This window comes from Cetorhinus maximus, chromosome 28, assembly GCF_964194155.1.
Source record: "Cetorhinus maximus chromosome 28, sCetMax3.hap1.1, whole genome shotgun sequence".
Taxonomy (NCBI): Eukaryota; Metazoa; Chordata; class Chondrichthyes; order Lamniformes; family Cetorhinidae; genus Cetorhinus; species Cetorhinus maximus.
In genome coordinates, this window is record NC_135906.1 from 868261 (window position 1) to 1104927 (window position 236667).

The 236667-nt window shown below is 47.5% G+C and overlaps 1 protein-coding gene, 2 non-coding genes and 2 pseudogenes across 3 annotated transcripts; 2 read left to right on the top strand and 3 right to left on the bottom strand.

Moving 5' to 3' along the window:
• The first annotated feature begins 21368 nt into the window (after positions 1–21368).
• Positions 21369–191521, top strand: LOC144668735 (zona pellucida sperm-binding protein 3-like). Its single transcript, XM_078531065.1, has 6 exons — positions 21369–21458; positions 35957–36072; positions 138573–138676; positions 138768–138945; positions 139032–139158; positions 191432–191521. The coding sequence occupies exons 1-6, from the start codon at positions 21369–21371 to the stop codon at positions 191519–191521; spliced, it is 705 nt and encodes a 234-aa protein (XP_078387191.1).
• trnal-uaa (transfer RNA leucine (anticodon UAA)) lies at positions 77392–77474 on the top strand. The gene has a single exon. It is a non-coding gene; the product is annotated as a tRNA-Leu (tRNA).
• Positions 141810–141999, bottom strand: LOC144669185 (U2 spliceosomal RNA). The gene has a single exon (XR_013573621.1). It is a non-coding gene; the product is annotated as a U2 spliceosomal RNA (small nuclear RNA).
• Positions 146096–146269, bottom strand: LOC144669160 (U2 spliceosomal RNA; annotated as a pseudogene).
• A 42070-nt stretch (positions 191522–233591) lies between the features above and the next one.
• On the bottom strand, positions 233592–233762 carry LOC144669199 (U2 spliceosomal RNA; annotated as a pseudogene).
• Between the last annotated feature and the right edge of the window lie 2905 nt (positions 233763–236667).

A 236667-nucleotide genomic window follows, 5' to 3' on the forward strand; every position in this document is an offset into this window, starting at 1 on the left:
GGGCTGCAATGGCGATCCAGGTACAGGGTGGACTAATCAATGCTCCTCTCTCCTTTCAGACCTCACACAATAACGCTGAACAGGTGCAGACTGGCGGAGGGTTGGCACAATTGCTCATTTTCACCAGATACGAGCAGGAGGCGCGCCATGCGCCCAGGTCTACCGGCAGCAGTGAGGTTGGGGTGCCAGTGGGAGGGAAGAGTGCCGTGCACCGAGGTCACAATATCTGTCATTGCAACCATGGGCTGAATTGTGTGTTTGTCGGGCGGGTGGGCCCGACCCAATCGGCAGTGGGCGCGGAGCCAATCGCTGCTGGCAAAACGGGCCGCACCGCCATTTTGTGCGGGCAGGCCAATTAAGGCCCGCCCGGCGTGTTTCAGACTCCCGTCTTCAGCGGGAAATTCAAGTCTGCAGCGGGCGTGTTCAGACCGCTGGTTCCAATGGGGAACTGGCAGTCTGTATAAAGAAAGGCCAGGCAGCCTCCTTTAGGCTGTTCACCATGACCAGCGACCGAGCTCCAGAAGAGGTGAGGGTAGAGGAGGAGGAGGGGGGCAGGCTGAAGGGTAGGCCAGCGCGGGGGCCAATGTGCCCCTCAGTTCCCCGATGCCTGCCTTGCTGCCCTCCTGGAAGAGGTGTCAAATCATTGGGAGGTGTTGTTTCTGGAGGATGGGAGGAGGAGGGCCCCCCACGTAACCAGGCAGGCATGGCAGGAGGTGGCGGAGGCAGTAAGCTCTCAAGATGCTGTGTGGCGCACAGGAACCCAGTGCCACAAGCGCTTCAATGATTTGTTGCGCTCTGGAAGGGTGAGGACCATGTCAGCCTTGGCCATTTTACCCAGGAGGTAGCGTTAGCCTTTGAGGCCCCCTCCCCCACGTCTTAGTGTTGTTAGTGCATTGGGCATTTAGCACACGCTGGGTGGGCAAACACATAGTGACCATGTTTACATCAGCCTTAGTGGTTGAAGAGAAGATGGGTTCTCCCCGCAGCATATGTTGGTGTTTGTGGTATTTGAGTAGTCTGGGGGCAACCTGCAGGGGAGGCAGCTAGACACATACTCAGAACTCCAACACATGTCTTATTGATGGTGATGAGATGGTGGAAGGGGAGCCTCAAGGTGTCGTGGCCAAGAGCCATCTGCTGGCATCGGCACTGCACCTAGTTGCACCTCCTTGCCATGGGAGCTAAGACCCGTGTGTTATTCAAAGTGATGGACGCCGAATGTGTCCAAGGTGTCCGTTGGGGCAGGGGGTTGGGAGCAGCCGGACTATCTTCTGGGGACTGATCACCAGTAGTGTGGACAGGAGCCGCTGGAGGCCTCAGATGGGCCACTGTGGTTGGGGTGCAGGGTGCGGCGTGCAGAGTACATGAGCGATCAGCCCCAATAAATCCTCTTCTCTGTTCTGCAGGCACAAACAGAACAATAGCCAGGAGCGTCTGCGGACTGGTGGTGGGCACACCGTGCTGCAGCACCTCACCACTTATGAGGAGCAGGCCATGGAGCTGGGGAGGAGGCAGATGGCCAGGTCGGCAGGTGTCGGCGAGGCTGGGGTGCAGCAGCCAGGTATTTGAGGGTCACAGTCCCATCCACTCTGTCTTCCCACCATCCAAAGCACTGATGGTTGCTGCAATCGTTAATGCAGCAACACTGCTCATTCACAGACTGATACAGTCAGACGTGTGGGTCATACACAAAAGGTCCCTCGTCCCCTTGAGGATGTGCATCTCTAGCACCTTCCAAAGACACCTTACCCCATGTGTGACCACTATCCCCATGGCCTAACATGCCATGGCATCGCTGCTGCATATACAAAGACTTATAGCATCTGAGGAGGGTTTGTACCTCCACCACCCTTTCAGCCAGTGCGACCCACATTACTCTGTCCAAAAGGTGCTCAGCACCTCACCTGTCAACCTCATGGCACTCAACTTAAATAAATGCCACTACATTAGAACAGAGTGTCTGTCACCTGCTTGACAACTGTGGACAGCTGACTCGGAGACTCCACAAAGATTATCCACTGACCCCTGGAAAGAGCCAGAGGTATAGAAGTTGAGGGCCACAGTGACCTTCAGCGACACTGGCATGGGGTGTCCACCCACACAGTCAGAGCTGATCTCAGGGCCGATCCTCTGACAGACGGAGCTCACTGTCTCCCTTTAGAGATGGAGCCTCATTCGTCATTGCACCTCAGACATTGAGGTAGCTGTATCGTCACCTGCAGGAAGGATGCTGCAGTTAGCCTCCGTGCCCTATGGCCGCAAAGGGGAAGTTGGACCAGGAGTCACATTCCCACCTCGCTATCCAGTAACCCCTGTGGGTGTAAGTCCGAATGTAGATAAAATAGCATTCAGTTACAATGGCGCTTTGTGCAACTGAAATCTGCTCAAGTGGGCAGCTCACAGGATTGGGCCAGCCCAGCACCCATGGGATATGCCACAGAAAGGAATCCTGCAGAGAAACAGAGCAGAAATATACAGCCAACATACCTGTCAGTTTTCAGCACCAGTTTAAAGTTACTGCATTAGAAGTGGTCCAGTGAATTGAGAAAGTCACAACAGTGTTGTTTTCAGAGATGAATTCAATTAACTCTTGCGTTAATTCAGTGTTGCCTGTTATTTTGGACCCTCCCAATCCCGATATCTTCGTGCTGTAATTGCTCCTGTTAAGATATTACTGCACTGCTGTTAACACAGCATCTTCCCAGCTGCGTTTCTCTCGCAGCCGGTCATGTGACAGTCCGGACACTACAGCACCTGCATTGCGGTTTGAACCATCATGCAATTTCCTTTAATGATCCTTTTCTTGAAAGTTTTGGAGGGGATGTAAGAAAAATCAAAGTCTGGAATCCAACTCCAGACAATTTCAGCAATTTCAAAATTCCAGTTACTCAACCCCCAGACAGACACAAAAGCAAGCTGTGCTTAATTGTCTGTCTTTTTATGCAATTACTTAATATCTTGTGGCTTCATAACTTCAAGTGCTTTTGAAAACATTAATTCTTAACTGTCGCTGAGTCAGTATGTAATAGCAGGCTCTATAAAAGGTGCAAGTTATGAATTCACATTGCCAGCTCTGAGCTTCAATACGAAGGTGCACGTGCTGGGAACTGAAACTTGTGGGCCAGTGGACATCAAGGTATCTCTGTCTACTACACCCTATAGGTACGTGTATCAACAATTCTCCCCCATAGACACTATTTGGTCATTTAAGCTTCGTGCCGACAGTGTGAATCTGCAAGTTGATTTGCTGCCTGCATCTTGTAAAATGCCCATCTCTGTCCCGGAAAGAAAACCTCCCCGCCAAATTAAAATCGGTGTGAAAGTGCAAAGCTTCAGTCAACATTCTGCTAGTTCTCATTTCACCTCTGGACACGATGAGCAAAATGCCCATCCAGATCTCTCATGTGATAATTGTACAAAAAAAGTCCACGAAGTAAAACTTGGAGCTGCCACCTTCAGGCAAATCCCTTCCTCCTAAAGGATGTAATAAAGTCTGTAAATTGTTGAATTAACAATAAAAACAGTTAAGCTTTAACTTGATTCCACTGTTCCCAGACATTACTTTCAGCAGGTTCACCCAATCAACTAGCTCATTCCCCTTTGCATTTGAAGCTCTCCGTCTGCAAGAGGTGCTGTGATTGGAAGAAGGAGCGGAGCTTGTAAAAGCAGATTCACAGAATCTGCCTGGAATTTGTTCCAGGGTCATTATTAGATGTAATCACACAAATTGAAAAAAAGAGTGTTCTTCAAATGCAGGGATTCTGCATCATTGATAATAATCAAAATGTTTATCAGTTTCAGTCACTAATGGCCAGCAACTTCAGACTGGAGAAGAAGGGAAATTGCGTGTGTACTATATTTTTGAGTATTACCATCATTCTCTAATGATATTGGTTTATTTAATACACAAAAATTATCAGGGCTGACACTGACCAAATGGATTATGCAGCAGGTATATGCCTATGGCCAAGGATTGCTTAAGGAGTGAGGGTAATATCATGGACTTGGATGCCTCAGGATGAACTTTAGCATATTCAGCACCATCCAAACTGCAAAATTAGCACTGAGGATCAATCAAGTGTAGCTTACTTTGCAAAGTAAAGCAAAGTAGTAATCCTGGCAGTAGCAAGCTTGTGAAGTGTGCACAAGAGGTGCACAATACGTATGCTGAGGTGAAACCCCAGGGCAGAAAGTCGCTGGAAATGCTAGAAATCACACAGCAGAAACTGGCCACGAAACATTCTGCCAAGAGTCACTGCTTAGAAGGCCCATGTTACAGCTGCATATCCCCCTGTTAAAGAAAAGGGAAAACCAAACCAGAGTAGTGCTCTTTAAAAATCTGGACATTTTTTTGAGAGTTTCCAAGGTCATATTCCAGTCTTTGTTTTTAAACTTAATCCTGTATTACACGAACAAACTGCATTAAACACTGGGAAGTTAAAATGATGTTACATTTGGTGGTGGCACTGCACCCATTTCACCTCCATTTCCACTTCCAATATTCCATCTGACCAGTATCAGCATCTGCCCACCACATCAGTTGTGTCCTAATTACCAACAGAGCTCAGGACTCGCCCTAGCCCATGTTTCCTTTCTTTAAAAAAAAATTAACTCATCACCGCCCTGCCAAATGCAAGTGTTGTAAATGTGGTGCACCCATTCAGAACACTTAACATCTATGTCATGTCACTTGTTCAGACTTTACACAGCTCCAGGATTTTAGGGCAAATTGATGCCTGCCTGATCTACTCTAAGGAAGCATTTCACTAAATGAACATTGCCATATGAAGCTTCAGGTGACAACTGTAGTTGATGCTGCAACAAATTGTACAGACAATCTTGATTGTCCCAGTTCACGATAGCATTGCCTGCAAGCCTTGCTGAGTAACACACCATCCTGCTTTGGAGTCACCATGGAATGTAACAATGCAAAGGGAGGCCATTTGACCCTCGAGTCTGTGTGAACCCCTTGAGTCACCCGAGGAGACCGCTCTTTACCCATTCTTCTGTACATTCCACCCCTTCTAGCCCTGCTCACAAAAGGGTCCGCTTCCTGAGGAATTTGAAGGAGGACGGCAAATCCATTTGCTCTGAAAAATTTTCATTCATTCCCGTTGAGAGGGGTACTTTGTTTGCCTATTCAAGTTGATGTTCAGAAAATATACGGAGATCAATTACACGATAAGAACAGATGAACACTCACTGCTGTCAATGACAGTCTGCTGGGGGAAAGGGGTCCCACATTTGCTGAAATGAATACAAGAACCACTAAATTCAAGATTTTAAAAAGAAAATACTTGCATACTCTGATGAAACTTACTACCATGGAGTAGTAAAAGAGATTGCAAACATTTAAGGGGAGCCTTAATGAATAATTGACAGAGGGGAATAGAGAAATACAGGCAGGTGGAAACAGTTCAGAGTAGGAGGGAACTCCTGAGGAGTTTAAAATCAGTGAACAGTTTTGCCAAAGGGCTTCCATTTTAGTGTTGACTCTTTACAATAAGTGACAGCACTTAAAAAATTCAGCAGTTTGGGGCATCCTTTTATGGGGAGAGCCTGCATAAAAACACAAGCTGTTGATGTTTACACAACTTCTCACCAATGTCCAGAGCATCAGGAAAATATAAATACTCTCCTGAAATTCTCAGCAGCTTCTTGAAACAGGAAACTAATTAAACGCTAAATTAATGAGGATTAATTTGATGAATTCTTGCACCAATGCAGATTCCCATTGATTCTTCACTGTATAAAATCATACATTAAAAAAAGGCAGCCATTCGACCATTGAGGCTGTGCTGGCTCTTTAAAAGATCCAATTCATCCCATTCCTCTGCTCTCCCCCCAACCCCAGCCATTTTCCCTATTCAAGCTCATGTCCAATTCCTTTAGGGAAATTATTGCATCGGCTTCCAGCATCTTTCCAGGCAGTACATTCTACACAATGTCTCACCGCATTGGCCTTGTTTTGTTGCAGCCACATTTGCTTCATCCGGATGGAAACAGCAGAAAAAGCCTCAATGTCACAAGAAGCTTTGGAAAGAGCGGAGAGACCCGGACATCGAGTGTCGATGTGACTGGCCAAGCCCGAGCTCTCCACCCACCCTCATCGGACTGAAGACCATTCGGCCCGTTTCCCCCTCCCTGCCTCACCTCACTTTCCCCCAAGAGCGTTCCCAACGAAACAAATTCCAAAACCCTCCCCTCTGGAGGGACGGGGGCTCCGGCGGCGCCTTAACTACCCATTGTCATGTGACGCGGCTCCGGGGTCCTCTCGCGAGGTTTGAGCCGGGTCACGCGGCCTTTGCCGGGGATCGGGAGGCGGTGGTTGGTTTTGGCGGTAAAAAGAATGGCGCGCGCGGCGATGGAGAATCAAACGGGAGAGAAACGGGTCGAGGGCAAAATATAGAGATGGAGGCGGGGCCGGAGCGGGGGGCGGGGGCGAGGGGGGCGAGTTGCCATTTTATGTGGGTGGGCCAATTAACGGTGGGGGGGATTCCCTGAGTTGTTCCCTGTGCGGGGAGGGGGTGGGGGATTCCCTGAGTCGTTCCCTGTGCGGGGAGGGGGTGGGGGATTCCCTGAGTCGTTCCCTGTGCGGGGAGGGGGTGGGGGATTCCCTGAGTCGTTCCCTGTGCGGGGAGGGGGTGGGGGATTCCCTGAGTCGTTCCCTGTGCGGGGGGTGGGGTGGGGGATTCCCTGAGTTGTTCCCTGTGCGGGGGAGGGGGTGGGGGATTCCCTGAGTCGTTCCCTGTGCGGGGGAGGGGGTGGGGGATTCCCTGAGTTGTTCCCTGTGCGGGGGAGGGGGTGGGGGATTCCCTGAGTCGTTCCCTGTGCGGGGAGGGGGTGGGGGATTCCCTGAGTTGTTCCCTGTGCGGGGAGGGAGTGGGGGATTCCCTGAGTCGTTCCCTGTGCTCTTCCCCACATGCACGCGAAAGAACGCAGAGATCTCCCTGAGGCACAGAGATCTCCGGGAGATCAGTTTGACATTTGTAAATTTAAATAAAGGGAAATAAAAATGTTTAAAATATGCCCCCTCGTGTGGCACCCGCCAAACTGTCAAAGGCCTATTAAGGCCTTTGAAATAGTAATTAATTCAATTAGCTGAGCTGCCCATCCAACCTTAAGGTTGTCGAGCAGGCGAAAAGCCCAGGCGGCCTTTGCATTTTTCACAAAACCTCAGCCACGGGTGGGATGAGGTTTTATCAAGTGTTTTAAAAGTCTTTGAGAAGAGCAAAAAAGTATTTTGAGAAACACCTCATCTCTAGTAATTCCTGAGACAACAATGTTGTAAGAACTTTTAACAGCTTTTCTAACAGCAGGGTAGCACCTTCCAAACCTGCAACTTCTACCTCCTAGATGGACAAGGGCGCAGATGCATGGGGACACCATCATCTGCAAGTTCCCCTTCAAGCCACACACCATCCTGACTGGGAAATATATCACTGTTCCTTCACTATTACTGGGTCAAAAGCCTGGAACTCCCTCCCTAACAGCACTGTGGATGCACAGGAACTCCAGTGGTTCAAGAAGGCAGCTCACCACCACCTTCTCAAGGACAATTAGGGATGGACAATAAATGCTGGCCTAGCCAGTGATGGCCACTTCCTGTGAAAGAATAAACAAAGGAGTGAGTCTCAGCCATTCATCACTCTATTCCTTTTTGCAATTAGAATCGTTCACAGACAGCTCATGATCAGGAGATGCAGGATGAGCTGAGCTGTGCAGAGTTTTAGAGATACTGACCCAAGCTTTCTGGCAGTATGCTTCAGCATCTCATTGGAAACATGAACAGTTTTGTTCTAAAGGGCAACAAACAAATGTAACTGAGAAAACTGTAACTTCCACTGTTTTAAACACTTGAGAAATTTAGGAGGAGAAGGAGGGATAATGTATCACAACTACAACCAGTATATTTACCGACTGCCCTGAACATAATAAAAAATAATTGCATGGCCTGGCAGTAAGCTATATTTTAAAAACAGATTACTGTCAGCATTACAATCAGAAAGTTAGCTCAATGTATTTTGGAGATTAGAGCAATAACTGAGACTTGGTTTTGGTCTGGTGGGAAAACCAGAGGGGCTACCCTGCATGGGACTGGACTTCCAATTGCAATGGATCCCAAATAAAAGTCGGGAAATTTTCTTATAACTGTACGGGGCATTGGTGTGATCACACCTAGAATACGGTGTACAGTTCTGATCTCCTTATTTAAGGATGGATACACTTGCATTGAGGTCGTTCAGAGAAGTTCATTTGTTGATTCCTAGGATGAGGAAAGATTGAGCAGGTTGGGATTCTACTCATTAGAATTCAGAAGAATGAGAGTTGACCTTATTGAAACATATAAAATTCTGAAGGGGCTTGACAGTGTGGAGGCTGAGAGGATGTTTTCCTGTGGGAAATGTACAATTAGGAATCACAGGTTCAAAATAAGGGGTCTCCCATTTAAAATGGAGATGAGCAGGCTCCTCTCTTAGGGATGTTAATCTTTGGAGATCTCTACCCCAATGAGCAGGGGAGGTTTGGTCATTGAACATATTTAAGGCTGACTTACAGATTTTTGATCTACAAGGTAATCAATGGTTAATGGAAGCAGGCGGAGTAGTGGAGTTAAGGCCATGATTTTACTAAATGGTAGAGCAGGCTTCAGGGACCAAATGGCCTACTCTTGCTTCTATTTCTTATGTTCTTATGGGCTGAATTTTACAAGGGGTCATATTGCTCGCGCCCCGCCACTGCTGGTTCACAAGTTTGTCAGCAGTTTGCTGACATTAAAAAGGGTTGCCCCACAATGATGATTTGCTGGGGGCAGCCTTAACGAGGTGAGAATGGAACTTCTGCTGCTGACCAATCTGATTACAATTAGGCAGAGACAACATGGTTTTGTGAAAGGGATATTATGTTTGACTAATTTATGAGAGTACTTTGACCAGTAATGTGGATTAGGGGAACCTGTAAATGTGATATATTTTGATGTGGCACCCTATCAAATGCTTTTTGGAAATCCAAGGTCGGACTACTTCACTTTCCAGCCTAATGAAGAATTCTGTTATGTTATACTCACTGTTCCCTAAAGGACCCTGTACAACAAGGTTATTAATTACCCCCTTCTCATTGCACAATACCAAATCTAGGGCCTGTTCCCTAGTTGGGTCCTCGACATGCTGGCCTAAAACACCATCTCGTACACACTCCAGAAATTCACCCGTCACAGTATTATTGCTAATCCACAGGCGGGATGAGGCTTCATGAAATGTTTAAAAATTGAATAAAAATTTTTTAAAAAATTCATTGACATGCCCCAACTCATGAGACACTGTCACATGAGGGGACATGTTTTAAAATGTTTTAATTTCTTTATTTACATGTTTAAAACTTAAACTAATCTCCCTCAGGCAGCTCTGTGCCTTGGAGATTTCTGCAATCTTTCGCACACATCTGGCCCATTCCTCACTCCTGCGTGGTGGTGATTCCCCGAGCCATGTTTCACTTTATCTGGAGGTTGGAAAGGTATCAGGTTTGCAGGGACACAATGTACAAACCTCTATATAAAGGGGGAAAAACGTGCCCAACATCGCCCTCATCCTGATGGCCACCTTTGTGTGTGGCTGCATCAAGCTGGGTGCAGACCCTCAGTACGCAAACACCAAGTGTCACTACGTGCTGAGGTTCTACCTGTCCCCGGTGTTGCGAAGGATGAGTCTGATCACGCTGCCGCGGAACACTCCAAGTAGTTGGACCGTGCTGTACCCCCTGTCCCTCGTGGAAAAATTTATACAGAGAAACAGCTTTGGCCAGAAGTCCACGAGGCAGTGGTTGGCACGTATTGTCCTATAGGCTGTGCGTGAAAAACAGATGGTGGATCCTGTCAGATGGTTCGCTGAGCAGACTGTCAAAGTCATTTAGCAAAATGCCTCATTGCCAGAACTTTCCACCAAGCACCAAGACATAGCTTGTCTGGTGGTGAGAAAGGCCCTCCCCGTCAGATCCTTCCTACACACCAGGAGTCTCACCCCCTCTGCACGTTGCCCTCGATGTGGCTGCTTGTGGAATGTGCCTTTCCAAAGAAAGCCTGGAGAAAGTTGTCGTGGTTTTTGTCGAGGTTCACCCTGAGCAGTTCCGTGACACAGGACTCTGTGCTCGATGGGCTGTTCCCAGGGACACACACCGAGACGAAATCAACTGCAGCTGGAGGATCATCAATTCATTGAACGTCGCTCTTTTGCCTGCCCGAAATTTGTTGGTTACCTGGCAGGGGAGAGAACATTATCATGGTTCTGCCAAGGCAAGGTCGGGAAGCAAAGGCTATAACCAATCAAAATCCATACCATGGGGTATCTAACACCGTCCGAGTCACGGGGAACGACAGCGAAGGAGGATCACCTATGGATCGGGTCTTCTTCGCCAGGAGGATCCTGTTGAAGGCGTGCGGCTTTGAAGCTCCGGAGATCGTATCCCTGCAGGGCTTCCCCAGCGCTGGATTTTTCGACGTGACGTTCAAGCGGGTGGCAGACTGCGTCCAGCTCCTGAGGGTGTTCGAGGAAAAAAGAGACCTGCCGGAGATGAAGATCCTGACGGCGGAGCCGCTCTTTTCTCTGCCGTTGCAACGGGAACGTGTGGTGACGGTGCATCTGTACAACTCCTTCGTCCCTGTCGTCGACGTGGTCACCTTCCTCACCAGGTACTTCGATAAGGTGGGGAGCGGCACCGAGATTCGAGACGAGTTGGGGATCTGGACAGGCAAACGCCAGTTTAAGGTCACGCTAAAGACCGACGGTAAGGGAGCCATTTTCCACCCTCCTTCCAGATTCGCTATCGGGGGAAACCGTGGCTACCTGGTCTACGCTGGGCAACCCAAGCATTGTCGCTCATGTGGCAAGGCTGGTCATGTGGCGGCCAACTGCAGCGCCTCCCTCTGCAAGATCTGCAAACAGGAAGGGCACCAGACAAAAGACTGCAAACAGGCCAAGTGCTGCAACCTGTGTGGCGAGGCAAGTCACCTCTACAGGACCTGCCCCAAACGCTGCCGTACTTACGCACAGGCAGCCAAAGCCAACGAGGGGGAAGCAGAAGAAATGCTTCGTGTCACTCCAACCACCAAGGCCCCCAGGGAGCTCAAAGGGAGAAAGGAGGACACAGAGAGAGACAAGGTGGATGAAGAGATTGAAGCAACAGAGAGCCAATCAACAGCACTACCCCCTGAACCTCCCAGTCCTCAGGACAGCGAATCAATGGAGGAGGAGGCAGCAGTGGAAAATCAGCAGGGGGAGTGGCAGACGGTGAAGAGAGCCAAAAGGAAGAAGGTGCGAAGAAGAAGCAAAGCCACTTCCCAGACAAGTGGGAAGAGGCGTCTCCCATCCGACATGGATGACAAAGGCAGCAGCTCTTCGGATGAAGAAGTGCCAGGGCGGCACCTACAGAAGAGGCGGCAAAGCTCCAGGGCATTGGAGGACGAGACACCCGAGCTCCAGAACATTGGAGACAACAAGGAGACCAGCGCCCCCCAACTTTGCCTGCAACCTGAGGAGGCCAGTGCACCACAGCCCCTGGAATCTGGGAGCAGTGAGGCAATCATCGCACCCCAGCTCCGGGAAGCCGGGAACAGCAACGCCCCAGAGCAGGTGAGTTTTGGAGAAGCTTCTCCAGCAAATGTCATCTCAAAACTCGCTCTCTACGCGAACCCCCAGATGCCACCCGAGCAGAACACTGCCAAGGAGAACTACCTCAGCCCATCCAAAGTGAAGGAATTTGAGCTCACTACGGGTGAAGGAGCAGACTAAAGGTCTGGGACTCTCAGAGACAATGGGTTTGGTAGGAGAATAAATGCTTTAAAATGGGTTTAAAGATTGTATCCATAAATGTGCGTAGCATTAAATCTACTACGCGATGTGTTGCGACCTTGGACTACCTAGCCAAGGTCAAAGCTGACCTGTTGTTTCTGCAGGAGTGTGCGATACCGCACCTCAGCTCCTACAGGCAATGGTCACGATGGTGGTCCCATGGGCCATCGATCTGGTCGGGCGGAAACGACTCTCGTTCCTCCGGCCTGGGTATTCTGCTGCGGGGAGGCAACTTCACCGTCTCCGAGGTTAAGGAGGTGGTGGGCGGGCGCCTCCTCGTAGCAGACGTAATGTACAAGAACGCTCCACTCCGGTTAATTAACGTGTACGCCCCGTCACAAGGGGCTGAGCGGCTGGAGGTTTTTCAGCAGCTCCCACTGCTGCTGGTGACCTCCAGGCCGGTCATTCTGGGCGGTGACTTCAACTGCATCATCGATGCGGCTGGACGATCCAGCAGGGCCGACAGCAGATTGGACGCTATGTCCAGATCCCTGATGGAAACAGTTAAGGATGCCAAGCTGCACGACGTCTTCAGCAACCCTGCAGACGGAGCGCAGCGTAGGTACACCTGGTCACGGCCAGACGGGTCCATTCGTTCCAGGATAGACTTCCTATTTGTGTCCCGTGCATTCACAGTCAGATCCACCGACGTCAAGCCGGTGTTTTTCTCTGACCACTGCCTCCTACTGGTGGACTGCCACTTAGAGAAGGACCATAGGGTGGGCAGTGGGGCATGGAAGCTAAATGTGCAACTGCTGACCCCAGAGAACATTGAGGAGCTCAAGAGGGATTACAAAGGTTGGAGAACCGTGGAACCCCTCTTTGAGTCCCTGACACCCTGGTGGGAAGCGATCAAGGGAAACATCAAGAGGTTTTTCATCCTCAAAGGCACCCAGAAAGCTAGAAAGGAACAGAGGGAAATGTCCCGACTCCAGAAAAACATGCAGAATCTGCTCCGGCTGCGGTCGATTGGGGTCGATGTCAAGGAGGAACTCCAAGGGGTGAAGAGCCAGCAAGCCTCGCACTTTGCCTCGGAGGCCTCCAAGATCATCTTCCGTTCTAGAGTCCGCTCCGTGGAGCAGGATGAGACGTGCTCACATTTCTTCTTCCAAAAAGTACACAGAAGGAGCTCTGTGATCAGCAGCCTGAAGGAAGAAGACGGCTCAGTAAAGTCATCGCAGTCCGACATTTTGAGCATCAGCAAATCCTTTTATGCCGGATTGTATGACGTGAAGCCCTCGGACAGCACGGCCTCCCAGTCCTTCCTATCCTCTATCACGGAGGTCTTAGACAGCAGTACGCGGGAGAGCCTGGACAAACCGCTAAATCCTGATGAACTGACTAAGGCCCTTGAGTCCTTCGAGAAGAGTAAAACTCTCGGAAGCGACGGCTTGCCGGCGGAGTTGTATTCGGCTCTGTGGGACTTGATCGGCCCAGACCTGCTAGGAGTGTACGAGAGTATGCTCCTGGCCGGCAGTATGTCAGAATCCATGAGGAAAGGCATCATCACCCTCATCTACAAGAACAAGGGGGGAAGCGAGGAAATTAGAAATTGGCGACCCATTTCACTGTTGAATGTGAACTATAAGATTCTGTCCAAGGTCATCGCCAATCGGGTCAAATCCGCTCTGGAAGTGGTGATCCACCCTGACCAGACCTGCACTGTGCCGGGCAGGAAGATCTCTGACAGCCTCGCGCTGCTCAGGGATACGATTGCGTATGTACAGGACAGGGGTGTGGATACCTGCCTCATCAGCTTGGATCAGGAGAAGGCCTTTGACACAATATCGCACACCTACATGGGGTTGAGAAACTTATTAGCCATGATTGAATGGCGGAGCAGGCTCAATGGGCCGATTGGTCTAATTTCTGCTCCTATGGCTTACGGTCTTATATTCATGTATAATTATCGGGCCGATGATAGGAGCTGTCCTGGAGACACAGATATTGTTGTATATGTTTCATCTCTTCAAACAAAGAATTGAGTTAGCAATCCTCTTTGTGTCGTCGGTGTGTTTGCGTAAGGTGGAAAACACAACATGGAGGACCCCCATTTAAGGTGAATGGCAAAAGAACCAAGGCGACATGAGGAGAAACCTTCTTGCGCAGCGAGTGGTTAGAATCTGCAATGCACTGCCTGAGAGTGTGCTGGGGGCACTTTCAAGAGTGGCTTTCAAAAGAGAATCGGATAATTATCTGAAGAGAAAATATTTGCAGGGCTATGGGGAAAAGGCAGGTGAGTGGCACTAGGGGAGTTGCTCTTGCAGAGAGCTAGCACAGACACGACAGGCCGAATGGCCTCCTTTTCTGCTCTAACCAATCTAGGACTCTATGTGTGCAGCTCTGCACACTTGCTTGCTGCATTGTCACTCACGCCCTGCAAGACACGCAACTGCTTTCAAAAGCTTCTCCCACAGCAGCCTCTGACACTGACGCAAAGTGAGAGAGAGAGAAAGAAAGAAAGTTGGATTTTGGAACATGTACATGTTGAAAAGTAAAGAAAGCAGATGTTTGTAAGAAAACTATTTTTAGCATTGAAAATCCCCTGGGAAGGGGGGCGTGCACAATACCAAATCTAGGGCCTGTTCCCTAGTTGGGTCCTCGACATGCTGGCCTAAAACACCATCTCGTACACACTCCAGAAATTCACCCGTCACAGTATTATTGCTAATCCACAGGCGGGATGAGGCTTCATGAAATGTTTAAAAATTGAATAAAAATTTTTTTAAAAATTCATTGACATGTCCCAACTCATGTGACACATGAGGGGACATGTTTTAAAATGTTTTAATTTCTTTATTTACATGTTTAAAACTTAAACTAATCTCCCTCAGGCAGCTCTGTGCCTTGGAGATTTCTGCGCTCTTTCGCACACATCTGGCCCATTCCTCACTCCTGCGTGGTGGCGATTCCCCGAGCCATGTTTCACTTTATCTGGAGGTCGGAAAGGTATCAGGTTTGCAGGGACACAATGTACAAACCTCTATATAAAGGGGGAAAAATGTGCCCAACATCGCCCTCATCCTAATGGCCACCTTTGTGTGTGGCTGCATCAAGCTGGGTGCAGACCCTCAGTACGCAAACACCAAGTGTCACTAAGTGCTGTACCACCTGTCCATCGTGGAAAAATTTATGCAGAAAAACACCTTTGACCACAAGTCTATCAGGCAGTGGCGGCAAGTAACGTCTTAGAGGCCCTGAGGGAAAAGGAGAGGGTGGATCCTGTGGGATGGTTCCCCGAGCAGACTGTCAAAGTCATTTGGCAGAAGGCCTCATCGCCAGAACTTTCCAACAAGCACCAAGACGTAGCTAGGCTGATGGTAAGAAAGGCCCTCCCCGTCAGATCTGTCCTACACGCCAGGAGTCTCACCCCCTCTGCACATTGCCCTCGAGGTGGCTGTGGTGGGGACAGGACCGTTGTTCACCTCCTTGTGGATTGTGCCTTTGCAAAGAAAGTCTGGAGAGAGATGCAGTGGTTTCTGTCGAGGTTCATCCCGAGAAGTTCTGTGACACAGGACTCTGTGCTCTACGGGCTGTTCCGAGGGACACACGCTGAGACAAACATCAACTGCAGCTGGAGGATCATCAGCTCGGTGAAAGACGCTCTTTGGTCTGCCCGAAACTTGTTGGTCTTGGAGTGCAAAGAGTTGTCCCCGACCGAGTGTTGCAGACTGGCACATTCCAAAGTCCAGGACTACGTGCTGAGGGATGCACTAAAGCTTGGGGCAGCCGCCGCAAAGGCGCAATGGGGAAGGGTCGCTGTCTAAGACCTTTCTACCACAGGGCACCGAGGGACTGGAAACTGTTTAAATCCCCTCGGGCTGTACAGCTCAAAATGAATGTCTGCAAATGATTGTAATATTGTTTGTACTGATGCACCTGGTGATACATGTTGTAAAAGTTGAACCGGATTGTACCTTTGTAATGGTGTTTTTGAAATGGTTTGGAATGTGGTTGAAGATATTTTATGGATAAAGTATATTTTTGCAAAAAAAAAATAAAATCTTACTTCACAACTCAACTTCCTCGCCCCTGGAACCAAACTCGTAAACCTCTTCTGCACTCTCTCCAATGCCTTCACTACCTTCCTAAAATGCAACTCAAAATGCAATCCATCAGAGTCGGCATGGCTTTACGAAGAGTAAATCGTGTTTGACTAATTTGCTAGAGTTCTTTGAAGATGTGACAAGCAAAGTGGATAATGGGGATCCTGTAGATGTAGTATGTCTGGACTTCCAGAAGGCATTTGATAAGGTGCCGCACAAAAGATTAATACACAAGATAAGATCACACGCAGCTAAGGGTAATATTTTAGCTTGGATAGAGGATTGGCTAACCAACAGAAAGCAGAGAGTCAGGATAAATGGGTCTTAACTGGATGGCAAGCTGTAACTAGTGGGGTGCCACAGGGTTCGGTCCTTGGGCCCCAACTATTTACTTGGATTCAGGGGTAGAAGGTACTATAGCTAAATTTGCAGATGACACCAAAATAGCTGGGAAAGTAAGTTGCAATGAAGAAATAAGAAATTTACAAATGGATATGGACAGGTTAGGTGAATGGGCCAAAATTTGGCAGATGGAGTTTAACGTGGATAAGTGTGCGGTTATCCATTTTGGTCAGAAGAATAAAAAGGCGACTTATTATTTAAATGGAGAGAAACTTCAGAAATGCTTCAGCACAGAGGGATCTGGGTGTCCTCGTGCATGAATCGCTGAAAGCTAGTATGCAGGTACAGCAGGTAACAAGGAAGGCAAATGGAATCGCTTCTCGGCCTTTTGGCTAAGATCAAGTGTAGTCATGAAGCGATGGTTATAACCAGTCTAGCCTCATATGATGGGGTACGTAACACCGTTCGGGTGACAGTGAAGGACAGTGAAGGAGGAGCACCCATGGATCGGGCCTTCTTCATCAAGCGGATCCTGTTGAAGGCGTGTGGATCTGAAGCGGATGAGATCTACTCCCTGCAAGACTTCCCCAGCGCTGGATGTTTCGACGTGACTTTCAAGCGTGTGGCAGCTTGCGTCAAGTTCCTGAAGGTGCTCAAGGAGAAGAGAGACCAGCCGGAGATGAAGATCCTGACGGTTGAGCCACTCTTTGCTCTGCCTTAGCAACGGGACCTCGTGGTGACGGTGCATCTCTACAACCCCCACGTCCCTGTCGCCGACATGCTCACCTTCCTCGCCAGGTACGTCGACAAGGTTGGGAGCTGCACCGAGGTTAGAGACGCCTTCGTGATTTGGACATGCAAACGCCAGGTCAAGGTCACACTCAAGACCGACGGTAAGGGAGCCATCTTCCACCCTCCTTCCAGCTTCGCTATCGGGGGAAGCTGTGGCTAACTTGTCTCCGATGGGCAGCCCAAACTTTGTCGCTCATGCGGCAAGTCTGGTCATGTGGCGGCCAACTGCAGCGCCGCCCTCTGCAAGAACTGCAAACAGGAAGGGCACCAGACATAGGACTGAAAACAGACTAAGTGCTGCAACCTGTGTGGCGAGGCAGCTCACCTCTACAGGACCTGCCCCAAACGCTGCCTCACTTATGCACAGGCAGCCAAAGCCAACGAGGGGGAAGCAGAAGAAATGTTTCATGTCACTACTACCAAAGACACTTGCAACACTCCAAGCACCATGGCCCCCAGTGAAAACAACGGGACAAAGGAGGACACAGAGAGAGACAAGGTGGAGGAAAAGATTGAGGCAGCAGACAGCCAATCAACAGCACTGCCCCCTGAACCTCCCACTCCTCAGGAAAGCAAATCAATGGAGGAGGAGGAAGCAGTGGAAAAGCAGCAGGGGGAGTGGCAGCTGGTGAAGAGAGCCAAAAGGAAGAAGGGACTAAGAAGGGACCAAGCCACTTCCCAGACAAGTGGCAAGAGGCATCTCCTATCCGACACGGATGACAAGGGCCGCTGCTCTTCGGACGAAGAAAGGCAAGGGCGGCACCTACAGAAGAAACGGAAAAGCTCTAGGGAGTTGCAGGACGAGACATCCAAGCTCCAGAACATTGGAGACAATGAGGAGACCCAAATTTACCCACAACCCGAAGAGGCCAGCGCACCCGAGCCCCAGTATTCTGGGAGCAGAGAGACGCTCAGCGCACCCCAGCTCCGGGATGCCGGGAGCAGCAACGCCCCAGGGGGGAGAAGATTGGAGAAGATTCTCCAACAGAGGACATTTTAAATCCCGTTCCCTGCATGAACCCCCAGATGCCACCTGAGCAGAACATCTCCAATAGGGAGGTTCAGGACAGTTTCTTCAGTCCATCCAAAGTGAGGCAATTTGGATGGACTGAGGACTAAATGTCCGGGACTCTCAGAGAGAACAGGTTTGGTAAGAATGGGTGGGAATCAGATAGCTTTCCGATTAAATCTGGAGTCAGGCAGGGCTGTCCTCTCTCGCCTGTTCTTTTCGTGTGTTGCATAGAACGCTTTGCTGAGTGCATCAGGAAGGATCCGGGCATAAGAGGAGTGACGATCCCAGACAGTGGAGGCACTCAGGTCAAAGCCTCCCTGTACATGGATGATGTCGCCGTCTTCTGCTCGGATCCGCTGTCGGTGCGCAGATTGATCCACATCTGCGACCAGTTCGAACTGGCCTCGGGAACCAAGTTAAATCGTGGTAAGAGCGAGGCCATGTTCTTTGGGAACTGGGCTGACCGATCCTTTGTCCCCTTCACCGTCAGGGCTGACAGCCTGAAGGTGCTGGGGATATGGTTCGGAGGGACCAGGGCATGCGTTAGAAACTGGAAGGAGCGAGTGTCTATGGTGCAAAGAAAACTGGGCATGTGGGAGCGATGCTCCCTCTCCATTGCGGGTAAGAACCTGGTCATCAGGTGTGAGGCACTTTCGCTGTTGCTGTACGTGGCGCAGGTCTGGCCCATTCCACGCTCCTGCATGGTGGCGATCACTCGAGCCATCTTCCGCTTTATCTAGAGGTCAAAAATGGATCGTGTCTGCAAGGACGCGATGTACAAGCCTCTAGATGAAGGGGGAAAAAACGTGCCCAACATCGCCCTCATACTGATGGGCCACCTTTGTGTGTGGCTGCATCAAGTGGTGCGTAGACCCTCAGTACGCAAACACCAAGTGTCACTATGTGCTGAGGTTCTACCTGTCCCCGGTGTTGCGAAGGATGGGTCTGGCCACGCTGCCGCAGAACGCTCCAAGTAGTTGGACCGGCATGGCACGTACCACCTGTCCATCGTGGAAAAATCTATGCGGAGAAAAACCTTTGACCCCATATCCATCAGGCAGTGGTTGGCAGGTAACGTCATAGAGGCCCTGTGGGAAAAGGAGAGGGTGGATCCTGTGGGATGGTTCCCCGAGCAGACTGTCAAAGTCATTTAGCAGAATGCCTCATCGCCAGAACTTTCCAACAAGCACCAAGATGTAGCTTGGCTGGTGGTGAGAAAGGCCCTCCCCGTCAGATCCTTCCTACACGCCAGGAGTCTCACCCCCTCTGCACGTTGCCCTCGAGGTGGCTGTGGTGGGGAAGAGACCGTTGTCCACCTCCTTGTGGATTGTGCCTTTGCAAAGAAGGTCTGGGGAGAGGTGCAGTGGTTTCTGTCGAGGTTCATCCTGAGCAGTTCTGTGACACAAGACTCTGTGCTCTACGGGCTGTTCCCAGGGACACACACCGAGACAAACATCAACTACGCGGGAGGATCATCAACTCGGTGAAAGACGCTCTTTGGGGCTGGGAAGTGTATAGACCCCTCGGGCTGTCCAGCTCACAATGAATGTCTGCATTGAATACTCATTGTATTCTAATTGTATTGAAGCACCTCAGAGTGCAACATGTTGTATGTTGATAACTCCAATCCCATTGTCTGATTGTCTGTAATGACCAGATTGAAATGGTTGTAAAATTCATTGATCGTATTGAAGCAGCTCGTGATCCATGTGTAAAAGTTGATTCTGATTGTACTTTTTGTGATGGCGATTTAGAAATGTTTTGTAATGTTCTTCCAGGTATTTTATGAATGAAATATATTTTTCCAAAAAAAAGGAAAGCAATTCGGAGAGTACACCATATGTGTATAACATTCCCCATTGCTTTCTCAACACTAATGGATTGTGAAGAGAGGGATGGGTCAGAAATTCCACTGAGCAGCATTGACTCCCAGCTACAGAAATGAAATTAAGTTGAGTCTTTAACAGCGAGGTGCTATTGGGAGGTAACTCTGTTGTTGAATTTCATTTTGATCAAACATTTCTTCAACTCTCTGCTGAGGAATTCCAAGTTGGAGATTGCCTGTGAGATGTCAAATAGCCTCCTGCTTCCTTGCATCATTCTATAATTGTACGGACAGAATGTTGGTCCAATTCCCTCTGAGCTGGGAGAGGATCAAACCCAGATCCCGGTTATTATAAACCCCACAGCCCAACCAACTGAACAAGCCTGTCCTTTACTCTCTCTTTCTCACAGCCTCGGCTCCTCACTTTTTCTATGTTTCCAGCCTGTTCTGTTCCTCTGACCTTCATTCCTGACCTTCTATTGACCACGGCCAACTCACTGTCCCTCTCACTCCCACCGTCTCTCCGCCCCTTCACCCACTTCCAAACCCCTTGCTTGAATAGCCCCTTACAGAGCTCAGTTGGGAGGGGGTTAGACTGAAAATCGAAAGGTCCCGAGGTTATTCCGGACTTTTCTCCTTTCCTTTGTGTCACCATTTGGGTTCGATTCTCGAGCTGCCTGATTTACTCGGAAAGTATTTCCCCAGCGCTGAAGATTGGACTGGAATAGAGAGACATTAAGGGTGGGAAATATTTCCATTTTCTCTATTTAACTGAGTCTCTATCTCCTTCTGTCCTTTTCTCTGGTTTTTCCCTCTCTCGGGGTGGGATGGATATTTGATTTGCTGCATTTGTCCTAAACGGAAACCTTTTCCAGATCTCGGACGGTCAGACACACTGGGCGGAATTTAATAGGCGAAGCCTGGGTCCCGTTGGTGGGAGTGGGAGTGAGGCCAATTCCGTTTGCGTGTCGAGAGCCGGCGTGGACACCAGACCAATTAAAATGTAAAGAGCCAGCGGTGGGCACGTGGAGCAGGTGTGATCACACGGTGGGCACGTGGGCAAGGTGTGATCAAACCTGGGGCAGGTGTGATCACATGGTGGGCACGTGGGCAAGGTGTGATCAAACCTGGGGCAGGTGTGATCACATGGTGGGCACGTGGGGCATTTACCTGCCCTCCCTCAAGCTGCACCTGCCCTCCATCAAGCTTCAACAGCCCTCTCTGAGTGTGGATCTTCCCTGTGGGGTACAACTGCCACCCAGGACCCGATGACATCTGACATGATGGACCGAAACAAGACATTTGCTCTCCTCCCAATTCTTCACCCCTACTCACACCGTACAACACCCCAGTGTCTTTCTGTTGCTCCTGTTGATACCCCGACCCCACCTGCAATACCCCCCTCTCCGCTCTTGCTGCTACTGACAGTCCATGTCTGTGAACATTCTCCTCTTCCCCTCCTCTTTGCCTCAGAGTTCAGCAAAGAGAACCACTCACTGCTTGACCAAATGGACCAGCTCACCTGGTGCATGCCACCTTTAACCAGCCCTAAATCAGGTGGCACAAGTTTCCCGTTCACCGCTGACTTAATCTTGATGGTCGGACTTAATGTGGAAAAGTTGTAATTTAATGAGTATTAGTGGGATGCTCATGTAGGGAAAAGAAGTTCCCGTCATCGGACACTGTGAATGCCGACCCACCACTGAAACGTCGCCAACTCAACCCATTAAACTCTTTTTTTTCATTCATTCATGGGATGTGGGCATCGCTGGCTGGGCCAGCATTTATTGCCCATCACTAATTGCCCTTGTTCAGAGAGCATTAAGAGTCAGCCACATTGCTGTGGGTCTGGAGTCACATGTAGGCCGACCAGGTAAGGACAGCAGATTTTCTTCCCTGAAGGACATTAGTGAACCAGATGGGTTTTTACAATAATCGACAATGGTTTTGGTGTCATCATCAGACTTTTAATTCCAGATTTTTATTGAATTCAAATTTCACCATCTGCCATTGTGGGATTTGAACCTGGGTTCCCAGAGCATTACCCTGGGTCTCGAGGATGCGAGTCCAGTGACAAATCCACGATGTCACCACCTTCTGCCATCGGGAAGATGAGATTTCGGTTCCTGCCAGATTAAGTCACTCCACCCACCATATTCCCACTCTCGATGGCCCCATTAAATTCTGCCCAATGTAAGAGAGAATGTGCAAGGTGACGGGGATAAGGCAGGGGAGTGGGACTAGGTGGAAAGCTCTTTCAGATAGCCAGTACAGGATCGATGGACCGAATGTCCACCTTCTGCACTCTAAAGATATTGTGATACTGTGAAACGTTTCAGCTCAATGACCCTTCAACTGTACAATTTTAATCCCGGTGATTCAGTTCTTTTCATCATTGAATTAATTGAACAATTAGATTTAACGATATTTCAGCACATTCTTCAACTGCTCTCTGAACTTAGTCTGGGTCACGGTATAAATACAAGTGTTTGTGCAGCAACTCAGGAGCTGCAGCATGAAGCCTAACTCCTCTACAACTACATGAATATGTACAGACCTATACCGTAACAACCACATCCGGTACCACACAGAAAAAACCATTAACGTCGTCCATAACAGGATAAAATTTGCCGAGATAACAAACAGTAATATGATGGATTTCCTTCGACTCTCCATCTCTGGGTCTCTGGGACTCTCCCCACTGCTGTTAGCCCGGAGTCTCTTGCGGGCTCTGCTGCTCACTAAAATATGTCTGACAGTGAAAACATTGAGCAGCAAAATCACAACAAATGGGATAAACGGGGTTATAATCTGATGCAGGAACTCAATTGATACCCAGACTGTAGAAAACCGAACAGACTCTGTTACGTAACAAAAGAAGGGGGAGTTGAAGAGCAAATACTGACCTGTGCATATAAAATACCAGATAATATTCTTTAAACAGCTCAGAACAGTCACTGTTCCCAGAACCATAGCTGCCATTTTACTGGTGCAATATTTACTTTACAGCTTCTGTCCACAAATGGCCACGAAGCGATCAAAGGTGAAAGTGACGGTGAACCAGACAGAACAGTCAGTGGCTGCATGAAGCAGGATGCCATGGATATTACATATCAGCATGAACTTCAGGAAAAGAAACTGTTCCCAATAAACAATTGGAATGTGTCTCAATATCAGTTCGATGATAATTACCAGTAGATCTGCTGCTGCCATGGCCACCGGGTAGCATGTCACACATTTAGAGAGACCACATTTTCCCTTAGACAGCTTCACAATCGTCACTGAGTTAGCTGTGAGGAAGGGGAATAAATAGGAAAATTATTCTTCAGGGTTGGAACAAAGCTATCAGATTGATTCAGGAAATTGAGATTTTCAAAAGCACTGTGTCCAGGGATCTATTGCAATGATTCTACCTGAAAGATCAAACAAGCAATTTTATGATGTGGTGAAGGCAGGAGAGATTAATTGGCAAAAGCAATGACACTAAAATTAATAAACTAAATGTTGATCATGATCCTCCACTTCCTCCTTTCCCCCTCAAGACACTTCACAGGGGCAATATAAAACAAAATATGACACTGAGGCACATAAGGAGATATTAGGTCAAATGACTAAAAGCTTGGTCAAAGTGGTAAGTTTTATGGAGTGACTTTCAGGGAGCAAGGTGAGATTGAGAGGTGGAGATGTGTAGGGAGGGAATTCCAGAGCTTGATGGCCAGGCAGCCAACAATAATGGAGTGATTGAAGTGGTGATTCCATAATCAAAGGGAGAGAGAGAAAACCGATGGGGCAGGCGAACATTCCTCCTCTCAGCCTGAGTGAGGCAATGGTTCTCCTTATCTTGGGACCAGCTGTGACAGAGCCTGTAGCATCCAGTGTCAGCGTGAGCATTTAGGGTAATGTTATGTTTCTGCCCCTCATCCTGCTGTCTGGAATCATATCCAAGCTGCTGATAGTGGGACCATGGACCTTGTGCTTTCCATCCCACCCCAATTCCTCTCCCCAACATCCCTTTAAGGCAGCTAAACACGGTTTATCGAATAATTGCTGGAAACAGACTTACCAGGGACACCAACAATAGCGAGGATGGGGTAGTAACCTGCTTGAATAACCAGAAGTAGTCCATAAACTCGCCATGATAATGTCATATAATCAGAATTATTAGAAAGCCAGCCAAGCCCATCGGTTAAACTCCGATCCATTGTTCTCAGATTCCGATCCATTGTTGTAACATTCCATTCCATTGTTCTCAGATTCCAATCCATTGTTGTAACATTCCAATCCATTGTTCTCTGAATCCGATCCATCCTCTCCCTCTCTCTGGAGCCGCTGATCCCTGTCAGTGCCGGTGGTGATGTTCCCGCTGACATTATGGGATAACACATTGAACGGATTCCCTTATTAACAGAAGAGGGAAACCCACCAGTGACACAATTAGGATCCATGGAGAGTGACATTAATTACAGTCACTGAACAAACAAGTTCAGTTAACCCCTTCCAATCCAACACTTTTTATACCACAATAAAGTAAAACATTTACCTGGTCTGGATGGGATGTGAGAGGGTCACTGAGGGAAGGAATGGTGGAAATATTGGGCTCACTGACCATAACCTTTCAACCCTCCTTGGATATGGGGGGTGATGCCAGAGAATTGGAGGGTTGTTAATGTTCCACCCGGTTTAAAAAAGGAGAGGGGGATAAACCCTGTAACTACAAACCAGCCAGTCTCACATCAGTGAAACATTGGGGGAAACTTCTAACTTCTAAAATCTGCAACAACTTAAAATGTGGCTTGGAAAACATGGGCTGAATTTTCCGTTCGGTGGGTGGGTGGAGCTGAAGCAATTGTGGGCAGCGCTGCCATTTTTCGCAGGGGGGCCAATTAAGGCCCACCCAGCGCATTTCACACTCTCGTGGAGAGCGGGACTTTTAAAATTGCTGCGGGCGTGTCCAGACCGCTGGTTCCAATGGGGAACCGGCAGTCTGTATAAAATAAGGCCAGGCAGCCTCCTTTAGGCTGATCACCATGGCCAGCTCCAGGTTGTACTGCAGGGGGTGTGCACAGCAGGCTGTGGTAGAGGGAAGGCCAGAGGAGGAGGGCAGGCTGCAGGGTGTGGGCCAGGAGCAGGGCAGGCTGCAGGGTGTGGGCCAGGAGCAGGGCAGGCTGCAGGGTGTGGGCCAGGAGCAGGGCAGGCTGCAGGGTGTGGGCCAGGAGCAGGGCAGGCTGCAGGGTGGGCCAGCAGGGGGCCAATGTGCCCCTCGCTTCTCTGATGACTGCCTTGCTGCCCTTGTTGAGGAGGTGGCAGCCCGGCGAGAGGTCCTGTTTCCCCAGGATGGGAGGAGGAGGGCCCCCCCACGTGATGAAGTGGGCCTGGCAGGAGGTGGCGGAGGTGGTCACTTCCAGGGATGTTGTGCAGTGAACATGGATCCAGTGTCACAAGCGCTTCAATGATTTGTTGAGCTTTGGAAGGGTGAGGACCATGTTGACCTTGGCCATTTAACCCAGCAGGTAGCCTTAGCCTTTGAGGGCCACCCCCCTCCATGTCTTAGTGTCGTTACTGCATTGGGCATTTGGCGTGAGCTGGGTGGTCAAGCAGATAGTGACCATGCTTACATCAGGCTTGGTGGTTGATGAGAAGATGGGTTCTCCCTGCACCATGTTCCTGTTCTGCTACCTTAACGGGTCTGCCCAGCAAGGTCCCTGTAATCATCCTTACTTTCCACGGTCCTACCATTTCTCCTGTATTCCCGTACCTTGTTTGTCCTGCCCAAGTGCATAACCTCAACACTTATCCACATAACATTCTATGTGGCATTCCTTAGGCCATCTGACCAGCCTGTCTGTATGCACCTGTAATGTTTGGGCCTCCGGGGAAAGGGATGAATTGTGTTTCTGACTGAACGCTAACTGACCCACTGTCCTTGTTAATTTCAGCATCATCAGAGCATGGCCGCAATGAGGATGTCCAGATGCCCCCTTCCACACCTGAGGGGTATCAATTGTCACGAGCGTCACACCATTTCAGTGAGGCAGGCACCAGCGCAGCGACTACCACATCAGTGGGGAATGTAACATCGGCTAGTGTCCTGTAGCACTGTGGAGAGGGCACTACACAATCGCTGGAGGAGATGGCACAGACAGAGAGAGCCGATGGTGTCAGCAGCCGGAGGACTGCAGGGGACTAGGCACATGCTGAGTCCGGCAGTGATGATGTGCCTCTGGAGATGTCCGCCATGCAGCAGCTGCAGGACAAGTGGCCGGGTGCATGGGAACATCTGGGAGTGTTGCATGAGAGTGTGCGTCACTTGGTCTCTGTGCTGGAGGAATCCAGGCAGAGTGTCAGTGATGGCATGAACCTCATGTCAGAGCGTCAGGCTTCTTCCATGGAGAGATTGGCCACTCTCATGGAGAGGGGCTTCAAACAAATTGATCAGCTTCTGATGGGGTTACGCTCGGACCTGCAAGTCCTCACAGCGCTACTGGCCACAGGTGGTCATTGGCAATGTGGAAGATGTTCTGGGCACCAACTGTCCCAGCACGGTGCCCATCCACCTACGGTGAGCAGGGGGGTCCAAAGTGACCTCACATCAGCACAGCAGCTGCCTGTTGTCTGTGCGTGCTCCTCTCAGGGCGCTCCGGATGAGGGCAGCAGCTCTGCCCCTCTGCCAGTGACCGTTGCATCTGTTGAGGCTGCGACAACTGGGGAGGTGCCAGCTGTGGAACTGGCCACTCCCTCCCAGGCTGTGCCAGCACAGGCTCCACGGGCCAGAGGACGTCCGCCAAGGTCATCGAGGCCAACAGGACAGCAGAGTCAGCAGGCTGTCTCACAAGCCACTCCGAGCGATGGGGTGGGACCAAGACGTAGCACCCACAAACGTAAGCATAAGGCACGTTAGGCCCACCACGGGTTTGTCACTGGTGCTTTTGTGTTGGCCCGAGATTAGGGAATTTCTATTTTTCAATGTTGGAGCAACATTTTGTTTTGATTTTTGCGGCACCATCTGATGGATGGAAATAAAGTCCACATGTGTTACCATGGCTGAGCGAGGCTCCTTTGTGCTGCATTTGTATGTTTCACAGACATATCATGAGTATTTGAGTGGACATTGATGTTTATGTAGGAAGCCCTTCGTTGCAGCTGATGAGGTGGAAGATGTAGCACCTAAGTGCCACTTATGGATGCGCCAGGCAATTCTGGTCCTGCAGATCCATGTGTGTGGAGCTAGCTGAAGGTTCGTTGGATTAAAGTCTCCCGGGTGTCCCTGCCTCCTTGGTGTAGTAGCGGGTTGGCGTGCTGCCCCTCATCATTGCCCTGTGCTTCCTCATCCTCTGAGGCACTGCTGGATTCATCGTGTGCAGCCTCATCCACTGCGTCAAGGTCTTCATCATCCACTGCATCCCCCCTTTCCAGTGCAAGATTGTGGAGAGTGCAGCATGCAACCACTATCACCAAGACACGATTTGGGGGGTACTGGAGTGTGGCCCCTGAGCGGTCCAGGCATCGGAAGCACAACTTGAGAAGACCGATGGCTCTCTTCACCACAGCCCTTGAGGAGGCGTGGCTCCTATTGTAGCGCTGCTCAGCTTCTGTTCTTGGCTAGTGGAGAGGCGTCATGAGTCACCTTCTGAGGGGATAGCCCTTGTCACCCAGCAGCCATCCATCCAGCCGAGTCAGAGCACTGAAGAGCCCCGGCACCTGGGAGTGTCTGAGGGTGTAGGCGTCGTGGGAGCTGCCTGGGTACCTTGCACAGACTTTCAGAATCAGCATCCTGTGATCACACACTATCTGCACGTTCATGGAGTGGAAGCCCTTCCTGTTGACAAAGGCACCGGGTTCACCTGCGGCGCCTTGATGGCCACATGTGTACAGTCTATAGCTCCCTGGACGCGGGGGAAGCCAGCAATGGCCGCGAAGCCTTTGGTTATCTGTGTCTGACTTGCCTGGTCACAGCGGAAGTGGATGAAGGTCAATGCCCATCTGAACAGAGCGTGACAGAGTGTAACCTGCTTGACATAAGTGTGGACAGCTGATTGGAAGACACCACAAAGATCACGCACTGAGCCCTGGAAGGAGCCAGAGGCATAGAAGTAGAGGGCAACTGTGACCTTCAGAACCGCTGGCATGGGGTGTCCACCCACACAGTTAGGGGAGATCTCAGGGACAAGTATCTGACAGATGCTGTTGACTGTTTCCTTTGACAGTCGGAGCCTCCTTCAGTACTGCACCTCAGTCATATTGAGGTAGCTGCTTCGCCGCCTGTATATCCTGGCAGTGGGATAGTGGCATCTTCTGCGGCCCCTTCCACCTTGGACTCCCTCTTGGACCTGCGCCCCTTGTGTCTGTGCCTGGCCTCCCAAAGGTGGCTCCCCTGGAGGCAGATTGTCCACTCCTGGCCTCCTCCTTATTCTATCCCTCCCTTCCTCCTCAGAGTAGCTGCCTCCAGTGGAGATGTCAGAACCCATACCCAGGCTAAATGGAGGCCTCTGGAAAGCTGCAGGCCCGATAAAGGTTCCTGACTGAAGAGTGCTGAGCTGAAGCGTCAAAGTACAGAGAAAGCTGCTGGAATTCGTTCTGAGCTGCTACAGATCACACAGGCAAGTTTAAAAAACTTGCTGCAGTAAATGCTTCACATAAAACACTGACAACCCCACTGAGCCCACATATCCCACCCGTGGATGAGTTTCATTAAAAAGTCACTTACCCACCTGCCCGTTGTGCCCGTGCACAGAGCCGAAGATCACACGGGCACCTCAAAATCAGCGTCGATTGCTGAGTTAAGGGCCTTAACAAGCCCTTTAATTAATGGCAGGCGTGTGTCACACTTCATCGCGCGCCCGCCCAGCGAAATATCACGATGGTGCGCGGTGACATCAGGACTCTCCCCCGGCGTCACCGAGCGCCATTTTAAATGCTGATGTGTGGGGCCCGACCCCCCCGCTCGTCACCCAGAACATTCTGCCCCATGAGTTCATAAATGAGCAGCAGCACAGCTATGTTCATGGGAAATCGTGTCAGACCAACTTGGAGTTCTTTGAGGAAGTAATGGAGAGGGTTGATGAGCTCAGCCTGGTTCATGTTATGTATATGGACTTTCAATTGTCACATGTTAGGAAAGTGAAAGCCATAGATTAAAGGGGCAGTGACATTGTGGATATGACACTGGCTATGGGACAGAAAGCAGACAGAAGTGGCGAATGGTGGCAAGATCGGATGCATGGTTAACAGTGAGGTCGAGTGTCTTGGGCTACAGGAAGATATAGACGGGATGGTCAATAGGCAGATAAGTGGCAGATGGAACTTGACCCTGAAAAGTGTGAGGTTATACACATTGGAAGGAGTAATTTGACAAAGACGTATTCAATGAATAGCATGACACTAGGATGTTCTGAGGAACAAAGGGACCTTGGTGTGTGTGTCCATAGATCTCTGAAGGCGGAGGGGCATGTTAGTGGGGTGGTGAAAAAGGCATATGGGACACTTGCCTTTATCAATCAAGACATAGATTACAAAAGTAGGGATTTCATGTTGGAATTGTATAGAACCTTGGTGAGGCCACAGCTGGAGTGCTGTGTGCAGTTCTGATCGCCACATTATAGGAAGGATGAGATTGCACTGGATGGGGTACAGAGGAGATTCACCAGGATATTGCCTGGGATGAAACATTGAAGTTTTGAAGAGAGGTTGGATAGACTTGGGTTATTTTTGCTGGAACAGAGAAGACTGAGGGGTGACCTGATCGAGGTGTACAAGATTATGAGGGGCATGGACAGGGTGGATAGGGAGCAGCTGTTCCCCATAGCTGAAAGGTCAGTCGTGAGGGAGAGGAGGTTTAGGGGGATGTGAGGAAATACTTTTTTACCCAGAGGGTGGTGACGGTCTGGAATGCACTGCCTGGGAGGATGGTGGAGGCGGGTTGCCTCACATCCTTTAAAAAGTACCTGGTTGGGCACTTTTATGGCCGTGACGGGGCCGAAATTTTCTGCCCATTGAGTTCAATCTTCAGGCTATTTGAGGCACCGTAAGAAGTTGTTTCGGACAACGGAGCCCAATATTCTGGAAAACCGTTCAAGGTGATGTGTGAAAAGTGGGGAGTTGACCATATTACCTCATCACCCACACTACCCCAGGCCCAATAGCATGGCAGAATGGATGGTCTGCACTGTAAAGTCTTTAATTATAAAATGTCAGCAAACTAAACAAGCTTTGCACATCGCAACAGGCACTATTTTAATATTAATCTGAGCTGTTACAGCTCTTTCTGAAATGCATTTTGAAATTTGAAATGTTTATTAATTAACTGTATAAATACCATACAAATTACTTGGTTTAGTTTAATCTAGTTTATTTTCTAAAATGGTTCCCATTAGCCAGTTGTCCATGTGCAGTGCAACCTGCAGAAACAGCTGCATTGTTTTCAGGAAAACGGATACAGCTCCACTGCCAATTCTGTTGTGTAGTGATTGAAATCACAATATCTGCCTGTTTCTGAGTGAGATCAGGGAGCCCATAAGCTGTAGGCAGAGGGCAGTGTCTGGCAGCAGAAAGTCCACCAGCTGACACAACCAGGAAGGGGCAGCATGAAGAATTCGGCCTCTTATTGAAAATGCTGCTCCAATCCACACTCGATAATCAAATAATCTGCTGTGTTTCACCATTAAAAATAAACCAACGAGCTCCTACAGAGGGAATGTGTCCAGGTTTAAAACTTAAACATGTACTTGATTCCCTGTTAATTTGATGGGATTGTTTCAGTTGGAAGCGTCTCTTATGATACAGACAGATTTGCTTTGTACAGGCAGTTTAAAACATTAACATCTCATAAAGTCCACCGTTCACAAAAATACACAATCATGGTAAGCACTTACCCAATTTCTCAACGTGCACTTTCAGCAGATGTGACTCCTCTCTGGGAATGTTCATCAGTAAAATATGATTGTATATGTGAACAGAACTGCAGTGACTACACATTGAGCAGGGTGATGTCGCACAGACTGTTTCACCACTCCTCCAACTACCTTCCACATGATCCATCCAGCACCGGTGTCCAGTGTCAGGAGTGTGTGACATCTGCAACATGCAGTGCTGCCAAACCCCTCGGCTTCCCTGTGAACCCACAGCCTCTACCACCGAGAAGACAAAGGCTTCAAATGTAGTGGAGAAACCACACAAACATCCTTCCCTGGAACATACACGGCATCTTGACATGTGGGGAATCGTCTTTAGTCAGTGTGTAACAGTCGCGTGTGGATGACTGTCTTCAACACACCACTCATGGTTGAAGTGCACCTGATAAACTCCATCTGATCTTTGAGTCTGATCATTGATGAACAAGAAATGCTGCAAGGAGCAGCACAATCCACAACCCTTGGTGTATTACAGCCTCATCTGAAGGTCTGGAGAAGGAAACAGCCTTCCACTGCTGGACATGCATGGGCACACCCTGGCTCCTGATGGTGTCAATGAGAGCTGGATTTCAGAATGCAGTCTTCAGTGCCAATGGTAAAGACCGCGTTCACTCTGTTAACATTCTCACTGAGGGTGCAAAAACAGACCCAAACATTCTTTGCAATAGATATGTGTGTTTACAGCTTGTGTAAGGGTGATGTTAATGAAGTGATTGAGGACAAGTTGCCTCAGAGGAGGTGGAGGAGGCTGCTCACCTCTCGTGCTGTACAGCATCGAGGAGCGTGGTGGCCTGTTACATCGAGCACGGACCCGTTAAACATTGCGGACCCATTCAGACTGCGGCCCCTGCATTTCAGCAGGGGCAGCCATTGTCACTGGGACAAGTACGGCGCATGAGTGCTCTGGTGGAGGGGCTGGGAGTTAGGAGAAGATGAGGGTCTGAGGTTCTCTCAGAATCTTCCCCTTCCTCACGAACCTCCACAGCCCTAGGTTGTCCTTCAGGTGGGTTAGGAGGAGCTGGCTGCTGGGGCGCAGCAGTCGCCCATTCCAGCAACCACTGTGCCACCAGTGTGAACATCCTGAGGAGGTCTGTAATAAGGTAGACAGAGGGGTTTAGATGGAGAAAAGCAAAAATACAGCTGAGGCTGGAAATCTGAAAGAAAAACAGAAAGTGCTGGAAAAGTGCTGGTGTATATGGGTGTTAGAGATATGGAATTCCAGAATGAACATGTTAAGGTGCCACACAAAAGATTATTGGCAATAATAAGAGCAGATGGAATTGGAAGGAAGCTTTAGATGTGGGTTGGAAATTGGTTGTGAGGTAGGAAACAGAGAGTGGGGATACAGTGTCTGGTCTCAGATTGATGGGATGTGACAAGGGTTGTTTCACAGGAATCTGCACTGTGGCTCAACATTCACCATTTTTATAGTGAGTTGGATCAGGATAGAGTTGTGTGTTCAGCTTGTACATGAAACTGAATTAGGAGAATAGGAATTAGTTCAGATGGAGGCGGGGAGTGGTAAAGAGACATTGAAAGATGAAGTAAGAGAACAAAACCTTGGCAGATGGAGTTTGATGCGGGTGAGAGTGAGGTCATCCATTTTGCAATTGAAAAAATAAATTTCAAAATGTTCTAAATGGTTAGAAACCAGGAACTGGAGAGGAACAAAGTGTTTTGAGAGTCCAAGGACACAAATCATTAAAAGCTGGTGGTCAGGTAAAGGTAGCAATAAAAAAACGATGAGTAGAATGTTGACCCTTACCTCAAGGAAGCTGGATTGTAAAAGGAATGAATTTCTGCTTCAGTTGTATTGAACCTTGGTCAAACCCCATCTGGATATTATATTCAGTTCTGGGCACCCAGCTCAGGAAGTGCTGGGTAGATTCACCAGAATGAAAACGGTGCTTCGAGGGTTAAATTATGAGGAGAGGTTGTATAATCCTGTCTTGTATTCCATTGAGTTTAGAAGATTGAGCAATGATCATATTGAGGTGTTTAGAACGTTAAAAGGATTGAAGAGGTCGATACGGAGAAACTATTTCCTCTGTTGGGGGAATGAAGAATGAGGGAACATATTGAGCTCAGTCATTTAGGAGGGAAATCAAGAAATAACTTTTCACACAAAGAAACCGGGAATTTACCCCCAAAAGGCTGTGGATGCTGGAACAACTGCAGATAACAAGATTGAGATTGAGAGATTTTTGGTGAGGAATGATTTCAAGGGATCTGGTGCTAAGGTGGGTAAATGGTGGTGAGGGACCAATCAGCTGTGATCTAACTGAATGGTGGGAGGGAAAACCACCTCCTCATGTTCCAATGTTCCTAATCTTTATCAGTCCCTCCTCAGACAGAGGAAGCATTGCAGCAGAACGATGGTTTAACTTTGTTTTTCTATTAGTCAGCACTCATCAATTGACATGAAATGTTTCTCGATCACCCTTATCTCCTGAGGTTTTGTGGATAAGCACAGACATTAAAAACAAAATGAGGAAAAAGTTCAGATTTTCAAGTGAAAAATGCTGCGGACACCGATTTCCTTTACTTTCAATTTAGTATACAGTATTATCTGCTCCCGATTTGGTCTCCTCTACATTGGGGAGTTCAAATGCAGACTGGGTGACTGCTTTGCGGACACCTCCGTTCAGTCCACAAGTATCACCCTGAGCTTCCTGTTGCTGGTCATTTCAATTCTCCACCTTGCTCTCACTCTGACCTTTCTGTCCTTGGCCTGCTACAGTTTTCCAATGAAGCTCAACACAAGCTCGAGGAACAGCACGTCTTCTTTCGACTGGACACTCGACAGCCTTCTGGACTCAGCACTGAGGCCAACACTTTTAGATCAGACCCTCTGTCTTCATTTTGTTTTTTTTTGCTGGTTTGTTTGGGTCTCGTTTCTTTCTTTATTTCTTCATGTTACATTCAGACTGTTGCTATGCAGCCATTCACACCTCATCTGGACACATCTTCTGTTTCTTTCCTTTCCCAATTACCACTGCCTTTGGCTTTTGTTCCATGAAACTTTTTATCCTTTAATCTCTCTTGCCCTCCTCCCTATTACACACCTTCCCTTCTGTTCTTCCACACCTCTCCCCGACCACTTGCTCAAAACCTATGACATTTCGAAACTTCCTGGGATTTATTACAAGTTGTTGTTGTTGTTGTAGCAGTGTGAGAGTCTCCATTTCCCATCACTCCATTTATCAGACTGCACGCCAAGCTCCCTGGGTCAGTGTGGGCAGTGCCCACCAGTCATCCTCATGGATCAATGAACAAAACCACGTGAGATGATTGGATTAATGGTGCCTTCAACATGAGAACTTGTGGAGCTGAATTCAGTCAGGTGACACCAGAGCAACTCAGAGTGATTCCTATTGGTCCAAATAAAACCGGCCCTCCTGGTAATAAACCCATGAGTTCTGTCATTGGTGGAGATTGTGGAGATTGGGGCTGGTTAATTTGTTCAACGTTGCTGCTTCTGGTCTCATTGATGTCAGGTGAGTGCAGCTGGTGTGTATAAAAGGTGCTGCTCGGAGGCTGAAGGGGTGGTTGAGTTGTTTGGTATCATGGGGGATTTTGTAGTGAGGGCTTTGTTCCCAGTGCTGGTGCTAGTTGGAGCTGTTTGTGGCTCTGATACTTGGCAACAGTTTCTAGGCCAGAGTCAAAGCCACCCCTGTGCCTCAGACAGTCTGTCCTCCTGGGCCTCCCTTTGGTTCCCATTTCCGTGTGTCTGAGGGTGGAAGTGTGTCTCCACTGCAGACTGTGATGGTGCAGTGTGGAGAGGACAAGCTGCTGCTGAGGGTCCAGCTGGATTTATTTGGAACCTGGCACCTGATCAAAGCTGCTGACCTGACCCCAGGGACAGCAGGTTGTTGGCCAATCAGGATCTACTCTCAGAACCACACTGTCCTCTTTGACTATGGATTCCATGAGTGTGGCAGCAGGTTGCAGGTAATGGGAATCCTCAGCTCTTGCTCTAAGCTTGGGCTGTAGGTTATTCCCCACTCTTCATTCCAACACTGGGTGAGATGTCAATGATATTGAGGAGATAGCTGTCTCCTGCTTTATAAAACTACAAATTAGCTTTCTAGTCTGTATTGTACTTTGCTTTAACTGGTTCCTGAGTCTCTCCAACGTATGACATCAGCCCCATTGGTTTTGAACCTTCTCTTTGGATCCTCCAAGCTTTTCCTTTTGTTGTTTAGAGGATTTTCATCTCTATTCCCCTCATTCAGATCAATTCAACTGGAGACTTCAGTTTCAGTCCAGTTTAATCCAATTTGATTGTCTCTTAAATGAAGAAAATGGAATAAGAATTAAGTCCACTTTGACTAAAGAGTAACTCCACACTTCCCAGTTTCCCTGCCATTGGAATAAATGGGGCCCTGGCTTCAAACTGTTCTATTTCCATGCTCCATGTTATTGTCCACTTGTGGCTCCTTTTACTGTTAACTGAAGCTGTCCTTTTGTTGAGAGACTTCCCGATTAATGGACCTTGATCTTGTGCTCATGATCTCTCTCCTTCGATAAGGGCTGAGGTTACAAAGCAACAAATAACCAGATGAGGCCATACGGCCCATCGAGCCTGTTCCCCAATCTCCCCACAACATATTCTTTGATGCCCCAAAGTAAATCCATCTGTCTAAAATATACTCAATAACTGAGCATTCACAGCTCTCTGGGGCAGTGAAGTCACAAAATGCTTGACCTACAGGATGTTCTGGCAGTGTTACATGTGGGACTGAGCACACTACTGCCGACAGTAATTTAAGGCCCATGACCCAGACCCAGGGTCGGTTTGCTGCTGAACACAGATGTGGGTAGACCAAGCTGTACCTGTGAAAATAATTCTAGTTAATGAAGACTTAGTTAAGCTACAGGAGACAATGGAGACTTCTTCAAAACACAGCATTCTCTGAACACCCTCAAACTGGGATAGAATTCCCAAGATTCTTTCCTTGCTGAATGAAGAAATTCCATGGTACGTTAATCCTAAATGACTGGCACCTGACCTGAACTAACAGCCCTAATAGTAAACTCTCCAGTGATGGGGTAGCAGTCTCTTCACACTGACCCTGTCAATCCCCCTCAGAATTGTTTTCAGGGGATGGGATGACATCATTGTTAACCCCTGTGGAGAACATTCTCATTTCAGAACAGTTCTTCATTCTTTAACCTGATTCTTTCAGATGACTGGAGATTTCCTCATCTACACCACCCACCTGAACCATACCCCAGAGTATCATGGATCTGTCGTTGTGAGAACGAATGGAGCTGTTGTTCCCATTGAGTGTCATTATTTGAGGTGAGAATCTTTACTCGCTTTGTCAATAAGATCTACAGCTGCTGGTGGTCTCTGAAGTTGTCCTAAAATGATTCCCCTGCCTTTCCAGGAAGGGCAATGTGAGCAATGACCCCATCAAGCCCACCTGCATCCCATTCAGCTCCACCAAGTCTGGAGAAGGGCATCTGTCATTCTCTCTGCGCCTAATGAATGGTATGTGATGGGTGGATGGGGAGTGATTTCCTGTAGTCACTCACTGGGAGTTACAGCCACTGTCTCGAACCCTTGTCCTCTTGTACTTCAGGTGACTGGCTTACAGAGCGCACTTCGACTGTCTACTACCTGGCTGAGCTCATTCACATTGAGGCCTCTGTTTCAATGCCAACCACATGCCCCTGAAGCTCACTAGAGCGACAGAGATTGCTGGGCGACTTGGTGGAAATTTACAAAATTTTGAGTGGCATGGACAGAGTAGATAGTCAGAAGCTTTTTCCCAGGGTGGAAGAGTCAATTATTGGGGACATAGATTTAAGGTGAGAGGAGAAAACTATAGAGATGTGCGGGGCAAGTTTTTTTACACAGGGTAGTGAGCGTCTGGAATTCGCTGCCAGAGGAGGTGGTGGAAGCAGGTACGATAGTGGTGTTTAAGAGGCAGCTTGACAAATACAGGAATAGGATGGGAATAGAGGGATACGGACCCCGGAAGTGCAAAATGTTTTAGTTGACGGGCAATATGATCGACACAGGCTTGGAGGGCCGAAGGGCCTGTTGCTGTACTGTACTTTTCTTTGTTCTTTGCTGGCCTTGCTCCTGTACAGGAAACACAAGCAAACTCAGGTCAAACAATGATCAAATGATCAATAAAGCAGAGACTCCTTCTACCTTGTGTCTGGGAGCTGAATGGTCTATGCATTCTCCTTGTTAGTTAAATATCTCCATGGACCTAATGACTGGTGTTAGTCTATCCAAGCACAGAACTAGGCCTCCTGAATGATGGGTTTACTGAAGGTTGAGAGAAGCAGGAATTGCTCTTTTTTTTTCTGGGTGCTTCAGACCCCAGGCTTGGTATCTATAGCCACCCAGTGTTGGGGAGGGGGTGTGAGCAGGCCTGGCATGAGGGGGAGGGGATGTGAGCAGATCTGGGGCCTCCTTGTGGACCTGTTCCTGAGCCTGGCTGGTGTGGGTGTTTACTCAGGCTGCCTCACTCTCTTCCATGGTGATGTTCACCCCCTGGAGAGGGGGCTCACTGTATTGGAGTGTTTGAGGTTTGCTGTCATCAGTGGTGCCAGAAGGACCGAGTAGATGATCCATCTCAGCCTCCTCCTGAGGTCTCCAGCATCAGATGCCAGTCTTCAGCCAATTTGATTCACTCCAGATGATATCAAGAAATGGCTGAAGGCCCTGGATCTGCATCTGCACTGGCCCTTACAATATTCCAGCAATAGTACTGAAGGCTTGTGCTCTAGAACTTGCCGTTCCCCTGTTCAAGCTGTTCCAGGCGTTAGAAACTGGAAGGAGCGAGTGTCTCTGGTGAAAAGAAAACTGGCCATGTGGGAGCGACGCTTCCTCTCCATTGCGGGTAGGAACCTGGTCGTCAGGTGTGAGGCACTCTCGCTGTTGCAGTACGTTCCCATCGAGGTGGCTGTGCTGGGGACGAGACCGTTGTTCACCTCCTTGTAGATTGTGCCTTTGCAAAGAAGGTCTGGAGAGAGATGCAGTGGTTTCTGTTAAGGTTCATCCCGAGCAGTTCTGTGACACAGGACTCTGTGCTCTACGGGCTGTTCCCAGGGACACACACCGAGACAAACATCAACTGCAGCTGGAGGATCATCAACTCGGTGAAAGACGCTCTTTGGGGCTGGGAATTGTATAGACCCCTTGGGCTGTCCAGCTCACAATTAATGTCTGCATTGAATACTCATTGTATTATAATTGTATTGATGCATCTCAGAGAGCAACATGATGTCTGTTGATAACTGCAATCCCATTGTCTAATTGTCTGTAATGACCAGATTGAAATGGTTGTAATATTCATTGATCGTATTGAAGCAACTCGTGATCCATGTGTGAAAGTTGAATTTAATTGTACTTTTTGTGAGGGCGATTTAGAAATGTTTTGTAATGTTCTTCCAGATATTTTATGAATGAAATATATTTTTCCAAAAAAAAAGGAAAGCAATTCCTGAGCTGCCCAGCAGAGTGTCCTTGCCAGCGCTGCGGTGTGAACCCCTCACAGGAGAGATCAGTGTCCTGCCAGTCGGGTCCAAAGCTCCCCCTGGAACAGACACGGACACTTTGGTAAATTCTGCAGCTCAAAATCCCAGCCCCCCACAGAGAGGCCAAAGGTCATCCATGAGGCCGTGTCCGAAATCCCAGAAGAGCCACAGCCATGCTTCTTGGGTGAGGTCAAAGATTGTGGTTCTTCATTTTGGAAGCTGACCTTCTGGTAAATGGTCAACTGACAAATTTTGAATTTGATTCAGTGCCTGTCCTGTCAGACAAGGAACCGCTGCTCAAAGACCTCTGGTTTCGAACGACGGACACTCCACTCTCCGGGGCAGGAGGAGTCCGACTCCCGGTTATCAGCATGATCCTGGAACCACTGAGGTATGGCAGCAAACAGATCTTTGAGCTGATGTCTGTCACCTGTAACCAGCCTTTCTCTCTCCTGAGCAGGGATATCTGTGAGGTCCTGGATCTCGTCCAGAGGGCAGAGGGTGTCAAGACCACAGCTGTCATTGGCCAGCCAGAACTGCACGGTCCTGGGCGTTCAAACACTGAAGAGTATTCAGACTCGGACTTCACCTTCCATCTCTCTTCTCTCTTTGTGGAGCCGGTTTGTCCACTATCATCGTGGGTCCCAGAAAAGTGGTCAGACCAACCTACCGCCCACGAGATTACCATGGCACCTCCAGTAGATGTGGTACAAGAGAGTGACCAGCAGTCTGAGAAGCCTCTACCTCCAAATCCGATGATGGTTCAACTGGTCAACACAAACCCCACGGCGCACACACTGCAGCTTCCAGCCAGCACGCCACACCCACAAGAGATGCTGGACCCTGGGAGCAGCCTCTCACCATAGACAACAAAAAGCAGATGTGGGCGAACCAGTAAACCACCTTCTCACCACAGGAACGCTCTTCCTCAGTCTCCGAGGCATTGAGACGGCCCACACAGAGAAAGAAGAAGAAAAAGCAGCGCCAAGGAGACGAATACAATGTCTGTCCACACCACAAGAAACCATCGAGAGTTTTGTTTTCCAGCATTTTCTGTTTTTATACAAGTTTTCCAGCAGCTGCGGGATTTTGTTTTTATTTAATCATCAGCTTCACTTCCATTTTCTTTCTTCACTTCACCTTCCGTTCCCACCCGACTGCCTGGGACACGATCACTGTCCCGGAAAAGGGGGGAAGAGTGCATCACCTCTTAAACCGGTTCAGTAACAGTCAGGGGAGTGAAAGGGACATCCGGAGACTCCGGATATTTATAGAGAACAGACAGTCAGTCGGAATTTGGGAAGGGAAGGAAGAAGGCAACATCATTAATTCAACAATTTACTGACACACATCTCTCTGTCTCCCTTTTGCTCCCTCGATCTGTTTCTGTCTCTTTCTGTTTTTCTCTCTCTTTGTCTCTCTGTGTCTCACACCCACTGTCACACTTCCTTTCTCAAAATCTTTGTCTCTCTCTGTCTTTTACTTTGAGTCTGTCTACAGAGCACTAAATCTCTCTCTGTCCCTGACAACCTCTCTCTCTATCCCTCTTTGACTCCACGTCTGTCTCTCTCCCTCTAAATCTGTCTCTATCCCTCATTTCCCTCCATGTCTCTCGCTCTCTCTTTCTGTCTCTGTCCCTCTTTGCCCCCATGTCTCTCTCTCTCTCTCTCTCTCTGTCTCTCTCAATCTGACTCTGTCCCTCTTTACCTCCATCTCTCTCTCTCTCTCTGTTTCTCTCAATCTGACTCTATCTCTCATTTCCTCCATGTCTCTCTCTCTCTTTCTGTCTCTGTCCCTCTTTACCTCCATCTCTCTCTCTCTCTCTCTCTATTTCTCTATCTGGGCTGAATTTCTCTCTGGGTTCGGAGACATGTTTCAGTGTGTGAATGGCCACACTGCTTATTTTCAAAGGAAATCCGATTTTCCTCTGCATTCCCGAGCCCATGTCATTTTCCTCAGGTTTTTTTGTGGGTCAGGAACGCCGAGTGTGAAAAATACCCCACCCCCCTCCCCGGCTGAGTTCAGTTTCCCCATTTAAAATGGGGGTGAAATCGGATTTCCGCCCACACACCATTTCCATTCAGAGGGTTCGGGGGTTGTGGAAACACATTAAAAACACATCAGGTTTGAGAGTTTGTGAAGAAAATGGAAAGCCTGCTGAGGAGTCTGGAACATTCTGAAAGGGAAGTATAAAGTCTTTTCACACTTTTAAATATCCCTATTAGATGCTGCATTGTAATTTCGATGTGTTTTGGATGCAATGATTCATCATAAGGATCTGTCTTTTAAAGGTAAGTTGAGCCTAACATTGACCAGCCTTGTGAATTTGTTCACGTGCATCATGGTGTTTTTCCAATGGAGAAAGTACCATAATCCAGTGAAACGTGTTACAAAATGTCCTGTCAGCCTACGCTGTCATCTTTTCTACTGTGATTTAAATGGTTTGGCTGATAAAAGAAAACATTGGTTTCAAACACTGAAAGAAAAACTACCCTTGAGAAAAATTTAACCACCTGCCCTCTTACTTCCCAGAGAGCAGTCAATTCTTTGGACAGCTGTGGCCATTATCAATGCTTGACTGAGTTTCATTCACACACCAGGGGAAACCCCACAGTGTTGGGCATGGCATGAAATACATTCAAGTGTTTATAAAAACCGATAGAACACAACATGTGTATAACATTCCCCAATTGCTTTCTCAACACTAATGGATTGTGAAGGGAGGGATGGGTCAGGAATCCCACTGATCCGCATTGTACATCAAGTACAGATGAACTGAAATAAAGTTCAGTCTTTAACAGTGAAGTGCTATTGGGAGGTAACAAGGGGAGACTGTCTGATCCTGTTGTTGAATTTCATTTTGATCAAACATTTCTTCAACTCTCTGCTGAGGAATTCCAAGTTGGAGATTGCCTGTGAGATGTCAAATGGCCTCCTGCTTCCTTGCATCATTCTATAATTGTACGGACAGAATGTTGGTCCAATTCCCTCTGAGCTGGGAGAGGATCAAACCCAGATCCCGGTTATTATAAACACCACACCCCAACCAACTGAACAAGCCTGTCCTTTACTCTCTCTTTCTCACAGCCTCGGCTCCTCACTTTTTCTATGTTTCCAGCCTGTTCTGTTCCTCTGACCTTCATTCCTGACCTTCTATTGACCACGGCCAACTCACTGTCCCTCTCACTCCCACCGTCTCTCCGCCCCTTCACCCACTTCCATACCCCTTGGTTGAATAACCCCTTACAGAGCTCAGTTGGGAGGGGGTTAGACTGAAAATCGAAATGTCCCGAGCTCATTCCGGACTTTTCTCCTTTCCTTTGTGTCACCATTTGGGTTCGATTCTCGAGCTGCCTGATTTACTCTGAAATTATTTCCCCAGCGCTGAAGATTGGACTGGAATAGAGAGACATTAAGGGTGGGAAATATTTCCATTTTCTCTATTTAACTGAGTCTCGATCTCCTTCTGTCCTTTTCTCTGGTTTTTCCCTCTCTCGGGGTGGGATGAATATTTGATTTGCTGTATTTGTCCTAAACGGAAACCTTTTCCACATCTCGGACGGTCAGACACACTGGGCGGAATTTAATACGCGAAGCCTGGGTCCCGTTGGTGGGAGTGGGAGTGAGGCCAATTCCGTTTGCGTGTCGAGAGCCGGCGTGGACACCAGACCAATTAAAATGTAAAGAGCCAGCGGTGGGCACGTGGGGCAGGTGTGATCACGTGGTGGGCACGTGGGGCAGGTGTGATCAAACCTGGGGCAGGTGTGATCACATGGTGGGCACGTGGGGCAGGTGTGATCACACGGTGGGCACGTGGGGCAGGTGTGATCACACGGTGGGCACGTGGGGCAGGTGTGATCACACGGTGGGCACATGGTGCAGGTGTGATCACACGGTGGGCACATGGTGCAGGTGTGATCACGCGGTGGGCACATGGTGCAGGTGTGATCACACGGTGGGCACGTGGGGCAGGTGTGATCACACGGTGGGCACGTGGGGCAGGTGTGATCACACGGTGGGCACCTGGGGCAAGTGTGATCACACGGTGGGCACGTGGGGCAAGTGTGATCACACGGTGGGCACATGGTGCAGGTGTGATCACACGGTGGGCACGTGGGGCAGGTGTGATCACACGGTGGGCACGTGGGGCAGGTGTGATCGGGCGGTGGGGGTGGGCAGGAAATGCCCGAACACTGTCAGGTGATTAATTTGCAGGATGGGGCAGGTTATAAAAGACCCCGGGACAAACATGCCAGCTCCACAGCCGGGAGCAGCTCAACTGGGGGCACAAATTTCAGAAAAGGAATTTTATTCTTTCAAGCGAAGAATTCACCCCCCGTTTGGGGCTGTCACACTCTCTCCCTACCACCCACCACCGCCCCCCCCCCCCACCCCACCCCCCCCCCCCCCCCCCCCCACCATTCAAACCCTCATAATTTCATTTAATCCCCTTGGAAACCCCCTCACTCCCCTCCCCCACCATCCAATTACCTCAGGGGAGCCTCTCACTCCCCTCCCCCACACCCTAGTCAGCTCCTGGGACCCTCTCATTCCCCTCCCCCACAGCCCAGTCAGCTCCTGGGACCCCGTCATTCCCCTCCCCGACAGTCCAATCACCTCCTGGGTCCCCCTCACTCCCCTCCCCCACAGTCCAATCACCTCCTGGGTCCCCCTGTTTCCCCTCCCCCACAGTCCAATCACCTCCTGGGACCCTCTCACTCCCACCCCTGCTCAGTCATATGTCTGAGGTGAGACAAAGAGTGGCTCCATGGTTTAGTGATGCCTCCCTGCAGGTTCTCCTCCAGGCCGTCCGGGAACAGCGGGAGTTGCTCCGGGTGGAGGGAGGGTTGAGGCTGGCAGAGATGGGTGACCATTCTGAGGTGGCAATGGTTTACAGGTAATGGGGTGTGGCTCAGTTCGGTGCCTCATTTCTGCACAAGACGAGCCTCTGACATTCCTGGCACATCCCTCCATGGCCCTCACATCTTGGAAAGGTGCTGCAACATTCCTGGCCTCTTCCTCAGAATCCTCACCATCATCCTCACCTGAGTCAGAGAGCAACTCCTCATGTCTTCATCTGGCAATTCCTCTCCTTCCTGCAATGCCACATTGTGCAATGCATAGCCCTCGACTCACCCTCAGACACCATTAACCTGCCCTCCCTCAAACTGCACCTGCCCTCCATCAAGCTTCAACTGTCCTCTCTGAGTGTGGATCTCCCCTGTGGGGTACAACTGCCACCCAGGACACAATGACATCTGACAGGATGGTCTCAACCCAGTATGCCAGACATTTGCTCCCCTCCCAATTCTTTACCCCTACCCACACCGCGCAAACCTCCAATGTCTTTCTGTTGCTCCCATTGATATCCCGACCCCACCTGCAATATCCCCCTCTCCCCTCTTGCTGTTACTGACAGTCCATGTCCGTGAACATTCTCCTGTTCCCCTCCTCTTAGCCTCAGAGTTCAGCAAAGAGAACCATTCACCGCTTGTCCAAATGGACCAGCTCACCTGGTGCACGCCACCTTTAACCAGCCCTAAATCAGGTGGCACAAGTTTCCCGTTCACCTCTGACTTAATCTTGATGGTCGGACTTATTGTGGAAAAGTTGTAATTTAATGAGTATTCATGGGATGCTCATGGAGGGAAAAGAAGTTCCCCTCATCGGACACTGTGAATGCCGACCCATCACTGAAACGTCGCCAACTCAACACATTAAACTCTTTTTTTTCATTCATTCATGGGATGTGGGCATCGCTGGCTAGGCCAGCATTTATTGCCCATCCCTAATTGCCCTTGTTCAGAGGGCATTAAGAGTCAGCCACATTGCTGTGGGTCTGGAGTCACATGTAGGCCGACCAGGTAAGGACAGCAGATTTTCTTCCCTGAAGGACATTAGTGAACCAGATGGGTTTTTACAATAATCGACAATGGTTTTGTTGTCATCATCAGACTTTTAATTCCAAATTTTTATTGAATTCAAATTTCACCATCAGCCATGGTGGGATTTGAACCTGGGTTCCCAGAGCATTACCCTGGGTCTCAGGGATGACGAGTCCAGTGACAAATCCACGATGTCACCACCTTCTGCCTTCGGGAAGATGAGATTTCGGTTCCTGCCAGATTAAGTCACTCCGCCCACCACATTCCCACTCTCGATGGCCCCATTAAATTCTGCCCAATGTAAGAGAGAATGTGCAAGGTGACGGGGATAAGGCAGGGGAGTGGAACTAGGTGGAAAGCTCTTTCAGATAGCCAGTACAGGATCGTTGGGCCGAATGTCCACCTTCTGCACTGTTAAGATATTGTGATACTGTGAAACGTTTCAGCTCAATGACCCTTCAACTGTACAATTTTAATCCTGGTGATTCAGTTCTTTTCATCATTGAATTAAATGAACAATTAGATTTAATGGATATTTCAGCACATTCTTCAACTGCTCTCTGAACTTAGTCTGGGTCACGGCATAAATACAAGTGTTTGTGCAGCAACTCAGGAGCTGCAGCATGAAGCCTAACTCCTCTACAACTACCTGAATATGTACAGACCTATACCATAACAACCACATCCGGTACCATACAGAATGAACCATTAACGTTGTCCATAACAGGATGAAATTGGCCGAGATAACAAACAGTAAAATGATGGATTTCCTTCGACTCTCCATCTCTGGGTCTCTGGGACTCTCCCCACTCCTGTCAGCCCGGAGTCTCCTGCGGGCTCTGCTGCTCACTAAAATGTGTCTGACAGTGAAAACATTGAGCAGCAAAATCACAACAAATGGGATAAACGGGGTTATAATCTGATGCAGGAACTCAATTGATACCCAGACTGCAGAAAACCGAACAGACTCTGTTACGTAACAAAAGAAGGGGGAGTTGAAGAGCAAATACTGACCTGTGTATATGAAACACCAGATAATATTCGTTGAACAGCTCAGAACAGTCATTGTTCCCAGAACCATAGCTGCCATTTTACTGGTGCAATATTTACTTTTCAGCTTCTGGCCACAAATGGCCACGAAGCGATCAAAGGTGAAAGTGACGGTGAACCAGACAGAACAGTCAGTGGCTGTATGAAGCAGGATGGCATGGATATTACATATCGGCATGAACTTCAGGAAAAGAAACCGTTCCCAATAAACAATTGGAATGTGTCTCAATATCAGGTCGATGATAATTACCAGTAGATCTGATGCTGCCATGGCCACCGGGTAGCATGTCACACATTTAGAGAGACCACATTTTCCCTTAGACAGGATCGCAATCGTCACTGAGTTAGCTGTGAGGAAGGGGAATAAATAGGAAAATTATTCTTCAGGGTGGGAACAAAGCTATCAGATTGATTCAGGAAATTGAGATTTTCAGAAGCACTGTGTCCAGGGATCTATTGCAATGATTCTACCTGAAAGAACAAACAAGCAATTTTATGATGTGGTGAAGGTAGGAGAGATTAAATGGCAAAAGCAATGACACTAAAATTAATAAACTAAATGTTGATCATGATCCTCCACTTCCTCCTTTCCCCCTCAAGACACTTCACAGGGGCAATATAAAACAAAATATGACACTGAGGCACATCAGGAGATATTAGGTCAAATGACTAAAAGCTTGGTCAAAGTGGTAAGTTTTATGGAGTGACATTCAGGGAGCAAGGTGAGATTGAGAGGTGGAGATGTGTAGGGAGGGAATTCCAGAGCTTGATGGCCAGGCAGCCAACAATAATGGAGTGATTGAAGTGGTGATTCCATAATCAAAGGGAGAGAGAGAAAACCGATGGGGCAGGCGAACATTCCTCCTCTCAGCCTGAGTGAGGCGATGGTTCTCCTTATCTTGGGACCAGCTGTGACAGAGCCTGTAGCATCCAGTATCAGCGTGAGCATTTAGGGTGATGTTATGTTTCTGCCTTGACCCCTTCTTAACGCTCAGCTGCCCCTCATCCTGCTGTCTGGAATCATATCCAAGCTGCAGATGGTGGGACCATGGACCTTGTGCTTTCCATCCCACCCCAATCCCTCTCTCCAGCATCCCTTTAAGGCAGCTAAACACGGTTTATCGAATAATTGCTGGAAACAGAGACTTACCAGGGACACCAACAATAGCGAGGATGGGGTAGTAACCTGCTTGAATAACCAGAAGTAGCCCATAAACTCGCCATGATAATGTCATCCAATCAGAATTATTAGAAAGCCAGCCAAGCCCATCAGTTAAACTCCGATCCATTGTTCTCAGATTCTGATACATTGTTGTAACATTCCAATCCATTGCTCTCAGATTCCGATCCATTGTTGTAACATTCCAATCCATTGTTCTCAGATTCCAATCCATTGTTGTAACATTCCAATCCATTGTTCTCTGAATCAGATCCATCCTCTCCCTCTCTCTGGAGCCGCTGATCCCTGTCAGTGCCGGTGGTGATGTTCCCGCTGACATTATGGGATAACACATTGAACGGATTCCCTTATTAACAGAAGAGGGAAACCCACCAGTGACACAATTAGGATCCATGGAGAGTGACATTAATTACAGTGACTGAACAAACAAGTTCAGTTAACCCCTTCCAATCCAACACTTTTTATACCACAATAAAGTAAAACATTTACCTGGTCTGGATGGGATGTATGAGGGTCACTGAGGGAAGGAATGGTGGAAATATTGGGCTCAGTGACCATAACCTTTCAACCCTCCTTGGATATGGGGGATGGTGCCAGAGAACTGGAGGGTTGTTAATGTTCCACCCGGTTTAAAAAAGGAGAGGGGGATAAACCCTGTAACTACAAACCAGCCAGTCTCACATCAGTGAAACATTGGGGGAAACTTCTAACTTCTAAAATCTGCAACAACTTAAAACGTGGCTTGGAAAACATGGGCTGAATTTTCCGTTCGGCGGGTGGGTGGAGCTGAAGCAATTGTGGGCAGCGCTGCCATTTTTCGCAGGGGGGCCAATTAAGGCCCACCCAGCGCATTTCACACTCTCGTGGAGAGCGGGACTTTTAAAATTGCTGCGGGCGTGTCCAGACCGCTGGTTCCAATGGGGAACCGGCAGTCTGTATAAAATAAGGCCAGGCAGCCTCCTTTAGGCTGATCACCATGGCCAGCTCCAGGTTGTACTGCAGGGGGTGTGCACAGCAGGCTGTGGTAGAGGGAAGGCCAGAGGAGGAGGGCAGGCTGCAGGGTGTGGGCCAGGAGCAGGGCAGGCTGCAGGGTGTGGGCCAGGAGCAGGGCAGGCTGCAGGGTAGGCCAGCAGGGGGCCAATGTGCCCCTCGCTTCTCTGATGACTGCCTTGCTGCCCTTGTTGAGGAGGTGGCAGCCCGGCGAGAGGTCCTGTTTCCCCAGGATGGGAGGAGGAGGGCCCCCCCCATGTGATGAAGCGGGCCTGGCAGGAGGTGGCGGAGGTGGTCACTTCCAGGGATGTTGTGCAGTGAACATGGATCCAGTGTCGCAAGCGCTTCAAGATTTGTTGCGCTCTGGAAGGGTGAGGACCATGTTGACCTTGGCCATTTAACCCAGCAGGTAGCCTTAGCCTTTGAGGCCACCCCCCTCCATGTCTTAGTGTCGTTACTGCTTTGGGCATTTGGCGTGAGCTGGATGGTCAAGCAGATAGTGACCATGCCTACATCAGGCTTAGTGGTTGATGAGAAGATGGGTTCTCCCTGCTCCATGTTCCTGTTCTGCTACCTTAACGGGTCTGCCCAGCAAGGTCCCTGTAATCATCCTTACTTTCCACGGTCCTACCATTTCTCCTGTATTCCCGTACCTTGTTTGTCCTGCCCAAGTGCATAACCTCACACTTATCCACATAACATTCTATGTGGCATTCCTTAGGCCATCTGACCAGCCTGTCTGTATGCACCTGTAATGTTTGGGCCTCCTCCTGACTATTTACCTTCCCACTAATGTTCCTCTCCTTTGGTACTTGAAGGTTTAGCACATTATGAGCCTGGGGGGAAAGGGATGAATTGTGTTTCTGACTGAACGCTAACTGACCCACTGTCCTTGTTAATTTCAGCATCATCAGAGCATGGCCGCAATGAGGACGTCCAGATGCCCCCTTCCACACCTGAGGGGTATCAATTGTCATGAGCGTCACACCATTTCAGTGAGGCAGGCATCAGCGCAGCGACTACCACATCAGTGGGGAATGTAACATCAGCTAGTGTCCCATAGCACAGTGGAGAGGGCACTTCACAATCGCTGGAGGAGATGGCACAGACAGAGAGAGCCAATGGTGCCAGCAGCCGGAGGACTGCAGGGGACTAGGCACATGCTGAGTCCGGCAGTGATGATGTGCCTCTGGAGATGTCCGCCATGCAGCAGCTGCAGGACAAGTGGCCGGGTGCGTGGGAGCATCTGGGAGTGTTGCATGAGAGTGTGCTTCACTTGGTCTCTGTGGTGGAGGAATCCAGGCAGAGTGTCAGTGATGGCATGAACCTCATGTCAGAGCGTCAGGCTTCTTCCATGGAGAGATTGGCAACTCTCATGGAGAGGGGCTTCCAACAAATTGATCAGATTCTGATGGGGTTACGCTCGGACCTGCAAGTCCTCACAGCGCTACTGGCCACAGGTGGTCATTGGCAATGTTGGAGATGTTCTGGGCACCAACTGTCCCAGCACGGTACCCATCCACCTGCGGAGAGCAGTGAGGTCCAAAGTGACCTCACGTCGGCACAGCAGCTGCCTGTTGTCTGTGCGGGCTCCTCTCAGGGCGCTCCGGATGAGGGCAGCAGCTCTGCCCCTCTGCCAGTGACCGTTGCATCCATTGAGGCTGCGACAACTGGGGAGGTGCCAGCTGTGGAACTGGCCAATCCTTCCCAGGCTGTGCCAGCACAGGCTCCACGGGCCAGAGGACGTCCGCCAAGGTCATCGAGGCCAACAGGACAGCAGAGTCAGCAGGCTGTCTCACAAGACACTCCGAGCGATGGGGCGGCACCAAGACGTAGCACCCACAAACGTAAGCGTAAGGCACGTTAGGCCCACCACGGGTTTGTCACTGGTGCTTTTGTGTTGGCCCGAGATTAGGGAATTTCTATTTTTCAATGTTGGAGCAACATTTTGTTTTGATTTTTGTGACACCATCTGATGGATGGAAATAAAGTCCACATGTGTTTCCATGGCTGAGGGAGGCTCCTTTGTGCTGTATTTGTATATTTCACAGACATATCATGAGTATTTGAGTGGACATTGATGTTTATGTAGGAAGCCCTTCGTTGCAGCTGATGAGGTGGAAGATGTAGTACCTAAGTGCCGCTTATGGATGCGCCAGGCAATTCTGGTCCCGCAGATCCATTTGTGCGGAGCTAGCTGAAGGTTCGTTGGATTAAAGTCTCCCGGGTGTCCCTGCCTCCTTGGTGTAGTAGTGGGTCAGCGTGCTGCCCCTCATCATTGCCCTGTGCTTCCTCATCCTCTGAGGCACTGCTGGATTCATCGTGTGCAGCGGCATCCACTGCATCAAGGTCTTCATCGTCCACTGCATCCCCCCTTTCCAGTGCAAGATTGGGGAGAGTGCAGCATGCAACCACTATCACCAAGACACGATCTGGGGGGTACTGGAGTGTGGCCCCTGAGCGGTCCAGGCATCGGAAGCACATCTTGAGAAGACCGATGGCTCTCTTCACCACAGCCCTTGAGGAGGCGTGGCTCCTATTGTAGCGCTGCTCAGCTTCTGTTCTTGGCTAGTGGAGAGGCATCATGAGTCACATTCTGAGGGGATAGCCCTTGTCACCCACCAGCCATCCATCCAGCTGAGTCGGAGCACTGAAGAGCCCCGGCACCTGGGAGTGTCTGAGGGTGTAGGCGTCGTGGGAGCTGCCTGGGTACCTTGCACAGACTTGTAGAATCAGCATCCTGTGATCATACACTATCTGCACGTTCATGGAGTGGAAGCCCTTCCTGTTGACAAAGGCACTGGGTTCACCTGCTGGCACCTTGATGGCCAAATGTGTACAGTCTATAGCACCCTGGATGTGGGGGAACCCAGCAATGGCCGCGAAGCCTCTGGCTCGCTGTGTCTGACTTGCCTGGTCACAGCGGAAGTGGATGAAGGTCAATTCCCATCTGAACAGAGCGTCTGTAACCTGTTTGACACAAGTGTGGACAGCAGATCGGGAGACACCACAAAGATCACCCACCGAGCCCTGGAAGGAGCCAGAGGCATAGAAGTGGAGGGCAACTGTGACCTTCAGAGCCGCTGACATGGGGTGTCCACCCACACAGTTAGGGGAGATCTCAGGGCCAAGCATCTGACAGATGCTGTTGACTGTTTCCTTTGACAGTCGGAGCCTCCTTCAGCACTGTACCTCAGTCATATTGAGGTAGCTGCTTCGCCACCTGTATATCCTGACAGCGGGATAGTGTCGTCTTCTGCGGCCCCTTCCACCTTGGACTCCCTCTTGGCCCTGCGCCCCTTGTGCCTGTGCCTGGACTCCCAAAGGTGGCTCCCCTGGAGGCTGATTGTCCACTCCTGGCCTCCTCCTTATTCTATCCCTCCCTTCCTCCTCAGAGTAGCTGCCTCCAGTGGAGATGTCAGAACCCATACCCAGGCTAAATGGAGGCCTCTGGAAAGCTGCAGGCCCGATAAAGGTTCCTGACTGAAGAGTGCTGAGCTGAAGCGTCAAAGTACAGAGAAAGCTGCTGGAATTCGTTCTGAGCTGCTACAGATCACACAGGCAAGTTTAAAAAACTTGCTGCAATAAATGCTTCACATAAAACACTGACAAACCCACTGAGCCCACATATCCCGCCTGTGGATGAGTTTCATTAAAAAGTCACTTACCCACCTGCCCGTTGTGCCCGTGCACAGAGCCGAAGATCACATGGGCACCTCAAAATCAGCGTCGATTGCCGAGTTAAGGGCCTTAACAAGCCCTTTAATTAATGGCAGCCGAGTGTCACACTTCATCGCGCGCCCGCCCAGCGAAATATCGCGATGGCGCGCGGTGACATCAGGACTCTCACCCGGCGTCAACGAGCGCCATTTTAAACGCTGATGTGTGGGGCCCGACCCCCCCGCTCGTCACCCAGAAAATTCTGCCCCATGTGTTAATAAATGAGCAGCAGCACAAGTAGGTTCATGGGAAATCGTGTCTGACCAACTTGGAGTTCTTTGAGGAAGTAATGGAGAGAGTTGATGAGCTCAGTCTGGTTCATGTTATGTTTTTGGACTTTCAATTGTCACATGTTAGGAAAGTGAAACCCACAGATTAAAGGGGCAGTGACATTGTGGATATGACACTGGCTATGGGACAGAATGCAGACAGAAGTGGCGAATGGTGGCAAAATCGGCCGGGTGGTTAACAGTGAGGTCAAGTGTCTTGGGCTACAGGAAGATATAGACGGGATGGTCAAATAGGCAGATAAGTGGCAGATGGAATTTAACCCTGAAAAGTGTGAGGTGATACACTTTGGAAGGAGTAATTTGACAAGGAAGTATTCAATGAACGGCATGTCACTAGGAAGTTCTGAGGAACAAAGGGACTTTGGTGTGTGTGTCCATTGATCTCTGAAGGCGGAGGGGCATGTTAGTGTGGTGGTGAAAAAGGCATATGGGACACTTGCCTTTATCAATCAAGACATAGATTACAAAAGTAGGGAGGTCATGTTGGAATTGTATAGAACCTTGGTGAGGCCACAGCTAGAGTGCTGTGTGCAGTTCTGATCGCCACATTATAGGAAGGATGTGATTGCACTGGATGGGGTACAGAGGAGATTCACCAGGATGTTGCCTGGGATGAAACATTTAGGTTATGAAGAGAGGTTGGATAGACTTGGTTTGTTTTTGTTGGAGCAGAGAAGACTGAGGGGCGACCTGATCGAGGTGTACAAGATTATGAGGGGCATGGACTGGGTGGATAGGGAACAGCAGTTCCCCATAGCTGAAGGGTCAGTCATGAGTGGACACAAATTCAAATTGAGGGAGAGGAGGTTTAGGGGGATGTGAGGAAAAACATTTTTACCCAGAGGGTGGTGATGGTCTGGAATTTGCTGCCTGGGAGGATGGTGGAGGCGGGTTGCCTCACATCCTTTAAAAAGTACCTGGATGGGCACTTTTATGGCTGTGACAGGGCCGAAATTTTCTGCCCATTGATTTCAATCTTCAGCCTATTTGAGGCACCGTAAGAAGTTGTTTCGGACAACGGAGCCCAATATTCTGGAAAACCGTTCAAGGTGATGTGTGAAAGGTGGGGAGTTGACCATATTACCTCATCACCCACACTACCCCAGGCCCAATAGCATGGCGGAATGGATGGTCTGCACTGTAAAGTCTTTAATTATAAAATGTCAGCAAACTAAACAAGCTTTGCACATCGCAACAGACACTATTTTAATATTAATCTGAGCTGTTACAGCTCTTTCTGAAATGCATTTTGAAATTTAAAATGTTTATTAATCAACTGTGTAAATACCATACAAATTACTTGGTTTAGTTTAATCTAGTTTATTTTCTAAAATGGTTCCCATTAGCCAGTTGTCCATGTGCAGTGCAACCTGCAGAAACAGCTGCATTGTTTTCAGGAAAACGGATACAGCTCCACTGCCAATTCTGTTTTGTAGTGATTGAAACCACAACATCTGCCTGTTTCTGAGTGAGATCAGGGAGCCCATAAGCTGGAGGCAGAGGGCAGTGTCTGGCAGCAGAAAGTCCACCAGCTGACACAACCAGGAAGGGGCAGCATGAAGAATTCGGCCTCTTATTGAAAATGCTGCTCCAATCCACACTCGATAATCAAATAATCTGCTGTGTTTCACTATTAAAAATAAACCAACGAGCTCCTACAGAGGGAATGTGTCCAGGTTTAAAACTTAAACATGTACTTGATTCCCTGTTAATTTGATGGGATTGTTTCAGTTGGAAGCGTCTCTTATGATACAGACAGATTTGCTTTGTACAGGCAGTTTAAAACATTAACATCTCATAAAGTCCACCGTTCACAAAAATACACAATCATGGTAAGCACTTACCCAATTTCTCAACGTGCACTTTCAGCAGATGTGACTCCTCTCTGGGAATGTTCATCAGTAAAATATGATTGTATATGTGAACAGAACTGCAGTGACTACACATTGAGCAGGGTGATGTCGCACAGACTGTTTCACCACTCCTCCAACTACCTTCCACATGATCCATCCAGCACCGGTGTCCAGTGTCAGGAGTGTGTGACATCTGCAACATGCAGTGCTGCCAAACCCCTCGGCTTCCCTGTGAACCCACAGCCTCTACCACCGAGAAGACAAAGGCTTCAAGTGTAGTGGAGAAACCACACAAACATCCTTCCCTGGAACATACACGGCATCTTGACATGTGGGGAATCGTCTTTAGTCAGTGTGTAACAGTCGCGTGTGGATGACTGCCTTCAACACACCACTCATGGTTGAACTGCACCTGATAAACTCCATCTGATCTTTGAGTCTGATCATTGATGAACAAGAAATGCTGCAAGGAGCAGCTCAATCCACAACCCTTGGTGTATTACAGCCTTATCTGAAGGTCTGGAGAAGGAAACAGCCTTCCACTGCTGGACATGCATGGGCACACCCTGGCTCCTGATGGTGTCAATGAGAGCTGGATTTCAGAATGCAGTCTTCAGTGCCAATGGTAAGGACCGCGTTCACTCTGTTAACATTCTCACTGAGGGTGCAAAAACAGACCCAAACATTCTTTTCAATAGATATGTGTGTTTACAACTTGTGTAAGGGTGATGTTAATGAAGTGATTGAGGACAAGTTGCCTCGGAGGAGGTGGAGGAGGCTGCTCACCTCTCGTGCTGTACAGCATCGAGGAGCATGGTGGCCTGTCACATCGAGCGCGGACCCGTTACCCATTGGGGACCCAATCAGACTGCGGCCCCTGCATTTCCGCAGGGGCAGCCATTGTCACTGGGACAAGTACCGCACATGAGTGCTCTGGTAGAGGGGCTGGGAGTTAGGAGAAGATGAGGGTCTGAGGTGCTCTCCGAACCTTCCCCTTCCTCACGAACCTCCACAGCCCTAGGTTGTCCTTCAGGTGGGTTAGGAGGAGCTGGCTGCTGGGGCGCAGCAGTCGCCCATTCCAGCAACCATTGTGCCACCAGTGTGAACATCCTGAGGAGGTCTGTAATAAGGTAGACAGAGGGGTTTAGATGGAGAAAAGCAAAAATACAGCTGAGGCTGGAAATCTGAAAGAAAAACAGAAAGTGCTGGAAAAGTGCTGGTGTATATGGGTGTTAGAGATATGGAATTCCAGAGTGAACATATTAAGGTGCCACACAAAAGATTATTGGCAATAATAAGAGCAGATGGAATTGGAGGGAAGCTTTAGATGTGGGTTGGAAATTGGTTGTGAGGTAGGAAACAGAGAGTGGGGATACACTGTCTGGTCTCACATTGATGGGATGTGACAAGGGGTGTTTCACAGGAATCTGCAGTGTGGCTCAACATTCACCATTTTTATAGTGAGTTGGATCAGGATAGAGTTGTGTGTTCAGCTTGTACATGACACTGAATTAGGAGAATAGGAATTAGTGCAGATGGAGGCGGGGAGTGGTAAAGAGACATTGAAAGAGAACAAAACCTTGGCAGATGGAGTTTGATGTGGGTGAGAGTGAGGTCATCCATTTTGGAATTGAAAAAATAAATTTCAAAATGTTCCAAATGGTTAGAAACCAGGAACTGGAAAGGAACAAAGTGGTTTGAGAGTCCAAGGACACAAATCATTAAAAGCTGGTGGTCAGGTAAAGGTAGCAATAAAAAAACGATGAGTGGAATGTTGACCCTTACCTCAAGGAAGCTGGATTGTAAAAGGAATGAATTTCTGCTTCAGTTGTATTGAACCTTGGTCAAACCCCATCTGGACATTATATTCAGTTCTGGGCACCCAGCTCAGGAAGTGCCGGGCAGATTCACCAGAATGAAAACGGTGCTTCCAGGGTTAAATTATGAGGAGAGGTTGTATAAGCCTGTCTTGTATTCCATTGAGTTTAGAAGATTGAGCAATGATCAGATTGAGGTGTTTAGAATTTTAAAAGGATTGAAATCGGCCCTCCTGGTAAGAAATCCACTTTAACACTCTGTCCCCCTTGTAATGAAGCCCAGCATTCCACTTGCCTTCCTAATTCCTGGCTGGACTTGCATGCTAACTTTTGGAGTTTCATGTATGAGGGACACCCAGTTCCCTCTGTACTGCAGCATTCTGCAGTCTCTCTGCATTTCAATAATATTCTGCTCTTCTGTTCTTCCTGCCAAAGTGGATAACCTCACGTTTTCCCACATTTTTATCCATCTCTGAAATATTGGCTGACTCCCTTAACCCATCGATATCCCTTTGCCGGGATTTTCCAGCCTCATGTGGCAGTGCCCATCACAGGGGATGGGGCAGGTCAGCCAAAGTTCCATTAACTTTTGGCGGGACCGGAAGATCCTGGTGACAGGTGGCGCTGGAAAATCCCGACCTGTGTGTCCTGGCAATTTGCTTTCCCACCTATCCTTGTATTGGATGCAAATTTGTCAATAATACACTCGGTCCCTTCATCCAAGTCGCTCATATGGATTGTAAGTAGTTGAGATTCCAGCACGGGTCCCTGGGACACTCCTCTAGTGACCGTTAGCCAACTTGAAAATGAACTAATTCTCCTGACTCTCTTTCCTTTAGTTACCCAAACCTCTATCCATGCAAATATATTACTCCCAACATCAGGAACTCTTGCCTTGGATAATAACCTTTTATATGGCATCTTATCAAATATCTTTTGGAAATCCAAATACACTACATCTACTGGTTCCCCTTTATCCACCCTGCTTGTTACATCCTCAAACAACTCACATGAACTTGTCCAACACAATTTCCTTTTCACAAAACTAATCTGCCGTTTGTATTCTGATTTTCTCAATTTTCTGCTCCTGCTTCCTTAACAATGGGTTTCAGTGTTGAGGGGAGGCGATGGTGTAGTGGAATTGTCACTGGACGAGTAACCCAGAGACCCAGGGTAATGCACTGGGGACCAGGGTTTGAATCCTGCCATGGTTGGTGGTGGAATTCGAATTCAATGAAAAATGTGGAATTAAAAGTCTAACGATGACCATGGTGCCATTGTCAATTGTTGTCAAAACCCGTCTGATCTGCTATCCTTACCTGGTCTGGCCGACATGTGACTCCAGAGCACAACGTGGTTGACTCTTCCATGCGACTCAGTTGTATCAAACCACAACAAAGCACCAAACAAAGGAATGAAACCGGAAGGACCACCCAGCATTCCCCTAGGCACCGGAAATGACAACGGCAAACTCAGCCTTGTCAACACTGCAAAGTCCTCCTAACTAACATCTGGGGGCTAGTGAAGCAATGGAATCATACCTTACAGATTAGGTTCCAGACACCACCATCATCATCATCCCAGCAGATGTTGCGGCACTGTGGTATACAGTCGGGAGGGAGTGTCGATTCTTGACCCCATGAAGTCTCATGGTATCAGGTCAAACATGAAGGAAACCTCCTTCTGATTACCACGTTCCCTCCTCCCTCGGCTGAAGAATCAGTGCTCCTCCATACCGAACACCAAATGGAGGGAGCACCGAGGGTGGCAAGGGCACAGAATGTACTCTGGGTGGGGGACCTTAATGTCCATCACCAAGAGTGGCTCATTAGCACCACCTCTGGCTGAGTCCTAAATGCCATAGCTGCTAGACTGGGTCTACGGCAGGTGGTGAGGGAACCTATAAGGGGAAAAAAAAATACTTGACCTCATCCTCACCCATCTGCCTGTCGCAGATGCATCTGTCCATGATAGTATCGGTAGGAGTGACCATTGCACAAATCATTGTGGAGACCAAGTCCTGCCTTCACATTAAGGATACCCTCCATCGTGTTGTGGGGCGCTACCACTGTGCTAAATGGGATAGATTTCAAACAGATCTAACAAATCAAGACTGGGCTTCCATAAGGCGCTGAGCGCCATCAGAAGCTGCAGAATTGTACTCGAACACAACCTGTAACCTCATGGCCCTGCATATCCCCCACTCTACCATCATCACCAAGCCAGGCGATTGACCCTGGTTCAATGAAGAGTGCAGGAGGGCATGCCAGGAGCAACACCAGGTATACCTAAAAATGAGGTGTCAACTTGGTAAAGCTATAACACAGGACTACTTGCGTACCAACCAGAATCAGCAACAAGTGATAGACAGAGCTAAGCAATCCCACAACCAACGGATGAGATCTAAGCTCTGCAGTCCTGCCACATCTAGTTGTGAATGGTGGTGGACAATTAAACAACTCACTGGAGGAGGCAGCTCCATAAATATCCCCATCCTCAATGATGGGGGAGCCCAGCACATCAGTGAAAAAGATAAGGCTGAAGCATTTGCAACAACTTTCAGCCACAAGTGCTGAGTGGATGATCCACCTCAGCCTCCTCCGGAAGTCCCCAGCATCACAGATGCCCGTCTCCAGCCAATTCGATTCACTCCACGTGATATGATGAAACAGATGAAGACCATGGATACTGCAAAGGCTATGGGCCCTGACAATATTTCAGCAATAGTACTGAAGACTTGTGCTCCAGACCTTGCCGCGCCCTCAGCCAAGCTGTTCCAGTACAGCTCAACACTGGCATCTACCCGGCTATGTGGAAAATTGCCCGTGTATTTCCTGTACGCAAAAAGCAGGGCAATCCAACCCAGCCAATTACCGCCCCATCAGTCTACTCTCGATCATCAGTAAAGCAATGGAAGGAGTCATCAACAGTGCTATCAAGCAGCACTTGCTGAGCAATAACCTGCTCATTGATGCCCAGTATGGATTTCGCCAGGGACTCTCAGCTCCTGACTTCATTACATCTCCAGAACCTGTGGAATTTTGTAAGATGACAGCCCATGCATAAACTCTCTCTGCAGCCACTTCTTTTGGACCCTAGAATGCAGGCCATCAGGTCCAGGGGACTTGTCAGCTTTAAGTCCCATTAGTATTCCCATTACTCTTTCTCTCGTGATAGTGGTTGTTTTAAGACCCTTGCTCCCTGTAGCCCCTTGACCTTCCACTATTATTGGGATGTTGTTCGTGTCGTCTACCATGAAAACAGATTCAAAATAATTTTTGTTCATTCATGAGGTTTGGGCATCACTGGCTCAGCCAGCGTTTATGGCCCGTCCCTCATTGCCCTTGTGAAGGTGGTGGTGAGCTGCCTTCTTGAACCACTGCAGTCCCTGTGGTGTAGTTACACCCACACTGCTGTTAGGGAGGGAGGTCCAGGAATTGGACCCAGCGACAGTGAAGGAACAGCGATATATTTCCAAGTCAGATGGTGAGTGGCGTGGAGAGGATCTTCCAGGTGGTTGTGTTCCTATTTATCTGCTGCCCTTGTCCTTCTAGATGGTAGTGGTCGTGGATTTGCAAGGTGCTGTTATAGGAGCCTTGGTGAGTTTCTGCAGAGCATCTTGTGCACTGTGCATTGGTGATGCAGCGAGTGAATGATTGTGAATGGGGTGCCAGTCAAGTGGGCTGATTTGCCCTGGGTGGTGTCGAGCTTCTCGAGTGTTGTTGGAGCTGTACTCGTCTAGACAAGGGGCAATTATTCCATCACACTCCTGACTTGTGCCTTGTAGATGGTGGACAGGCTTAAGGGAATCAGGAGGTGAAATACTCAATGCAGGATTCCTAGCCTCTGATCTGCCCTTTTAGCCACAGTATTTATGTGGCTCTTCCAGTTCAGTTTCTGGTCAATGGTAACCCACAGGATGTTGATAGTGGGGAATTCAGCGATGGTAATGCCATTGTACGTCAAAGGGAAATTCTCTCTTGTTGGAAATGTTCATTGCTTGGTACTCATGTGGCACGAATGTTACCTGCAACTTGTCAGCCCAAGCCTGGATATAGTCCAGTTTTTGCTGCATTTGGACATGGGCTGCTTCAGTATCTGAGGAGTCCTGAATGAAGCTGAATATTGTGCAATCATCAGTGAACATCCCCATTTTTGACCTTATGATGAAGGGAAGGTCTTTGATGAAGCAGCTGAAGATGGTTGGGGTTTGGACACTGCCCTGAGGACCAAGGCTGTAATGAGGTCAGGAGCTGAGTGGCCCTGGCAAAACCCAAACTGAGTGTTAGTGAGCAGTGACAGTGCTATCAAGCAGCACTTGCGACGACCCCTTCCATCACTTTGCTGATGATTGAGAGTTGACTGATGGGGCGGGAATTGGCCGGGTTGGATTTGTCCTGCTTTTTGTGTGGACAGGTCACATCTGGGCAATTTTCCACTTTGCTGGGTGATGCCAGTGTTGTAGCCGCACTGTAACAGCTTGAACAGGGGAACGGCAAGTTCTGGAGCACAAGCCTTCAGTACTATTGCTGGAATATTGTAAGGGCCAGTGCAGATGCAGATCCAGGGCCTTCAGCCACTTCTTGATATCATGTAGACAAGGTTGTAAAGAAGGCATATGGAAGGTTCTCCTATATTGGCAGAGGTATAGGATATAAAAGTGAGGATATAATGTTGGAATTGTATAAAACACTGGTGAGGCCACAACTGGAGTATTGTGTGCAGCTCTGATCACCACATTACAGGATGGACGTAATAGCCCTGGGGAGAGTGCAGAGGAGGTTTACAAGAAGGTTGCCAGGTTTAGAAAAGTGTAGCTACGAGGAGAGATTGGATAGGTTGGGTTATTTTCCTTAGAACAAAGAAGGCTGAGAGGTGACTTGATTGAGGTGTACAAAATGATGAGGGGAATAGATAGAGTGGACAGGGTAAAATTGTTTTCCTTGGTGGAGAATTCTTGAACCAGGGGATAGGTGGCAGAAGGTGTAGGGGGTCATGAGGAAGAACTTTTTTACGCAGAGGGTAGCGGGTGTCTGGAATTCACTGCCCAAGTTGGTGGTAGAGGCAGAAATTCTAAACTCTTTTAAAAAGGACCTGGATCTGCACCTTAAGTGCTGTAAGCTGCAGGGCTATGGGCCAGGTGCAGGAAGGTGGGACTCGAAAGGGCACCCTGGGTGTCCTCGGGCTGACATGGACAAGATGGGCCAAATGGCCTCCTTCTGTGCTGTAACTTTTCTATGGTTCTATGTGGAGTGAATCAAATTGGCTGAAGACTGGCATCTGTGGTGCTGGAGACCTCAGGAGGAGGCTGAGATGGATCACCCACTTGGCACTTTTGGCTGAAGATTGATGCTAATACTTCAGCCTTGTCTTTTTGCACTGATGTGCTGGGCTCCCCCATCATTGTGCATAGGGATATTTGAGGAGTCCCCTTCTCCAGTGAATTGTTTAGTTGTCCACCACCATCCACAACTGGATGTGGCAGGGCTTAGATCTGATCCATTGCTTGTAGCTCTGTCTATTGCTGCTGCTTCCACTGTTTTGCATTCAAGTCATCCTGTGTTATTGTTTAATCAGGTTGACCCCTCATTTTTAGGTTTGCCTCGTGCTGCTCCTGGCATGCCCTCCTGCACTATTTATTGAACCAGGGTTGGTACCCCAGCTTGATGGTAACGGTAGAGTGGGGGATATGCTGGGCCGCAAGGTTACTGATTGTGGCTGAACACAATTGTGCTGCTGCTGATGGCCCACAGTGCCTCATAGATGCCCAGTTTTTGTCATACCAATACTGTCATGGACAGAGGCATCTGCAACAGGTAGATTGGTGAAGTCAAGGTCAGGTAGGTTTCTCCCTCACCACCTGCTGCTGACCCAGTCTTGCAGTTATGTCCTTGAGGACTCAGCAGCTGTGATGAACATTTAAGTCCCCCACCCAGAGTACATTTGTACCCTTCTTGCCCTCAGTGCTTCTTCCATGTGGTGTTTATCATGGAGGAGGAGTGTTGATTCATCAGCTGAGGTGGGGGCAGTAGGTGGTAGTCAGCAGAAGTGTTCCTTGTCCATGTTTGACCTGATGCCATGAGACTTCCTGGGGTCCAGAGTCAATGTTGAGAACTCCCAGAGCAACTCCCTCCCTCCTGTACACCACTGGGCTGCCACCTCTGGTGGGCCTGCCCTGCCAGTGGAACAGGACATCCCCAGGGACGGCGATGATTCATACGTATGACGATGTCAGGCTACTGCTCGGGGTGTCTGTGGGACAGCTCTCCCAATTTTGGCTCAAAGCACCATATGTTTGTAAGGAGGACAGGATTTGTCGTTGTTGCTTCCAGTGCCTAGGTGGATGCTGGATACATCCAGTTTCATTTACTTGCTGCCACTGAGTAGCTTGCTCGGCCATCTTGGGGCACCACCAATGCACAATGGTAACTGTGTACCATCTACAACATGCACTGCGCTAACTCAAGGCTCCTTAGACAGCAACTTCCAAACCCACAGCCTCTACCATCTAGAAGGGCAGCAGCTACATTTGAACACCACCTGCAAGTTCCCCTCCAAACCACACCATCTTGTTGTGGAACTATAACTACCGTTCCTTCATTGTCACAGGGTCAAAATCCTGGAACTGCCTCCCTTGCAGCAGTGTGTGCAGCTGAATACCCATGGAGTGCAGCAGCTCACCATCACCTTCTGAGGGGTAATTAATGCTGGCCTTGCCAGCAATATCATCATCCTTGGAAAAATTAATAATGCAACTTCATCTTGGATCCCCCAGTCCCCAATGAATCCATTGGTCTCTCACAGGAGACCATTCTCCCTGCTCCAACCATCATCTCTGCTTAAGTCAAAGTGATTCAGTCTTGAATACCCAGGGAGAACAATTGGTTTAGTGATAACCACCAGAGCTGGCTGGACCCCATGAAGCAGTGTCCCGCTGTCCTATGCCAAAATTCATCACTATTCCAGGGTCATGCTACAATGTTAGGAACCCTCCATCTTCTCCACTCCAAACCATCTTTGAAAACCCTTTCCCATCACCAACAAGAACAAACAGTTCATGGACTTTGTGACAAAGGTTCAGATCAGCTGCTTCTGCCACCTCCCTTCCTTCCCCTCACCCATCAGGACAAACTTCCTCTCGGGCTCTTCCCTATCCTAGCCTGGACTGATGTCTTTCTCCATCTCCCCTCAGGCACTCTCCAACTTCATCTTGCTCCCGACCCCTCATCTCATGTACCCTCAACCTTACTCCCACTAAACTGTTGAGCACACAATTTCTCTTCCTGGTCTGACATGAGCTAATATTAATACTTTCCTCTCCTCAGGTACTCTCCCCCTCCCCTTCAATTTCACTCTCAATGGCCCTGCTTCAATGTCAGTTCAGGTTTGTTGTTCTCAATTCCCTACAGAGAGGAAATTATTCCCCAAACCCACCCTACCAAATCCTCCCAACAGTTTAAACACCTTAGATCAGACTCAACCTTCTATCTAGGAGTTAAACTGCTCCTCCCCCCAAACTTTATTCTGGCCAATCAGCAGCGAGACTAAGAACACAATGGCTCCTTTGCTGTTCGATGTCCAAACCTCAGAAATCCAGATGTGTGGGTGCCCAGAGTTTGGAAAACTGAAGCATCACATCTGAGAGAGGCCAACATCCCATTAGCCCCAATTAACCATTTACAAATGAGGTATTGGACTCAAATTTGTTCCTTCAGATAACAGCATGATTTTTCTAGTTTTTGTTCAAGGTGGATGACCTCACTCTCCATCACAGAACATGAACAATCATTTAGTCACTCATTCAATCCCTTTTGCTCCTGTCTGCATGAAAATTACCACCTGCAAGCTTGGATATCCCTACAAATTATAAATGAAGTTCAGGCACCAGATCAGATCCCTGGCAACCACCACATGTCAATTCCTGACAGTCAGATGATGTTCTCCGGATCCCCAAACACTTCATTTTCCCTCCATGTCTGTGAAAGTTGGAATCCCTTCTGGAAGTCCAAGTGGACAACATCCTCATTAGTGAGCTCCGATGAAAATTGAGAGTTTAGTCCCATCCACTTAAAGCCATGCTGTCTCTCAGATCACCTTCTGTTTGAGCTGCAGATTAACTATTCCCCACAATAGACAGGCCTTTGTTAACTGGTTGACCAGTCAATTGTACAATTTCACCAGGTGTTAGAGATGAAAGACAAATGATTGCAAACAGGATGTTTATTTGATCGGTGTAGACCAGACCATACATACCCACTGATTACAGCAAACCTCAAACACTCCAATACAGTGAGCCCCCTCTCCAGGGGGTGAACATCACCATGGAAGAGAATGAGGCAGCCAGGCTCAGGAGCAGGTCCACAAGGAGGACCCAGAACTGCTCACACCCCCTCCCCCACACTGGGTGGCTATAGATACCAAGCCTGGGGTCTGAAGCACAAAAAAATTTAGTTACTGCTTCTCTCTATCTTCAGTAAACCCATCATCATCAGGCCGAGTTCTGTGCTTGGATAGACTAGCCCCAGCCATTAGTTCCACAGAGACATTTAACTAACATGTTGAGGATGCAGAGAAATCAGGTCCCAGACACAAGGGAGAAGGAATCACTGCTTTATTGATCACTGGTTGACCAGAGTTTGCTTGTGTCTCCTGTACAGGAACAAGGCCGGCAATGAAGCAGAGATCAGAGAGACAGCTGTCACAGTCAGGGCCACGATCAGGACCACCTCAGACTGCACACCTACAAAGCAATGAGAAACCAATGGTTAGTGAAGGAAACACTGAGGGGAAAATGGAAACCAGCAGTTGGCCAACTCACCACCTGGAGACCTCTCCTGCATCCTTCGCTCAGCCTCATTCAGGGACTCTGTTGCCAGCTTGGTCACATCAGTATCCAGAATGAGCAGGGCTCCAAGTGAGGCCTCACCCTCCCACTTCAATCCAGCTTCACTCTCTGCAACATCAAACATTCCAGTTAGAGAGGGGAAAGGGGGACGTCCAACATCTAGAGGATCAATGTCCTACCACCTTCAGGTACAAGATCTCTCCTTCCTCTGGGACCAAACCACAACTCCCTTGTGGCACCACAGTTACCCACATGGCAACGGGCACAAATGTCAATGCTCGATTCCTCCAATGGGGTCAAGCTAAACAAGAGAAAGAGCCCATCAACCAGGTTGTGCATCACATCCCCACACAATGTCCCTGATGGAGAGAGGGGGAACTGACACATTCTGCACCTTCTGGAAAGTACAAGCTTTGTTCCTGGAATCCCTCTGATCCAATGGAGCAACTTTCAGGTGACAGGTGATGAAAATCTGAGGGACACATTCAACACACGTCATGATTCAGTGACTCCCTCCCAACATGGAGACCCCAATGATCAGCTTCCTCTTACCAAGGAACGGTCATCTCCAAGGAAACGGAACGCATCCAGGTCAAACCGGAGCTTGTCCAGCTCCTGCTCGTCTCTTGGCAACACAAAGGTTGAAAAGGAGTCCTCAGCTTTGCTGTCCAGGAGGCAACTGAAGAAAGATTAAAAAGGGACAGGAAGTGAATCAAGTGAAGCCATTGAGATGGGACCAGCTGGAGAAAGCAGAGAGCTCCTTACCCATTGTGGTCAATGAAGCTGTATCTCGGGGTGGAGTCCTTGTCTGGGCTCAATGTAGCTACACAGCGGTCAATGTAGAGCTTCAGGGACATGTGGTTGATCATTGAAACAGAGGCCTCAATGTGAATGAGCTCACCCAGGTAGTAGATAGTCGAAGTGCGCTCTGTAAGCCAGTCACCTGAAGTACAAGAGGACAAGGGTTCGAGACAGTGGCTGTAACTCCCAGTGAGTGACTACAGGAAATCACTCCCCATCCACCCATCACATACCATTCATTAGGCGCAGAGAGAATGACAGATTCCCTTCTCCAGACTTGGTGGAGCTGAATGGGATCCAGGTGGGCTTGATGGGGTCACTGCTCACATTGCCCTTCCTGGAAAGGCAGGGGAGTCATTTTAGGACATCTTCAGAGACCACCAGCAGCTGTAGATCTTATTGACAAAGAGGGTAAAGATTCTCACCTCAAATAACGACACTCAATGGCAACGACAGCTCCATTCGTTCTCACAATGACAGATCCATGATACTCTGGGGTGTGGTTCAGGTGGGTGGTGTAGATGAGGAAATCTCCAATCATCTGAAAGAATCAGGTTAAGGAATGAAGAACTGATCTGAAATGAGAATGTTCTCCACAGGGGTTAACAATGAAGTCATCCCATCCCCTGAAAACAATTCTGAGGGGGATTGACAAGGTCAGTGTGAAGAGGCTGCTTCCTCCCAGCCGGAGGAGAGTTGATTATTAGGTGTAGGCTTCTCAGGTCAGGGGGTCACTTAAGATTAATGTGACAGGGAATTACTTCATTCAGCAGGTGGTGAATCTTTGGGATTCTATCCCAGAGAGCTGTGAATGCTCAGTCACGGAGTACGTTTGAGACAGATGGATTTATTTTGTGTCATTAAGGGAATGTTATGATGTGGCAGATGATGCTAGTCAGGTGGATCAAATCCACGAGGGAAACTTGATCATGCGCTCAACTGTTTTGCAATTAGTATTTTATTTTGAGATCAGTGTCCGGAATTCAGGAACAGCAAAGACTGCCACAAATTCAGGAGGTTTAGATAAAAATGTAAACATGAACTAAAAAAGAGATTAAGCACATACATAGGTCTATAAATTACTATAAGAACTCCCAAAATCTTCTGATTAATCTGGCTCCCAGTGACACCTTTATTAAGGCAACAGTAAAAAAAATTTGAATGGACCCAGGCAAAGCAACACCACCTGGACAGGAGAATTCAACACGAGTTAACACATCCTTGGTTCCTTTAGACAGGAACTTGATGCAGAGGCTGGAGGCTTCTCACATTTGTGAAAGATCTTAGGATGTCTTCACCACTGACTCAGCCTCATCCCCTTGACAGGTAAATTGCATTGTTCCCATATCTTGTTGCAACTTCACTTTTCATAATATAAAACTTGAGTACTAATTTATCAGTAACCTTTTGAAAAAATTAACACTTCAGCTTAGTTTCTGAAAGCTGGGTGTAACATCCCACCATCGCTTGGAAATTCAAGCTATCCGAAGTTATATGAAAAAGCAAATTTTCATCACATCTCATTCTAAAACTTCAGCCATGTTTATGGATTTAGCATTTCAAAGCTCGATTCTTTTTGATGACTCAAAGCCTCCAGACCAACTGTCCAATTCAGCCCCACACAAATTATCCAAACCCCAATAATACAATAAAGCACAATATTAGGATATTTATCATATTTTGATGACAGGAATCAAAGAACTTGTTAAGAGGACAGGAACATGGCGGTTGTGTAGAAGTTCGGTCAGGATCTTAATGATTGGGGAACAGGCTCGAGGGGCCGAATGGCCTCATTATGGGCTGCAATGCAACCTCAGCCCTTTATCCAAAGAGGGCGATCATCAGAACAAGACCAGGATCCATTAATAGGGAAGTGACTCAACAAAAGGACAGCTTCAGTTAACAGTAAAAAGGAGCCACAAGTGGACAGTAACATGGAGCATGGAAATAGAAGAGTTTGAAGCCAGAGCACCAGTTATTCCAATGACAGGAAAAGTGGGAAGTGTGGAGTTCCTCTTTAGTCCAATACATCTCCATTCTCATTCCATTTTCTTCATTTAAGGCACAACCTGGTTGGATTAAACTGGACTGAAACCTCCAGTTGGATTGATCTGAATGAGGGGAATAGAGATGAAAATCCTCTAAACAACAAAAGGAAAAGCTTGGAGGATCCAAAGAGAAGGTTCAAGACCAATGGGGCTGATGTCATAGGTTGGAGAGACTCAGGAACCAGTTAATGCAAAATACAATACAAGATAGAAAGCTAATTTGTAGTTTTATAAAGCAGGAGATATATCTCCTCAATATCATTGACATCTCACTCAGTGTTGGAATGAAGAGTGGGGAACAACCTACAGCCCAAGCTTAGAGCAAGAGCTGAGGATTCCCATTACCTGCAACCTGCTGCCACACTCATGGAGTCCATAGTCAAAGAGGACAGTGTGGTTCTGAGAGTATATACTGGTTGGCCAACAGCCTGCTGTCCACCAGGGTCAGGTCAGCAGCTTTGATCAGGTGCCTGGTTCCAAATAAATCCAGCTGGACCCTGAGCAGCAGCTTGTCCTCTCCACACTGCACCATCACAGTCTGCAGTGGAGACACACTCCCACCCTCAGACACACGGAAATGGGAACCAAAGGGAGGCCCAGGAGGAGAGAATGTCTGAGGCACAGGGGTGGCTTTGACTCTGCTCCATAGAAACCTCTGGCCTTGAAACTGTTGCCAAGTATCAGAGCCACAAAGAGCTCCAACTAGCACCAGCACTGGGAACAAAGCCCTCACTACAAAATCCCCCATGATACCAAACAACTCAACCATCCCTTCAGCCACCGAGCAGCACCTTTTATACACACAAGCTGCACTCACTGACACCAATGAGACCAGAAGCAGCAACATTGAACCAATTAACCAGCCCCAATCTCCACAATCTCCACCAATGACAGAACTCATGGATTTATTACCAGGAAGGCCGATTTTATTTGGACCAATAGGAGTTGGTCTGGTGGGGAAAGATGTCGATGAACAAAAGGGAAGGTGTGTGATAGGGTGGATGGCAGGAGAGATTAAAGGATAAAAGGTTTCATGGTACAAAAGCCAGAGGCAGTGGTAATGGGTAAAATAAAGAAACAAAAGATGTGTCCAGATGAGGTGTGAATGGCTGCATAGCAACCGTCTGAATGTAACGTAGAATCGTAGAATGTTTACAGCGCAGAAAGAGGCCACTCGGCCCATCGTGTCTGCCCCAGCTGAAGAACGAACCCCCCCAGCCTAATCCCACTTTCCAGCACTTGGTCCGTAGCCCTGCAGGTTCCGGCAGTTGAGGTGCATATCCAGACACCTTTTCAATGAGTTGAGGGTTCCGGCCTCTACTCCCCTTTCAGGCAGTGAGTTCCAGACCCACACAATCCTCTGGGTGAGAAAAGGTTTTCCTCATCTCCCCTCTAATCTTTCTATCAATCACTTAAAATCTATATCCCCTCATCAATGAGCTCTCTGCTAAAGGAAATAGGCCCTTCCCATCCAGTCTATCCAGGCCCTTCACAATTTTGTACATCTCAATCAAATCTCCCCTCAGCCTCCTCTGTTCCAAGGGGAACAACCCCAGCCTCTCCAATCTTTCCTCATATTTGCAATTTTCCAGCCCTGGTAACATCCTGGTAAATCTCCTCTGTTCCCTCTCGAATGCAATTACATCCTTTCTGTAACGAGGTGACCAGAACAGCACACAGTACTCAAGTTGTGGCCTAACTAATGTTTTATATAGTTCCAGCATAACCTCCCTGTTCTTATATTCTACACCTCGGCTAAGAAATGAAAGGATTCCATCTGCCTTCTTAACCACCTTCTCAACCTGTCCTGCTACCTTCTGGGATCTGTGGACATTCACTCTAATACCCCTCACTTCCTCTACACCTCTCGGTCCCCCCCCATTTATTGTGTAATCCTTTGCCTTGTTTGACCTCCCCAAATGCATCACCTCACACTTCTCTGGGTTGAATTCCATTTGCCACTTTTCTGCCCACTTGACCAGTCTATTGATATCTTCCTCCAGTCCACAGCAACTCTCCTCGCTATCAACCAATTTTTCTGCTGTCTGTAAACTTCTTGATCATTCTACATTTATGCCCAAATCATTAATATAGACCACAAAAAGCAGGGGGCCCAGTTCTGAGCCCTGCGGAACCTGACTGGAAAAAGCCTTCCAGTCGCAAAAACATCCATCCTTTGTTTCCTGCCACTGAGCCAATTTTGTATCCAGCTTCCTATGTTCCCCTGGATCCTATGGGCTTTTATTTTTTTAAGCAGTCTGCCATGTGGAACCTTGTCGAAAGCCTTGTTTTAATCAATGTGTATCACATCAACTATACCACCCTCATCAATCCTACTTGTTACTTCCTCAAAAACTTCAATCTAATTAGTCAGATATGACCTGTGTACTATAGGCCCCCAAACAGTCAGGGAGAGATAGAGGATCAAATATGTAGACAAATTTCAGAGAAGTGTAAGAATAATAGGGCAGTAATGGTAGGGGATTTTAACTACCCAAATATGAACTTGGATAGTTTTATTGTGCAAGGTAGGGAGGGAGCAAAATTCTGAAGTTGCATCCAGGAGAACTTTTTTAGACAGTGCGTAGAAAGCCCAGCAAGGGAGGGGGCAGTTCTGGACCTAATATTCTGAAATGAGCCCGGGCAGGTGGAAGGCATATCAGTAGGGGAGCATTTTGGAGATAGTGACCATAACTCAGTTAGATTTCGGATAGTTATGGAAAAGGATAAGGTTGGGCCAGGAATAAAAGTTCTAAACTGGGGAAAGGCTTTTTTACTAAGTTGCGATGCGATTTGGCACAAGTGGACTGGGAGCAGCTACTTGCAGATAAAACTGTGCCAGAGCAGTGGAGGGTCTTCCAGGAGGAAATAGTGAGAGCACAGGGCAAATATGTTCCCGTAAAGACAATGGGTGGGGGGAACCAATCCTGGAGAACCCTGGATGTCAAGGTGCATAAAAGTTAGGATGAAGAAAACGAGAGAAGTTTATGGCAGATACCGAGGGCTCAATACAGCTGAGTCCTTACAGGGGTGTAAAAAGTGTAGAGGGGAACTTAAAAAGGAAATTAGGAAAGCTAAGAGAGTGCATGAGAAAGCATTGGTGTGTAGAATAAAGGAAAACCCAAAGGGGTTATTTAAATATATATAGAGTAAGAGAATAACTAGGGAAAGAGTAGGGCCAATTTGGGATAATAGAGGTAATCTGTGTGTGGACCCGGAAGACATGGGTGCAGTCCTCAATGAATCCTTTACGTCGGTCTTCACAATGGAAAAGGACGACGCAGATACAGATATCAGGATGGAGGACTGTGAAATATTAGAGGAAATTAACATAGAGAGAGAGGGGGCACTTGCAGGTCTAGCGGCCTTAGAAATGGATAAATCCACAGGCCCGGATGAGATGTATCCCAGGCTGTTGTGGAAGCCAAGGGAAGAGATATCAGGGGCCCTGGCAATTTTCAAATCCTCTCTGGCCACAGGTGCGGTGCCAGAGGACTGGAGGACTGCTAACGTTGTCCCATTATTAAAAAAGGGAGGAAGGGATAGACCAGGAAATTACAGGCCAGTCAGTCTAACCGCAGTTGTGGGGAAGTTACTAGAAAGAATTCTGAGGGACAGAATATATCTGGCCTTGGAGAGACAAGGATTAATCGGGGACAGTCAGCATGGGTTTGTTAAGGGAAGATCGTGTTTGAAAAGTTTGATCGTATTATTTGAGGAGGTAACCAGGAGTGTTGATGAGGGTAATGCGTTTGACTTTAGTAAGGCTTTTGATAAAGTCCCTCATGGCAGACTGGGCATGAAAGTAAGAGCCCATGGGATCCAAGGCAAAGTGGCATGTTGGATCCAAAATTGGCTGAGAGGCAGGAAGCAGAGGGTGATGGTAGAGGGATGTTTCTGTGACTGGAAGTCTATTTCTAGTGGGGTTCCGCAGAGCTCGGTGCTGGGGCCCTTGCTGTTTGTGGTGTACATAAATGATTTAGATTTAAATGTAGGGGGTATGATTAAGAAGTTTGCAGATAAGAGGAAAATTGGTAGAGTGGTAAATAGTGAGGAGGATAGCCGTAAACTGCAGGAGGATATCAATGGACTGGTCAGGTGGGCAGAGCAGTGGCAAATGGAATTCAACCCGGAAAAGTGTGAGGTAATGCACTTGGGGATGGCTAACAAGGCAAGGGAATACACTATGAATGGTAGGACCCTGAAAAGCACTGAATATCAGAGGGACCTTGGTCAGCATATCCAAAGATCCCTGAAGGTAGCAGGGCAGCTAGATAAGGTGATTAAGAAGGCATGTGGGACACTTGCCTTTATTAGCCGAAGCATAGAATACAAGAGCAGGGAGGTTATGCTGGAACTGTATAAAACGCTGGTTAGGCCACAACTGGAGTACTGTGTGCAGTTCTGGTCACCACATTATAGGAAGGATGTGAATGCGCTGGAGATGTTGCAGAGGAGATTTACCAGGATGCTGCCTGGGCTGGAGGGTCTGAGCCATGAGGAAAGATTGGATAGGCTGGGGTTGTTTTCCTTGGAGCAATGAAGGTTGAGAGGGGACCTGATAGAGGTGTATAAGATTATGAGGAGCATAGATAGGGTGGATAGGAGGGCACGTTTTCCATTAGTAGATGGGTCAATAAGCAGGGGACATCGATTTAAGGGAAGAGGTAGAAGGCTGAGAGGGGTGTTGAGGAAACATTTTTTCACCCAGAGAGTGGTGGGAGTCTAGAACTCACTGCCTGAAAGGATGGTTGAGTCAGAAACTCTCGTAACATTTAAGAAGTATTTAGATATTCACTTGTGTTGCCATAGCCTCCAGGACTATGTGCCAAGCGCTGGAAAATGGGATTAGTGTAGTCAGATCTTTGTTGACTGGAGCGGACACCTCCTGGGGTACATTTCATCCAGCCCTGGTGATTTATCCACTTCTGGCGATGCTAATCCCCTTGATACTTCCTCTCTCCCTACGTTTATCACATCCAATACTTCACACTCCTCCTCCTGAACTACAATGTCTGCCTCCTCCCCCTCTTTTGTTAAGACAGATGCAAAGTATTCATTCAGACCCATACCCACATCCTCCGCCTCCATACACAGGTTACCTTTTCGGTGTTTTATGAGCTCCACTCTTTCCTTCATTATCCTCTTACTCTAAATGTATTGATCAATCATCTTTGTGTTGATTTTGCTTGCCAATATTCTTTCATGCCCTCTCTTTATTTTCCTAACTTCCTTTTTGATTTCACCCGTCCGCTTTCCCTACTTCTCTCAGCTTTCTGTAATATTCAGTTCTCAGTGTCTGACATAAGCTTTCCTTTTCTGCCTTATCTTTCCTTGAAAGCTCCTTGATATCCAGAGGGCTCTAGATTTGTCTCTCCCACCCATTTCTTTGTGGGAACATGTTTACTCTGAACCCCTTGAATCTCCTCGTTGGTTGCCTCTCACCGCCCTGACACTGATTTACCTTCAAGTAACTGTTTCCATCCACTTTTGCTAAATCACTCCTCAGCTTATAAAATTGGCCGTGCCCCAATTTAGAAGTTTAACTCCTGTTCTATCACTGTCCTTTTCCACAATGATGTTAAAATTAACTGAACTATTATCACTACTACAAAAATGCTCCCCACTGTGACTCCTTCCACCTGATTCAATTTTTAAAGCTAAGTCCAGAACTGTGCCCTCTCTTCTTGGACTTGCTACATACTGGCCAAAAAAGTTCTCCTGAATGCTTCAAGAGAATTCTGTTCCCTCCATTGCTCTCACACTGAAACTATCCCAGTTAATATTGGGGTAGTTAAAAAACCCCTACAATTACTGCCCTACTGTTTTTGCACTGCTCAGAGATTTGCCTCCATATTTTCTCTCTTACCTTCCTCTGACTGTTTGGGGGTCTATAGTACATTCCCAGCAGTGTGACTGCCTCTTTTTTGATACTAAAATCAATCAATCTGGCCTCAGTTGATGATCCATCTAATCTTTCAATCCTTCTCACAGATGGAATTGCTTCTCTAACAGAAATGGCCACCCCAGCTCCCTTTTTAACTCCCTCTCTATCTTGTGTGAAAGCCCTGTAACCTTGGTGTTATTACACTGCGCTCGATCTAACTGAACTGAGCGGACACACAGACGGAGCTGGGTGTGGGTTTGAGCCCCACACTGGACGGTTTGTGTTTTATTTCTCACACTGGGTGACAGAGCTGTTACACAAAAAATGGACACAGCACATTTCTGAAAGATTGTTCCAATATAAAAGTGTATGAGATTAAAACCGAGTGTGAAAATCAGAATTGACAGGAAAGAGAATTTATTTCTGGAAACTATTATTGCCGGAACATTCCCAACATCAAACTCTGTCCTGGTGGCAAAGGCTAGTCAGGTTGAGTCGGGGGAATGGGGTGCGCTGGGGGAGTCGGGTGGAGCAGCTAGTCAGGTCGAGTTGGGGGTGTCGGGAGGTCAATGGGGAGTCAGGGGTCAGGGGGTAGTTGGGGGTCACGAGGCAGTCAGGTGGGAGGATATTGTGAGTGATTGGTCAGTCAGCTGTGCAATTACCCAGGAGTTAGACTAGGTTTTCATCGGTCTAACATTTCCTTGGTATCTATTCAGGTAAGTACACGGGAACTGTCTGAAGTTGGAGACTTTTGCGGAGGGTCCCAGGGAGCAGGTGAATTGCCCATCAGATGTTCAAACTTCCCTGGCAGTTCCCGTGGAGTCAGTGCGTTGGCACTTCCGATAATGTCCCATGGTGCATCTTCTGGGGTACATCCGGACTCCGACTATCCGGAGAAAATCCCAAGATATTCTATAAGCATATCAATGGGAAGAGGATAACCTGGGAATGAGTAGGGCCCATAAGTGACCAAGAGCGCATTCTATGGGTGGAGCCAGAGGACATTGCTAGAGTGTTGAATGAATACTTCACATCCGTCTTCACCCAAGAGAATGAGGATGAAGGTATTGAACTCGGGGAGAGAGACTGCGAGGTTCTTAAGCCAATTGATATGGGAGTGACAAGGTATTGGAGGTGTTGGTAGGCTTAAAAGTGGACAAATCTCCAGGTCCAGATGATTTGTGTCTCAGACTGCTGAGGGAGGCAAGGAAGGAGATTGTATGGTCTCTGACCCAAATTTTTAATTCCTCTCTGGCCATGGGGATGGTGCCAGAGGACTGGAGAACAGCTAATGTAGTTCCGCTATTTAAGAAGGGTTGTAGAGATAAGCCAGGGAACTACATGCCAGTGAGTCTCACGTCAAGCTATTGGAGAAAGTTCTGAAGGAGAGAATCTATCTCCACTTGGTGAGGCAAGGTTTGATCAGGGATAGTCAGCATGGCTTTGTCAGAGGAAGGTCATGTCTAACAAATTTGATTGAATTTTTTGAGGAGGTGACCAGGTGTGTAGATGAGGGTAGTGCCGTTGATGTAGTTTATGTGGATTTCAGCAAAGCCTTTGACAAGGTCCCACATGGGAGGCTTATAAAGAAGGCAAATTCACATGGGATACAGGGTAATTTGATAAGGTGGATTCAACATTGGCTTATTTGTAGGAGGCAGAGGGTGATGACAAGAGAATGCTTCAGTGACTGGAAGCCAGTATCCAGTGGCATACCACAGGGATCTGTGCTCACCCTATTATTTGTCATTTATATAAACGATATAGATGACTATGTCGGGGGGGGGGGTAGAATTAGTAAGTTTGTGGATGACAAAGATTGGCCGTTGGTTAACAGTGAGGTTGAGTGTCTTGGGCTACAGGGAGATATAGGCGGGATGGTCAAATGGGCAGATAAGTAGCAGATGGAATTAAACTCTGAAAAGTGTGAGGTGATACACTTTGGAAGGAGTAATTTGACAAGGAAGTTTTCAGTGAATGGCCTGACACTAGAAAGTTCTGAGGAACAAAGGGGCCTTGGCATGTGTGTCCATAGATCTCTGAAGGCAGAGGGACATGTTAGTGGGGTAGTGAACAAGGCATATGGGACACTTGCCTTTATCAATCGAGGCATAGATTACAAAAGTAGGGAGGTCATGTTGGAGTTGTATAGAACCTTGGTGAGGCCACAGCTGGAGTACTGTGTGCAGTTCTGATCGCCACATTATAGGAAGGATGTGATTGCACTGGAGGAGGTACTGAGGAGATTCACCAGGATGGTGCCTGGAATGAAACAGTTAAGCTATGAAGAGAGGTTGGATAGACAAGTATTGTTTTCGTTGGAGCAGAGAAGACTGAGGGGCGACCTGATCGAGGTGTATAAGATTATGAGGGGCATGGACAGGGTGGATAGGGAGCAGCTGTTCCCCTTTTTGAAATGTCAGTCACAAGGGGGCATAAGTTCAAGGTGAGGGGCAGGAGGTTTAGGGGGGATGTGAGGAAAAATTGTATTACCCAGAGTGTGGTGACAGTCTGGAATGCACTGCCTGGGAGGGTGTTGGAGGCGGGTTGCCTCACATACTTTAAAAAGTACATGGACGAACACTTGGCATGTCATAACATGTGCTGATAAATGGGATTAGGTAGGTAGGTCAGGTGTTTTTCACGTGTCGGTGCAGACTCGATGGGCCAAAGGGCCTCTTCTGCGCTGTGATTCTGTGAGATCTGGAGATCGCCTGTGAAAACAAGCTAAAAACGGAACAGAACAAGCAACCAACTTACAGAAAGAATCCACAACCCGAAGATTCAAACTCTAATACCCTCCAGACTGACCGAGCCAATCCTGAGGCACTGGCTCTTCCCTGCCTGTTATTGGATAGAGACAGCTGTTGGCTCTGCCCCACGGAGAGGAGTTTGTTCCACAGACCATGAACCAGCTTCCCCTCAATTCCTAGCTTGATCAGTAAATCCACCCACTGAAACCTCAAAGTGTGATATATTCCCCTCACTGATCAATAATTCAACTTCAATCGTTCGCTCTTTCCAAACATTGATGCCCATTTTCATCAACATTTAATTCTCTCTCACTCTTTATTTCATTTGTGCTTTTCCTCTAAAACATTTCATCCCAATTATTGACGAGAGGGAGGAAATGAACAGAAGAGATTTACTGGAATGATACCAGGGGTGAGGGACTTCAGTTTTGTGGGGAGACTGGAGAAGCTGGGGTTGTTCTCCTTGGAGCAGAGAAGAGGCAATTTGACAGAGGCGTTCAAAATCCTGAACTGTTTTGATCGGGTCAATAGGGAGAAACTGTTTCTGACGGCAGACGGGTTGATAACCAGAGGACACAAATTTAAGGTGATTGACAACAGAAGCAGAGGTGACATGAGGAAACATTTTTTACACAGTGAGTTCCTGTGATCTGGAATGTTCTGTCTGATCAGCTTCTGGAAGCAGATTCAATAGTAACTTTCAAAAGAGATTTGGATCAACACTGGAATAGAAAAATGTCCGGGGTTTTAGGGTAAAAGCAGGAATTAGGACTGATTGTAGAGTTTCACCAAAAAGGCAGCACAGACACGATGGGCCAAATGGCCTCCTGCTTCCTTGCATCATTCTATAATTGTACAGACAGAATGTTGGTCCAATTCGCTTTGAGCTGGGAGAGGATCAAACCCAGATCCCGGCTATTATAAACACCACACCCCAACCAACTGAACAAACCTGTCCTTTACTCACTCTTACTCACAGCCTCTGCTCCTCACTTTTTCTGTCTTTCCAGCCTGTTCTGTTCCTCTGACCTTCATTCCTGACGTTCTATTGACCACAGCCGACTCACTGTCCCTCTCACTCCCACCGTTTCTCCGCCCCTTCACCCACTTCCAAACCTCTCGGTTGAACAGCCTCTCATTTCTGCTCATCCGCTCCATTAATATAAGAGGAAAACATTCTCAACCAGACATTTCCAGACAGTCAACGTTACATTAAGACAAGGTTAAGGTCAGATTCATTCCCTTTAAACACGGGGAGAGCAGGCCTCCCTGTTCAGGCTCGGTGTCAGATGTGGTTTCACTCCCATTAGTCTGAGAGACACGGGGTCAGGAGTGGAAAGTCTCTCCTTGGATTCTCTCTAATTTAAATGGAGATGAAACCAAATTAAAACGCTCAAAACCAGGGAGTGAACAATGGTTCTTCAATCTGACACAGTCCCAATGGAGTTATTTCCACCTCACCGTGAGCTAATCTTCTTACAGGGAATAGAATTCCGGGGGAATTTCCCCACCGGCTTGTTCCTCACTTCAGGGGAATGGGACCCAACCAGATCTTGGAGCTCAAATTATGTTAATGTTCCGCTCATGATATCTTAATATTATCTTATGCTTGAGCAACTTTTAATCAGGTTCATGGACAAATTCTTCCATCATCCCTTCTCCCACATTGCATCTCTCGCTCTCATTCATTCTTTATTCCTTACAATCCAGAAAGGGTTCGGAATCAGAGCTCACCCCCAAATCCTCTGTACACAAACCCCCTTCTGTTACCCTGTTTGATCCAAGAGACCACTCAATAAATTATACTCTTTATAAACACTGAAAGCTGTCTCACAGTGTTGGACAAGGAGTTAAATACACTGCAGTGTTTATAGATTGTTTTCCAGTTCACAGTCTGTTCCAATTCATTAGCTTCGGAAGGACGAGCAGTCAGAATGAGAAATTGTACAAAGTCAGATGGCATCCTAATCACATTCAATTTCATTTGATTCAATGTTCCCCATATACCAGGATGGCCGAGTGGTTAAGGCGTTGGACTTAAGATCCAATGGACATGTGTCTGCGTGGGTTCGAACCCCACTCCTGGTAGTTGTGTTTTTCAGGTGTTACTTGTCATCTTGCTGCTCAATTTAACAGAAGAAATAGGAGCACCCAGTCCCTCGAGGCTTCTCTGTCATTCAATTAGATCATAACTCATCAGATCCTGGTCTCAACTCCACTTACTATCCTGTTCCCAACAACCCTTAATGCTCTTGTCATTTGAGATTCAGTCTAACTCAGCCTCGAGTATATTCAATGAGCCAGTCTCCACTGCTCTCTGGGGTAGAGAATTCCAAAGATTCACAATCCTCTGAGAGAAGAAATTCCCCCTCATCTCTGTTTGAAATGGGTAATCCCTTCACACCATCATCCATTCTGTTGTTTAATCACTCCTTCCTGTAGTAGAAGGGTTTGGCACATACAGGGTTAAAGTGGGACTGAGCCCAGTACCACCCACACAATGATGTAGGAAGGCACATGACCCAGACCTAGGGTCAGTGTGGTGTTGAAAAGAGATGTATTAAGACCTGGACATGGAGTTAGCTCCTTGCCTGTACCCTTTACTGCGTATATGTGTATCATTACAAGTAGTTAATAAAGACTTGCTGTTAATATTCAGAAGATTATGAAGATTTCTTGAACAGACAGATTGTGTGACCAACACCATCCCAACAAGGTGGCAGCTCAGGATCAAAAACCCTCAACTTAACTAAAACGCGGAAAGACTAAGACCTGAATTTTACTCTCGGGATGCGCCTGAAGTCAGCATAGCCGAAGCGGATGTAAATCCAGCTCCCGGATATAAAACCCACTCTTACGCTTGGTGGCCAATTAAGGCCCTCGCAGTGTAAAACGGGATCGCCGGATGCTTTTTCTGTGTGTGAGGGCGGGAACTCGTCAGGCACCAGGTCCAATGGGGACCCGGCGGACTATTCGAAAACGGAAGAGGCAGCTCCCTGAAGGCTGCCAGGATGCAGTTGGGTCGCTGCCTGAAGACTCTAGCCACTGGGCAGTGATGTCTTCATCGTGCCCTCCTACCTTGGCCTCCCTGCTGGCCCTACACCAACTGAGCCCATGCCCACCTGGCCTCCGCTCCCTCCTGCCCCTCTCTTCCCCTTCAGGGGTGGTTCCACCGGTGGAATACACTGTCCCCATTAGATGGGATGCAGAGGAGCAGTGGCTTTAAAATGAAGGAGCAACTGTGCTGCAATACTCAGGGGGACCTTCCAGGGAAGATGAGGACCTGCGATGCTGAAATGTGGGCTTGACAATCAAACGAGATGCCAAGAAACTCTGGGGAAACTCTGGACTCACACAGCAAAGGACTGGCAATGACAGAGAAAGTGCTGCTGCTCCAGGGGCCTTTTATCCTGCCCGTGGATGAGGAAATGATAAAAATGTGATTTCCGCCCACTGGTTTTGCCCTTGCGATGAGTGAAAAATTGCACGGATAACGTAAAATCGGGGTCAATTGGCCCTTTAATTTTTGGCGGGCGCTGCTCTGACTCCCCCGTGTGCCCGCTGATTTCCGCCCACCGGTTTTGCCCGCGCAAATTAAATTACTCAGCCTCTCGGGAACGCGGCGACTGTCCGATTCGGAAAGCAGCAAGCCTGCATTGAATTTGAACACCTCACGACGCGTAACAGTAAATCACTGAACAAAATAAGTCCGCAAACAGCTGACCCACGCAGCCATTGTTAAAAATTTTCCTTTGAGAAGCACGCTGCCACCATGTTGCATAGCCCACCAAACCCAGCAAGCGTGGGAAACCCTTTGTATGACAGTGAACGGTGATGCCATCTTGGAAGCCTGTAAGCTCTTAAAGCTGTACCCACACTTTAAACATCTTTAACATGGATCACAATTCAACACTTCCAACTCCACTTGGACTAACCCAAGGCCCAGGCCAGTCACAGAATGAGGGTATTTGGAGAAATCTTTTTTAAGCTGCAGCATCGCTTCTGGTTTAAATAAAAAGTCAGAGGAAGAGCAAGTAACACACTTCTTTAGTCTACAGGGCCAATTGTAGATGACATCATCTTCAGACAGAATATTAATGAGTTATTTGCCAAATTTGATGAGGTTTTAAAATCCCTTTATGTTTATTTCCACTTGCAATCCAAAAAAAATTGCAGAGAGCTAAATTCAACAAGAGAGTGGGACAGCCTGGGGAGCCTGTCGATTATTCCATCAATGATCTCGACAGGATAGCAGACGGGTGTGAATATGGAGATTGGGAGTCTGAACTCATCAGAGACAGAATCGTGGTGGGTGTTGCAGATGATCCACTCTGACCTCCAACAAACTAAAGATGATCTAACCCTGGACAAGGCAATCTGGATAGTTAGACTGTCTGAGCCACACGAGAAACACAGGACAACCCTAAGGGGAGAGAATACAACATGGGGCAGAAACAACCCTCAGTCCAGCTTATCAAAGTCACAAAGGCACCGCGACAATCCAAATCAGGGTAAGCAATCGCATACTTACCTGGCAGGGAAGAGACCATGATCACGGTTGCTTCTGCATGTGTGTAAGGGTTGTTTTTGTGGGTATCATTTCTTTTACAAGGTGGTTTCAGCAAAGGCTCTGGCCTTTTTGCTCTTTGGTGTTGGAGGCTCCTCTATGGCTGTTTTTTCTCCTTTGAAGGGGATTCAGTGCCGAACATTGGGAATTTAAAGAGGTGATGGCTACAACCAGTCACGCCCCAAACCAGGGGGTAGGTAACAGCGTTAGGGTGGCGGTGACAGACAGCGAAGGAGGTGCACCCATGGATCAGGCCTTCTTCTTTGAGCAAATCCTTTTGGAGTCGTGTGGATTTGAAACGGAGGAGATCTACTCCCTGCAGGACTTCCACAGCGCTGGATATTTCGACGTGACCTTCAGGAATGTTGCTGCCTGCGTCAAGTTCCTGAAGGTGTTTGAGGAGAAGAGAGACCAGCCGGAGATGAAGATCCTGACGGTGGAGCCGCTCTTTGCTCTGCCGTTGCAACGGGACCGTGTGGTGACGGTGCATCTCTACAACCCCCACGTCCCTGTCGCCGACGTGTTCACCTTCCTCGCCAGGTACGTCGACAAGGTTGGGACCTGCACCGAGGTTAGAGACGCCTTTGGGATTTGGACCAGCAAACGCCAGGTTAAGGTCACCCCCAGGACCGATGGTCAGGGAGTCATCTTCCACCCTCCTTCCAGCTTCGCTATCGGGGGAAGCCGTGGCGACCTTGTCTACGCTGGGAAGCCCAAACTTTGTCGCTCATGCGGCAAGTCTGGTCATGTGGCGGCCAACTGCAGCGCCGCCGTCTGTAAGAACTGCAAACAGGAAGGGCACCAGACAAAGGACTGCAAACAGACTAAGTGCTGCAACCTGTGTGACGAGGCAGGTCACCTCTACAGGACCTGCCCCAAACGCTGCCTCACTTATGCACAGGCAGCCAAAGCCAACGAGGGGGAAGCAGAGGAAATGGTTCGTGTCACTACTACCAAGGACACTTGCAACACTCCAAACACCAAGGCCTCCAATGAGAACAATAGAAAAAAGGAGGACACAGAGAGAGACAAGGTGGAGGAAAAGATTGAGGCAGCAGACAGCCAATCAACAGCACTGACCCCTGAACCTCCCACTCCTCAGGAGAGCGAATCAATGGAGGAGGAAGCAGCGGAAAATCAGCAGGGGGAGGGCAGCTGGTGGAGAGAGCCAAAAGGAAGCAGGGGCTAAGAAGGGACCAAGCCACTTCCCAGACAAGTGGGAAGAGGCGTCTCCCAACCGAAGCAGATGACAAGGGCAGCTGCTCTTTGGATAAAGAAAGGCAAGGGCGGCACCTACAGAAGAAGCGGCAAAGCTCGAGGGATTTGGAAGCCGAGACACCCGAGCTCCAGAACACTGGAGACATTGAGGAGACCAGCGCACCCCAACTTTGCCCACAACCCGAAGAGGCCAGCGCACCCCAGCCCCAGCAATCTGGGAGCAGTGAAGCGCTCAGCGCTCCCCAGCTCCAGGAAGCCGGGAGCAGCAACACCCCAGAGGGGGAGAGGATTGGTGAGACTTCTGCAACAGACACAATTCAAATCTCGTCCCTTGCAAGAACACCCAGATGCCACCTGAGCAGAACATCTCCAATGGGGAGGTTCAGGACAGTTTCCTCAGCCCATCCAAAGTGAGGCGATTTGTGAACACTATGGGTATGCAGGAGCAGACCAAAGGTCTGGGATTCTCAGAGGCAACAGGTTTGGTAAGAGACTAAATGCTTTAAAATGGGTGTAAAGATTGTATGCATAAATGTGCATAGCATTAAATCTACTACGCGATGTGTTGCGACCTTGGACTACCTTGCCAAGGTCAAAGCTGAACTGTTGTTTCTGCAGGAGTGTGCGATACCGCACCTCAGCTCCTACAGGCAATGGTCACGATGGTGGTCCCATGGGCCATCAATCTGGTCAGGAGGAAACGACTCTCATTCCTCCGGCCTGGGTATACTGCTGCGGGGAGGCAACTTCACCGTCTCCGAGGTTAAGGAGGTGGTGGGCGGGCGCCTCCTCGTAGCAGATGTAATGTACAAGAATGCTCCACTCCGGTTAATTAACGTGTACGCCCCGGCACAAAAGGCCGAGTGGCTGGAGGTTTTTCATCAGCTCCCACTGCTGCTGGTGACCTCCAGGCCGGTCATTCTGGGCGGCGACTTCAACTGCATCATCGATGCGGCTGGACGATCCGGCAGGGCCGACAGCAGATTGGACGCTACGTCCAGATCCCTGATGGAAACAGTAAAGGATGCCAAGCTGCACGACGTCTTCAGCAACCCTGCAGACGGATCGCAGCGTAGATACGCCTGGTCGCAGCCAGACGGGTCCATTCGTTCCAGGATAGACTTCCTGTTTGTGTCCCGTGCGTTCGCGTCAGATCCACCAACCTCAAGCCGGTGTTCTTCTCTAGCCACTGCCTCCTACTGGCTGACTATCACTTAGAGGAAGACCAGAGGGTGGGCAGGGGGGCATGGAAGCTAAATGTGCAACTGCTGACCCCAGAGAACATTGAGGAGCTCAAGAGGGATTACAAAGTTGGAGAACCGTGAAACCCCTCTTTGAGTCCCTGACACCCTGGTGGGAAGCGATCAAGGGAAACATCAAGAGGTTTTTCATCCTCAAAGGCACCCAGAAAGCTTGAAAAGAACAGAGGGAAATGTCCCGACTCCAGAAAAACATGCAGAATCTGCTCCGGCTGCAGTCGATGGGGGTCGATGTCAAGGAGGAACTCCAAGAGGTGAAGAGCCAGCAAGCCTCGCTCTTTGCCTCGGAGGCCTCCAAGATCATCTTCCGTTCCAGAGTCCGCTCCGTGGAGCAGGATGAGACGTGCTCACGTTTCTTTTTCCAAAAGGTACACAGAGAGAGCTCTGTGATCAGCAGCCTGAAGGAAGAAGACGGCTCAGTAAAGTCATCGCAGTTGGACATTTTGAGGATCAGCAAATCCTTTTATGCCGGATTGTATGACGTGAAGCCCCCAGACAGCATGGCCTCCCAGTCCTTCCTGTCCTCTATCACGGAGGTCTTAGACGACAGTACGCGGGAGAGCCTGGACAAACCGCTAACTCCTGACGAACTGTCTAAGGCCCTTTAGTCCTTCGAGAAGAGTAAAACTCCGTGAAGTGATGGAATTCGCAATTGGATCCAACTGCTCTACACTAACAACAGTAGTGCAGTCTCATTCAATGGGTGGGACTCAGATAGCTTTCCTATTAAATCTGGAGTCAGGCAGGGCTGTCCTCTCTTGCCTGTTCTTTTCGTGTGTTGCATAGAATCCTTTGCTGAGTCCATCAGGAAGGATCCGGGCGTAAGAGGAGTGATAATCCCAGGCAGTGGAGGCACTCAGGTCAAAGCCTCCCTGTACATGGACAATGTCGCCGTCTTCTGCTCAGATCCGCTGTCGGTGCACAGACTGATCCACATCTGCGACCAGTTCGAACTGGCCTCGGGAGTCAAGGTAAATTGTGGGAAGAGCGAGCTGTGTTCTTCGGGAACTGGGCTGACCGATCCTTTGTCCCCTTCACCGTCAGGGCTGACGGCCTGAAGGTGCTGGAGATATGGTTCAGAGGGACCGGGTCATGTGTTAGAAACTGGAAGGAGCGAGCGTCTATGGTGGAAAGAAAACTCTCCATTGCGGGTAAGAACCTGGTCATCAGGTGTGAGGCACTCTCGCTATTGCTGTACGTGGCACAGGTCTGGCCCATTCCACACCCCTGCGTGGTGGCGATCACATGAGCCATCTTCCGCTTTATCTGGAGGTCGAAAATGGATCGTGTCTGCAGGGACACGATGTACCAGCCTCTAGAGAAATGAGGAAAAAACGTGGCCAACATCGCCCTCGTACTGATGGCCACCTTTGTGTGCGGCTGCATCAAGCTGTGCGTAGACCCTCAGTACGCAAACACCGAGTGTCACTACGTGCTGAGGTTCTACCTGTCCCCGGTGTTGTGAAGGATGGGTCTGGCCACGCAGCCGCGGAACGCTCCAAGTAGTTGGACCGTGCCGTACCACCTGTCCCTGGTGGAAAAATTTATGCAGAGAAACAGCTTTGACCACAATCCACCAGGCAGTGGTCAGCACGTAACGTCTTAGAGGCCCTGAGGGAAAAGGAGAGGGTGGATCCTGTGGGATGGTTCCCCGAGCAGACTGTCAAAGTCATTTGGATGTTGATAATTCCAATCCCATTGTCTGATTGTCTGTAATGACCAGATTGAAATGGTTGTAATATTCATTGATCGTATTGAAGCAACTCGTGATCCATGTGTAAAAGTTGAATTTAATTGTACTTTTTGTGAGGACAATTTAGAAATGTTTTGTAATGTTCTTCCAGATATTTTATGAATGAAATATATTTTTCCAAAAAAAAAGGAAAGCAATTCCTGAGCTGCCCAGCAGAGTGTCCTTGCCAGCGCTGCGGTGTGAACCCCTCACAGGAGAGATCGGTGTCCTGCCAGTCGGGTCCAAAGCTCCCCCTGGAACAGACACGGACACTTTGGTAAACTCTGCAACTCAAAATCCCAACCCCCCACAGAGAGGCCAAAGGTCATCCATGAGGTCGTGTCCGATATAGACTCCGGATATTTATAGAGAACAGACAGTCAGTCGGAGTTTGGGAAGGGAAGGAAGAAGGCAACATCATTAATTCAACAATTTACTGACACACATCTCTCTGTCTCCCTTTTGCTCCCTCGATCTGTTTCTGTCTCTTTCTGTTTTTCTCTCTCTTTGTCTCTCTCTGTCTCACACCCACTGTCACACTTCCTTTCTCAAAATCCTTTTCTCTCTCTGTCTTTTACTTTGAATCTGTCTACAGAGCACTAAATCTGTCTGTCCCTGACAACCTCTCTCTCTATCCCTCTTTGCCTCCATGTCTGTCTCTCTCCCTCTAAATCTGTCTCTATCCCTCATTTCCCTCCATGTCTCTCTCTCTCTCTTTCTGTCTCTGTCCCTCTTTGCCCCCATGTCTCTCTCTCTCTCTCTCTCTCTCTGTCTCTCTCAATCTGTCTCTGTCCCTCTTTAGCTCCATCTCTCTCTCTCTATTTCTCTATCTGGGCTGAATTTCTCTCTGGGTTCGGAAACATGTTTCAGTGTGTGAATGGCCACACCGCTTATTTTCAGAGGAAATCCGATTTTCCTCTGTATTCCCGAGTGTCGCGGAAAACGGAGCGAGCACTCAGACCCAGGAGGTTTGTCTTGGAAGTCTTTATTGAATCATGATATCATGGAGAGCCCAGCAGCATACAACGGAGCTAGCCGGCACTCTGAGGAAGCATCACAGTACACACATATTTATAGTAAAAGTTGTACATATCAAAGAGCTTGAAGGTGATAAGACTGTCTAACCTTCAATAATTAATTACATTGAGAATCATTGTCTTTGGCATGCAACACACAATTAGTCTATTCTAATTTATGACTATACAGGATATTGGGGGAAGCCCATCTGGTAATAAAAAAGTGAGACAGAGAATAGATAACCATGCTTGACCTTATCTTTAGTGCTAGGGGGTGTACACTCTAGAGAACAGATGATCATTGCTGGATCCTGTCTCTTTGTGTTGGGGGCAGACATCCTAGCCTTGTCTCAAGGATTCTAGGAAGCTTGTTTAAGATACTCCTTTTCTCCTTTCCTGCTCAATTAGCTGGCAGTTGCAGGTGTGCCTGCTAGAACAAAAGAGGGAACTGTGCTGTAGTATTCCACTATGGTGCTAACGAGAGAGGGAACTGTGCTGTAGTATTCCACTATGGTGCTAACGAGAGAGGGAACTGTGCTGTAGTATTCCACTATGGTGCTAACGAGAGAGGGAACTGTGCTGTAGTATTCCACTATGGTGCTAACGAGAGAGGGAACTGTGCTATAGTGTTGCACTATGGTGCTCACGAGAGAGGGAACTGTGCTGTAGTATTCCACTATGGTGCTAACGAGAGAGGGAACTGTGCTGTAGTATTCCACTATGGTTTTAACTGTTTAACCCTTAGTTGTCCTGTAGATGTATTTTATTCTTCCACACCGAGCCCATGTCATTTTCCTCAGGTTTTTTTGTGGGTCAGGAACGCCGAGTGTGAAAAATACCCCTACCCCCCCCCCCCACCCCGGCTGAGGTCAGTTTCCCCATTTAAAATGGGGGTGAAATCTGATTTCCGCCCACACACCATTTCCATTCAGGGGGGGGCGGGGGTTTTGGAAACACATTAAAAACACATCAGGTTTGTGAGTTCGTGAAGAAAATGGAAAGCCTGCTGAGGAGTCTGGAACATTCTGAAAGGGAAGTATAAAGTCTTTTCACACTTTTAAATATCCCTATTAGATGCTGCATTGTAATTTCGATATGTTTTGGATGCAGTGATTCATCATAAGGATCTGTCTTTTAAAGGTAAGTTGAGCCTAACATTGACCAGCCTTGTGAATTTGTTCACATGCATCATGGTGTTTTTCCAGAGGAGAAAGTACCATAATCCAGTGAAACGTGTTACAAAATGTCCTGTCAGCCTACGCTGTCATCTTTTCTACTGTGATTTTAATGGCTCTGGCTGATAAAAGAAAACATTGGTTTACACACATGAAAGAAAAACTACCCCTGAGAAAAATTTAACCACCTGCCCCCTTACTTCCCAGAGAACAGTCAATTGTTTGGACAGCTGTGGCCATTATCAATGCTTGACTGAGTTTCAATCACACACCAGGGGAAACCCCACAGTGTTGGGCATGGCATGAAATACATTCAAGTGTTTCTAAAAACTGATAGAACACAACATGTGTATAACATTCCCCAATTGCTTTCTCAACACTAATGGATTGTGAAGAGAGGGATGGGTCAGGAATCCCACTGATCCGCATTGTACATCAAGTACAGATGAACTGAAATAAAGTTCAGTCTTTAACAGCGAGGTGCTATTGGGAGGTAACAAGGGGAGACTGTCTGATCCTGTTGTTGAATTTCATTTTGATCAAACATTTCTTCAACTCTCTGCTGAGGAATTCCAAGTTGGAGATTGCCTGTGAGATGTCAAATGGCCTCCTGCTTCCTTGCATCATTCTATAATTGTACGGACAGAATGTTGGTCCAATTCCCTCTGAGCTGGGAGAGGATCAAACCCAGATCCCGGTTATTATAAACACCACACCCCAACCAACTGAACAAGCCTGTCCTTTACTCTCTCTTTCTCACAGCCTCGGCTCCTCACTTTTTCTATGTTTCCAGCCTGTTCTGTTCCTCTGACCTTCATTCCTGACCTTCTATTGACCACGGCGAACTCACTGTCCCTCTCACTCCCACCGTCTCTCTGCCCCTTCACCCACTTCCAAACCCCTTGGTTGAATAGCCCCTTACAGAGCTCAGTTGGGAGGGGGTTAGACTGAAAATCGAAATGTCCCGAGCTCATTCCGGACTTTTCTCCTTTCCTTTGTGTCACCATTTGGGTTCGATTCTCGAGCTGCCTGATTTACTCTGAAATTATTTCCCCAGCGCTGAAGATTGGACTGGAATAGAGAGACATTAAGGGTGGGAAATATTTCCATTTTCTCTATTTAACTGAGTCTCGATCTCCTTCTGTCCTTTTCTCTGGTTTTTCCCTCTCTCGGGGTGGGATGGATATTTGATTCGCTGCATTTGTCCTAAACGGAAACCTTTTCCAGATCTCGGACGGTCAGACACACTGGGCGGAATTTAATACGCGAAGCCTGGGTCCCGTTGGTGGGAGTGGGAGTGAGGCCAATTCCGTTTGCGTGTCGAGAGCCGGCGTGGACACCAGACCAATTAAAATGTAAAGAGCCAGCGGTGGGCACGTGGGGCAGGTGTGATCACACGGTGGGCACGTGGGGCAGGTGTGATCACACGGTGGGCACGTGGGGCAGGTGTGATCACACGGTGGGCACGTCTGATCGGGCGGTGGGGGTGGGCAGGAAATGCCCGAACACTGTCAGGTGATTAATTTGCAGGATGGGGCAGGTTATAAAAGACCCCGGGACAAACATGCCAGCTCCACAGCCGGGAGCAGCTCAACTGGGGGCACAAATTTCAGAAAAGGAATTTTATTTCTTCAAGCGAAGAATTCACCCCCCGTTTGGGGCTGTCACACTCTCCCCCCCACCCCCCACCATTCAAACCCTCATAGTTTCATTTAATCCCCTTGGAAACCCCCTCACTCCCCTCCCCCACAGCCCAGTCAGCTCCTGGGACCCCCTCATTCCCCTCCCCCACAATCCAATCACCTCCTGGGACCCCCTCACTCCCACCCCTGCTCAGTCATATGTCTGAGGTGAGACAAAGAGTGGCTCCATGGTTTAATGATGCCTCCCTGCAGGTTCTCCTCCAGGCCGTCCGGGAACAGCGGGACTTGCTCCGGGTGGTGGGAGGGTTGAGGCTGGCAGAGATGGGTGACTATTCTGAGGTGGCAATGGTTTACAGGTGATGGGGTGTGGCTCAGTTCGGTGCCTCATTCCTGCACAAGTCAAACTCAATTTGTCTCTGACATTCCTGGCACATCCCTCCATGGCCCTCACATCTTGGAAAGGTGCTGCAACATTCCTGGCCTCTTCCTCAGAATACTCACCATCATCCTCACCTGAGTCATAGAGCAGCTCCTCATGTCTTCACCTGGCAATTCCTCTCCTCCCTGCAATGCCACATTGTGCAGTGCGCAGCCCTCGACCCACCCTCAGACACCATTAACCTGCCCTCCCTCAAGCTGCACCTGCCCTCCCTCAAGCTGCACCTGCCCTCTCTGAGTGTGGATCTTCCCTGTGGGGTACAACTGCCACCCAGGACGCAATGGCATCAGACAGGATGGTCTCAACCCAGTATGCCAGACATTTGCTTCCCTCCCAAATCATCACCCCTACCCACAACGCCCAAACCCCCAGTGTCTTTCTGCTGCTCCCATTGATACCCCGACCCCACCTGCAATACCCCCCTCTCCGCTCTTGCTGCTACTGACAGTCCATGTCCATGAACATTCTCCTGTTCCCCTCCTATTTGCCTCAGAGTTCAGCAAAGAGAACCACTCACCACTTGTCCAAATGGACCAGCTCACCTGGTGCATGCCACCTTTAACCAGCCCTAAATCAGGTGGCACAAGTTTCCCGTTCACCGCTGACTTAATCTTGATGGTCGGACTTAATGTGGAAAAGTTGTAATTTAATGAGTATTCATGGGATGCTCATGTAGGGAAAAGAAGTTCCCGTCATCGGACACTGTGAATGCCGACCCACCACTGAAACGTCGCCAACTCAACCCATTAAACTCTTCTTTTTCATTCATTCATGGGATGTGGGTGTCGCAGGCTGGGCCGGCATTTATTGCCCATCCCTAATTGCCCTTTTCAGAAGGCATTAAGAGTCAGCCATGTTGATGTGGGTCTGGAGTCACATGTAGGGCGACCAGGTAAGGACAGCAGATTTTCTTCCCTGAAGGACATTAGTGAACCAGATGGGTTTTTACAATAATCGACAATGGTTTTGTTGTCATCATCAGACTTTTAATTCCAGATTTTTATTGAATTCAAATTTCACCATCTGCCATGGTGGGATTTGAACCTGGGTTCCCAGAGCATTACCCTAGGACGCGGGGATGCGAGTCCAGTGACAAATCCACGATGTCACCACCTTCCGCCATCGGGAAGATGAGATTTCGGTTCCTGCCTGATTAAGTCACTCCGCCCACCACATTTCCACTCTCGATGGCCCCATTAAATTCTGCCCAATGTAGGAGAGAATGTGCAAGGTGACGGGGATAAGGCAGGGGAGTGGGACTAGGTGGAAAGCTCTTTCAGATAGCCAGTACAGGCTCCATGGGCCGAATGTCCTCCTTCTGCACTGTAAAGATATTGTGATACTGTGAAACATTTCAGCTCAACGACCCTTCAACTGTACAATTTTAATCCCGGTGATTCAGTTCTTTTCATCATTGAATTAAATGAACAATTAGATTTAAAGGATATTTCAGCACATTCTTCAACTGCTCTCTGAACTTAGTCTGGGTCACGGCATAAATACAAGTGTTTGTGCAGCAACTCAGGAGCTGCAGCATGAAGCCTATTTCCCGTACAACTGAATGAAACTGTACAGACCTATACCGTAACAACCACATCCGGTACCACACAGAAAAAACCATTAACGTCGTCCATAACAGGATAAAATTTGCCGAGATAACAAACAGTAATATGATGGATTTCCTTCGACTCTCCATCTCTGGGTCTCTGGGACTCTCCCCACTGCTGTTAGCCCGGAGTCTCTTGCGGGCTCTGCTGCTCACTAAAATGTGTCTGACAGTGAAAACATTGAGCAGCAAAATCACAACAAATGGGATAAACGGGGTTATAATCTGATGCAGGAACTCAATTGATACCCAGACTGTAGAAAACCGAACAGACTCTGTTACGTAACAAAAGAAGGGGGAGTTGAAGAGCGAATACTGACCTGTGTAGATAAAATACCAGATAATATTCTTTAAACAGCTCAGAACAGTCACTGTTCCCAGAACCATAGCTGCCATTTTACTGGTGCAATATTTACTTTTCAGCTTCTGGCCACAAATGGCCACGAAGCGATCAAAGGTGAAAGTGACGGTGAACCAGACAGAACAGTCAGTGGCTGCATAAAGCAGGATGCCATGGATATTGCATATCGGCATGAACTTCAGGAAAAGAAACTGTTCCCAATAAACAATTGGAATGTGTCTCAATATCAGGTCGATGATAATTACCAGTAGATCTGCTGCTGCCATGGCCACCGGGTAGCATGTCACACATTTAGAGAGACCACATTTTCCCTTAGACAGGATCACAATCATCACTGAGTTAGCTGTGAGGAAGGGGAATAAATAAGAAAATTATTCTTCAGGGTGGGAACAAAGCTATCAGATTGATTCAGGAAATTGAGATTTTCAGAAGCACTGTGTCCAGGGATCTATTGCAATGATTCTACCTGAAAGAACAAACAAGGAATTTTATGATGTGGTGAAGGCAGGAGAGATTAAATGGCAAAAGCAATGACACTAAAATTAATAAACTAAATGTTGATCATGATCCTCCACTTCCTCCTTTCCCCCTCAAGACACTTCACAGGAGCAATATAAAACAAAATATGACACTGAGGCACATAAGGAGCTATGAGGAATGACTAAAAGCTTGGTCAAAGTGGTAAGTTTATGGAGTGGCTTTCGGGGAGCAAGGTGAGATTGAGAGGTGGAGAGGTGAAGGGAGGGAATTCCAGAGCTTGATGGCCAGGCAGCCAACAATAATGGAGTGATTAAAGTGGTGATTCCATAATCAAAGGGAGAGAGAGAGAAAACCGATGGGGCAGGCGAACATTCCTCCTCTCAGCCTGAGTGAGGCGATGGTTCTCCATATCATGGGACCAGCTGTGACAGAGACTAGAGCATCCAGTGTCAGTGCAAGCATTTAGGGTGATGTTATGTTTCTGCCTTGACCCCTTCTTAACTCCGAGCTGCGCCTCATCCTGCTGTCTGGAATCATGTCCAAGCTGCAGATGGTGGGACCATGGACCTTGTGCTTTCCATCCCACCCCAATCCCTCTCCCCAACATCCCTTTAAGGCAGCTAAACACGGTTTACTGAATTAATAGCTGGAAACAGAGACTTACCAGGGACACCAACAATAGCGAGGATGGGGTAGTAACCTGCTTGAATAACCAGAAGTAGCCCATAAACTCGCCATGATAATGTCATCCAATCAGAATTATTAGAAAGCCAGCCAAGCCCATCGGTTAAACTCCGATCCATTGTTCTCAGATTCCGATCCATTGTTGTAACATTCCAATCCATTGTTCTCAGATTCCGATCCATTGTTGTAACATTCCAATCCATTGTTCTCAGATTCAGATCCATTGTTGTAACATTCCAATCCATTGTTCTCAGATTCCGATCCATCCTCTCCCTCTCTCTGGACCCGCTGATCCCTGTCAGTGCCAGTGGTGATGTTCCTGCTGACATTATGGGATAACACATTGAACGGATTCACTAATAAACAGAAGAGGGAAACCCTCCAGTGACACAATTAGGATCCATGGAGAGTGACATTAATTACAGTCACTGAACAAACAAGTTCAGTTAACCCCTTCCAATCCAACACTTTTTATACCACAATAAAGTAAAACATTTACCTGGTCTGGATGGGATGTGAGAGGGTCACTGAGGGAAGGAATGGTGGAAATAGTGGGCACACTGACCATGACCTTTCAATCCTCCTTGGATATGGGGGTGATGCCAGAGAACTGGAGGGTTGTTAATGTTCCACCCGGTTTAAAAAAGGAGAGGGGGATAAACCCTGTAACCACAAACCACATCAGTGAAACATTGGGGGAAACTTCTAACTTCTAAAATCTGCAACAACTTAAAATGTGGCTTGGAAAACATGGGCTGAATTTTCCGTTCGGTGGGTGGGTGGAGCTGAAGCAATTGTGGGCAGCGCTGCCATTTTTCGCGGGGGGGGCCAATTAAGGCCCTCCCAGCGCATTTCACACTCTCGTGGAGAGCGGGACTTTTAAAATTGCTGCGGGCGTGTCCAGACCGCTGGTTCCAATGGGGAACCGGCAGTCTGTATAAAATAAGGCCAGGCAGCCTCCTTTAGGCTGATCACCATGGCCAGCTCCAGGTTGTACTGCAGGGGGTCTGCACAGCAGGCTGTGGTAGAGTGAAGGCCAGAGGAGGAGGGCAGGCTGCAGGGTGTGGGCCAGGAGCAGGGCAGGCTGCCGGGTGTGGGCCAGCAGCAGGGCAGGCTGCAGGGTGTGGGCCAGGAGCAGGGCAGGCTGCAGGGTGTGGGCCAGGAGCAGGGCAGGCTGCAGGGTGTGGGCCAGGAGCAGGGCAGGCTGCAGGGTGTGGGGCAGGAGCAGGGCAGGCTGCAGGGTGTGGGCCAGGAGCAGGGCAGGCTGCAGGGTGTGGGCCAGGAGGAGGGCAGGCTGCAGGGTAGGCCAGCAGGGGGCCACTGTGCCCCTCGCTTCTCTGATGAGTGCCTTGCTGCCCTTGTTGAGGAGGTGGCAGCCCGGCGAGAGGTCCTGTTTCCCCAGGATGGGAGGAGGAGGGCCCCCCCCCACGTGATGAAGCGGGCCTGGCAGGAGGTGGCGGAGGTGGTCACTTCCAGGGATGTTGTGCAGTAAACATGGATCCAGTGTCACAAGCGCTTCAATGATTTGTTGCGCTCTGGAAGGGTGAGGACCATGTTGACCTTGGCCATTTAACCCAGCAGGTAGCCTTAGCCTTTGAGGCCACCCCCCTCCATGTCTTAGTGTCGTTACTACATTGGGCATTTGGCGTGAGCTGGGTGGTCAAGCAGATAGTGACCATGCTTACATCAGGCTTCGTGGTTGATGAGAAGACGGGTTCTCCCTGCACCATGTTCCTGTTCTGCTACCCTAACGGGTCTGCCCAGCAAGGTCCCTGTAATCATCCTTACTTTCCAAGGTCCTACCATTTCTCCTGTTTTCCCGTACCTTGTTTGTCCTGCCCAAGTGCATAACCTCACACTTATCCACATAACATTCTATGTGGCATTCCTTAGGCCATGTGACCAGCCTGTCTGTATGCGCCTGTAATGTTTGGGCCTCCTCCTGACTATTTACCACCCCACCAATGTTCCTCTCCTTTGGTACTTGAAGGTTGAGTGCATTATGAGCTTTGGGGGGGAAAGGGATGAGTTGTGTTTCTGACTGAACGCTAACTGACCCACTGTCCTTGTAAATTTCAGCATCATCAGAGCATGGCCGCAATGAGGACGTCCAGATGCCCCCTTCCACACCTGAGGGGTATCAATTGTCACGAGCGTCACACCATTTCAGTGAGGCAGGCACCAGCGCAGCGACTAACACATCAGTGGGGAATGTAACATCGGCTAGTATCCCGTAGCACAGTGGAGAGGGCACTTCACAATCGCTGGAGGAGATGGCACAGACAGAGAGAGCCGATGGTGCCAGCAGCCAGAGAACTGCAGGGGACTAGGCACATGCTGAGTCTGGCAGTGATGATGTGCCTCTGGAGATGTCCGCCATGCAGCAGCTGCAGGACAAGCGGCCGGGTGCGCGGGAACATCTGAGAGTGTTGCATGAGAGTGTGCTTCACTTGGTCTCTGTGGTGGAGGAATCCAGGCAGAGTGTCAGTGATGGCATGAACCTCATGTCAGAGCGTCAGGCTACCTCCATGGAGAGATTGGCAACTCTCATGGAGAGGGGCTTCCAACAAATTAATCAGATTCTGATGGGGTTACGCTCGGACCTGCAAGTCCTCACAGCGCTACTGGCCACAGGTGGTCATTGGCAATGTGGAAGATGTTCTGGGCACCAACTGTCCCAGCGTGGTGCCCATCCACCTGCGGTGAGCAGGGAGGTCCAAAGTGACCTCACGTCGGCACAGCAGCTGCCTGTTGTCTGTGCGTGCTCCTCTCAGGGCGCTCCGGATGAGGGATGCAGCTCTGCCCCTCTGCCAGTGACCATTGCATCTGTTGAGGCTGCGACAACTGGGGAGGTGCCAGCTGTGGAACTGGCCAATCCCTCCCAGGCTGTGCCACCAGAGGCTCCACGGGCCAGAGGACGTCCGCCAAGGTCATCGAGGCCAACAGGACAGCAGAGTCAGCAGGCTGTCTCACAAGCCACTCCGAGCGATGGGGCAGCACCAAGACGTAGCACCCACAAACGCAAGCATAAGGCACGTTAGGCCCACCACGGGTTTGTCACTGGTGCTTTTGTGTTGGCCCGAGATTAGGGAATTTCTATTTTTCAATGTTGGAGCAACATTTTGTTTTGATTTTTATGGCACCATCTGATGGATGGAAATAAAGTTCACATGTGTTACCATGGCTGAGCGAGGCTCCTTTGTGCTGCATTTGTATGTTTCACAGACATACCATGAGTATTTGAGTGGACATTGATGTTTATGTAGGAAGCCCTTCGTTGCAGCTGATGAGGTGGAAGATGTAGCACCTAAGTGCCGCTTATGGATGCGCCAGGCAATTCTGGTCCTGCCGATCCATTTGTGTGGAGCTAGCTGAAGGTTCATTGGATTAAAGTCTCCCGGGTGTCCCTGCCTCCTTGGTGTAGTAGCAGGTTGGCGTGCTGCCCCTCATCATTGCCCTGTGCTTCCTCATCCTCTGAGGCACTGCTGGATTCATCGTGTGCAGCGGAATCCACTGCGTCAAGGTCTTCATCGTCCACTGCATCCCCCCTTTCCAGTGCAAGATTGTGGAGAGTGCAGCATGCAACCACTATCACCAAGACACGATCTGGGGGGGTACTGGAGTGTGACCCCTGAGCGGTCCAGGCATCGGAAGCGCATCTTGAGAAGACCGATGGCTCTCTTCACCACAGCCCTTGAGGAGGCGTGGCTCCTATTGTAGCGCTGCTCAGCTTCTGTTCTTGGATCGCGGAGAGGCGTCATAAGTCACCTTCTGAGGGGATAGCCCTTGTCACCCACCAGCCATCCATCCAGCCGAGTCAGAGCACTGAAGAGTCCCGGCACCTGGGAGTGTCTGAGGATGTAGGCGTCGTGGGAGCTGCCTGGGTACCTTGCACAGACTTGTAGAATCAGCATCCTGTGATCATACACTATCTGCACGTTCATGGAGTGGAAGCCCTTCCTGTTGACAAAGGCACCGGGCTCACCTGCTGGCACCTTGATTGCCACATGTGTACAGTCTATAGCACCCTGGATGCGGGGGAAGCCAGCAATGGCCGCGAAGCCTCTGGCTCGCTGTGTGTGACTAGCCTGGTCACAGCGGAAGTGGATGAAGGTCAATGCCCATCTGAACAGAGAGTCTGTAACCTGTTTGACACAAGTGTGGACAGCTGATTGGGAGACACCACAAAGATCACCCACCGAGCCCTGGAAGGAGCCAGAGGCATAGAAGTGGAGGGCAACTGTGACCTTCAGAGCCGCTGACATGGGGTGTCCACCCACACAGTTAGGGGAGATCTCAGGGACAAGTATCTGACAGATGCTGTTGACTGTTTCCTTTGACAGTCGGAGCCTCCTTCAGCAATGCACCTCAGTCATATTGAGGTAGCTGCTTCGCCGCCTGAATATCCTGGCAGTGGGATAGTGGCGTCTTCTGTGGCCCCTTCCACCTTGGACTCCCTCTTGGCCCTGCGCCCCTTGTGCCTGTGCCTGGCCTCCCAAAGGTGGCTCCCCTGGAGGCTGATTGCCCACTCCTGGCCTCCTCCTTATTCTATCCCTCCCTTCCTTCTCAGAGTAGCTGCCTCCAGTGGAGATGTCAGAACCCATACCCAGGCTAAATGGAGGCCTCTGGAAAGCTGCAGGCCTGATAAAGGTTCCTGACTGAAGAGTGCTGAGCTGAAGCGTCAACGTACAGAGAAAGCTGCTGGAATTCGTTCTGAGCTGCTACAGATCACACAGGCAAGTTTAAAAAACTTGCTGAAATAAATGCTTCACATAAAACACTGACAAACCCAGTGAGCCCACATATCCCGCCCGTGGATGAGTTTCATTAAAAAGTCACTTACCCGCCTGCCCGTTGTGCCCGTGCACCGAGCCGAAGATCACACGGGCACCTCAAAATCAGCGTCAATTGCTGAGTTAAGGGCCTTAACAAGCCCTTTAATTAATGGCAGGCGTGTGTCACACTTCATCGCGCGCCCACCCAGCGAAATATCGCGATGGCGCGTGGTGACATCGGGGCTCTCACCCGGCGTCACCGAGCGCCATTTTAAACGCTGATGTGTGGGGACCTACCCCCCTGCTCGTCACCCAGAAAATTCTTCCCCATGAGTTAATAAATGAGCAGCAGCACACGTATGTTCATGGGAAATCGTGTCTGACCAACTTGGAGTTCTTTGAGGAAGTAATGGAGAGGGTTGATGAGCTCAGCCTGGTTCATGTTATGTATATGGACTTTCAATTGTCACATGTTAGGAAAGTGAAACCCATAGATTAAAGGGGCAGTGACATTGTGGATATGACACTGGCTATGGGACAGAAAGCAGACAGAAGTGGCAAATGGTGGCAAAATCGGCCGGGTGGTTAACAGTGAGGTCGAGTGTCTTGGGCTACAGGAAGATATAGACGGGATGGTCAAATAGGCAGATAAGTGGCAGATGGAATTTAACCCTGAAAAGTGTGAGGTGATACACTTTGGAAGGAGTAATTTGACAAAGAAGTATTCAATGAACGGCATGACACTAGGAAGTTCTGAGGAACAAAGGGACTTTGGTGTGTGTGTCCATTGATCTCTGAAGGCGGAGGGGCATGTTAGTGGGGTGGTGAAAAAGGCATATGGGACACTTGCCTTTATCAATCGAGACATAGATTACAAAAGTAGGGAGGTCATGTTGGAATTGTATAGAACCTTGGTGAGGCCACAGCTGGAGTACTGTGTGCAGTTCTGGTCGCCACATTATAGGAAGGATGTGATTGCACTGGAGGGGGTACAGAGGAGATTCACCAGGATGTTGCCTGGGATGAAACATTTAAGTTATGAAGAGAGGTTGGATAGACTTGGTTTGTGTTTGTTGGAGCAGAGAAGACTGAGGGGCGACCTATCGAGGTGTACAAGAGGGGCATGGACAGGGTGGATAGGGAGCAGCTGTTCCCCATAGCTGAAGGGTCAGTCATGAGGGGACACAAATTCAAATTGAGGGAGAGGAGGTTTAGGGGGATGTGAGGAAAAACATTTTTACCCAGAGGGTGGTGACGGTCTGGAATTTGCTGCCTGGGAGGATGGTGGAGGCGGGTTGCCTCACATCCTTTAAAAAGTACCTGGATGGGCACTTTTATGGCCGTGACGGGGCCGAAATTTTCTGCCCATTGATTTCAATCTTCAGCCTATTTGAGGCACCGTAAGAAGTTGTTTCGAACAACGGAGCCCAATATTCTGGAAAACCGTTCAAGGTGATGTGTGAAAAGTGGGGAGTTGACCATATTACCTCATCACCCACACTACCCCAGGCCCAACAGCATGGCGGAATGGATGGTCTGCACTGTAAAGTCTTTAATTATAAAATGTCAGCAAACTAAACAAGCTTTGCACATCACAACAGGCACTATTTTAATATTAAGCTGAGCTGTTACAGCTCTTTCTGAAATGCATTTTGAAATTTGAAATGTTTATTAATTAACTGTATAAATACCATACAAATTACTTGGTTTAGTTTAATCTAGTTTATTTTCTAAAATGGTTCCCATTAGCCAGTTGTCCATGTGCAGTGCAACCTGCAGAAACAGCTGCATTGTTTTCAGGAAAACGGATACAGCTCCACTGCCAATTCTGTTTTGTAGTGATTGAAATCACAATATCTGCCTGTTTCTGAGTGAGATCAGGGAGCCCATAAGCTGGAGGCAGAGGGCAGTGTCTGGCAGTAGAAAGTCCACCAGCTGACACAACCAGGAAGGGGGCAAAATGAAGAATTCGGCCTCTTATTGAAAATGCTGCTCCAATCCACACTCGATAATCAAATAATCTGCTGTGTTTCACCATTAAAAATAAACTAACGAGCTCCTACAGAGGGAATGTGTCCAGGTTTAAAACTTAAACATGTACTTGATTCCCTGTTAATTTGATGGGATTGTTTCAGTTGGAAGCGTCTCTTATGATACAGACAGATTTGCTTTGTACAGGCAGTTTAAAACATTAACATCTCATAAAGTCCACCATTCACAAAAATACACAATCATGGTAAGCACTTACCCAATTTCTCAACGTGCACTTTGAGCAGATGTGACTCCTCTCTGGTAATGTTCATCAGTAAAATATGATTGTATATGTGAACAGAACTGCAGTGACTACACATTGAGCAGGGTGATGTTCCACAGACTGTTTCACCACTCCTCCAGCTACCTTCCACATGATCCATCCAGCACCGGTGTCCAGTGTCAGGAGTGTGTGACATCTGCAACATGCAGTGCTGCCAAACCCCTCGGCTTCCCTGTGAACCCACAGCCTCTACCACCGAGAAGACAAAGGCTTCAAGTGTAGTGGAGAAACCACACAAACATCCTTCCCTGGAACATACACGGCATCATGACATGTGGGGAATCGTCTTTAGTCAGTGTCTAACAGTCGCGTGTGGATGACTGCCTTCAACACAGCACTCATGGTTGAAGTGCACCTGATAAACTCCATCTGATCTTTGAGTCTGATCATTGATGATCAAGAAATGCTGCAAGGAGCATCTCAATCCACAACCCTTGGTGTATTACAGCCTTATCTGAAGGTCTGGAGAAGGAAACAGCCTTCCACTGCTGGACATGCATGGGCACACCCTGGCTCCTGACGGCGTCAATGAGAGCTGGATTTCAGAATGCAGTCTTCAGTGCCAATGGTAAGGACCGCGTTCACTCTGTTAACATTCTCACTGAGGGTGCAAAAACAGACCCAAACATTCTTTGCAATAGATATGTGTGTTTACAACTTGTGTAAGTGTGATGTTAATGAAGTGATTGAGGACAAGTTGCCTCAGAGGAGGTGGAGGAGGCTGCTCACCTCTCGTGTTGTACAGCATCGAGGAGCGTTGTGGCCTGTTACATCGAACATGGACCCGTTACAGATTTGGGGACCCATTCAGACTGCGGACTCTGCATTTCCGCAGGGGCAGCCATTGTCACTGGGACAAGTACCGCGCATGAGTGCTCTGGTGGAGGGGCTGGGAGTTATGAGAAGATGAGGGTCTGAGGTGCTCTCAGAACCTTCCCCTTCCTCACGAACCTCCACAGCCCTAGGTTGTCCTTCAGGTGGGTTAGGAGGAGCTGGCTGCTGGGGCGCAGCAGTCGCCCATTCCAGCAACCATTGTGCCACCAGTGTGAACATCCTGAGGAGGTCTGTAATAAGGTAGACAGAGGGGTTTAGATGGAGAAAAGCAAAAATACAGCTGAGGCTGGAAATCTGAAATAAAAACAGAAAATGCTGGAAAAGTGCTGGTGTATATGGGTGTTAGAGATATGGAATTCTAGAACGAACATATTAAGGTGCCACACAAAAGATTATTGTCAAAAATAAGAGCAGATGGAATTGGAGGGAAGCTTTAGATGTGGGTTGGAAATTGGTTGTGAGGTAGGAAACAGAGAGTGGGAATACAGTGTCTGGTCTCAGATTGATGGGATGTGACAAGGGGTGTTTCACAGGAATCTGCACTGTGGCACAACATACACCATTTTTATAGTGAGTTGCATCAGGATAGAGTTGTGTGTTCAGCTTGTAAATGACACTGAATTAGGAGAATAGGAATTAGTGCAGATGGAGGCGGGGAGTGGTAAAGAGACATTGAAAGATGAAGTAAGAGAACAAAACCTTGGCAGATGGAGTTTGATGTGGGTGAGAGTGAGGTCATCCATTTTGGAATTGAAAAAATAAATTTCAAAATGTTCCAAATGGTTAGAAACCAGGAACTGGAGAGGAACAAAGTGGTTTGAGATTCCAAGGACACAAATCATTAAAAGCTGGTGGTTAGGTAAAGGTAGCAATAAAAAAAAGATGAGTGGAATGTTGACTCTTACCTCAAGGAAGCTGGATTGTAAAAGGAATGAATTTCTGCTTCAGTTGTATTGAACCTTGGTCAAACCCCATCTGGATATTATATTCAGTTCTGGGCACCCAGCTCAGGAAGTGCCGGGTAGATTCACCAGAATGAAAACGGTGCTTCGAGGGTTAAATTATGAGGAGAGCTTGTATAAGCCTGGCTTGTATTCCATTGAGTTTAGAAGATTGAGCAATGATCAGATTGAGGTGTTTAGAATGTTAAAAGGATTGAAATCGGCCCTCCTGGTAAGAAATCCACTTTTACACTCTGTCCCCCTTGTAATGAAGCCCAGCATTCAACTTGCCTTCCTAATTCCTGGCTGGACTTGCATCCTAACTTTTGGAGTTTCATGTATGAGGGACACCCAGTTCCCTCTGTACTGCAGCATTCTGCAGTCTCTCTGCATTTCAATAATATTCTGCTCTTCTGTTCTTCCTGCCAAAGTGGGTAACCTCAAGTTTTCCCACATTTTTATCCATCTCTGAAATATTGGCCGACTCCCTTAACCCATCGATATCCCTTTGCCGGGATTTTCCAGCCCCATGTGGCAGTGCCCATCTCAGGGGATGGGGCAGGTCAGCCAAAGTTCCATTAACTTTTGGCGGGACCGGAAGATCCTGGTGACAGGTGGTGCTGGAAAATCCCGACCTGTGTGTCCTGGCAATTTGCTTTCCCACCTATCCTTGTATTGGATGCAAATTTGTCAATAATACACTCGGTCCCTTCATCCAAGTCGCTCATATGGATTGTAAGTAGTTGAGATTCCAGCACGGGTCCCTGGGACACTCCTCTAGTGACCGTTAGCCAACTTGAAAATGAGCTAATTCTCCTGACTCTCTTTCCTTTAGTTACCCAAACCTCTATCCATCCAAATATATTACTCCCAACATCAGGAACTCTTGCCTTGGCTAATAACCTTTTATATGGCATCTTATCAAATATCTTCTCGAAATCCAAGTACACTACATCTACTGGTTCCCCTTTATCCACCCTGCTTGTTACATCCTCAAACAACTCACATGAACTTGTCCAACACAATTTCCTTTTCACAAAACTAATCTGCCGTTTGTATTCTGATTTTCTCAATTTTCTGCTCCTGCTTCCTTAACAATGGGTTTCAGTGTTGAGGAGAGGCGATGGTGTAGTGGAATTGTCACTGGACGAGTAACCCAGAGACCCAGGGTAATGCACTGGGGACCAGGGTTTGAATCCTGCCATGGTTGGTGGTGGAATTCGAATTCAATGAAAAATGTGGAATTAAAAGTCTAACGATGACCATGGTGCCATTGTCAATTGTTGTCAAAACCCGTCTGATCTGCTATCCTTACCTGGTCTGGCCGACATGTGACTCCAGAGCACAATGTGGTTGACTCTTCCATGCGACTCAGTTGTATCAAACCACAACAAAGCACCAAACAAAGGAATGAAACCGGAAGGGCCACCCAGCATTCCCCTAGGCACCGGAAATGACAACAGCAAACTCAGCCTTGTCAACACTGCAAAGTCCTCCTAACTAACATCTGGGGGCTAGTGAAGCAATGGAATCATACCTTACAGATTAGGTCCCGGACACCACCATCATCATCATCCCAGCAGAAGTGGCGGCACTGTGGTATACAGTCGGGAGGGAGTGTCGACTCTGGACCCCATGAAGTCTCATGGTATCAGGTCAAACATGAAGGAAACCTCCTTCTGATTACCACGTTCCCTCCTCCCTCGGCTGAAGAATCAGTGCTCCTCCATACCGAACACCAAATGGAGGGAGCACCTCTGGAGGGTGGCAAGGGCACAGAATGTACTCTGGGTGGGGGACCTTAATGTCCATCACCAAGAGTGGCTCATTAGCACCACCTCTGGCTGAGTCCTAAATGCCATAGCTGCTAGACTGGGTCTACGGCAGGTGGTGAGGGAACCAATAAGGGGAAAAAAAAATACTTGACCTCATCCTCACCAACCTGCCTGTCGCAGATGCATCTGTCCATGATAGTATCGGTAGGAGTGACCATTGCACAATCATTGTGGAGACCAAGTCCTGCCTTCACATTAAGGATACCCTCCATCGTGTTGTGGGGCGCTACCACTGTGCTAAATGGGATAGATTTCAAACAGATCTAACAAATCAAGACTGGGCTTCCATAAGGCGCTGAGCGCCATCAGAAGCTGCAGAATTGTACTCGAACACAACCTGTAACCTCATGGCCCTGCATATCCCCCACTCTACCATCATCACCAAGCCAGGGGATCAGCCCTGGTTCAATGAAGAGTGCAGGAGGGCATGCCAGGAGCAACACCAGGTATACCTAAAAATGAGGTGTCAACTTGGTAAAGCTATAACACAGGACTACTTGCGTACCAACCAGCATCAGCAACAAGTGATAGACAGAGCTAAGCAATCCCACAACCAACGGATGAGATCTAAGCTCTGCAGTCCTGCCACATCTAGTTGTGAATGGTGGTGGACAATTAAACAACTCACTGGAGGAGGCAGCTCCATAAATATCCCCATCCTCAATGATGGGGGAGCCCAGCACATCAGTGAAAAAGATAAGGCTGAAGCATTTGCAACAACTTTCAGCCACAAGTGCTGAGTGGATGATCCACCTCAGCCTCCTCCGGAAGTCCCCAGCATCACAGATGCCCGTCTCCAGCCAATTCGATTCACTCCACGTGATATGATGAAACAGATGAAGACCATGGATACTGCAAAGGCTATGGGCCCTGACAATATTTCAGCAATAGTACTGAAGACTTGTGCTCCTGAACTTGCCATGCCCCTAGCCAAGCTGTTCCAGTACAGCTCAACACTGGCATCTACCCGGCTATGTGGAAAATTGCCCGTGTATGTCCTGTACGCAAAAAGCAGGGCAATCCAACCCAGCCAATTACCGCCCCATCAGTCTACTCTCGATCATCAGTAAAGCAATGGAAGGAGTCATCAACAGTGCTATCAAGCAGCACTTGCTGAGCAATAACCTGCTCATTGATGCCCAGTATGGATTTCGCCAGGGACTCTCAGCTCCTGACTTCATTACATCTCCAGAACCTGTGGAATTTTGTAAGATGACAGCCCATGCATAAACTCTCTCTGCAGCCACTTCTTTTGGACCCTAGAATGCAGGCCATCAGGTCCAGGGGACTTGTCAGCTTTAAGTCCCATTAGTATTCCCATTACTCTTTCTTTCATGATAGTGGTTGTTTTAAGACCCCTGCTCCCTGTAGCCCCTTGACCTTCCACTATTATTGGGATGTTGTTCGTGTCGTCTACCATGAAAACAGATACAAAATATTTTATTCATTCATGAGGTTTGGGCATCACTGGCTCAGCCAACGTTTATGGCCCGTCCCTCATTGCCCTTGTGAAGGTGGTGGTGAGCTACCCTCTTGAACCACTGCAGTCCCTGTGGTGTAGGTACACCCACACTGCTGTTAGGGAGGGAGTTCCAAGATTTGGACCCAGCGATAGTGAAGGAACGGCGATATATTTCCAAGTCAGATGGTGAGTGGCTTAGCAGGGAACTTCCAGTTGGTTGTGATCCTATTTATCTGCTGCCCTTGTTCTTCGAGATCGGAGTGGTCGTGGATTTTGAAGGTGCTGTTCTAGGAGCCTTGGTGAGTTTCTGCAGAGCATCTTGTGCACTGTGTATTGGTGATGGAGGGAGCGAATGATTGTGCATGGGGTGCCAGTCAAGTGGGCTGCTTTGCCTTGGATGGTGTCAAGCTTCTCGAGTGTTGTTGGAGCTGTACTTGTCTAGTCAAGGGGAGATTATTCCATCACACTCCTGACTTGTAGATGGTGGACAGGCTTAATGGAATCAGGAGGTGAAATACTCACTGCAGGATTCATGGCTTCTGACCTGCCCTTGTAGCCACAGTATTTATGTGGCTCGCCCAGTTCAGTTTCAGGTCAATGGTAATCCACAGGATGTTGATAGTGGGGAATTCAGTGGCGGTAATGCCATTGAATTTCAAAGGGAGATGGTTAGATTCTCTCTGGTGGGAAGTGTTCATTGCCTGGTACTCATGTGGCACGAATGTTACTTGCCACTTGTCAGCCCAAGCCTGGATATTGCCCAGGTTTTGTTGTATTTGGACATGGGCTGCTTCAGTATCTGAGGAGTCCTGAATGATGCTGAATATTGTGCAATCATCAGTGAACATCCCCATTTTTGACCTTATGATGAAGGGAAGGTCTTTGATGAAGCAGCTGAAGATGGTTGGGGTTTGGACACTGCCCTGAGGACCAAGGCTGCGATGAGGTCAGGAGCTGAGTGGCCCTGGCAGAACCCAAACTGAGTGTTAGTGAGCAGCGACAGTGCTAACAAGCAGCACTTGTTACAACCCCTTCCATCACTTTGCTGATGATCGAGAGTCGACTGATGGGGCAGGAATTGACCGGGTTGGATTTGTCCTGCTTTTTGTGGACAGGTCACATATGGGCAATTTTCCACTTTGCTGGGTGATGCCAGTGTTGTAGCCGCACTGGAACAGCTTGAACAGGGGAACGGCAAGTTCTGGAGCACAAGCCTTCAGTACTATTGCTGGAATATTGTAAGGGCCAGTGCAGATGCAGATCCAGGGCTCTTCAGCCATTTCTTGATATCATGAGGAGTGAATCAACTCGGCTGAAGACTGGCATCTGATGCTGGAGACCTCAGGAGGAGGCTGAGATGGATCATCCACTCGGTCCTTCTGGCACCACTGATGACAGCAAACCTCAAACACTCCAATACAGTGAGCCCCCTCTCCAGGGGGTGAACATCACCATGGAAGAGAGTGAGGCAGCCTGAGTAAACATCCACACCAGCCAGGCTCAGGAACAGGTCCACAAGGAGGCCCCAGATCTGCTCACATCCCCTCCCCCTCATGCCAGGCCTGCTCACACCCCCTCCCCCACACTGGGTGGCTATAGATACCAAGCCTGGGGTCTGAAGCACCCAGAAAAAAAATGAGCAATTCCTGCTTCTCTCAACCTTCAGTAAACCCATCATTCAGGAGGCCTAGTTCTGTGCTTGGATAGACTAACACCAGTCATTAGGTCCATGGAGATATTTAACTAACAAGGAGAATGCATAGACCATTCAGCTCCCTGACACAAGGTAGAAGGAGTCTCTGCTTTATTGATCATTTGATCACTGTTTGACCTGAGGTTGCTTGTGTTTCCTGTACAGGAGCAAGGCCAGCAATGAACAAAGAAAAGAACAAAGAAAAGTACAGCACAGGAACAGGCCCTTCGGCCCTCCAAGCCTGCGTCGATCATATTGCCCGTCAACTAAAACATTTTGCACTTCCGGGGTCCGTATCCCTCTATTCCCATCCTATTCATGTATTTGTCAAGCTGCCTCTTAAACACCACTTTCGTACCTGCTTCCACCACCTCCTCTGGCAGCGAATTCCAGACGCTCACTACCCTGTGTAAAAAAACTTGCCCCGCACATCTCTATAGTTTTCTCCTCTCACCTTAAATCTATGTCCCCAAGTAATTGACTCTTCCACCCTGGGAAAAAGCTTCTGACTATCTACTCTGTCCATGCCACTCATAATTTTGAAAACTTCTATCAAGTCGCCCCTCAATCTCCGTCGCTCTAGTGAGAACAATCCGAGTTTCTCCAACCTCTCCTCATAGCTAATAACCTCCAGAATGAAGCAGAGATCAGGGAGACAGCTGTCACAGTCAGGGCCACGATCAGGACCACCTCAGACTCCACACCTACAAAGCAATGAGAAACCAATGGTTAGTGAAGGAAACACTGAGGGGGAAATGGAAACCAGTAGTCGGCCAACTCACCACCTGGAGACCTCTCCTGCATCCTTCGCTCAGCCTCATTCAGGGACTCTGTTGCCAGCTTGGTCACATCAGTATCCAGAATGAGCAGGGCTCCAAGTGAGGCCTCACCCTCCCACTTCAATCCAGCTTCACTCTCTGCAACATCAAACATTCCAGTTAGAGAGGGGAAAGGGGGACGTCCAACATCTAGAGGATCAATGTCCCACCAGCTTCAGGTACAAGATCTCTCCTTCCTCTGGGACCAAACCACAACTCCCTTGTGGCACCACAGTTACCCACATGGCAACAGGCACAAATGTCAATGCTCGATTCCTCCAATGGGGTCCAGCTAAACAAGAGAAAGAGCCCATCAACCAGGTTGTGCATCACATCTCCACACAACACATCCCTGATGGAGAGAGAGGGAACTGACACATTCTGCACCTTCTGGAAAGTACAAGCTTTGTTCCTGGAATCCCTCTGATCCAATGGAGCAACTTTCAGGTGACAGGTGATGAAAATCTGAGGGACACATTCAACACACGTCATGATTCAGTGACTCCCTCCCAACATGGAGACTCCAATGATCAGCTTCTTCTTACCAAGGAACGGTCATCTCCAAGGAAACGGAACGCATCCAGGTCAAACCGGAGCTTGTCCAGCTCCTGCTCGTCTCTTGGCAACACAAAAGTTGAAAAGGAGTCCTCAGCTTTGCTGTCCAGGAGGCAACTGAAGAAAGATTAAAAAGGGACAGGAAGTGAATCAAGTGAAGTCATTGAGATGGGACCAGCTGGAGAAAGCAGAGAGCTCCTTACCCATTGTGGTCAATGAAGCTGTATCTCGGGGTGGAGTCCTTGTCTGGGCTCAATGTAGCTACACAGCGGTCAATGTAGAGCTTCAGGGGCATGTGGTTGGTCATTGAAACAGAGGCCTCAATGTGAATGAGCTCACCCAGGTAGTAGACAGTCGAAGTGCGCTCTGTAAGCCAGTCACCTGAAGTACAAGAGGACAAGGGTTAGAGACAGTGGCTGTAACTCCCAGTGAGTGACTACAGGAAATCACTCCCCATCCACCCATCACATACCATGCATTAGGCGCAGAGAGAATGACAGATGCCCTTCTCCAGACTTGGTGGAGCTGAATGGGATCCAGGTGGGCTTGATGGGGTCACTGCTCACATTGCCCTTCCTGGAAAGGCAGGGGAGTCATTTTAGGACATCTTCAGAGACCACCAGCAGCTGTAGATCTTATTGACAAAGCGAATAAAGATTCTCACCTCAAATAACGACACTCAATGGGAACGACAGCTCCATTCGTTCTCACAATGACAGATCCATGATACTCTGGGGTGTGGTTCAGGTGGGTGGTGTAGATGAGGAAATCTCCAATCATCTGAAAGAATCAGGTGAAGGAATGAAGAACTGATCTGAAATGAGAATGTTCTCCACAGGGGTTAACAATGAAGTCATCCCATCCCCTGAAAACAATTCTGAGGGGGATTGACAGGGTCAGTGTGAAGAGACTGCTACCCCATCACTGGAGAGTTTACTATTAGGGGCTGTCAGTTCAGGTCAGGCGCCAGTCATTTAGGATTAACTTAACAGGGAATTTCTTCATTCAGCAAGGAAAGAATCTTGGGAATTCTATCCCAGTTTGAGGGTGTTCAGAGAATGCTGTGTTTTGAGGAAGTCGCCATTGTCTCCTGTAGCTTAACTAAGTCTTCATTAACTAGAATTATTTTCACAGGTACAGCTTGGTCTACCCACATCTGTGTTCAGCAGCAAACCGACCCTGGGTCTGGATCATGGGCCTTAAATTACTGTCGGCAGTAGCGTGCTCAGTCCCACATGTAACACTGCCAGAACATCCTGTAGGTCATGCACTTTGTGACTTCACTGCCCCAGAGAGCTGTGAATGCTCAGTTATTGAGTATATTTTAGACAGATGGATTTACTTTGGGGCATCAAAGAATATGTTGAGGGGAGAGGAACATGGAGGTTGTGCAGAAGATCAGCCATGATCTTAATGATTGGGGTACAGGCAATGAGGGGCCGTATGGCCTCATTTGGTTATTTGTTGCTTTGTAACCTCAGCCCTTATCGAAGGAGAGAGATCATGAGCACAAGATCATGGTCCATTAATTGGGAAGTCTCTCAACAAAAGGACAGCTTCAGTTAACAGTAAAAGGAGCCACAAGTGGACAATAACATGGAGCATGGAAATAGAACAGTTTGAAGCCAGGGCCCCATTTATTCCAATAGCAGGGAAACTGGGAAGTGTGGAGTTACTCTTTAGTCAAAGAGGACTTAATTCGTATTCCATTTTCTTCATTTAAGAGACAATCAAATTGGATTAAACTGGACTGAAACTGAAGTCTCCAGTTGAATTGATCTGAATGAGGGGAATAGAGATGAAAATCCTCAAAACAACAGAAGGAAAAGCTTAGAGGATCCAAAGAGAAGGTTCAAGACCAATGGGGCTGATATCATAGGTTGGAAAGGCTCAAGGACCAGTTAATGCAAAGTACAATACAGACTAGAAAGCTAATTTGTAGTTTTATAAAGCAGGAGACAGCTATCTCCTCAATATCATTGACATCTCACCCAGTGTTGGAATGAAGAGTGGGGAATAACCAACAGCCCAAACTTAGAGCAAGAGCTGAGGATTCCCATTACCTGCAACCTGCTGCCACACTCATGGAGTCCATAGTCAAAGAGGACAGTGTGGTTCTGAGAGTAGATCCTGGTTGGCCAACAACCTGCTGTCCACCAGGGTCAGGTCAGCAGCTTTGATCAGGTGCCAGGTTCCAAATAAATCCAGCTGGACCCTGAGCAGCAGCTTGTCCTCTCCACACTGCACCATCACAGTCTGCAGTGGAGACACACTTCCACCCTCAGACACACGGAAATGGGAACCAAAGGGAGGCCCAGGAGGACAGACTGTCTGAGGCACAGGGGTGGCTTTGACTCTGGCCTAGAAACTGTTGTCAAGTATCAGAGCCACAAACAGCTCCAACTAACACCAGCACTGGGAACAAAGCCCTCACTACAAAATCCCCCATGATACCAAACAACTCACCATCCCTTCAGCCACCGAGCAGCACCTTTTATACACACAAGCTGCACTCACCTGACACCAATGAGACCAGAAGCAGCAACGTTGAACCAATTAACCAGCCCCAACCTCTACAAACTCCACCAATGACAGAACTCATGGGTTTATTACCAGGAGGGCCGATTTTATTTGGAGCAATAGGAGTCACTCTGAGTTGCTCTGGTGTCACCTGACTGAATTCAGCTCCACAAGTTCTCATGTTGAAGGCACCATTAATCCAGTCATCTCACGTGGTTTTGTTCATTGATCCATGAGGATGACTGGTGGGCACTGCCCACACTGACCCAGGGAGCTTGGCGTGCAGACTGATAAATGGAGTGATGGGAAATGGAGACTCTCACACTGCTACAACAACAACAACAACTTGTAATAAATCCCAGGAAGTTTCGAAATGTCATAGGTTTTGAGCAAGTGGTCGGGGAGAGGTGTGGAAGAACAGAAGGGAAGGTGTGTGATAGGGAGGAGGGCAGGAGAGATTAAAGGATAAAAGGTTTCATGGAACAAAAGCCAAAGGCAGTGGTAATTGGGAAAGGAAAGAAACAGAAGATGTGTCCAGATGAGGTGTGAATGGCTGCATAGCAACCGTCTGAATGTAACATGAAGGAATAAAGAAAAAAACGAGACCCAATCAAACCAGCAAAAAAAACAAAATGAAGACAGAGGGTCTGATCTAAAAGTGTTAGCCTCAGTGCTGAGTCCAGAAGGCTGTCGAGTGTCCAGTCGAAAGATGACGTGCTGTTCCTCGAGCTTGTGTTGAGCTTCATTGGAAAACTATAGCAGGTCAAGGACAGGAAGGTCAGAGTGAGAGCAAGGTGGACAATTGAAATGACCAGCAACAGGAAGCTCAGGGTGATACTTGTGGACTGAACGGAGGTGTCCGCAAAGCAGTCACCCAGTCTGCATTTGAACTCCCCAATGTAGAGGAGACCACATCGGGAGCAGTGAATACCGTATACTAAATTGAAAGTAAAGGAAATCGGTGTCCGAAGCCTTTTCCACTTGAAAATCTGAACTTTTTCCTCATTTTGTTTTTAATGTCTGTGCTTATCCACAAAACCTCAGGAGATAAGGGTGATCGAGAAACATTTAACGTCAATTGATGAGTCCTGACTAATAGAAAAACAAAGTTTAACCATCGTTCTGCTGCAATGCTTCCCCTGTCTGAGGAGGGACTGATAAAGATTAGGAACATTGGAACAAGAGGAGGTGGTTTTCCCTCCCACCATTCAGTTAGATCACAGCTGATTGGTCCCTCACCACCATTTACCCACCTTAGCTCCAGATCCCTTGAAATCATTCCTCACCAAAAATCCCTCAATCTCAGTCTTGTTATCTGCAGTTGTTCCAGCATCCACAGCCTTCTGGGGGTAAATTCCCGGTTTCTTTGTGTGAAAAGTTATTTCTTGATTTCCCTCCTAAATGACTGAGCTCAATATGTTCCCTCATTCTTCATTCCCCCAACAGAGAAAATAGTTTCTCTGTATCGACCTCTTCAATCCTTTTAACATTCTAAACACCTCAATCTGATCATTGCTCAATCTTCTAAACTCAATGGAATACAAGCCAGGCTTATACAAGCTCTCCTCATAATTTAACCCTCGAAGCACCGTTTTCATTCTGGTGAATCTACCCGGCACTTCCTGAGCTGGGTGCCCAGAACTGAATATAATATCCAGATGGGGTTTGACCAAGGTTCAATACAACTGAAGCAGAAATTCATTCCTTTTACAATCCAGCTTCCTTGAGGTAAGGGTCAACATTCCACTCATCGTTTTTTTATTGCTACCTTTACCTGACCACCAGCTTTTAATAATTTGTGTCCTTGGAATCTCAAACCACTTTGTTCCTCTCCAGTTCCTGGTTTCTAACCATTTAGAACATTTTGGAATTTATTTTTTCAATTCCAAAATGGATGACCTCACACTAACATCACAATTACACAAGTTGTAAACACACATATCTATTGCAAAGAATGTTTGGGTCTGTTTTTGCACCCTCAGTGAGAATGTTAACAGAGTGAAAGCGGACCTTACCATTGGCACTGAAGACTGCATTCTGAAATCCAGCTCTCATTGACACCATCAGGAGCCAGGGTGTGCCCATGCATGTCCAGCAGTGGAAGGCTGTTTCCTTCTCCAGAACTTCAGATAAGGCTGTAATACACCAAGGGTTGTGGATTGAGATGCTCCTTGCAGCATTTCTTGTTCATCAATGATCAGACTCAAAGATCAGATGGAGTTTATCAGGTGCACTTCAACCATGAGTGGTGTGTTGAAGGCAGTCATCCACACGCGACTGTTATACACTGACTAAAGACGATTCCCCACATGTCAAGATGCCGTGTATGTTCCAGGGAAGGATGTTTATGTAGTTTCTCCACTACACTTGAAGCCTTTGTCTTCTCGGTGGTAGAGGCTGTGGGTTCACAGGGAAGCCGAGGGGTTTGGCAGCACTGCATGTTGCAGATGTCACACACTCCTGACACTGGACACCGGTGCTGGATGGATCATGTAGAAGGTAGTTGGAGGAGTGGTGAAACAGTCTGTGCGGCATCACCCTGCTCAATGTGTAGTCACTGCAGTTCTGTTCACATATACAATCATATTTTACTGATGCACATTCCCAGAGAGGAGTCACAACTGCTCAAAGTGCATGTTGAGAAATTGGGTAAGTGCTTACCATACATGTCTGTTTGTGCAAATGGTGGACTTTAGAAGATAGTTATGTTTTAAACTTCCTCCTTTAATTCAAGATAAAATAGATTAATTTGGAGAGGGGGATGTGACCTCCTGTGAAATCTGCCTGGAGACCTCGCTACGTGACTTCAATGAAATCTTGGGCAGTGAGAAATATCTTGTTAAAACCAGGAAGGATTTGGGCTTTTAAAAAGAAGATTACGTTTTTGCTGAGAGATCCAGGTAATGTATAAATGTGGTGTGGTGTTTTTGGCTCTGTTAAGATGTTAATGGAGAATACCTTTTCTCTAGTTTGGAGTATTAGTTTCCTACTAAGTACTGTTTAGTCTGGGTTGATTTTGGTGTTTTGTTACAGCAAAGGTTTTCAAACATGAAATCTTGTCATGTGATTCTTTGTGTTGTTTACTGGGAAGTTCATATCTTTTTTTAAAGTTACCAGTCTCTATGGGAATCATAACACTATCCAATAAAATTAACGTTTTACATTCTTTAAGTGAATAAAATTTTTCAGCATTGCATACAAGCCAACAATTGGAAACCGAGTTTACATTACAAAGCTCTGTCCAGCGGAGTTTTTACAGGTCACTTTGTACAAACTTGCTGCTTTGATTTTTTATTGGCTAGAGAGGGTCCTCCAGTCTCCTGAATTATACGGATATTTTTATATTGATTCATTCTAAAGTAGTGGAACTGCAGCTCATTGTTGTAAAGAGCCATCGCAGACACAATGGGCCAAATGACTTCCTCCTGTGCTGTTTGATCCTATCTTGCTCTGTGGTCTGACATTGTGATTCTGACCATTAAAGGTGACCTTTCAGTCTCCAGCTGTAGGTCAGTAATTGGCCTTTTGTCATTGTTAATCTGTACGGTCCTTCCCCAAACATCAGGCAAGGTCCACAACCAGAATCAGGAAGTCACCAATACAACTTTCAACTCCATTTAAAACAATTGTCAAAAGTGCCGGGGGGAAGATGGGGAGAATTTTTTTTTTTTCACAGGATGTTATGATGATTGTCTGAAAGGGGGATGGAAGAAGATTCAATATCACTTAATAATTCACTTTCAAATAGGACGTGGATATTTATTGAAAAAGGAAAAATTTGCAGGGCGACAGGGAAGGAGTGAGGGGATGGGATGAATTGGGTCCCTCTTTCAAAGAGCCTGAAAAGCTAAGTGGGCAGAATGGCCTCTTCCTGTGCTGGAAGATTCGATCAACATTTTATAATTAAAGACTTTACATTGCATACCATCCATTCGGCCATGTTATTGGGCCCGGGGTAGTGTGGGTGATGAGGTAATATGTCAACTCCCCACTTTTCAGACATCACCTTGAGTGGTTTTCCAGAATATTGGGCTCCGTTGTCCGAAACCACTTCTTACGGTGCCTCAAATAGGCTGAAGATTGAACTCAGTGGGCAGAATTTTACAGCCCTGTCATGGCCTGGGTGGGGCTGTAAAATGCCGGGAGCCTTTCAAAAGTCCCTTAGCTTTGGCGTGACTGTAAAATGCTGCCGGCATAAAATTCCACCCAATGCGTTGGCAGTGGCTGCGCTGGATGTATCATGGAACTGATGAATATTTGGCGAAATCATCACAACCAAGAAATCACCCCATGGATGCTGAAGAGATCGGTTAAAATTCTAATTATTGGATGTATCGCTGAAAAAGGAGACTTTTTTGTCTTGCTCTCGTCAGGTCAATTTGCAAGAATGGCAATGAAAGGGAAACAACAAATTTATACTGTATGAGAACAGAGTGTTTATTGCTGGTCAAGTGGACTCTGATTGGTTGAGGCATTGCCATGGAGAATGCACCAGTTGATGGTGATTGACATTTAACTGCCATGCACTGTTTGAAGTTTAAAATAGGGCCCAAGCCATTTGCTCATCATGCAAGCTTGATGCTTAAATAGGGCTCATCAAAGGCATCCTGCAGGATAATGGCTACCCTGATCAGATTATTTCGCACTGTATATCACGCAAACTCAAGAACGGGCCTAAGACTGTCTCCTTTGGCTGTGAAAAGTGCCCAATCTACCTCACACTACTCTAGAAGGGCAAGGTATCTCAAAATTTGAGCAGCAGGTGAAGCTAGTTGTTTCACACTGCTACAATGCAATAGCAACACGAGTGCTATTGGCCACTAACAAGATGCTGCCATCAAGCCAAAAAGACATTTTGCCTATCACACAAATGAGTAATGTGGTATATGAGTTTCAGTGCCAGTGTGATGCTAGGTATGTAGGCCGTATGTCCCAAAACCTGGCGGATCATATCAACATCATGTCCCATCCACTGTTCACAACGGGCAAGGTACAGGCTGGATCCAACCAGCCCATAAAACATAATGTGCAACATTAGATATGATTCGCGATTGGAGAACACTTGCTAAACAATCAGCAGTGTGCTAAGAATTATGCTGATGATCAATTTAAGAATTTAAGATTGTCAGGCAGCCTCACAGTGTGGCCCATTTATGTGTACTGGAAGCTACATATATTTATTCACAGGGCCCTGTTCATTGCAGACAGAAAGAACATGTACGCATATTGTGCCTGTTTAACTGAACAAAATAAGTGACAGCCATTCACTCGTTCATTCCTCAGGGCAATGTCTTGATCAATCAGAGTCAAGCTGCCTGGTTTACATTTCAAACAATTCTTAGCAGTTAACTGTAAGTCACCATCACCTGGTGCATTCTCCATGGCAGCATCTCTACCATCAGAGTCTACTTGCTAACCAATCAGCACTCTCTGCTCACACAGTATAAATTTGTTTTTTCCCTTATATTGCCATTCTTGCAAATTGTCCTGACGAGTGCAAGATGAAAAGCTTTGACAAAAACTGTCTCTTTTTTTCAGCAATACTCAGGTTCTGGACCATCAAATGTTTATTGGATGTGTGGGTACCTTGTGAGGTAATAATGATTCTTCTGATGTCAGGGCATGTTGACTTGGCACGCCTCACATTCCCTCTGGCAGGATGTGAACAAGTGGAGACCCACAGGGGTCTGTGCTGAGGCCTCAACTTTTTACAATTTACATCAATGACTTAGATGAGGGGAGTGAAGGCTGGTAGCTCAATTTGCAGATGACGCAAAGATAGGTAGGAAAGTATTTTGTGAAGAAGACATAAGGAGGTTCTTGATGGATATAGAAAGGTTGAGTGAGTGGGCAAAGATCTGGCAAATGGAGTTTAATGTGGGATGTGTGAAGTTGTTCACTTTGGCAGGAAGAACAAAAAAGCAGAGTATGACTTAAATGGAAAATGGCTGCATAATTCTGAGGTACAGAGGGATCTAGATGTTCTTGTACATGAGCCACAAAAACTTAGTGTACAGGTACTGCAAGTAATTAAGAAGGCTGATGGAATGCTATCCTTTATTACGGGGTGAACTGAACATATAAGTAAGAATGTTTTGCTTCAGTTATATAGGGCATTGGTGAGACTGCACCTCGAATGCTCTGCACAGTTTTGGTCTCCTGATTTAAGGAAGGATGTAAATGCATTGGAGGCAGTTGACAGGAGGTTTACTAGGTTGATACCTGGAATGAGTGGGTTGTCTTTTAAGGAAAGGTTGGACAGGCTGGGCTTGTTTCCACTGGAGTTTAGAAGAGTGAGGGGGGTGATTTGATTGAATTATACAAGATCCTGAACAGCCTTGACAAGGTGGACGTGGAAAGGATGTTTCCTCTTGTGGGAGAGTCCAGAACTAGGGGGCACTGTTTTAAATTTAGGGGTCACCTTTTTAGGATGGAGATGAGGAGAACATTTTTCTCTCAGAGGGTTGTGCGACTTTGGGACTCTGCCTCAGAAGGTGGTGGAGTTGGGGTCATTGAATATTTTTAAGGCAGGGGTAGATAGATTCTTGTTAGGCTAGGGAATCAAAGGTTATCGGGAGTAGATGGGAATGTGGAAATCGAAACACAAGAAGATCAGCCATGATCTTATTGAATGGTGGAGCAGGCTCAAGGGGCCGAATGGCCTACTCCTGTTCCTGTTTCTTACGTTCTTATCATTCGATGTCTAGATTCATACCTGATCACTATACTGTTCTCCAGCCTGTTTCCTGGTTCAATCTATCCACATATACACTTGGTGCAATTGCTGGAGGATGTCAGGTCTAAGAGAACAAGGACTTTCTGGCCCTTGGGGAATCCCAAGCTCATCTCTGTGAGGCCAAAATAGTCTTAGAGCCTCTGGAACATCCTGGAAGGACTCTGGCCACCCTCCAATCACAGTCTTCCATAACTGTTGCAATACAGGAACATTGGACATCTCTTGTTGCAGTTGCTGGCATCTATTCTTCCCGAAATTCAGCCGGTCGATATGAAAGATGTCTTCAATTTCCATTTCGATGAAATCCACTTGCAGATCTAAGGAAATATCTGCAGTTTTGGATCAGATGTGAGCATGGAACAAGCCAGTTTGTAGCGTATGTCACAGTCATAGCCTTGTATTTTGATGAGTAAGTGATGGAATCTGGATGGTGCACTAGTTAACAGCTGAATGTCAATTGTACACGAGGTGTGGACTCACTGGATTCTGTAATCACAGGTTTGGATAATCATACAGCCTGGATGGAATTCATTCGCTCCATTATGTCTGTACCATCTTTGAAAGAGCGATTTTGCTTTGTCTCTCCTGCCTGCTCTTTCCCTATAACCCTGCAAATCCCCCCTATCGGTATTTATCCTGTTCCCTTTTGAAACTTACTATTGAATCTGCTTCCAGCATGTCTTCAGGCAGTGCATTCTAGATTGGAACAACTCACTGGATAAAAGGAATTGTGTCGAATTCTGGGTGTTTCATATGAGAAAGGATGTGAGGGTCTTGGAGGGAGTGCAGCAGAGATTTACTGGAATGGTACCAGGGATGAGGATTTCAGTTATATGGAGAGATCAGAGAAGCTGGGATTGTTCTCCTTAGAGCAGATAAAGTCAAGGGGAGATTGAATGGAGGTGTTCAAATTAATGTGGAGTATTGACAGAGTGAGGAGAAACTGTTCCCACTGGAACAACACTCAGTTACAAGATTTCAAATAATTGTCAAAAGAACCAGAGGGGAGAGAAAGAGAACATTTTTATCCAGTGAGTTGTTCCAAGCTGGAATGCACAAATCTTTGAAGGTGGCAGGAGAAGTTGATCAAATTGTTAAAAATCCCTGCAGGACATTTGGTTTAGACAGAGACAGAGGCCAGGATTTTCCAGCCACGCCATGGTGGGACCTGCTGCGGGAGATTTGGTGGCCCATCCAAAAGCCCATTGACTTTCGATGGGAGCAGACGATCCCGGTGGTGGATGGGGCAGGAAATTCACACCCATCGAGTGTAAAAGCCTTCGAGGATTTGTGTACATGTTCTCCACTGTCCCTGCACCTCATTTAAAATCACCTGATATTATTTATATCATCTGTCCTCATTCTTCCTCCCACATGAATCATTCACATTGCTCTGCATTAAATTTCATTTCTCAGGTATGTTTTATATTTTATATCTCACATTGATGTTGATTTTCTACGTGTCTAACAGATTTTATTCGCAGTGTTTTAAATGTCTGCTCCAGCTTCCAGCACTTTCTTCAGCTTTATTTACTTTTCTCTGAGTCCACACTCAGGCTTAATTAATCAAGCACCATGAGCATTGATCAGTCAACAGACAGACATAATCAAAGGCAGAACAATTGAATCATTGGACACCACAAATTCTCTCTCCATTTCACCAATCTATGTCCTCCTAAAGCCTATTCCAATTCTCCTCACTGTTTGCATTCTGTATTCCTGTTATCTATAAACAACAAAATTCTGTCCTTTATATATGTCCAGGTCATTTAACGGTATCAGAAGGAGCAGTGGTCCTAATACTGACTCGTGGGGAACATCACTGTGTACTCCCCTCCATCCTGAATTGTCACCGTTGACCACTTCTGTCTGCTTTCTGTCCCATAGCCAGTGTCGTATCCACAATGTCACTGCCCCTTTAATCTATGGCTTTCACTTTCCTAACATGTGACAATTGAAAGTCCATATACATAACATGAACCAGGCTGAGCTCATCAACCCTCTCCATTACTTCCTCAAAGAACTCCAAGTTGGTCAGACACGATTTCCCATGAACATACCTTTGCTGCTGCTCATTTATTAACTCATGTTTTCCAAACCACATTTTAAGTTGTTGCAGATTTTAGAAGTTAGAAGTTTCCCCCAATGTTTCACTGATGTGAGACTGGCTGGTTTGTAGTTACAGGGTTTATCCCCCTCTCCTTTTTTAAACCGGATGGAACATTTACAACTCTCCAGTTCTCTGGCACCACCGCCATATCCAAGGAGGATTGGAAGGTTAGGGTCAGTGTGTCCACTATTTCCACCATTCCTTCCCTCAGTTACCCTCACAAATCACATCCAGACCGGGTAAATGTTCTACTTTATTGTGGTATAAAAAGTGTTGGATTGGAAGGGATTAACTGAACTTGTTTGTTCAGTGACTGTAATTAATGTCACTCTCCACGGATCCTAATTGTGTCACTGGAGGGTTTCCCTCTTCTGTTAAAAGGGAATCCTTTCAATGTGTTATCCCATAATGTCAGCGAGAACGTCACCACCAATACTGACAGGGATCAGCGGCTCCAGAGAGGAGGAGAGGATGGATCAGAATCTGAGAACAATGGATTGGAATGTTACAACAATGGATTGGAATCTGAGAACAATCGACTGGAATGTTACAACAATGGACAGGAGTTTCTCCTGGGATTTTTACTTTCTTTCCACATATTATGATCGTCTATCGTTAAAAATTCAGATCAAATATTCACTTTACATCGTTCAGTACTTTTACTATCCCATCCTGGCTGTTGTTGGTGTCTCTGGTAAGTCTCTCTATTAACTCTGTCCACCATGTTTAACTGTATTACTGTTCCCATCATTTACTCTGCCCTCTTTGCTGCTGTTGCTGCTGGTGACTCTCTGTAATCAGTTATTAACTCTATACCCCATTGCTAACTGCATTCCTGGTTTTGTAATTTTCTTTCACTTGTGTTGCAGTTGGTGTCCCTGATAAATATGTAAACCATGATTCATTCTCTTATTCTTTCTCATTAAACTCTTGGGAAGACTGAAGTCAGTGTCATCGGTCCCCACTATAAACTCCATTCCATACCCATGAAGTGCATCCACTTCCCTGGCCAATGTCTGAGGCTGAACCAGGCTGATGCAACCTTTGATTTCTATTCGACCCTGAGCTGATTTATGACCCCATATAAACTACTGCTCATCCCAAACTCTGCTTCCCATGTCCTACCTCATACCGAATCCCATTCACTCATCATCCCTGTGCTGACTGACCTCCACCGATTCCTGGTCTTGCAGCTCCTCAATTTTAATATTCCCATTCCTGTGTTCAAACCTCCCCATGCCTTTTCCCCTCCATTTAGTTTCATTCCCCTGTTAATTTCCCATGTTCCTGCATATCTTTCCCTTCAAGTGTTTATCCAAACCTCTTTATAAAATCAGTTTCTTTCCTTCTCTTTCTTGGTCATGAATTTTGTCTCTCCAGCATCAACAATGTTCCAGAAGCCTTGATTCTAAGAATATTGTAAACTGCACAACCAGCCACTCCCAGGATGTGGACTTAGACAGCTTGAGTGAGTGGGCAAATACATTGACATGATTTCACTGTCTCCAGCTCCTTCTCTTGGACCACTCTATTCTTGTACAAGACCAGAAAGCACCTCCTCCCTCACTTCCCAGAGTTCAGCTCTCAGCCTCACTCCATTCAGACAAAGTTTCACCTTTGTACTACTTACTTCATGGGTCTGTGAAACCTCCTGTATTTATACCAGTTGAAATCCTAGTCAGCTGATTCAGCCACTTATGGCTAGGAAACTAGTTCTGACTAACTACCTAATTAACAAATTACAAACAAAGGCAAGTGGAGTACAGCTGAGATAACTGAGTGAAGACTTGGAATTTGGTGGTTGGGCGTGCGGGGGTGTTAAAGTGTTAATTTTTACTCTTAAATTTTGTTCTTAAAAGCTAATCTAGTCTGTAATTAGCAGTAACTGGAAAGTACTGTGCAGGCAGGCTGAGTTCTTTCATTCTGGCAATTGAGACAAGGTAAACTCACTCTCAGCTGTAGGAGCTGAGTAGTTAACTAGCTAACTGCCTGAACCTGGTTACTGAAGCCGCAGTTCAGTCTACAATGGATTCAGGATTCTTTAGTGCAGCCAAGGCAAACGGAGTTCAGCTGAGCTAACTGAGTGGAGACTTGGAGATTGGTGAGAGGGGAAGTTCAGTGAAGCAGGGAAGGAGATGTTTATTTCCTCTTTCTATCTTTCTCATCCCATAGGAATTGGTTCTTGCTCCAGTCCAGGGAAAGGAGTGAGCAATTTGGTGAGTATCGGGCTAGTGAATAAGCTCCATTCTATCCCTAAGGCTTTAAAAGGTACACAAATGTGTGGTAAAGTTAATAAAATATACAAGGAAATGACATAGGTAAATGATTAATATAATTGAGTAATTATTTAAAACACATTAAGGATGGCAGGGCAGGTGATGTGTCGAGGCTGCAGCATGTGGGAGCTCCTGAATAACATTGTGATCCAGGTCAAACACGTCTGCAGTAAGTGTTTGTAGCTTGAGGAGCTTTGGCTCAGAGTCATTGAGCTGGAGGCTGAACTGCAGACACTGCGGCACATCAGGGAGGGGGAAAGTTACCTGGATGCTTTATACCAGGAGGCAATCACACCTCTTAAGACAGGGTCTTCTGATTTGGTCAGTGGCCAGGGACAGGAGGGTATGACTGCGAGTGAGGAAGATAAGGGGACCCAGAGGGCAGGAGTGCAGGAGTGTGAGCCTCAGCAATTATTTAACAGGTTTGAGGTTCACTCAGCTTGTTTGGATGAGAGCAGAGACAGCAGTGTGGATGAGCAAACAGACCACAGCACCGTAGTACAGGAAGCCATTCAAATTGGGGGAGCAAAAGTGAACATAGTGGTAGTAGGGAACAGTATAGTGAGGGGGATTGACACTGTTCTCTGTAGCAAAGAGCGAGAGTGCAGATGGTTGTGTTGCCTGCCCGGTGCCAGGGTTCTGGCATCTGCTCAGGGTTGGAGAGGAACTTGCAGTGGGTGTGGTGGTTCCAGTGGTCGTGGTCCATGTGGGTACCAAGAAAAAGGCAGGATGAGGAAGGAGGCTCTGCATAGTCCGTATGAGGAACTAGTCACCAGACTAAGAAGCAGAACCTTAAAGGTAATAATCTCTCTGTGGTAATTATAGTTTGGATAAACTTAGGACTGTAGCTTTAAGAATGATCCCGTGTTGTAAGATCACATGATTTGTGTAAACCAACATCTCAGCAGCACAGGGAACCTCTAGGGGAGAGTTCTTCTTTAGTTATGGAGTATGATGCACATATGTAAGTTGCTGCTGCTGTCTTGTAAATAAAGTTCACTGTGTCCACTCAGAAAAGTTGTCTGGAAGATCAACTCTATAACAAACTGGTGATGAGGAAACATCAGATGCGCTGCTGTAACTTGCCCAGAGATTGTCGGTATCTAAGTTCATTAAAAAGAAAAGAAGATATTCTGATCTGAAATGCCACAGTTTGGCAGAACCAAACCCTTTGAACCAATCACAAACGATTATTCTCAATATATAGATCAACTTGCGTTCTACTTTCAAGCCAACAAAATCACAGAGGTGGGAAGGAGGAGAGCGATTCTCTTGAGTATTTGTGGAGGCAAGACCTACAGTTTAATTTGAAGCATGAAGGCCCCCAGTGCCCTGGATTCATAGACTTTCATTCAATTAATAGACCTCATTCAGGGACATTTTCAACCCAAGCCCTCAGTCACAATGCAGAGATTCCGGTTTAATTGATGGAATGGAGTCCCAGGGGAGTCCATTGCTATCTACATGGTGAAATTAAAACAACTAACGGAAGATTGTGAATTGGGTGAAACCCTGAATGACATGCTCAGAGATCGTTTGGTATGTGGCGTGCAGGAGGATGCTATTCAGCGAAGATTGCTGGCTGAAGTGGATCTTGATTTTAAGAAAGCGTTAGAAATAGCGCTGGTGATGGAAAGCTCCGGAAGGGATTCACAAGCAATTCAAGGGGCACAAAATAGCACTGTCCTCCTAGTTGGGCGGGAACAGTCAGCAGAAAGTGGCGTGAAAAGCCGGAACTCTGCTACGAAGTGGGAAACAGCCCCTGCAAACCAAAAAATGCGAGGAAATCGCTCAGCAACAAAATCAAAAACGAATTTGTATCGACATGGAAACAATCATTCTTCTAGCGATTGGCAATTTAAGAAAGTCGAGTGTTATTTTTGTCACAGGAGTGGACACATATTGAAACATTGCAAAGTGAGATTTAAACAGGCCTCCAAACAACAATCGAAGTTCAATGAAGTCTGTAGTGTAGAAGAGCCGGAAAGAACCAATTCTGACATTTATTCATTATTCAACATGAAAGTTGGAAAGACAGAGCCAATTATTGTCACAGTGCAAATGAATGGTAAACAATTAAAAATGGAAGGAGACACAGGTATTTCTCCCTCTGTTATAGGAGAACACACTTTCAGATATTTAAATAAAGGTGATCAACAATTAAATTTGGAACAAACATCTGCCAAGTTGAAAACATATGCAGATGAAGAAATCCAGGTAATAGGTATCACTAGAGCAACTGTTCATTCTAGACACCAATCGGCACAGCTACCAGTGATGGTGGTAGGAGGTGAAGGACCAAGCCTTCTAGGGTGTGATTGGTTGAAAGAGATTAAATTAAACTGGTCCGAAATCTTCCAGTTACGAGCAGGGAGACCACTCGAGCTGCTAATAGAATATGACACTGTCTTCAAGGATGAACTGGGAAAAATCCAAGGCCTACAGGCCAGGATTTATGTGGGCCCAGAAGCAACCCCTCGCTTCTTGAAAGCAAGACCGGTGCCATGCGCCCTGAGAGAGAAGTTTGATGCTGTGTTGAACCGGCTAGAGAGGCTGGGTATCAAGATTGGTCCAGTTCTCAGAGTGGGCAGCACCCAAGGTCCCTGTCCTTAAACCAAACCAGACCATCCGGATCTGCGGGGACTATAAACTAACAATCAACGGAGCAGCCAAACTGGACAGGTACCCCATTCCCAAGATTGAAGACCTATAGTAGGAAGTACAACGTATATAAAGCTTGACATGAGTCATGCATATCAGCAACTGGAGTTGGAAGATGCCTCCCGGGAATTTGTGACCATAAATACCCACAAAGGGTATCAACATACATGCCTGCCCTTCGGTGTCTCCTCGGCCTGTGCCATTTTCCAAAGGACAATTGAGAGCTTACTACAGGGCCTACCTCAAGTAATGGTCTACCTGGACAATGTACTGATAACTGGGTTCACAGAAAAGGAACACTTGGCGAACCTGGAGGAAGTTTGGGAACGATTTATGGAAGCAGGAGTGTTCCTGAAGAAGGAAAAATGCACTTTTCAGGCAAACAAAGTCATTTATTTGAGCCTTTGGGTAGATGCCCAAGGGTTACACCCTGTTGTGGAGAAAGGTAAAGCAATAAGAGAGGCACCTGCACCTAAGAACATCTCTGAACTTAAAGCATTTTCAGGGATGGTAAATTATTATGGGCGATTTCTACCAAATTATTCCACAGTTCTAGCCCCTCTACATTCTCTGCTAGGAAAAAAACAGGGTTGGTTTTGGGAGTCACCCCAAGAAGAAGCCTTTGTGAAAGTAAAACAGCTCTTATACTCTTCAAATTTGTTAGTGCATTATGACCAGACAAAGGAATTGGTGCTAACCTGTGACGGGTCCCCCTATGGATTGGGAGCGGTCCTATCTCACAAAATGGATGACAGCACCGAGAGGCCATTAGGCTATGTATCCAGGACACTTATCACAGCTGAAAAAGGATATTCTCAGCTCCAAGAGGAAAGTGTGTTCATTATTTTTGGCGTAAAAAATTCCACCAATACGTGCACAGGCGACATTTCACGATCGTATTAGACCACAAACCACTTTTGGGTCTTTAGTGAGGAAAAGGCTATACCACTCATAGCGTCAGCACGAATATACAATGATGGGCCCTAATTTTGGCAGCATATGAATAACATTTGTACATAGACCAGGGATTCATATAGCATATGCCGATGCCCTAAGTCGCCTTCCTTTACAAGAGAACAATGACCACATCCCAATTCCTCAAGCACTCATATTAGTGATGAATTTCCGAGATTCCTCGCCAGTCTGTGCCAGGCAGATAAGAAACTGGACGTATTGTGATCCAGTCCTGTCTCGAGTGAGAGACTAAGTGTTACATGGCTGGTCCCAGAAATCAGTCTCTGATGAATTGAAGCCATTTTGCAACCGAAGATACGAGATGAGCAGTCAAGATGGTATTCTATTATGGGGTGTACGAGTGGTAGTTCCTTCACAAGGAAGGGAACCACTCTTAGTAGAGCTACACATGCCCATCCAGGAATCTCACGCATGAAGACGATAGCGCAAAGTTATCTTTGGTGGCCGGGGATGGACGGTGATATTGGACGGGGGGAAAAGCACTGTGTGCAATGTCAACAGCTGCAAGAGTTACTAGTGGCAGTCCCGTGACACCCATGGGAGTGTCCTGGAAGACCTTGGGTGCAATTGCACAGAGATTACGTTGGTCCTTGCCTCGGAATCATCTTTCATTCCAAGCACTTAGACGTATTGTCGGAAAGGCAGATGAGCTTAGGGCGTGGATTGGCACGTGGGATTACAACATTATTGCTATTAGTGAGACTTGGTTGCAGGTGGGGCAGGACTGGCAGCTCAATGTTCCGGGGTTCCGTTGTTTCAGACGTGATAGAGGGGGAGCGATGAAAGGGGGAGGAGTGGCATTACTAGTCAGGGAAAATATCACAGCTGTGCATAAGCAGGACAGCCCGGAGGGCTCGTCTACAGAGGCCATATGGGTGGAGCTGAGGAATGGGAAAGGTGTGACCACACTAATAGGGTTGTATTATAGACCGCCCAATAGTCAGAGAGAATTAGAGGAGCAAATCTGTAGAGAGATAGCAGACCGATGTAAGAAACAGAAAGTTGTGATAGTAGGAGATTTTAACTTTCCACATATTGACTGGGACTCCCATACTGTAAAAGGGCTGGATGGCTTGGAGTTTATCAAATGTGTTCAGGACAGTTTTCTAAATCAATATGTAGAGGTACCAACGAGAGAGAATGCAATACTTGATCTCCTATTAGGGAACCAGACAGGTCAGGTGACAGAAGTATGTGTAGGCGAACATTTTGGGTCCAGTGACCACAATGTCATTAGTTTTAAGCTAATTATGGATAAGGATAGGTCTGGTCCTCGAGTTGAGATTCTAAATTGAAGAAAGGCCAATTTTGTGTAAATGAGAAAGGGTCTAGGAAGAGTGGATTGGCATAAGTTGTTTTCTGGCAAGGATGTGTTCAGTAAGTGGAAGGCATTCAAAGGCAAAATTTTGAGAGTGCAGAGTTTGCATGTTCCTGTCAGGATTAAAGGCAAAGTTAACAGGCATAGGGAACCTTGGTTTTCAAGGTATATTGGCGATCTGGTTAAGAAGAAGAGAGAGGTGTATAGCAGGTATAGGCAACAAGAAGCAAATGAGTACTTGTAGAGTATAGAAAATGTTAGAAAATACTAAAAAAGAAAATCGGGAAGGCAAAAAGAAGACATAAGGTTGCTTTGGCAGATAATATGAAGGTAAACCCTAAGGGTTTCTACAAGTATATTAAGAGTAAAAGGATAGTAAGGGACACAATTGGTCCCCTTGAAGATCAGAGTGGTCGTCTATGTGTGGAGCCTCACGAGATGGGGGAGATCTTAAACAGTTTTTTTGCATCAGTCTTTACTCAGGAAACTGGCATAGTGTATAAGGAAGGAAGGGAAACAAGCAGTAGTTTCATGGAACATATAGAGATTAAAGAGGAGGAGGTGCTTGCTGCTTTGCAGCGAATAAAGGTAGATAAATCCCCCGGGCCTGTCATGATATTCCCTCGGACCTTGAGGGAGACTAGTGTAGAAATTGCAGGGGCCCTGGCAGAAATATTTAAAATGTCCTTAGCCACGGGTGAGGTGCCGGAGGATTGGAGGGTAGCTCATGTTATTCCGTTGTTTAAAAAAGGCTCCAAAAGTCAACCAGGCCAGTGAGCCTGACGTCAGTAGTAGGTAAATTATTGGAAGGTGTTCTGAGAGATCGGATATATAATTATTTGGACAGCCAAGGGCTGATTAAGAATAGTCAGCATGGCTTTGTGCGTGGTAGGTCATGTTTAACGAACCTTGTAGAGTTTTTCGAGGAGGTGACAAAGAAAGTAGATGAAGGAAAGGCTGTGGATGTTGTCTACATGGACTTTAGTAAGTCCTTTGACAAGGTCCCACATGGGAGGTTAGTTCAGAAGGTTCAGACACTTGGTATCCATGGAGAGGTTGTAAACTGGATTTGAAATTGGCTATGTGGGAGAAGACAGAGAGTGGTAGTGGATGATTGCTTCTCAGACTGGAGGTCTGTGACTAGTGGTGTGCCTCAGGGATCTGTACTGGGACCATTGTTGTTTGTTGTCTATATCAATGATCTGGATGATAATGTGGTGAATTGGATCAGCAAATTTGCTGATGACACTAAGATTGGAGGAGTTGTGGACAGCGAGGAAGGCTTTCAAAGCTTGCAGAGAGATCTGGACCAACTGGAAAAATGGGCCAGAAAATGGCAGATGGAATTTAATGCGGAAAAGTGTGAGGTGTTACATTTTGGAAGGTCAAACCAAGGTAGGACATACACAGTAAATGGTAGGGCACTGAGGAGTGCGGAGGAACAAAGGGATCTGGGAGTTCAGATACACAATTCCCTGAAAGTGGCGTCACAGGTAGACAAGGTTGTAAAGAAAGCTTTTGGCATACTGGCCTTCATAAATCAAAGTATTGAGTATAGGAGTTGGGATGGTGAGGTTGTATAAGACATTAGTGAGGCCAACTTTGGAGTATTGTGTGCAGTTCTGGTCGCCTAACTACAGGAAGGATATCAGTAAGATTGAGAGAATGCAGAGAAGATTTACTAAGATGTTGCCGGGTCTTAAGGAGTTGAGTTACAGGGAGAGATTAAACAGGTTAGGACTTTATTACTTGGAGCGTAGAAGAATGAGGGGAGATTTGATAGAAGTTTACAAAATTGTGAGGGGTATAGACAGAGTAAATGCGAGTAGGCTCTTGCCACTTAGATTAGGAGAAATAAACACGAGAGGACATGGCTTTAGGGTGAAAGAGGAAAGGTTGAGGGGGAACATTAGGGGGAACTTCTTCATTCAGAGAGTGGTGAGAGTGTGGAACGAGTTACCATCTGATGTGGTAAATGCGGGCTCACTCTTAAGTTTTAAGAATAAATTAGATAGATACATGGATGGGAGAGGTCTAGAGGGTTATGGACTAGGTGCAGGTCAATGGGACTAGCGGAATAGTATTTTGGCACAAACTAGAAGGGCCGAATGGCCTGTTTTCTGTGCTGTAGTGTTCTATGGTTCTATGGTTTATGAGGTAAAATCACCAACGCCAGAACTTCGCCAACCATGGATTGCCAGAGGTAATTGTCTGAGATAATGGTACTACGTTTATGAGCGCTGAATTTCAATGATTTATCAACATCAATGATATCAACCACGTGAAGACTGCACTGGACCATCCGTCATCTAACGGACTGGCAGAAAGGGCAGTACAAACTTTTAAAGTGGGAATGAAAAAGTTAAAGTGAATCACTGGAAACTAGACTTGCTCATTTCCTATTTCACGACAGAACAACCCCCCCACCCCCCCCACTACAACAGGAGCAACCCCTGAGAATTACTGATGAGGCGTTGTCTTCGAACAAGATTAAGCCTGATACTTCCCAATTTTGGAGGGAAGGGTGGAGAAAAGTCAAGGAATCCAAAAAGAGATTCATGATTTGCATAATCGTGAGCTACAATTTACTGTTGGAGAAGCAGTATATGTAAGGACTTTCGGTCGAGGACTGAAGTGGATAGCTGGTAGAGTGAGCTCCGTCACTGAGCCATTATTGTACCATGTGGAAGTGGAAGGCCGGATCAGCAGTAAACATGTGGATCATTTAAGAAGAAGAGAGATACCCCAAAAAAAAATGTTCCACATGTAACCATTACTGAACCAGTGGTTCCTGTTGAAGTCGCTCAACCAAGGACAGACATGACCAATGCCTCTGTTAGAGTGGAAGACACTGAACTGCATGTGCCTAATGAGGTATCTGATGTTAATGCAGTTCCAGAGAATGTGTTCCCTGCAAAAGAATTGAAGTCGTGAAGCTATGGATCAGAAAACCACCTGAAAGACTGAACTTGTAATTTCATGACCTGTGTAAGTATTCTAAGTTCATGAGATAAATATCCTTGTAAATGCAAAATGTACAGAAATGTTAAAGGGGGAGGAATGTAGCAATTATAGTTTGGATAAATATAGGACTGCAGCTTTAAGAATAATCCTGTTTTGTAAGATCACATGACCTGTGTAAACCAATGTGTGAGCAGCACGGGGAACCTCTAGTAGAGAGTTCCTCTTTAGTTATGGAGTTTGATACACATCTGTAAGTAGTTGCTGCTGTCTTATAAATAAAGTTAACTGTGTCCACAAAGAAAATTGTCTGAAAGATCAACTCTATTAAACGCTGGATTATTACCTGAGCACATGCAAATTGGCCTAGGACAAGTAAGATGAGAGAAATGAATGTGTGGGACAAAGACTGGTGTGTGAGAAGTGGGTTCCGGTTTGTGGGGCACTGGCATCAGTATTGGGGAAAGTGTGATCTGTACCATTGGGACGGTCAACAACTGAACTGTGCTGGGGCTGGTATCCTCGTGAGCTGCATAACTATGGAAGTAGAGATGGTTTTAAACTGAATAGTGGGGTCAAGGCATCAAATCTGGGAAAATGTGGTAAAGCAAAGAGTAGAGATAAGACAAGAGGGAAAGCTATTAATGTGGGAAATGATAAACCATCCATGACAGAAAGGGACAAAGAGTGCACTCAGAGTAAATCAGCAGATAAGGCTATACACTACAAAAATAATAAATGGACAAAACTAAAGTCTCTGTATCTAAATGCACGTAGCATTCAAAACAAAACGGATGAACTGATAGCGTAAATAGAAACAAATAAATACGATCTGATAGCAATTACAGAAACATGGCTACAGGATGATGTAAGATTGGGATCTGAATATTTAACAGTGTGTGACATTTAGGAAGGACAGGAAGTTAGGAAAAGCTAGAGGGGTGGATCTGTTAATTAAAGATGATATTAGCACATTAGAGAGGGATGACCTAAATTCAGGAAACCAGGATGTTGATGCAGTTTGGATTGAGAAGAGGAATGATAAACGCGAGAAGTTACTTGTGGGAGTGGTTTGCAGGCCCCCCACACAGTAGGACAGAGTACAAAGGAAGAGATAATGGGAGCTTGTCAGAAAGGTACGGCAATAATCATGGGGGATTTTAATCTACATATAGACAGGAAAAGTCAAATGGGCAAAGGTATCATAGATGAGGAGTTCATAGAATGTTCTCGGGATAGTTTCTTAGAACAGCACGTTCTGGAACTAACCAGAGAACAGGCTATACTAGACCTGGTATTGAGCAATGAGATAGGATTAATTGATAACCTGTTAGTGAAGGCACCCCCTGGGTAACAGTGATCATAATATGATTGAATTTTACATCCATATTGAGGGACAAATGATTACGTCCAAGACTAGTATTTTAAACTTAAATAAAGGCAATTATTAGGCCATGAAAGCAGAGCTAGTTAATGAACTGGAAAATGAGGTTAAGGGATAGGTCAATAGAGGTTCAGTGGCAGACATTTAAAGGGATATTTCAGAATACACAGAATATATACATTCCAATGAGAAAGAAAAATTCCAAGGGGAGGGCCCACCATCCGTGGTTAATTAATAAAGTTAAAGACAGTATCAAACTTAAAGAAAAAGCATATAATTACGCAAAGATGGGTGGCAGCTTGAAGATTGGAAAGAATATAAAGAACAGCAAAGAATGGCAAAAAGATTAATAAGGATGGAAAAATTTGAGTATGAGAGAAAGCTAGCTAGTAACATAAAGACAGATAGTAAGAGCTTCAATAGGTATTTAAATAAGAAAAGAGTTAACAAAGTGAGCATTGGTCCTATAGAAAGTGCGTCTGAGGAATTGCTAGTGGAAAATAATGGATGGTGGATGAATTAAACAGGCATTTTGCTTCAGTCTTCACTGTAGATAAGACAAGTAACATCCCAGAAATAGCTGTGAATCAGGAAATGGAAGGGAGGGAGGAACTTGGGAAAATTACAATCACCAGGGAAGTGATATTAAGCAAATTGTTGGAATGCAGGATGACAAATCCACATGTCCAGATGGACTTCAGCCTAAGGTCTTGAACGAAGTGGCTAGTGAGATAATTGATACATTGGTTTTAATTTTCCAAAATTCCCAAGATTTGGGGAAGGTTCCATTAGACTGCAAAATAACAAAGGTTATTTATTTATCTTATTCAAAAAGGGAGGGAGACAGAAGGCAGGAAACTACAGGCCAGTTAACATCTGTCATAGGGAAAATGTTAGAAGCTATTATTAAAGATGTTACAGCAGGGCACTTAGAAAAAAATCAAGGCAATCAGGCAGAGTCAACATGATTTTGTAAAAGGGAAATCATGTTTCACCAATTTATTGGAGCACTTTGGAGGAGTCACATATGCTGTGAATAAAGGGTAGCCAGTGGATGAACTTTGCTTAGATTTCCAGAAGGCATTTGATAAAGTGCCACATCAAATGTTATTGTGGAAAATAAAAGCTCATGGGGTAGGGGGTAACATATTGACATGGATAGAAGATTGGCTGACTAACCGGAAGCAGAGAGTAGGCGTAAATGGGTCTTTTTGTGGTTGGCAGGATATGACGAGCGGTGTGCCAGGGATCAGTGCTGGGCCTCAACTTTTTACAATTTATATAAATGGCTTGGATGAAAGGACCAAAGGAATGGTTGCTAAATTTACTGATGACACAAAGATAGGTAAGAATGTAAATTATGAAGAGGACATGAGGCTACAAAGTGACATAGATCGGTTATGTGGGTGGGAAAAGATCTGGCGAATGGGCTAGAATGTGAGCAAATGTGAAATTGTTCATTTTGGCAGGAAGAATAAAAAGGAAGCTTATTAACTAAATGGTGAGAGATTGCAGAGCTCTGAGATTCAGAGGGATCTTGGAATCCTAGCACATGGATCACAAAAGCTTAGTGTGCAGGTACAGCAGGTAATTAGGAAAGCTAATACTATGTTATCATTTATTGTGAGGGAAATTGATCACTAAAGTAGGGGGGTTATGCTTCAGTTGTACAGGCATTGGAGGGACCACATCTGGAGTTCAACACTGAGTTCAACCATCACAGACTGGAATCTCTGTCTCCATACTGTCTCCATTTCTTTTCATGTTTCACTCTTACTCTCGTTCTCACATTCGGAATGCAGCACAACTGCCCGAGACACATCTCTTGATTCTTTACTTGTCCCATTTCCACTCCCTTTGACTCTGCACGACTAACTCTTCTGTCATTTAATCTCTCCCTGTCTTACACCCAATCACAGAGCTTCCCTATTGTCCTTTTTCTCACCCTCCTGTTGCTTAAAGTAGATGACATTTCAAACTTGTCCAGTTCTGATGCCTGAAACATTAATTCGATTTCTCTCTGTACAGATGCTGTCAGACCTGATGAGTATATCCAAGGATTTCTGAATGTATTCAGAGGAATTCTCTGTTACTCCAGCCCGGGATCACGGATGCAATGGATGTTATTGAAAACAAGTTCCCTGGGCCATTTTGTTAGAGCTTGGTTGCTTCTAAAATTGTATTTTTACTCTTCTGACATTGTCTCAAATTAACCATTAAACTTCTGACATGGATCCATGTATCCATTTAGCATGGGTGGATGATTGGACAATGGAGAAGTAGCAGAGAGTAGGGATAAATGGGACATTTTTGCTTTCTCAGCCACTAACTAGGGGATTTCTGCAAGGATCAGAGCTGGGGCCTCAACTATTTACAATCCCTGTTAATGATTTAGAGAAAGAGATCAAGCTGAGAGAAGTAGGGAAAGCGGAGGGGTGAAATCAAAAAGGAAATTAGGAAAGTAAAGAGAGGACGTGAAAGAATATTGGCAAGCAAAATCAACACAAAGATGATTGATCAATTTAGAGTAAGAGGATCACGAAGGAAAGAGTGGTGCTCATAAAACACCGAAAAGGTAACCTGTGGGTGGAGGCGGAGGATGTGGGTGTGGGTCTGAATGAATACTTTGCGTCTGTCTTAACAAAAGAGGGGGAGAATGCTGACATTGTAGTTCAGGAGGAGGAGTGTGAAGTATTGGATGTGATAAACGTAGGGAGAGAGGAAGTATCAAGGGGATTAGCATCGCCAGAAGTGGATAAATCACCAGGGCTGGATGAAATGTACCCCAGGCTGTGTCCACTCCAGTCAACAAAGATCTGACTACTCTAATCCCATTTTCCAATGCTTGGCACATAGCCCTGGAGGCTATGTCAACGCAAGTGAATATCTAAATACTTCTTAAATGTTACGAGAGTTTCTGACTCAACCACCCTTTCAGGCAGTGAGTTCTAGACTCCCACCACTGTCTGGGTGAAAAAAATGTTCCTCAACACCCCTCTTAGCCTTCTACCTCTTACCTTAAATCTATGCCCCCTGGTTATTGACCCCACTACTAATGGAAAAAATGCCTTCCTATCCACCCTATCTATGCTCCTCATAATCTCATACACCTCTATCAGGTCCCCTCTCAACCTTCATTGCTCCTAGGAAAACAACCCCAGCCTATCCAATCTTTCCTCATGGCTCAGACCCTCCAGCCCAGGCAGCATCCTGGTAAATCTCCTCTGCGCCCTCTCCAGCGCAATCACATCCTTCCTATAATGTGGTGACCAGAACTGCACACAGTACTCCAGCTGTGGCCTAACCAGCGTTTTATACAGTTCCAGCATAACCTCCCTGCTCTTGTATTCTATGCTTCGGCTAATAAAGGCAAGTGTCCCACATGCCTTCTTAACCACCTGATCTACCTGCCCTGCTACCTTCAGGGATCTATGGATATGCTGACCAAGGTCCCTCTGATATTCAGTGCTTTTCAGGGTCCTACCATTCATAGTGTATTCCCTTGCCTTGTTAGCCATCCCCAAGTGCATTACCTCACATTTTTCTAGGTTGAATTCCATTTGCCACTGCTCTGCCCATCTGACCAGTCCATTGATATCCTCCTGCAGTTTACGGCTATCCTCCTCGCTATTTACCACTCTACCAATTTTCCTCTTATCTGCAAACTTCTTAATCATACCCCCTACATTTAAATCTATATCATTTATGTACACCACAAACAGCAAGGGCCACAGCACCGAGCTCTGCGGAACCCTACTAGAAATAGACTTCCAGTCACTGAAACATCCCTCTACCATCACACTCTGCTTCCTGCCTCTCAGCCAATTTTGGATCCAACATGCCACTTTGCCTTGGATGCCATGGGCTCTTACTTTCATGCCCAGTCTGCCATGAGGGACTTTATCAAAAGCCTTGCTAAAGTCAAATGCATTACCCTCATCAACACTCCTGGTTACCTCCTCAAAAAATTCGGACAAATTTTTCAAACACGGCCTTCCCTTAACAAACCCATGCTGACTGTCCCCGATTAATCCTTGTCTCTCCAAGGCCAGATATATTCTGCCCCTCAGAATTCTTTCTAGTAACTTCCCCGCCACTGAGGTTAGACTGACTGGCCTGTAATTTCCTGGTCTATCCCTTCCTCCCTTTCTTAATATTGGAACAATTTTAGCAGTCCTCCAGTCCTCTGGCATCACACCAGTGGCCAGAGAGGATTTGAAAATTATTGCCAGGGCCCCTGAAATCTCTTCCCTTGGCTCCCTCAACAGCCTGGGATATACCTCATCCGGGCCTGTGGATTTATCCATTTCTAAGGCCGCTAGACCTGCAAGTGCCCCCTCGCTCTCTATGTTAATTTCCTCTAATATTTCACAGTCCTCCACCCTGATATCTGTATCTGCGTCGTCCTTTTCCATTGTGAAGACCGACGTAAAGGACTCATTGAGGACTGCACCCATGTCTTCCGGGTCCACACACAGATTACCTCTATTATCCCAAATTGGCCCTACTCTTTCCCTAGTTATTCTCTTACTCTATATATAATTATTTAAATAACCCCTTTGAGTTTTCCTTTATTCTATCCACCAATGCTTTCTCATGCACTCTCTTAGCTTTCCTAATTTCCTTTCTAAGTTCCCTCTACACTTTTTACATTCCTGTAAGGACTCAGCTGTATTGAGCCCTCGGTATGTGCCATAAGCTTCTCTTGTTTTTTTCATCCTAACCTTTATGCCCCTTGACATCCAGGGTTCTCCAGGATTGGTTCCCCTCACCCGTTGCCTTTATGGGAACATAATTGCCCTGTGCTTTTGCTATTACCTCCTTGAAGAACCCCCACTGTTCTGACACAGTTTTATCCGCAAGTAGCTGCTCCCAGTCCACTTGTGCCAAATCGCATCTCATCTTAGTAAAATTAGCCTTTCCCCAGTTTAGAACTTTCATTCCTGGCCCAACCTTATTCTTTTCCATAACTATCCGAAATCTAACTGAGTTATGGTCACTATCTCCAAAATGTTCCCCTACTGATATGCCTTCCACCTGCCCGGGCTCATTTCAGAATATTAGGTCCAGAACTGCCCCCTCCCTTGCTGGGCTTTCTACGCACTGTCTGAGAAAGTTCTCCTGGATGCAACTTCAGAATTTTACTCCCTCCCTACCTTGCACACTGAAACTATCCCAGTTAATATTTGGGTAGTTAAAATCCCCTACCATTACTGCCCTATTATTCTTACACTTCTCTGAAATTTGTCTACATATTTGATCCTCTATCTCTCCCTGACTGTTTGGGGGCCTATAGTACACAGGTCATATCTGACTAATTAGATTGAAGTTTTTGAGGAAGTAACAAGTAGGATTGATGAGGGTGGTGTAGTTGATGTGATACACATTGATTAAAACAAGGCTTTCGACAAGGTTCCACATGGCAGACTGATTAAAAAAATAAAAGCCCATAGGATCCAGGGGAACGTAGCGAGCTGGATACAAAATTGGTTCAGTGGCAGGAAACAAAGGATGGATGTTTTTGTGACTGGAAGGCTTTTTCCAGTCAGGTTCCGCAGGGCTCAGAACTGGGCCCCCTGCTTTTTGTGGTCTATATTAATGATTTGGGCATAAAAGTAGAATGATCAAGAAGTTTGCAGACAGCAGAAAAATTGGTTGATAGCGAGGAGAGTTGCTGTGGACTGGAGGAAGATATCAATAGACTGGTCAAGTGGGCAGAAAAGTGGCAAATGGAATTCAACCCAGAGAAGTGTGAGGTGATGCATTTGGGGAGGTCAAACAAGGCAAAGGATTACACAATAAATGGGAGGAAACTGAGAGGTGTAGAGGAAGTGAGGTGTCTTAGAGTGAATGTCCACAGATCCCAGAAGGTAGCAGGACAGGTTGAGAATTTGGTTAAGAAGGCAGATGGAATCCTTTCATTTCTTAGCCGAGGTGTAGAATATAAGAACAGGGAGGTTATGCTGGAACTATAGAAAACATTAGTTAGGCCACGACTTGAGTACTGTGTGCTGTTCTGGTCACCTTGTTACAGAAAGGATGTAATTGCATTCGAGAGGGAACAGAGGAGATTTAACAGGGTGTTGCCTGGACTGGAAAATTGCAAATATGAGGAAAGATCGGAGAGGCTGGGGTTGTTCTCCTTGGAACAGAGGAGGCTGAGGGGAGATTTGATTGAGATGTACAAAATTGTGAAGGGCCTGGATAGACTGGATGGGAAGGGCCTATTTACTTTAGCAGAGAGCACATTGACGAGGGGATATAGATTTTAAGTGATTGATTGAAAGATTAGAGGGGAGATGTGGAAAACCTTTTCTCACCCAGAGGATTGTGTGGGTCTGGAACTCACTGCCTGAAAGGGGAGTAGAGGCCGGAACCCTCAACTCATTGAAAAGGTGTCTGGATATGCACCTCAACTGCCGGAACCTGCAGGTCTACGGACCAAGTGCTGGAAAGTGGGATTTGGCTGGGGGGGGTTCGTTCTTCAGCCGGGGCAGACACGATGGGCCGAGTGGCCTCTTTCTGTGCTGTAAACATTCTACGATTCTACGGTACATTCAGACGGTTGCTATGCAGCCATTCACACCTCATCTGGACACATCTTTTGTTTCTTTACTTTACCCATTACCACTGCCTTTGGCTTATGTACCATGAAACCTTTTATCCTTTAATCTCTCCTGCCCTCCACCCTATCACGCACCTTCCCATTTGTTCATCGACATCATTCCCCCCCCAGACCAACTCCTATTGGTCCAAATAAAATCGGCCTTCCTGGTAATAAACCCATGAGCTCTGTCATTGGTGGAGATTGTGGAGATTGGGGCTGGTTAATTGGTTCAATGTTGCAGCTCCTGGTCTCATTGGTGTCAGGTGAGTGCGGCTTGTGTGTATAAAAGGTGCTGCTCGGTGGCTGAAGGGATGGTGAGTTGTTTGGTATCATGGGGGATTTTGTAGTGAGGGCTTTGTTCCCAGGGCTGGTGTTAGCTGGAGCTGTTTGTGGCTCTGATACTTGGCAACTGTTTCTAGGCCAGAGTCAAAGCCACCCCTGTGCCTCAGACTGTCTGTCCTCCTGGGCCTCCCTTTGGTTCCCATTTCCGTGTGTCTGAGGGTGGAAGTGTGTCTCCACTGCAGACTGTGATGGTGCAGTGTGGAGAGGACAAGCTGCTGCTCAGGGTCCAGCTGGATTTATTTGGAACCAGGCACCTGATCAAAGCTGCTGACCTGACCCCGGGGACAGCAGGTTGTTGGCCAACCAGGATCTACTCTCAGAACCACACTGTCCTCTTTGACTATGGACTCCATGAGTGTGGCAGCAGGTTGCAGGTAATGGGAATCCTCAGCTCTTGCTCTAAGCTTGGGCTGTAGGTTGTTTCCCACTCTTCATTCCAACAATGGGTGAGATGTCAATGATATTGAGGAGATAGCTGTCTCCTGCTTTATAAAACTACAAATTAGCTTTCTATCTTGTATTGTACTTTACTTTAACTGGTCCCTGAGTCTCTCCAACCTATGACATCAGCCCCATTGGTCTTGAACCTTCTCTTTGGATCCTCCAAGCTTTGCCTTTTGTTGTTTTGAGGATTTTCAGCTCTATTCCCCTCATTCAGATCAATCGACCTGGAGGTTTCAGTCCACTTTAATCGAACCAGGTTTAGAATAAGATGTGATGAAAATTTGCTTTTTCAATAAAATTCGGATAGCTTGAATTTCCAAGCGATGGTGGGATGTGACTCCCAGCTTTCAGAACTAAGCTGAAGTGTTAATTTTTTCAAAGGTTACTGATAAATTAGTACTAAACTTTTATATTATGAAAAGTGAAGTTGCAACAAGATATGGGAACAATGGAATTTACCTGTAGAGGGGATGAGGCTGAGTCAGTGGTGAAGACATCCTAAGATCTTTCGCAAATGTGAGAAGCCTCCAGCCTCTGCATCAAGTTCCTGTCTAAAGGAACCAAGGATGTGTCAACTCGTATTGAATTCTCCTGTCCAGGTGGTGTTGCTTTGCCTGGGTCTGTACAAATCTGTTTTTTAACTGTTGCCTTAATGAAGGTGTCACTGGGAGCCAGATTAATCAGAATTTTGGGAGTTCTTATAGTAATTTGTAGACCTAATGGATGTGCTTAATCTTTTCTTTAAATGTTTACATTTTTATCTAAACCTCCTGAATTTGTGGCAGTCTTTGCTGTTCCTGAATTCCGGGCACTGAAATCAAAATAATATACTAATTGCAAAACAGTTGAGTGCCTGATCAAGTTTCCCTCGTAGATTTGATCCACCCGACTAGCATCATCTGCCACATCATAACATTCCCTTCATTCCCCAAAATAAATCCATCTGTCTCCAATGTACTCGGTGACTGAGCATTCACAGCTCTCTGGGCTAGAATCCCAAAGATTCACCACCTGCTGAATGAAGTAATTCCCTGTCACATTAATCTTAAGTGACCCCCTGACCTGAGATGCCTACCCCTAATAATCAACTCTCCTCCGGCTGGGGGGAAGCAGCCTCTTCACACTGACCCTGTCAATCCCCCTCAGAATTGTTTTCAGGGGATGGGATGACTTGATTGTTAAGCCCTCTGCAGAACATTCTCATTTCAGATCAGTTCTTCATTCCTTCACCTGATTCTTTCAGATGATTGGAGATTTCCTCATCTACACCACCCACCTGAACCACACCCCAGAGTATCATGGATCTGTCATTGTGAGAACGAATGGAGCTGTTGTTCCCATTGAGTCATTATTTTAGGTGAGAATCTTTACCCTCTTTGTCAATAAGATCTACAGCTGCTGGTGGTCTCTGAAGATGTCCTAAAATGACTCCCCTGCCTTTCCAGGAAGGGCAATGTGAGCAGTGACCCCATCAAGCCCACCTGGATCCCATTCAGCTCCACCAAGTCTGGAGAAGGGAATCTGTCATTCTCTCTGCGCCTAATGAAGGGTATGTGATGGGTGGATGGGGAGTGATTTCCTGTAGTCACTCACTGGGAGTTACAGCCACTGTCTCTAACTCTTGTCCTCAGGTACTTCAGGTGACTGGCTTACAGAGCGCACTTCGACTGTCTACTACCTTGGTGAGCTCATTCACATTGAGGCCTCTGTTTCAATGACCAACCACATGCCCCTGAAGCTCTACATTGACCGCTGTGTAGCTACATTGAGCCCAGACAAGGACTCCACCCCGAGATATAGCTTCATTGACCACAATGGGTAAGGAGCTCTCTGCTTTCTCCAGCTGGTCCCATCTCAATGGCTTCACTTGATTCACTTCCTGTCCCTTTTTAATCTTTCTTCAGTTGCCTCCTGGACAGCAAAGCTGAGGACTCCTTTTCAACCTTTATGTTGCCAAGAGACGAGCGGGAGCTGGACAAGCTCCGGTTTGACCTGGATGCGTTCCGTTTCCTTGGAGATGACCGTTCCTTGGTAAGAGGAAGCTGATCATTGGGGTCTCCATGTTGGGAGGGAGTCACTGAATCATGACTTGTGTTGAATGTGTCCCTCAGATTTTCATCACCTGTCACCTGAAAGTTGCTCCATTGGATCAGAGGGATTCCAGGAACAAAGCTTGTACTTTCCAGAAGGTGCAGAATGTGTCAGTTCCCTCTCTCTCCCTCAGAGATGTTGTGTGGGGATGTGATGCACAACCTGGTTGATGGGCTATTTCTCTTGTTTAGCTGGACCCCATTGGAGGAATCGAGCATTGACATTTGTGCCTGTTGCCATGTGGGTATCTGTGGTGCCACAAGGGAGTTGTGGTTAGGTCCCAGAGGAAGGAGAGATCTTGTACCTGAAGCTGGTAGGACATTGATCCTCTAGATGTTGGACGTCCCCCTTTCCCCTCTCTAACTGGAATGTTTGATGTTGCAGAGAGTGAAGCTGGATTGAAGTGGGAGGGTGAGGCCTCACTTGGACCCCTGCAGGAGCTGAGGTGCGGTATCGCACACTCCTGCTGAAACAACAGGTCAGCTTTGACCTTGACAACGTAGTCCAAGGTCGCAACACATTGCGTAGTAGATTTAATGCTGCGCACATTTATGGATACAATCTTTACACTCATTTTAAAGCATTTAGTCTCTTACCAAACCTGTTGCCTGAGAGTCCCAGAACTTTGGTCTGCTCCTGCATACCCATAGTGTTCACAAATTGCCTCACTTTGGATAGGCTGAGGAAACTGTCCTGAACCTCCCCATTGGAGATGTTCTGCTCAGGTGGCATCTGGGGATTCGTGTAGAGAACGGGATTTGAAATGTCCTTTGTTGGAGAAGCTTCTCCAATCCTCTCCCCCTCTTTGGCGTCGCTGCTCCCGGCTTCCCGGAGCTGGGGTGCGCTGAGCGCTTCACTGCTCCCAGATTGCTGGGGCTGGGGTGCGCTGGCCTCTTCGGGTTGTAGGCAAAGTTGGGGTGCGCTGGTCTCCTCATTATCTCCAGTGTTCTGGAGCTCGGGTTTCTCGTCCTCCAACTCCCTAGAGCTTTTCCGCTTCTTCTGTAGGTGCTGCACTTGCCTTTCTTCGTCCGAAGAGCAGCTGCCCTTGTCATCCGCGTCGGATGGGAGACGCCTCTTGCCACTTGTCTGGGAAGTGGCTTGGTCCCTTCTTAGCCTCTTCTTCCTTTTGTCTCTCTTCACCAGCTGCCACTCTCCCTGCTGATTTTCCGCTGCTTCCTCCTCCTCCATTGATTCGCTCTCCTGAGGAGTGGGAGGTTCAGGGGGTAGTGCTATTGATCGGCTGTCTGCTGCCTCAATCTTTTCCTCCACCTTGTCTCTCTCTGCGTCCTCCTTTGTCCCATTGTTCTCACTGGGGGCCATGGTGGTTGGAGCGTTGCAAGTGTCCTTGGTAGTAGTGACACGAAGCATTTCTTCTGCCTCCCCCTCGTTGGCTTTGGCTGCCTGTGCATAAGTGAGGCAGCGTTTGGGGCAGGTCCTGTAGAGGTGACCTGCCTCACCACACAGGTTGCAGTACTTAGTCTGTTTGCAGTCCTTTGTCTGGTGCCCTTCCTGTTTGCAGTTCTTGCAGAGGGCGGCGCTGCAGTTGGCCGCCACATGACCAGACTTGCCGCATGAGTGACAAAGTTTGGGTTGCCCAGTGTAGACAAGGTAGCCACGGCTTCCCCCGATAGTGAAGCTGGAAGGAGGATGGAAGATGGCTCCCTTACCATCGGTCTTGAGCGTGACCTTAAACTGGCGTTTGCTGGTCCAAATCCCGAAGGCGTCTCTAACCTTGGTGCAGCTCCCAACCTTGTCGACGTACCTGGCGAGGAAGGTGAACACGTCGGCGACAGGGACGTGGGGGTTGTAGAGATGCACCGTCACCACACGGTCCCGTTGCAACGGCAGAGCAAAGAGCGGCTCCACCGTCAGGATCTTCATCTCCGGCTGGTCTCTCTTCTCCTCAAACACCTTCAGGAACTTGACGCAGGCAGCAACATTCCTGAAGGTCACGTAGAAATATCCAGCGCTGGGGAAGTCTCGCAGGGAGTAGATCTCCTCCGCTTCAAATCCACACGCCTTCAACAGGATCCGCTTGATGAGGAAGGCCCGATCCATGGGTGCTCCTCCTTCACTGTCTTTCATTGCCACCCGAACGGTGTTACGTACCCCCTGGTTTGGGGCTCCTTTGGTTTTAGCCATCGCTTCACTACAACTGATCTTAGCCAAAAGTCCGAGAAGCGATAACCCAGAAACCCATGCGCCCGTCCCGTCTTCCCCAGCCTCCGGCTTCACCGTCCGTTTTGCTGCGTGTGGCCGAACACGGGCTGAAGACCCGACAGCCAGCATTGAGCATCAGGACGTTTCTTGCTTGATGCTGCCTCCCTGAAGCAGCGCCTGCAACAGCCTCAAAACCCAACAGGGGGCATCGTCCAGTCCCGGGCTCCACCCTGACAAGCAGCACAAGTGCACACCAGCAGCATCCCTGCAGTTGCACCAAAATCCAACAGGGGGCATCAGTCAGTCTGGCACCAATGAGCCTGTCCTGCCACTCAGCACAAGTTCAGTTCAACCAGATCAATGATGGAAAGCAGGACAATGCTCTGAATGACTTTTTCTTCTTTTCAGTTTCCCTTTCACCCTGTAGAGGGCAAAACTGCACCATACCTGAAGACGCTGCAATACCGGGTCGATGTGTGGAATGGACGGAGAAAGATCCTGTTCCATCTCCCTGCTCCAAAAATCAATTTAATATTTGGTCCCCGGATAAGGGACGTATCAGATATTAAACTGATAAGAACAGATTTTTTTTTAATGAAAAATATACTTTATTCATAAAATATCTGGAAGAACATTCCAAAACATTTCAAAATCACCATCACAAAACTACAATCAGATTCAACTTTTACACATGGATCACAAAGTGCATCAATACATTCAATGAATATTACAATCATTTCAATCTGGTCAATGCAGACAATCAGACAAAGGTATTGGAGTTATCAACGTACATCATGTTGCTCTCTGAGGTGCTTCAATACAATTAGTATTCACTGCAGACATTCATTTTCAGCTGTACAGCCCGAGGGGCTCTCAACATTTCCCAGCCCCTCGGTGCCCTATGGCAGAAAGGTCTTAGACAGCGACCCTTCCCCATTGCGCCATTGCGGTGGCTGCCCCAAGCTTTAGTGCGTCCCTCAGCACGTAGTCCTGCACCTTGGAATGTGCCAGTCTGCAACACTCAGTCGGGGACAACTATTTGCGCTGGAAGACCAACAAGTTTCGGGCAGACCAAAGAGCGTCTTCCACCGAGTTGATGATCCTCCAGCTGCAGTTGATGTTTGTCTCGGTGTGTGTCCCTGGGAACAGCCCGTAGAGCACAGAGTTCTGTGTCACAGAACTGCTCAGGATGAACCTCAACAGCAACCACTGCATCTCTCTCTAGACCATCTTTGCAAAGGCACAATCCACAAGGAGGTGAACAACGGTCTCTTCCCCACCACAGCCACCTCGAGGGCAACGTGCAGAGGGGGTGAGACTCCTGCCGTGTTGTGGATTCCCTCCCCAAATCCCTTTTTGAGAGCACATCCAACATGTTTGTCCAGACTCTCCCATGTACTGTCATCAAAGCCCTTTGTAATGGAGGACAGGGAGGACTGGGACTCTGTACTGTCTGTGGGCTTCACGTCATACAATCCGACATAAAAGGATTTGCTGATCCTCAAAATGTCGGACTGCGATGACTTTACTGAACCATCTTCTTCCTTCAGGCTGCTGATCACAGGGCTCTCTGTGTGTACCTTTTGGAAGAAGAAGTGTGAGCACATCTCATCCTGCTCCACAGAGCGGACTCTGGAACGGAAGATGATCTTGGAGGCCTCCGAGGCAAAGAGCGAGGCTTGCTGGCTGTTCACCTCTTGGAATTCCTCCTTGACATCGACCTCCAACGACTGCAGCCGGAGCAGATTCTGCATGTTTTTCTGGAGTCGGGACATTTCCCTCTGTTCCTTTCTAGCTTTCTGGGTGCCTTTGAGGATGAAAAACCTCTTGATGTTTCCCTTGATCACTTCCCATCAGGGTGTCAGGGACTCAAAGAGGGGTTTCACGGTTCCCCAACCTTTGTAATCCCTCTTGAGTTCCTCAATGTTCTCTGGGGTTAACAGTTGCACGTTTAGCTTCCATGTCCCCCGGACAACCCTCTGGTCTTCCTGTAAGTGACAGTCAGCCAGTAGGAGGCAGTGGTCAGTGAAGAACACCGGCTTGACGTCAGTGGATCTGACTGCGAACGCTTGTGATACAAATAGCAAGTCTATCCAGGAACGGTTTTGGACACATCTGGCTGCGACCAGGTGTATCTACGCTGCGCTCCGTATGCAGGGTTGCAGAAGGCGTCGTGCAGCTTGGCACCCTTAACTGTTTCGATCAGGGATCTGGACGTAGCGTCCAATCTGCTGCCGGCCCTGCCGGATCGTCCAGCTGCATTGATGATGCAGTTGAAGTCACCGCCCAGAATGACCGGCCTGGAGGTCACCAGCAGCAGTGGGAGCTGCTGAAAAACCTCCAGCCGCTCGGCCCCTTGTGACGGGCCATACACGTTAATTAACCGGAGTGGAGCATTCTTGTACATTATGTCTGCTATGAGGAGTCGCCCGCCCACCACCTCCTTGACCTCGGAGACGGTGAAGTTGCCTCCCCGCAGCAGAATACCCAGGCCGGAGGAACGAGAGTCGTTTCCGCCCGATCTGATCGATGGCCCATGGGACCAGCATCGTGACCATTGCCTGTAGGAGCTGAGGTGCGGTATCGCACACTCCCGCAGAAACAACAGGTCAGCTTTGACCTTGGCAAGGTAGTCCAAGGTCGCAACACATCGCGTAGTAGATTTAATGCTACACACATTTATGGATACAATCTTTACACCCATTTTAAAGCATTTAGTCTCTTACCAAACCTGTTGCCTCTGAGAGTCCCAGACCTTTGGTCTGCTCCTGCATACCCATAGTGTTCACAAATTGCCTCACTTTGGATGGGCTGAGGAAACTGTCCTGAACCTCCCCATTGGAGATGTTCTGCTCTGGTGGCATCTGGGGTTTCGTGCAGAGAACGGGATTTGAAATGTCCTCTGTTGGAGAAGCTTCTCCAATCCTCTCCCCCTCTTTGGCGTCGCTGCTCCCGGCTTCCCGGAGCTGGGGTGCGCTGAGCGCTTCACTGCTCCCAGATTGCTGGGGCTGGGGTGAGCTGGCCTCTTCGGGTTGTAGGCAAAGTTGGGGTGCGATGGTCTCCTCATTGTCTCCAATGTTCTGGAGCTCGGGTGTCTCACTCTACAACTCCCTAGAGCTTTGCCGCTTCTTCTGTAGGTGCCGCCCTGGCACATCTTTGTCCGAAGAGCAGCTGCCCTTTTCATCCGCGTCGGATGGGAGACGCCTCTTGCCACTTGTCTGGGAAGTGGCTTGGTCCCTTCTTAGCCCCTTCTTCCTTTTGGCTCTCTTCACCAGCCGCCACTCCCCCTGCTGATTTTCTGCTGCTTCCTCCTCCATTGATTCGCTCTCCTGAGGAGTGGGAGGTTCACGGGCAGTGCTGCTGATTGGCTGTCTGCTGCCTCAATCTTTTCCTCCACCTTGTCTCTCTCTGCATCCTCCTTTGTCCCGTTGTTCTCACTGGGGGCCATGGTGGTTGGAGTGTTGCAAGTGTCCTTGGTAGTAGTGACAGGAAGCATTTCTTCTGCTTCCCCCTCGTTGGCTTTGGCTGCCTGTGCATAAGTGAGGCAGCATTTGGGGCAGGTCCTGTAGAGGTGACCTGCCTCGCCACACAAGTTGCAGTACTTAGTCTGTTTGCAGTCCTTTGTCTGGTGCCCTTCCTGTTTGCAGTTCTTGCAGAGGGCGGCGCTGCAGTTGGCCGCCACATGCCCCGACTTGCCGCATGAGTGACAAAGTTTGGGCTGCCCAGCGTAGACAAGGTAGCCACGGCTTCTCCCGATAGCGAAGCTGGAAGGAGATGGAGATGGCTCCCTTACCGTCGGTCTTGAGCGTGACCTTGACCTGGCGTTTGCTGGTCCAAATCCCGAAGGTGTCTCTAACCTCGGTGCAGCTCCCAACCTTGTCGACGTACCTAGTGAGGAAGGTGAACACGTCGGCGACAGGGACGTGGGGGTTGTAGAGATGCACCGTCACCACACGGTCCCGTTGCAACGGCAGAGCAAAGAGCGGCTCCACCGTCAGGATCTTCATCTCCGGCTGGTCTCTCTTCTCCTCAAACACCTTCAGGAACTTGACGCAGGCAGCAACATTCCTGAAGGTCACGTCGAAATATCCAGCGCTGGGGAAGTCTCGCAGGGAGTAGCTCTCCTCCGCTTCAAATCCACACGCCTTCAACAGAATCCACTTGATGAGGAAGGCCTGATCCATGGGTGCTCCTCCTTCACTGTCCTTCACCGTGACCCGAACGGTGTTAAGTACCCCCTGGTTTGGGGCTCCTTTGGTTTTAGCCATCGCTTCACTACAACTGATCTTAGCCAAAAGGCTGAGAAGCGATAACCCAGAAACCCATGCGCCCGTCCCGTCTTCACCAGCCTCTGGCTTCACCGTCCGTTTTGCTGCGTGTGGCCGAACACGGGCTGAAGACCCGACAGCCAGCATTGAGCATCAGGACGTTTCTTGCTTGATGCTGCCTCACTGAAGCAGTGCCTGCAACAGCCTCAAAACCCAACAGGGGGCATCGTCCAGTCCCGGGCTCCGCCCTGACAAGCAGCACAAGTGCACACCAGCAGCAGCCCTGCAGTTGCACCAAAATCCAACAGGGGGCATCACTCATTCTGGCACCAATGAGCCTGTCCTGCCACTCAGCACAAGTTCAGTTCAACCAGATCAATGATGGAAAGCAGGACAATGCTCTGAATGACTTTTTCTTCTTTTCAGTTTCCCTTTCACCCTGTAGAGGGCAAAACTGCACCATTCCTGAAGATGCTGCAATACCAGGTCGATGTGTGGAGTGGACGGAGAAAGATCCTGTTCCATCTCCCTGCTCCAAAAATCAATTTAATATATGGTCCCCAGATAAGGGACGTATCAGATATTAAACTGATAAGAACAGATTTTGTTTTAATGAAAAATATGCTTTATTCATAAAATATCTGGAAGAACATTACAAACATTTCAAAATCACCATCACAAAACTACAATCAGATTCAACTTTTACACATGGATCACAAGGTGCATCAATACAATCAATGAATATTACAATCATTTCAATATGGTCATTACAGACAATCAGACAAAGGTATCGGAGTTATCAACATACACCATGTTGCTCTCTGAGGTGCTTCAATACAATTAGTATTCATTGCAGACATTCATTTTCAGCTGTGCAGCCCGAGGGGCTCTCAACATTTCCCAGCCCCTAGGTGCCCTATGGCAGAAAGGTCTTAGACAGCGACCCTTCCACATTGCGCCTTTGTGGTGGCTGCCCCAAGCTTTAGTGCGTCCCTCAGCACATAGTCCTGGACCTTGGATTGTGCCAGTTTGCAACACTTGGTTGGGGACAACTCTTTGCGCTGGAAGACCAACAAGTTTCGGGCAGACCAAAGAGTGTCTTTCATCGAGTTGATGATCTTCCAGCGGTAGTTGATGTTCGTCTCAGTGTGTGTCCCTGGGAACAGCCCGTAAAGCACAGAGTCCTGTGTCACAGAACTGCTCAGGATGAACCTCGACAGAAACCACTGCATCTCTCTGCAGACCTTCTTTGCAAAGGCACAATCCACAAGGAGGTGAACAACGGTCTCTTCCCCACCACAGCCACCTCGAGGGCAACGTGCAGAGGGGGTGAGACTCCTGGCATGTAGGAAGGATGACGGGGGAGGGCCTTTCTCACCACCAGCCAAGCTACGTCTTGGTGCTTGTTGGAAAGTACTGGCGATGAGGCATTCTGCCAAATGACTTTGACAGTCTGCTCGGGGAACCATCCCACAGGATCCACCCTCTCCTTTTCCCTCAGGGCCTCTAAGACGTTACGTGCTGACCACTGCCTGATGGACTTGTGGTCAAAGGTGTTTCTCTGCATAGATTTTTCCACCAGGGACAGGTGGTACGGCACGGTCCAATTACTTGGAGCGTTCCGCGGCAGCGTGGCCAGACCCATCCTTCGCAACACCGGGGACAGGTAGAACCTCAGCACGTAGTGAGACTTGGTGTTTGCGTACTGAGGATCTACGCACAGCTTGATGCAGCCTCACACAGTTTGAGGGCTTGTTGGGCACATTTTCTCCCCCTTTATCTAGAGGCTTGTACATCGCGTCCCTGCGGACACGATCCATTTTCCACCTCCAGATAAAGCAGAAGATGGCTCGGGTGAGCGCCACCACGCAGGAGTGTGGAATGGGCCAGACCTGCGCCACGTACAGCAACAGCGAGAGTGCCTCACACCTGATGACCAGGTTCTTACCCGCAATGGAGAGGGAGCGTCACTCCCACATGCCCAGTTTTCTTTGCACCATAGACCCTCGCTCCTTCCAGTTTCTAATGCATGCCCCGGTCCCTCCAAACCATATCCCCAGCACCTTCAGGCCGTCAGCCCTGACGGTGAAGGTGACAAAGGATCGGTCAGCCCAGTTCCCAAAGAACATGGCCTCGCTCTTCCCACGATTTACTTTGGCTCCCGAGGCCAGTTCGAACTGGTCGCAGATGTGGATCAGTCTGCACACCGACAGCGGATCCGAGCAGAAGATGGCGACATCGTCCATGTACAGGGAGGCTTTGATCTGAGTGCCTCCACTGCCTGGGATTGTCACTCCTCTTTTGCCCGGATCCTTCCTGATGGACTCAGCAAAGGGTTCTATGCAACACACAAACAGGACAGAGGGAAGCCCTGCCTGGCTCCAGATTTAATTGGAAAGCTATCTGATTCCCACCCATTGATTGAGACTGCGCTGTTAGTGTAGAGCAGTTGGATCTAATTGCGAATTCCCTCCCCAAACCCCATTTTGGAGAGCACATCCACCATGTAGGTGTGCGATATTCTGTCAAAGGCCTTCTCCTGATCCAGGATGATGAGGCAGGTGTCCACACCCCTGTCCTGCACATAGGCAGGATTACATTTACATTTTTGGAAGCTCAAACCAAGGTAGGACATACACAGTAAATGGTAGGGCACTGAGGAGTGCAGAGGAACAAAGGGATCTGGGAGTTCAGATACATAATTCCCTGAAAGTGGCGTCACAGGGAGACAAGGTTGTAAAGAAAGCATTTGGCATACTGGCCTTCATAAATCAAAGTATTGAGTATAGGAGTTGGGATGTTATGGTGAGGTTGGTGAGGCCAACTTTGGAGTATTGTGTGCAGTTCTGGTCGCCTAACTACAGGACGGATATCAGTAAGATTGAGAGAGTGCGGAGAAGATTTACTAGGATGTTGCTGGGTCTTAAGGAGTTGAGTTACAGGGAAAGATTAAACAGGTTAGGACTTTATTCCTTGGAGCGTAGAAGAATGAGGGGAGATTTGATACAAGTTTACAAAATTGTGAGGGGTATAGTCAGAGTAAATGCGAGTAGGCTCTTTCCACTTAGATTAGGAGAGATAAACATGAGAGGACATGGCTTTAGGGTGAAAGGGGAAAGGTTTAGGGGGAACATTAGGGGGAACTTCTTCACTCAGAGAGTGGTGAGAGTGTGGAACGAGCTACCATCTGATGTGATAAATGCGGGCTCACTCTTAAGTTTGAAGAATAAATTAGATAGATACATGGATGGGAGAGGTCTGGAGGGTTATGGACTAGGTGCAGGTCAATGGGACTAGTGGAATAATATTTTGGCACAGACTAGAAGGGCCGAATGGTCTGTTTTCTGTGCTGTAGTGTTCTATGGTTCTATAGGCGATCGTATTCCTGAGCAGCGCGAGGCTGTCAGAGATCTTCCTGCCCGGCACAGTGCAGGTCTGGTCAGGGTGGATCACCAATTCCAGAACGGATTTGACCTGATTGGCGATGACCTTGTACAGAATCTTATAGTCCACATTCAACAGTGAAAAGGGTCGCCAATTTCTAATTTCCTCCCTTTCCCCCTTGTGCTTGTAGATGAGGGTGATGATGCCTTTCCTCATGGATTCTGACATACTACCGGCCAGGAGCATACTCTCGTACACCCCTAGCAGGTCTGGGCCGATCAAGTCCCACAGAGCCGAATACAACTCCGCCGGCAAGCCGTCGCTTCCGGGAGTTTTACTCTTCTCAAAGGACTCAAGGGCCTTAGTCAGTTCGTCAGGAGTTAGCGGTTTGTCCAGGCGTTGGTGGATCTGACCACAAATGCTCGGGACACAAACAGGAAGTCTATCCTGGAACGGATCGACCCGTCTGGCCGCATGTGAATTTTGCTTTTTACTTTGATCTAGCTAGAACCTTTGACACTACAGGTCTGACAACAGACGTCCGTGTGACCTGGTGGAGTCCTTCCGCCTCCATGTCTACAATGGAGCTTTGTCGCCAACTGTGTCTTCAATTTAGGTGCATGTGTCTCAGGTCAGGCTTAGGTTTTAGTTTTTCATGCTTTGAGAATCTAGGTTTCTTCTCCAGCTTCCCTGGGATTCTGGGCTCCATCCTTCACTGGCACCATGTTGTAAGGTTGCTTGGTGTCTCACTTGTTTGGTTGAACATAAACCATTTATTTGGTAACCCATAACTATATACATATCCAAGGTACCGTCATGCGTGGACTGTCTCCCTGCTGCCTCCTTTCAGACTCTACAACATAGTCTACTGTCATGTGACTCGCTACATCATATCATGGGTGGTACTGTTCCCCAATCCTACATTAACCCTTGCTCTGCCAACACCTTTGTGCTACATTCCTCTCAAACGTCCTGTCACACTGGGAGAGCCAGACACCCCACAGGTCACAATGGGCACTGCAGCACACAAACATCTGCCTTCATGGAGTCCCACAAAGCAACTGTGCAGAGCCTGTGGTTCACTGACTATCAGCTGATATTTTTCAAACAACATGGATGGCCAAAGGGATCAAGCACTTGAGGGACATGCTACAACACAGGTCTACTTGCCTACTAAACAAAGCAGCATTTGACAGAGCCAAGTGATCCCACAACTAATGAATCAGATTTAAGATCGGCAGCAGTGCCACATCCAAATGTGAATGGAGGTGGACAATTAAACTAACTGAACAGGTGGCTCCACCAATATCCCCGTCCTAAATTAAAGAGGGAGCCAAGTACAATCAGCACAAAAGACTTCAGCCAGAACTGCTGAGTGGATGATCCATCTCTGCCTCCTCCAGGAGGTCCCCAGCATCACATATGCCAGTCATCAGCCAATTTGATTCACTCCACATGATATCAAGAAACGGCTGAAGGCCGGATACTGCAATGGCTAGGGGACCTGACAACATCTAGCAATAGCACTGAAGACTTGTGCTCCTGAACTAACCACGCCCCCTAAGCAAGCTGTTTCAGTTCAGCATCACAACACTGGCATCGACCCAGCAATGTAGAAAACTGCCTACATATGTCCTGTCCACAAAAAGCAGGACAAATCTAACCTGGCCGATGACCACCCCACAGATGACTCCCCATCAGCAGTGATGCAACGTGTCGACACATTCCAATCAGGTGGCACTTACTCAGCAATAATTAAGCGTCACTCAGCTCCTGACCTCATTACATCCTTGGTTCAAACATGGACAAAAGAGCTGAACTCCCGAGGCGAGGGGAGAGTTACTGCTCTTCACATCAAGGCCGCATTTGACCGTGTGTGGCATCAAGGAGCCCTAGCAAAACTGGAGTCAATGGGAATTGGCAGAAAACTCTCCACTGGTTGGAGTCATACCCAGCACAAAGCAAAATGATTGTGATTATTGGAGGTCAATCATCTCAGTTCTAGAACATCACTGCAGGAGTTCCTCAGGGTAGTGTCCTAGGCCCAACCATCTTCAGCTACTTCATTAATGACCTTCCTTCTGTCAAAGTCAGAAGTGGGGATGTTTGCTGATGATTGTGCAATGTTCAGCATCATTCACGACTCCTCAGATACTGAAGCAATCCTTGTGCATTTACAGTTAAGAGCTGGACAACTTACTTCCATTTATCAGTCCAAACCTGTAACATTTGCACCCCACAAATAAATATCTTTTGATTCCTCGTCACTCCCTTTGAAACCTTACTCTGACGTGGGAGTTAGAGGTTACAATACCTTAGTCATTCCAACTAGGTGTGCTGCCCAGGGTCAGAGAAGGTTAATACCTCCCATTCAGTAATCATGCGGCATTGAGTTTATAGCAGTGGTGGGCAACCTGCAGGCCCATCAGGGTTCTGAGTTCACTTTGTTGACTGTTGCCCTCACACTGGGTTTCCAGATTCCGCTGGTTTCTGTCCGGGTAGTTCTTTTCTTACTGCTATTACTGAAGTGATACTCACGCAAAGCTGGGGCACGTGAAGTGAGGTGTGTGCTGATTGCACACAACATTGACTGAGAGCTGTGCGCTCCCTCTGCATCCAAAGCACCCTGACGGTTCAATCGGCACACCCCACAAATTCCAGGCACGCAAGTGCAGTGAGCAAAATGACCCTATCCCGCGAGACCATCTTGGTTACAAGACCGGTGGACGTGGGAGGTTGCGCATTGTTACTTTTGCCGGTAATTTAAATTAGCCCCTAATTATATAATGGATCGGTGTCAAAGTGGTGTTGATAAAGGAGGAGAATCAAGTGCAAAATCAAAAAGTACAGAGGGAAAAGTAGCCTAAAAGAGGAAAATCGTCGATGAGGGCAGAATGGGAAGAGAGAGTTGGGAGCTGGATCGTGTTGTGGAACAGAAAGGGAGGCTATTTTGCTTAATTTGCAACGAGGTGATAAATCAGTTTAAAAAAACACGTTAAGAGACATTATGAAATACGCCATTCCTCTCACATGGCCAAATTCACAGTGGGTTCTGCCCAACGTGCTCAACAGCTTCCAAATTTGAAGGAAGTTGTGGAAACATTTCCCATCACTGATTAGGAAATATTCAGTGTGTATTAAGTATATTTAATCTTATTCACGGGGCCAGGGTTAGTCTGCGTGCCTGATTTCAATCTTGTGACCCACTGAGATGGAGGGGAACCACTCACCCGGCCCACTCACTAGCCTAGGTCGCCCATCACTAGTTTATAGGTTACAGTAGCTGTGGCAGTCTTGAACCTTCTGAAACAGTGAGTCGTGCCTTCCTGCATTCCTCCAGGAACAACAGGTGCAGTGTTGGCCAAGAGTATCCACCTAAGTCTGAGATAGTCAACCACAAAGCTCAACTATTTGGTTGCAGGTAAATGTTGTGTACTCAGGGTGGAGGTACATACAGCTAGCTGTATGACTGCCAAGGGATGAGTGTCCTCAACCTGTTCCACCGGTCAAGAGCAAAGACATGACAAGCTAACATCTCTCAAGGGCCCAGTCGTCTGCAAAAGGTGGTATCCAGGCTGGAAGCTGGTCTCCCTTCTGAATACATGGCTACTGTTCTGACATAGCCTCGCTGGTGATGACAACACAGACCTGGTTTGTTAAAACCAATTTCCATAATATGATCAATGGAAGCTAATCCTCAATGGGTGAGTAAAGACTTGCACTGCTTCGCCAGATCCCTGCTTGCTGTGAATTGTAATCAGGCAAATTGTAGGGCAACGGTTTGTTCTTTTTTTGTACTGTTGTATGGTTTACGGAATAGACAACCCATCAGATAATGTGATTATGGGTAAATGTGTCCAGACAAAAGTTGAACTAACCTGAACAAGCTCTCTCTCTCTCTCTCTGTTGGTACAACTTTCCATGCTTTGCTGGCATCACGATAGTCATATCGTTTGAGACCACCCTGCTCTGCATAACGGAGGTCCTGCGCAAGGTTGTGGTCAATCCCAGGAGGTAGTTACAACACCAACGAGCGACGTAAAAAACTCAGAATGAGCACCCTTGTGGCACTGCAAAATTGCCAATGACGATCTCCAACAAGAGAAAATTTAAATCATTGCCCCTTGGCATTCAATGGCATTAATATTGCTGAAACCCCCACTAACAACATCCTTGGGCTTACCATTTGACCAAAACAGAACTGGACCAAGAACAGGTCAGAGGCTGGGAATTCTGTGGTAAGTAACACCTCCTAGTTCCCCAAACCCTGTCCACCGCCTACAAGAGCAAGTCGGAGCAGCAGCAGGTGCTGAACGGTGCCAGCAGAGTTTCTCAATAAAGTCCTGAGGGTCAAGGCCCAGATCGAGCCAGTCGGAGCAGCAGCAGGTGCTGAACGGTGCCAGCAGAGTTTCTCAATAAAATCCTGAGGGTCAAGGCCCAGATCGAGCCGGTCGGAGCAGCAGCTAACCCCACCAGAATTCAAGAAGGCTGAGGAAAGCAGACATCAGAGCAAAGCAAGGAGCTGATTGGTAGGTAGTGGGCAAGTTGTTTTTCTCCACTTTAAAGCTACACTAAGGAAAGGCATGAGTTCTAGCTTTTTATAAAAGAACAAAACTGAAATAATGTTCTACTCTACTTGGCTTAACTGTAAGGTAAGAATATTTACTGAGCAGGAGAGCTCAGTCCCGTGTGTTGTACGGCCTGCAGTATGTGGGAAGTCTTAGACACTCCTGGCAGTCTGGATGACCACATCTGCAGGAAGTGCCACCGGTTTGACCAGCTTGAGTGCCGGGTTTTGGAGCTTGAGCGGCGGCTGGAAGCACAGCAGTGCATCCATGAGGCTGAGTGTTACGTGGATAGCATGTTTTTAGACATGGTCACCCTGCAGTTTACAAAGTGCAGACAGAGGAGGAATGGGTGACCACCAGTCAGAAGGGAGGCAGGCAGGTAGTCAGGAAAGCCCCAGAGTGCATCACACTAAAGAACAGTTTCTCTGTGTTGGAAAACGGAGAGAGTGATGGCTCCTCTGGGGAGGGCGAGCCAGAACCCAGTCTCACAAGGTGGGAGGAGAAAGAGAGGAAGAGTAATAGTGATTATAGACTCAATCCTGAGGGGTACGGACAGGCATTTCTCTGGCCACAGACGTGACTCCAGGATGGTGTGTGTCTCCCAGGGGCCAGGGTCAAGGGTGTCACTGAACAGCTGCAGGGCATTCTGAAGGGGGAGGGCAAACTGTCAGAGATCATGGTTTCCATTGGTCCCAATGACATAGGTAGAAAGAGGGATGAGCTCCTACAACAAGAATTTAGGGAGCTGGGTAGCAGATTGAAAAGCAGGTCCTCAAAGGTTGCACACTCTGGAATACTCCCTGTACCATGTGCTAGTTGAGTATAGGAATAGGCTGATGGAGCAGATAAATGAGTGGCTGAAGAGTTGGTGCAGGAGGGAGGGGTTTAGATTCCTGGATCACTGGATCCACTTCCAGAGAAGGTGGGACCTTTACAAGTCCGACGGGTTGTACCTGAACAGGACCAACATACTTGCGATGTTTGCTAGTGCTGTTGATGGGGGTTTAAACGAATTTGGCCGGGGGTGTGGGATACAGAGTGGAGGTATAGCAGGGGTGATGTACAGACAAGTATAGAAGAAAAACAGAGTCAGTCTGGAAGGCAGAGCATATATAGTCAAGTTAAGGCACAAGGGAGCATGGCAAGGCTGGATGGTATTTATTTTAATGCAAGGAGTCTTGCGAGTAAGGCAGATAAGTTGAGGGTGTTGATTAATACGTGGAGATATATTACAGAGACATGGTTGAGGGAGGGGCAGGACTGGCTGCTCAATATTCTGGGGTATAGAATCTTCACGTGACATGGGGAGTGGGGTGTGTAAAAGAGGAGGTTCCCTAACCCCACCCCTTTCACAGCATGTGGCCTTGGCTGACTGAGCCAGCATTTATTGCCTATACCTAGCTGACCCTGAGAGGGTGGTGCTGAGCTTCCTTCTGTATCCGCTGCACGTGGTGCACTTGCACCAACAGGACTGCTTTGGAGGAGACCTGAAGGATTTGCTGGAACACTGAAACATTTCAAAGTCAGGATGCTGACTGACTGGGAGGGGAACTTCTAGCTAGCAGGGCAGCCATCCATCTGCTGCCCTTGGCGTTCTAAGTGGTAGTGCTTCCTTGCTTTGGAAGGTGATACAGTGCGAGTGGTAAATGTGATGGAGGCAGCATCTAGACAAGGGGGTCACAGCCCTGGCTGCTTAGAGTGAGTGTACGGCGGCTCCAGGGTCAAGATTCACATGAGCCCTGCGATGTTTCACTCAGGTGGGGGTGGCAGGGCTGCAATGGCGATCCAGGTACAGGGTGGACTAATCAATGCTCCTCTCTCCTTTCAGACCTCACACAATAACGCTGAACAGATGCAGACTGGCGGAGGGTTGGCACAATTGCTCATTTTCACCAGATACGAGCAGGAGGCGCGCCATGCGCCCAGGTCTACCGGCAGCAGTGAGGTTGGGGTGCCAGTGGGAGGGAAGAGTGCCGTGCACCGAGGTCACAATATCTGTCATTGCAACCATGGGCTGAATTGTGTGTTTGTCGGGCGGGTGGGCCCGACCCAATCGGCAGTGGGCGCGGAGCCAATCGCTGCTGGCAAAATGGGCCGCACCGCCATTTTGTGCGGGCAGGCCAATTAAGGCCCGCCCAGCGTGTTTCAGACTCCCATCTTCAGCGGGAAATTCAAGTCTGCAGCGGGCGTGTTCAGACCGCTGGTTCCAATGGGGAACTGGCAGTCTGTATAAAGAAAGGCCAGGCAGCCTCCTTTAGGCTGTTCACCATGACCAGCGACCGAGCTCCAGAAGAGGTGAGGGTAGAGGAGGGGGAGGGGGGCAGGCTGCAGGGTAGGCCAGCGGGGGGGCCAATGTGCCCCTCAGTTCCCCGATGCCTGCCTTGCTGCCCTCCTGGAAGAGGTGTCAAATCATTGGGAGGTGTTGTTTCTGGAGGATGGGAGGAGGAGGGCCCCCCACGTGACCAGGCAGGCATGGCAGGAGGTGGCGGAGGCAGTAAGCTCTCAAGATGCTGTGTGGAACACAGGAACCCAGTGCCACAAGCGCTTCAATGATTTGTTGCGCTCTGGAAGGGTGAGGACCATGTCAGCCTTGGCCATTTTACCCAGGAGGTAGCGTTAGCCTTTGAGGCCCCCTCCCCCACGTCTTAGTGTTGTTACTGCATTGGGCATTTAGCACACGCTGGGTGGGCAAACACATAGTGACCATGTTTACATCAGCCTTAGTGGTTGAAGAGAAGATGGGTTCTCCCCACAGCATATGTTGGTGTTTGTGGTATTTGAGTAGTCTGGGGGCAACCTGCAGGGGAGGCAGCTAGACACATACTCAGAACTCCAACACATGTCTTATTGATGGTGATGAGATGGTGGAAGGGGAGCCTCAAGGTGTCGTGGCCAAGAGCCATCTGCTGGCATCGGCACTGCAACTAGTTGCACCTCCTTGCCATGGGCGCTAAGACCCGTGTGCTATTCAAAGTGATGGACGCCGAATGTGTCCAAGGTGTCCGTTGGGGCAGGGGGTTGGGAGCAGCCGGACTATCTTCTGGGGACTGATCACCAGTAGTGTGGACAGGAGCCGCTGGAGGCCTCAGATGGGCCACTGTGGTTGGGGTGCAGGGTGCGGCGTGCAGAGTACATGAGCGATCAGCCCCAATAAATCCTCTTCTCTGTTCTGCAGGCACAAACAGAACAATAGCCAGGAGCGTCTGCCGACTGGTGGTGGGCACACCGTGCTGCAGCACCTCACCACTTATGAGGAGCAGGCCATGGAGCTGGGGAGGAGGCAGATGGCCAGGTCGGCAGGTGTCGGCGAGGCTGGGGTGCAGCAGCCAGGTATTTGAGGGTCACAGTCCCATCCACTCTGTCTTCCCACCATCCAAAGCACTGATGGTTGCTGCAATCGTTAATGCAGCAACACTGCTCATTCACAGACTGATACAGTCAGACGTGTGGGTCATACACAAAAGGTCCCTCGTCCCCTTGAGGATGTGCATCTCTAGCACCTTCCAAAGACACCTTACCCCATGTGTGACCACTATCCCCATGGCCTAACATGCCATGGCATCGCTGCTGCATATACAAAGACTTATAGCATCTGAGGAGGGTTTGTACCTCCACCACCCTTTCAGCCAGTGCGTCCCACATTACTCTGTCCAAAAGGTGCTCAGCACCTCACCTGTCAACCTCATGGCACTCAACTTAAATAAATGCCACTACATTAGAACAGAGTGTCTGTCACCTGCTTGACAACTGTGGACAGCTGACTCGGAGACTCCACAAAGATTATCCACTGACCCCTGGAAAGAGCCAGAGGTATAGAAGTTGAGGGCCACAGTGACCTTCAGCGACACTGGCATGGGGTGTCCACCCACACAGTCAGAGCTGATCTCAGGGCCGATCCTCTGACAGACGGAGCTCACTGTCTCCCTTTAGAGATGGAGCCTCATTCGTCATTGCACCTCAGACATTGAGGTAGCTGTATCGCCACCTGCAGGAAGGATGCTGCAGTTAGCCTCCGTGCCCTATGGCCGCAAAGGGGAAGTTGGACCAGGAGTCACATTCCCACCTCGCTATCCAGTAACCCCTGTGGGTGTAAGTCCGAATGTAGATAAAATAGCATTCAGTTACAATGGCGCTTTGTGCAACTGAAATCTGCTCAAGTGGGCAGCTCACAGGAATGGGCCAGCCCAGCACCCATGGGATATGCCACAGAAAGGAATCCTGCAGAGAAACAGAGCAGAAATATACAGCCAACATACCTGTCAGTTTTCAGCACCAGTTTAAAGTTACTGCATTAGAAGTGGTCCAGTGAATTGAGAAAGTCACAACAGTGTTGTTTTCAGAGATGAATTCAATTAACTCTTGCGTTAATTCAGTGTTGCCTGTTATTTTGGACCCTCCCAATCCCGATATCTTCGTGCTGTAATTGCTCCTGTTAAGATATTACTGCACTGCTGTTAACACAGCATCTTCCCAGCTGCGTTTCTCTCGCAGCCGGTCATGTGACAGTCCGGACACTACAGCACCTGCATTGCGGTTTGAACCATCATGCAATTTCCTTTAATGATCCTTTTCTTGAAAGTTTTGGAGGGGATGTAAGAAAAATCAAAGTCTGGAATCCAACTCCAGACAATTTCAGCAATTTCAAAATTCCAGTTACTCAACCCCCAGACAGACACAAAAGCAAGCTGTGCTTAATTGTCTGTCTTTTTATGCAATTACTTAATATCTTGTGGCTTCATAACTTCAAGTGCTTTTGAAAACATTAATTCTTAACTGTAGCTGAGTCAGTATGTAATAGCAGACTCTATAAAAGGTGCAAGTTATGAATTCACATTGCCAGCTCTGAGCTTCAATACGAAGGTGCACGTGCTGGGAACTGAAACTTGTGGGCCAGTTGACATCAAGGTATCTCTGTCTATTACACCCTATAGGTACGTGTATCAACAATTCTCCCCCATAGACACTATTTGGTCATTTAAGCTTCGTGCCGACAGTGTGAATCTGCAAGTTGATTTGCCGCCTGCATCTTGTAAAATGCCCATCTCTGTCCCGGAAAGAAAACCTCCCCGCCAAATTAAAATCGGTGTGTAAGTGCAAAGCTTCAGTCAACATTCTGCTAGTTCTCATTTCACCTCTGGACACGATGAGCAAAATGCCCATCCAGATCTCTCATGTGATAATTGTACTAAAAAAGTCCGCGAAGTAAAACTTGGAGCTGCCACCTTCAGGCAAGTCCCTTCCTCCTAAAGGATGTAATAAAGTCTGTAAATTGTTGAATTAACAGTAAAAACAGTTAAGCTTTAACCTGATTCCACTGTTCCCAGACATTACTTTCAGCAGGTTCACCCAATCAACCAGCTCATTCCCCTTTGCATTTGAAGCTCTCCGTCTGCAAGAGGTGCTGTGATTGGAAGAAGGAGCGGAGCTTGTAAAAGCAGATTCACAGAATCTGCCTGGAATTTGTTCCAGGGTCATTATTAGATGTAATCACACAAATTGAAAAAAAGAGTGTTCTTCAAATGCAGGGATTCTGCATCATTGATAATAATCAAAATGTTTATCAGTTTCAGTCACTAATGGCCAGCAACTTCAGACTGGAGAAGAAGGGAAATTGCGTGTGTACTATATTTTTGAGTATTACCATCATTCTCTAATGATATTGGTTTATTTAATACACAAAAATTATCAGGGCTGACACTGACCAAATGGATTATGCAGCAGGTATATGCCTATGGCCAAGGGTTGCTTAAGCAGTGAGGGTAATATCATGGACTTGGATGCCTCAGGATGGACTTTAGCATATTCAGCACCATCCAAACTGTAAAATTAGCACTGAGGATCAATCAAGTGTAGCTTACTTTGCAAAGTAAAGCAAAAGTAGTAATCCTGGCAGTGGCAAGCTTGTGAAGTGTGCACAAGAGGTGCACAATACGTATGCTGAGGTGAAACCCCAGGGCAGAAAGTCGCTGGAAATGCTAGAAATCACACAGCAGAAACTGGCCACGAAACATTCTGCCAAGAGTCACTGCTTAGAAGGCCCATGTTACAGCTGCATATCCCCCTGTTAAAGAAAAGGGAAAACCAAACCAGAGTAGTGCTTTTTAAAAATCTGGACATTTTTTTGAGAGTTTCCAAGGTCATATTCCAGTCTTTGTTTTTAAACTTAATCCTGTATTACACGAACAAACTGCATTAAACACTGGGAAGTTAAAATGATGTTACATTTGGTGGTGGCACTGCACCCATTTCACCTCCATTTCCACTTCCAATATTCCATCTGACCAGTATCAGCATCTGCCCACCACATCAGTTGTGTCCTAATTACCAACAGAGCTCAGGACTCGCCCTAGCCCATGTTTCCTTTCTTTAAAAAAAAATTAACTCATCACCGCCCTGCCAAATGCAAGTGTTGTAAATGTGGTGCACCCATTCAGAACACTTAACATCTATGTCATGTCACTTGTTCAGACTTTACACAGCTCCAGGATTTTAGGGCAAATTGATGCCTGCCTGATCTACTCTAAGGAAGCATTTCACTAAATGAACTTTGCCATATGAAGCTTCAGGTGACAACTGTAGTTGATGCTGCAACAAATTGTACAGACAATCTTGATTGTCCCAGTTCACAATAGCATTGCCTGCAAGCCTTGCTGAGTAACACACCATCCTGCTTTGGAGTCACCATGGAATGTAACAATGCAAAGGGAGGCCATTTGACCCTCGAGTCTGTGTGAACCCCTTGAGTCACCCGAGGAGACCGCTCTTTACCCATTCTTCTGTACATTCCACCCCTTCTAGCCCTGCTCACAAAAGGGTCCGCTTCCTGAGGAATTTGAAGGAGGACGGCAAATCCATTTGCTCTGAAAAATTTTCATTCATTCCCGTTGAGAGGGGTACTTTGTTTGCCTATTCAAGTTGATGTTCAGAAAATATAGGGAGATCAATTACACGATAAGAACAGATGAACACTCACTGCTGTCAATGACAGTCTGCTGGGGGAAAGGGGTCCCACATTTGCTGAAATGAATACAAGAACCACTAAATTCAAGATTTTAAAAAGAAAATACTTGCATACTCTGATGAAACTTACTACCATGGAGTAGTAAAAGAGATTGCAAACATTTAAGGGGAGCCTTAATGAATAATTGATAGAGGGGAATAGAGAAATACAGGCAGGTGGAAACAGTTCAGAGTGGGAGGGAACTCCTGAGGAGTTTAAAATCAGTGAACAGTTTTGCCAAAGGGCCTCCATTTTAGTGTTGACTCTTTACAATAAGTGACAGCACTTAAAAAATTCAGCAGTTTGGGGCATCCTTTTATGGGGAGAGCCTGCATAAAAACACAAGCTGTTGATGTTTACACAACTTCTCACCAATGTCCAGAGCATCAGGAAAATATAAATACTCTCCTGAAATTCTCAGCAGCTTCTTGAAACAGGAAACTAATTAAACGCTAAATTAATGAGGATTAATTTGATGAATTCTTGCACCAATGCAGATTCCCATTGATTCTTCACTGTATAAAATCATACATTAAAAAAAGGCAGCCATTCGACCATTGAGGCTGTGCTGGCTCTTTAAAAGATCCAATTCATCCCATTCCTCTGCTCTCCCCCCAACCCCAGCCATTTTCCCTATTCAAGCTCATGTCCAATTCCTTTAGGGAAATTATTGCATCGGCTTCCAGCATCTTTCCAGGCAGTACATTCTACACAATGTCTCACCGCATTGGCCTTGTTTTGTTGCAGCCACATTTGCTTCATTCGGATGGAAACAGTAGAAAAAGCCTCAATGTCACAAGAAGCTTTGGAAAGAGCGGAGAGACCCGGACATCGAGTGTCGATGTGACTGGCCAAGCCCGAGCTCTCCACCCACCCTCATCGGACTGAAGACCATTCGGCCCGTTTCCCCCTCCCTGCCTCCCCTCACTTTCCCCCAAGAGCGTTCCCAACGAAACAAATTCCAAAACCCTCCCCTCTGGAGGGACGGGGGCTCCGGCGGCGCCTTAACTACCCATTGTCACGTGACGCGGCTCCGGGGTTCTCTCGCGAGGTTTGAGCCGGGTCACGCGGCCTTTGCCGGCGATCGGGAAGCGGCGGTTGGTTTTGGCGGTAAAAAGAATGGCGCGCGCGGCGATGGAGAATCAAACGGGAGAGAAACGGGTCGAGGGCAAAATATAGAGATGGAGGCGGGGCCGGAGCGGGGGGCGGGGGCGAGGGGGGCGAGTTGCCATTTTATGTGGGTGGGCCAATTAACGGTGGGGGGGATTCCCTGAGTCGTTCCCTGTGCAGGGGGGTGGGGTGGGGGATTCCCTGAGTCGTTTCCTGTGCGGGGAGGGGGTGGGGGATTCCCTGAGTCGTTCCCTGTGCGGGGGGTGGGGTGGGGGATTCCCTGAGTCGTTTCCTGTGCGGGGAGGGGGTGGGGGATTCCCTGAGTCGTTACCTGTGTGGGGGGTGGGGTGGGGGATTCCCTGAGTTGTTCCCTGTGCGGGGAGGGGGTGGGGATGGGGAGGGATTCCCTGAGTTGTTCCCGGTGCGGGGAGGGGGTGGGGGATTCCCTGAGTTGTTCCCTGTGTGGGGAGGGAGTGGGGGATTCCCTGAGTCGTTCCCTGTGCTCTTCCCCACATGCGCGCGAAAGAACGCAGAGATCTCCCTGAGGCACAGAGATCTCAGGGAGATCAGTTTGACATTTGTAAATTTAAATAAAGGGAAATAAAAATGTTTAAAATATGCCCCATCATATGGCACCCGCCAAACTGTCAAAGGCCTATTAAGGCCTTTGAAATAGTAATTAATTCAATTAGCTGAGCTGCCCATCCAACCTTAAGGTTGTCGAGCAGGCGAAAAGCCCAGGCGGCCTTTGCATTTTTCACAAAACCTCAGCCACGGGTGGGATGAGGTTTTATCAAGTGTTTTAAAAGTCTTTGAGAAGAGCAAAAAAGTTTTTTGAGAAACACCTCATCTCTAGTAATTCCTGAGACAACAATGTTGTAAGAACTTTTAACAGCTTTTCTAACAGCAGGGTAGCACCTTCCAAACCTGCAACTTCTACCTCCTAGATGGACAAGGGCGCAGATGCATGGGGACACCATCATCTGCAAGTTCCCCTTCAAGCCACACACCATCCTGACTGGGAAATATATCACTGTTCCTTCACTATTACTGGGTCAAAAGCCTGGAACTCCCTCCCTAACAGCACTGTGGATGCACAGGAACTCCAGTGGTTCAAGAAGGCAGCTCACCACCACCTTCTCAAGGACAATTAGGGATGGACAATAAATGCTGGCCTAGCCAGTGATGGCCACTTCCTCTGAAAGAATAAACAAAGGAGTGAGTCTCAGCCATTCATCACTCTATTCCTTTTTGCAATTAGAATCGTTCACAGACAGCTCATGATCAGGAGATGCAGGATGAGCTGAGCTGTGCAGAGTTTTAGAGATACTGACCCAAGCTTTCTGGCAGTATGCTTCAGCATCTCATTGGAAACATGAACAGTTTTGTTCTAAAGGGCAACAAACAAATGTAACTGAGAAAACTGTAACTTCCACTGTTTTAAAGACTTGAGAAATTTAGGAGGAGAAGGAGGGATAATGTATCACAACTACAACCAGTATATTTACCGACTGCCCTGAACATAATAAAAAATAATTGCATGGCCTGGCAGTAAGCTATATTTTAAAAACAGATTACTGTCAGCATTACAATCAGAAAGTTAGCTCAATGTATTTTGGAGATTAGAGCAATAACTGAGACTTGGTTTTGGTCTGGTGGGAAAACCAGAGGGGCTACCCTGCATAGGACTGGACTTCCAATTGCAATGGATCCCAAATAAAAGTCGGGAAATTTTCTTATAACTGTACGGGGCATTGGTGTGATCACACCTAGAATACGGTGTACAGTTTTGATCTCCTTATTTAAGGATGGATACACTTGCATTGAGGTCGTTCAGAGAAGTTCATTTGTTGATTCCTAGGATGAGGAAAGATTGAGCAGGTTGGGATTCTACTCATTAGAATTCAGAAGAATGAGAGTTGACCTTATTGAAACATATAAAATTCTGAAGGGGCTTGACAGTGTGGAGGCTGAGAGGATGTTTTTCTGTGGGAAATGTACAATTAGGAATCACAGGTTCAAAATAAGGGGTCTCCCATTTAAAATGGAGATGAGCAGGCTCCTCTCTTAGGGATGTTAATCTTTGGAGATCTCTACCCCAATGAGCAGGGGAGGTTTGGTCATTGAACATATTTAAGGCTGACTTACAGATTTTTGATCTACAAGGTAATCAATGGTTAATGGAAGCAGGCGGAGTAGTGGAGTTAAGGCCATGATTTTACTAAATGGTAGAGCAGGCTTGAGGGACCAAATGGCCTACTCTTGCTTCTATTTCTTATGTTCTTATGGGCTGAATTTTACAAGGGGTCATATTGCTCGCGCCCCGCCGCTGCTGGTTCACAAGTTTGTCAGCAGTTTGCTGACATTAAAAAGGGTTGCCCCACAATGATGATTTGCTGGGGGCAGCCTTAACGAGGTGAGAATGGAACTTCTGCTGCTGACCAATCTGATTACAATTAGGCAGAGACAACATGGTTTTGTGAAAGGGATATTATGTTTGACTAATTTATGAGAGTACTTTGACCAGTAATGTGGATTAGGGGAACCTGTAAATGTGATATATTTTGATGTGGCACCCTATCAAATGCTTTTTGGAAATCCAAGGTCGGACTACTTCACTTTCCAGCCTAATGAAGAATTCTGTTATGTTATACTCACTGTTCCCTAAAGGGCCCTGTACAACAAGGTTATTAATTACCCCCTTCTCATTGCACAATACCAAATCTAGGGCCTGTTCCCTAGTTGGGTCCTCGACATGCTGGCCTAAAACACCATCTCGTACACACTCCAGAAATTCACCCGTCACAGTATTATTGCTAATCCACAGGCGGGATGAGGCTTCATGAAATGTTTAAAAATTGAATAAAAATTTTTTAAAAAATTCATTGACATGCCCCAACTCATGAGACACTGTCACATGAGGGGACATGTTTTAAAATGTTTTAATTTCTTTATTTACATGTTTAAAACTTAAACTAATCTCCCTCAGGCAGCTCTGTGCCTTGGAGATTTCTGCAATCTTTCGCACACAACTGGCCCATTCCTCACTCCTGCGTGGTGGTGATTCCCCGAGCCATGTTTCACTTTATCTGGAGGTTGGAAAGGTATCAGGTTTGCAGGGACACAATGTACAAACCTCTATATAAAGGGGGAAAAATGTGCCCAACATCGCCCTCATCCTGATGGCCACCTTTGTGTGTGGCTGCATCAAGCTGGGTGCAGACCCTCAGTACACAAACACCAAGTGTCACTACGTGCTGAGGTTCTACCTGTCCCCGGTGTTGCGAAGGATGAGTCTGACCACGCTGCCGCGGAACACTCCAAGTAGTTGGACCGTGCTGTACCACCTGTCCCTCGTGGAAAAATTTATACAGAGAAACAGCTTTGGCCAGAAGTCCACGAGGCAGTGGTTGGCACGTATTGTCCTATAGGCTGTGCGTGAAAAACAGATGGTGGATCCTGTCAGATGGTTCGCTGAGCAGACTGTCAAAGTCATTTAGCAAAATGCCTCATTGCCAGAACTTTCCACCAAGCACCAAGACATAGCTTGTCTGGTGGTGAGAAAGGCCCTCCCCGTCAGATCCTTCCTACACACCAGGAGTCTCACCCCCTCTGCACGTTGCCCTCGATGTGGCTGCTTGTGGAATGTGCCTTTCCAAAGAAAGCCTGGAGAAAGTTGTCGTGGTTTTTGTCGAGGTTCACCCCGAGCAGTTCCGTGACACATGACTCTGTGCTCGATGGGCTGTTCCCAGGGACACACACCGAGACGAAATCAACTGCAGCTGGAGGATCATCAATTCATTGAACGTCGCTCTTTTGCCTGCCCGAAATTTGTTGGTTACCTGGCAGGGGAGAGAACATTATCATGGTTCTGCCAAGGCAAGGTCGGGAAGCAAAGGCTATAACCAATCAAAATCCATACCATGGGGTATCTAACACCGTCCGAGTCACGGTGAACGACAGCGAAGGAGGATCACCTATGGATCGGGTCTTCTTCGCCAGGAGGATCCTGTTGAAGGCGTGCGGCTTTGAAGCTCCGGAGATCGTATCCCTGCAGGGCTTCCCCAGCGCTGGATTTTTCGACGTGACGTTCAAGCGGGTGGCAGACTGCGTCCAGCTCCTGAGGGTGTTCGAGGAGAAAAGAGACCTGCCGGAGATGAAGATCCTGACGGCGGAGCCGCTCTTTTCTCTGCCGTTGCAACGGGAACGTGTGGTGACGGTGCATCTGTACAACTCCTTCGTCCCTGTCGTCGACGTGGTCACCTTCCTCACCAGGTACTTCGATAAGGTGGGGAGCGGCACCGAGATTCGAGACGAGTTGGGGATCTGGACAGGCAAACGCCAGTTTAAGGTCACGCTAAAGACCGACGGTAAGGGAGCCATTTTCCACCCTCCTTCCAGATTCGCTATCGGGGGAAACCGTGGCTACCTGGTCTACGCTGGGCAACCCAAGCATTGTCGCTCATGTGGCAAGGCTGGTCATGTGGCGGCCAACTGCAGCGCCTCCCTCTGCAAGATCTGCAAACAGGAAGGGCACCAGACAAAAGACTGCAAACAGGCCAAGTGCTGCAACCTGTGTGGCGAGGCAGGTCACCTCTACAGGACTGCCCCAAACGCTGCCGTACTTACGCACAGGCAGCCAAAGCCAACGAGGGGGAAGCAGAAGAAATGCTTCGTGTCACTCCAACCACCAAGGCCCCCAGGGAGCTCAAAGGGAGAAAGGAGGACACAGAGAGAGACAAGGTGGATGAAGAGATTGAAGCAACAGAGAGCCAATCAACAGCACTACCCCCTGAACCTCCCAGTCCTCAGGACAGCGAATCAATGGAGGAGGAGGCAGCAGTGGAAAATCAGCAGGGGGAGTGGCAGACGGTGAAGAGAGCCAAAAGGAAGAAGGTACGAAGAAGAAGCAAAGCCACTTCCCAGACAAGTGGGAAGAGGCGTCTCCCATCCGACATGGATGACAAAGGCAGCAGCTCTTCGGATGAAGAAGTGCCAGGGCGGCACCTACAGAAGAGGCGGCAAAGCTCCAGGGCATTGGAGGACGAGACACCCGAGCTCCAGAACATTGGAGACAACAAGGAGACCAGCGCCCCCCAACTTTGCCTGCAACCTGAGGAGGCCAGTGCACCACAGCCCCTGGAGTCTGGGAGCAGTGAGGCAATCATCGCACCCCAGCTCCGGGAAGCCGGGAACAGCAACGCCCCAGAGCAGGTGAGTTTTGGAGAAGCTTCTCCAGCAAATGTCATCTCAAAACCCGCTCTCTACGCGAACCCCCAGATGCCACCCGAGCAGAACACTGCCAAGGAGAACTACCTCAGCCCATCCAAAGTGAAGGAATTTGAGCTCACTACGGGTGAAGGAGCAGACTAAAGGTCTGGGACTCTCAGAGACAATGGGTTTGGTAGGAGAATAAATGCTTTAAAATGGGTTTAAAGATTGTATCCATAAATGTGCGTAGCATTAAATCTACTACGCGATGTGTTGCGACCTTGGACTACCTAGCCAAGGTCAAAGCTGACCTGTTGTTTCTGCAGGAGTGTGCGATACCGCACCTCAGCTCCTACAGGCAATGGTCACGATGGTGGTCCCATGGGCCATCGATCTGGTCGGGCGGAAACGACTCTCGTTCCTCCGGCCTGGGTATTCTGCTGCGGGGAGGCAACTTCACCGTCTCCGAGGTTAAGGAGGTGGTGGGCGGGCGCCTCCTCGTAGCAGACGTAATGTACAAGAACGCTCCACTCCGGTTAATTAACGTGTACGCCCCGTCACAAGGGGCTGAGCGGCTGGAGGTTTTTCAGCAGCTCCCACTGCTGCTGGTGACCTCCAGGCCGGTCATTCTGGGCGGTGACTTCAACTGCATCATCGATGCGGCTGGACGATCCGGTAGGGCCGGAAGCAGATTGGACGCTACGTCCAGATCCCTGATGGAAACAGTTAAGGATGCCAAGCTGCACGACGTCTTCAGCAACCCTGCAGACGGAGCGCAGCGTAGGTACACCTGGTCACGGCCAGACGGGTCCATTCGTTCCAGGATAGACTTCCTGTTTGTGTCCCGTGCATTCACAGTCAGATCCACCGACGTCAAGCCGGTGTTTTTCTCTGACCACTGCCTCCTACTGGTGGACTGCCACTTAGAGAAGGACCATAGGGTGGGCAGTGGGGCATGGAAGCTAAATGTGCAACTGCTGACCCCAGAGAACATTGAGGAGCTCAAGAGGGATTACAAAGGTTGGAGAACCGTGGAACCCCTCTTTGAGTCCCTGACACCCTGGTGGGAAGCGATCAAGGGAAACATCAAGAGGTTTTTCATCCTCAAAGGCACCCAGAAAGCTAGAAAGGAACAGAGGGAAATGTCCCGACTCCAGAAAAACATGCAGAATCTGCTCCGGCTGCCGTCGATTGGGGTCGATGTCAAGGAGGAACTCCAAGGGGTGAAGAGCCAGCAAGCCTCGCACTTTGCCTCGGAGGCCTCCAAGATCATCTTCCGTTCTAGAGTCCGCTCCGTGGAGCAGGATGAGACATGCTCACATTTCTTCTTCCAAAAAGTACACAGAAGGAGCTCTGTGATCAGCAGCCTGAAGGAAGAAGACGGCTCAGTAAAGTCATCGCAGTCCGACATTTTGAGCATCAGCAAATCCTTTTATGCCGGATTGTATGACGTGAAGCCCTCGGACAGCACGGCCTCCCAGTCCTTCCTATCCTCTATCATGGAGGTCTTAGACAGCAGTACGCGGGAGAGCCTGGACAAACCGCTAAATCCTGATGAACTGACTAAGGCCCTTGAGTCCTTGGAGAAGAGTAAAACTCTCGGAAGCGACGGCTTGCCGGCGGAGTTGTATTCGGCTCTGTGGGACTTGATCGGCCCAGACCTGCTAGGAGTGTACGAGAGTATGCTCCTGGCCGGTAGTATGTCAGAATCCATGAGGAAAGGCATCATCACCCTCATCTACAAGCACAAGGGGGAAAGGGAGGAAATTAGAAATTGGCGACCCATTTCACTGTTGAATGTGAACTATAAGATTCTGTCCAAGGTCATCGCCAATCGGGTCAAATCCGCTCTGGAAGTGGTGATCCACCCTGACCAGACCTGCACTGTGCCGGGCAGGAAGATCTCTGACAGCCTCGCGCTGCTCAGGGATACGATTGCCTATGTACAGGACAGGGGTGTGGATACCTGCCTCATCAGCTTGGATCAGGAGAAGGCCTTTGACACAATATCGCACACCTACATGGGGTTGAGAAACTTATTAGCCATGATTGAATGGCGGAGCAGACTCAATGGGCCGATTGGTCTAATTTCTGCTCCTATGGCTTACAGTCTTATATTCATGTCTAATTATCGGGCCGATGATAGGAGCTGTCCTGGAGACACAGATATTGTTGTATATGTTTCATCTCTTCAAACAAAGAATTGAGTTAGCAATCCTCTTTGTGTCGTCGGTGTGTTTGCGTAAGGTGGAAAACACAACATGGAGGACCCCCATTTAAGGTGAATGGCAAAAGAACCAAGGCGACATGAGGAGAAACCTTCTTGCGCAGCGAGTGGTTAGAATCTGCAATGCACTGCCTGAGAGTGTGCTGGGGGCACTTTCAAGAGTGGCTTTCAAAAGAGAATCGGATAATTATCTGAAGAGAAAATATTTGCAGGGCTATGGGGAAAAGGCAGGTGAGTGGCACTAGGGGAGTTGCTCTTGCAGAGAGCTAGCACAGACACGACAGGCCGAATGGCCTCCTTTTCTGCTCTAACCAATCTAGGACTCTATGTGTGCAGCTCTGCACACTTGCTTGCTGCATTGTCACTCACGCCCTGCAAGACACGCAACTGCTTTCAAAAGCTTCTCCCACAGCAGCCTCTGACACTGACGCAAAGTGAGAGAGAGAGAAAGAAAGAAAGTTGGATTTTGGAACATGTACATGTTGAAAAGTAAAGAAAGCAGATGTTTGTAAGAAAACTATTTTTAGCATTGAAAATCCCCTGGGAAGGGGGGCGTGCACAATACCAAATCTAGGGCCTGTTCCCTAGTTGGGTCCTCGACATGCTGGCCTAAAACACCATCTCGTACACACTCCAGAAATTCACCCGTCACAGTATTATTGCTAATCCACAGGCGGGATGAGGCTTCATGAAATGTTTAAAAATTGAATAAAAATTTTTTTAAAAATTCATTGACATGCCCCAACTCATGTGACACATGAGGGGACATGTTTTAAAATGTTTTAATTTCTTTATTTACATGTTTAAAACTTAAACTAATCTCCCTCAGGCAGCTCTGTGCCTTGGAGATTTCTGCGCTCTTTCGCACACATCTGGCCCATTCCTCACTCCTGCGTGGTGGTGATTCCCCGAGCCATGTTTCACTTTATCTGGAGGTCGGAAAGGTATCAGGCTTGCAGGGACACAATGTACAAACCTTTATATAAAGGGGGAAAAATGTGCCCAACATCGCCCTCATCCTAATGGCCACCTTTGTGTGTGGCTGCATCAAGCTGGGTGCAGACCCTCAGTACGCAAACACCAAGTGTCACTAAGTGCTGTACCACCTGTCCATCGTGGAAAAATTTATGCAGAAAAACACCTTTGACCACAAGTCTATCAGGCAGTGGCGGCAAGTAACGTCTTAGAGGCCCTGAGGGAAAAGGAGAGGGTGGATCCTGTGGGATGGTTCCCCGAGCAGACTGTCAAAGTCATTTGGCAGAAGGCCTCATCGCCAGAACTTTCCAACAAGCACCAAGACGTAGCTAGGCTGATGGTAAGAAAGGCCCTCCCCGTCAGATCTGTCCTACACGCCAGGAGTCTCACCCCCTCTGCACGTTGCCCTCGAGGTGGCTGTGGTGGGGACAGGACCGTTGTTCACCTCCTTGTGGATTGTGCCTTTGCAAAGAAAGTCTGGAGAGAGATGCAGTGGTTTCTGTCGAGGTTCATCCCGAGAAGTTCTGTGACACAGGACTCTGTGCTCTACGGGCTGTTCCCAGGGACACACACTGAGACAAACATCAACTGCAGCTGGAGGATCATCAGCTCGGTGAAAGACGCTCTTTGGTCTGCCCGAAACTTGTTGGTCTTGGAGTGCAAAGAGTTGTCCCCGACCGAGTGTTGCAGACTGGCACATTCCAAAGTCCAGGACTACGTGCTGAGGGATGCACTAAAGCTTGGGGCAGCCGCCGCAAAGGCGCAATGGGGAAGGGTCGCTGTCTAAGACCTTTCTACCACAGGGCACCGAGGGACTGGAAACTGTTTAAATCCCCTCGGGCTGTACAGCTCAAAATGAATGTCTGCAAATGATTGTAATATTGTTTGTACTGATGCACCTGGTGATACATGTTGTAAAAGTTGAACCGGATTGTACCTTTGTAATGGTGTTTTTGAAATGGTTTGGAATGTGGTTGAAGATATTTTATGGATAAAGTATATTTTTGCAAAAAAAAAATAAAATCTTACTTCACAACTCAACTTCCTCGCCCCTGGAACCAAACTCGTAAACCTCTTCTGCACTCTCTCCAATGCCTTCACTACCTTCCTAAAATGCAACTCAAAATGCAATCCATCAGAGTCGGCATGGCTTTACGAAGAGTAAATCGTGTTTGACTAATTTGCTAGAGTTCTTTGAAGATGTGACAAGCAAAGTGGATAATGGGGATCCTGTAGATGTAGTATGTCTGGACTTCCAGAAGGCATTTGATAAGGTGACGCACAAAAGATTAATACACAAGATAAGATCACACGGAGCTAAGGGTAATATATTAGCTTGGATAGAGGATTGGCTAACCAACAGAAAGGAGAGAGTCAGGATAAATGGGTCTTAACTGGATGGCAAGCTGTAACTAGTGGGGTGCCACAGGGTTCGGTCCTTGGGCCCCAACTATTTACTTGGATTCAGGGGTAGAAGGTACTATAGCTAAATTTGCAGATGACACCAAAATAGGTGGGAAAGTAAGTTGCAATGAAGAAATATGAAATTTACAAATGGATATGGACAGGTTAGGTGAATGGGCCAAAATTTGGCAGATGGAGTTTAACGTGGATAAGTGTGCGGTTATCCATTTTGGTCAGAAGAATAAAAAGGCGACTTATTATTTAAATGGAGAGAAACTTCAGAAATGCTTCAGCACAGAGGGATCTGGGTGTCCTCGTGCATGAATCGCTGAAAGCTAGTATGCAGGTACAGCAGGTAACAAGGAAGGCAAATGGAATCGCTTCTCGGCCTTTTGGCTAAGATCAAGTGTAGTCATGAAGCGATGGTTATAACCAGTCTAGCCTCATATGATGGGGTACGTAACACCGTTCGGGTGACAGTGAAGGACAGTGAAGGAGGAGCACCCATGGATCGGGCCTTCTTCATCAAGCGGATCCTGTTGAAGGCGTGTGGATCTGAAGCGGATGAGATCTACTCCCTGCAAGACTTCCCCAGCGCTGGATGTTTCGACGTGACTTTCAAGCGTGTGGCAGCTTGCGTCAAGTTCCTGAAGGTGCTCAAGGAGAAGAGAGACCAGCCGGAGATGAAGATCCTGACGGTTGAGCCACTCTTTGCTCTGCCTTAGCAACGGGACCTCGTGGTGACGGTGCATCTCTACAACCCCCACGTCCCTGTCGCCGACATGCTCACCTTCCTCGCCAGGTACGTCGACAAGGTTGGGAGCTGCACCGAGGTTAGAGACGCCTTCGTGATTTGGACATGCAAACGCCAGGTCAAGGTCACACTCAAGACCGACGGTAAGGGAGCCATCTTCCACCCTCCTTCCAGCTTCGCTATCGGGGGAAGCTGTGGCTAACTTGTCTCCGATGGGCAGCCCAAACTTTGTCGCTCATGCGGCAAGTCTGGTCATGTGGCGGCCAACTGCAGCGCCGCCCTCTGCAAGAACTGCAAACAGGAAGGGCACCAGACATAGGTCTGAAAACAGACTAAGTGCTGCAACCTGTGTGGCGAGGCAGCTCACCTCTACAGGACCTGCCCCAAACGCTGCCTCACTTATGCACAGGCAGCCAAAGCCAACGAGGGGGAAGCAGAAGAAATGTTTCATGTCACTACTACCAAAGACACTTGCAACACTCCAAGCACCATGGCCCCCAGTGAAAACAACGGGACAAAGGAGGACACAGAGAGAGACAAGGTGGAGGAAAAGATTGAGGCAGCAGACAGCCAATGAACAGCACTGCCCCCTGAACCTCCCACTCCTCAGGAGAGCGAATCAATGGAGGAGGAGGAAGCAGTGGAAAAGCAGCAGGGGGAGTGGCAGCTGGTGAAGAGAGCCAAAAGGAAGAAGGGACTAAGAAGGGACCAAGCCACTTCCCAGACAAGTGGCAAGAGGCATCTCCTATCCGACACGGATGACAAGGGCCGCTGCTCTTCGGACGAAGAAAGGCAAGGGCGGCACCTACAGGAGAAACGGAAAAGCTCTAGGGAGTTGCAGGACGAGACATCCAAGCTCCAGAACATTGGAGACAATGAGGAGACCCAAATTTACCCACAACCCGAAGAGGCCAGCGCACCCGAGCCCCAGTATTCTGGGAGCAGAGAGACGCTCAGCGCACCCCAGCTCCGGGATGCCGGGAGCAGCAACGCCCCAGGGGGGAGAAGATTGGAGAAGATTCTCCAACAGAGGACATTTTAAATCCCGTTCCCTGCATGAACCCCCAGATGCCACCTGAGCAGAACATCTCCAATAGGGAGGTTCAGGACAGTTTCTTCAGTCCATCCAAAGTGAGGCAATTTGGATGGACTGAGGACTAAATGTCCGGGACTCTCAGAGAGAACAGGTTTGGTAAGAATGGGTGGGAATCAGATAGCTTTCCGATTAAATCTGGAGTCAGGCAGGGCTGTCCTCTCTCGCCTGTTCTTTTCGTGTGTTGCATAGAACGCTTTGCTGAGTGCATCAGGAAGGATCCGGGCATAAGAGGAGTGACGATCCCAGACAGTGGAGGCACTCAGGTCAAAGCCTCCCTGTACATGGATGATGTCGCCGTCTTCTGCTCGCATCCGCTGTCGGTGCGCAGATTGATCCACATCTGCGACCAGTTCGAACTGGCCTCGGGAACCAAGTTAAATCGTGGTAAGAGCGAGGCCATGCTCTTTGGGAACTGGGCTGACCGATCCTTTGTCCCCTTCACCGTCAGGGCTGACAGCCTGAAGGTGCTGGGGATATGGTTCGGAGGGACCAGGGCATGCGTTAGAAACTGGAAGGAGCGAGTGTCTATGGTGCAAAGAAAACTGGGCATGTGGGAGCGATGCTCCCTCTCCATTGCGGGTAAGAACCTGGTCATCAGGTGTGAGGCACTTTCGCTGTTGCTGTACGTGGCGCAGGTCTGGCCCATTCCACGCTCCTGCGCGACGGCGATCACTCGAGCCATCTTCCGCTTTATCTAGAGGTCAAAAATGGATCGTGTCTGCAAGGACGCGATGTACAAGCCTCTAGATGAAGGGGGAAAAAACGTGCCCAACATCGCCCTCATACTGATGGGCCACCTTTGTGTGTGGCTGCATCAAGTGGTGCGTAGACCCTCAGTACGCAAACACCAAGTGTCACTATGTGCTGAGGTTCTACCTGTCCCCGGTGTTGCGAAGGATGGGTCTGTCCCCGGTGTTGCGAAGGATGGGTCTGGCCACGCTGCCGCAGAACGCTCCAAGTAGTTGGACCGGCATGGCACGTACCACCTGTCCATCGTGGAAAAATCTATGCGGAGAAAAACCTTTGACCCCATATCCATCAGGCAGTGGTTGGCAGGTAACGTCATAGAGGCCCTGTGGGAAAAGGAGAGGGTGGATCCTGTGGGATGGTTCCCCGAGCAGACTGTCAAAGTCATTTGGCAGAATGCCTCATCGCCAGAACTTTCCAACAAGCACCAAGACGTAGCTTGGCTGGTGGTGAGAAAGGCCCTCCCCGTCAGATCCTTCCTACACGCCAGGAGTCTCACCCCCTCTGCATGTTGCCCTCGAGGTGGCTGTGGTGGGGAAGAGACCGTTGTCCACCTCCTTGTGGATTGTGCCTTTGCAAAGAAGGTCTGGGGAGAGGTGCAGTGGTTTCTGTCGAGGTTCATCCTGAGCAGTTCTGTGACACAAGACTCTGTGCTCTACGGGCTGTTCCCAGGGACACACACCGAGACAAACATCAACTACGCGGGAGGATCATCAACTCGGTGAAAGACGCTCTTTGGGGCTGGGAAGTGTATAGACCCCTCGGGCTGTCCAGCTCACAATGAATGTCTGCATTGAATACTCATTGTATTCTAATTGTATTGAAGCACCTCAGAGTGCAACATGTTGTATGTTGATAACTCCAATCCCATTGTCTGATTGTCTGTAATGACCAGATTGAAATGGTTGTAAAATTCATTGATCGTATTGAAGCAGCTCGTGATCCATGTGTAAAAGTTGATTCTGATTGTACTTTTTGTGATGGCGATTTAGAAATGTTTTGTAATGTTCTTCCAGGTATTTTATGAATGAAATATATTTTTCCAAAAAAAAGGAAAGCAATTCGGAGAGTACACCATATGTGTATAACATTCCCCATTGCTTTCTCAACACTAATGGATTGTGAAGAGAGGGATGGGTCAGAAATTCCACTGAGCAGCATTGACTCCCAGCTACAGAAATGAAATTAAGTTGAGTCTTTAACAGCGAGGTGCTATTGGGAGGTAACTCTGTTGTTGAATTTCATTTTGATCAAACATTTCTTCAACTCTCTGCTGAGGAATTCCAAGTTGGAGATTGCCTGTGAGATGTCAAATGGCCTCCTGCTTCCTTGCATCATTCTATAATTGTACGGACAGAATGTTGGTCCAATTCCCTCTGAGCTGGGAGAGGGTCATACCCAGATCCCGGTTATTATAAACACCACACCCCAACCAACTGAACAAGCCTGTCCTTTACTCTCTCTTTCTCACAGCCTCTGCTCCTCACTTTTTCTATGTTTCCAGCCTGTTCTGTTCCTCTGACCTTCATTCCTGACCTTCTATTGACCACGGCCAACTCACTGTCCCTCTCACTCCCACCGTCTCTCCGCCCCTTCACCCACTTCCAAACCCCTTGCTTGAATAGCCCCTTACAGAGCTCAGTTGGGAGGGGGTTAGACTGAAAATCGAAAGGTCCCGAGCTTATTCCGGACTTTTCTCCTTTCCTTTGTGTCACCATTTGGGTTCGATTCTCGAGCTGCCTGATTTACTCGGAAAGTATTTCCCCAGCGCTGAAGATTGGACTGGAATAGAGAGACATTAAGGGTGGGAAATATTTCCATTTTCTCTATTTAACTGAGTCTCGATCTCCTTCTGTCCTTTTCTCTGGTTTTTCCCTCTCTCGGGGTGGGATGGATATTTGATTTGCTGCATTTGTCCTAAACGGAAACCTTTTCCAGATCTCGGACGGTCAGACACACTGGGCGGAATTTAATACGCGAAGCCTGGGTCCCGTTGGTGGGAGTGGGAGTGAGGCCAATTCCGTTTGCGTGTCGAGAGCCGGCGTGGACACCAGACCAATTAAAATGTAAAGAGCCAGCGGTGGGCACGTGGGGCAGGTGTGATCACACGGTGGGCACGTGGGGCAGGTGTGATCACATGGTGGGCACGTGGGGCAGGTGTGATCACACGGTGGGCACGTGGGGCAGATGTGATCACACGGTGGGCACGTGGGCAAGGTGTGATCAAACCTGGGGCAGGTGTGATCACATGGTGGGCACGTGGGGCATTTACCTGCCCTCCCTCAAGCTGCACCTGCCCTCCATCAAGCTTCAACAGCCCTCTCTGAGTGTGGATCTTCCCTGTGGGGTACAACTGCCACCCAGGACCCGATGACATCTGACATGATGGACCCAAACAAGACATTTGCTCTCCTCCCAATTCTTCACCCCTACTCACACCGTACAACACCCCAGTGTCTTTCTGTTGCTCCTGTTGATACCCCGACCCCACCTGCAATACCCCCCTCTCCGCTCTTGCTGCTACTGACAGTCCATGTCTGTGAACATTCTCCTCTTCCCCTCCTCTTTGCCTCAGAGTTCAGCAAAGAGAACCACTCACTGCTTGACCAAATGGACCAGCTCACCTGGTGCATGCCACCTTTAACCAGCCCTAAATCAGGTGGCACAAGTTTCCCGTTCACCTCTGACTTAATCTTGATGGTCGGACTTAATGTGGAAAAGTTGTAATTTAATGAGTATTAGTGGGATGCTCATGTAGGGAAAAGAAGTTCCCGTCATCGGACACTGTGAATGCCGACCCACCACTGAAACGTCGCCAACTAAACCCATTAAACTCTCTTTTTTCATTCATTCATGCATGTGAGCATCGCTGGCTGGGCCAGCATGTATTGCCCATCCCTAATTGCCCTTGTTCAGAGGGCATTAAGAATCAGCCACATTGCTGTGGGTCTGGAGTCACATGTAGGCCGACCAGGTAAGGACAGCAGATTTTCTTCCCTGAAGGACATTAGTGAACCAGATGGGTTTTTACAATAATCGACAATGGTTTTGGTGTCATCATCAGACTTTTAATTCCAGATTTTTATTGAATTCAAATTTCACCATCAGCCATGGTGGGATTTGAACCTGGGTTCCCAGATCATTACCCTGGGTCTCAGGGATGACGAGTCCAGTGACAAATCCACGATGTCACCGCTTTCTGCCATCGGGAAGATGAGATTTCGGTTCCTGCCTGATTAAGTCACTCCGCCCACCACATTCCCACTCTTGATGGCCCCATTAAATTCTGCCCAGTGTAGGAGAGAATGTGCAAGGTGACGGGGATAAGGCAGGGGAGTGGAACTAGGTGGAAAGCTCTTTCAGATAGCCAGTACAGGATCGATGGGCCGAATGTCCTCCTTCTGCACTCTAAAGATATTGTGATACTGTGAAACGTTTCAGCTCAATGAGCCTTCAACTGTACAATTTTAATCCCGGTGATTCAGTTCCTTTCATCATTGGATTAAATGAACAATTAGATTTAATGGATATTTCAGCACATTCTTCAACTGTTCTCTGAACTTAGTCTGGGTCACGGCATAAATACAAGTGTTTGTGCAGCAACTCAGGAGCTGCAGCATGAAGCCTATTTCCCGTACAACTGAATGAAACTGTACAGACCTATACCGTAATAACCACATCCGGTACCATACAGAATGAACCATTAACGTCGTCCATAACAGGATAAAATTTGCCGAGATAACAAACAGTAAAATGATGGATTTCCTTCGACTCTCCATCTCTGGGTCTCTGGGACTCTCCCCACTGCTGTCAGCCCGGAGTCTCCTGCGGGCTCTGCTGCTCACTAAAATGTGTCTGACAGTGAAAACATTGAGCAGCAAAATCACAACAAATGGGATAAACGGGGTTATAATCTGATGGAGGAACTCGATTGATACCCAGACTGTAGAAAACCGAACCGACTCTGGTACGAAACAAAAGAAGGGGGAGTTGAAGAGCAAATACCGACCTGTGTATATAAAATACCAGATAATATTCTTTAAACAGCTCAGAACAGTCACTGTTCCCAGAACCATAGCTGCCATTTTACTGGTGCAATATTTACTGTTCAGCTTCTGGCCACAAATGGCCACGAAGCGATCAAAGGTGAAAGTGACAGTGAACCAGACAGAACAGTCAGTGGCTGCATGAAGCAGGATGCCATGGATATTACATATCGGCATGAACTTCAGGAAAAGAAACTGTTCCCAATAAACAATTGGAATGTGTCTCAATATCAGGTCGATGATAATTACCAGTAGATCTGCTGCTGCCATGGCCACCAGGTAGCATGTCACACATTTAGAGAGACCACATTTTCCCTTAGACAGGATCGCAATCGTCACTGAGTTAGCTGTGAGGAAGGGGAATAAATAGGAAAATTATTCTTCAGGGTTGGAACAAAGCTTTCAGACTGATTCAGGAAATTGAGATTTTCAGAAGCACTGTGTCCAGGGATCTATTGCAACGATTCTTCCTGAAAGAAGGAACAAGGAATTTTATGATGTGGTGAAGGCAGGAGAGATTAAATGGTAAAAGCAATGACACTAAAATTAATAAACTAAATGTTGATCATGATCCTCCACTTCCTCCTTTCCCCCTCAAGACACTTCACAGGAGCAATATAAAACAAAATATGACACTGAGGCACATAAGGAGATATGAGGAATGACTAAAAGCTTGGTCAAAGTGGTAAGTTTTATGGAGTGACTTTCGGGGAGCAAGGTGAGATTGAGAGGTGGAGAGGTGTAGGGGGGGAATTCCAGAGCTTGATGGCCAGGCAGCCAACAATAATGGAGTGATTGAAGTGGTGATTCCATAATCAAAGGGAGAGAGAGAAAACCGATGGGGCAGGCGAACATTCCTCCTCTCAGCCTGAGTGAGGCGATGGTTCTCCATATCTTGGGACCAGCTGTGACAGAGACTGGAGCATCCAGTGTCAGCGCGAGCATTTAGGGTGATGTTATGTTTCTGCCTTGACCCCTTCTTAACTCCCAGCTGCCCCTCATCCTGCTGTCTGGAATCATGTCCAAGCTGCAGATGGTGGGACCATGGACCTTGTGCTTTCCATCCCACCCCAATCCCTCTCCCCAACATCCCTTTAAGGCAGCTAAACACGCTTTATCGAATTAATAGCTGGAAACAGAGACTTACCAGGGACACCAACAATAGCGAGGATGGGGTAGTAACCTGCTTGAATAACCAGAAGTAGCCCATAAACTCGCCATGATAATGTCATCCAATGAGAATTATTAAAAAGCCAGCCAAGCCCATCGGTTAAACTCCGATCCATTGTTCTCAGATTCCGATTCATTGTTGTAACATTCCAATCCATTGCTCTCAGATTCCGATCCATTGTTGTAACATTCCAATCCATTGTTCTCAGATTCCGATCCATCCTCTCCCTCTCTCTGGACCCGCTGATCCCTGTCAGTGCCGGTGGTGATGTTCCCGCTGACATTATGGGATAACACATTGAACGGATTCCCTTATTAACAGAAGAGGGAAACCCTCCAGTGACACAATTAGGATCCATGGAGAGTGACATTAATTACAGTCACTGAACAAACAAGTTCAGTTAAGCCCTTCCAATCCAACACTTTTTATACCACAATAAAGTAAAACATTTACCTGGTCTGGATGGGATGTGAGAGGGTCACTGAGGGAAGGAATGGTGCAAATAGTGGGCACACTGACCATGACCTTTCAATCCTCCTTGGATATGGGGGTGATGCAAGAGAACTGGAGGGTTGTTAATGTTACACCCGGTTTAAAAAAGGAGAGGGGGATAAACCCTGTAACTACAAACCAGCTGTCTCACATCAGTGAAACATTGGGGGAAACTTCTAACTTCTAAAATCTGCAACAACTTAAAATGTGGCTTGGAAAACATGGGCTGAATTTTCCATTCGGCGGGTGGGTGGAGCTGAAGCAATTGTGGGCAGCGCTGCCATTTTTCGCAGGGGGTCCAATTAAGGCCCACCCAGCGCATTTCACACTCTCGTGGAGAGCGGGACTTTTAAAATTGCTGCGGGCGTGTCCAGACCGCTGGTTCCAATGGGGAACCGGCAGTCTGTATAAAATAAGGCCAGGCAGCCTCCTTTAGGCTGATCACCATGGCCAGCTCCAGGTTGTACTGCAGGGGGTCTGCACAGCAGGCTGTGGTAGAGGGAAGGCCAGAGGAGGAGGGCAGGCTGCAGGGTGTGGGCCAGGAGCAGGGCAGGCTGCAGGGTGTGGGCCAGGAGCAGGGCAGGCTGCAGGGTGTGGGCCAGGAGCAGGGCAGGCTGCAGGGTGTGGGCCAGGAGCAGGGCAGGCTGCAGGGTGTGGGGCAGGAGCAGGGCAGGCTGCAGGGTGTGGGCCAGGAGCAGGGCAGGCTGCAGGGTGTGGGCCAGGAGCAGGGCAGGCTGCAGGGTGTGGGCCAGGAGCAGGGCAGGCTGCAGGGTGGGCCAGCAGGGGGCCAATGTGCCCCTCGCTTCTCTGATGACTGCCTTGCTGCCCTTGTTGAGGAGGTGGCAGCCCGGCGAGAGGTCCTGTTTCCCCAGGATGGGAGGAGGAGGGCCCCCCCCACGTGATGAAGTGGGCCTGGCAGGAGGTGACGGAGGTGGTCACTTCCAGGGATGTTGTGCAGTGATGGATCCAGTGTCACAAGCGCTTCAATGGTTTGTTGTGCTTTGGAAGGGTGAGGACCATGTTGACCTTGGCCATTTTACCCAGCAGGTAGCCTTAGCCTTTGAGGGCCACCCCCCTCCATGTCTTAGTGTCGTTACTGCGTTGGGAATTTGGCGTGAGCTGGGTGGTCAAGCAGATAGTGACCATGCTTACATCAGGCTTAGTGGTTGATGAGAAGATGGGTTCTCCCTGCACCATGTTCCTGTTCTGCTACCTTAACGGGTCTGCCCAGCAAGGTCCCTGTAATCATCCTTACTTTCCACGGTCCTACCATTTCTCCTGTATTCCCGTACCTTGTTTGTCCTGCCCAAGTGCATAACCTCACACTTATCCACATAACATTCTATGTGGCATTCCTTAGGCCATCTGACCAGCCTGTCTGTATGCACCTGTAATGTTTGGGCCTCCTCCTGACTATTTACCACCCCACCAATGTTCCTCTCCTATGGTACTTGAAGGTTGAGCGCATTATGAGCCTGGGGGGAAAGGGATGAATTATGTTTCTGACTGAACGCTAACTGACCCACTGTCCTTGTTAATTTCAGCATCATCAGAGTATGGCCGCAATGAGGACGTCCAGATGCCCCCTTCCACACCTGAGAGGTATCAATTGTCACGAGCGTCACACCATTTCAGTGAGGCAGGCACCAGCACAGCAACTACCACATCAGTGGGGAATGTAACATCAGCTAGTGTCCCGTAACACAGTGGAGAGGGCACTTCACAATCGCTGGAGGAGATGGCACAGACAGATGGTGCCAGCAGCCGGAGGACTGCAGGGGACTAGGCACATGCTGAGTCCGGCTGTGATGATGTGCCTCTGGAGATGTCCGCCATGCAGCAGCTGCAGGACAAGCGGCCGGGTGCGCGGGAACATCTGGGAGTGTTGCATGAGAGTGTGCTTCACTTCGTCTCTGTGGTGGAGGAATCCAGGCAGAGTGTCAGTGATGGCATGAACCTCATGTCAGAGCGTCAGGCTTCTTCCATGGAGAGATTGGCCACTCTCATGGAGAGGGGCTTCAAACAAATTGATCAGATTCTGATGGGGTTACGCTCGGACCTGCAAGTCCTCACAACGCTACTGGCCACAGGTGGTCATTGGCAATGTGGAAGACGTTCTGGGTACCAACTGTCCCAGCGTGGTGCCCATCCACCTGCGGTGAGCAGGGGGGTCCAAAGTGACCTCACATCAGCACAGCAGCTGCCTGTTGTCTGTGTGGGCTCCTCTCAGGGCGCTCCGGATGAGGGCAGCAGCTCTGCCCCTCTGCCAGTGACCGTTGCATCTGTTGAGGCTGCGACAACTGGGGAGGTGCCAGCTGTGGAACTGGCCACTCCCTCCCAGGCTGTGCCAGCACAGGCTCCACGGGCCAGAGGACGTCCGCCAAGGTCATCGAGGCCAACAGGACAGCAGAGTCAGCAGGCTGTCTCACAAGCCACTCCGAGCGATGGGGTGGCACCAAGACGTAGCACCCACAAACGTAAGCATAAGGCACGTTAGGCCCACCACGGTTTTGTCACTGGTGCTTTTGTGTTGGCCCGAGATTAGGGATTTTCTATTTTTCAATGTTGGAGCAACATTTTGTTTTGATTTTTGTGGCAGCTGATAAGGTGGAAGATGTAGCACCTAAGTGCCGCTTATGGATGCGCCAGGCAATTCTGGTCCTGCAGATCCGTTTGTGCGGAGCTAGCTGAAGGTTTGTTGGATTAAAGTGTCCCGGGTGTCCCTGCCTCCTTGGTGTAGTAGCGGGTTGGCGTGCTGCCCCTCATCATTGCCCTTTGCTTCCTCATCCTCTGAGGCACTGCTGGATTCATCGTGTGCAGCCTCATCCACTGCATCAAGGTCTTCATCGTCCACTGCATCCCCCCTTTCCAGTGCAAGATTGGGGAGAGTGCAGCATGCAACCACTATCACCAAGACACGATTTGGGGGGTACTGGAGTCTGGCCCCTGAGCGGTCCAGGCATCGGAAGCACAACTTGAGAAGACCGATGGCTCTCTCCGCCACAGCCCTTGAGGAGGCGTGGCTCCTATTGTAGCGCTGCTCAGCTTCTGTTCTTGGATAGCGGAGAGGCGTCATGAGTCACATTCTGAGGGGATAGCTCTTGTCACCCAGCAGCCATCCATCCAGCCGAGTCGGAGCACTGAAGAGCCCCGGCACCTGGGAGTGTCTGAGGGTGTAGGCGTCGTGGGAGCTGCCTGGGTACCTTGCACAGACTTTCAGAATCAACATCCTGTGATCACACACTATCTGCACGTTCATGGACTGGAAGCCCTTCCTGTTGACAAAGGCACCGGGCTTACCTGCTGGCGCCTTGATGGCCACATGTGTACAGTCTATAGCACCCTGGACGCGGGGGAAGCCAGCAATGGCCACGAAGCCTCTGGTTAGCTGTGTCTGACTTGCCTGGTCACAGCGGAAGTGGCTGAAGGTCAATGCCCATCTGAACAGAGCGTAACATAGTGTAACCTGCTTGACACAAGTGTGGACAGCTGATTGGGAGACACCACAACGATCACCCACTGAGCCCTGGAAGGAGCCAGAGGCATAGAAGTAGAGGGCAACTGTGACCTTCAGAACCGCTGGCATGGGGTGTCCACCCACACAGTTAGGGGAGATCTCAGGGCCAAGCATCCGACAGATGCTGTTGACTGTTTCCTTTGACAGTCGGAGCCTCCTGCAGCACTGCACCTCAGTCATATTGAGGTAGCTGCTTCGCCGCCTGTATATCCTGGCAGTGGGATAGTGTCGTCTTCTGCGGCCCCTTCCACCACGGACTCCCTCTTGGCCCTGCGCCCCTTGTGCCTGTGCCTGTGCCTGGCCTCCCAAAGTTGGCTCCCCTGGAGGCTGATTGTCCACTCCTGGCCTCCTCCTTATTCTATCCCTCCCTTCCTTCTCAGAGGAGCTGCCTCCTGTGGAGATGTCAGAACCCATACCCAGGCTGAATGGAGGCCTCTGGAAAGCTGCAGGCCCGATAAAGGTTCCTGACTGGAGAGTGCTGAGCTGAAGCGTCAAAGTACAGAGAAAGCTGCTGGAATTCGTTCTGAGCTGCTACAGATCGCACAGGCAAGTTTAAAAAACTTGCTGCAATAAATGCTTCACATAAAACACTGACAACCCCACTGAGCCCTCATATCCCGCCCGTGGATGAGTTTCATTAAAAAGTCACTTACCCGCCTGCCCGTTGTGCCCGTGCAAAGAGCCGAAGATCGCACGGGCACCTCAAAATCAGCGTCGATTGCCGAGTTAAGGGGCTTAACAAGCCCTTTAATTAATGGCAGGCGAGTGTCACACTTCATCGCGCGCCCGCCCAGCTAAATATCACGATGGCGCGCGGTGACATCGGGACTCTCCCCCGGCGTCACCGAGCGCCATTTTAAAAGCTGATGTGTGGGGTCCGACCCCCCCGCTCGTCACCCAGAAAATTCTGCCCCATGAGTTAATAAATGAGCAGCAGCACAGCTATGTTCATGGGAAATCGTGTCTGACCAACTTGGAGTTCTTTGAGGAAGTAATGGAGAGGGTTGATGAGCTCAGCCTGGTTCATGTTATGTATATGGACTTTCAATTGTCACATGTTAGGAAAGTGAAACCCATAGATTAAAGGGGCAGTGACATTGTGGATATGACACTGGCTATGGGACAGAAAGCAGACAGAAGTGGCAAATGGTGGCAAGATCGGCTGCATGGTTAACAGTGAGGTCGAGTGTCTTGGGCTACAGGAAGATATAGACGGGATGGTCAAATGGGCAGATAAGTGGCAGATGGAATTTAACCCTGAAAAGTGTGAGGTGATACACATTGGAAGGAGTAATTTGACATGGAAGTATTCAATGAATAGCATGACACTAGGAAGTTCTGAGGAACAAATGGACCCTGGTGTGTGTGTCCATAGATCTCTGAAGGCGGAGGGGCATGTTAGTGGGGTGGTGAAAAAGGCATATGGGACACTTGCCTTTATCAATCGAGACAAAGATTACAAAAGTAGGGATTTCATGTTGGAATTGTATAGAACCTTGGTGAGGCCACAGCTGGAGTACTGTGTGCAGTTCTGATCGCCACATTATAGGAAGGATGTGATTGCACTGGATGGGGTACAGAGGAGATTCACCAGGATATTGCCTGGGATGAAACATTGAAGTTTTGAAGAGAGGTTGGATAGACTTGGGTTGTTTTTGCTGGAGCAGAGAAGACTGAGGGGTGACCTGATCGAGGTGTACAAGATTATGAGGGGCATGGACAGGATGGATAGGGAGCAGCTGTTCCCCATAGCTGAAAGGTCAGTCGTGAGGGAGAGGAGGTTTAGGGGGGATGTGAGGAAAAACTTTTTTACCCAGAGGGTGGTGACGGTCTGGAATTTGCTGCCTGGGATAGGGGAGGAGGCGGGTTGCCTCACATCCTTTAAAATGTACCTGGATGGGCACTTTTATGGCCGTGACGGGGCCGAAATTTTCTGCCCATTGAGTTCAATCTTCAGCCTATTTGAGGCACCGTAAGAAGTTGTTTCGGACAACGGAGCCCAATATTCTGGAAAACCGTTCAAGGTGATGTGTGAAAAGTGGGGAGTTGACCATATTACCTCATCACCCACACTACCCCAGGCCCAATAGCATGGCGGAATGGATGGTCTGCACTGTAAAGTCTTTAATTATAAAATGTCAGCAAACTAAACAAGCTTTGCACATCGCAACAGGCACTATTTTAATATTAATCTGAGCTGTTACAGCTCTTTCTGAAATGCATTTTGAAATTTGAAATGTTTATTAATTAACTGTGTAAATACCATACAAATTACTTGGTTTAGTTTAATCTAGTTTATTTTCTAAAATGGTTCCCATTAGCCAGTTGTCCATGTGCAGTGCAACCTGCAGAAACAGCTGCATTGTTTTCAGGAAAACGGATACAGCTCCACTGCCAATACTGTTTTGTAGTGATTGAAACCACAACATCTGCCTGTTTCAGAGTGAGATCAGGGAGTCCATAAGCTGGAGGCAGAGGGCAGTGTCTGGCAGCAGAAAGTCCACCAGCTGACACAACCAGGAAGGGGCAGCTTGTAGAATTCGGCCTCTTATTGAAAATGCTGCTCCAATCCACACTCGATAATCAAATAATCTGCTGTGTTTCACCATTAAAAATAAACCAACGAGCTCCTACAGAGGGAATGTGTCCAGGTTTAAAACTTAAACATGTACTTGATTCCCTGTTAATTTGATGGGATTGTTTCAGTTGGAAGCGTTTCTTATGATAGAGACAGATTTGCTTTGTACAGGCAGTTTAAAATATTAACATCTCATAAAGTCCACCATTCACAAAAATACACAATCATGGTAAGCACTTACCCAATTTCTCAACGTGCACTTTGAGCAGATGTGACTCCTCTCTGGTAATGTTCATCAGTAAAATATGATTGTATATGTGAACAGAACTGCAGTGACTATACATTGAGCAGGGTGATGTCGCACAGACTGTTTCACCACTCCTCCAACTGCCTTCCACATGATCCATCCAGCACCGGTGTCCAGTGTCAGGAGTGTGTGACATCTGCAACATGCAGTGCTGCCAAACCCCTCGGCTCCCTGTGAACCCACAGCCTCTACCACCGAGAAGACAAAGGCTTCAAATGTAGCGGAGAAACCACACAAACATCCTTCCCTGGAACATACACGGCATCTTGACATGTGGGGAAGCGTCTTTAGTCAGTGTGTAACAGTCACGTGTGGATGACTGCCTTCAACACAGCACTCATGGTTGAAGTGCACCTGATAAATTACATCTGATCTTTGAGTCTGATCATTGATGGATAAGAAATGCTGCAAGGAGCAGCACAATCCACAACCCTTGGTGTATTACAGCCTCATCTGAAGGTCTGGAGAAGGAAACAGCCTTCCACTGCTGGACATGCATGGGCACACCCTGGCTCCTGATGGCGTCAATGAGAGCTGGATTTCAGAATGCAGTCTTCAGTGCCAATGGTAAGGACCGCGTTCACTCTGTTAACATTCTCACTGAGGGTGCAAAAACAGACCCAAACATTCTTTGCAATAGATATGTGTGTTTACAGCTTGTGTAAGTGTGATGTTAATGAAGTGATTGAGGACAAGTTGCCTCAGAGGAGGTGGAGGAGGCTGCTCACCTCTCGTGCTGTACAGCATCGAGGAGCGTGGTGGCCTGTTACATCGAGCACGGACCCGTGACCCATTGGGGACCCAATCAGACTGCGGCCTCTGCATTTCCGCAGGGGCAGCCATTGTCACTGGGACAAGTACCGCACATGAGTGCTCTGGTGGAGGGGTGGGAGTTAGGAGAAGATGAGGGTCTGAGGTGCTCTCCGAACCTTCCCCTTCCTCACGAACCTCCACAGCCCTAGGTTGTCCTTCAGGTGGGTTAGGAGGAGCTGGCTGCTGGGGCGCAGCAGTCGCTCATTCCAGCAACCATTGTGCCACCAGTGTGAACATCCTGAGGAGGTCTGTAATAAGGTAGACAGAGGGGTTTAGATGGAGAAAAGCAAAAATACAGCTGAGGCTGGAAATCTGAAATAAAAACAGAAAGTGCTGGAAAAGTGCTGGTGTATATGGGTGTTAGAGATATGGAATTCCAGAGCAAACACATTAAGGTGCCAAATGAAAGATTATTGGCAATAATAAGAGCAGATGGAATTGGAGGGAAGCTTTAGATGTGGGTTGGAAATTGGTTGTGAGGTAGGAAACAGAGAGTGGGGATACACTGTCTGGCCTCACATTGATGGGATGTGACAAGGGGTGTTTCACAGGAATCTGCACTGTGGCTCAACATTCACCATTTTTATAGTGAGTTGGATCAGGATAGAGTTGTGTGTTCAGCTTGTACATGACACTGAATTGGGAGGATAGGAATTAGAGCAGATGGAAGCGGGGAGTGGTAAAGAGACATTGAAAGATGAAGTAAGAGAGCAAAACCTTGGCAGATGGAGTTTGATGTGGGTGAGAGTGAGGTCATCCATTTTGGAATTGAAAAAATAAATTCCAAAATGTTCTAAATGGTTAGAAACCAGGAACTGGAGAGGAACAAAGTGGTTTGAGATTCCAAGGACACAAATCATTAAAAGCTGGTGGTCAGGTAAAGGTAGCAATAAAAAAACGATGAGTGGAATGTTGACCCTTACCTCAAGGAAGCTGGATTGTAAAAGGAATGAATTTCTGCTTCAGTTGTATTGAACCTTGGTCAAACCCCATCTGGATATTATATTCAGTTCTGGGCACCCAGCTCAGGAAGTGCCGGGTAGATTCACCAGAATGAAAACGGTGCTTCAAGGGTTAAATTATGAGGAGAGCTTGTATAAGCCTGGCTTGTATTCCATTGAGTTTAGAAGATTGAGCAATGATCAGATTGAGGTGTTTAGAATGTTAAAAGGATTGAAGAGGTTGATACGGAGAAACTATTTCCTCTGTTGGGGGAATGAAGAATGAGGGAACATATTGAGCTCAGTCATTTAGGAGGGAATTCAAGAAATAACTTTTCACACAAAGAAACCTGGAATTTACCCCCAAAAGGCTGTGGATGTTGGGACAACTGCAGATAACAAGACTGAGCTTAAGAGATTTTTGGTGAGGAATGATTTCAAGGGATCTGGAGCTATGGTGGGTAAATGGTGGTGAGGGACCAATCAGCTGTGATCTAACTGAATGGTGGGAGGGAAAACCACCTCCTCTTGTTCCAATGTTCCTAATCTTTATCAGTCTCTCCTCAGACAGGGGAAGCATTGCAGCAGAACGATGGTTAAACTTTGTTTTTCTATTAGTCAGGACTCATCAATTGACATGAAATGTTTCTCGATCACCTTCATCTCCTGAGGTTTTGTGGATAAGCACAGACATTAAAAACAAAATGAGGAAAAAGTTCAGAACTTCAAGTGGAAAAGGCTTCGGACACCGATTTCCTTTACTTTCAATTTAGTATACGGTATTCACTGCTCCCGATGTGGTCTCCTCTACATTGCGGAGTTCAAGTGCAGACTGGGTGACCGCTTTGCGGACACCTCCGTTCAGTCCACAAGTATCACCCTGAGCTTCCTGTTGCTGGTCATTTCAATTCTCCACCTTGATCCCACTCTGACCTTTCTGTCCTTGACCTGCTACAGTTTTCCAATGAAGCTCAACACAAGCTCGAGGAACAGCACGTCATCTTTCGACTGGACACTCGACAGCCTTCTGGACTCAGCACTGAGGCCAACACTTTTAGATCAGACCCTCTGTCTTCATTTTGGTTTTTTTGCTGGTTTGTTTGGGTCTCGTTTCTTTCTTTATTTCTTCATGTTACATTCAGACGGTTGCTATGCAGCCATTCACACCACATCTGGACACATCTTCTGTTTCTTTCCTTTCCCCATTACCAATGCCTTTGGCTTTTGTACCATGAAACCTTTTATCCTTTAATCTCTCCTGCCCTCCTCCCTATCACACACCTTCCCTCCTGTTCTTCCAAACCTCTCCCTGACCACTTGCTCAAAACCTATTACATTTCGAAACTTCCTGGGATTTATTACAAGTTGTTGTTGTTGTTGTAGCAGTGTGAGAGTCTCCATTTCCCATCGCACCATTTATCAGTCTGCACGCCAGGCTCCCTGGGTCAGTGTGGGCAGTGCCCACCAGTCATCCTCATGGATCAATGAACAAAACCACATGAGATGATTGGATTAATGGTGCCTTCAACATGAGAACTTGTGGAGCTGAATTCAGTCAGGTGACACCAGAGCAACTCAGAGTGACTCCTATTGGTCCAAATAAATAGGCACTTTATAATTAAAGATTTTACATTGCATACCATCCATTCAGCCAAGTTATTGTGCCTGGGGTAGTGTGGGGATGAGGTAATATGTCAATTCCCCACTTTTTCGCACATCACCTTGAATGGTTTTCCAGAATATTGGGCTCCGTTGTCCGAAACCACTTCTTGATCAATCAGAGTCAAGCTGCCTGGTTTACATTTCAAACAATTCTTAGCAGTTAACTGTAAGTCACCATCACCTGGTGCATTCTCCATGGCAGCATCTCTACCATCAGAGTCTACTTGCTAACCAATCAGCACTCTCTGCTCACACAGTATAATTTTTTTGTTTCCCTTATATTGCCATTCTTGCAAATTGTCCTGATGAATGCAAGATGAAAAGCTTTGACAAAAAATGTCTCTTTTTTTCAGCAATACTCAAGTTCTAGACCATCAAATGTTTATTGCATATGTGGGTACCTTGTGAGGTAATAATGATTCTTCTGATGTCAGGCCATGTTGACTTGGCACGCCTCACATTCCCTCTGGCAGGATGTGAACAAGTGGAGACCCACAGGGGTCTGTGCTGAGGCCTCAACTTTTTACAATTTACATCAATGACTTTGATGAGGGGAGTGAAGGCTGGTAGCTCAATTTGCAGATGACACAAAGATAGGTAGGAAAGTATTTTGTGAAGAAGACATAGGAGGTTCTTGATGGATATAGAAAGGTTGAGTGAGTGGGCAAAGATCTGGCAAATGGAATTTAATGTGGGATGTGTGAAGTTGTTCACTCTGACAGGAAGAACAAAAAAGCAGAGTATGACTTAAATGGAAAATGGCTGCATAATTCTGAGGTGCAGAGGGATCTAGATGTTCTTGTACATGAGCCACAAAAACTTAGTGTACAGGTACTGCAAGTAATTAAGAAGGCTGATGGAATGCTATCCATTATTACGGGGTGAACTGAACATAAAAGTAAGAATGTTTTGCTTCAGTTATATAGGGCATTGGTGAGACTGCACCTCGAATGCTCTGCGCAGTTTTGGTCTCCTGATTTAAGGAAGGATGTAAATGCATTGTAGGCAGTTGACAGGAGGTTTACTAGGTTGATACCTGGAATGAGTGGGTTGTCTTTTGAGGAAAGGTTGGACAGGCTGGGCTTGTTTCCACTGGAGTTTAGAAGAGTGAGGGGAGTGATTTGATTGAATTATACAAGATCCTGAACAGCCTTGACAAGGTGGACGTGGAAAGGATGTTTCCTCTTGAGGGAGAGTCCAGAACTAGGGGGCACTGTTTTAAATTTAGGGGTCACCTTTTTAGGATGGAGATGAGGAGAACTTTTTTCTCTCAGAGGGTTGTGCGACTTTGGGACTCTGCCTCAGAAGGTGGTGGAGTTGGGGTCATTGAATATTTTTAAGGCAGGGGTAGATAGATTCTTGTTAGGCTAGGGAATCAAAGGTTATCGGGAGTAGATGAGAATGTGGAAATCGAAACACAAGAAGATCAGCCATGATCTTATTGAACGGTGGAGCAGGCTCGAGGGGCCGAATGGCCTACTCCTGTTCCTGTTTCTTACGTTCTTATCATTCGATGTCTAGATTCATCCCTGATCACTAAACTGTTTCTCCAGCCTGTTTCCTGGTTCGATCTATCCACATATACACTTGGTGTAATTGCTGGAGGATGTCAGGTCTAAGAGAACAAGGACTTGCTGGCCTATGGGGAATCCCAAGCTCATCTCTGTGAGGCCAAAATAGTCTTAGAGCCTCTGAAACATCCTGGAAGGACTCTGGCCACCCTCCAATCATGGTCTTCCATAACTGTTGCAATACAGGAACATTGGACATCTCTTGTTGCAGTTGCTGGCATCTATTCTTCCCGAAATTCAGCCGGTCGGTATGAAAGATGTCTTCAATTTCCATTTCGATGAAATCCACTTGCAGATCTAAGGAAATATCTGCAGTTTTGGATCAGATGTGAGCATGGAACAAGCCAGTTTGTAGCGTATGTCACAGTCGTAGCCTTGTATTTTGATGAGTAAGTGATGGAATCTGGATGGTGCACTAGTTAACAGCTGAATGTCAGTTGTACACATGAGGTGTGGATTCACTGGATTCTGTAATCACAGGTTCGGATAATCATACAGCCTGGATGGAATTCATTTGCTCCATTGTGTCTGTACCATCTTTGAAAGAGCGATTTTGCTTTGTTTCTCCTGCCTGCTCTTTCCCTATAACCCTGCAAATCCCCCCTATCGGTATTTATCCTGTTCCCTTTTGAAACTTACTATTGAATCTACTTCCAGCATGTCTTCAGGCATTGCATTCTAGATTGGAACAACTCACTGGATAAAAGGAATTGTGTCGAATTCTGGGTGTTTCATATGAGAAAAAATGTGAGGGTCTTGGAGGGAGTGCAGCAGAGATTTACTGGAATGGTACCAGGGATGAGGATTTCAGTTGTATGGAGAGATCAGAGAACCTGGGATTGTTCTCCTTAGAGCAGATAAAGTCAAGGGGAGATTGAATGGAGGTGTTCAAATTAATGTGGAGTATTGACAGAGTGAGGAGAAACTGTTTCCACTGGAATAACACTCAGTTACAAGATTTCAAATAATTGTCAAAAGAACCAGAGGGGAGAGAAAGAGAACATTTTTATCCAGTGAGTTGTTCCAATCTGGAATGCACAAATCTTTGAAGGTGGCAGGAGAGGTTGATTAAATTGTTAAAAATCCCTGCAGGATATTTGGTTTAGACAGAGACAGAGGCCAGGATTTTCCAGCCACGCCATGGTGGGACCTGCTGCGGGAGATTTGGTGGCCCAGCCAAAAGCCCATTGACTTTCGATGGGAGCAGACGATCCCGGTGGTGGATGGGGCTGGAAATTCACACCCATCGAGTGTAAAAGCCTTCGAGGATTTGTGTACATGTTCTCCACTGTCCCTGCACCTCACTTAAAATCACCTGATATTATTTATATCATCTGTCCTCATTCTTCCTCCCACATGAATCATTCACATTGCTCTGCATTAAATTTCATTTCTCAGGTATGTTTTATATTTTATATCTCACATTGATGTTGATTTTCTACGTGTCTAACAGATTTTACTCGCGGTGTTTTAAATGTCTGCTCCAGCTTCCAGCACTTTCTCCAGCTTTATTTACTTTTCTCTGAGTCCACACTCAGGCTTAATTAATCAAGCACCATGAGCATTGATCAGTCAACAGACAGACATAATCAAACGCAGAACAATTGAATCATTGGACACCACATATTCTCTCTCCATTTCACCAATCTATGTCCTCCTAAAGCCTATTCCTATTCTCCTCACTGTTTACATTCTGTATTCCTGTTATCTATAAACAACAAAATTCTATCCTTTATATATGTCCAGGTCATTTAACTGTATCAGAAGGAGCAGTGGTCCTAATACTGACTCGTGGGGAACATCACTGTGTACTCCCCTCCATCCTGAATTTCACCGTTGACCACTTCTGTCTGCTTTCTGTCCCATAGCCAGTGTCATATCCACAATGTCACTGCCCCTTTAATCTATGGGTTTCACTTTCCTAACATGTGACAATTGAAAGTCCAAATACATAACATGAACCATGCTGAGCTCATCAACCCTCTCCATTACTTCATCAAAGAACTCCAAGTTGGTCAGACACGATTTCCCATGAACATACCTTTGCTGCTGCTCATTTATTAACTCATGTTTTCCAAACCACATTTTAAGTTGTTACAGATTTTAGAAGTTAGAAGTTTCCCCCAATGTTTCACTGATGTGAGACTGGCTGGTTTGTAGTTACAGGGTTTATCCCCCCCTCCTTTTTTAAACCGGATGGAACATTTACAACCCTCCAGTTCTCTGGCACCACCGCCATATCCAAGGAGGATTGGAAGGTTAGGGTCAGTGTGTCCACTATTTCCACCATTCCTTCCCTCAGTTACCCTCACACATCCCATCCAGACCAGGTAAATGTTCTACTTTATTGTTGTATAAAAAGTGTTGGATTGGAAGGGACTAACTGAACTTGTTTGTTCAGTGACTGTAATTAATGTCACTCTCCATGGATCCTAATTGTGTCACTGGAGGGTTTCCCTCTTCTGTTAAAAGGGAATCCTTTCAATGTATTATCCCATAATGTCAGCGGGAACATCACCACCAACACTGACAGGGATCAGCGGCCCCAGAGAGGAGGAGAGGATGGATCAGAATCTGAGAACAATGGATTGGAATGTTACAACAATGGATTGGAATCTGAGAACAATCGACTGGAATGTTACAACAATGGACAGGAGTTTCTCCTGGGATTTTTACTTTCTTTCCACATATTATGATCGTCTATCGTTAAAAATTCAGATCAAATATTCACTTTACATCGTTCAGTACTTTTACTATCCCATCCTGGCTATTGTTGGTGTCTCTGGTAAGTCTCTCTATTAACTCTGTCCACCATGTTTAACTGTATTACTGTTCCCATCATTTACTCTGCCCTCTTTGCTGCTGTTGCTGCTGGTGACTCTCTATAATCAGTTATTAACTCTATACCCCATTGCTAACTGCATTCCTGGTTTTGTAATTTTCTTTCACTTGTGTTGCAGTTGGTGTCCCTGATAATTATGTAAACCATGATTCATTCTCTTATTCTTTCTCATTAAACTCTTGGGAAGACTGAAGTCAGTGTCATCGGTCCCCACTATAAACTCCATTCCATACCCATGAAGTGTATCCACTTCCCTGGCCAATGTCTGAGGCTGAACCAGGCTGATGCAACCTTTGATTTCTATTCGACCCTGAGCTGATTTCTGACCCCATATAAACTACTGCTCATCCCAAACTCTGCTTTCCATGTCCTTCCTCATACCGAATCGCATTCACTCATCATCCCTGTGCTCACTGACCTCCACCGACTCCTGGTCTTGCAGCTCCTCAATTTTAATATTCCCATTCCTGTGTTCAAACCTCCCCATGCCTTTTCCCCTCCATTAAGTTTCATTCCCCTGTTAATTTCCCATGTTCCTGCATATCTTTCCCTTCAAGTGTTTATCCAAACCTCTTTATAAAATCAGTTTCTTTCCTTCTCTTTCTTGGTCGTGAATTTTGTCTCTCCAGCATCAACAGTGTTCCAGAAGCCTTGATTCTTAGAATATTGTAAACTGCACAGCCAGCCACTCCCAGGATGTGGACTTAGACAGCTTGAGTGAGTGGGCAAATACATTGACATGATTTCACTGTCTCCAGCTCCTTCTCTTGGACCACTCAATTCTTGTACAAGACCAGAAAGCACCTCCTCCCTCACTTCCCAGAGTTCAGCTCTCAGCCTCACTCCATTCAGACAAAGTTTCACCTTTCTACTACTTACTTCATTGGCCTGTGAAACCTCCTGTATTTATACCAGCTGAAATCCTAGTCAGCTGATTCAGCCACTTATGGCTAGGAAACTAGTTCTGACTAACTATCTAATTAACAAATTACAAACAAAGGCAAGTGGAGTGCAGCTGAGATAACTGAGTGAAGACTTGGAATTTGGTGGTTGGGCGTGCGGGGGTGTTAAAGTGTTAATTTTTACTCTTAAATTTTGTTCTTAAAAGCTAATCTAGTCTGTAATTAGCAGTAACTGGAAAGTACTGTGCAGGCAGGCTAAGTTCTTTCATTCTGGCAATTTAGACAAGGTAAACTCACTCTCAGCTGTAGGAGCTGAGTAGTTAACTAGCTAACTGCCTGAACCTGGTTACTGAAGCCGCAGTTCAGTCTACAATGGATTCAGGATTCTTTAGTGCAGCCAAGGCAAACGGAGTTCAGCTGAGCTAACTGAGTGGAGACTTGGAGATTGGTGAGAGGGGAAGTTCAGTGAAGCAGGGAAGGAGGTGTTTATTTCCTCTTTCTATCTTTCTCACCCCATAGGAATTGGTTCTTGCTCCAGTCCAGGGAAAGGAGTGAGCAATTTGGTGAGTATCCGCCTAGTGAATAAGCTCCATTCTATCCCTAAGGCTTTAAAAGGTACACAAATTTGTGGTAAAGTTAATAAAATATACAAGGAAACGACATAGGTAAATGATTATTATAATTGAGTAATTATTTAAAACACGTTAAGGATGGCAGGGCAGGTGATGTGTCGAGGCTGCAGCATGTGGGAGCTCCTGGATAACATTGTGATCCAGGTCAAACACGTCTGCAGTAAGTGTTTGTAGCTTGAGGAGCTTTGGCTCAGAGTCATTGAGCTGGAGGCTGAGCTGCAGACACTGCGGCACATCAGGGAGGGGGAAAGTTACCTGGATGCTTTATACCAGGAGGCAATCACACCTCTTAAGACAGGGTCTTCTAATTTGGTCAGTGGCCAGGGACAGGAGGGTATGACTGTGAGTGAAGAAGATAAGGGGACCCAGAGGGCAGGAGTGCAGGAGTGTGAGCCTCAGCAATTATTCAACAGGTTTGAGGTTCACTCAGCTTGTTTGGATGAGAGCAGAGACAGCAGTGTGGATGAGCAAACAGACCACGGCACCGTAGTACAGGAAGCCATTCAAATTGGGGGAGCAAAAGTGAACATAGTGGTAGTAGGGGACAGATTAGTGAGGGGGATTGACACTGTTCTCTGTAGCAAAGAGCGAGAGTGCAGATGGTTGTGTTGCCTGCCCGGTGCCAGGGTTCTGGCATCTGCTCAGGGTTGGAGAGGGACTTGCAGTGGGTGTGGTGGTTCCAGTGGTCGTGGTCCATGTGGGTACCAAGAAAAAGGCAGGATGAGGAGGGAGGCTCTGCATAGTCAGTATGAGTAACTAGTCACCAGACTAAGAAGCAGAACCTTAAAGGTAATAATCTCCCTGTCGTAATTATAGTTTAGATAAACTTAGGACTGTAGCTTTAAGAATGATCCTGTGTTGTAAGATCACATGATTTGTGTAAATCAACATCTCAGCAGCGCAGGGAACCTCTAGGGGAGAGTTCATCTTTAGTTATGGAGTATGATGCACATATGTAAGTTGCTGCTGCTGTCTTGTAAATAAAGTTCACTGTGTCCACTCAGAAAAGTTGTCTGGAAGATCAACTCTAACAAACTGGCGATGAGGAAACATCAGATGCGCTGCTGTAACTTGCCCAGAGATTGTCGGTATCTAAGTTCATTAAAAAGAAAAGAAGATATTCTGATCAGAAATGCCACAGTTTGGCAGAACCAAACCCTTTGAACCAATCACAAACGATTATTCTCAATATATAGATCAACTTGCGTTCTACTTTCAAGCCAACAAAATCACAGAGGTGGGAAGGAGGAGAGCGATTCTCTTGAGTATTTGTGGAGGCAAGACCTACAGTTTAATTTGAAGCATGAAGGCCCCCAGTGCCCTGGATTCATAGACTTTCATTCAATTAATAGACCTCATTCAGGGACATTTTCAACCCAAGCCCTCAGTCACAATGCAGAGATTCCGGTTTAATTGATGGAATGGAGTCCCAGGAGAGTCCATTGCTATCTACATGGTGAAATTAAAACAACTAACGGAAGATTGTGAATTGGGTGAAACCCTGAATGACACGCTCAGAGATCGTTTGGTATGTGGCGTGCAGGAGGATGCTATTCAGCGAAGATTGCTGGCTGAAGTGGATCTTGATTTTAGGAAAGCGTTAGAAATAGCGCTGGTGATGGAAAGCTCCGGAAGGGATTCACAAGCAATTCAAGGGGCACAAAATAGCGCTGTCCTCCTAGTTGGGCGGGAACAGTCAGCAGAAAGTGGCGTGAAAAGCCAGAACTCTGCTATGAAGTGGGAAACAGACCCTGCAAACCAAAAAATGCGAGGAAATCGCTCAGCAACGAAATCAAAAACGAATTTGTCTCGACATGGAAACAATCATTCTTCTAGCGATTGGCAATTTAAAAGTAGAGTGTTATTTTTGTCACAGGAGTGGACACATATTGAAACATTGCAAAGTGAGATTTAAACAGGCCTCCAAACAACAATCGAAGTTCAATGAAGTCTGTAGTGTAGAAGAGCCGGAAAGAACCAATTCTGACATTTATTCATTATTCAACATGAAAGTTGGAAAGACAGAGCCAATTATTGTCACAGTGCAAATGAATGGTAAACAATTAAAAATGGAAGGAGACACAGGTATTTCTCCCACTGTAATAGGAGAACACACTTTCAGATATTTAAATAAAGGTGATCAACAATTAAATTTGGAACAGACATCTGCCAAGTTGAAAACATATGCAGATGAAGAAATCCAGGTAATAGGTATCACTAGAGCAACTGTTCATTCTAGACACCAATTGGCACAGCTACCAGTGATGGTGGTAGGAGGTGAAGAACCAAGCCTTCTAGGGTGTGATTGGTTGAAAGAGATTAAATTAAACTGGTCCGAAATCTTCCAGTTACGAGCAGGGAGACCACTCGAGCTGCTAATAGAATATGACACTGTCTTCAAGGATGAACTGGGAAAAATCCAAGGCCTACAGGCCAGGATTTATGTGGGCCCAGAAGCAACCCCTCGCTTCTTGAAAGCAAGACCGGTGCCATACACCCTGAGAGAGAAGTTTGATGCTGTGTTCAACCGGCTAGAGTGGCTGGGTATCATAAGATTGGTCCAGTTCTCAGAGTGGGCAGCACCCAAGGTCCCTGTCCTTAAACCAAACCAGACCATCCGGATCTGCGGGGACTATAAACTAACAATCAACGGAGCAGCCAAACTGGACAGGTACCCCATTCCCAAGATTGAAGACCTATAGTAGGAAGTACAACGTATATAAAGCTTGACATGAGTCATGCATATCAGCAACTGGAGTTGGAAGATGCCTCCCGGGAATTTGTGACCATAAATACCCACAAAGGGTATCAACATACATGCCTGCCCTTCGGTGTCTCCTCGGCCTGTGCCATTTTCCAAAGGACAATTGAGAGCTTACTACAGGGCCTACCTCAAGTAATGGTCTACCTGGACAATGTACTGATAACTGGGTTCACAGAAAAGGAACACTTGGCGAACCTGGAGGAAGTTTGGGAACGATTTATGGAAGCAGGAGTGTTCCTGAAGAAGGAAAAATGCACTTTTCAGGCAAACAAAGTCATTTATTTGAGCCTTTGGGTAGATGCCCAAGGGTTACACCCTGTTGTGGAGAAAGGTAAAGCAATAAGAGAGGCACCTGCACCTAAGAACATCTCTGAACTTAAATCATTTTCAGGGATGGTAAATTATTATGGGCGATTTCTACCAAATTATTCCACAGTTCTAGCCCCTCTACATTCTCTGCTAGGAAAAAAACAGGGTTGGTTTTGGGAGTCACCCCAAGAAGAAGCCTTTGTGAAAGTAAAACAGCTCTTATACTCTTCAAATTTGTTAGTGCATTATGACCAGACAAAGGAATTGGTGCTAACCTGTGACGGGTCCCCCTATGGATTGGGAGCGGTCCTATCTCACAAAATGGATGACAGCACCGAGAGGCCATTAGGCTATGTATCCAGGACACTTATCACAGCTGAAAAAGGATATTCTCAGCTCCAAGAGGAAAGTGTGTTCATTATTTTTGGCGTAAAAAATTCCACCAATACGTGCACAGGCGACATTTCACGATCGTATTAGACCACAAACCACTTTTGGGTCTTTAGTGAGGAAAAGGCTATACCACTCATAGCGTCAGCACGAATATACAATGATGGGCCCTAATTTTGGCAGCATATGAATAACATTTGTACATAGACCAGGGATTCATATAGCAAATGCCGATGCCCTAAGTCGCCTTCCTTTACAAGAGAACAATGACCACATCCCAATTCCTCAAGCACTCATATTAGTGATGAATTTCCGAGATTCCTCGCCAGTCTGTGCCAGGCAGATAAGAAACTGGACGAATTGTGATCCAGTCCTGTCTCGAGTGAGAGACTAAGTGTTACATGGCTGGTCCCAGAAATCAGTCTCTGATGAATTGAAGCCATTTTGCAACCGAAGATACGAGATGAGCAGTCAAGATGGTATTCTATTATGGGGTGTACGAGTGGTAGTTCCTTCACAAGGAAGGGAACCACTCTTAGTAGAGCTACACATGCCCATCCAGGAATCTCACGCATGAAGACGATAGCGCAAAGTTATCTTTGGTGGCCGGGGATGGACGGTGATATTGGACGGGGGGTAAAGCACTGTGTGCAATGTCAACAGCTGCAAGAGTTACCAGTGGCAGTCCCGTTACACCCATGGGAGTGTCCTGGTAGACCTTGGGTGCAATTGCACAGAGATTACGTTGGTCCTTGCCTCGGAATCATCTTTCATTCCAAGCACTTAGGCGTATTGTCGGAAAGGCAGATGAGCTTAGGGCGTGGATTGGCACATGGGATTACAACATTATTGCTATTAGTGAGACTTGGTTGCAGGTGGGGCAGGACTGGCAGCTCAATGTTCCGGGGTTCCGTTGTTTCAGACGTGATAGAGGGGGAGGGATGAAAGGGGGAGGAGTGGCATTACTAGTCAGGGAAAATATCACAGCTGTGCATAAGCAGGACAGCCCGGAGGGCTCGTCTACAGAGGCCATATGGGTGGAGCTGAGGAATGGGAAAGGTGTGACCACACTAATAGGGTTGTATTATAGACCACCCAATAGTCAGAGAGAATTAGAGGAGCAAATCTGTAGAGAGATAGCAGACCGATGTAAGAAACAGAAAGTTGTGATAGTAGGAGATTTTAACTTTCCACATATTGACTGGGACTCCCATACTGTAAAAGGGCTGGATGGCTTGGAGTTTGTCAAATGTGTTCAGGACAGTTTTCTAAATCAATATGTAGAGGTACCAACGAGAGAGAATGCAATACTTGATCTCCTATTAGGGAACTAGACAGGTCAGGTGACAGAAGTATGTGTAGGCGAACATTTTGGGTCCAGTGACCACAATGTCATTAGTTTTAAGCTAATTATGGATAAGGATAGGTCTGGTCCTCGAGTTGAGATTCTAAATTGAAGAAAGGCCAATTTTGTGTAAATGAGAAAGGGTCTAGGAAGAGTGGCTTGGCATAAGTTGTTTTCTGGCAAGGATGTGTTCAGTAAGTGGAAGGCATTCAAAGGCAAAATTTTGAGAGTGCAGAGTTTGCATGTTCCTGTCAGGATTAAAGGCAAAGTTAACAGGCATAGGGAACCTTGGTTTTCAAGGTATATTGGCGATCTGGTTAAGAAGAAGAGAGAGGTGTATAGCAGGTATAGGCAACAAGAAGCAAATGAGTACTTGTAGAGTATAGAAAATGTTAGAAAATACTAAAAAAGAAAATCAGGAAGGCAAAAAGAAGACATAAGGTTGCTTTGGCAGATAATATGAAGGTAAACCCTAAGGGTTTCTACAAGTATATTAAGAGTAAAAGGATAGTAAGGGACACAATTGGTCCCCTTGAAGATCAGAGTGGTCGTCTATGTGTGGAGCCTCACGAGATGGGGGAGATCTTAAACAGTTTTTTTGCATCAGTCTTTACTCAGGAAACTGGCATAGTGTATAAGGAAGGAAGGGAAACAAGCAGTAGTTTCATGGAACATATAGAGATTAAAGAGGAGGAGGTGCTTGCTGCTTTGCAGCGAATAAAGGTAGATAAATCCCCCGGGCCTGTCATGATATTCCCTCGGACCTTGAGGGAGACTAGTGTAGAAATTGCAGGGGCCCTGGCAGAAATATTTAAAATGTCCTTAGCCACGGGTGAGGTGCCGGAGGATTGGAGGGAAGCTCATCTTATTCCGTTGTTTAAAAAAGGCTCCAAAAGTCAACCAGGTAATTACAGGCCAGTGAGCCTGACGTCAGTAGTAGGTAAATTATTGGAAGGTGTTCTGAGAGATCGGATATATAATTATTTGGACAGCCAAGGGCTGATTAAGAATAGTCAGCATGGCTTTGTGCGTGGTAGGTCATGTTTAACGAACCTTGTAGAGTTTTTCGAGGAGGTGACAAAGAAAGTAGATGAAGGAGAGGCTGTGGATGTTGTCTACATGGACTTTAGTAAGTCCTTTGACAAGGTCCCACATGGGAGGTTAGTTCAGAAGGTTCAGACACTTGGTATCCATGGAGAGGTTGTAAACTGGATTTGAAATTGGCTGTGTGGGAGAAGACAGAGAGTGGTAGTGGATGATTGCTTCTCAGACTGGAGGTCTGTGACTAGTGGTGTGCCTCAGGGATCTGTACTGGGACCATTGTTGTTTGTTGTCTATATCAATGATCTGGATGATAATGTGGTGAATTGGACCAGCAAATTTGCTGATGACACTAAGATTGGAGTAGTTGTGGACAGCGAGGAAGGCTTTCAAAGCTTGCAGAGAGATCTGGACCAACTGGAAAAATGGGCCAGAAAATGGCAGATGGAATTTAATGTGGAAAAGTGTGAGGTGTTACATTTTGGAAGGTCAAACCAAGGTAGGACATACACAGTAAATGGTAGGGCACTGAGGAGTGCGGAGGAACAAAGGGATCTGGGAGTTCAGATACACAATTCCCTGAAAGTGGCGTCACAGGTAGACAAGGTTGTAAAGAAAGCTTTTGGCATACTGGCCTTCATAAATCAAAGTATTGAGTATAGGAGTTGGGATGGTGAGGTTGTATAAGACATTAGTGAGGCCAACTTTGGAGTATTGTGTGCAGTTCTGGTCGCCTAACTACAGGAAGGATATCAGTAAGATTGAGAGAATGCAGAGAAGATTTACTAGGATGTTGCCGGGTCTTAAGGAGTTGAGTTACAGGGAGAGATTAAACAGGTTAGGACTTTATTCCTTGGAGCGTAGAAGAATGAGGGGAGATTTGATAGAAGTTTACAAAATTGTGAGGGGTATAGACAGAGTAAATGCGAGTAGGCTCTTGCCACTTAGATTAGGAGAAATAAACACGAGAGGACATGGCTTTAGGGTGAAAGAGGAAAGGTTGAGGGGGAACATTAGGGGGAACTTCTTCATTCAGAGAGTGGTGAGAGTGTGGAACGAGTTACCATCTGATGTGGTAAATGCGGGCTCACTCTTAAGTTTTAAGAATAAATTAGATAGATACATGGATGGGAGAGGTCTAGAGGTTTATGGACTAGGTGCAGGTCAATGGGACTAGCGGAATAGTATTTTGGCACAAACTAGAAGGGCCGAATGGCCTGTTTTCTGTGCTGTAGTGTTCTATGGTTCTATGGTTTATGAGGTAAAATCACCAACGCCAGAACTTCGCCAACCATGGATTGCCAGAGGTAATTGTCTGAGATAATGGTACTACGTTTATGAGCGCTGAATTTCAATGATTTATCAACATCAATGATATCAACCACGTGAAGACTGCACTGGACCATCCGTCATCTAACGGACTGGCAGAAAGGGCAGTACAAACTTTTAAAGTGGGAATGAAAAAGTTAAAGTGAATCACTGGAAACTAGACTTGCTCATTTCCTATTTCACGACAGAACAACCACCCCCCCCCCCCCCCCCCACCCCCCCCCCACCCACCACTACAACAGGAGCAACCCCTGAGAATTACTGATGAGGCGTTGTCTTCGAACAAGATTAAGCCTGATACTTCCCAATTTTGGAGGGAAGGGTGGAGAAAAGTCAAGGAATCCAAAAAGAGATTCATGATTTGCATAATCGTGAGCTACAATTTACTGTTGGAGAAGCAGTATATGTAAGGACTTTCGGTCGAGGACTGAAGTGGATAGCTGGTAGAGTGAGCTCCGTCACTGAGCCATTATTGTACCATGTGGAAGTGGAAGGCCGGATCAGCAGTGAACATGTGGATCATTTAAGAAAAAGAGAGATACCCCAAAAAAAAATGTTCCACATGTAACCATTACTGAACCAGTGGTTCCTGTTGAAGTCGCTCAACCAAGGACAGACATGACCAATGCCTCTGTTAGAGTGGAAGACACTGAACTGCATGTGCCTAATGAGGTATCTGATGTTAATGCAGTTCCAGAGAATGTGTTCCCTGCAAAAGAATTGAAGTCGTGAAGCTATGGATCAGAAAACCACCTGAAAGACTGAACTTGTAATTTCATGACCTGTGCAAGTATTCTAAGTTCATGAGATAAATATCCTTGTAAATGCAAAATGTACAGAAATGTTAAAGGGGGAGGAATGTAGCAATTATAGTTTGGATAAACATAGGACTGCAGCTTTAAGAATAATCCTGTTTTGTAAGATCACATGACCTGTGTAAACCAATGTGTGAGCAGCACGGGGAACCTCTAGTAGAGAGTTCCTCTTTAGTTATGGAGTTTGATACACATCTGTAAGTAGTTGCTGCTGTCTTATAAATAAAGTTAACTGTGTCCACAAAGAAAATTGTCTGAAAGATCAACTCTATTACACGCTGGATTATTACCTGAGCACATGCAAATTGGCCTAGGACAAGTAAGATGAGAGAAATGTATGTGTGGGACAAAGACTGGTGTGTGAGAAGTGGGTTCCGGTTTGTGGGGCACTGGCATCAGTATTGGGGAAAGTGTGATCTGTACCATTGGGACGGTCAACAACTGAACTGTGCTGGGGCTGGTATCCTCGTGAGCTGCATAACTATGGAAGTAGAGATGGTTTTAAACTGAATAGTGGGGTCAAGGCATCAAATCTGGGAAAATGTGGTAAAGCAAAGAGTAGAGATAAGACAAGAGGGAAAGCTATTAATGTGGGAAATGATAAACCATCCATGACAGAAAGGGACAAAGAGTGCACTCAGAGTAAATCAGCAGATAAGGCTATACACTACAAAAATAATAAATGGACAAAACTAAAGTCTCTGTATCTAAATGCACGTAGCATTCAAAACAAAACGGATGAACTGATAGCGTAAATAGAAACAAGTAAATACGATCTGATAGCAATTACAGAAACATGGCTACAGGATGATGTAAGATTGGGATCTGAATATTTAACAGTGTGTGACATTTAGGAAGGACAGGAAGTTAGGAAAAGCTAGAGGGGTGGATCTGTTAATTAAAAATGATATTAGCACATTAGAGAGGGATGACCTAAATTCAGGAAACCAGGATGTTGATGCAGTTTGGATTGAGAAGAGGAATGATAAACGCGAGAAGTTACTTGTGGGAGTGGTTTGCAGGCCCCCCACACAGTAGGATAGAGTACAAAGGAAGAGATAATGGGAGCTTGTCAGAAAGGTACGGCAATAATCATGGGGGATTTTAATCTACATATAGACAGGAAAAGTCAAATGGGCAAAGGTATCATAGATGAGGAGTTCATAGAATGTTCTCGGGATAGTTTCTTAGAACAGCACGTTCTGGAGCTAACCAGAGAACAGGCTATACTAGACCTGGTATTGAGCAATGAGATAGGATTAATTGATAACCTCTTAGTGAAGGCACCCCCTGGGTAACAGTGATCATAATATGATTGAATTTTACATCCATATTGAGGGACAAATGATTACGTCCAAGACTAGTATTTTAAACTTAAATAAAGGCAATTATTAGGCCATGAAAGCAGAGCTAGTTAATGAACTGGAAAATGAGGTTAAGGGATAGGTCAATAGAGGTTCAGTGGCAGACATTTAAAGGGATATTTCAGAATACACAGAATATATACATTCCAATGAGAAAGAAAAATTCCAAGGGGAGGGCCCACCATCCGTGGTTAATTAATAAAGTTAAAGACAGTATCAAACTTAAAGAAAAAGCATATAATTACGCAAAGATGGGTGGCAGCTTGAAGATTGGAAAGAATATAAAGAACAGCAAAGAATGGCAAAAAGATTAATAAGGATGGAAAAATTTGAGTATGAGAGAAAGCTAGCTAGTAACATAAAGACAGATAGTAAGAGCTTCAATAGGTATTTAAATAAGAAAAGAGTTAACAAAGTGAGCATTGGTCCTATAGAAAGTGCGTCTGAGGAATTGCTAGTGGAAAATAATGGATGATGGATGAATTAAACAGGCATTTTGCTTCAGTCTTCACTGTAGATAAGACAAGTAACATCCCAGAAATAGCTGTGAATCAGGAAATGGAAGGGAGGGAGGAACTTGGGAAAATTACAATCACCAGGGAAGTGATATTAAGCAAATTGTTGGAATGCAGGATGACAAATCCACATGTCCAGATGGACTTCAGCCTAAGGTCTTGAACGAAGTGGCTAGTGAGATAATTGATACATTGGTTTTAATTTTCCAAAATTCCCAAGATTTGGGGAAGGTTCCATTAGACTGCAAAATAACAAAGGTTATTTATTTATCTTATTCAAAAAGGGAGGGAGACAGAAGGCAGGAAACTACAGGCCAGTTAACATCTGTCATAGGGAAAATGTTAGAAGCTATTATTAAAGATGTTACAGCAGGGCACTTAGAAAAAAATCAAGGCAATCAGGCAGAGTCAACATGATTTTGTAAAAGGGAAATCATGTTTCACCAATTTATTGGAGCACTTTGGAGGAGTCACATATGCTGTGAATAAAGGGTAGCCAGTGGATGAACTTAACTTAGATTTCCAGAAGGCATTTGATAAAGTGCCACATCAAATGTTATTGTGGAAAATAAAAGCTCATGGGGTAGGGGGTAACATATTGACATGGATAGAAGATTGGCTGACTAACCGGAAGCAGAGAGTAGGCATAAATGGGTCTTTTTGTGGTTGGCAGGATATGACGAGTGGTGTGCCAGGGATCAGTGCTGGGCCTCAACTTTTTACAATTTATATAAATGGCTTGGATGAAAGGACCAAAGGAATGGTTGCTAAATTTACTGATGACACAAAGATAGGTAAGAATGTAAATTATGAAGAGGACATGAGGCTACAAAGTGACATAGATCGGTTATGTGGGTGGGAAAAGATCTGGCGAATGGGCTAGAATGTGAGCAAATGTGAAATTGTTCATTTTGGCAGGAAGAATAAAAAGGAAGCTTATTAACTAAATGGTGAGAGATTGCAGAGCTCTGAGATTCAGAGGGATCTTGGAATCCTAGCACATGGATCACAAAAGCTTAGTGTGCAGGTACAGCAGGTAATTAGGAAAGCTAATACTATGTTATCATTTATTGTGAGGGAAATTGATCACTAAAGTAGGGGGGTTATGCTTCAGTTGTACAGGCATTGGAGGGACCACATCTGGAGCATTGTGTACAGTACTGGTCTCCTTATCCAAAGAAAGATGTAAATGCATTAGGAGCAGTTCTGAGAAGGTTTACTAGATTAATACTGGGAATGGGTGGGTTGTCTTATGAGGAAAGGTTGTAATTTCGAAGAGTAAAAGGCGATTTGCTTGAAACCTTTAAGACCCTGATGGGTCTAGACAGGGTGGATGTGGAGATGGTGTTTCCTCATGTGGGAGAATCTAGAACTAGGAGTCACTGTTTGAAAATAAGAGGTCGCTCATTTAAGATAGAGATGAGGAGAATGTTTTTCTGTCAGAGGGTAGGGAGTCTTTGGAACGCTCTTCTTCAAAAGGCGGTGGAAGAAGAGTCTGAATATTTTTAAGGCAGAGCTAGCTGGATTCTTGATTAACAAGGGGTGAAAGGTTATCAGGGGTAGGAAGGAATGTGGGGTTGAGGTTACAATCAGATCAGTCATGACCTTATTGAATGGTAGAGCAGGCTCGAGGGGCTGAGTGGCCTACTCCTGCTCCTAACTTGTATGTTCGTATGTACAACTACCTCTTAGTAGAGAGCTTGTAACATTCACTCCACACAAATGCCCACCATCTTCACCAAGAGAGAATCTAACCATCCCCCCTTGATATTCAATGGCATTACCATCACTGCACCCCCCGCCCCCCTCTATCAACATCATGGGTGGAATTTTCCCAGGTTGGCACTAAGTGCAGTAGCGGGTGGGTAAAATGATGTTCTACCCGTGGGCCTCGATGTCGGGTTTTCACACTGTATCATCCCAAACCCGGCACATTATTTCTGCATTCCTGGGAAACCCGCCGTTTCCATGGCGAACGGGCTCCCATTCACCCGCCTGCCATCACCCAGCCGCTGCATCTCGCCAGGCGCCATGTTTAAAGTCCAGCCACAAGCACATATCTCAGTTCATCCAGACCACCACTGCTGCATGGAAGACATGGCCCTGAAACTAAAGAGGACTGCAGCCCCAGCTTCAGCCACACGTTCCTCGAGAACCTTTTGGATGCCGTAGAGACCTGCCAGGATGTCCTCTACGCCCGCTCTGGCCGCAGGATGGACAGCAACAGCAACAGGTGCTGAAGGTGGATAAAGGATCAGATACTTTAACAGTTTTATGGCTGCGTCTCTATGATATGACCCTGATCACAAAGAACAAGTGAGCTGCCCTCGGCCAGACAGGAGTCAGACATTCTTAGAGGCTGTGTGAAGATTTATGGAGTGTGCGCAGTGCATGGTCATCATCATCTTCCTGCAATTGAGTGACTATTAGGGCCTCCCCTGCGTCTCCATGACAGGAGCATTCTCACATTCTGCCATAAGCCAGACGGGAGTCAAACGTTCACAAGTGTGATGTGAGGGTCTATGGTGTCTCCTCACTGCATGTCGTCATCATCCTCCACAAATCTAGCAACTATGAGGGCCTCCCGAGCGTGCCTGCCTCGTCTAGCCTGTGCGAGGTCTTCATCCCCGTCATCATCGCCTCCGAGGACCTCCTCAGCCTCATCCCCTTCAGCGTCCTCCTCATCGGAGGAGATCTGCAGCTCCTCCAGCTCCTCCTCAGTCAGCTCGTCTCCCTGTTGGAGCGCCAGGTTGTAAAGGGCACAGCAAACGATGACGATGTGTGACATCCTCTGTGGACTGTATTGCAGCGCTCCACCAGACCACTCCAGGCTCCGGAGCCTCACCTTCAGCATCCCGATGGTTACCTCCAGCAAGTTGCGAGCTGCAGCATGAGCCTCATTATACTGTCGCTCTGCTGCAGTCTGAGGCTGCCGCTCGGCATCATCAGCCATGGACTCTGCGGGGAGCCCTTGTCCCCGAGGAGCATCCCTGCAGCCTCAGTGGATCCTGGAAGTCTCCAGGGATCTGTGACCGACTGAGGATGTAGGCATCGTGCACACTCCCTGGAAACCGAGCACACACCTGCAGGATGTGTTTCTGGTGGTCGCACACCAGCTGCACATTCAGCGAATGGAACCCCTTGCGGTTGATGTAGTCCACCGTGTGTTGTGACGGATATCTGAGCACCACGAGTGCAGTCGATCGCATCCTGCACCAGTGGGAAACCCGAGGTCTGGGCAAATCCAATCACTCTTGCATCCTGGCTTTCCTGGTCCCGGGCAAAATGCACAAAGTTGTGTGCCCTCGAAAAGATGGCATCCGTGACCTCATGGATGCATTTATGGGTGGAGGCTTGTGATGTCCCACAGAGGTCACCTGTGCAGCTCTTAAAGGAGCCACTGGCGTCGAAATTGAGCGCTGTGGTCACTTTCATGGCCACTGGCAGTGGGTGCCCTCCATGTCCCCGTGGTGCCAAATCCTGCAGTAGCTGGCAGATGTGACCAACCAGTTCCCTAGAAATGCACAGTCTGCGGAGACATTGGTTCTTGGTCATCTGCAGGAATGAAAGGCGGCGTCTATAGACCCTGGGTGTCGCTAGGCGCCAACCAGCCAGGGCTCGCTCTGGCTCTTGGGCTGCGTGTGCGGGAGCCACAGCCCCACTTCTTCCTGAGGTTGCTGCTCCTGCCTCTGCGCAGCCAGGAGCCTCAGTCACTCTCTCCTCCGTCGTCTTCGCTCTCTGTAGGCCATCAGGCATACAGCTAGTTCACCAGGCTCCATGATCCTAATGTACTCCTCCTGCTGGGTTAAAGAGAGAGACACCTGGTTAGCATGGGTGTACTAAGAACCTGTCCTGGTTAAGTGTGACGGCCCCTTAACATTTCCCGGAGAGAGCTGATCCCCACTTGGATGGCCAGAGATTAGTGCGCTGCATGGCTGCCCTGTTAGCTTGAACCATGGGGGAGGCTGGTCCAAACCGGGATGTTTACATTGCAAGAGGCTGTGAACACCTCCAGCAGTGACTGCTCCATGGCCAGCTTTAGCGAGGAGATTGTACAACGTGTGCAGTCCAACTGCTCTGCAGTCCACTAAAGTGCTCCTGAATGTGCAGTCTGTGCTGGGGGGAGCTCTGGAGAACTTGGTGGCTCTTTGATGCCTCTGCGTTGCTTGAGTGGGCAGATAAGCTCGGAGCCCGACCCCAATCATATCAATGTGGCTGTGCCTGAACTGTCTGAGTTTCAGAGGAATGGTCACTTCATACAGGTTTCCCTAATACGAGGTATTCAACTCCGAATTCCCCTCAAAGTGCAGCCGCCAAGTGCAGGTTGTTTCTGTGCTGTTGTGAAACACGTCGGCGTGCTTTCCCACCGACCTGGACGCACAATCCAGCGGGAGAGGTGTTGGGGGGAGGGTGATTCCGGCGGCTTAGCCGGAAAATGATGGGCTGATGTATGACAATGAGGTTCCCGATGTCCGATGGCGGGAAACACGGCCGCTGTCGGCAGGCTGAGCGGACGGTCGAGAACTGGTTTCCCGCCATCGTGGCCATATTGTCCGCTCATGCCACCGATCACGCCCAATGCCAGCGGGCATGGAAAATTCCACCCCATGGGCGGCTGACCATTGACTAGAAATTGAACAGGACCAGCCAAAAACATACTGTGGCTACAAGAACAGGTCAGGGGCTCGGAATTCTGCAGTGAGTAACTCACCACCTGATTCCCCAAAGCCTGTACCATCCACAAAGCACAAGTGCGGCGTGTGATGGAATACTCTGCACTTCCCGAGGTGAGTGCAGCTCCAACAACACTCAAGAAGCTGGACACCATCCAGGACAAAGCAGCCGGCTTGATTGGCACCCCATTCACCACCGTCAACATCCACTCCCCCCACCACCAACGCACAGTGCCCGCAGTGTGTACCATCTACAGGATGCACTGCACAAACTCACCAAGGCTCCTTCGACAGCACCTTCCAAACCCACAGTCACTAACACCTTGACGGACAAGGGCAGTAGATGCATAGAAACACCACCATCTTCAAGTTCCCCTCTAAGCTACACACAATTCTGATTTGGAACTATATTGCTGTTCCTTCACTATTGCTGGGTCAAAATCCTGGAACTCCCTTCCTTGTAGTACAGTGGGTGAAGCTACACCACATGGACTGCAGCGGTTCAAGAAGGCAGCTCAACACCACCTTCTCAAGGACAATTAGGGAAGGGCAATAAATGGTGGTCCAGCCAGTGATGCCCACATCCCATGAAAGAATAAATGACTAACACTGAAAGAAACTACAATTTTCTGTTACACTTAAGTTAAACATAATATGCAAACTCAACTAGATTTTAGAAAGGAATCAATCCTTAAAATTCTTTCACTTCCCAAATTCCCGGAGCTAAACACTTAAACTCGCTGCACTCAGACAAAGCTTAATGCTGTGGACTCCTTGTGTGGCTCCAGTGTCACCTTTTGTTTTATAATGCTCCTGTTAAGAGTCTTGGAATGTTTTAATACACTGAAAGTGCTGTGTAAAGATGTTATTGTTGTTGAAATAGTCAGCATGGCTGGAAGAATCTATGGAGCGAGAAACAGAGCTAATGTTTCCGGTCCATGGATCTACATCATTACTGGGGGCACTTGGGGAATTTTAATTATTTTAGCCAGACATTGAAAGGCTGGAGAGGAGCATTTGGATCAACACTGACATCATCAACAATTTCAGTATCATCCTTTTAGCATTTAATCTGTCCTGCCTTCCATCATATCATAGACCTTCCCTTTGAAAGAACATTTGTTCTTTCAGGTACAATCATTTCAATGAAATGACAGCAAAATGCTGCAGATGCTGGAAATCTGAAATAAAAACAAAAACTGCTGGAAAAGCTCCGCAGACCCGGCAGCGCCTGTGGAGCAAGGAGCAGAGTTAACGTTTCGAGTCCGTGTGACTCTTCTTCAGAGCTGCTTTTTTTGTGAGGACTAAAGGAGGTGCTGATAGCGGCAGAATGTGTTAATAGCAGAACAAGGGTCAGCGCTCTGTGAAAGTACAACATAGAAACAAGTGACAGAAAGCCCTGTGGGAGCAGGGGTGGGGGGAAAAGGATTTTAAAAATCAATGAATAAATAAAAATAAATAAATAAAAATAAATAAATAAAAATAAAGAAGAAGAAAAATTGAAATTAAAATTGAAATAAAACAAGTGGGATTAATAAAGGATTAGAGATGGTTGAGAGAGTTTATGGTCTGAAGTTGTTGAACTCAATGTTCAGTCCGGAAGGCTGTAAAGTGCCTAATCAGAAGATGAGGTGATTTTCCTCCAGTTTGCGTTGAGCTTTACTGGAACATTGCAGCAGGCTAAGGAGAGACATGTGGGCATGAGAGCTGGATGGTGTGTTGAAATGGCAAGCGACAGGAAGGTCTGGGTCATAGAAACATAGAAACATTGAAAATAGGAGCAGGAGTAGGCCATTCGGCCCTTCGAGCCTGCCCCACCATTCATTATGATCATGGCTGATCATCCAACCCTGCTCCCGCTTTCTCCCCATATGCTTTGATCCCTTTCTCCCCAAGAGATAGATCTAACTCCTTCTTGAAAACATACAATATTTTGGCCTGAACTACTTTCTGTAGTAGCAAATTTCACAGGCTCACCAGTCTCTGGGTGAAGAAATTTCTCCTCGCCTCAGTCCTAAATGGTCCACCCCGTATCTTCAGACTGTGACCCCTGGTTCTGGACTCCCCCACCATCGGGAACATCCTTCCTGCATCCACCCTATCTAGCCCTGTTAGAATTTTATAGGTTTCTATGAGATCCTCCCTCATTCTTCTGAACCCCAGCGAATATAATCTTAATCAACTCAATCTCTCCTCATATGTCAGTCCCGCCATCCCAGGAATCAATCTGGTAAACCTTCACTGCACTCCCTCTATAGCAAGAACATCCTTCCACAGATAAGGAGACCAAAACTGCACACAATATTCCGGGTATGGTCTCACAGAGGCCCAGTATAATTGCAGCAAGACATCCCTGCTCCTGTATTCGAATCCTCTCACTATGAAGGCCAACATACCATTTGCCTTCTTTACCGCCTGCTGCACCTGCATGCTTACCTTCAGCGACTGGTGTACAAGAACACCCAGGTCTCGTTGCACATTCCCCTCTCAGAATAAATAAAATTTATTAACTCATTCAACAGATTTATCTTTAAATCTGTCGCTAGGTTAAAATCCGGGTAGGGGGAGGGAAAGAGGATCTGATTCTCCCACTCGAACAACCTCCTATCCACCAGTCCTCCAATAGCCCAGCGTCCATCATGCTCCTCATCCTCCAGTCAATTTATCACCATTCAGGTAATAATCTTCCTTCCTGTTTTTGCTACCAAAGTGGATAACCTCTCATTCATCCGCATGATACTGCATCTGCCATGTATCTGCCCACTCACTCAGCTTGTCCAAATCACACTGAAGCATCTCTGCATCCTCCTCACAGCTCACCCTCCCACCCAGCTTTGTGTCACCTGCAAATTTGGAGATATTACATTTAATTCCCTCATCTAAATCATTAATATATATAGTGAATAGCTGGGGTCCCAGCACCGATCCCTGCGATATCCCACTAGTCACTGCCTGCCATTCGGAAAAAGACCTGTTTATTCTTACTCTTTGTTTCTGCCAACCAGTTTTCGATCCATCTCAATACACTACCCCCAATCCCACGCGCTTTCATTTTTCACGCTAATCTCTTATGTGGGACTTTGTCGAAAGCCTTCTGAAAGCCCAAATAAACCACATCCACTGGCTTCCCCTCATCAGCTCTGCTAGTTACATCCTCGAAAAATTCCAGTAGATTTGTCAAGCATGATTTCCCTTTCGTAAATCCATGCTGACTCTGTCCGATGCTTGCGGACAGGCCGAAGGTGTTCCGCAAAGCGGTCACCCAGTCTGCGTTTGGTGTCCCCAATGTAGAGGAGACCGCGTTAGCAGCAGCGAATGCAGTCGACCAAATTGAAGGAGGTGCAAGTGAAGCACTGTTTCACCTGAAAGGAGTGTTTAGGCCCTTGGACGGTGAGGAGGGAGGAGGTAAAAGGGCAGGTGTTGCACCTTCTGTGATTGCATGGGAAGGTGCCGTGGGAAGGGGATGGAGGAGTGGATCAGGGTGTAGGGAGGGAATGGTCCCTACGGAATGCTGATAGGGGGGGTGGGTGAGGGGAAGATATGTTTTGTGTTGGCATCATGTTGGAGTTAGCGGTAATGGTGGAGGATGATCCTTTGAATGCGGAGGCTGGTGGAGTGAAAAGTGAGGACAAAGGGGACACGATCATGGTTCTGGGAGGGAGAGGAAGCGGTGAGGGCAGAGGTGTGGGAGAGGGGTCGGACATGGTTGAGGGCCGTGTCAAGGAAGGGAAGGGAAGTGTCAGAATGGACCATGTGAAGGTGAGAGAGGGGTGGAAATTGGATGCAAAATCGATAAATTTTCCAGGTACCGATGAGAGTACAAACCGACACCGATACAGTCATCAATGCATCGAAAATAGTGATGTGGGAGGGGGCCTGAGTAGGACTGGAACAAGGAACGTTCCACATATCCCACAAAAAGACAGGCATAACTGGGGCCCATGCGGGTACCCACAGTATCACAGTATCTTTACAGTGTAGAAGGAGGACATTCGGCCCATCAAGTCTGCACTGGCTCTCTGAAAGAACATTCTACCTCTTCCCTCTCCCCTGCATTATCCCCATAACCTTGTACATTCTCTCTTTTCCGTTAGCAATCCAATTGCCTTTTGAATACCTTGATCGAACCTGCCTCCACCACCCTCTGGGTGAAAAAAATTTTCCTCACATCACTTCTACTCCTCTTGCCCATTATTTTGAATCTGTGCCCTTTGGGTCTTGATGTTTTCTTGAGTGGGAAAGGTTTCTCACTATTTACCCTGTCCATATCCCTCAGGATCTTGAATACCTCTATCAAGTCTCCTCTCAGCCCTCTTTCTTCCAAGGAAAAGTGTCCCAACCACTCCAGTCTATCCTCATAGCTGCAGTTGTTCATCCCTGGAATCATTCTCATTAATCTCCTTTGTACTCTTTCCAATGCCTTTACATCCTTCCTCAAGTATGGTGTCCAGAATTGGACCCAGTACTCCAGATGAGGCCTAACTAGTGTCTTATGCAAGTTCAGCATGATCAATGTCCCTATTAATAAAGCCCAAGATACTATATGCTTTATTAACTGCTTTCTCAACATGCCCTGCCATCTTCAATGACCTATGTACGCATACACCGAGGTCCCTCTGTTCCTGCAGCTCCTTTAGGTGCTCTCCATCTTTTTCCTGCCACTTCTCTCTTCTCTGCATTGAACTTCATCTGCCACTTGTCTGCCCAATCCACCAACATGTCTATGTCCTTTTGAAGTTCAAGACTATCCCCATCACAGTTGACAACATTTCCAATCTTCGTATCATCTGCAAATTTGGAAATCATGCCCTGCACACCACAGTCTAGGTCCTTAATATATATCATGAAGGACAAGTGTCCCAACTCTGATCCTGGGAGACTTCACTACAAACCTTTCACAATCAGAAAAACCACCATTTAACACTACTCTCTGTTTCCCGTCACTCAGCCAATTTCTTATCCAAGTGCCTACTTTCCCTTTTATTCCATGACCTAGAATTTTTCTCACAAGTCTGTTGTGTGGCACTGTATCAAAAGCCTTTTTTAAAAATCCATATACACCACATCAACAGTGTTTCCCTTATCAACCTTCTCTGTTACTTCCTCAAAAAATTCTAGCAAGTTAGTTAAACATGATTTTCCCTTAATGAATCCATGCTGGCTTTCCCTCATTATCATGTACTTGTCTAAGTGACTATTGATTTTACCCCATACTGTAGTTTCCAGAAGTTTCCCTACCACTGAGGTCATTCTGACTGCTCTGTAGTTGCCGGCTTTATCCTTGCACCCCTTTTTGAACAAGGGTGTAACATTTGCAATTCTCCAGTTGTGTGGCACATCCCCTGTGTCTAAGGAAGACTGGAAGATTATCATTATTTCCTCTGCAATTTCCACTCACTTCTCTCTGTACTCTTGGATGCATCTCATCCGGTTCTGGTACCTTATCTATTTTAAGTAAAGGTAGTCTTTCCAACACCTCCTTCCTCTTGATTGTAAGTTTTTCTAGTGTACCAGTTACCTCCTCTCTCACCTTGGCCTGGGTAGGATCCTCTTCCTTTGTAGAGACAGATGCAGAGTACTCGGACAACACCTGCACTCTTTCTCCAGCCTCCATATGCAAGTCCCTTTTTTGACCCTAATCAACCCTACTCTTTCTTTTACCACCCTTTTATTATTTACATGCTTGTAGAAGACCTTGGGATTTCCTTTTCTGTTCGCTGCCGGCCTCTTTTCATGCTCTCTCTTTGCTTTTCTTATTGGTTTTTAAATTTCCCCCCGGTCCTGCTATATTGAGGCTGATTTTACATTGTATTTTCGACCTGACATCTGTTGTGTGCGCACTTTCTCCTTTTCATCTTCTATCTCTCTCATCATCCATGGTTCTCTGGATTTATTTGTCCTAACTTTCCCCTTCAGGGAATATCCCTTGACATTTGCTGCAATACTTTTTCTTTAAAGGTGGCCCATTGTCGGCCACCGTCTTTTCTGCCAACATTTGATTCCCACTCACTCATCTCTGATGCCTTCTCATCCCACCGAACTTGGCTTTCCCACAATTAATTATCCCCGCTCTGGATTGTTCCCTGTCCTTTTCCATGATTAACCTAAACCTTATGATACAATGGTCACTGTCCCCTAGAGGCTCTCCCACTGATATTTGATCCACTTGGGCCAACTCATTCCCCAGAACCAGGTCCAAAAGTACATGTCCTCTAGTTGGACTGGAAACATACAGATGCAGAAAATTATCTTGAACACATTCCAGGAACTCTTGCCTACTTTTCCCTTTGTACTATTCCTATCCCAGTCCATATTCGGATAATTGAAGTCTCCCATTCTGATTACTCTATAACTCTTGCACCTCTCCATAATTCCTTTGCAAATTTGTTTCCCCATATCCCTTCCACTAGTTTGTGGTCTGTGTCGTATATAATCAATGTTACTGCACCTGTTTCATTCCTTACCTCCAGCCAGAGAGATTCTGTCCTTGACCCCTCTGGAACATCTTCTCTCTCCAATCCTGTAATGCCATCTTTAACCAGAATTGCCACTTCCCACTGCCACCCTAACCCCCACCACCACATTTTCTTCCTTTCCTGTCTCTCCTGAACACCTTGTACCAGGAATATTTAACCCAGTCCTGCCTTTCTTTGAGCCAGGTCTCTGTTATAACAATAGTATCATAATTCCATTTGTTAACCTGTGCCTGCAGTTCACCAATCTTATTAACCACACTCCGTGCTTTCACACACATGCACAATAGTCCTGATTTAGGCTTTTTATCCTCTCCCCCTCATTCTGGCCCCATCTAATGACTTGCTGTTGCCTACTCTAGTTCTAACAAACTCTCCAAGGTTCTATTAACCTTGATACAACTGGCTGATATATCCTTGGTATCAGTTGATGCTTCCCTACTCCCCACTGCCAGTTTTTCTCCTCTCCACTCTGAATTTCCCCTCAGGGTCCCATCCCCATACCAATCTAGTTTAAACCCTCCCCAATAGCACTAGCAAAGCTCCCCGCGAGGACATTCGTCTCAGTCCTATTCAGGTGTAGATCGTCCAGCTTGTACAGGTCCCACCTCCCCCAGAACCTGACCCAATGCCTCAGAAATCTAAAGCCCTCCCTTCTCCTCCATTTCTCCAGCCACGTGTTGAACTGCTCGATCTTCCTATTCTTGTGCTCGTTGGCACGTGGCACTGGGAATAATCCTGTCATTACTGTTCTTGAGGTCCTGCTTTTTAATTATTTTCTTAACTCCCTAAAATCTGGTTTCAGGACCTCATCCCTTTTCCTACCTATATCATTGGTACCAATGGGGACCACAACCTCTGGCTGTTCACCCTCCCCCAAAAGCATGTTCTGCAGCTGCCCTGTGACATCCTTGACCCTGGCACCAGAGAGGCAACGTACCATCCTGGAGTCATGTCTATGGCCACAGAAATGCCTGTTTGCTCCTCTAACTATGGAATCCCCTACTACTTTAGCACTCCCGCCCTTCCTCCTCCCCTCCTGTGCAGCTGAGCCACCTGTGGTGCCATGAACTTGGCTCTTGATATCGTCCTCCGAGGAACCATCTCGCTCACCAGTATCCAAAATGGAAAAGCAGTTAGAGAGTGAGGTAGCCTCAGCAGATTCCTGCACTACCTGCCTGCTTCTCCTAGATACTCTGCCGGTCACCCATTCCCTCTCTGTGTTCTTCGAACCTGCTGTGTGACTACCTCTCTAAAAGTGCTATCCACGTAATCCTCGGCCTTGTGGATGTACTGCAGTGGCTCCAGCAGCCACTCAAGCTCCGCAAATCAGAGCTCAACTTTCTGCCACTAGTGACGCTTCCTGCAGATATGATCATTGAGTCCACTCTGTGCCTGCACGACTTCCCACATCCCACAGGATGTACATTCCACATGGCCGAGCTGCGCTGACATACCTTAAACTTTGTATGAAGCATTTACTACGGTATTTATTTCATAATTTATTCTAAATTACTCATTTAAAACAATTATTTTCTTCATTAATTTGGAATATTTCCCACGTATAGTACAGTACTGTGTTTATTAAAGGCTAGCATCACCCACAATTACAACTAAAAGTTACACATTCCTTAATTACACGGGAATGTGTTTTAAGTATTTATTTTAATTATTTTATTTTAGCTATTTTATTTTACTTATTTTGCTGTATATATATTTTTTATTTTAAAGTTTTACTTCTTGTTATTTACAAGACCTACTTTAACTCCTGCATTCTAAGCTGGCTTTTAACACACTAACCCTTACACCAAGCTCTTACCAGCCAATCAGCTTACTGGTTTCATGTGATGTCACAGTTGCTTTTACCACTCAGCTTCTACAGAAGCTGAAATTCTCCTGGTTCCAGACTTGCCTCTGCTCCGCTCTCAGGCAGGAAAGGCTGTGCTCTGAGCAGAAGTATCTATTTATGCTGATCCTGGTTCCTGACCGGCCTCTGTTCCGCTCCTATAGCCACACCTTTTAGTTGGAGGAAGTGAGACAAGTTAAAGGAAAAGTTATTCAGTGGGAGAACAAGTTCAGCCAGACAGAGGAGAGTGGTGGTGGATGAGGATTGTTTGGCCCTTGTTTCAATATATGACTGAATTCAATAACAAATGTTAAAACCTTAATAAGTTCTCAATCAAGCTAGCAACATTGCTCTCAACCTGATGTATTTTACCCCACTTTATTTTCCTTCTTCACAGTTAACTTAATGGCGATTCGAATACTGTCTCAGCAAAAGTGTGGTCTCTCCAAATGTGTTACTTGCTACCTGGTGGCCATGGCAGTGGCAGATCTACTGGTCATTATCCTGGACCTGATATTAAGACACATACCAATTGTTTATGGGGAGCAGTTCCGGTTCCTGTTTTCCATTCCCGTGTGTAACATACACGCTGTTTTCCTTTATGCAGCCACTGACTGTTCTGTCTGGTTCACTGTCACTTTCACCATTGACCGATTTGTGGCCATTTGTGGCCAGAAGCTGAAAAGTAAATATTGCACTGAAAAAACAGCGACTGTGGTTCTGGGAACAGTGACTGTGCTGAGCTGTTTAAAGAACATTTTCTGGTATTTTATGTTCATAGGTGAATATTTGCTGTTGAACGTCCCCTGGTTTTGTGATGTAACAGGGGGTATTCAGTATTCTCAAGTCTGGGGATCAATCGAGTTCCTCCATAATATTCTAAACCCAGCGGTCCCATTTGTTGTGATTTTGCTGCTCAATGTTTTCACTGTCAGACACATTTTAGTGAGCGGCAGAGCCCGCAGGAGACTCCGGGCTGACAGCAGTGGGGAGAGTCCCAGAGACCCAGAGATGGAGAGTCGAAGGAAATCCATCATTTTACTGTTTGTTATCTCGGCAAATTTCATCCTGTTATGGACGACGTTAATGGTTTATTCCGTGTGGTACCGGATGTGGGATTTGGGATATGGTTCTGTTTGGATTGATGAAGTTGTGCTGGAACTGGGCTTCATGCTGCAGCTCCTGAGTTGCTGCACAAACACTTGTATTTATGCCGTGACCCAGACTAAGTTTAGAGAACATCTGAAGGATATGCTGAAATATCCCTTCACCCAAATTGTTCGACTCATTCATTGATCAGAAAAACGGAATCACTGAGAGCTTCAAGCACCTTCTCATTTTATTTCACATTTCCAGCAGGGGCCATGTCCTGTTCCCCATGGTGATAGGGAATGGGGGTGGGTCCTGTTTCCCACAGTGACAGTGAAGTGAGGGTACAGCCTGCGGCCAATAGTGATGGGAGACTGAGGGTGGGGCCTGTTCCCATGGTGAAAAAGCATTAGGGGAGAGGCCTGTTGCCAAGGTGACAGGGGACTGGGAATTGGGGGATTTCCACATGGTGACAGGACGTAGGGGAGGGTATTGGGTGATCTCTGGCACGGGATCAGCTCACTCAACGCAGGCCCGGGATGGAGCCAGGGCCCATCCTGCTCCGTGTGGCTCGCTATCACACCAGGAGACTTCAGCTAACACAGCATAATCTGGAGCCTGGGCCTGTCCTGCTCTGGGGGCTCAGTAACAAACCCCATGAGATGAACTTTTAATAAACACTGCGGTGTATTTAACTCCTTGTCCAACACTGTGAGGCATCTTTCAGTTTTTAGGTTGATTTCACAGGCGATCTCCAGCTCTGAATTCCTCAGCAGAGAGCTTCTGATCTTCGGATAGTCGGAGTCCGGATGGATGTACCCCGGAAGATGCGCCATGGGACATTATCGGAAGTCCCAACGCACTGACTCTGCGGGAACTGCCAGGGAAGTTTGAACATCTGATGGGCAATTCACCTGCTCACTGGGACCCTCCGCAAAAGTCTCCAACTTCAGACAGTTCCCACGTACTTACCTGAATAGATACCCAGGAAATGTTAGACCGATGAAAACCTAGTCTAACTCCTGGGTAACTGCACAGCTGACCGACCAATCACTCACAATGTCCCCCCAACTTGACTGCCTCGTGACCCCCAACTACCCCCGACCCCTGACTCCCCATTGACCTCCCAAAACCCCCAACTCGACCTGACTAGCTGCTCCACCCGACTCCGCCGACGCACCCTATTCCCCCGACTCAACCTGACCACCCTTTGCCCCAGCTACCCGCTTACCCACCTGCCAAACTACCCACCTCACCCACCTGCCAACCTTCCCAGCTTCCACCTTACCTACCTGACACCCTATCCCCTTACCCATTTACCTCACACAACCTACCCCCTTGCCCGCCCACCCCTATTATTCACTTACCTTCTCTCCGTAGCTTTCCAAAGAAGCTTTGGGACATTTAAACTCTTTACTTACTGGTCAAAGTCCTGGAGCTCCCTTCCTAACAGCGCTGTGCGTGTACCTACACCACGTGAACTGCAGTGGTTCAAGAAGGCAGCTCACCACCTCCCTCTCGAGGGCAACTAGGGATGGGCAATAAATGCTGCCCCGGCCAGTGAAGCCCACATCAAGTGAATGAATAAAAGAAAATCCGGCAGCTGGTGTTGTAAAAAGGGGGCGTGGCCTGTACTCTCCCAACAATCCGACGCTAGGAAGAAGCAGTTCCATTTCAGACTCGCTCCGCATTTCTGGAGAAGCCGGGATGGGAAGACCTGGTCAGGAACGCCGCGCTCCTGTGTGCTGGAGGAAAGTAGGAGTGGGGTGGCAATCCGACAGTGATTGACATTCCTCGGAAGACTCCGGCCTCATCTTTCAATTCGATACTTTACAGCCTTCCAGAATCAACACTGAGTTCAACCATTACAGACTGGAATCTCTGTCTCCATTTCTTTTCATGTTTCACTCTTACTCTTGTTCTCACATTCGGAATGCAGCACAACTGCTCGAGGCACATCTTTTGTTTCTTTACTTGTCCCATTTCCACTCCCTTTGACTCCGCACGACTAGCTCTTCTGTCATTTAATCTCTCCCTGTCTTACACCCAATCACAGAGCTTCCCTATTGTCCTTTTTCTCACCCTCCTGTTGCTTAAAGTCGATGACATTTCAAACTTGTCCAGTTCTGATGCCTGAAACGTTAACTCGATTTCTCTCTGTACAGATGCTGTCAGACCTGATGAGTATATCCAAGGATTTCTGAATGTATTCAGAGGAATTCTCTGTTACTCCAGCCCGGGATCACGGATGCAATGGATGTTATTGAAAACAAGTTCCCTGGGCCATTTTGTTAGAACTTGTTTGCTTCTAAAATTGTATTTTTACTCTTCTGACATTGTCTCAAATTAACCATTAACCTTCTGACATGGATCCATGCATCCATTTAGCATGGGTGGATGATTGGACAATGGAGAAGTAGCAGAGAGTAGGGATAAACGGGACATTTTCGCTTTCTCAGCCGCTAACTAGGGGATTTCTGCAAGGATCAGAGCTGGGGCCTCAACTATTTACAATCCCTGTTAATGATTTAGACAAAGAGATCAAGCTGAGAGAAGTAGGGAAAGCGGAGGGGTGAAATCAAAAAGGAAATTAGGACAGTAAAGAGAGGGCATGAAAGAATATTGGCAAGCAAAATCAACACAAAGATGATTGATCAATTTAGAGTAAGAGGATCACGAAGGAAAGAATGGAGCTCATAAAACACCGAAAAGGTAACCTGTGGGTGGAGGCGGAGGATGTGGGTTTGGGTCTGAATGAATACTTTGCGTCTGTCTTAACAAAAGAGGGGGAGAATGCTGACATTGTAGTTCAGGAGGAGGAGTGTGAAGTATTGGATGTGATAAACGTAGGGAGAGAGGAAGTATCAAGGGGATTAGCATCGCCAGAAGTGGATAAATCACCAGGGCTGGATGAAATGTACCCCGGGCTGTGTCCGCTCCAGTCAACAAGGATCTGACTACTCTAATCCCATTTTCCAATGCTTGGCACATAGCCCTGGAGGCTATGTCAACGCAAGTGAATATCTAAATACTTCTTAAATGTTACGAGAGTTTCTGACTCAATCACCCTTTCAGGCAGTGAGTTCTAGACTCCCACCACTGTCTGGGTGAAAAAAATATTCCTCAACACCCCTCTTAGCCTTCTACCTCTTACCTTAAATCTATGCCCCCTGGTTATTGACCCCACTACTAATGGAAAAAGTGCCTTCATATCCACCCTATCTATGCTCCTCATAATCTCATACACCTCTATCAGGTCCCCTCTCAACCTTCATTGCTCCTAGGAAAACAACCCCAGCCTATCCAATCTTTCCTCATGGCTCAGACACACCAACACAGGCAGCATCCTGGTAAATCTCCTCTGCGCCCTCTCCAGTGCAATCACATCCTTCCTATAATGTGGTGACCAGAACCGCACACAGTACTCCAGTTGTGGCCTAACCAGCGTTTTATACAGTTCCAGCATAACCTCCCTGCTCTTGTATTCTATGCTTCAGCTAATAAAGGCAAGTATCCCTCATGCCTTCTTAACCACTTGATCTACATGCCCTGCTACCTTCAGGGATCTATAGATATGCTCACCAAGGTCCCTCTGATATTCAGTGCTTTTCAGGGTCCTACCATTCATAGTGTATTCCCTTGCCTTGTTAGCCATCCCCAAGTGCATTACCTCACATTTTTCTAGGTTGAATTCCATTCGCCACTGCTCTGCCCACCTGACCAGTCCATTGATATCCTCCTGCAGTTTACGGCTATCCTCCTCGCTATTTACCACTCTACCAATTTTCCTCTTATCTGCAAACTTCTTGATCATACCCCCTACATTTAAATCTAAATCATTTATGTACACCACAAACAGCAAGGGCCCCAGTACCGAGCTCTGTGGAACCCCACTAGAAATAGACTTCCAGTCACAGAAACATCCCTCTACCATCACACTCTGCTTCCTGCCTCTCAGCCAATTTTGGATCCAACATGCCACTTTGCCATGGACCCCATGGGCTCTTACTTTCATGCCCAGTCTGCCATGAGGGACTTTATCAAAAGCCTTGCTAAAGTCAAATGCATTATCCTCATCAACACTCCTGGTTACCTCCTCAAAAAATTCGGACAAATTTTTCAAACACGACCTTCCCTTAACAAACCCATGCTGACTGTCCCCGATTAATCCTTGTCTCTCCAAGGCCAGATATATTCTGCCCCTCAGAATTCTTTCTAGTAACTTCCCCACCACTGAGGTTAGACTGACTGGCCTGTAATTTCCTGGTCTATCCCTTCCTCCCTTTCTTAATATTGGAACAATTTTAGCGGTCCTCCAGTCCTCTGGCATCACACCTGTGGCCAGAGAGGATTTGAAAATTATTGCCAGGGCCCCTGAAATCTCTTCCCTAGGCTCCCTCAACAGCCTGGGATATATCTCATCCGGGCCTGTGGATTTATCCATTTCTAAGGCCGCTAGACCTGCAAGTGCCCCCTCGCTCTCTATGTTAATTTCCTCTAATATTTCACAGTCCTCCACCCTGATATCTGTATCTGCGTCGTCCTTTTCCATTGTGAAGACCGACGTAAAGGATTCATTGAGGACTGCACCCATGTCTTCCGGGTCCACACACAGATTACCTCTGTTATCCCAAATTGGCCCTACTCTTTCCCTAGTTATTCTCTTACTCTATATATATTTAAATAACCCCTTTGAGTTTTCCTTTATTCTATCCACCAATGCTTTCTCATGCACTCTCTTAGCTTTCCTAATTTCCTTTCTAAGTTCCCTCTACACTTTTTACATTCCAGGAAGGACTCAGCTGTATTGAGCCCTCGGTATCTGCCATAAGCTTCTCTTGTTTTCTTCATCCTAACCTTTATGCCCCTTGACATCCAGGGTTCTTCAGGATTGGTTCCCCCCACCCGTTGCCTTTATGGGAACATAATTGCCCTGTGCTTTTGCTATTACCTCCTTGAAGAACCCCCACTGCTCTGACACAGTTTTATCTGCAAGTAGCTGCTCCCAGTCCACTTGTGCCAAATCGCATCTCATCTTAGTAAAATTAGCCTTTCCCCAGTTTAGAACTTTTATTCCTGGCCCAACCTTATTCTTTTCCATAACTATCCGAAATCTAACTGAGTTATGGTCACTATCTCCAAAATGTTCCCCTACTGATATGCCTTCCACCTGCCCGGGCTCAGTTCAGAATATTAGGTCCAGAACTGCCCCTTCCCTTGCTGGGCTTTCTACGCACTGTCTAAGAAAGTTCTCCTGGATGCAACTTCAGAATTTTACTCCCTCCCTACCTTGCACACTGAAACTATCCCAGTTAATATTTGGGTAGTTAAAATCCCCTACCATTACTGCCCTATTATTCTTACACTTCTCTGAAATTTGTCTACATATTTGATCCTCTATCTCTCCCTGACTGTTTGGGGGCCTATAGTACACAGGTCATATCTGACTAATTAGATTGAAGTTTTTGAGGAAGTAACAAGTAGGATTGATGAGGGTGGTGTAGTTGATGTGATACACATTGATTATAACAAGGCTTTCGACAAGGTTCCACATGGCAGACTGCTTAAAAAAATAACAGCCCATAGGATCCAGGGGAACGTAGCGAGCTGGATACAAAATTGGCTCAGTGGCAGGAAACAAAGGATGGATGTTTTTGTGACTGGAAGGCTGTTTCCAGTGGGGTTCTGCCGGGCTCAGTACTGGGCCCCCTGCTTTTTGTGGTCTATATTAATGATTTGGGCATAAAAGTAGAATGATCAAGAAGTTTGCAGACAGCAGAAAAATTGGTTGATAGCGAGGAGAGTTGCTGTGGACTGGAGGAAGATATCAATACACTGGTCAAGTGGGCAGAAAAGTGGCAAATGGAATTCAACCCAGAGAAGTGTGAGGTGATGCAATTGGGGAGGTCAAACAAGGCAAAGGATTACACAATAAATGGGAGGAAACTGAGAGGTGTAGAGGAAGTGAGGGGTCATAGAGTGAATGTCCACAGATCCCAGAAGGTAGCAGGACAGGTTGAGAAGGTGGTTAAGAAGGCAGATGGAATCCTTTCATTTCTTAGCTGAGGCATAGAATATAAGAACAGGGAGGTTATGCTGGAACTATAGAAAACATTAGTTAGGCCACGACTTGAGTACTGTGTGCTGTTCTGGTCACCTTGTTACAGAAAGGATGTAATTGCATTCGAGAGGGAACAGAGGAGATTTACCAGGATGTAGCCTGGGCTGGAAAATTGCAAATATGAGGAAAGATTGGAGAGGCTGGGGTTGTTCTCCTTAGAACAGAGGAGGCTGAGGGGAGATTTGATTGAGATGTACAAAATTGTGAAGGGCCTGGATAGACTGGATGGGAAGGGCCTATTTACTTTAGCAGAGAGCACATTGACAAGGGGATATAGATTTTAAGAGATTGATAGAAAGATTAGAGGGGAGATGAGGAAAACCTTTTCTCACCCAGAGGATTGTGTGGGTCTGGAACTCACTGCCTGAAAGGGGAGTAGAGGCCGGAACCCTCAAATCATTGAAAAGGTGTCTGGATATGCACCTCAACTGCCGGAACCTGCAGGGCTATGGACCAAGTGCTGAAAAGTGGGATTAGGCTGGGGGGGGTTCGTTCTTCAGCCGGGGCAGACACGATGGGCCGAGTGGCCTCTTTCTGTGCTGTAAACATTCTACGATTCTACGGTACATTCAGACGGTTGCTATGCAGCCATTCACACCTCATCTGGACACATCTTTTGTTTCTTTACTTTACCCATTACCACTGCCTCTGGCTTTTGTACCATGAAACCTTTTATCCTTTAATGTCTCCTGCCCTCCACCCTATCACACACCTTCCCTTTTGTTCATCGACATCATTCCCTCCCCAGACCAACTCCTATTGGTCCAAATAAAATCGGCCTTCCTGGTAATAAATCCATGAGTTCTGTCATTGGTGGAGATTGTGGCTGGTTAATTGGTTCAATGTTGCTGCTTCTGGTCTCACTGGTGTCAGGTGAGTGCGGCTTGTGTGTATAAAAGGTGCTGCTCGGTGGCTGAAGGGATGGTTGAGTTGTTTGGTATCATGGGGGATTTTGTAGTGAGGGCTTTGTTCCCAGGGCTGGTGTTAGTTGGAGCTGTTTGTGGCTCTGATACTTGGCAACTGTTTCTCGGCCAGAGGTTTCCATGGAGCAGAGTCAAAGCCACCCCTGTGCCTCAGACATTCTCTCCGCCTGGGCCTCCCTTTGGTTCCCATTTCCGTGTGTCTGAGGGTGGAAGTGTGTCTCCACTGCAGACTGTGATGGTGCAGTGTGGAGAGGACAAGCTGCTGCTCAGGGTCCAGCTGGATTTATTTGGAACCTGGCACCTGATCAAAGCTGCTGACCTGACCCTGGGGACAGCAGGTTGTTGGCCAACCAGGATCTACTCTCAGAACCACACTGTCCTCTTTGACTATGGACTCCATGAGTGTGGCAGCAGGTTGCAGGTAATGGGAATCCTCAGCTCTTGCTCTAAGCTTGGGCTGTAGGTTGTTCCCCACTCTTCATTCCAACACTGGGTGAGATGTCAATGATATTGAGGAGATAGCTGTCTCCTGCTTTATAAAACTACAAATTAGCTTTCTATCTTGTATTGTACTTTACTTTAACTGATCCCTGAGTCTCTCCAACCTATGACATCAGCCCCATTGGTCTTGAACCTTCTCTTTGGATCCTCCAAGCTTTTCCTTTTGTTGTTTTGAGGATTTTCAGCTCTATTCCCCTCATTCAGATCAATCCAACTGGAGGTTTCAGTCCAGTTTAATCGAACCAGGTTTAGAATGAGATGTGATGAAAATTTGCTTTTTCATATAAATTTGGATAGCTTGAATTTCCAAGCAATGGTGGGATGTGACACCCAGCTTTCAGAAACTAAGCTGAAGTGTTAATTTTTTTCAAAAGGTTATTGATAAATTAGTACTAAAGTTTTATATTATGAAAAGTGAAGTTGCAACAAGATATGGGAACAATGGAATTTACCTGTAGAGAGGATGAGGCTGAGTCAGTATTGAAGACATCCTAAGATCTTTCATAAATGTGAGAAGCCTCCAGCCTCTGCATCAAGTTCCTGTCTAAAGGAACCAAGGATGTGTCAACTCGTATTGAATTCTCCTGTCCAGGTGGTGTTGCTTTGCCTGGGTCTGTACAAATCTGTTTTTTAACTGTTGCCTTAATGAAGGTGTCACTGGGAGCCAGATTAATCAGAATTTTGGGAGTTCTTATAGTAATTTGTAGACATAATGGATGTGCTTAATCTTTTCTTTAAATGTTTACATTTTTATCTAAACCTCCTGAATTTGTGGCAGTCTTTGCTGTTCCTGAATTCCGGGCACTGATCTCAAAATAAAATACTAATTGCAAAACAGTTGAGTGCCTAATCAAGTTTCCCTCGTGGATTTGATCCACCTGACTAGCATCATCTGCCACATCATAACATTCCCTTCATTCCCCAAAATAAATCCATCTGTCTCCAATGTACTCGGTGACTGAGCATTCACAGCTCTCTGGGATAGAATCCCAAACATTCACCACCTGCTGTATGAAGTAATTCCCTGTCACATTAATCTTAAGTGACCCCCTGACCTGAGATGCCTACCCCTAATAATCAACTCTCCTCCGGCTGGGGGGAAGCAGCCTCTTCACACTGATCCTGTCCATCCCCCTCAGAATTGTTTTCAGGGGATGGGATGACTTCATTGTTAGCCCCTGTGGAGAACATTCTCATTTCAGATCAGTTCTTCATTCCTTCACCTGATTCTTTCAGATGATTGGAGATTTCCTCATCTACACCACCCACCTGAACCACACCCCAGAGTATCATGGATCTGTCATTGTGAGAACAAATGGAGCTGTCGTTCCCATTGAGTGTCGTTATTTGAGGTGAGAATCTTTATTCGCTTTGTCAATAAGATCTACAGCTGCTGGTGGTCTCTGAAGATGTCCTAAAATGACTCCCCTGCCTTTCCAGGAAGGGCAATGTGAGCAGTGACCCCATCAAGCCCACCTGGATCCCATTCAGCTCCACCAAGTCTGGAGAAGGGCATCTGTCATTCTCTCTGCGCCTAATGAATGGTATGTGATGGGTGGATGGGGAGTGATTTCCTGTAGTCACTCACTGGGAGTTACAGCCACTGTCTCGAACCCTTGTCCTCTTGTACTTCAGGTGACTGGCTTACAGAGCGCACTTCGACTGTCTACTACCTGGGTGAGCTCATTCACATTGAGGCCTCTGTTTCAATGATCAACCACATGCCCCTGAAGCTCTACATTGACCGCTGTGTAGCTACACTGAGCCCAGACAAGGACTCCACCCGGAGATACAGCTTCATTGACCACAATGGGCAAGGATCTCTCTGCTTTCTCCAGCTGGTCCCATCTCAATGGCTTCACTTGATTCACTTCCTGTCCCTTTTTAATCTTTCTTCAGTTGCCTCCTGGACAGCAAAGCTGAGGACTCCTTTTCAACTTTTGTGTTGCCAAGAGACGAGCGGGAGCTGGACAAGCTCCGCTTTGACCTGGATGTGTTCCGTTTCCTTGGAGATGACCGTTCCTTGGTAAGAGGAAGTTGATCATTGGGGTCTCCATGTTGGGAGGGAGTCACTGAATCATGACTTGTGTTGAATGTGTCCCTCAGATTTTCATCACCTGTCACCTGAAAGTTGCTCCATTGGATCAGAGGGATTCCAGGAACAAAGCTTGTACTTTCCAGAAGGTGCAGAATGTGTCAGTTCCCCCTCTCTCTCCCTCAGGGATGTTGTGTGGGGATGTGATGCACAACCTGGTTGATGGGCTCTTTCTCTTGTTTAGCTGGACCCCATTGGAGGAATCGAGCATTGACATTTGTGCCTGTTGCCATGTGGGTAACTGTGGTGCCACAAGGGAGTTGTGGTTAGGTCCCAGAGGAAGGAGAGATCTTGTACCTGAAGCTGGTGGGACATTGATCCTCTAGATGTTGGACGTCCCCCTTTCCCCTCTCTAACTGGAATGTTTGATGTTGCAGAGAGTGAAGCTGGATTGAAGTGGGAGGGTGAGGCCTCACTTGGACCCCTGCAGGAGATGAGAAGTGGTATCGCACACTCCTGCAGAAACAACAGGTCAGCTTTGACCTTGGCAAGGTAGTCCAAGGTCGCAACACATCGAGTAGTAGATTTAATGCTACGCACATTTATGGATACAATCTTTACACCCATTTTAAAGCATTTAGTGTCTTACCAAACCTGTTGTCTCTGAGAGTCCGAGACCTTTGGTCTGCTCCTGCATACCCATAGTGTTCACAAATTGCCTCACTTTGGATGGGCTGAGGAAACTGTCCTGAACCTCCCCATTGGAGATGTTCTGCTCAGGTGGCATCTGGGGATTCGTGTAGAGGACGGGATTTGAAATGTCCTCTGTTGGAGAAGCTTCCCCAATCATCTCCCCCTCTGGGGCGTCGCTGCTCCCGGCTTCCCGGAGCTGGGGTGCGCTGAGCGCTTCACTGCTCCCAGATTGCTGGGGTTGGGGTGCACTGGCCTCTTCAGGTTGTGGGCAAAGTCGGGGTGCGCTGGTCTCCTCATTGTCGCCAATGTTCTGGAGCTCGGGTGTCTCGTCCTCCAACTCCCTAGAGCTTTTCCGCTTCTTCTGTAGGTGCCGCCCTTACCTTTCTTCGTCTGAAGAGCAGCTGTCCTTGTCATCCGTGTCGGATAGGAGACGCCTCTTGCCACTTGTCTGGGAAGTGGCTTGGTCCCTTCTTAGCCCCTTCTTCCTTTTGGCTCTCTTCACCAGCTGCCACTCCCCCTGCTGATTTTCCGCTGCTTCCTCCTCCATTGATTCGCTCTCCTGAGGAGTGGGAGGTTCAGGGGGCAGTGCTGTTGATTGGCTGTCTGCTGCCTCAATCTTATCCTCCACCTTGTCTCTCTCTGTGTCCTCCTTTGTCCCGTTGTTCTCACTGGGGGCCATGGTGTTTGGAGTGTTACAAGAGTCCTTGGTAGTAGTGACACGAAGCATTTCTTCTGCTTCCCCCTCATTGGCGTTGGCTGCCCGTGCATAAGTGAGGCAGCGTTTGGGGCAGGTCCTGTAGAGGTGACCTGCCTCGCCACACAGGTTGCAGCACTTAGTCTGTTTGCAGTCCTTTGTCTGGTGCCCTTCCTGTTTGCAGTTCTTGCAGAGGGCGGCGCTGCAGTTGGCCGCCACATGACCAGACTTGCCGCATGAGTGACAAAGTTTGGGTTGTCCAGCGTAGACCAGGTAGCCACGGCTTCCCCCGATAGCAAATCTGGAAGGAGGGTGGAAGACGGCTCCCTTACCATCGGTCTTGAGCGTGACCTTAACCTGGCGTTTGCTGGTCCAAATCCCGAAGGCGTCTCTAACCTTGGTGCAGCTCCCAACCTTGTCGAAGTACCTGGTGAGGAAGGTGAGCACGTCGGCGACAGGGACGTGGGGGTTGTAGAGATGCACCGTCACCACACGGTCCCGTTGCAACGGCAGAGCAAAGAGCGGCTCCACCGTCAGGATCTTCATCTCCGGCTGGTGTCTCTTCTTCTCGAACACCTTCAGGAACTTGACGCAGGCAGCAACATTCCTGAAGGTCACGTCGAAATATCCAGCGCTGGGGAAGTCTTGCAGGGAGTAGATCTCCTCCGCTTCCAATCCAAACGCCTTCAACAGGATCCGCTTGATGAAGAAGGCCCGATCCATGGGTGCTCCTCCTTCACTGTCCTTCACTGTCACCCGAACGGTGTTACGTACCCCCTGGTTTGGGGCTCCTTTGGTTTTAGCCGTCGCTTCACTACAACTGATCTTAGCCAAAAGGCCGAGAAGCGATAACCCAGAAACCCATGCACCCGTCCCGTCTTCCTCGGCCTCCGGCTTCACCGTCCGTTTTGCTGCGTGTGGCCGAACACGGGCTGAAGACCCGACAGCCAGCATTGAGCATCAGGACCTTTCTTGCTTGATGCTGCCTCCCTGAAGCAGCGCCTGCAACAGCTTCAAAACCCAACAGGGGGCATCGTCCAGTCCCGGGCTCCGCCCTGACAAGCAGCACAAGTGCACACCAGCAGCAGCCCTGCAGTTGTACCAATATCCAACAGGGGGCATTTTCCAGTCCAGGATTCCACCCTGACAAGCAGCACAAGTGCACACCAGCAGCAGCCCTGCAGTTGCACCAAAATCCAACAGGGGGCATTGTCCAGTCCCGGGCTCCACCCTGACAAGCAGCACAAGTGCACACCAGCAGCAGCCCTGCAGTTGCACCAATATCCAACAGGGGGCATCGTCTAGTCCCGGGCTCCACCCTGACAAGCAGCACAAGTGCAAACCAGCAGCAGCCCTGCAGTTGCACCAAAATCCAACGGGGGGCATCATTCAGATATAAAAACAAAGAACTGTGGATGCTGGAAATCCAAAACAAAAACAGAATTACCTGGAAAAACTCAGCAGGTCTGGCAGCATCGGTGGAGAAGAATAAAGTTGACGTTTCGAGTCCTCATAACCCTTCAACAGAACTGAGTAAAACTAGGAGAGGGGTGAAATATAAGCTGGTTTAAGGTGGGGGGGTGGGGGGAGAGAAGTCGGGCGGGGGGGGGTGTGGTTGTAGGGACAAGCAAGCAGTGATAGGATCAGATAACCAAAAGATGTCAGAGACAAAAGAACAAAGAGGTGTTGAAGGTGGTGGTATTATCTAAACGAATGTGCTAATTAAGAATGGATGGGAGGACACACAAGGTACAGCTCTAGTGGGGGTGGGGTGGGGTGATATAAGACTAACAGGGCATAAAAGGTATAAATTTAAAAATAATGGAAATAGGTGGGAAAAGAAAAATCTATATAAATTATTGGAAAAAATAAAAGGGAGGGGGAAGAAACGGAAATGGGGGTGGGGATGGGGGAGGGAGTTCAAGGTCTAAAGTTGTTGAATTCAATATTCAGTCCGGAAGGCTGTAAAGTGCCTAGTCGGAAGATGAGGTGCTGTTCCTCCAGTTTGAGTTGGGCTTCACTGGAACAATGCAGCAAGCCAAGGACAGACATGTGGGCAAGAAAGCAGGGTGGAGTGTTAAAATGGCAAGCGACAGGGAGGTTTGGGTCATTCTTGCGGACAGACCGCAGGTGTTCTGCAAAGCGGTCGCCCAGTTTACGTTTGGTCTCTCCAATGTAGAGGAGACCGCATTGGGAGCAACGAATGCAGTAGACTAAGTCAGAGGAAATGCAAGTGAAATGCTGCTTCACTTGAAACGGGTGTTTGGGCCTTTGGACGGTGAGGAGAGAGGAAGTGAAGGGGCAGGTGTTGCATCTTTTGCGTGTGCATGGGGAGGTGCCATAGGTGGGGGTTGAGGAGTAGGGGTGATGGAGTGGACCAGGGTGTCCCGGAGGGAACGATCCCTACGGAATGCCGCCAAGGGGGGTGAAGGGAAGGTGTGTTTGGTGGTGGCAGAACTGTTTTTGAAGGTAGCAGCATCAGAACAGATGCGACGGACGCAAAAGAACTGAGAGAATGGGATGGAGTCCTTACAGGAAGCAGGGTGTGAGGAGCTGTAGTCAAGGTAGCTGTGGGAGTCGGTAGGCTTGTAATGGATATTGGTGGACAGTCTATCACCAGAAATTGAGACAGAGAGGTCAAGGAAGGGAAGGGAAGTGTCAGAGATGGACCATGTGAGAATGATGGAGGGGTGGAGATTGGAAGCAAAATTAATAAATTTTTCCAGTTCCCGACGAGAGCATGAAGCAGCACCGAAGTAATCATCGATGTACCGGAGAAAGAGTTGTGGGAGGGGGCCGGAGTAGGACTGGAACAAGGAATGTTCCACATACCCCATAAAGAGACAGGCATAGCGGGGGCCCATGCGGGTACCCATGGCCACACCTTTTATTTGGAGGAATTGAGAGGAGTTAAAGGAGAAATTAAAGTTAAAGGGGGCATCACTCAGTCTGGCACCAATGAGCCTGTCCTGCCACTCAGCACAAGTTCAGTTCAACCAGATCAATGATGGAAAGCAGGACAATGCTCTGAATGACTTTTTCTTCTTTTCAGTTTCCCTTTCACCCTGTAGAGGGCAAAACTGCACCATTCCTGAAGACGCTGCAATACCAGGTCGATGTGTGGAATGGACGGAGAAAGATCCTGTTCCATCTCCCTGCTCCAAAAATAAATTTAATATTTGGTCCCCAGATAAAGGACGTATCGGATATTAAACTGATAAGAACAGATTTTTTTTTGAAAAATATACTTTATTCATAAAATATCTGGAGGAACATTCCAAAACATTTCAAAATCACCATCACAAAACTACAATCAGATTCAACTTTTACACATTGATCACAAGGTGCATCGATACAATCAATGAATATTACAATCATTTCAATATGGTCAATGCAGACAATCAGACAAAAGTATTGGAGTTATCAACATACATCATGTTGCTCTCTGAGGTGCTTCAATATAATTAGTATTCACTGCAGACATTCATTTGGAGCTGTACAGCCCGAGGGGCTCTCAACATTTCCCAGTCCCTGGGTGCACTGTGGCAGAAAGGTCTTAGACAGCGACCCTTCCCCATTGCGCCTTTGCGGTGGCTGCCCCAAGCTTTAGTGCGTCCCTCAGCACGTAGTCCTGGACCTTGGAACGTGCCAGTCTGCAACACTCGGTCGGGGACAACTCTTTGCGCTGGAAGTCCAACAAGTTTCAGGCAGACCAAAGAGCGTCTATCACCGACGTCCAGACCTTCTTTGCAAAGGCACAACCACAAGGAGGTGAACAACGGTCTTGTCCCCACCACAGCCACCTCAAGGGGAACGTGCAGAGGGGGTGAGACTCCAGGCGTGTTGCGGAATCCCTCCCCAAATCTCATTTTGGAGAGCACATCCACCATGTTTGTCCAGACTCTCCCATGTACTGTCATCAAAGCCCTTTGTAATGGAGGACAGGAAGGACTGGGACTCCGTACTGTCTGTGGGCTTCACGTCATACAATCCGACATAAAAGGATTTGCTGATCCTCAAAATGTCGGACTGCGATGACTTTACTGAGCCGTCTTCTTCCTTCAGGCTGCTGATCACAGAGCTCTCTCTGTGTACCTTTTGGAAGAAGAAACGTGAGCACGTCTCATCCTGCTCCACGGAGCGGACTCTGGAACGGAAGATGATCTTGGAGGCCTCCGAGGCAAAGAGCGAGGCTTGCTGGCTCTTCACCTATTGGAGTTCCTCCTTGACATCCACCCCCATCGACTGCAGCTGGAGCAGGTTTTTCTGGAGACAGGAAACGTTCCCCCAGCCTCTCCCTCTCTCTCTTGCCTTCTGAATACCTTTGAGGGTGAAAACCTCTTCATGTTACTAACAAAAACACATGAACATATGAATTAGCAACAGGAGTCGGCCTCTCAGCCCTTCAAGCCCACTTTGCCACTCAATAAGCTCCCGGCTGATCTGATCGTAACCTCATTTCCACATTACCCCCTACCCTCGATAACCTTTCACCCACTTACTTCCCAATAATTAAAAATATTCAACGATTCTGCTTCCATCGCCTGTTGAGGAAGAGAATTCCAAAGTCTCACGACCCTCTGAGAGAAAAGAATTTCCCCTCACCTCTGTCTTAAACAGTGGCCCCAAATACAAGATTCTCCCACAAGAGGAAACATCCTCTCCACATCCACCCTCTCAAGGCCCCTCAGCTTCTTCTATGTTTTAATCAGGTCGCCTCTTACTCTTCTGAACTACAGCAGATACAGGCCTAGCCTGTCCAATCCTTCCTCATAAGGCAATCCGCCCAATCCAGGTACTAGTTGGGTAAACCGTATCTGAATGGCTTCCAACGCATTGACATTCTTCCTCAAATAAGGAGACCAATAGTGTACACAGTGCTCCAGATGGGGTCACACCAATGCCCTGAATAACTGAAGCATCAGCTCTCTACTTTTCTATTCAACAGTGAGGCCCGAGTGCGCAGGCGCAACTGTTGCTGACGCCTTTCCAGTCAGCGGAAGGAGTTACAGTATTTTCAGTGGTAGCAATAGAATCAACATCAGTGCTGCCTCTATTAAATAGCTCAAGGAACGCTGCTTATGGAAAACAAAGAAAAGATTGCTTTCTATTATTCTGCCTGATTGCGTTGGTTGATCTTAGATTTTTCCTTTCTGATTGTGCAATTTAATTAACGGTAACTCGAAGCATAACCATACCAGTGCACTTTCAAATGCTATTTGGGCCCAATTTCCAGATGACAGTCGAACCGGAATTGTCCCGGCCTGTTTCTGTGCTGTAAACTTGTGTGCAGACGACTGAGATGATATTTACACCAGGGAATGGAAAGAAACATTAAAGAATTTCAAGACATCAGCAAAAAAAATGTCAATGTGAAAAGCTAAGACACTGATGTGAGGGGGGCAGTGAGACAACTGAAAACAAAGAGGACATGTCGCTAAAGTCTGAATTTAAAATAGAAAATTCTGGTCAAACAGGTTAGGGACAGTTGCAAAAAACAACACAGCTTCCCCCCCTCCCCCACCCACCCAGCCAAAAGCTGTTTACAGAATGTCTGTGAAAAGAGCTACGCAGAGATTTAAAGAGACACTCCATTCAGCTGACTAAAAGTATCTTCACTTACATCAGTATAGCTCCAAACTCACGATCCAGCTCCATTTTCTCCTGTGCTTCACTTGCTGACTCTGTAGCCTCTCAAGCAGAAGGTTGTGGGTTCAAATCTCACTCCAGAGATTTGTGCACTTAATCCAAGCTGACAGTCCTGTTGGAGGAGATCGGAAATCAAGGCTTTAACAAGTAGCTGAAAAAGATCCCAGGTACGATTCAAGCTGGGGAATTCTCCCTGGTTTCCTGCTGAACATTTATTCTTCAACCAACATCAGTTAAAAGAGGTTATTTGTCATTATCCCGTTGTTGTATATGGGTCCTTGCTGGGTACAAAATAACTGCCACACTTACAACAGCAAAACACATTTCAACACTTCAAAAGTGCTTCATGGAGTAAAGTGTTTGGAATATTCAGTAATGAGCAGAAACAGAATATCTCTGTGATAATACACACAGAAAATGATGGAAATACACAGCAGGTTTTCAGCCTCTGTGTGGAGTAACAGAGTTAACGTTTCAGGTTGTGATGAAAGGTCATTCACCT

Excerpts from the sequence above, each read along its gene's own strand:
- LOC144668735 (XM_078531065.1), top strand. The coding sequence starts at position 21,369 with ATGGACCAGCTCACCTGGTGCATGCCACCTTTAACCAGCCCTAAATCA. Across the intron at positions 21,459-35,956 it reads CCGCTGACTTAATCTTGATG|ATGACTGGAGATTTCCTCAT; the intron begins GTCGGACTTAAT and ends TGATTCTTTCAG. Across the intron at positions 138,677-138,767 it reads CTCTCTGCGCCTAATGAAGG|GTGACTGGCTTACAGAGCGC; the intron begins GTATGTGATGGG and ends CAGGTACTTCAG.